The following is a 288,358-nucleotide window of genomic DNA, read 5'->3' on the forward strand; positions in this document are numbered from 1 at the left end:
TATACACAAATGTTCACTTCATTTGGGCCTAAGTCACTTCGTATATGGAAATTCAACAGAAGAATGAGAACACAAGCACCAATTCTTTGTTATGAGAGGGTAAATGTGCCAGCTTGGTGTAGTTTTATGCAGAGAACACTTTTTCAGTTGCTCTCTTTTGATTCCCAGATCTTTCCTTAGAACTCTAAGTGTTCCATCATCGCATGGGACAGCAAGGTTGTTGTTTTTTTTTTTTTAGACAGGGTCCCACTCTGTCACCGAGGCTAGAGTGCAGTGGTATGATCATGACTCACTGCAGCCTCGACCTTGCAGGCTCAAGTCATCCTCCTACCTTAGTCTCTCAAGTAGGTAGGACCACAGGTATGTGCCCCTATGCCCAGCTAATGCGTGTGTGTGTGTGTTTGTGTGTGTGTGTGTGTGTGTTTTATAAAGACGGGTTTTCGCCCATTGCCCAGACTGGTCTCAAACTCCTGGGCTCAACTGATCCACCTGCTGTGGCCTCCCACAGTGCTGGGATGACAGGAGTGAGCCACTGTATCCAGCCCAGCATGGGTTTCTTAATGTTAATTGGTGGTAACTGAGGAGGTGAGGGAGGGAAGGCAAGGTCTCTGCTAATTTGGAAAAAAAGGGCCCTATTAAAACTCAAAAGGTTGCAGGACTTCTCAGAACCCATCATATGCTGCCGATGTGCAATTTGAAATTGCAAGAGAGGAAAATATATTGTATATAATTTTTCTAAATGTTTCTTCAATGGAACATGTCCCAATAAATTTTGTTGAACCTCTTTCCCTTTTATTCATTGCAAAGTTGCTCATTATTAAGGTTTATATTCAGTTAGATTTCCTACCTGAGGCCATTCCCAATTCCCTCAGTTAGCCTTCATCATGGCCACTTCTGCAAGTCACTGCAAGTTTCTAAAATCCTCATTTTTTAATGACTCCTCCCTTTCTGTGGTGCAGGGATTGTGTCATTATTAACCACTAAATTAAAGATCTTCAGATAATGGACCATTCCTTATTCACCTCTTTTCTACAACACTTAACACATCCAAAACTTTGTAGGAACTCAATAATTGCTTACTGAAGGACTGAGGCCATCTATTTCCAATAAAATGTATTGATTTCAAGAATTCTTCTGGAAAATACAACGTGTTTCTTTACGCATTTGAGAATGGGTGGATTAGACTTTTACTTTTAAATGTACCTTTATGCTCAGTTTAATACTGTTTTTAAGTGATAAGAAGAAATCACTGTAACCAAAACTTGTACTTAAAAAAATTCAAAAGTAACAAGAATCATGCAAGGTTGTTTTTATTAAGCTTTATATTCAGTTTACAGCTACATATTACAGGGATTATTTCATTTGACAAGCAGACTGACATCCTAGGAAATTTTTCAAAACAGTCCAAGGACTTTATAACTACTGGGAACAGAGCAATTTACTCTGCAGTTAACATGTATGTTAAGTACTTCAAGGAGTCACTAAGGGAAAGAAGCTAAATGCAACTGTTCCCTTTCTATAAAATGATTATCCTGGAAAAGCAGCTACAAAGAAAAACCACATAACTATGGCAAAGCTAGAGAGATCATACATCCAAATTTGCCTTTTTTATTTAGGATAGGACTTGGGGGTCACATTTCAGAAGGCAAATAATGCTTTCAGAACAAGCTACATGTCAAGTTTTCTATGGGTAGTATTAATACTAATATGATTTAGCTTATGTTTAAAAAAATCAAGAAAAGAAAAATTTTGTCTTTAAAATCTGCTATATTAGTGACTGTAGGAGATGCTTAGCTATTGAAGAGCTTCTCTCCACTCTTGTATTTTCTTTATGAGTTCTTCTGAGAGATTTTCACCGTGACTGTTTTGACCTCTGTGTATTCATGGAAACCGTACTCTCCCCTAGAGAGAAGGAAAACAAACCCACAAACACTGTTTAGCACAGCAGTGTAAATATGCTATAGTTCATGTTTGTACAAGTTTGTTCTTGTTTTACTGGCTAGGGACGATAGAAAGTATTTCTTGTGTACAGAGCATCTCATATAGTAGCTAGCCAATCATCAGCTTTCTGGTCTTACACAGATTCCCTTGTGGGGAAAATTTTTTTTAAAACTTTCAGTTGATTTCTCACAGAAATAGTCCCCTTTTGACATTATTCTACTTGATTTTAAAAACTCTAACTGCAGATGCAACAATGTCATCTTGGAAAAATGAAAAGAAAACAAAAAGCTCTAAAACTACTCAAAAGACAATTCAACTCAACAAGAATTTTGTCATTTCTAGTTTAGATTGAAATAAGACGGACATAGGACAAGAGGAGAAGTAGCAATATATGATCACTACAAGTTCTACTCTACTTCTACAGTTTTGCTGTAGTTTTACTGTAGAACTAGAGTAGAGCTTGTATTCACCATGTGTGATTGTCACAGAAGTGGGAAGGGGATAGAAATTGAACATGGTTTCATTTCTAGTCTAAGGTGCCCTAACATGGCTTGAAACAAAATATTTTGCAGCAGTAGTTTCAGCAAAATCTTTTGATTCTTGGCAAAACAAAAAACTGACCTTTGTTGTTTGAAGTTTTTTTTTTTTTTTTTTTTTTTTTTAAAATTGTTTTCTTTTAAGAGGAGGAAGATGATAGATTGGTCTAAATTCAGGCTCTCGGGCTTTTTTGTAGTTCTTGGTTTTTCCCCTTTATGCAACCTCCTCTATCCCCCACCATTTTCTTGTATAACTCTTAAGTTCAACCCAAACGATCAGGAATTAACGCGAGTCAATCAGTTTGGACTCTGGGACCTTGTTATCAGGTTTATGGGGACCTCCCACCAGGTTTAGAAACTGACTGATTTACCCCTTGTTGAAGAGATGACTAAAAGACTGGGCTCAGTTATTCTCTATATTGTTTTGATGAGAGGATCAAATTACATGTATGTAAGAGTAGTCTCAAAATCATAACACTCACGCACATGTAGGCTTACAGAAGAATAAGATCTTGATCCTTTTTTACCCCTCCCTTCTTGTGATATAGACAGGTATGTGGAAGACATCATTTTCTGCTGGGTAACCTAATACTCTTACACTGATTATTTTCTTGGGCAATTAAGCTTTTGAAAATACCTTTTAAAAGCTTCAGTGAGCATGTTCCTTAAAGTAATGAAAGGGCTTAGCCTCAATTGTCTGAAATCCATTAAAAGATAATATTTTAATAAGTATTTTATCTCAGGGTTAGATCAATCAGCCCATGACTTTCACCAATAGGTTTTCTATTGTATTTTGGGTCACATAGACACTTGAAGCTCTCAGGAGAGTAATAAGTGGGATTATTGTCATATTCAGGCTGAAATATGTCCTGCTCCTTAGAATTCCTATGCCTATACTGCATCTACGACATAGCCCCAAACATCTGTTTGGATTTCTCTTCATCTTACTGTGTCTGTGAATTACTGTTTGTAGACTTCTAAAATCTTCAGTGTACAAATCACCTGGGACCTTATTCAAATACTGATTCTGATTTAGTAGGTCTCGAGTGAAGCCTGAGTTGGCACTGGTAATAAGTGTTTGGAAATAATGTGACCCAATATTACAAACAAGCATACTGGCATAGAGGCCCTTTCAACCTTACATAGATTCGTTTATTGGTAATAAACTTGCAAGTGATATCAAACTATGCTGCTTCTCCAGGGTTCACACTGGGAAAAAAAAAAAAGGTGCTAGCACCACATTACATCTGATTTCCTCTCTGTACCCAGGATTGAGACTGGCACTAATTAAGTAGGCACAGAAGAACTGTTTGCTGAACAGACTTGGTAAATATCCTCAAGAAAAAAAAAATTCATTTGTGTTCTCACTATACAACCATTAGTTTACACTTCCTTGTTCCCCTTTTCTATGGAACAGCAGGAAAAAAATATCATGTGAGGTGCTGAGAGCCAATTAAGTTTAAAACAGCATACTAGCAAAGTCTTAAAGGATCTATGCTAACCTAAGTGAAACTGAGTACAATTACACAAAGGGAGAAATTTCTGTCTTTTCTCTAATCCCAGTGCCAACACTATGATCAGAGATGCAAAATCAAGGTTTGCATACTCTGTATCACCTTCAAACACATTGGGGTCCTCATAACACCATTTTTGGCTCTTTGAGGACTCTGTTCTCAACTGATCAATTCTGTCTTTCTATTGTTGAGGAAAATTTGTAAATTAACTCTTGGGAGTCATTTGAGGTTATCACCTGAATAATAACTTGTAACTCTTGGAACATCTTGCAGCAAATGACTTGTTTATTAAGTTCACCAAATTTGGTTTCAGGTAGACTTTAACTGTAGCATTCTCAAGTTGAATTTTTGAAGTTAAAAAAACCACACACACACAACTTTGTCATTTGTCTTTGAAAGAAATTATCTATACCCACGTTCTAGATTTTTAGGAAATTACTGATGGTTGATTCCTGTTTCAGTCCTTCTCTTATTTGATTTCTTTATGCCTTCACTTTAAAGTCTGACCAAATTATGTTCAACGAAATTGACATGTTTGGTCTACTTTAGTCTTGCATTCCTTTTGATTATTTTATCTTTAATGTTCTCAGTGAAATGTGTTGTTAGATAACCAGGCCAGCAACGAACCAACTGCCCTTCAGAGAAATCCAACCTTTGTTTTTACTTTTTGTACAAAGTAATTAGTTTTGCCAAGATATTCTCCAGTAATAGAAAGAGAAGAAACAAGGGAAGGAAGAAACCCATTTGTTGAATTTACACTTTGTGGCAGTTATGTGGTTAGGGATTTAATATTCAGTATGTCATTTAACTCTCACAAGAACTCTCATTCCATCTTAAGTGGAATGGGAACATCTTCACGAAATATGAGAAAGTAGAGGCTCAGAAGTTAGGTAGCTTGAACTGGGGTGCATGGCTAGCAAGTGGCAGAATCAGGAATCAAATTCAGCTGGTCAGACTCCAGTAATATTTTCTCAGCTACACCATGCATTTTTGATGGGTTAATCTTTTGTTCTACCTTAGCAACATTCTAAATATATCCATGGCTTTTCACTACTCCACTAATAAAATCTAAGTCAAATTTCTTAAGTGCAGGACTTCTTAATCTGTATCATATGTAACTCTGAAATCATATTTTTCATCCCCATAAATCCATACCAATCAACCAAATTAACTAGCCCCTCAACATACCACATGTAATGTTCCATGCAAGAAAGCTCTCTTCTCTGCTAACTGATATCCTACACTTGCTTTCTGCCCTCGAGGAAGTTTCATCTCTTCTGTTAGGAGAAGTTTTCTTCTCCGTCAACTGCCATTAAGTTTTCAACCACTGGATTTCCACTGGGGTCAGAACTATAGAATCTTAAGCATGGAATAGAGGTTAAAAGATCTATTTGCTTCTTCCATTCTTATCCACACTCACAATCCTTGGCCTTGTCTGACAGATGAAAATAGCGATGGTTAGAGAGATGCCATCCTGACTCTTACACTCTGGTAGTGTCTAGGTTTTCTTCAATACTTTGCTCTGTACTTTAATTGCTTCTCTACCTCCATAGGATATGGAGTCCCAGTGTATTACTACTTATTTCATATAGTGTATGTAGGTTATTTTGCATGTGTTTTTACATATTCCTCCTGCCACCACAGTTATGTAGAGGATGGAATGCAGTGTCATGTCTCCGGGGTTGCTAGGACCTTACACATAGCAAGTGCTTAATGAATGAAAACATATTAAGAAAGTAGACTGGTCATTTCATAATTTTCTCATTTCACTGACTCCCCGGAGATATTTGTTTCCTTGTGATTTTGCTGATTCATTAGAGTACAGTACTCAACTATTTACTGCATTTAGAAATTGAGAAACACACATTTTCATTTGCTAATTATAAAATGAGCAAGTTTACAATCTATGTTTGATACTATAAGGTTTCTATTTTTTCTTCATAAATGTTTACATTAATACATATAAAAAGTTTTAAGAAATAAAATGATTAAAATTGCTTAGAATCAACTAAGTATATTGCCACTACTTTCTGTATTTATATATATATGTGCATTCTTAAAAAGTCTATATACCCTGGTTTCAAAAGTAATTGAAATTTCATAAATGCATTTATATATAAATATTCTTAATCTAGTCACTACTATAAAACATGTTTTCCTCAAATTTCTTTTTAGGTTTAAATTTTAGTACTAAAAATAACTCCTTATGGTAATAAAAATTTTAAAGTCTACATCAATAATATCTCAACAAATGGGAATCATTCCTCTTACACTGAAATTTCCTTTACATAGGTCACCTAATTTACTTATGTAAATGGTTTATTCAAATAACTACAGTGTTTACATTTGCACCTTTCTTACAATCACCAATTCATAGCTTCCACCTCTTTTCTGGAAATGTTTCCCAAATGGATTACATTCATATATACAGCAGCAATTGTAAAAGCAAGCAACATTACAATCACCAATGTAAGTTGCTTAATATAGTCCCGAAAATATAGTAGGAACTTAGTAAATTATGTTGCCTTCTGCAATCACCTTTTGCACTATGGAGTACATCCAACATTTAATAAGCTATTTGGTGCTATGAATCTCCAGGAAAGAACAGAGGCAGGTTTTATTTAAGGTGAAAACTCTGAGTTAATTCCCTGGGAATGAAAATCATTTTTATAAAAATAAATATTTATCTTAATAGAACGTTAATCTTACAGTTCTCGTCCATTTCCAGACATCTTGAATCCACCAAAGGGACACTGGGCAGTTACCACGCCATAGCAATTCACCCTGAAGAGAAAGAAAAGTGCATTATAGACAATACTTAATGTGTGAAAAGAAACCTCCTTTTTGGCAGTTTTAGAAATTTAGAAAGCTCCTTACAAACTCCATTAATTTCAATATAACATACTCATCTTGATATAAAAAGCAGCACAATAAATTAGAATGCAGACATATATGGATACACACTACCTAGAAACAAATAGAATAGTGCAACTGCATATGTGGACAGCCATTTTGGTCATGCATTGTGTCCCTGAGAAGTGGTAGTCTGAATTTATAAAAGATAGAATAGTCACTATGCTGTAGGGGGAAGGATATGGTTTGCTAGAAGCTAGAAGTTGTTGGATCGGTATTCATTACTGCCGATATATATGGATCAGCTTGTAATTCTCTTGATGTTTCTATACTTAACAGGCTAGAATCAATTTTCTTTTGCAATTGTAATATGTATCATATTACTCAGTTAATTTTTTCCCCATTAATTGGTTAAATAAATTGCTTAAACAGAGGCCTTGGCAGGAGTTGGGTTTAATTATTATTTATTCCCTGTCATGTTTCATAAAGTGTTTAAAGATACTTGTATAAACAAACATAATTACATGAATGGGAGTAATTAGAGTCCAACAAAAAATTACAATAGAAGATCAAGATGGGGAAAATGAGAATGCAGTTTTGCAGACCATAAACAATATGTTTAGCTTTAAATTTACTGGTGGCCAAAGTTAGCAAAATCTAATTACGTACATGATTCTCATTATACACAAGAGAAAAACACTTTTTAAAGGAGATTTATGTTTATACTTTTCTCTCCCTTCATGCTATTTTAATAGGTGGACAACAGTGTGGCTTCCAGAGCCTAGGTTAGTAGCTGGAGACTGAGGCAGGAGGATCACTTGAGCCCAAGAGTTCGAGACCAGCCTGAGGAACATAGAAATCCCTTGCCTCTACAAAAAAATTTAGAAAACCAACCAACCAATCAAACAAACAAAAAAGCCAGGGTGGCTTCCAGATAAATTGTATTATACTTTGAAGACTGGTCATTACTTTTATCCTGAGATAACATTCAGATGTTTTCTTTGTTAAAACACTATCCCAGTTTCCAAAGTTCCACATTCTCACTGGACCGTAGAGTTCTTAATTATATCTCTCATCCTGGAGGGATAATTCCTTTAATAAATTTACACTTATAAAAGGCAGTATTGTCTCAGATTTGTTTAACTGCCCTTTAAATTGCAAAATCAAATACCTACTTTGAAATTATGAGTAAAATTACTGCAACTCTGGAGTTCAATAATTTTCCTGAAAACACCAAGCAGCTATTAGGTCTGGGACAATGCCAGAAAATTATTATCTTCTAGGATATATAGTAACAAGATGGTCCCCTCTGCTTTTCCTAAGGGAGGAAATTCCTGATTGGGGATTCCCAAGACCCTCAGTGGGGTGATGTCATAACAAGCTTCATCAAGCAAGCATGGAACATTCTGCTAGTCGAAAATACAAAATCTGAAATTTGTCTTTGTTAAAAAGTGCAGAGAATAAGTTTGCTCATTTTACTGTAGACTAGAAATGAAACTGTTTTTACTGTGAATTAACAGAGAACTGAGAAATGTTCACTTGGCAAAAACTTTGAGTTCAAAAGGTTATCTGTCATCTGTAAGCAAGTGTTTCCTCATGTGTAAAGTGGAGATGATAATATTTAATAGGATTGTTTCAAAGTATGCGTAAGATTGCATGAAGCGTATTCCTGTTGTAGTACTTGGTATGTATATCTTCAGTAAATGGCGATAATATACATACACACAGTAACTATGCTGAATTTTATTAATGCTTTTATCATAGGCAAATTCTATATTAATCACTAGCTATACTGACTATTCAAGAAGAACTTGCTGAATTTTATTTAAGAATCTCCCATTAGGCCCACTTCTTATTGCTGTTACAATGGCAATTAAATTGCCACATGAGCTTTGAAGGAGAAATTCAAACTATAGCATTGATATAACTTGTGTTAATGTATACCCTCCCCTGCCCCAAATCCGTTTATACACTTTTAAAGCCCCCGAGATTATTCTAATGAACAGCCAGGACTGAGAACCACAGCCTTAGAATATTGTATAGGTCCAGGTCATCATGGTGGCTCAGGCCTGTAATCCCAGCCCTTTGGGAAGCCAAGGTGGGTGGATCACTTGAGGTCAGGAGTTCGAGACCAGCCTGGCCAACATGGTGAAACCCCGTCTCTACTAAAAAAAGAATAAAACAAAATACAAAGATTAGCTGAGCTTGGTGGTGCATGTCTGTAGTCCCAGCTACTTGGGAGGCTGAGGCAGGAGAATCACTTGAACCCAGGAGGCAGAGGTTGCAGTGACCCAATATTGCACCACTGCACTCCAGCCTGGGTGACAGAGTGAGACTCCATCAAATAAATAGATAAATAAATAAAGAGAGAGAGAAAGAGAAAGAGAGAGAGAGAAGGAGAAAGAGAGAGAGAAAGAGAGAAAGAGAGAGAGAAAGAAAGAAAGAAAGAAAGAAAGAAAGAAAGAAAGAAAGAAAGAAAAAAGAAAAAGAAAGAAAGGAAGGAAGGAAGGAAGGAAGGAAAGAAAGAAAGAAAGAAAGAAAGAAAGAAAGAAAGAAAGAAAGAAAGAAAGAAAGAACGAACAAACTGCATAGGTCTGATCTAGGTGTGACTTAGTGTTGGGAAGGAAAATAATCTTGGGCTATTGCCAGGACCAAGGGGCCAAAATGAGGCTAATGGGGCCAAAGTGACCAAAGACATAGTCTAGAGACTGACGGTTGAGTATAGAATGCAACAGTTTGAGAGGCATAGACTTCATGTTTATAGTCTCTTGATTAAAGTATAAAAATAAGAGCTATAAACTAGGTCAAAAATGGGAGAGGGAGGGGATCTTCAAAATTCAATTTTTAAAAAATAACTTCAATTATCTCTAATAATCCTAGAGTAAGAAGGCTGATACAAGAATTAAATATTTGCATACACAAGGGTACCAAGTAAGTATTGCTTACTGGTCACACAGAACTTATTCTTTTACCTCCCTGTATACAGCATAGTACCAAGTGCCCAGAAATTACTTAGCAGTTCTTATATTGTGTTAACCAAACATCAACACAATATTTTTGGTAAGCAATTTCAAGAAGCTAGATAAAGTTAAAGAGAATATCCTCCCTAAAGTTCTTCCAATAAAACTTCTTCTTTTTTTTTTTTGAGACAGAGTTTTGCTCTTGTTGCCAGGGCTAGAGTACAATGGCATGATCTTGGCTCACTGCAACTGCAACCTCCGCCTCCCGGGCTCAAGCAATTCTCCTGCCTCATCCTCCATGTAGCTGGGATTACAGGCACCACACCCAGTTACTTTTGGTATTTTTAGTAGACATGGTGCTTCACCATGTTGGCCAGGCTGGTCTCAAACTCCTGACCTCAGGTGATCCACCCACCTCAGCCTCCCAAAGTGCTGGGATTACAGACGTGAGCCACCGCGCCCAGCCTTTTGTTTGTTTTTCAAGGCAGCAACTGCTTTTCTAGAGAAGGATAGGTAATTCCAAATGAAAAATCCAAGTCTGAAAAGGTTCAAGGTAGTAATCCATTAATGTGGTTATTACTGAAAAGACTACATTACTTAGGCTGGACTTACCACACTGTTCCTGCCTGCAGAGCAGAGGAGATGGTTACGGCTTTATCAATGTCATTGGTAAAGACTCCTGCCGATAAGCCATAGAAAGTATTGTTTGCTCTTTTGATCACGTCATCTAAAGATTTAAACTTCATGATTTGCTGCACTGGTCCAAAAATCTATACCACAAGAAATAAATAAGTAAAAATAATAGGTTAAAATGAAAAATGATATTGTAGATTTTTTTTTCCTATACACTATCCTAAATTGATTAAGATTTTGTTGCTCATCTCAAACCTATGTGTGAGAATCCAAATAGTTAACTCCAAAAATGGTAGGTGAAAACAGATAGTTAAATTTCAGTTTAACTATCAGTTGTTAAATTTCCTTGGAAGAAGAAAGGGTACAAATAATTAAGGCAATATTAAGTTTCTAGATGTTGGAATTAAGCTTTCAAGAACTTATGATTGTGCAACAAATCATTAACTTCAGAATTTCTTTTTCACTTGGGAATATTTTAAATTCACTCTCTAGTTTTTCTTATCTTCTAAGTCACTACATGTAATTACAAGCCCCAGAAAGCAATCTACTGGATAAATGAACAGGCAATGATTAATAATAATAATGCTTTAAACACCTGTATGTCATTGGTAAAATATTAACTATTCTAGTATACTCAGTAGAATAATTACTAATTACTTTTCATAATTAGCCAAGTTAGGTAAACATCATGAACTTTTAGTCTACTCTGTAGCAAAGTCTTAGGCAACTTAAATATATCAAACAGAATTGTTCATTACTGCAAGAGCTTATACATTCTAAACCATCCTATTCTAATCAAAGCATGAGTTCATTGGTAATCGCTATAACTGCAGGACAGAAAACAAAAATCACAATTTGCTTACTCTAGCCTAAATTACTCTTTTGCTTTCACTAAGTCCCTGGTTACTGCAGCCCAAACTCAATTCACCCTGTATCTCAGCCTCAGGTAGAAGAAAAACAACTGGATTTTCTCTTTAAAATTAAGCTCCTGTATTTCCATATGGAAAAAAAAAATTCCATATAGCTCCTGTATTTGATCTATTAAGATCAAATAAAGACTCCTCTGAAATTACCAGAATGTTCTGGGAAATGTGAATGAAGGGAGACAAAAACCAGAAATGATAAACGGTTTTCTGGTGTTCACCACTGATTTAAGTGTCAGAAGGGAGGGGCTACTGCTCAATAGAGGTTGAGTGCAAATCTTAACATTATAAATCGAATCATATTTGAATGTAGGAACCATATACACAGCTGCTACTCTAATAATTGTGTTCATATTTTACATAATTTTAATTGAACACAGCACATAGCTCCAGGCTCCTACTTTGAAGTAGTAAGCTAGCTGTTCTCCTATATATTAACCTATTATAGGAACACAATACATGTTTCCTTAATTGAAGATTGTTTTCCACCTCTTATCTGGTATTAATCAAGATATGCAAGAATGAAAGGACCAAGAACACACAGAAGGTAGGGAGTGATAGAGGAGACAAATGCTGTTTTCAAATACATGGATGGCTGTTATGTAGAAAAAGGCTATAGGGCAAACATGGAACCAGAAAGTAGAACCTATATAATTATCTCTTTTGTGATGAGAACACTTAAAATTGACTCTCTTAGCAATATTCAAGTATATGATACATTGTTATGAATTACAGTCAGGATATTTATGATAGCTCTCTTGAACTTATTCCTCCTAATTGAAATTTTGAATCCTTTGACCAACATTTCCCAACCCTCATCCTCCACTCCCCCAAGCCTCTGGTAACCACCATTCCAATCTCTGCTTCTATGAGTTCTACTCTTTGAGATCCCACATATAAGTGAGATAATGCAGTATTTGTCCTTTTACGCCTGTCATATTTCATGGAGCATGAATTTTCCAGGTTGTTGCTGCAAATGACAGGATTCTTTTCCATTTTTTTTTCAAAGTTGTGAACGCAGCACCTAAAAATTGTTAAGCATCCAGAACTGTGTTGGCCGGACAATTGTGGCTGGCCCCATGGATCCCTTAGTATTTTTTAGTCTCTATCACAAATAACTTAAACCTCTATCAAGAACAGAATAAAGAGTAACACTGACAGAGAAAGATGTTCCAAAGTGCTGGGAATTTTAAACGGACACTTGTATACACACATACAGATGAAACATGGCAATGAAAAGAACAGAACAGAATGAAACCATTTACCTCCTCTTTGGCAATGCGCATCTCATCTGTAACATTAGAGAACACCGTGGGCTGGACAAAATAGCCTTTATTCCCCCACGGGCCTCCTCCACATTCCAGTTTGGCCCCTTCTTTCTTCCCACTCTCAATGAGGTCAAGTATTTTATCATATTGTTCCTTGTCAATCTATTTGAAAAATATCACATGAAAAGAAAAAAAGTAGTCACTTGTAAAGATAACACATTACTGGGCCTGTTAACAAAGGCTTCAAAATGCTAAAATATTGCAATTAAACCAGATATTGAATCAAAACAGCTAACAGAGGCTCAGATTCATTCTTTGGATACATTTTCTTCTCATGACTTTTAAGGGAAAAGTCTCTTGAAGATAGATATTTGTATTTCACATTTGTTTTATAGTTATATAGGAAAAGCATTCAGCACTGCAAACACATAAAAACCTTTTACACAATCATCATTTATTCTCTCTGGTAGAAATGCCTGTTAATCTAAATACATTTACCGGGAAACTATTGTCCTGGCTGAAACGAAAGGAGGGAAAAGAGAAAAAGAGAACTTTGATACTGGGTTTAATTAGATCTGTTGGGAAACAGATGCTTTAACACTGTTCTTAGAAGACTCCCGAGCCTCTGTTTGATCTCCCCATTTCTGAATCACCCCCTCTGACCTGTCTGATGCCCTTGGATATCCCATTCTGACCATAGTCTGGGCACCCTTCCCAGTTCTGGTCCCACTGGGACAGTAGGTAGGTTTGCTTCGAATTCTGGCCTGTCCTGAATGTCACCATCCTGCTTTATTAAATGAGCCACATCTAAATAGATGCCAGGTATTACAGAACTTAAATGGTCTTTATTTAAACACTATTTTTAAAAGGAAAATAAATGAGTTCAGAGTTGTGGTTGTGAACACCAGGAACACATACCTTTCCTTCAAGCACTGAAATCGGGGGCTCATTTTTGTCTCAATTTCTATTTTGTGATGTTGAATGACTGGGTGACTCTTGGATTCCAAGTCACTGCTGAGGGCTGCCTATCTCAGGTGTAGCAGGGGTTAAGGATTAAAGGAAAAACATGAGATCTAGGAGCTAAGATGGGTTGGAGGGTGGAAGCTCTTGTAGGTTTAACTTCCCACTACTTGAAAATTTTATGTTTCACTTTCTCTGATTCTGCAAATCTTCTCTACCTTCCAAAGCCAAGAAAAGGCTTCCATAAAGTTATTTCTAACTGGACACAGTCCAGCCCCCATATCTAACTAGATTAAGCACTGTTTGAAACTAGAAACTATTTTCTAAAATTTGGCACAATATTTGGTATAATGTTGCTCAACGGTCTTTAGTGCAATATTTAATATAATATCCCAGAAGGAAAATACTCGTTCATTTCTAGCAGATTAAGGAAATTGTAGTGTTAAGAAGCAATATTTAAATTACTACATAGGTTGAATAGTAGCAGAATAAGGGGTGGGGTGAGATAAATTCTGCCTGGGTAAGATATTCTAGTTTCTCAATAAATAGTCAAGGGTCCATGTACCTCTCTATAAAGCTTTCTGTCTTATTAGAACATATTAATCTGACTATGCCCTCAACATCATGATATTTGGTTTTTATTTCAAGATATATTTTCCAAGTCATCATGTTTTCCTGCCTGTGACCACATTGAATAACCGGTGCCAATCCAATCCCTGCATACATACTGGAGAAAAGGGCTGAAAAGACTTATTTGTCGGAAAACTTAGATGGTCACTAACTTATAAAACTACAGGCCTTCATACTTCCGTGCCTTGCTAGTGACAACGTGGTCCTACAACCAGCAACTGCAGCATCATTTGGTAGCCAAATGTGCTTCTTTCACCCCACCTCAGATCTACCGAATCCCCAGGCACAGGAAAGACTGAGGAACACTGTGATGGAGCTTGGGACTACAAACAAAAAATTAAGCTCTACTTAGGGACTAGTCAGTTTTATCTGGCTAATTTTGATTCACCACAAATACAAACCTTCTTCAGAAGGCATCAGATTGACGATATATAAACTTGACCTTCTTTCTGGACACCAGGGACTGTTCAATAATGTTAGGATGTAGCTGGGGCTCTTTTATGTGATGGGCCATTGGCCTATGGGCTAGTCTATGAAATGTAATAGGTAGGTCATGATATTGTAGCAGTCTCAAAGGAAACATTTTAATGTGTTTGAATGGGTAAATTCTTTAATTCCTTAGGCTTAATGGGTTAAAGAAGATGAATTGAGAAAAAGCACTTAGATGTTCTAAAATTATTCAGAAACCATGTATCAACAAAAGCAATGAATAGATATAGAAGTCACTGATCTGTATGATAATTGTCACCATAGGTATAAATTGAAGCATGTAATTTTTATTTATTTACTAGACATTTGAGCATGTGGACCAAGCACTCTGATGGATGCATTTTATAGATTATCCAATTGCACTGCAGAAGATTGAGGTTTCTATGCCCATTCTACACATAAGACAATAGTTTCAGGGAGGTTGGATTTTAAATCTAGCCTGTAACTCAAAGGTCCATCTTTCCACACTATTATAAGGTGCTACTCTGTGATAATTTTAATACAGTTTATGTGGATATCACAATTTCTTTTTCAAATGAAAATACTAATTTTTCCAAGTTTAAGACAATATATATTTTTTTCTATAAAATCAAATAGGAAAATCACTTGAAATATAAAAAAATATACACACATGAATGCACAGATATAATACAAATATACAAAGTATACATATGTATTTTGTAATTGCTCTAACCCCCAAATACTTTAAATTTGTAATCTTCAAATTTTTTTTAAACTTTAATTTTTTTCCCCAAAACAAATCTCTTTGACCATTATTTTTTCTATAACCGTTTTGATGTTATATTTAATGAGGAAGATTGTATAATTGTATTTAAAAGCCTCAGTTCACTCAACGATCCCTGGATGAGGCAATAGGCTAAAGCTTAGTGAATGAGTGTCCCCTTTGCATAAGTTCTTTCTCCTAACAACAGATAAATATTTAATGGTAGAGGAGCCCAGAGCTTTTTAGTCTTGTTTCTCCAAATTCGAACATACCTACTTATCCTACTGACTCCATCCCTTCTCACCAAGGTAATGACAACTTAATATGTCCCTAAACATTGCCAAATGTTCCCTGGGCAAGGGAGCAAAATTGCCCCTAGTTTAGAATCACTGCTCTAGAACAAGACCCCAAAGGGCAGGAAGAAATTCACAACCAAAGATCCAGAAGCTTAAACAAACAATGAACAGAGAACTATGCAAGGAAGAGGGAAAGGTGATCTTTGGATAAGAGAGAGAGAGACCTTTATTGATAATAAAGACTACAAAGAAAACTGAGTGCCTAAGGGAATAACTGGGCTTTAACAACTGAAATAAAGTTTGCCACAAAGGAAACTCAGGACCTTTTAGGACCCCAGACTGCCATTAGGGACTCAGAGTAACTGATGACTTGCAGAGGATTTAGGATGGCAGCTGAGATGAAGGATTGAGGAGGAAAAAACGGTAGGAAGGTATAAGAACTTCAAAGCGGACAGAGAACTGTATATAGGAATCAAGAGGTGTGCAGATTGAGGAAAGCAAAAAAATTAGAACATTTGTTATTTTTTCCTCATGTATTTAATTCCCAGCATGGCTGGTAAACTGTTTCTCGGATGAAAACTGGGCAACACAAAAACAGGATGATTCCATTTTCATTGGGAGTTAGATTGCTTTTAATCACCAAACTGGCACAGCATTCTTACCTAGGAAGCTGTTCAGATAGGAAGTAATCTTATTCAATAAAATCTAGGTCTAAAGAGGATACTTTATTCCTCTGCCCTGAAAATGCTATCCTTTCTATTTTATACTTACCTGAGGGCCTTGAGTGACTCCTGGGGTCAGAGGATTTCCAAGGATATACTTCTTAGCCCGCTCAACACTCCTTCGAACAAACTCGTCATAAATTGATTCTTCCACAAAAATCCTGGATGCGGCTATACAACACTGGCCCTGGTGGTAGAACACCCCATGGTGTGCAAATTCAACAGCATTGTCCACTGCAAAGAAGACATTCACATTAAAGATATACTTTCTAAAAATTATGTATTTTATATATTTCTCAGAAGCACATGGAGATAAAGAAAAATTATGAGTGGTAGAGTCAGACATGGGCTCAATATAGTTTGCCTCCTACCAGCCAGGTGGCAAATTAATCTTTCTGATCCTCCATTTACCATGGAAAAAAGAGCAACATACAGAATCTGAAAAAATCGTGGTTACTATTACAACTTTAATATGGACATCACCAAGAATGTAGATTTGATCATGAGATTTGATCATGAGATCAATGATATAAATCATTGGAAATGATTTATATAAATATCTCCACTTATACAATTAGATGACTGAGATTATTACTTTCAGGCCCCAGATTTTAAACAGATAATAAATAAACCTGACATTTCTATTGAATTAAATAATTTCAAAATATCTTAAATACTCTACTCAATAGGAAATGTGATCTCTGTGGGAAAGAAAAACAAAATAAAAATAACTAAAAAAATAAAAAACACTAAACTTAGAATCACTCACTCACCTTATGATTTTATTCCAGCAAAGACATTTTCAAAATTTATCTAAAGTATACCGTATTATTTCATATGCGCCTATAAACTCTTATTTTAGGTGATAAAACGTGCATTAAAAGGAGGAAATAGGTTGCTTCATTAGTAGACTCTAAACAAGAATAAAATTTTCTTTGCATTTTAATTTTCTAAATGCTGAAAATTCAATTCAATGTTATAGCAACTGGTTATTATTATTTATTTTGTGAACTAATTACATCTGCTTAAGTTGTAGCAGCAGCAGTTTTCAGACTGTCTTAGTAAAATTAGAAACCTGTCATGTTTATAGACTATTTCATAAGGTAGTGTGTTCTAAAATACTTCAATTAAGATCAAAACAGCGACATAGGCTAATTCCATGAACCACTTGTATTTACAGCTTCAAACAGATTATGCAGTTGTGAAAGTAAAAAGAATGTTTGACCATGCATTTCTCCTAATTAACTTCTATTTAGGATATAATTGGGAGATTCTACTTGGTAATATAATCAGAATGAACCTAAAATATTATATAGTGGAGTTACATCAAATTTGTAGGTTTAATATACATAAACTCCACTATACTTGCTAGAAAAAAATATTTAAATTTTAGGTATAATTTTCTTCTGGTCATTTCATTTAATGAGTGTATGACCCAGAGTGAAGGGAGAGGGCAAATGTGAAACTGCTGTCTTCTCAGTTGGTCTCAATCCAAGTCCCATTCTGGAGTATTTCATTAGCTCAATGAAATGTTAATAATCACTGATACAGGATTTTAAAAATACACCATGGCACTTAAATGCAAAATGTTTACATCATCTAGGGTTCAGCTGAGGAAATAGCAATCTATTCTAAACCAGGAAGAAATTGTGCCTATTATCTATGTGTTATAACTTTAGGATGATTTAAGAGATTTTCAAGAGTAATTCTGGACTCTAATTCCTTACACTTTGATGTTAGGAGCAAATGCTTTTTTTTCTGAAAGTTCAAGTTCACTTTTGGCATTATCAGACACCAAAAACGATGAAGGATGAAAAGTTAACAAAGTGGCTTCTACTCACAGTCAGCATCAGCTAACACAATGCAAGGGCTCTTTCCTCCCAGCTCCAGGGTCACCCTCTTCAGATTGCTTTTCCCGGCAGCTTCTTTGATCAACTTGCCGACCTGAAAGGGAGCATTACAAAGGAGGAGGCTTACCCAGCTCTCATGAACACAGGTTGATTTAGCATTCTAAATTTATGTGATGTGTGTGCCACGGTAAAATTTCATTTGGGAGAAACACCAAATGGCATTTTTTTTTTTGAGACGGAGTCTCACACTGTCACCCGGGCTGCAGTGAAGTGGTGCGATCTTGGCTCACTGTAACCTCCGCCTCCCGGGTTCAAGCGATTCTCAGGCAAAATGGCATTTTTAAAGATTTGGCACTTTAGATATAAAAAGGCCCCTCGTCCAAGCATACAGACATAAAAGGAATCAGAAAAATGCAGATTTTTCTTCATCAGCAAGAAAGCAGAGATATAGAACATAAGTCATATTGATGGCTACACAGGTTATTTTTAATTTTAATCAGAATTTCATCTCTCTACAGATTGACCAGACTTATCATGAGCCAGTCGCAACTTAGCTATTTCATTTTTTATCCCTCTTCTGGCATCCAGATAACTCTATCCAGTCAAACCGACATATTCACTACCTCTTGAATCTCATCCTTCTTCTCATCATTTGTCCACCCCAACTTGGACTGCCTTCAAGTTCTATTCTTCTTAGGGGTCCAGCTGATATCTTAGCTTCTCCTTAAATCCTTCTCTGATGACACTAGGTCAGATACTAGAAGAAATGATATGACCATTTCTTTTCCTAGTCTCCCAAATACCCTCATGAAGGCTCCTTCAGAGTCTGATTCAGATTGTATCATTTGTATAGAAATACATTTCCCAAATAGATTAACTCCACTGTAGCAGTAACAATAACGTATCACTGCATACCTCTCCTCATTTGTATCTATGACAGAAGGCTCATTTAACTGTGGATTGACAGTCTCTCTATTTCTTTCTTTCTCTGTCTTCCCACCCAACACACACACCTTTGAACAGTGGAACTGGATGAAAGAAATGGGATCTGTGCAGCTATTTCAGTTAGCTGGAATCCTACAGTTCTGGTTTTTTCTTTAATGCTAGTTTGCTCTTTTCAGAGGAAGACTGTTTTCAATTATTTTTTCCTTTGTGGATCACTTCCCATCAAGATTATTTACTATAGTTGTTTCTGGTTTTTCTATCTCTAAAAACTTGGCTGATTCTACAATTATTTCTTTTTTATTATTTGTATGGCAGCCTTAATCCACCAACATCTTCTTTGCCTTTCTTTTGTAAAGGAAATTCACTATTTTGCTTCTTTTATTTTCTAAATTTCTTTTTTTTACTCCACATGTCAGATTTTAATAAAAAATTTCTATCCCAACTGAACAAGAGAGAAATCGATGTTTAATGAGTGTTTAGATTTTATGTGGTTACTGAACTAACTGCTACTGTGCATTACAGAATAGGGCATTAATATGCTAATGTTTTCATCTCAATTAAATATTTTATGTTTCTAAATCAAACCCCTAAAAGTAGATTAATAAAAACTAAACTAAAAGGAGATTTGCACTAGGGAAATCCTGTCTGAAATTTCTCTTATATGCCATTCCATAATACACTTCTTATGACCACTTTCAGAAACTGAATTTTCATTTAAGGTGTTAAAGAGTTTTTAATTTTGTAGATAAAAAACTTACTTCCTATCACCCTTTAATTTCTCCAAATTCTTTCTGAATTTTTTTATTTGCTTAATTTAGGTTTACTGGAGAAACTCCATTAAAGTAGATAACTTTTGTCTTGGAGAAGGGAATAAAATCAGAGATATTTTTGTAAAAGCAACAGACATCAAAAGAACTAGCATAAAGAATGGTTAGAAGTATTAATGAGAAAGAAAGGCTACGCTTTTGCTTGGCACAAGTTTAGATGGCAAATAAAAGGCTTGAGTTTTCCCAAAAGTCTAGCTAAAGTCAAAACAAGGAGACATTAATTTTTATCTCATGATTTCATTCCCTTATATTTCATTCCCTTACATTCATCATTTTTGTCAAAGAAGTATGCAATGAAGAAAAGATGAGAACTATTAAGACTATGGGTAAACAGTGTATTCCATGATACTGTGGCATTGCCATGTGGAGCAGAAGTAGCAAATGCTCATGAAAATGGTCTAACTTATTACGTCTTGCACAATGTGGGTAGAGTTCTATTTTATATGAACATAATGGGACATTGCAGTGGCTCACGCCTGTAATCTCAGCACTTTGGGAGGCTGAGGTGGGCAGATCATGAGGTCAGGAGATCGAGACCATCCTGGCTAACATGGTGAAACTCCGTCTCTACTGAAAGTACAAAAAATTAGCCGGGCGTGGTGGTGGGCATCTGTAGTCCCAGCTACTCAGGAGGCTGAGGCAGGAGAATGGCGTGAACCTGGGGGGTAGAGCTTGCAGTGAGCCGAGATCGTGCCACTGCACTCCAGCCTGGGCAACAGAGCAAGACTCCATCTCAAAAAAAAAAAAAAAAATTCTTACCTTGCCAAAAGTGTTGTTAGAATGGGGGTCACTGTTACAATGAACACAAAGGATACAGTCTATTGTTTGCCTTGTTTGCCTCTTTCATGACATTTATCAAGTTCCTTAATATCTGCCAAGCAACAAATGTGAAGTTACAAGAAAATCCAGAAAGAAGTTCCAGGGAGCGTGGAACTAAGTTCCAGGAGTTGGAAGGAAGATGGGTTTTTCTGTGTGGCTCCTAAAATTGTGTTATTCACATTTAATTCTTTAATACTTATTTAGAATTTCTTACTGTGATGGTTTCTGGAGATAACCATGAATAAGACTGTCTTTAAGGATAATCAGCAAGAGAGAGAGAGAGACACGTAACAAGGCAATGAGCATGCACTGTTATTATATGTGGTGAACAATGGGAACTCAGATGGGGTGTTTTAAAATTTAGGCTGCTCTGCTCTTGGAACTGTAGAGGCAAGGAGAAAGCCAGAGAGGGAACGTGTGGGAGCAAGTTTAGAGTAGCTTATGGCCAAGTATGAACTAAAAGCAGGGGGGAATGAAAAGATATATGGAATAATCGGGAAGAGATGGGGCAGAGTGACAGAGATGGAGAAAAAGAAATATTTGACTGGAAGCTTTTTTCTCACACTGTGTAAACTAGTGTGAGAAATTAAAAAGTATAGGATGAAGGAGGAAATATGACATGTACTGAGTGCTCAGTAGGGTGATAAATGTTTTACTCATTAGCTCATTTAATTTTATTCTGTACAACTCAGTAAGGTTGATCTCATCTCCATTTTACAAATGAAGAAACTCAAATTTAGTAAGGCTACTTAACTTTTTAAAGACACACTGCTAGGAGGGGTAGAGTCAGAATTTAAACTAAGATATTTTCTAGACTTTTAATCTCCAGGGTTTTTTTTTAAGGTAGGTAAAGTGCTCCCCCAATGTTATAGGGGATCATGGATGAGCAAAAACAAACTGATGCTGAAGATGAGATCAGCAAACAGTAGCACCTGGTCCAGATGACCTGGAGAACGAGTAGGCATAGGATCTAGACCAGGGTTGTTCAATCTTTTGGCTTCCCTGGGCCACACTGGAAGAAGAATTGTCTTGGGCCACACACAAAATACACTAACAGTAAAGATAGCTGATGAGAATGAAAAAAAAAAAAAAAAATGTGTCGGGCCACATTCAAAGCCATTCCTGGCCATGGGTTGAACAGGCTTGATCTAGACCTCAATGGGTACATGGATTCCCTATTGGGGAGGATCTAGAATTCTAGGCTGAGGATTTTTCACCTTTATTCCTCTGGTATGATTTCAACCTGTGGTGTCACCAGTTTTAAATGTATTGCCATGTCTTGAACATTCCCATTTGTTTTGTCTACAATAAATCTTGAATGTGGGGTCTGCTTTTCCCTATCTTAATTAGGGACTTGCAGAATGTGAACTTTTTCTACTCTATGTCTGTGAAAAACAAAGAAGACATATATATATTTATTTACTTCATTTTAAAAAGATCAAGAAAAATCAAGTTTGATTTTCCACCATTTCTGTTTGCATGTAAATTTGCCTTTATATTGGAGTAAATAATTAAGATTATAAAATAATCAAATTATGCTCACCACACTATCTGGAATGTCTTTTTTGCTTCTCAACTTCCAGGAAGTTAAAAAAGTAACAGTTCCTCAAAACCCAGAGCTAGTTCTAGTACCCACTTGGACATCATCATTCCTTCCTGTGAACCTTTTTACAGCACTTTGTACATACCTTAGTACCTTATCACACCCTGCCTTGTCTCTTGTTGTCAGCAGCTTTCTAAGATGGAGTGAAGCTCACTCTTCACTGTCTACGCTGTGTACCAATGAATAGCACACATTATTTTTTGCATTGACAACCTAACAAAGTCACATAATATAATAGAATGACTCAAGAATTTTTTTTTTCATGACTGCTTTCTTTTGCTTAGGATAGAACATCATGAATAAATGGGGATCTATTTCCCCAAACTTCACCTTCTAGTCTGCCCTCCCTCCTGCCTGCCACTTCTCCTTTGTGGTTGGGGTCTTTTTCTTTCACCTTTAGGATGGTCAAGTTCAAGCCAGAGAGGCAGAAGTTAGTCTAGGCTAAAGTACCACCGAGGGAAGCTAGGAGTTTCTGGCTCTCTTTCAGAATGTACAGGAGAAAGACACCCCCAAATGAGGTGCAAAGGGTGAGGCTCTACTATTTAATTTTCATAATCTACAGGATAAAATCATATTCATTCATACAAATCACTATGGCCTAATTTTCTATTATAAATCTTCCTAATAATATGACAAGGTCTCAGCAGCCATATTTCTCATCAGAAAAAGTAATGAACATACTAAAAACAGTTTACTCTCATTCTGATTTTAAATAGGTGTATCACGTCATTCAGACTACATCTGCTTATATTCTATGCATATATTTGAAGTTTAAAAGAAATAACAAGTCATTAAAAAGAGTTTTTGTTTTAAAATTGTTGGCTCAAAAATAGTTACATAAAGCATACTTCATAGCTGGCAATAAAAGCATTCTTAACTTTTGCCCTGAGTAAATAATATTACCTCTGTCGATCCTGTGAAGGCTACTTTGTCTATATCCATGTGGGAAGAAATGGCTGCCCCTGCTGTAGGCCCATAACCAGGAACAATATTCACTACTCCAGGAGGAAACCCTGCCTAAAAGGTAAAAAGTTTAAAAGTTACAATATAAGAATTTAATTTAAAAAAGAGGAGAGTAGGGGATTGAGATTGTCTCTTAATGCCAACCTTATGAGATGCTCTAGAAAAAAAAATTCACCCAACTGGTTCTATTCTTTAGTCTTATTATGTCATTTCTAAGCACACATAAAAAATAACTTCAAGGGTTACATTATTGAGGGACAATTGCTTGTCAGGGTAAGTCCATACTCTATGAATCATTGCCCCAGTGATGGCTGTTTCAAATTGCATAATGCTAACTCAAAAAGATTGTATGTAAAAAGTGTTTGGTAAGTTACTTATGTAGAAAGAAAGTAACATGTTTATTATTCCCATCAACAAAAATAAGAAGCTGAAGGCATCTCATATTTTTTAGTTCCTAGCTGTTGTTGATTGTTGAGGGCATAACTGCTGAGTTGCAAATTCCCACTGGGATTACTTAGTCAGTAAATTGTTAAGTAAGTACTGTCATCCCATTCATGATTCAACATCACAAGTTGATTTCAATCTTCATTAAATAATTCAGGTAGAAGGCATGGGAACTGAGTTGGCACATTACAATTTCCTGTTATTTGCATTAAAATGTTTCATTCTGACATCTCTTTTCCCTGTTTTTAATTTGAATAAGTATATTTTTAAAAGATAAGTTCAGTTTTGTAACTTTAAGTTTCTAATGACTAACATTTGTTTTTTAAGATTTGGTAAGATGAAGAAAAAAGGACAATGAATTGTTTGCAAGTATATTAACATAATCTAGTTAGTTGATGAAAATAAGTTTTACGTGCTCTTTTACTGTTTTTGAACAGGAAGATAAATGCAGAGGAAACCGTAATAGAAAACTGAATATAAACATATCCACTGATGAGTAGACTGAAAAGTATTTTGAAATAATGTGGCCTAGTATTACAAACAAGCATGTTGGCATAGAGGCCCTTTCAATCTTACATAGATTAGTTTACACAATTTTGCAGAAAACACTAGGCCATCAGTGGCAGGTACAAACCAACTTAATGTTTCAACGTTTGAAAGAATGCTACATTAATTTCAACATGAATTTATGTTCATGAGAGTTGGACAAAGAAGCAAAAATGTGATCCCAAGATGACTGATACCAAGCCTTTGTGTTTGGCTTTCTGTCCGCATTTGGGCAGAGATGAAATCGGGGTGACTGCCAGAAATTGCAGCCAGCAGTCATGCTAAATGTATTCCCCCGACTGGACAGGAGCCATCTGTAAATAATGTACTTTATAGTAGCACCAAATGAGGTCTTCCTATTGTAAGTTAGGACTCTTGAGTTCTTGTGCTTATTTTAATTTAGGGAAACTTACCTCTTTTATTAAAGATGCCACGTGGAGAGCAGTGAGAGGAGTTTGCTCTGCTGGTTTGACAACCACTGTGTTTCCACAGCTCAGTGCAGGCCCTATCTTCCAAATGAGCATAACCAACGGGAAATTCCACTAGAAAGCAATATGTAACAATAGATTCTTTGTATTGCAAAATGCATATTTGCTAATCCAACTTCCACATTATACACCCCCTGTAGATGTTATGTAATAATTACAGTAGTTTTGTGAAATCATCTGGCATATTATACTTCATTGCTAAAAGCAACTAGTAAATGCTAAAATGCTCTGAATAAACCAGATATGAGATATGAGAAGGAAGTAGGAGAGAACCTCAAAATTTAATCAAGTGCTGTTGAGTTCTTTTTCTACCAGGAAAAAAAAAAATCACTGCATGGTTTGGCTTATTATGAAACACATTGTAAGTTATCTAAAAATGTTTAAAAAGGATGATTACTCTCCTTCTCCATAGGTCATTTATTGTAATTATTTACCCAATAATATTATTCAGTAGCTTTTATTTCCAGGAAAAATATCTTGCTTAAGACAAAGATGTCCAGGGTCCAGAGGCCAAGTACACGGGTTCAAATCTCAGCTCAATCACTGACCAGCCATGTGAACTTACACAAGTTATGTTCTCTCTGTATCCGATTTCATAATCTGTGGGTGCTGATAATAGTCCTCTCTGCCTCAGAAGGTTGTCTTGAGGATTAATCAAGAAAGAGGGCCAGGTGCTCAATGCAATAACTGGTCTAGCATAGACACGTAGTACATAGTAGCTATTATCAGTGTTCATAATTATATAGTTTTTATCAATTTATTGGGATTTTTGAATTAATAAGCAATTCCGTTAAAATATTGATATGAATATATTTCAGTCTCATTGGAGCAAAAGATAAGTCATGACCATTTCTTCACATAAGGACTTCGCCACCATTTTTTTGCTTGGCCTTTTAAAGCATGTCAGTTAAAATAAAATCATTTAGATAGTCTCCTGTTTGTTGGGCTTAAAATAGCTTCACAATTCTCTTAAAAAGGCTACCTTCTCTAAGAGGAATGTGGAGTATCCGAACCTCTTATCTAAAGCTAAAATATATTCCATGCAGTGCTTCAAATGCCTCTGGTATTCTTTTTTTGATTTTGATTAAAAAATGTCTGTCGTGAGTTGAACACTCTGGTAGCTACTGTTCTCCATGATGAGATGTCTCAACGAGAAAGTGCATTGGAGAATAGTAGGCCCTACTACCTTTCACTAAAATGCTGTCCTGCAGATGTGCAGCGGAGAGCACCTTGCCATATACATGTAAAGCATGGCTCTTATAAAGAGTACATAATACAACTTTTAAAAAACAACCATAACATTTGTAGATGATGTAGCATTAAAACTTTCTCAAGAGATATGCCAGAATATAGATAGGTTTTCTATCTATATTCATATCCAAGAAGTTTAGTCACAGGGAGACCAAAAGTTCAACAAATCTTACATTTACTCCACATTTAACAAATACATAAGCATCCGTCTGTGTTAGAGAAAGCTTCATCAGTAGATTGAATAAGAACTCTTCTTTTTAAAATTGAGAATTATATAGGAGAAAAACTTACAGGAATGATTTGGCCACAGACACCAATAGGTTCATGTCTTGTATATGTAAAAAAGTTTCCATCTGAAAAACAAAACACACATAATCACATATAAGTGAATGTATTTGACATTCACAAAATGGTGGTTTGGGGCTGATGTGAGAGAAAGGTGTAGACAATAATTTTAAAAACATATATCTGGCAGGGCGTGGTGACTCATGCCTGTAATTCCAGCACTTTAGGAAGCCAAGGCAGGCAGCTCACAAGGTCAAGAGATCGAGACCATCCATATCTCCAATTATTCACAAAATGGTAAGTGAAGCCCTAAAATGGTAATTTGAAATGATAGGAACCATAAAATTGAGTTAGGTGAAACCAAAGATGCAAAACTGGAAAAAATCGGAAAGATAATTAATTCTACCTTTCATCATCTAGGAGGCCTGATTTGAAAATTATCCTTATTCTCAAAGTTTTATAAAAAAGGGACAAGAAAGGAAGTAGGAGGTCTCTGGCTAAGAGAAGAACCACATTCAAGTTTGTTTCTGGTAGCTCAGAGTTCTACTAATAAGAGAATTCTTTTTAAAGGCTGTAATATAATTTTTAGAAATAGTAAAATTAAAAACAGTACAATTAAAAAGAAAATCTCCCTATAAGTAATAAACCTTTCCCTCTGACTTATTCTAAAATGTATTTTATTTGCCTACCAAACAATAAAAGCCAATTCTCTCAATACATGAAGAAAATGACGGGAGTATAAGACATTTATTTTCAGTCTAAATTTGACCGATTTATGTGCCCTGAAGTTAATGTGGTCGTTCGGAGAGATACATTATGCTTTACATTCATTTCTGTTCTAGTTCCCACAGAAGCTTCCTGGCTTCAGCACAAAGTCTCTTCATAAAGATCTATTTGTGTTTTAAGTGACTTCTCCCATTTTGTCCCAGAGTAAAATCAGACAGTTCTAAAGTAGCCACATTTCTTAGTACTACCGAGGTCTTACTCTCCTCTCAACTTTCTGCTATCACTTCTGACCTCCTGGATGCTCCAATTAGATTGGAAGTGCACATCAGGGCCAGTCCTGGAGGGTATTGTAGTCCTAAAGTTCGTAGGTTTGTGTGAATTAAATTCTACCTATACTGTTTCCTAAATGTGTGTGTTTTCATGTTTCACATGAAATATGTTTAGTATTTCTACTACATTATGTGCATACCCCACTAAAATAACACATACATACAGATTCTCACACACACACACGCAAACCCTTAACTCAGGCTGCAAACACAGTCCCATCTTGCTTTGAAGATATTTGAAATGAGTCAGTGTGAACTGGCTTGTTTGAATAGTCTGGTCTAACTATACTGAGTTTGACCAGGCACAGATGACCATAACTGACTTATAATGGAACATGTAAAGAAGCTTAAATAATTACATTACAGAAAGGATATAAACGTCAGTATTGGAATAAAACCCAAATAATTTCAGAGGCCAGTTTTAAAAAGTTTGGGACCTTAGAGAGGCATGCCTCAGATCAGTAATTATGGCCATAGGAATGTTCTTACTTTAACATTTTCTAAAATATCTATAATGTTATCTTCATGATTATGCTGAAACAAGTTTAAAATACATTTTACGAATTTTAATAGAACGTCTAAGTCGAAAACTGTGTTGTCTCAAAGTCAAGAGGAAAATAATTTTGCCTTATTTGGTTGACATCTTTAAAAGGGAGAGCTTGAAATTATTCAGCTCTATAGTAAACTCCTCACTCCTATCCTTACCATTAGTGGTTTCTCAAAGATACTTACCAATTGGTATTGTACGGCCCTGGATCTTGTCAGCCCAACCTGCACAGTAGCGCAATGTTTTGATGCAGCCTGCTAAATCATTCAGATATGCATTGGAATAGAGTTTTCCACCATTCATTGACTCCATTGTCTGAAAAACACATCAAACACCAAACCTAAAATTCTATAAAAGTTTTAGATTAAAAATATGTAGTAAATATTTTGAGTAATCATGTGCTAGAGAATTTTTGAAATAGAAGAAATCTTGACATCTTGTCTAACCTCCACTTTTTAAGAGTTAAAATGACTTCCTTGAGGTTAAATAGCAAGATCTGGGCACAAAGGGTAGCGAGATTCTGATTTCTAAACCCTAGTGCTCTTTCTGTCTCATTTTGAATGTTCTCCTGCTAACCAACTTTCTAGGAATTGGTCACAATTTGATATATACATAGCATGTGAGAATGAAACCTAGTTTTCTAACTCATATCAGAATTCCAACAAGATTTCTCTTATTTTGTAATCAACTGTGGGTGACAATTTAGTGTCCCTCACTATTAATGATGTCTCAGTATTCATTTTTAATTTATGCATTCCATCTGGATATACACAGTCTACCCACACAAACTTAAGTAACTCGTGGACTTTTCATCCATGAATTTCCTTTAGCAGAATTTTAATTAGGAAACTACCAGTGTTGCCATTATTGTCATAATTGCCATTTGAATGGTCAGGTAAAGTTCAACATTTTCTAGTCATGTGCCCTAACCATTATAAGATGACCTATCTCCCCTTTGGCTTCTCCTCTTAAGGAGGACCTTAAGCTCTTTGAGATCTAATATTCTGCTGGGGTGGTTACCAGGCAGAAATGCACAGGTGATGAACTGTTAAAGCTATTTGCTTCTGTACTACACTCTCTACCATGTCAAAATTTAACCAAACATGACTTTTGTATGCCTGTACTTTTCCCCCCATAGGATCTTATGCTGACAGGCAGTCAGCAAATCAGATTAATTGCGAAAAACCAAGTTTTAGCATTTTCTGCTTTCTTCCTACAGGCCATTTTTATTACTATAGTTTTATTGCACATAGTTGCTCATTCTGAATTTTTGCGTATTTCAAATTATGTTGAATATTTGAGTAATAAGTGGTTCTTTGATTAACCATACTTGCTATTAACCATACATGCTAATGTTGATTTTTTTAAAATGTAGACTTCTTTGTTACAGACACTTTCAGATTCTAAAGATGAAATTTGCTCTGAAACCTGATCTTGGTATTTGTTTATGTTAAATTGGCTTCATCATAATGCCAAATTGAGATGAAAAAAACAAGGAAATACCCTCCCCCAACTATATTATGCTCTGACTCATCTAACTGCTAAAATATAAACAAACAAAAATAGTATTCATAAAAACATAATTTTGCTAAACCACATTAATAATTGGATTTTTTAAATTCTTTGCCTTTTTCACCTGTAAAAAGAACATCATTTAATTATGACCCTTGTGAACAGACACATTTCAGGAAGAAAAATTGTAACCATTTATTAAATATCTCAGTAGGCTAGACTAATGAGAATTAAGATTTATTTTAGAGAAATATTTTGGGCACCCTTAACAAACTTGAGCTTTTCCATCAAAAGAGTTCAGTGGTCAAATGCTTGAATAAACCTAATATGTCATTCTAGGAGACTCAAACTTCATGTGATCTTATTAAAGCCTCTGAGAAGTTTTAAGGTAAAGAAAATTTTAAAATTTGGTTTAACCTGGGTTTGCCAAAGTTTAGACCGTAGAATCTATTATGGGAACAGAAATTAACATCATCCAGAATTGAAGTGTAGATTAGTATTTGAGAATAAGTTCAATGTTAAGGGGGCTATACATTGGGACAACAAATGTTTTCATTTTGTTTGTAGAGAGCATATAGGGATCACTAAAACCAAAACAACCTGCCATTTCAAACACTGAATGCTTTTGAGAGCTCTAGCTACCCATCCAGCTTGGATAATACTCACCGCCAGGAGCAGACGATCTCTTTCGATTAAATCAGCCAACTTGTATAATAGTCGTCCCCTCTCAGAAGCATCCATAGTACGCCATGGAGATCCAATCTGGAAAGCCTGTCTTGCAGCCTTCACTGCCTTGTCAACATCTGCCTGTAAGTCAAAGGGAATTCAATTCAGTAAGCTAAACATATTAGGAAAGCAAATTTAATGCCAATAACCCTGAAAAATAGAATGTAGTGCCTCGTAAGCAGACACTGTGTCTCCATTATCCCAAAGTCTAGCACACTGTACACATTCAACTACCGTATGTTGGAATTACTCCTGCTGAATAATCTTTACCATGATGATCTCCACACACTCACCACATGCTGGATTTCCTAGAGTATAAATGTTTTATGGTTTTAATAGTTGCTCTCATCTGAGTGCTTGCCCTGTTTCAAGTAATGTTCTGATGACTTTATACCTATTAGCTCATTTAATTCTCAATACTTTTATGGCACAAATATGTTCCCTGTTTTACAGATGAATAAACTAAAGCAAAGAGAGAGGGGAGCTTTGCCCAAGGTCAATAACTGAAAGTGGCTGAACTGAGTTTTAAACGGAGCCCATCTGACTGTAGAATCTTTGCTGTTCACCACGTGTTATACTTTCTTAGTGACTGGGTTACAGGAGCTCCAGGTCAAGCTCAAGATCCAAAATAGTGAGTATCTTCCTTGGTCTCTGGTGACTCAACAGCTTGTCCACTTCCATGAAGAGCCTATTGAAGGGTGAATAAGAACTTTTCTTTGCTGTTGAAGAGTAAACCTTACAAACATGTGCTCATTCCTCTTGTGCAGAGGGAAAAGGGCATAGAGATAGTGGAACTAATAGAGTAGGATGTGCATGTGACAACCTCTCATTTCCCAACTGGGTACAAAGAGATCCTTTTAAATCCCTAATCCGATAAAGAAGTCAGTTTCTTATTAAAGATGCACGGCTTAAACCTACATTAATTCAAGCAAAAGTCACAGAGTAAAGTGACTCCACACTCAGTCTAGACTCCTTGCCTTCACTCTCATAGTGCCTTCACTCAATTTCTTCTTTCTCTGTTGTGTTTTTCTACACCAGGTATATTCTCTGGTTCTTTTGCAATCCACCTCAGTTACAGATATTGCCCTGACCACTCCATTCCCCTGCAGATCTCTGTTCAGACCTCTTCTGAGCTCTTACAAAACATACCTGCCACTACTGCAAACACCATAAAGGCATATATCATTCCAGCATTTTTTTGTACATAGGACTGGCCACTGCATGGAATTGTATAGCTCCACAAATCGTGGCTACATCACAGGCCAGTAGGTTGCAATATTTTGCAGGAGACATGATTCCCTTTAAGAATTTGGGGAGATAGAAAGTAATGACCCTAAATTTTTTTTTTAAAAGTTGTACACAATTAAGCTAAATCTCATCTAAGGATGATATCCTCCCCTCAAAAGAACCTCAAATTAACATCCTCCTCCTTAGGCTGTATTCAATCAAGAAGACCCACACTTACAAGTCTGTGAATTAAAATACAAAAAAACCCACGATTTTTCTAATATTTATCACCAAAATAAGATGATCTGGGACAAGGGAGATATTTTAGAAGCATAATCTGGTCTGATTAAGTAATAATATTTACTGACTACAAGCAAAGATTCTTTCAGTGTAATACATCACACACTGGTATATCTCACTGTCTAACTTTTCAGAGAATGATGATATATACAAAATATATGTATTTATTGCCTGCCTTTCCTGAGAAATACGTATACAGTGCATATTTGGGGCATTCAGTTAATCACACTGATTGCTTATATTTAGACATTGTTTCATGCTACACGTTCTAACTTTTTCCTAAATTTACAGAGCACTGTTTGAAAAAAGAAAAAGCAAACCACAAAAATCTGAGATTGTCAGCATGATCTGTGGATACCAGAGCTTATAAAATACATGCTGCTCTGTGTTTAAACAGATCTGTATGACACAGCTTTCATTTGGATCTCTCTGTTCAGTGTCCTGCTATTGGTCTTAGCCAAATATGGGCTATCATAGGCATCTTGGCCTCCCAAAGGGATATGGAGAACTGGTTTCAAGATAAGTGACTCTCCCATATGGAAAGTACATCCCTAAAGAATGCTGCTATAAATAAAGATGTTCTTGTGATTATGTCCTTTGGATCATGCCCCCACTTTCCTCACATCTTATATGTAATCTTGCAGATGTAGAAATAGAGTAACGTTAGTTAATATACAGTTTGATATGAAAACAATCCAGATTTGAGTTCTGATTCCTCTTCATTAGCTATGTAAACCTTGAGGCATCTAACCATCCATCCATCTAGCTAAAGATTTGATAAATATTCTACTCTGCAGCATTCTCATCGTCCCTCTGCCAAAGACAGCCGAGTGAAGTAAGAAGATTGTTCTTTTGGAATATTCAATCAAATGGGAGAGACATACAATCAAATCACTACCCCAAAACATTATTATAACCCATGAAATATGTTGTGGCATGACTTCTCTAAGGTTCAGCTTTCTTTTCTTTAAAATCAAGGTATGTTGCTGGGTGTGGTGGCATGTGCCTGTAGTCCTAGCTACCCAGGAGGCTGAAGTGGGAGGATCGCTTGAACCTAAGAGGTGGAGGTTGCAGTGAGCTGAGATTGCACCACTGCACTCCAGCCTGGGTAATAGAGTAATATCCTCATCTCAAAAAAAAAAAAAAGAAAAAGAAAAAAAAAAGAAAAAAAGAAATTGGGGTATGTTACCTCACAGGGCTGTAATGAAGATTAATAAGATAACACTTCAGCATTTTCTATGTTAGAACATTATGTATTATTCAATGGTGGCAATTGTTACTGTAGTCCTAGTAGTCAAAATTTTAAATTTTAATATAACTTTCAGCAATTTCTCTCCCTCTCAATAGAGAGAGATTCACTCTGTTGCCTAGGCTAGTGTGCAGTGGCACAAACATGACTCACCAAAGCCTAGACCTCCTCATGAGCCTCAGGTGATCCTCCCACCTCAGCCTCCGGAGTAGCTGGGACTACAGGAGTGCATCACCATGCCCAGCTAATTGTTTATTTTTAGTAGAGACGAGGTCTTGCTATGTTGCCCAGGCTGGTCTCGGACCCCTGGGCTCAAGTGATCCTCTCACCTTGATCTTCCAAAGTGCTATGATTACAGGTATGAGCCACTGTGTGCCTAATTTTTTTGTAGAGATGGGGCTTTGCCATGTTGTCAAAGCTGTTCTCAAATTCCTGGGTTCAAGCAACCTGGCTGCCTCTGCCTTCCAACGTGGTGGGATTACAGGCATGCAGGGATCGCCGCGTCCAGCAAGTTCTAATGTATTTTAATCCTTCCTTTCAGTTTTCACTGCCCTGAACAATTTTAGGCCCTATTATTTCATATCATCAATATTTTCTCAAATTCACTCTCTTCTCTCCTCAAACTATCTTGGCTACTATCACCAGGCTAATCTTCTGCAAATAATTTTATCTTATCACTTTGTCTTTCAAATGTTTACAACTGTTCCCTTTTGTCTACAGTCTCCAAGTCAAAGTCCTCTACCTGGTTTTCAAGGCCCAGGATTTTCAGAGCACATCTCACCTATCCAAACTTAGTGTATACATTTTTTGTACTCTGTCTGACCCAACTCCTTCTTACCTTTGTGTCTGTAGTTCTCCTTGCCTAGAATATTCTCCCAGTATACTCCCTTACTTTCAAAATCCTATATATACTTTAAGACCCAGCTCAAATATCAATCTACCTAAAACCCTTGCCAGACTAATCCAGCTTGATGATGGCTACTAGCTAAGAGCCTACTAAGCTCCAGACACTAAGGAAAGTTCTTTAAAGCCTTATAGTTACTCTTATTATTAAGTATCATGGACCTTGGTTTATAAATGAGTAGACTATGGCTCATGGATATGAAATCTAGCAGACAGTAGAATCAAACTTTGATCCCACATCTGACTACAAAATCTAGTTCTTATATCTCTGCAAGGCTGCCCTAATAATGACCTCCTTTGCAATAATTATATACTGCTATTTGTTTTATAAGCTATAATATTTCTTATAATTCTGGGTCTACAATAGGCAGTAAATAAATTTTCAATAATTTGGTTAGCTGTTTTATAAACTCATCATGTTGTACTGATTTTATATATATATATATATATATATATATATATATATATATATATATATATGCCTTACATAAATTTAACTACATTGGCATTTACATAATAAATAATAAATAATATTCTAATAGATTCCATGATATAACCAAACTTATACATTATTCAAAAACTATTAGACATAAGAGTTATTGTTTTCTTAATTTCAGGACTAGCATTTTTTTTTTTTTGTAATTTCAGAGCTGGAATTTTCAGGGATATAATTCTTTAATTAAACAGAAAACAATTTGGTGCATTAACTCAGATTTGCCACCATCAATAACACTTTTGCTTATAGCACTGAAAATGCTCCTTTTTTGAAGTAAGGGCCACAAGCTGAATGTAAAAAGACACTTCAAATGATGATGAGATATCAAATGTCTCCTAAAGCATAGTTAAGGAAGGACTGAACTCTTCGATCACTCTCAGATGGTACATTTCCATATTAAATTCATTCAGAGATGGAGAAAATAGTTATCAGACCAGTTTTACTTTTACACCTGTCATAGGCACTTACTTTAATGGACATTTACTTTTATCCCCACCAATTATTTGTTAGGTCATGCCTTAGTATTAAAAGCAGTTTTCAGGATTAGTCAATATAGCCTAAAAGAACCACTGAAGTGAAAAGAAAACAGTTCCCACCCACATCTGTACTTTGCTTTGTAACCTCCATTTGTTCTTGCCCTTCCTCTTTTCTTTATAGTACCATTGAAAGGCGGTATATAGCCCATTATTAGCCCCATTCTACTTATAAATTAAATCCCTAAAACCTCTTGGCTCATTATCTAAAGAGTCAGATACAGAATATTAGGTTTACTGTGACTATGTAATTTACTAGATTTGTACCTTTCACTAAGCAATGTCAGAGTTTACTATACATTTGTCGGCAAAATTGTGAGAACAGCAATAATTATTTAAAAATAAGTTTTAAACTAATTCTAAAAAAGAATATAAGAGTGCTAGATGTTCAAACAGTGGTTTACCATGAACAGTTTATACCATAAACATTTTAGTTTCAGTGATCAGATGACCAGCCAACTCAATTGGCATTGTGACCTGATTTGAAGCTTGGGTAGATGTTAATAAGCATTCTTGATCTCTTGGGTGAGCAGTCAAGAAGTAATTGGGTAATTGTCAAGAAGCACAGAGCAAATCAGTGGCAAACATTTCTAAGGCTTCCAGTATGATCATCAGCTTTCCCTTACTGTGCTTTAGGAAGGAGGTAAATCCCATAACTTCACTAAGAAAAGTCCTCAGACTGCCTGACAAGGTTTCAACTGGAACTTTAGGCATGGAGATTTGTTTTCCTAATAAAACTAATGCCAGTGGCAAAGGTCAATGTTCAAGGCTCCAGAACTAAAACATCAAGAATATTTTTCGGTTTGTTAGTTGCAAACTGCAAACAGATCTGGCCTCCCTCTTGAACAGAAAGAAAGTACATAGATCTTAAGGGTTCACTCTGTCCTTGCCCTTTATTGTTTTTCTCACCTTCCCAGGCCTGCTAGAGCCACTCAAGCAACTAGAGGAACATTTGAGGTGGTGGTGTGTGGATTTCTTTAAGTCTCTGATAAAAGGCGCTCATTCTTCTTTGAAAGGTGAAGAATAAAGTTCTCTCTTATTTCTGTGAATGGCTTATATTAAGGGCACAGGCTTCTGGGGCTCCTATAGACCTTGCCAGGGATGGTCAGTATTTCTCTGCCCAATTTTGGTTTGGTAGCATTTCAGAGAGGTGCAGAGTGATCACCACAGTACAGTTTCCAATCACTAACTTTCTTAGGTGTCAAAACTCCATGACCCCTGTTAAATGCTAACGCTTGAGAGGAGATACAACTTAACCGCTTAACACTTTAGTTCAGTGGTTCAAAATGCATTCCCCCACCTCCCTCCCAACCAACAACATCAGCATTACCAAAGAATTGATAAGAAATGAACATTTTCAGGTCCCATTCTAAGATTATTGCAATGAAATCTGGGGACAGGTGGGACTCAGCTATCTGTGTTTTAACAAGCCTTCCTGGACATTCTGATGCAGGCTAAATTTTGAGAATGTCTGCCATAGTCAATAGTCAGGTTAGTACTAAATTCCTAAGGTGAGGAATGTGGAATATATGGAAATTCGACGTTTGATGAAAAAGAAAAATATTTCATAGATTTGTAGAATATACTATATCTATAGTACAGTATATCTATCGGATACAGTATAGCATACCTATAGGATATGCTATATCCAGAAACCAAGGATATAAATGAGAGATGTAGTGTTGATCTCTACAAGAAGCATATTGTCTCAGACAAATTAACCTATAGCTGTATAATACAAAGGTTTTAATACAGGCAAATACAATGTCCTATAACCACACAGAAGAGAGTAAGACTGCTTGAGAAGGTTAGAGAAGGCTTTAAAGAAATATAAAACCCTAGCATGACTGAAGTTTTAGGATATGCCTGGCACAATTGAAGAGCTCTATATATTTAACTCCTCAAGAATTTTCTATCTCCTCATTTTACATGAAAAGGAACAGAATCTCAAAGAAGGTTAAGTACAAACATTGCAAATCTATGCTCTTACTATAGATGGTGACTTGAACTAGGTCCTGAGGACTACACTGTGGACATGCACAGAGGCGGTGACTAGCAAGCAATGGTTGGAGAGGGACACTGGGCATGACGAAGTTGAAACTCTTAAGTTGATGGGGGTGGTCTGGGAAAGAGGCCATAGACAAAGGTTGAGTAATATTATAAAGGACCTTTGTTTGTGGACTTTTCCCCAGAGACAGTGAGAAGCAGAATGGAGAATTCATGCTTTGGTGAACTCTTTGGTATAAAGAGAAAATCTGAAGCTGAAAGCCAGTGACATTTGTCATCATTCTATTTTGTTTCTACTTCTCAAATTGTTAACCCCTGTGGTTGAACTCTGTACTCCTGTGGCTTAAGACTTCGGTCTTACTTGTTCTCATCCTACTGAAATCTGAACACAGGGCCTCTCCTAAATCCAAAAGGGCCCCCCTCAGGTCTGTCACTATCTTGGAAAAAGTCTGTCTTCATGGCCCAGTACATTGAGATTTGTGATCTTACTTTTGTGATCTCATTTACTGGGGCTAAAGTAATGGAAAAGACTGGGCAGGAGACTGGCAGGAACGTGTGCTTGCTACAAGTAACTGAAACACATTGTCATGAATAATATTATCCTTGGCTGTTGCTGACTTTAATTTCCCAGTAGTCTTTTCCTGCAGCAAATAAATAAATAAATTAAATTAAATTAAATTAAGTAAAATAAAAAAAAAATTATCTCTTCACATTACAGAAATTTAAAGCTTGGTAACCCCTGGGCAACTAAAGAACAAAAAAATCATTTCAAATTAGACTTAGAAACACTTACGTGTTCAGATAAAAATTCTGAAGTTTTTTAGATTTCTCACCCAGGAGGAGAATAAAAAGTTTATTTAATATTATGCTATCTTCATTTCTTTTCTTTTCTTTTTTCTTTTTTTCTTTTGAGTCGGAGTTTTGCTCTTGTCACCCAGCTGGAGGGCAGAGGTGCCATCTCGGCTCACTGCAACTTGGCTTACTTAAACCCTCCTGGGTTCAGGTGATTCTCCTACCTCAGCCTCCCAAGTAGCTGAAATTACAGGCATGCGCCACCATGCCCAGCTAATTTTTGTATTTTTAGTAGAGACGGGGTTTCACCATGTTGGCCAGGATGGTCTCAATCTCTTGACCTTGTGATCTGCCCGCTTCAGCCTCCCAAAGTGCTGGGATATCTTACTTTCATAATAAGAAAGAATTTATTGTTATTTTTTCAATGGAGCTTCACTCTTTGTTGCCCAGGCTGGAGTGCAAGGGCACTATCTCGGCTCACTGCAGCCTCTGACCCCCGGGTTCAAGCAATTCTCCTGCCTCAGCCTGCCGAGTAGCTGAGATTACAGGAACCCACTGAGAGACAGGACTAGCTGGAATTTCCTAGGCTGACTAAGAATCCCTAAGCCTAGATGGGAAGGTGACCACATCCACCTTTAAACACGAGCTTGCAACTTAACCCACACCCGACCAATCAGAGAGCTCACTAAAATGCTAATTAGGCAAACACAGGAGGTAAAGAAATAGCCAATCATCTATTGCCTGAGAGCACAGCAGGAGGGACAAGGATCAGGATATAAACCCAGGCATTCGAGCCAGCAATGGCAACCTCCCGTTATATAGGGGAATGTTTTCACTCCATTTCACTCTATAAAATCTTGCAACTGCACTCTTCTGGTCCGTGTTTTGTTATGGCTCCAACTGAGCTTTCGCTCGCCGTCCACCACTGCTGTTTGTTGCCATTGCAGACCTGCCTCTGACTTCCATCCCTCCAGATCCAGCAGGGTGTCTGCTGTGCTCCTGATCCAGCGCCCACTCCCGATTGGGCTAAAGGCTTGCCATTGTTCCTGCATGGCTAAGTGCCTGGGTTCATCCTAATCAAGCTGAACACTAGTCACTGGGTTCCATGGTTCTCTTCTGTGACCCACGGCTTCTAATAGAGCTATAACACTCACTGCATGGCCCAAGATTCCATTGCTTGGAATCTGTGAGGCCAAGAACCCCAGGTGAGAGAAAACAAGGCTTGCTGCCATCTTGAAGTGGCCCACCGCCATCTTGAAAGTGGCCCACCACCATCTTGGGAGCTCTGGGAGCAAGGACCCCCGGTAACATTTTGGTGACCACGAAGGGACCTCCAAAGCGATGCGTAATATTGGAGGACGTTGGTCTGCCTGGAGCCAGCTTCCACTTTCAGTTTTCTTGGGGAAGCTGAGGGCTGACTAGGCAGAAAGCTGTTGTCCCGAACTCCTGGCAGTAGCCAGTTGAGATCATGGCACAGCCAGAAGTCTCTACTCAACAGTTGCCCATGCATGTGCCCCTACCTTCCCTTCTGACCCATACCTCCTGGGTCCCGACCACGATTTTCTTGAAAGCATAGCCCCCAGATTCTCCTTACCTCTGAATCTACTTCCTCTGATCCCTGCCTCCTAGGTACTAATGGTTCAGACTTTCATTTCCTCTAGCAAGTTGTACCTCGAAAGGGATCTAAGGAAGCTCAAGGCCGCATCCTTAGGCATCTAGGCTATAAACCCAGGGAGTCTTATCCCTGGTGTCCCTCCCGATTTAGGTATACAGCTGTCAACATGGGCAGTTATGTAGGACCCGTTCCCCACCACCCTTGCCAGGGCCCCAAGTTTGTAATGGCTGAGAGAGAAAGACGGAGGGAGAGAGAGAGTGATGGAGGGAGAGAGAGAGATGGAGGGAGTGAGAGAGATGGAGGGAGACAGAGAGAGAGAGAGACGGAGGGAAAAGGAGAGACTGAGGGAGTGAGGGAGACACGGAGAAAGAGAGAGAGAGATGAGAGAGAAACAAAGAGGGAGTCAAGGAGAAAAAGAAAGATAGAAATAGTAAAAATTGTGCCCTATTCCTTTAAAAGTCAGGTTAATTAAAAACCTGTAATTAATTATTGAAGGTCTTCTCCATGACCCTATAACACTCCGATATTACCTTGTTATCAGTGTAAACAAGGGCATAGCCTGAGAACACTGAGGCCACGGGCAACCGGACAACCGGACAACCGGACAACCGGGATTTTTCCTATCAAAAAATCCTTAACCCAGCAGATTTCCTAACAGGGGATTTAAATCTTAATTACCATACAAAGATCTGACCAGACCTAGGAGGAACTCCCTTCAGGACAGGATGACAGATGGTTCCTCCCAGGTGATTGAGAAGAAAACCCAGTGGGTATTCAGTAATTGATACGGAGAATTTTGTGGAAGCAGTGTTAAAAAAAATTGCCTAATAATCATTCTCCTCAAATGTGCGCGCTGTTTGCACTCAGCCAAGCCTTAAAGTACTTACAGAATCAAAAGACTATCTCAATCCCGACTCAAAAGGTTAGCTACACCCTCTCTGAAATGAATTTGCATAAGAACTGCTGTTTATAGGAATGCATCTTGATGGGGCAGCTGGGTTGTTATGAAATACTCAGGAACCCAGTCCAGCTCTAGGACTCACCCCTGAGCGCACAGGCATTATTGGGCACACTGGTAAAGGACGACTAGAATTCAGCCTCCCAGACCTCTTCCTTTGTGGTCAAGAAAGGCGGGAAAACAGGTGCAGGACTGCTACATTGGTGAGCGTAACTAATCCGATAAGCAGAGGCCCATGGGTGGTTCCGCACCCTGGAAAGGAATTCACCCCTGAGTGCAAAGGCAATGTTGGGCATGCTGGTAAAGGACCACTAGAATCTAGCACCCCGGACCCCTTTTTCTGTGGTCAAGAGAGGTGGAAAAACAGGTGCAGGACTGCTACATCGGTGAGCGTAACTAATCTGATAAGCAGAGGTCCATAGGTGGTTACGCACCCTGGAAAGGAATAAGCATTAGGACAACAGAGGATGCTCTAGGACTAATGCTCATTGGAAAATGACTAGGGGTGCTGGCTATGTTCTTTTTTCAGATGGGAAACGTTCTCCCCAAGGCAAAATGCCCCTAAGATGTATTCTGGAGAATTGGGACCAATTTGACCCTCAGACGCTAAGAAATGACTTACATTCTTCTGCAGTACCGCCTGGCCACGATATCCTCTTCAAGGGGGAGAAACCTGGCCTCCTGAAGTATAAAATATACTTCAGGGAAGTATAAATTATAACAGCATCTTACAGCTAGACCTCTTTTGTAGAAAAGAAGGCAAATGGAGTGAAGTGCCATATGTACAAACTTTCTTTTCATTAAGAGACAACTCGTAATTATGTAAAAAGTGTTATTTATGCCCTACAGGAAGTCCTCAGAGTCTACCTCCAACCCCGGCGTCCCCTCGACTCCTTCCCCAACTAATAAGGACCCCCCTTCAACCCATTCAGTCCAAAAGGAGATAGACAAAGGAGTAAACAGTGAACCAAAGAATGCCAATATTCCCCGATTATGCCCCCTCCAACAGTGGGAGGAGGAGAATTCGGCCCAGTCAGAGTGCATTTGTTGTTTTCTCTCTCAGACTTAAAGCAAATTAAGATAGACCTAGGTAAATTCTCAGTTAACCCTAATGGCTATATTGATGTTTTACAAGGGTTAGGAAAATCCTTTGATCTGACATAGAAAGATGTAATGTTACTGCTAAATCAGACACTAACCCCAAATGAGAGAAATGCTGCCATCATTGCAGTCCGAGAGTTTGGTGATCTCCGGTATCTCAGTCAGGTCAATGACAGGATGACAACAGAGGAAAGAGAATGATTCCCCACAGGCCAGCAGGCAGTTCCCAGTGTAGAACCTCACTGGGACACAGAATCAGAACATGGAGATTGGTGCCGCAGAAATTTGCTAACTTGCGTGCTAGAAGGACTAAGGAAAACTAGGAAGAAGCCTATGAATTACTCAATGATGTCCACTATAACACAGGGAAAGGAAGAAAATCCTACTGCCTTTCTGGAGAGACTAAAGGAAGCATTGAGGAAGCATACCTCCCTGTCACCTGACTCTATTGAAGGCCAACTAATCTTAAAGGATAAGTTTATCACTCAGACATTAGGAAAAAACTTCAAAAGTCTGCCTTAGGCCCAGAGCAAAACTTAGAAACCCTATTGAACTTGGCAACTTTGGTTTTTTATAATAGAGATCAGGAGGAGCGGGTGGAACAGGACAAACGGGATTAAAAAAAGGTCACCGCTTTAGTCATGGCCCTCAGGCAAGCGGACTTCGGAGGCTCTGGAAAAGGGATAAACTGAGCAAAATCGAAAGCCTAATAGGGCTTGCTTCCAGTGTGGTCAACAAGGATACTTTAGAAAAGATTGTCCAAGTGGAAGTCAGCTGCCCCCTCGTCCACGCCCCTTATGTCAAGGGAATCACTGGAAGGCCCACTGCCCCAGCGGACGAAGGTCCTCTGAGTCAGAAGCCTCAGCAGAAGTGAGGGTGTCCGGGGCAAGTGCCAGTCCATGCCATCACCCTCACTCAGCCCCGGGTATGTTTGACCATTGAGGGCCAGAAGGTTAACTGTCTCCTGGACACTGGAGCAGCCTTTTCAGTCTTACTCTCCTGTCCCGGACAACCATCCTCCAGATCTGTCACTATCTGAGGGGTGTTAGGACAGCCAGTCACTAGATACGTCTCCCAGCCATTAAGTTGTGACTGGGGAACTTTACTCTTTTCACATACTTTTCTAATGATGCCTGAAAGCCCCACTCCCTTGTTAGGGGGAGACATTCTAGCAAAAGCAGGAGCCATTATACACCTGAACATAGGAGAAGGAACACCCGTTTGTTGTCCCCTGCTTGAAGAAGGAATTAATCCTGAAGTCTGGGCAACAGAAGGACAATATGGACGAGCAAAAAATGCCCGTCCTGTTCAAGTTAAACTTAAGGATTCCGCCTCCTTTCCCTACCAAAGGCTGTACCCCCTCAGACCCGAGGCCCAACCAGGACTCCAAAGGATTGTTAAGGACCTAAAAGCCCAAGTCCTAGTAAAACCATGCAATACTCCAATTTTAGGAGTACAGAAACCCAATGGACAGTGGAGATTAGTGCAAGATCTCAGAATTATCAATGAGGCCATTGTCCCTCTATACCCAGCTGTACCTAACCCTTATACTCTACTTTCCCAAATACCGGAGGAAGCAGAGTGGTTTACAGTCCTGGACCTTAGGGATGCCTTTTTCTGCATCTCTGTACATCCTGACTCTCAGTTCTTGTTTGCCTTTGAAGATCCTTCAAACCCAACGTCTCAACTCACCTGGAATGTTTTCCCCCAAGGGTTCAGGGATAGCCCCCATCTATTTGGCCAGGCATTAGCCCAAGACTTGAGCCAGTTCTCATACCTGGACACTCTTGTCCTTCGGTATGTGGATGATTTACTTTTGGCCACCCATTCAGAAACCTTATGCCGTCAGGCCACCCAAGCGCTCTTAAATTTCCTCGCCACCTGTGGCTACAAGGTTTTCCAAACCAAAGGCTCGGCTCCTCTTACAGCAGGTTAAATACTTAGGGCCAAAATTATCCAAAGGCACCAGGGCCCTCAGTGAGGAAAGTATCCAGCCTATACTGGCTTATCCTCATCCCCAAACCCTAAAGCAACTAAGAGGGTTCCTTGGCATAACAGGTTTCTGCCGAATATGGATTCCCAGGTACGGCAAAATAGCCAGACCATTATATACACTAATTAAGGAAACTCAGAAAGCCAATACCCATTTAGTAAGATGGATACATGAAGCAGAAGTGGCTTTCCAGGCCCTAAAGAAGGCCCTAACCCAAGCCCTAGTGTTAAGCTTGCCAACAGGGCAAGACTTTTCCTTATATGTCACAGAAAAAAAACAGGAACAGCTCTAGCAGTCCTTACACAGGTTCAAGGGACGAGCTTGCAACCCGTGGCATACCTGAGTAAGGAAATTGATGTAGTGGCAAAGGGTTGGCCTCACTGTTTATGGGTAGTGGCAGCAGTAGCACTCTTAGTATCTGAAGCAGTTAAAATAATACAGGGAAGAGATCTTACTGTGCGGACATCTCATGGTGTGAATGGCATACTCACTGCTAAGGGAGACTTGTGGCTGTCAGACAACTGTTTACTTAAACATCAGGCTCTATTACTTGAAGGGCCAGTGCTGCGACTGCGCACGTGTGCAACTCTTAACCAGCCACATTTCTTCCAGACAATGAAGAAAAGATAGAACATAACTGTCAACAAGTAATTGCTCAAACCTACGCCGCTCGAGGGGACCTTTTAGGGGTTCCCTTGACTGATCCCGACCTCAACTTGTATACTGATGGAAGTTCCTTTGTAGAAAAAGGACTTTGAAAAGCGGGGTATGTAGTGGTCAGTGAAAATGGAATACTTGAAAGTAATCCCCTCACTTCAGGAACTAGTGCTCAACTGGCAGAACTAATAGCCCTCACTCGGGCATAGAATTAGGAGAAGAAAAAAAGGTAAATATATATACAGACTCTAAGTATGCTTACCTAGCCCTCCATGTCCATGCAGCAATATGGAAAGAAAGGGAATTCCTAATTTCTGAGGGAACACCCATCAAACATCAGGAAGCCATTAGGAAATTATTATTGACTGTACAAAAACCTAAAGAGGTGGCAATCTTACACTGCCAGGGTCATCAGAAAGGAAAGGAAAGGGAAATAGAAGGGAACTGCCAAGCAGATATTGAAACCCAAAGAGCCACAAGGCAGGACCCTGCATTAGAAATGCTTATAAAAGGACCCCTAGTCTGAGGTAATCCCCTCTGGGAAACCAAGCCCCAGTACTCAGCAGGAGAAATAGAATAGGGAACCTCATGAAGACATAATTTTCTCCCCTCAGGATGGCTAGCCACTAAAGAAGGGAAAATACTTTTGCCTGAAGCTAACCAATGGAAATTACTTAAAACCCTTCACCAAACCTTTCACTTAGGCATTGGTAGCACCCATCAGATGGCCAAATTATTATTTACTGGACCGGGCCTTTCCAAAACTATCAAGCAGATAGTCGGGGCCTGTAAAGTATTCCAAAGAAATAACCCCCAGCACTGCAGGCCATACATTTCAATCCCTGTATCTTTAACCTCCTTATTAAGTCTGTCTCTTCCAGAATTGAAGCTGTAAAACTACAAATGATTCTTCAAATGGAGCCCCAGATGCAGTCCATGAGTGAGATCTACTGCGGACCCCTAAACCAGCCTGCTAGCCCATGCTCCAATGTTAATGACATCAAAGGCACCCCTCCCAAGGAAATCTCAACTGTACAACCCCTACTATGCCCCAATTCAGCAGGAAGCAGTCAGAGCAGTCGTCGGCCAACCTCCCCAACAGCACTTGTTGAGAGGGGGGGACTGAGATACAGGACTAGCTGGAATTTCCTAGGCCAACTAAGAATCCCTAAGTCTAGCTGGGAAGGTGACCACATCCACCTTTAGACACAAGCTTGCAACTTAACCCACACCTGACCAATCAGAGAGCTCACTAAAATGCTAATTAGGCAAACACAGGAGGTAAAGAAATAGCCAATCATCTATTGCCTGAGAGCATAGCAGGAGGGACAAGGATCAGGATATAAACCCAGGCATTCGAGCCGGCAATGGCAACTTCCCGTTATATAGGGGAATGTTTTCACTCCATTTCACTTTATTAAATCTTGCAACTGCACTCTTCTGGTCCATGTTTTGTTATGGCCCAAGCTGAGCCTTTGCTCGCCGTCCACCACTGCTGTTTGCCACCATTGCACACCTGCCACTGACTTCCATCCCTCCAGATCCAGCAGGGTGTCCGCTGTGCTCCTGAACCAGCGTGGTGCCCATTGCCACTCCCGATCGGGTTAAAGGCTTGCCAGTGTTCCTGCATGGCTAAGTGCCTGGGTTCGTCCTGATCGAGCTGAACACCAGTCACTGGGTTCCACGGTTCTCTTCCGTGACCCACGGCTTCTAATAGAGCTATAACACTCACTGCATGGCCCAAGATTCCATTCCTTGGAATCTGTGAGGCCAAGAACCCCAGGTCAGAGAACGTGACACTTGCTGCCCTCTTGGAAGTGGCCCAGCGCCATCTTGGAAGCCGCCTGCCATCGTCTTGGGAGCTCTGGGAGCAAGGCCCCCCCGGTAACACCACCACCACGCCCAGCTAATTTTTATATTTTTAGTAGAGATGGGGTTTCACCATGTTGGTCAGGCTGGTCTCGAACTCCTGACCTCAGGTGATCTGCCCACCTCGGCCTCCCGAAGTGCTGGGATTACAAGCGTGAGCCACTGTACCCGGCCAACCCTCTCTTACTTGCATAATAATCATAAGGTGAAGTAGTAGCCCTGCTAGGCACAGGTTATAGTGTCAGAGGAACAGCATTTTAATATTGATGTCATTATTTATTAGTGATGTCACCTTCAGTAAATTACTCAGCCTTTCTACTCTGCCATTTCATCATTGTTTGTAAAAATGACTCAAAATAGTACCTCCCCTATAGGGTTGCTTTAAGTTTTAAATGAAGACAGCATTTAGAACTTGAGAACAATTTTCACTGAATAAAAATTGGTTTTTGTTGTTGTTTCCATTATTAGCTGGAAAATAACAACCCTTTTCATTTGTTAGTCAATTTAAGTTATTCTACAATTTAATTTTTAAAGGTGTTGAATAATATTAATGCAGTGATTTTTAATAAAATAACTTGGTAATATATTGTTCTAAAAGTTCTATAATAACTTTTAGTTTTATCTAGCAACATAAAAAGAACAATTTCATATGAATAAAGATTTCTCTCATTTTTCCTTTTTTTTTTAGGCTGGAGTGCAGTGGTATGATCTCGGCTCACTGCAACCTCCGCCTCACGGGCTAAAGAGATTCTCCTGCCTCGGCCTCCTGAATAGCTGGGATTAGAGGCATGTGCCACTATGCATGGCTAATTTTTGTATTTTTAGTAGAGTTGATGTTTCCCCATGTTGGCCAGGCTGGTCTCGAACTCCTGACCTCCAAGTGATCCCTCTCACAAAGTGCTGGGATTACAGATGTGAGCCACAGCACCCGGCCGAGGATTTCTCTCCTTTATAACATATGATCAATCCCTTTTTATATAGTCTGTAAAATAAATCTATATACTACTTCAATTGAAAATAAAGGAAAATGATGTGAAAAAAAATCACCATGACACCCAGAAGCACAGGTTTATCATTATTACATAACTACAGAGCATTTTTTTTTTTTGTAACAAGGACAACTTAGACAATTTTCCTAAGCTGCCCCAGAAACCATATTTTCATGGCATGTCTTTTGGAATTTGCAATGGGGTTCAGGAGCTCAGAATGGCAAAAGAACAAGAAACCTGGCATAAAATGAAACTAGTGTTCAGAAACTCACCTTATCTCCTTCTTCTACCTGGCAGAGCTCCTCCTCAGTTGCAGGATTAAAGACAGGAAATTTCTTGCCACTCACTGAATCATGCCATTCATTGTTTATGAAGATCTGTAGAGATGAAGAGAAAATACATAAAAGGCACATAAATATGCAGCAAATTTTGGAAATTTTCATAAAGTTAAACTAAAGCATTTCACAATGCGTAAATGATGCGCATCTCTTCACCCCCCAAAAGTTTCTGGCTGTTTAAGACATTTTGTGTTCACATGCATACACATGTACTAAAATGAAGTACATCATGCTTTTAAGTTTAAGGTATGCAGTCATTTCAACACTAGAAAATACATACTGGAGAAAACAATCTAGAAAACAATGCTTTTACCTGAAATGGCCATGAATTTGAGGCAAAAAGCAAAGGCTTTTGTGGGCTTGGTCTTTATTAATGATTGCTTCTATTTTCCACTTTAAATTCTGAACATCCTCATTTTGGGCTACTTGTGATTTGGAATTAAAAGAGACTATTTTCTAATCCTTTAATGTTTTAAAGCTAGAAAAAAAAAGAATTTCGCTAAAGTAAAGGATTTTAAAAGAGGTTCACTTAGAGAAAATTAGCTAGTCACATTGTTTCATTGGCTTTTTAAAAGCATATGGTTTTATTCTCCTTTTCGAAAGATTACCTGGTAATTTCATTGTCTTTGGACAAAATCAGGAACAAGATTTCTTAATGATAACTATGAGAAAGAGACATGCAACTAACGAAACAGTAAGCATTAAAAAATACGGAATTCTGTCTGTGTGTACTATAAAATAGAAATACTTAAAAGCGTCAGTATGTCATTTGAAACATCTCAGTTTCAACTTTCATATCAGTGAATTTGCCTTTTCTTGAGGAGCCAGCTTTGACATTTCTTATTATTTGAAATATGAAAACAATCATAAATACAGTCTTGGATAGTATATAACTTTCTGTTAGACTTATGACAAGATGGACTAGTTTATTTGATTTTGAATCAGAGGTAGCTAACACAGGGAGTAAAGGAAGGTGACATATGTGCTGGATTATAACATATATCCTAATTCAGACATCCCTTCTTACTTGATATTTAAAGATAAGTTATTAATAGTTCAACCCCAAGGGAGAATATGATGAAACACTCCTCCAAGGTTTAAATTAGCTACTATGCTAAATGTAAATTACTTATTTATTAAAAATTCCCCAGAGATCACTAGCATAGCTTAAAATTCTATCAGGGTAATAAAATGTATATTACTATATATCCCTAAATGCCTGAATATAATTCATTCTCTATTCTGTGATTTATTATTTAGACAAAATATACTTCTCTGGTCTCCTTTTTACTTCCATTGGACAATCTGTCACTTTTTAAGTAGTCATTTTTAAGTGTCTGCCTTCCATCAAGGACTGTGTACATTTTTCTGGTTTATCTTCGGTGTCCAACACAATCTCAGCCCTCAAGCGATTTTAGCCTCAGTAAAAAATTCTTGAATAACTTAATTGAATCAAAGATCTATAATCGATCAGCTACTCATGGATAAGATCTATAATATTCTGCAAATGAATACTCTATGACACTTGTGATTTCCTACAAAATGGGGAAGAGGATAAGCCGTCTCTTTTGCCCATTCATGCCAATATAATTTTCCATACAAGAAAACAGCATTATTTCCATACAAGAAAATTATCCTGTATAGTAGAAGCGCTCAAAGGAATTGCAGTGCTAGCCTGAAATTGATGGTAAAACACATGGGCATGCCTAAATAAAGGGAAAAGGGGCCCAAAGCTGTTCAGATGAAGAGACTAGATGTGCAAAAATACATATACGGGGGTATGAGAAAGATGGAAGAAGTATCAAGAAACCCTATCACATTACAGAAACAAGATTAATTGAATACAGATGAAGACCATAAAATTCATCATATTCTTTTTTGGTAAAAACACTAGGCTCTTAGATCAACTTGAGGAAACATAAATTCAGATGAAAGCTCTGATTTGCCCAATGTCTCTTGGAGTGAATCAACACTCTAGCTATCAGAAACACATTTTACAGAATCCCATAATTATTCTTAGAGTGTTTCCATTTATGCCCTTACAGCTTAGTCTCAGTATTTTTCTTCCCAAGGGATGGCTGGAAAAGAACTTAATCAACTTGTCCCAAACTCAGCTCACTGTCATCTCCAGCTTTATGCTGCTCTCACCCCAAAGTTCTAAAGCTTGCTCATGCACACTGTCTCCCAGTCCTCTCTCACACACACTTTCCATCTTCTGTTAATGACACAAAAAATCCCTAGGTACCCTTTTGTATCACTTTGTTCTATACAATTATAAAAAAAGCTTTTCCTGTTTTCTTTGCCCCCACCTCTGCCTAATTAAATTTTAATTTCACCTTGTCATCATAATCTTCCTCAGATTCTGTCTACAGTCCTCCTCAGAATAGTTTAGTGATCATCTATTGTCAGACTGCTTAACATGCACTGGAGGTGGTTAACGATCTTGTCCCAACATGCTTTTCCAGTCTTTTGCTCTACCATTCCCTCAGTTTACCCTTTGTTCCAACCTCATTCTACTGCCTCAAACTCCATGCCGTTTTTTTGCAGCATACTGCAAAAAACACACTGTTCTTTAGACTAGAGTTCCACTGTTTTCTTCTATTTTTACTTCAAAATCTAGCTTACTATGTCATCTCATGAAGATTTCACTAGTTGCTCCAGTTGAATTTAACCTCCTTTTTCTTCTTTCTAATATAACATATTAGTATCCTACTGATAAATTATTTACATTCTGCTTTGTGTTAATGTCAGATATCTACATATCAGCCCATGAAATTCCAAACAAAAAGCTAAAGATATTGCAATACCTGCAGTAGACTTTTAAATCAGTCTTTCAAAACCTGCATCAGATTTATTCACTTGCGAATTCTGCCTTCTCTCTGCCTAAAGATTGTATTACCGCCTTAGATTTTGTACCTCTAAACTAAGGGAACACAGATCTCATTCTGGCAGAGATCCAGAATTTCATACTTCTACAATTTAATTTCATTAAAAATGAAATAAAACAGCATACAGAATCAATTACATTTTGCTAGGCCTGTGGTCGGACTTTCTAGTTCTCGCCCGAGTCCTCTTATCCTTAGGTCTGTGATAATCTGTGGTTTCAAGTTCTCAATAACATGCTCTCAATGTATTATAGCTTATTTTACTCACTTTACATACTTTTTGGTAAAAGAATTATTACAATGGGTAGGTACCATCTAGTGCCATTATCAAAATTTACATCTAAGCTGTACATAAAACTGCCACTTCAGATTAAAGCCAGTGAATGTTTTGTAAATGAGCATTAACCTGAAGTAATAACACACGTTTATCTGGCAGCCCTCAGGCAACTGAAGAGATCAGCTGTAGAGGACCCCAAATTACCAGCGCTGTTTTGCATTATTCAGTTTTAACCTTTAAGACAGGAGGACACCGTGAGCCCAACTTGTGTATGAACTTGTGCTGACATTTATATAATCATGATTAGTAACTTTTGTTTTATCAGAAAAGTGTTTGTCCAATAATGAGCAAATACTTGAGACATAGTCTGGCAGTTATTGTCGAAAAATGAGAGATGAATTAGCCATGGCCTCTGTTCTCAGGGGCTTATAATGTAAGAGGAGAATGTATTCATATCAAGAGCAGCCAGTACAGAATTAAAGGCTGTGGAGCAAAATGGCCAAACCAGTGGTGTTGTCAATAAATGGTGTAGAGGGGCATAGGCTGGAAGAATGCTTCTTTGAAGGATGGGACTGGATTGGTGGAAAGAAGGAAAAAAAAAAAGAGTAAAGGGAGGGACAAATCTTTGGAGGTTTGTAATGCAGTAAACAGAGCAGCTCCCAACAGAATGGAGTTGCAGTGGACACAAGTCACAGATAAGGCCTGACATTGAAAATAAAGTCAATTTGTGGTAGATCCTGATCCCCAGAGAAAGAAGTTTAGGCTCTATTCTGGGTATAAAAAAGGAGAGAGACCAGATCAAATGGATGTTTAGGAATACTGATTTTAAAGTACCCCAAATGGATTTGAAGTAGACCAACCAGAGTCCCAGAAATTAGCCTTGAGAGTAATTTCATAATCCTATCATAAGCTCACAAGGTTTTGAAGGAGAGTGATGTAACAGTGCAGTCTACAAATTATGAATTATGCCATTCTCCCACAAACAGAGGCATTTCAGCATGAAAAGGGAACTTGGCATAGGTAATGTGATGACCTAGATTGTTAGAAGGCCAGGTATTGCCCAGCCTTTTTCTTCCCCTTAGCTACAGATAATTTATTCATAGGACCTACCTCAAATACCTTTTTTCTCTGTTTTAATTATAGGAGCTTTACATTTGGCATTTGCCTTCCAGCTAACTGTGTGACCAAATGTTTTTGTATAATCCCTGTTCCTATAGTTATATTTAATGGTTAGATGGAGAAGTCTAGGCTAATGAATGTTTGTTATATTAACTATAAAATTTACATTAGACTTGTTGAAATGTTCTATAATGGTGGCAATCTTATTTTCCATTGGTTGTTTGCCTTTAGCCAGCTTAGAGGAAAAGAGATGATACTATAAAAGTAAAATATTCTTGGGTTCCATGTAACCATTATTTATTAACTCATTTCCAATTATGAATTTTGGACTTAGGTTACTTTTGAATAATATATATGTAAAGTAGACTTCAACTTTCAGTTTGCAATGTTGACTGGAAATTATAAATGCCTATGCATACTCTTGGACTTCAAGTACTTTCTATATGGGGAAGCAATCAATAGAAATGTTGAGGCAACTCAGACATTGCTTTTTACACTTTAGATTTTAGATATGCCACATTTTAAGAAATGCATCATTTTACCTTTGATAAACAAGTAGCCATTTCCTGGATTCAATTGGTATCCAAGAATTAGTCATAATTGTGGCAAAAAAAATTGCCTTTCCAGAGTAAAAGTTATTATGTCTTAATGTATCCTGTATAAAGCTACAGCTCTAAATAAATAAGCATTTTTCTCAAAATATTTCTGGCTTGGACAAAGTTAGATTTGATTCGTGGGCAAAATAAAGCCCCGTTTGCCTTATCTGCCGATGTGAGATTTTGGAGCCTGTGGGCTAAAGTGGAGGGCCCCTGACTCCTTGCAAAAGATACTCAGAGTGCCTTAAATTAATATTATCTCGGCAGGGCAGCAACTGGGCCAGCAGCTCTAGACTCTGTAAGGGAAGCCAACACTTTCTTGGTGGGAGAGAGATTTTAACAGATCACATTTTCGATGCACAAAGAAATTCTTTTAAGATTTTTCAGAGGAGAGGGAGGGTGATGATAGTCCCCATTTAATGTCATCCATGTGAATTTGCAAACCTGAGAGCTGAGTCACAGCATAGGGTGCACGGGTGGTGGTGTGAACCTGTGGAGAGTGGTGTGTGCTGTAAATGTGTCAACCTTTTCTCAGCTTAGGAACCTACCAAAGTACTAAAGACTGCTGGCAGTCAGGGAGAATGAGATCGGGGATGAATAATGAGGAGGAGAGACTGAACAAAAGTCAGGTGGAGTGTTAAACATTTAAAAGAATCAAAGCTAGATCTCTGGCAACTGCTTTGCACCCTAACCCCGAGGCAGGAAAGCAAAACATTGAGACTCAAAGTTAGAGAATGTAAAAGGAAATTAAGGAGGAAATAACAAAGGGGAGGAAAATTTTTAACTGCCGTCAAAGGAATGAAAACAAAATGAGAGAATGACCAAAACAAAAAATAGGAGAAATAAAATTTTCCTTTCATTTGTTTTAAATTATAGTCTGACTTTAGTAACATGAGTATATACTCTTTCTTCTTGTTGATGGCAAAACCCCTTCAGCCTTTTCAATTGTGTCAGGGCAAGAGAAAAGATGACGTGGCATTTGTTTTGAGCGACATCATCACTGTGTTCTACAGATGACAATACTTGTCAGCAACTTCTGTACATCATATACTTTCTGTTTCAAAGAGTTAAGATGTAGAAGCGACAGAAAGTTCTGCCCATTTTTAGCAGTATCAAGACCCAGTAATACAATTGCTTTCATGTAAGCCCTTTTTCTTCTAAAAGAATGCCAAATATAAAGCATAATTTAGTAGTTATTTGTATGCCTTTGACATCTAAAAAAGTATTGATAGAGCAGTGGAAATAGTGAGTGGAAATGGGACCTGGGTTGGGGCAGGGAAGGGTTCAGGCAAAGTTTTCAGAGATGTGAGATTTGTGCAAACTCTTCAGAGAACAAATTTCCATTAGCAATTCAAACATTACAGTCAATCAGGTAGAGATAATATCATAAAACCAAATACTAGCAACACTTCACATCCTTCTCAAGCAATACTTCTACATTTGTGGAAACTTTTGCTATATACATCTATACACACACACTCACCCAAAACACCTCAGCGTCAGGAAAACCAATATTACAGAAATTTACTTTTCTGATTTATTAGATTTTAAGTAAGGGTTTGTGAAGGAATCCTTGCTCAAATTCTTTTGAACATGGTTCTATATTGTCACTTACACTTGGTAAACATATAATGTATCCCTTGGCTATAGTTATAATAGTATCATGATAAATCAAACCAAACTGCACCCCAACCACCACCATCCCAAGCCAGATAATTGCTATTTTCAGATATCTCCATTTAATGTCTGTATTTCTGAGATTTATTTTATGCTGATTTGCAACATATCGTCCTATAGATTATCCAAGCCATTTCAGAGTCATTACCTTTACTTTGGGTTGGTCTTCAAATGAGTTATTTTTCATATTCTCTAAGAGTGTTTCCCTAATTCTGGCAAGTATGTAGTGACAAATTCAATAGGTTAAAGTCCCAGTTAAAAAGTTATATAAAGGGTTGTACTGAGAGTCCTTATGAAATAGGGACAATACCCTCTCTTAGGACATGTGTTCTTTACTTTAGAATTGTTCATTCCGTTTTCTTACAGTCAGGCAGGTGCCAGAAAACAGAACAACCGGCCAAGACAGCAGTCCTCAGAGATGAGCTAGGATACTGCATTCTAAATATTAGTAAATGATTATCTACCACCATTAAAATCAATGATTGGTTTTGTCAGTGGTTTGAGGCCATGATCCTGTTTCTGCTTAGCTCTGGCACTTTCTGAAAGGAAGGTTTCTGATGTGGCTGAGTGTGAGTTTCTGGGAGCAACTGGAAGCTCTATCCTGAAGTAACTGGAAGGTCATTGCTGCGTTGAAGTTATAAGGCTCACTCACTTAAAACTTTTAGACCCTTGCTATTGGTCAACAGACATTTTGGTAGCATCAGCAAAAGCTGAAAGACTGTTAAGAATACAGAATCTCAGACTTCAGCCCAGATCTATTCTTTCAATCAGAGTAAGGAACGAATGATAAAAATGCAGTGATAGGTGTGAAAGCAGTTGTTAGGGCTAATTGGGAAAGGGGGATAATACCCTCTTCTCCTAGGATATGTGTTATTTACTTCAGATTTCTTTCTTGATTAGGTTTTCTTGAGTGAGATTCTAGTACTATTGGTTTTGATATTTAAGGAAAAAAGGATATCATGTGAGAAAGCATCAGATCCAAGATAAAAAGATTCAGAATCCAGTTTATTCTGCTTTTGCATTTTAAGAGCTATGTGACCTTAAGTCAGTCAAGATCTCTGAGCTCAGGCTCCTCAGTTTTGAAATGGGACTCTGCTAACATCTTTCCTAGCTCTTCCCAGTGGTTAACGATGAGCCTCAAATGAGAAAAAGATATGAAATCAGTTTTGAACTGTGATAAGCAATATAAATATAACTTACATTGACAACAGAATGATATAATTCTAGGAGTCATCTTGGGAAAGAGAATCAGGGAAAGGACCAAGTAGTTAATAAGTGCCAGCCACGTTCCACAGATTACCTCACTGAATTCTCACAGCCACTTCCCAAGGTAGTCATTCTCCTTCCCAGTTCACAGAGGAACTGAAGCTCCAGGGGATGAGAAGCTTGGCCAAGGTCATATAATTAAATACATAGAACAGCTGGAAATTGAAGCCAGGTTTAGCTTGTTCTATCACTGCACCTTGCAGCCAATCAGCTATTTTTTCACCTGCTTCCAAGCCCAAAGCAAACAAAATATTGCTTCAGTTAGAAGGAAGTTAAAAACATTTCCCAAGTGAAAGCAGCATCACAGCACAATCAGCTTTGCCTTGAACATAAGTCCTTTCCTGTTTTAAGCACCTCTCAGTGATTTCCCTCAAAATCTGCCAGCCAATCTGGCCCCAGCCTGTATTTCAGTTTCATCTCATCCATTCTCTCCCTTATTCCCTTTACTCCAGCCAGATTAGCCTTTGGACAGTTCTTTGAGCATAACACGCTCTTGTCCTTAGGGTCTTTGTATGTGGTATGACCTCCAGATCTTTGTTCTTCCCGAGTCTTGGCCACCTTATTCTCTACATCCCTCAGGCTTACCTTTAAAGCACCTTTCTTAAAGACTCTCGTCCTAAAAAATCCTCATCAAAAGCTCTTCTCCTCATATTCTTTCAGCTTTCAGTTATTTTGCTTTAAACACTTATCATAATTTCTGATTAAAGCATTCTTATTTTCTGCCCCACACTATTCCACACACCTTCCAGGAATAGAAGCTCCATGAGACATGAACCATATTAGCTCTCTTAGATCATGAGAACTAGCATAGGGCACTCGTTCAAGGCCTTGTTAAATAAGAGGAAGGGAAATATGGTAGAAAAGAAAAGCAAAAGGGAGAAACAAGCAAAGGGGGCAAAGGAGGTATTTGGAAGTTCATGTAGCTGAATTTGTTTGTTGTAAGAATTTAAAGAGATAATCATGGGGGAAAAAAAGCACTTCAAATCATGCCTGGAACATATTATTCAATGATTCATAACTCTTCTCCATTGAAAATATCTCTTTAACCCAGAAGGGTTAAGCAAACCAGCAATCTAGGAAAGCAATCTCCTACTCTAACCAAAAATGGATTCCATAGGAGTTGAAGAAATGTAGTTCACAGAGACATTTCACATCCACATCAAAGTCCTCTGCCTCATAGCCTCTCCCAGCCCAAACGTCACATTTTCAATCAAAGCAGAAAACCTATTTCCTTCCAATTTTCCCTATTGTTCTCTTTTTCTAAGTTGGCTGCAAACTTTCTCCTGTTGGCCTGGGAGCAGCTGAACAGCAGCTGGAAAGGCCATGGTAATCAGCAATGGGCAAACGAAAGTCAGGATAAAGAAGGATACAAGAGGATTCTGGCAAGTCAGTGTCCCAGAGTAGTGGAATTGACCTTAGACAAGTCACTTGCTAGCGTGATAGCTCAAACTGCCAGCACTGGCAGTGTAGCTTTGTCACTTACTTGCTGTGTAACTTTAGTAAGTCACGTAGCTGCTCTGTTCCTCAGTTCCCTCAACTGTGAAACAGGAATAGTAACCTCCTCATAGGGTTATTATGAGGATTAAATAAAATCATTGTCAAGAACTTAAACAGTCATGGCAGAGTAAGCACAATAAATTTTACCTATAGTTATTTATTTTGTGTGTGTGTGTGTATGTATGTATGTATGTGTAAAATGTCATTAGCCGATAAAGATCTTTTGTAGCATGAACAAACTATGGTTTAATGAGTTGAGCTTACTAATTAAGTTAAACATTTTGGGGTTTGAATTCTGTCTGAGAATGCTTGTCTTCTTGAATTTCCTATTTCCTTTTTATTAAAAAAAAGAAAAAGGAAAACAAAAGGTAAAACAACAGTATTGAGAAGGGAGAATGGCAAACAAAGTTACCAAATCCTGTAAGAGAAAATTTTTGATCCCTGAAATCTTGGAAAACCCTTGGAACTTCACTCTGATGCAATCTTTGTCAGATGGGACATGACTGTACGAAAAAGAGTGACAGAAAAGCTAGGAGAAGACATGAGGAATGCTTGTGGGAAACAGGTCTAGGAAAGGTTGGGTAAAAAAGAAAATTCTGGAAACACTGGAAAGGATTCAGAAAAATAGGACTAGGATCACTAACGTTAAATCATTTCCCATGTGCCAGGCATTATTTCAAGGGCTTTTTATGCATGAAGTTCATTTAATACTTTCATCCACCTTAGAAAATAGGTGCCTTTATCGTCCTCATTTTAAACATAAGAAAACCGAGGCAGAGAGAGGTAATGTAGCTTGCCCAATGACCACATAACTTTCAAAGGAGCTCTTCATTTAAAGGCTAAATACAATGGAAAATGTGGGGTTCATTTAGAGTTGGAAAGAGGAGTAATGAGGATAAGGATGGGATATGAGTTCATATTAGTGAATTTATAAGGATGTTTTTGGAGGTTTTAAATTCCGAAAGCTTTTGTATAATTTTAGAAAGCATTTCTTAAACTCTAATCTCTCTTTAATCTACCCCAACAAAGAAATAATCAGACTGTACTAGAAAAAAGTCATAAAAAGATATGCATCAATAAATTCTTTTGTTTGGGTGGAAAGCAGTCCGAAGCTTGAGAGCATGTAGCTTTTCTATCGTAGTTGTAATTTTTTTTTGTTGTTGTTACTCAACCCTCTCTGTTCTCTCCAACTTGTCCTAACAACCAATATACTTCTAGCTATAATAATAATAATAAAAAGGACAGAAAAATAACACAAGACTTTAGGGGCTGGTAATAGAAGATAATTCCTCAGACACTATAAACTCCTTGCTTACTTGGTTTGTAACCAGGGAACTTATTATAGTTAATAACCATCATTTTTTTTTTTAACTCCTCTTGCAAGTGCAAATTCAATCCAATTCTTCACTGGGACATAGTAAAAAAAATGCAAAGGCATTTGAAAAAGCTCACCCATTTAGATTTAATTACATACATAACTGGTGTCCTCCCAAGTGTGAAAATGCTATAACCAATAAATCAAACAATAAAATCCTATCTGAGCAGAACAGATTTATATAGAAGATGCATGAGAAATCAAAATTCACTGACTTGTTTGGGGTATTTTTACCCAGAAAAATTCTTAAACACAGAGCAAAACGACTGCTCTTTGAGTCTTGCCTTCTTTTGGACACTTAGGTCAGTCATTTTCCCTAGAGGGGAGTTGTTGCACAGTGACTTCGAAGTGAATAGGTTTCAATCTCAAAATCATCTCTCTGTGTTAGGGGATCATTAGGTCTGTGCTTGTATGTTAGATTTTGAGGACCATCTCATTTGTCTAGTACTGCTTCTTACATGCTTAGTTAATGACGACTAAGTGAAGCTTAATTCAGCAGGAAGGTTATTTACATTAGAGCTTCCTTGAAATACACACACAAGGAAGGCTTTGCAAACTTCTGCAAAGCCAAAGGAGTGGGGAGACAGGGGCATCCAGACTACTAAAATATCCTCCTAGGTAATATCATTAAAAAAACAAATCCCATTAATTATAGTAATAGAATAATCTAAGCATTGCCAACAATTTTGAGCTGCATGAAGTGTATTTTTAAATGTACGTACTTTCAATGGAAATTTCTTGTGACTGACAAACTTGGAATAAGAAAATGAGGGAGACTGGACTCTTGCAATCTTTTGGGCATATCTTTGCCAAATGTAAATTGTTTGAGGGTATGGATTTACTGCATTTTTCATGCCACCATTTGTAGTCAAATTAAATGGAAAAATCTTTCCCCTTTAATAAAACCTCGTGATAACAATACCTTAAAATACACTTCATAGCTGCTGGTCAACCATGTTAAAGGCACAATCTCATCTCTGCTGCTACTTTCCTGAGGAAAAGAGCCAATCAGCTGAGCAACTTCCTCATTCGTTGTGCTTTATGAAAATGAAAATGCAACAGACTTTAGGATTTCAAAGCCATCCATGGTTCCAAGTAAGGAAATAAATGTATACCAACGGAGACTTTTACTTTATCATTAAATTAGAATGCCCTTTGTTTTTCTGTTGGCTCATTCAGACAGCAAAATGGCTCTCCCTTGAGTTGCAGGAGTTAATTTCTTACCATACTTTCTGCATCACACCGTAAAGATAACTTGAAGGAATTTTGGTTAGACTGTGTTTTATTCATTTGTTTGTTTTGGAGTTCTAGGATCTGACAGGAAAGCAGTGTGAAACACGCAAAGTTCAGAGTTACTCTCAGAACGACTCAAGCAGGATCCATTTCCTAGTTCCCCCCAGCTGCGGATTTTAAAGTCTGGATCTAGCTCCTGCTCTTGTTTCTCTAAATATTTATCAGTTAACAATTACACATCTGCTCCAATGGCAACAAACTTGGCCGAAGAAATAATGCTTTTCTCCCCTCCCCGCAATATGCAAAATAATGCAAGTCCATCTGAAGATTTTTGAACCCAATTATCAGACTTAAGTCCCCTTATTTTAACACTCATTTTATTAAACATACTGGAAAGTTATGTTATTTCAGTATGCTCTCTTTCTCTTTGTTTGCTTTCTATTGTTCCTACTCATTTGGTTCTTTCCAGTAAGCTTCTCTAGAGAGTATTTTGCTATCTTATCATACATGCCGGCTATAGTGAAGTTAATAGAACTGCTTAGTAAAGTCCTCTGAATCCTGGTATAAGAATCCTTTCACACAGAAGAGAATTCCTTTCACTTGGAAATATTTTAAGAAATAAATTTATGAAAGATAGTCTGATATGATTTAGATCATATTTGATCAGGACACTAAACTGAGACCTGTATTTTGCATGCCTTTTATTTTTATATTTGCAAAGGGCTCTTTACATAAGTTTACTTAAATTGACCTTTAATGTTTTACATAAATGTAGTTTTTGCACACCCAAGTTAAAGCAGAAAATAGAAGTTTTACTCACCTTAGTATATTGAATCTTCAAATCGGTAGGTAGGACAGGTAAGTCTGGCTTGCCTGAGGATGACATTTCTGATTCGGCTCCTGGAACACAGGTGACTGGCTCAGCAATTTGGTTCTGATAGAGCACTTGGCTTTATTTGTTCCTTTTTTATCTGCACGGGCTAAAGTTTATTTGCATACTTGGATACGATTGGATGAACAAACTCAGAGCAAAAAAAAGAAAACGACACTACTTATTTGTAACACCTAGGGCAGGAAGCCTTTGACTTTAAACTTAAATCCTTAAGAAACCAGTGCTCCAGCATCGAAGTTGCACCTGGAGACAGTGCACTATTTGCAGATGAATTAATTTACAAAGCCGAAACCTGTGATTAAGTGTATGCAGCAGCTGCTCTGGCCACTAAGGCCAGTTATTATTTTTTTGACTTTTCATGCTTTTTAATGCTACTATGTAACTTTCTGTTCTCTGACAGACTTGGAAACAGAGAATTTGAGGATTGAAAAGAGTCTAAAAGGGCACTTGCTCTCAGTAGAAGCTGGTGAGGAGAGAACCCTGGCCAGGTGTCTTCAGGACAAGGCTTTCAGGAAATCAGTCCATCTCCCAGAAAATCGGGGGTGCTGTCTGGGGAAGAAAGGCCCTTTATCTACACCCTACCCTAAGTTAGTTTTAAAATATCCTAACAGTCATGTGTATTTTCAGTGCTGGGTAAGTCGACCTACTGTGATCTCAGAAGCCCTAAATTATCTTTATTTTCTATATGCGAACAGAAAAGCCAGCAGGACTTTTAGGGAATTCGGAACACACTGTCACACACAATCACAGTTAGAAATATGGCAATATCATCTATTAAAACTCATTTAAAATGAAAGTAATCCTGGTTTTGGAAGTTGTCTGTATTTATCAAGAGGCAGTGTACAAAGACTAAATTTAAGCAGGGCTTCCAAACAATTCAAGTTCTTAAATTATTGTTTAGCTGAAGGACAATTTTTTAAACAGCGTTACTCCCATTTTAAGTACAATACTTTATTGTATTGTAGCTCTAGCAAACGTTACAATAGGAACAAGATAAAATACTTTGGATGCTCTGATTATGAGGAATTAACCAATTTTTTTTTCCTAGTGAAACTTGCCAATTCCCCTGAATATGGGACTTACATAGGGAAACTAACAATTTCTGAATTGTTTACCCAAATCACATGCAACACTTGTTTCCGTTTCTACCCTCATTTCATATCCCCATTTTAGAGACATAGAGAGGGTGAGTAGCTTAGTTATGCTCACAGATCTATTAGTGCAGAACCAGAATTTCATTTCAGGCCAGTCTGACTTCCAAACCTGGGCTCTTATTTCTGTTTATTATTTCTGCCCTCTTCTCCACAAGAGAACTCCTACATGGGTTCAAGCATCAACTGCTTTGGTTTTCTCAGTGAATAGTCACCCTTACAGGCATTTAAACAGAACTTTGTATTCATCTAAGACAAGGGTTTGCAAACTTTTTCTGTAAATATTTTCAGCCTCTGGGCTGGATGGTTTCTGATATAATTTACTTGACTCTGCTTAAAAGAAACTCTAGATGATAGGTAAATTAATGGGTGTAGTTGTTTTCCTGTAGAACTTTATTTAAAAAGATGGGAGGCAGGCCAGATTTGGTGCATGGGCCAACTCCCTAGATTCTAAGGCAATATCATTCCCAATGCCTTTGACTCCCCCGTGTCTCATGCTTGAAGACCAGATAGAAACTTCTGTGTTCTTTCAACATTTCTCTTTCTATTTCTTTCTTTTTGGAAAGTCTAATTGTTTTCTCTCTCAAAAATGTGTTTTCAGTTAAATGCACAATTACACAACAGCTGTTACATAACTTGAGCGTGGCGCTCTGGCCATGCCCAAACAGCTGTGTTTTGCTGCTTTCTTCTCCCAGAGTCACAGTTGTTTGTGGATTCAAATACTGGTTTATTTGATGTCCAGGCGATGAAAGCTTAAGGCTTCATAACATAGTTGGCTTGTCATCTCACTTCTTATATGATCATTCTCAATTGTATTTTATTGGATAATTATGTAAGAACAGTCCCTTTATACCAGGCATTCCTGAATGTAGGCAAAAGGAGTTGCTTTGGAGACAGGTTACCACACCTGCCCATTTAATTTCAGCAAATATTTACTAAGTATCATTTACGCATCCATAATTCTTCAGCCCTAACTTCACTTAAGCAGATCTTTTCTGCCTAGAAACCACAGGGCCTGAGACCTCTATTTTTGAGGTAAGCATTATCCTGCCCTGAGAGCTTATTTTGTAGAACAGCATATTTCTGGGAATGGCTGCATATAAGGAAAAGATTTCATCAGACTACTATCGCTTACAGAGGAAATAATGGCTTTTGTGAGAACCTAGGGACCAAGGTTGCACATTTTAGGACTGGACCCAGGATTGTACAATTTTATGGTATGCCAGGACTATGCAGCAGAGGAGGAGCTGGTCCTTTAACTTGAGAGTGATCGACAAAGGATGTTTAATCTTCTTTTTCCTCCTTATGAACAAACTAAATCACACACACACACACAGTCATGCACGCACATACAGAGAGAGAAGCAAGAAACGTAAGAGGAAAGTTTATTCATCTCTTGAATTTGACTTCTCCAGCCATTTGTGAAAGCTTTCATGATACCAAGAAACATATAGATTATGACTTCAACCATTCTTGAAACTACTCTTTCATTTTACAACAAACATCTCCAGAACTCCGTCCAATCCTTAGTTCCTGAAAAGATAAAAGGAACCTAATCTGCCACCCAGTACTTAAAAAAAAAAATGTTGAAAAAAGTCATATGATGAATTAAAAATAGCTTCTGCAATGGACTGAATGTTTTCTGTTCAGTCACAATGCACATGTTGAAATCCTAACCCCCAATGTGATGGTATGAGATGGAGCCTTTGGGAGGTGTATTAGTCCATTCCCATGCTACTAATAAAGACATACCTGAGACTAGGTAACTTATAAAGGAAAGAGGTTTAATTGACTCACAGTTCAGCATGGCTGCGAAGGCCTTAGGAAACTTACAATCATGGTGGAAGGGGAAGCAAACACATCCTTCTTCACATGGTGGCAGCAAGGAGAAGTGCTCAGCAAAAGGGGGAAACCCCCCGTATCAAACCATCAGATCTCATGAGAATTCATTTATTATCACGAGAACAGGATGAGGGTAACCCCCTCCATGATTAAATTACCTCTCACTGGATCCCTCCCATGACATGTGGGGATTATGGGAACTACAATTCAAGGTGAGATTTGGGTGGGGACACAGAGCCAAACCATATTAGGAGGTAATGAGGTTATGAGGGTAGGACCCTCGTGAATGGGATCAGTGCTTTCATAAAAGGGACTCCAGAGAGATCTCTTGCTTTTTCTGCCATGTGAGGATGCAATGAGACATTGGCAGTCTGTAACCCAGAAGAGAGCTCTCACCAGAACTCAACTATGTTGGCACCTTAATTTCAGACTTCAAGCTTCCAGAACTGTAAGAAATCAATGCCCGTTGCTTATATGCCACTCAGTCTATGCCATTTTTGTTATAGCAGCCTCAATCAACTAAGACAGCTTCTTTTCATATTTCCTGATTTCAAGATCCTGGAACCATTCATTGAAGGTGAACCTCTCCTACTCCAGTTACATGACCACTCCTCTAACTATTCTCTGTTGCCTTAGCATGTCTGCATGTGTCTGCCTGTTGGTAAACCTAGCAAGAAATCTATCCCTATGCTTTTGATTACTACATTTTTATCAGATACCACATTGCTCTTATGCTTATTTGAGCTTTAATAATTTGGGAAAAGTGGATCTTGTATGTAGTGAGAGAGTCTGTACTTAGTTGGCAAGTTATGTTAAAAAATGGAAGTGGAAGGTAGAATTCAAGTATACAAACATACGTATTTGTTGGCTAATTCCTGTTCACATGCCATTCTTCTCCAATTAGAAAAATTTCTTCACCTCTGATTTCTCCTGCTCCTTACATATCCTTTCATTGTTCTTCTCTTTGGCTTGTGTTATTGAGATAGGATAGACGACCCTCTTATCTGGTCTAACCAGGACACTAACTGATTAGTAAGGTCACTAAAAGAAACAGTACATTAAAGCCTCTGTAAGATAATTATTTGAGTTTAAATAGGTTTTTGCTAAACCTTATGGGTTGAGGCCATTTCTTGGAACTGGATTTGCTGCTTGGAATTTGAAATAATCTTGCATAAATAGTGCTCATAGTGTTTTGTCTACAGTTTCCAGTTTGTTTCCTTAATGTGTAGAAAGAAAGACATGAAAGACATCAATGAGTCAAACAAAATGTAGACTACTTTGAGATTTCTACAATTTTTTCTCTTTTTTTTTTAACAATTCTTATGCAGATTATCCAACCATGTGTTTAGAAATTTGATGATATTGTTTGTAATGTATTCAGTTTAGTTTTCATATAAATAACTTTTCTTACCACTCCTGCCCTGGCAATGAATCAATATTTGAAGTAAGATGCTTTGCTGCTGACTCTGAAGCTGTTGAAGGGGACCAGAAGACAAAGAATTAAAGAATAAAGCTCTATAAACTGGAAAACAGAAGACAATGAATTCTTTCCTAGAATCTCTGGAGCGAGCCTGACATATCCACTCCTTTGATATTGGCCAGTGAAACTGATTTCAGATCTCTGCCTCCTAAAAGTGTTGTTTTAAACCATCAAGTTTATAATTGTTAAAGCAGCCATTGGAAACTAGTGCACTAATCAATAAAAGTTCAAGTTCATAGATGTCAAAATGTATATGTTGTCATTGACCATGCGCCAGTCATTCTTCGTGTCATTCAGGTTTATTGTTACTATCTAAATATTCTCATTTAAATAAAGGTAAGCTTTCTATCTGTACCTTACAATGAAAAACTCATCAGGTGTTTTATATATTTTATATGTATACACACACACAGACACACACACACACACACACACACAGAGTAAAGATGGGAAAGACGTTTATTTGGCTCATGTTTCTATGGGCTGTACAAGCATGGCACCAGCATCTGTTCAGCTCCTGGTGAAGCCTCAGGAAGCTTTTACTCATGGCAGAAAGCAAAGGGGGAGCATATATGTCACATGAGAGACACGGAGCAAGAGAGAGGGGGAAACTGTCAGGCTCTTACATAACCAGCTATCCTATAAATTTATTACCATGGGGAGGGCACCAAGTCATTCACGAGGGATCCATCTGCATGACACAAACACCTCCCACTGGGTCCCACCTTCAGCACTGGAGGTCACGTTTCAACATAAGATTTGTAGAGGAAAAACATCCAAACTATGTTACTTTGCCCCAGGTCCCCCAAATCTTATGTTCTTCTCACATGGCAAAATACATCATTCTTTTCCAATAGTCCTCCAAAATCCTAGCTTGTTCCAGCATCAACTCAAAAGTTCAAAGTCTCAAGTCTCATCTGAGACTCAAGGCAAACTCCTTTTACCTGTGAGTCTATAAAATAAAAAACAAGTTATTTACTTCCAATATACAATGATAGTGCAGGCACTTGGTAAACATTCCCATTCCAAAAGGGAGAAATTGGCCAAAAGAAAGGGGCAACAGGACCCACACAAGTTCAAAATCCATCAGGGTAGTCATTAAACCTTAAAGCTCCAACTTAATCCTTGACTCCATGTTCTGCATTCTGGTGTGAGGAATGTGGTCCTGAGGCCTCTGGTAGTCCTGTCCCCGTGGCTTTGCTGAGCACAACCCACATGGCTGTTCGCAAGGGCTGGAGGTGAATGCCTGCAGCATTTCCAGGCTCAGAGTACAGGCTGCCGGTGGCACTCCCAGTCTGGGCCTGGAGGGCAGTGGCCCCATTCCCACAGCTCCACTAGGCAATGCCTTGGTGAGGACTCTGTGTTTGGGGCTCTAACCTCACACTTCCACTTAGCACTGCTCTAGTAGAAGTCCTCTGTGGCACTCTGCCCCTGCAGCAGGTTCCTGCCTGGGCACCAGTCTGAATACCTGCAGACTGCACATGACATGGAAGCTGCCAAGCCTTATGACTTTCATCCTCTGAAGCAGTGGCCAGAGCAGCGTCTATGGCCTTTTGAGCTAAGGCTAGAGCCAGAGACCTGGTATGGGGAGCAATGTCCCAAGGCTGTGCAGGGCAGCAGGGCTCTGAATCTGACCCCGAGAACCACTCTTCCTTCCTAAGCCTCTGGGTCAGTGATGGGAGGGCTTTGAAATGGCTTTGAGGCCTTTCTCTCATTGTCTTGAATATCAGCACCTGGCTCCCTTTTAGTTAAGCAAATCTTTCTAGCAAGTGGTTGTTCCTCCATTTGGTGGATTCGTCTCCCGAAAATGCTCTTTCCTTCTCTACCACATGTGCAGGCTGAAAATTTTCTGAATTTTTACACTCTGCTTTGCTTTTAATTTTAAGTTAAGACTTTAAGTTTTTCCTTTGCTCCCAAATCTGATCACACGTTGTTAGAAGCAGCCATGCCACATCTTAAGTGCTTTGCTGCTTAGAAATGTTTCCTGCCAGATTCTAAGTCATTACACTTAAGTTTAAACTTCTATAAATCCCTAGGGCATGGACACAATGCAGCCAGGTTCTTTGCTAGGGCATAACAAAGGTAACCTTTGCTCCAGTTTCCAATAAATTCCTTATTTCCGTCTGAGACCTCATCAGCTTGGTCTTCACTGTCCCTATTTCTATCACCATTTTGGTCACAATCACTTAACCAGTTTCCAAGAAGTTCCAAACTTTCTCTTGTCTTTCTGTCCTCTTCTGAGTACCCCCTCCTCAACAAATTCTTCGAATTTCCTCCTGTTACCCAGTTCCAAAGCTGCTCACATTTGTAAGTATCTTTATAGAAATGCCTCACTCCTTGGTACCAATTTTTGATGTTAATCCATTTTATGTTGCTATAAAGAAATACCTGAGGCTAGATAAACTAAATACACTTTTTTAAAGAGGTTTATTTGGCTGACAATTCTGCAGGCTGTACAAGCATGGCACCAGCATCTGCTCTGCTTCTGTTGAAGTCTCGGAAAGGTTTTACTCATGGCAGAAGGCAAAGAAGGAGCAAATATGTTATATGGTGAGACAGGGAGAAAGAGATACGTCTTAAAACCCTTCCAGTTTTGGTTGCATTATAAATATTTATTACACTGTAAAAGTATTATGCAGTAAGTAATGATTTCTCTGAAAGCTATTGCTTTTTAAAGTAATTATTGTATTTGGAGAATACAAAACTTTTGGTTTGCATTTGCTTGCTTGAATTTGTTTTCACATTTTAGAGTTATACATACATATCCAGATCTATAACCACAATCCAAATTTATCTTCCAGGCCCTGGCTTTGCATTTCAACTGCTTGTCAGATAACTAAGCTAAATGCCACACCTCATCATGTAGCTGGGTTTGCAAACCTCAGAGCCTGCATATTTGTTTTATGTGGACTGTGCAATGCTGTACAAATTAGAAACATTTAAAACCCCAGATTTTAACTTCTTCAACTGTCAGAAGACCTGCAGAATAGTTTTAGCCTGTCTGCTACCCATTAAAATCACCTGGGGAATTCAAAACAAACAAAAAATAAAAGATTCTGATTCTGTAAGAACAGTTTGAGCCCAGGTGTGTTTAAAGTGCCTTAGGTAATTCTAATGTGTGGTCAGCTGTCAGAACCATTGAGGCAGCTCTGGGTTCCATTTCCTCGTAGTGGAACCATGAAGCTGAGTAGTAAAGGTTTCCAAAGTTGGAGCAACATCTACATCCACTGGAAACCTTTTAGAAATGCAGTGTCTGACCCCATCTTAGACCTACTGAATCAGAAACTCTGGGGTGGGGCCCAGCAATTTGTGGTGGAACAAACCCTCCAGGTGATTCTGATTCATGGTCAAGTTTGAGAATGACTGCACTCCAACATAGACCTCGATCTATCTCTGTTATTTATTCTAGTCTACTTTCACTTAGATTACTACCTAGTCCTTTATTTTATATTTTAAGACCACTAAAGGAACTCATTATCATTTTTGCAAACATAATCTTTTTCTTGAACTTCCTGTCTCTGATTAGAACAAAACAACACCAACCAAACTTCAGGCTTTGGCAGTTTCTTAACTTTTTTTTTTTTCTGTTAAAATATTAATCTTATTTAATGAAACAAATTAACACTTTCAACTTCCCAGTGTCCTTATATTTTAGATTTAGATTTTAAAGAGCATATAGCTGGACTGTTTTAATCCAATCTGTCTTTATGTAATGTTTATGTTTAATATGCATTTAATGTGTATATATTTACTCCTTTCTTTATATCTATTGTAATAGATATAAATTTGTGCTTTCTTTTTGTCTTTAGATCAGTTAGGATTAAATTTGGCTGCCTCTGATGGAAAACCCAAAATAAATATTCAAGATGGAAATGGATTCTTCTCTCACATAAACAGATTGTAAGTAGGTTGTCTATGGCTGCCATGGTGTCAGAATGGAAAGACAGAAGCTGCTTCCAGTTCACTGCTCTAACATCCCTATGGTATGGCTCTTTACCTCCTGATAAGAGAAGACTGCTAGAACTCCAACTATTACATTTAAATTCCAGTATTCAGAGGAAAGTGACAAAGGTCTAGGGGTTCATCTACATTTTGAGGAGGTTTCCCTGAAGCTTGGAGCTCATTGACCTTAGCTTATTCTCATATCCTAATACCTACCCATAAGGGTAAATAAAGATTGTAAACTTTCTCTAGGTAGCCTGGTTCATGGTTAAAAATCAGTGCTTGTAAGGGCTAATATCCAGAATTTACAAAGAACTTAAATTTACAAGAACAACCCCATCAAAAAGTGGGCGAAGAATATGAACAGACACTTCTCCAAAGAAGACATTTATGTGGCCAAGAAACATATGAAAGAAAGCTCATCATCACTGGTCATTAGAGGAATGCAAATCAAAACCACAATGAGATACCATCTCATGCCAGTTAGAACGGGGATCATTAAAAAGTCAGGAAACAACAGATGCTGGAGAGGATGTGGAGAAACAGGAACGCTTTTACACTGTTGGTGGGAGTGTAAATTAGTTCAACCATTGTGGAAGACAGTGTGGCGATTCCTCAAGGATCTAGAACCAGAAATGTCATTTGACCCAGCAATCTCATTACTGAGTATATACCCAAAGGATTATAAATCATTCTACTATAAGGACATATTCATACATATGTTTATTGCAGCACTATTCACAATAGCAAAGACTTGGAACCAATCCAAATGCCCATCAATGATAGATTAGATAAAGAAAATGTGGCACATATACACCATGGAATACTATGCATCCATAAAAAAGGATGAGTTCATGTCCTTTGCAGGGACAGGGATGAAGCTGGAAACCATCATTCTCAGCACACTAACACAGGAACAGAAAACCAGACACCGCATGTTCTCACTCATAAGTGGGAGATGAACAATGAGAACACACGGACACAGGGAGGGGGAACATCACACATTAGGGGCTATTAGGGGGTAGGGGGGCTAGGGGAGGGATAGCATTAGGAGAAATACCTAATGTAGATTATGGATTGATGGGTGCAGCAAACCACCATGGCATGTGTATACCTATATAACAAACCTGCACATTCTACACATGCATCCCAGAACTTAAAGTATACATATAAAAAAGAATTCAGTGCTTGTTTTATTAAAAATGGGGAGAATGACTATTGCAGAGGTAGCTGGCAGTTTCTGCCCCATACTCTTCTTCTTGCCTATCTTCTGTTTTACTGATTATAATTTTTTTATTTCTGGCCAGGCGTGGTGGCTCATGCCTGTAATCCCAGCACTTTGGGAGGCCGAGGTGGGCAGATCACTTGAGGTCAGGGGTTTGAGACCAGACTGGCCAACATGGTGAAACTCCATCTCTATTAAAAATACAAAAGTTAGCCAGACGTGGGGGCACATGCCTGTAGTCCCAACTACTCAGGAGGCTGAGGCAGGAGAATCACTTGAACCTGGGAGGCAGAGGTTGCAGTGAGCTGAGATTGTGCCACTGCACTCCAGCCTGGGCGACAGAGGGAGACTCCATCTCAAATAAAAATAATATTAACAATAATAGTAATTTATTTATTCCTACTTTTTCACTTTTGTTCTTTTTGGGAAGAAATGCTTTTTGTAACCTAAAAATTGTAACAAACTTGCATGTAAATTTAATTGCCATTTTTTTCTTTTTTTTTTTTTTTTTTTTGACGGAGTCTTGCTCTGTCACCCAGGCTGGAGTGCAGTGGCCGGATCTCAGCTCACTGCAAGCTCCGCCTCCCGGGTTTACTCCATTCTCCTGCCTCAGCCTCCCGAGTAGCTGGGACTACAGGCGCCTGCCACCTCGCCCGGCTAGTTTTTTGTATTTTTAGTAGAGACGGGGTTTCACCGTGTTAGCCAGGATGGTCTCGATCTCCTGACCTCGTGATCCGCCCGCCTCGGCCTCCCAAAGTGCTGGGATTACAGGCTTGAGCCACCGCGCCCGGCCACCACCGCGCCCGGCCGCCATTTTTTTCTTACAAAGAATTCAGGGATTTTTGAACACTCTCATTGTCCTATTCTACATGTTATAGTTATCTGTTATAAATTTTTGTTCCACCTTGATTTATAGCACCCCAATGAGTCATAATTATATGATTATTATTTTATTCACTCAATTCCTATTTTACTTTACTTGTTTATTAAATTTTCTTCACCTATTATTCATTATTTAATCTCAGTATTTCCTTCTTGGTTTTATTTCACTCTTTGGGAATCTGTAGAGGTTCACATTCTTGACCAGTCTTGTCAGGAGATTGTGAACTTTGCTAGTTTTTTTTTTTTTTTTTTTTTTTTTTTTTGAGACAGAGTCTCGCTCTGTTGCCAGGCTGGAGTGCAGTGGCTGGATCTCAGCTCACTGCAAGCTCTGCCTTCCGGGTTCAAGCGATTCTTTTGCCTCAGCCTCCCAAGTAGCTGGGCCTACAGGCACATGCCACAACACCCAGGTAATTTTTGTATTTTTAGTAGAGATGTGGTTTCACCATGTTGGCCAGGATGGTCTCCATCTTCTGACCTTGAGATCCGCCTGCCTCGGCCTCCCAAAGTTTCTGGGATTACTGGCCTAGTTTTTCAAAGAATTTTGGGCTTTGTTGATCCTTTCTACTATATGTTTGTTTGTTTTTATTAATTTCTGTTCTTATGTTTCCTTCATTCTATTTTCTTTACGTTATTTTGACATTCCTTCTCTAACTTCTTGATACTTAGATAATATAATTTTCCAGCTTTTCTTTTTTCTTCATTTAAAGCCCTAAATTTCCCCCTAAGCATTCCTTAGCAGCATCCATAAATTTCTGTATAGCATTTTCTCTTTTACTCAATTCAAAGTACTTTTTAACTCCCATTATGATCTTTTCCTTGATTCATGGGTTATTTTGATGTGCACTTTAAAATTTCTCTATTGGTTAGTAACAAACAACCTCAAAATCTTTGTAGCTTACAAGAGTAAGGCTGCTTTTTATGTGCTTACAAGTTTAGAATAAATAAATAAATACAACACAAATGTGACATATACATTCCATTTGTTTCTTCTTTAATTTTTCACAATCTTTTTTTTCGGTATTTTTTATATTTAGTATAAGTGATAAACTTGACTTGGATCTTTCTAAGCTTTTCCAGACTTACTGAGGTATACTTGACAAATAAAAATTGTATATATTAAAGGTATACAGCTTTATAATTTGATATATTTATACATTGTAAAATGATTACTAGTACAAACTATCACATCAATCATCTCTCATAGTTATGATTACAATTCCTTGTTGTATTAGTTTGGAATTATATGTTATCTTTACTTTTTTTGTGGTTATTCTAGAAATTGCATGTATTTTTTAATTTATCAAAGACTAAAATTAATTAGTACTTTTACTCTTTTCCTCAGCAAATCCAAACACAATAGAACATTTTAAATTCTATTTACATCTCTCCCAACATATATCATTGCAACATCATTGTTGCTGGGTATTTACTTAAATGTTTGAATATATATTAATATTACTGGATATTCTTTTTTTTTTTTTTTTTTTGAGATGGAGTCTCGCTCTGTCACCCATCTATTTTTTACTCTAGATTTATTTCACCTTTTTTGGGGGTGAGAACACTTTAAATCCACTCTCAGCAGATTTCAAGTATGCAGTAGAGTATTATCAACTATATTCACCATGCCGTACATTAGATTTCCAGAACTTATTCATCCATATAACTGAATATCCATACCCTTTGACCAACATATCCTCACGGCCCCCACTTCCCGCACCTGGTAACCAACACTTTTCTCTTTGCTTTTATGAGTTCCACTTTTTTAGATTCTGCATGTAAGTCAGGTCATGCATGTCGTTCTGTGTCTGTCTTATTTTACTTAGTGCAATGTCTTCGAGATTCATTTATGTTATTGCAAATGGCAGGATTTCCTTCCTCTTAAAGGCTGAATAATATTCTACTGTATATGCATCCCACATTGTGTTATTCATTCATCTATCCATGGATACTTAGGTTGTTTCCATAATTGGATCTTGTGAATAATGCTGCCGTAAATATGAGGGTGCAGATATCTCTTAATGATACTGATTTTAATTCCTTTGGATAAATAGTAAGTCCTCACTTAATGTCATTGATAGGTTCTTGAAACAGCAATTTTAGGAGGAATAGCATGTAACCAAACCCATTTTACCATAGACAAATTGATATAAAAAAGAGTTAAATGCCGATAGCATGTTTCTGGTCACAAAAACATCACCAAACTTCTGAGTAAGGACCAAAACACTTCTAATATTAAACATTGAAATAAATGTGAGTTATACATACATTTAAGAAAGATTAGTACAAACAAGATGATTATTTACCTGCTGATTCCATTTCAGGGTTGTGGGTCGCCAAGCCTATCAAGCAGCTCAGCACACCGGGTGGTAACCAATGTTGACCAGGGTGCCATCCCATTGCAGGGCAAACTCACACAAACACACCTATACTCTTGCAGGCTGGGACCACGTAGGCATGCCTGTTCACCTAACCTAACATGCACCGATGTGCGATGTGAGAAGAAACCAGAGCGCCCAGAGAAAGCCCACACAGACATGGGGAGAATCTGCAAACTCCTCACAGACAGTGGTCCCAGCTGGAAATTGATTTTTTTTTCCCCAGCAATGTTATAATGAAAAGATGTTTAACAAAGCAATGTTATTGGAGGACCTGCTCTATACCTAGAAGTGAGATTGCTGGATTATATACTAACTCTTAGTAACATTTTGTGGTTTTTACTGTGCATGTCTTGTACCTGATCTTTTGTCACATCTATTCCTAAGTATTTCAGTTTCCTATGCTCTTGTAAATGGCATTTTAAATTTCAATTTTCTATAGTTTGTTGCTAGTCTGTAAAATGCAATTGATTTTTGTATATCGATCTTATATCCTGAAACCTTGCCAAACCCACTTGTTACTCTTACTATCTTTTGTTTTCCTGGTAGATTTATTTAGATTTTCTACATACATAAACAAGTCATCTGCAAATAAAGACTATTTTACTTCTTCCTTTTCAATCCACGCCCCATTTCATTTATTTTTCTTGCCGGATCATGTTGTATAGAATATGCAGTAAAATGTTAAATAGAAGTAGTGAGAGGCAAATGTCCATCTTCTTTCTCATCATGGGACAACGTCTTAAATCTTCATTATAATGTTAGCTGTTGATCCGTCTTAGAGACCCTTTACCAGGTAGAAAATGTTCCTACTCTTAGTTTGCTGAGAGTTCTTTCATTTAAATCAGGAATGGATGGTGAATTTGCCAAATGCTTTTCCTTCATATATTGAGACAATCAAATGGTGAATTGTACTGACTGCTTTTTTTTTTTTTTTTTTTTGATGGAGTCTTCCTCTGTTGCCCAGGCTAGAGTACAGTAGCCTGATCTCTGCTCACTGCAGCCTCCACTTCCCAGGTTCAAGCAATTCTCCTGCCTCAGCCACCTGAGTAGCTGGGATTACAGGTGCCCACCACTGTATCAGGCTAATTTTTGTATTTTCACTAGAAATGGGGTTTCACCATGTTGGCCATGGTTGGCCAGGCTGGTCTCGAACTCCTGACCTGGAGTGATCTGCTTGTCTCAGCCTCCCAAAGTACTGAGATTATAGGTGTGAGTCCCGTGCCCCGCCATGGACTGCTTTTTAAAAGTTAAACCAGGGTTCCACTCCTGGGATAATTCATACTTGGTGGTGAAATAGTAACTTTGTCTATACCTTTTGGATTTGATTGCTAAAATTTTAAGAATTTTTGCACCTCTGTTTCCGAAGGATATTATCTACAATTTTTTAAATGTTTTTGTTCAGTTTTGTTACCAGGATAATCCTGACTTCATAGAATGAGTTCAAAGCATTTCTTTTTCTTTGATTTTTTGGAAGAGTTTTTGTAGATTTTGTAGTTACAGGTTTGGAGGCAAATCCAGTCTTTTTAATTTCCTCTTGGCTAGGAGCAGAAATCTGTTCTTTTGATTTCTTTTAAATGTTTTAAAAATCATTTATACATATACATAGCATAAAAATTCAAGTAGATCTTAAACAGATATTTTAAATACAACCAGACATTATATTTATATTGTTTTATACATTTGTTGAGATACATTTGTTTAGATATATTGACATATTTTTCCTTTCCATTGTTCTTTATTCCTGCATCTCCAAACTCATACCTAGAATAATTTTATCTCTACCTGAAAAATGCCCTTTAGTGATTCATTTTATTTCTTTTAGTGAAAGTTTGCTGGTGATGAATTCTACCAGATTTTCTTTTTTTTTTTTCTGCTCTAAAGATGGCTTTGTTTTACCTTCATTCTTGGAGTATATTTTGGCTGGAAAAGACCTTCTAGGTGGGCCGTTATGTTAGCACTTTGAAGATACCATTCCAATGCCATCTATTTCATTTGCTTATATTGTCCCATCGACTGTCAACCTAATGGTTGTTCCTTTGAAGAAAATTTGTCTTTTTGGTTTTTGGTTGTTCTTTTTTTTTTTTTTGAGATGGAGTCTCGCGCTGTAGCCCAGGCTGGAGTGCAGTGGCGCCATCTCAGCTCACTGCAAGCTCCGCCTCCCGGGTTCATGCCATTCTCCGGCCTCAGCCTCCCGAGTAGCTGGGACTACAGGCGCCCGCCACCTCGCCCGGCTAGTTTTTTGTATTTCTTAGTAGAGACGGGGATTCACCGTGTTAGCCAGGATGGTCTCGATCTCCTGACCTCGTGATCCACCCGTCTTGGCCTTGGTTGTTCTTGTTAATAAAAGTGTTTTCTTCTTTTTATCTTTTTCTTCAGCTTCACTGAGATGTTCCTGGGACTGGATTTCTTTTGGTTTTCTTTTATTCTTCCTTTTTAAAAAAAAAAAAATAAATAATAGATGGGGTCTTTCTATGTTGTCCAGGCTGGCCTGGAACTCCTGGGCTCAAGAAATCCTCCTGCCTCAGCCGGGATTTCTTTGTATTTGTCCTGCTTCATAGGGCTTCTTGAATCTGAGTCTGTTTTTTTTTTTTTTTTAAATAAACTTTTATTTTAGATTTAGGGGGTACATATGCAGGTTTGTTACATGGGTATATTATGTGAAGCTGAGGTTTGGGGTATAAATCATTCTGTCACACAGGTACTGAGAATGGTATCCAGTCGATAGTTTTTCAGCCCTTATCCCTCATGCATAGTAGTCTCCAGTGTCTACTGTTCCCATCTTCATGTCCATGTGTAACGAATGCTTAGCTCCCACTTGTAAGTGAGAACATGTATTTATTTTTCTGTTTCTGCATTAATTTGCCTAGGATAATGGCTTTCAGCTGCATCCATGTTGCTGCAAAGGACATAATTTTCTGTCTGCGTAGTATTCCATGGTGTATATGTACCACATTTTCTTCATCCAATACACCATTGTTGGGCACCTAAGTTGATTCCATGTATTTGTTATTGAGAATAGTGCTGCAATAAATGTACAAGTGCATATGTCTTTTAGGTAGAATTATTTATTTTCCTGTGGGTATATACCAAGTAACAGGATTGCTGGGTCAAATGATAGTTCTAAGTTCTTTAAGAAATCTCCAAAACTGCTTTCCACAGTGGCTGAACTAATTTACATTTCCACCAACAGTGTGTAAGTCTTCCATTTTTTTCTGCAACCTCACCAGTATCTGCTGTTTTTCACTTTTTAATGATAGCCATTTTGACCTGTGTAAGATAGTGTCTCATTGTGGTCTTAATTTGCATTTTCTGATGATTAGTCATGTGGAGAATTTTTTCATTTGTTTGTTGGCTGTTTGTATGTCTTCATTTGAGAAGTGTTGCTCGTGTCTTTTGCCCACTTTTTAATGGGGTTATTTTTCACTTGTTGAATTGTTTAAGTTCCTTATAGATTCTGGAAATTAGACCTTTGTCAGATGCAAGGTTTGCAGATATTTTCTCCCATTCTTTAGGTTGTTCGTTTACTCTGTTGATAGTTTATTTTGCCCTGCAGAAGCTCTTTAGTTTAATAAGGTCCCATTTGTCAACTTTCGTTTTTGTTGCAATTGCTTTTGAGGATGTAGTCATAAACTTCTTCCCAAGGCTAATGTCCAGAATGGAATTTCCTGGGTTTTCTTCTAGGAATCTTATAATTTGAGGTCTTACATTTAAATCTTTAATCCATCTTAAGTTAATTTTCGTATGTGGTGAAAGGTAGGGGTCCAGTTTTATTCTTCTGCATATAGCTAGGCCACTATCTCAGCATAATTTATTGACTAGAGTCCTTTTCCCATTGCTTATTTTTGTCAGCATCTCAAAGTCAGACAGCTGTAGGTGTGTGGCTCTATTTCTGAGTTCTCTATTCTGTTCCATTGGTCTATGTGTCTGTTTCTGTACCAGTATCATACTGTTTTGATTACTGTAGTCTTACAGTATAGTTTGAAGTTGGGTAATGTGATGCTTCCAGTTTTGTTCTTCTTGCTTAGGATCACTTTGACTATATGAGCTCTTTTATGGCTTCACGTACATTTTAGAATATTCTAGTTCTGTGTAAAATGATATTGGTAGTTTGATTGGAATAGTATTGAATCTGTAAAGTGCTTTGGGGAGTATGGCCATTTTAACAATATTGATTCTTCCAGTCCATGAGATGGAATGTTTTTGCATGTGTCTGTGTCATCTATGATTGAATCTGAGTCTTTATGCCATTCATAAGTTTGGGAAAGTTCTGAGATATAACTTGTGTTCTATTCTTCCTCTCCTTTTCTTTAAGAACTCAAGTTATGCTTTATTAGATTATGTCACTGCATCCTTTAGTCATTCATCCTCTCTTCTCTATTTTTTACTATTTTATCTCTTTGTGATTCATTATTGGAATTTTCTTCCACCCTAACCAATGTATTAATTCTTCCTTCAACTATGTCCAATTCCTATTAAACAGTTTATCCAGTGAATTCTTCATATAGGTCTTTGTTAGTTTAATAAATTTTTTTTTTTTGTTACTCTTTTTTGGTTTCCAAGCCTCTTCTGAATTTTTCAGTTTTGTCTTTTAAACATATATATTTTAAAGTCTATATTTGATAAATCCAATATATGAAACCTTTCCATTTCTCTTCATATTGTCAGTTGTTTCCTCAGAATTTTGTTCAAGATTTCTTTTTTTATAATCCTGCTAGACATTATGTCCTAGGCATTGAATTTAAAATTTTGTGTATAGAAATAAGCACAGACCTATGACAATATTATATTCTTTCAAAGAATATGTGTATTTGCTACTGTTAAGCTCCTGGTATCTCTAGCTTTTCCAAACTAACACTGGACTCTAGTATTCTGGCATCAAAGTAAGTGGCTTTCATCAGGATTATTCCCACCGCTTCTCTGCATGCTCTGGGCTAGGTACCATGAAGTTGGAAATTGTGTAGCACAGCCTCTCAGATATTCAGGTATACCTTCGGTACTCAGAAAATTCCCCCAAAGTAAAGTTAACCCAAACACTGGGATTCCTTTCCAGGACTTCCATCTTGTCCTAGAATCTAGCCCAATAGTGTGTAACCATGTGGTTAGCAATTTTATGTGTTTAAGATATTTGTTTATATAAATATCTTGTCCAGATATTATAGTTGTTCTTCATGAAAGGCTTCAGTCCAAATTATTTGTTTTGCCATTACCATAATCAGAAGTTGGGAAACTTTCCTTTTTTTTTTTGACATTTTCTTCATTAAAAATTTGGATTAAATAATATTTCTATGTAATCAGCTTATTTTTTTCTGTCAGTCATTTATACATGTCATCTTCTCTCTTCCTTTTCCATGATATTGTTTTTGCTATGATATTTCTAAATGTTTATTCTTTTGTGGATTCAGTCTGATACCTTAATATGGGTTTCATTGTTTTCATTAGTTTTGAAGATTTCTTAGCCTTTATTTTTATTAGACATACATTGGACCTTTTCACTCTAACCTCTGTGTTTTTTCATCTATTTCAGGATTCCTGTATCTTGATCTCCTCTGCTGCATCCTAGATAAATTTCTCATATCTGTACTCTAGTCTACTTAGTCTCTATTCAGCTATTTTTAAATTTGCTGTTTGTTTTACCCATTGAGTTTTTAATGTCAGTGACTTTATTTTGTAGAACTTATTTTGATCTTTTAAAAAACCATTGTGCTCTTTTTGGTATTGTCTTGTGTTGACTTCAATTAAAAAAATAGTCTCAAATCATTGTTTAACTAAATAAATCAACAGAATTATAAGATGGATTATGTCTTTATGCATAAATGAAAGAAGAAATTCTAAAGTTATTCTTCTGGACTTACTATAAATATCTCAAAGTAATTTACCAATTTAGATAGTATTAGGCAAAACACATGCAAGAACATTTGGAAGATACATTGCATAAAACACAGCAATAATCTTCAAAGTCTGAATGTGTTAAACGGCTTGTTTGTTTAAATAACACTTCCAAGGATGTGCTATGGAATAGAACAGGATTATACACTTATACAAATCTCTATATGGGAAAGAAGAATCATATTGAGATGATTTTGTAAATGTTCTCAATTTACCACATAATCAGAACTAAATGCAAGATATAAAATTGTATCTGTTCCTTTGTTACCTTGGAGGACGAAGGAACATTTTATTCTATCTTTCTGATATTCCTTTGATAGGCATTTGGGAGGGGCTGTAGTTTTAAGTCTAAGTGCTGAAACACTGACAATGAGTATGGAAGGAATAACTTTTTTCCCCACCCACACCACAGCCCAGGTTAAGAGCTATGATCCTGTTGCCTTCCCATCCAGGCATTCAGAGAACATATTTTTCTATTATACTCTTTCGTGACTGTAAGCTATTCAAAGATGTGACCTCTCAGTTCCTGCTTCCTCTTCATGCAACCCTGACTGTTCCCCTTACTTGGCTATTAAGCTATTTGGCTATTAAAGCTGAAAATTCTCAAGGGCAGGAATAGTTTGTTTACCGCCCAATTCTTAGTTTCCTCTTTGTTCTTTTGACTTCTTGAGATTTTCTTCCTTTCTTATCTAGCAAAGTATGCATTTGATGGCTACTTATTATATTTGTATCTTGCATTTTTAGTTGTGTTTTAGAAGAAGAATTTTCACATTATCTAGCTTGCTATATTGAGAGAAATGGAATTTTTTTTTTCAATCAGAAGAGAAAAACAGTCACAGTCATTTAAAGAAAAAAACCCACTGAGCTATAAATCTGCTAGATTTTTATAGGTCTTCATTTTGAGTTAGTTATTTATTTTGTGAAGCTTTTTCTTATGAAAGCAATTGATATTAGAAGATGTTCTTTCTTACATTATAGTTTTATTTTTGCTTAACTGTCATGTAGATACACAAATGCATGTGTGTTGGAAGATCTTTCCTAATTAGAATATGTTCTTTCACCCTTTCCCTTTTATAGACACTCTTGGTTAATTTACTGTTAAACATTACAAAATTATCTCAGTTTGTTATTTTTCCAATATAAAGTTTTATATTTGTATTTAGATAGAGTTCCACATTGAACCTAAATTCAAGCTAAAATCCACTCCTGTTGAGACACTTTTGAGTGTGTCTGGAGGAATAATTACACATGGCCTATCAGGAGCATCTTTAAAGGATGGGATAAGATCTTCTTGGAAATACCACTCTCTAAATGAAGACAGCAGCACATAAGTAAATTTGGGTCTGTAATATGCTTTGATTGTCAGGGATGAGAGTTGTATCTGATCTCAACTGGCCATTTGCTATTGAGATTTTCTTTCTGACCCAGCACCCTCTCTCAGAAAGATGGTCTCTAATTATAATGGTAGAAACAAAGTAGGCTGAAATTAATAAATAAAAAAGTGCTTCATTAATGAAAAGTCATTCTCCATCATAGGCAGAGAAATTACAGGGGTAAGTGATTCATTTTTATTATCCACATGATAAAGAAAAATGCAAAAGGGAAGAGAGACATATTCTACCCACAGTGGCTTAGGGGCATTAATGAATCCAGAAAATACATTATCGCTGGCATTTTTGAAGATTCCCATATATTGCTCATGGCAGCAAAATTCACAGGAGATAGGGTAACCAGGGATATTTGATAGCAGCCAGGCTGCAGGGGGATATTGCAGCTTAATAACCACCAAAAGTGAGATTGTACCCTTGGCTCTAGTATCAGCTTTCTTACGTTGTAAATGGTGGCAGCGAGGTACTGTCAGATGACTTTATGGAAGCAAAAGCCATGGTAAGAACCCTCGCTAAAAAGAATGAAAAAGAATGAATCAAGAAAGGAGAAGCAGATGAGACATCACACAGACTGGTGATTGCCAGGGGCTACGGAGAGCGGGAATAGAGAGAAACTGCTTAATAGGTTAGGGGTTTTACTTTGGAGTGATAGAAATGTTTTGGAACTAGATAAGGGTAGTGGCTGTAACACTTTGAGAATGAACTAAATGCCACTGAGCTGCTCACTTTAACATGGTTAGTTTTATGTTATCTGAATTTCACTTCAATAAATTATTTTGAAAATATAAAAGAGAAGCAGAGAGATACTCTTTCAAGTATAATAACCCAAGACCTACCCCAAATAATGGATGATTTTTTGATAGGGGATAGAGACTTTCCAACATCAGAGATATTAAAAGCCCAAGAAATATAGTTTTTATTATTTTGAAACTGACTCAGCAATGGATGCACTGGGGAAATGTACATTTCATACCATTTAAAATATTTTGTTCCTATGTTATATTGGTTCAATTGCAAGTCTTAGATATTGTGATGATATAAATAACGATTAGCATGTATTGGAAAGATCTTCAGGAATATTCTAAAAGGGTAAACTTTGTATATATTTTTTGTTATTTCTAATCATTTTCTGAAAAACTAAAGATGATTTATCTTATGTTCTCCCTCATTTAAAGACTAACACAAAAGTAGATATTAATTTATAATATTAATAAGTCATCCTCATTAGTTTTGGGAAGGACCTGGACAAAATCCTGATAATTAGAAACTCATTTCTCTCTGAAGTCAGATTACAACAGCTTTATAGCAAGGAACATCAATGTAGAATATGGGATTCAAACATTTAAAAAACAAATGATATATGAACTTAAGAAATAGTTTCCCTCAGGTGATAGTATCATGGTCTGTCCTGGACCCAGATTTCAAAGCCTCCCTCTAAACCATTGTGAGATATTTATCCTACGATCTAACTTTCCTAGCCAAAAAAGTAATGGAACATTTCTTTCCCATATATTCCGATATGAAGACTGATTTCTTAAATAGATGGGTCATAAACTCCATAAACACGTATTATCCCCTAAAATTATCTGCAGTCACTCCAAACTATATCTTCAAGAAAATGGATGTCAACAATTCAAAGTCTTGGAAAGGCTATGGTTCATTTAGTTTCACTTAGCATTAACAAGTTTATTTTCCATTTCCAAATAAGCAAAAGAAAAAAACAAACAACCCCATCAAAAAGTGGGCAAAGGATATGAACAGACACTTCTCAAAAGAAGACATTCATACAGCCAACAGACACATGAAAAAATGCTTATTATCACTGACCATCAGAGAAATGCAAATCAAAACCACAATGAGATACCATCTCACACCAGTTAGAATGGCAATCATTAAAATATCAGGAAACAACAGGTGCTGGAGAGGATGTAGAGAAATAGGAACACTTTTACATTGTTGATGGGACTGTAAACTAGTTCAACCACTGTGGAAAACAGTGTGGCGATTCCTCAAGGATCTAGAACTAGAAATACCATTTGACCCAGCCATCCCACTACTGGGGATATACCCAAAGGATTATAAGTCAGTCATGCTGCTATAAAGACACACGCACACGTATGTTTATTGCGGCACTATTCACAATAGCAAAGACTTGGAATCAACCCAAATGTCCATCAGTGACAGACTGGATGCAGCACAGCAACATGGCACATGTATACATATGTAACAAACCTGCACGTTGTGCACATATACCCTAGAACTTAAAGTATAATAAAAAGAAAAAAAAAATTGTCTTGAATCCAATCCCTCTAAACTGCAAAATTCTAAGAAGCACCCAACTAATGCCAAAAATACTTTCGTTGTTGTTGTTGTTTGGATTTTAAGAAGCATCCATGTTCATAGATTCTACTTTGCTCTACAGAATTGCAAATTATTCATTCCTTACCACTTGACTCAAGTAGATGTCTCAGGGGAATTGAAATTGACATTATGTAACTATTCTTAATTCAACTACCATTTGAGGTCATCTGATGACTGACTCTTTAGAAATGCTTTTTATGTTTCTTCATATCTGAGCTGTCATTGATATGTGCATGGAAAAATTATTTTATCCTAGTCAACATATAGAAAGTGGCCAGTGGAGTTCTTCCTCAAAAGTGTAAAATGGGAAATTCATAAAATTGGGTTAATAAAATAATTCTTTCTAAATATAAACCAAGGACAGAAAAACCTTGGTGCCTCAGTCTCTTGTAGGCATCTGGCATAGAAAAGGCATTTCACTCAGTAAATCCATACTAAGTCCTGTGGCATTCTGGATTCATACCAATGAAATATCCAGCAGCTGATGATTCTATTCCATGTGCCTGGCATCCTACACTCCAGTGTTTTCAATTGTTGGAATCTTGTTCATCATCCCAAATCAAACTTTCAAAGAATTATGTTAACTAAAACACAAACAGCGACAATGACAACTGGCAATTATTTCTAGCTATTGTGAGCATGATTCTGCTCTAAATGCTTTATAGGTCTGTGTCCAAAGCATTATTATATCTTCCATTGTACAGATGAGAACACTAACGTTTGGTGAGGTCAATAATACCCCCAGAGTTCTACTGACCTCCTAGCCATTCCAAGTCAATTTAGTCCCTACCTCCTGTGACTGGCCACCCACTACAGAAATTTGATAATCTTATTTTGATATATCTCTTCATCTAGCTCCCATAAATACTCTGGCTCATCATTCTAGTATAAATTGAGGGAATGGCCTGCGTCACTCAGCTTTGTACCAAATGTGGTGCAGAGGGAAATGCTTTGCATATGATAGAATCTTTCATAATTATTTTCACATTTTGAAAATTACTGACATTGATGTTAAAGAAAAGTACCTAGATTTGGGTGTAGACCACCCAGTATCTATTCAATGAATAGCTAATGATTTATTAGTTCTAAGTTTCCCAAGCAATAGTTCAACTTGAGTTGGCACAGATAGGATACTCATATTATAGTTTAGAAACAAGATTCCCAACCAGCATACTTGGTCCAAAGTATGAAAGTCATTAGAAAAGGTCATTTAGAAAGTCATTAATACCAATTTTTCATTTACAAAACTATGCATAAACTGCTTAAGAAAACAAGAGACCTGGTGAGGATTTTTTATGATTAATATACGAGGCTATTTCCACAAAACTTTATATTTATTTGCCTTGTGAGACAAGGAGACCATGACCATATCACCTCACCAGTGTTCTTAATCTGTGGCAATTTTGTGTCACTAGTTTTTTATTTTTTTCCTCTTAGTTTGAGGTTAATTTATTCTGTGATCACATTGTTATTCTGCCAACTTTGTTCTCATAGAATAACTAAATACATAGATGTTTTGGTGACTAGAAAAAGATTATATTTCCTTCTCTCATCTCTAGTGAAAGAGAGAGAAATTATGAGAATCGTTCATAATTCAGTTAGCAAGTAGAAGGCCCCAAAGAATTTTTATGGACTTTTCTTCCAAGAAGATATCATTAGTGTGTTATTTGATCATCTCCACATTTGGAAGCATGTTCTTTACGTCTCTGTTTAGTGTGGATTGGGCTGGTGTTCTTCTACTAGGTAGACAACTGTTACTCCCTCTGAGGGAGAAACTGCTACTTTCCCACCCAAATCGATGACCCTCATCTTCCATAGCAATAATACCGAGGCTGGCACATTACTGCACAGTACGTTTCCAGAAGTTTAGCATGCCACTTCTTGGTCTGTGATTTTAGACATTGACTGTACCTCCTCCATGTTCTCCCGCTTTCCCACCAGCAGGAAGCTAGACAAGGTGGAAATTCAGGTCTGATCATATAAATAGTGACAGTGCCAAGGATATAGAAGGAATTTGGTCTATGAATGATCTCAAAGAATAAGGTTTTCCTGAAAACCTGGCGTGAACTCATGTGGACCTTTATGGAAGAAAGACATGGGCTGCTCTGATCAATAGGCAACTGGATGTTGGACATCATTTACAGTAGTTTAGTCTTATCCTGACAAATACACCTAGTCTGTGAGTGGATATCCCCATACTACAGGGATTATAGCACTAACACAAGAACAGAAAACCAAACGCCACATGTTCTCACTCATAATTGGGAGTTGAATAATGGGAACACATGGACACAGGGAGGGGAACATCACACACCAGAGCCTGTCAGGGCTTTGGAGGCTAGGGCAGGGAGAATATTAGGAGAAATACCTAATGTAGATGACGGGTTGATGAGTGCAGCAAACCACCATGGCACATGTATACCTATGTAACAAACCTGCACATTCTGCACATGTGTCCTAGAATTTAAAACATAATAAAATAAATAAATAAATAAATAAATATTTATCAGTTTCACCTTTTACCTATGAGTTTTTTATTTGCTCAGAATCGACTTTGTCTTAATGCTGTCCTAACACAAATAGTTCCTCTTCTGTCCCTCTCCCATTCTGTCATAAATTAATTTTTAACACATATATTACTTTGTTTCTGTTTTCTTTATTTGATTGAACTCAATCTTTGTCCAAATATATACAATTAGTTTACATAATATGCATACAATTTTGTATACATATTAGTATAAATAATAGTATACAAATACAGTATAAAATAATAGTATATAAATACAGTATAAAATAAACTGTATACAGTTTATTTCAAAAGTTGCAAAACCACTTTCCAGATTTCCACACTGTTTTGTAACTATAATATTTATGCCTACATACATTTTTACAACATGTGTTTTATCCATTTGCTTACTGTTGGCCGTTAAGCTTTTCTCAATATATTTGATATTATGGAGAATGCTAAATGATTATTTCATGCATATATCTTTTTCCTCTGTTGAGTAACATCCTTAGATTATAATCATAAGGATAGAAATACTGGGTAAGATTAAAGATATTTTATGGTTTTGAATATTATAAATGAAATATTGCCATACTCCATTCCAAATGATGATTTCACTTTAATATTTTTAAGTCCCTGCTTCCAAGTTGTTAGTAATAAATGATATGTTAGCTGAGTTTTAATTTAAATTTATTTGATTGCCTATAAAGCTAAACAAGTCTCCACAAGTCTCTTTATTGTGCCTTTCTCTTCATAAGTGGGCCTCCTGCTCATTCTCTTTATACTGAAGTCTTAATGTTCACATGCAGATTTGAATGAGCTCTCTATAGGTTATAGGTTTATACTATACTAGGTAATATATAATTCAATTTTTTAAGAACCCAATTTATTTTAAGCTCCTACCTAGCTTTTCTTTTCTTTTTCTTTTTCTTTTTTTTTTTTTCATTTCATCATAAGGAACCCATCACTCAAGATTAATCTTGAATTTTTGAATAGAGGTAATGGATGCTTTTTTCAGCTGCATTTTGGCACAGACATGGCATCATCTCTCTGAAACCACTGTCACTTATACCTCTGGGAACTGGAGATTGAATTACTGCTCTGCTTGGAGTTACCCGCAAAGACTGGCTTCAAAGATGAGGGTTTAAGTTTTATCCCATTCACAGCAGTGGCAGGCATGGAAGCAGAGCACAGTGAGTCATCATCATCCTTTTCTGAGCACCCAGCTTAGCTGGTACTCACATCTGACAGTGCTCAGCTTTTAGATGAAGGAACATCAAGTGCTATGTTAGTTAATTACACCAAGCTTAGAACGTGACTCCTGTACTACCTGGGAGGAGACGCACACGCAGCCTTTACTTCTTCACATTGGTTATTCACCAGCATGCAATAAACCACAAAAGTTTCCTTGGACTGAACTCCAAGAAGAACTAAAAGATCTCATGCTTCTTTCACTCATTTTAGCTAAGAATGTACCCCTTTCACTAGTCTAGGTTTCATGATGGAAAGTGTTTTACAGATAACATCACGGCCCCTCATTCTCCCTCTCCCCACCCTCACACAGCTAGTGAGTCTTGCTCATTCAGGACTCACACACTTTGTGTATATCCTCTCTTCTTTAGCTATATTGTTATCACTCATCTGGATTACTTTAATTCCTCATTACAGCTCTCTGCTTCCATTTTTTTCTGACTTTTGCCTCTGATATTACTGAGAAGATTTTAAACTACAAATACAGAAACTCAAACTATGCTAATAAAACAAAATTAAACCAACAGAACTTATAGAACCAAAGAATTGCAGTAAGAGAGTTGGCTTCAAATATAGCTGGATACAGGGGCTCAGATGATGCCATCAGGATTGTGTTTCTCTATTAATCCTCAGCTCTACTTTCTGACACTTTTGCTTATAATCTTAATCATACTGTTTTATAATTATGATTAGATATCTTTCTCTCCTAGATTTGGTGCAATTTGAAGGCAGAAATCATTTTAATTGTCTACTTTCTCCGCCAAACTCTGTACTATAGCTCCTAGCTAATGCCTGAACAAATACATGTTGATTAACTGAATGCATGCCTGAAATAAGATCCCAGATTTTTGTGTTAAAAGGTTATTGAAGGTCTGATGTTTCCAACCAAATGAATCTAGTTGCTCAAAAAGTAATTTGTGCTGAGGGACCTCATCTAATAATGTGGCTCAACAGGGTGGCAGAAACATGTTGGCACAGTAATTTATTTGCAATGCTGAAGACATTCTGCGGTTTGGAAGCATTTCCAAATAGTGCAGTGAAACATTATATAACAATCCAAGAGATTAAAGGCCTGAATAATGCAGTATATTAAAAGTATTTCCTTCTGGGACTTGGATCCCCTGGCTCCCATCCAGTACTCTGCATTTCTAACTACTTATATGTGAACAGTTGCTTTAAGACTCACACATTTTAGATAAGACAGGGCATAGTATGTGTTCATGAAATATATGTTTGAATACATTTTAATTTTTTGTATGTTTCCCTCTCATGGATATCTACAAAATGGTTATTAAAGAACAGAAGACAACCATTTTAGCAAGACGTGAACTATTATGATCAAGCATACCCTGAAACTTTTTACTATGTGGCCTCTTTCTCAGAGCAACTGTAGATTACTGCTTTCTTTTCTACTGACCCCCTCAAGTCCTTACCAAAGAAGTGATTATTTTTGCTAAGACAAGAGCATCAGAGTCACAGAATTCTGGGAGACACTATTCACACATAAAACAATGTAGTCACATGAAATTCACTTGTGTTTACTAGGTTCTGATGTCTGTAAGTCAAGCTAGAAGTAGAATTGTGGTGCAAACAGCAACACCTACCACAAAAATGCTCTTATGGGTACCACCACACCAAATATAAACAAGATTCCAGGTGTATACACAAGGAGTATGCCCTGTTGCAAAAGACCATACACAAGGGCCTTTTGTGTTGTAATGAGGTGCAAAGTTATGCGAATGCCATGGGAAAAGATAAAGGTGTAGATTTTCTTTTTGTGGATTATATAACAGTGATATGAAAGTTAGTTTATTATCTTTATCAGCAAATGCTGACTTACTGTGCAAGAAATTAAAGGTCAAACTCTAACATATAGATTAAATCCAAAGAAAACTGAACTTTCCTCAGATGAAAGACATGGTCTTTGTCAAAAGATGCTGTATGAAGTCATATGTCCATTAGTGATTTTTATTTCGTGTATTAAATTATCATCAAGACGACAGTCACATTCAGAGCCCTATGAGATGCACCTAATGGTGCCATCTAGCAGAGATGCCACAGTTCAGGTGTGCTCTTTATTATCAGAATCATTCTTTTACATAGATACACACACACATTTGTAAATAATATATATTCTAGACTAATAGGTTTATCTTTACCCAAGGTATTAGGGTATAAGGTCTTAAGACTAGGAACTGACTTAGAGATCACCTAGTTTCACTGTTTCATTTTGCAGGTTAGAGGAGTAATAAAGAAATATTCATTAGGTATTACAAACTAGCTACAAAATACCGAATACCAATTATTTAGGCCAAGTGGGAGCCTATTAATGATTTGCCAATGCATCCAGTCCCCCTGCAGTGATAATTTACCATAATTATTGAACAGTTTTCCAAAATGCCTTGTTTCTCATTTAGGGCTTTACATTTTCTATAGCGGTTTCATAATTTTCAGAAATGTGAGACAAATAGTTGGCCATTCAGTGGTGGCGGGGGCAGTGATGAAATGGTCTGCAGGTATCCAAATAGACACAACATTTTAGGGCCCCCCCACTTCAGTGGTCCACTTCGAACTGTAGATTATTGTTTTCTTTTTCTTTTTCACTTCACTGGAAAGATATTTTGTCCATTTTCTTCTGCTTCGTATCCTGAGTTAATCTGAAAGAAGATTCTGATCTACATTTTTGGCTCTTTAACGAGTAGATTTCTTGATATAGTCTCAAGTGTTAGTTCTTTGATCTTCTACCGAAGCCTGCTACCCACAGAGGGAGTTATTGTGTATGCCGGGGTTCGGGGAAAAGTGTGCTTTCAATAACCCTACCTCTGTTCTATGTTACTGCTCAGATCTTTATCTCACGTCCCTTAGTATTTTGTAAACCCTTTTCAGCTGTTGCCAGCATTACTCGCTGATAGCTTAACTACATGATGGGAGATGTGTTTATGAACAATGGAGAGTGTCTTCCATTCATCTTTGGGCTTTTCATGATAAACAACCGATTTTCTTAATAGTTAACCTCACGTGTTTTGAAAAGACATATGAAAAGACTATGCTGAAGGATTAAGGAAATGCTGACTCTCTCAAACAAAATCCAGAACTTCAAAAGATTTCTCACTGGAAGCAGAGTCCCCACGGAGACGTCCATTTTGAACAAAGTGACTCCAACCTTGTTCTCTGGAGTTTCCACTTTCCCGTGGTGCTGGTGGTAGGGGAGAAAGTTCTTTCTACATTTTACGTTATTTTTTTTCCTCTCAGTACGACTAAGCCAGGCTAGATTTTCAGAGACTTTTATATACAAAGAACAAAAAGGAAATAAATGCAGAAAATACATGATGGACTTTCTTTTAGTGAAAGATATGTAGATCTCCTTCAGGGCCAGGTATTAGCCTTATTTCTCTAAATCCCTGACACTTAGGACAAATCTTGACACATAACAACTGTTTTATATCTTGAATTAATGAATATTCCAGTGACTAAAATATGTGAGTAATCTGGATAACAGAGTACCCATGGCTAGCGTGCAAGTAGATTCTTTAAGTTTCTAAACCACTGCCCCGAAAGACTGGACTAATTTTATAATCCCCTTGCTTTGCTTTCTTGTTTCCTAGGTCTGGCCTCTGGAGAAGTGGAGATCACTATCTTAAAACCCTCACCCTTCAGTTGCTTCCTGGACATGCAGGCAAAGCCATGGTGAGGAGAGACGGATCCTATTCTGCTGCTCAAGGAGGCTCCAGGCTGTTGAACAGACAGATGACACCCAGAATGTCTCCATCTCCACCAACCCATGCCCTACGGTGCAGGCAGAATAGTCTTTCAAAATACCAAAAGGATCACTCCATTCCTTTGCTCAGAAAACCAAATACCGCATGTTCTCACTCAAAGGTGGGAATTGAACAATGAAATCACTTGAACACAGGAAGGGGAACATCACACACCGCGTCCTATTGTGGGGAGGGGGGAGGGGGGAAGGATAGCATTAGGAGATATACCTAATGTCAATGGTGAGTTAACGGGTGCAGCACACCAACATGGCACATGTATATATACGTAACAAACCTGCACATTGTGCACATGTACCCTAGAACTTAAAGTATAATTTAAAAAAATAAAAAGAAAGAAAAAAAAAAACTTCAAAAATTTACTCTTACTTGTACGCTAAAGCATAAAATTCTTGACAAGGATTACAACTATTTTTTAAATGGCATATATATATATATATATCTTTAATATGACTTAAACAGTATTTTTCAACTGACAAATCAGAAAATCAGTCAAATTAATTGTCAAACTAAAATGTAATGTCAATTCAGTAAGTTGAGACCAGCATTTACAAAAATAAAATGCAGTGGAATATGTTAGTGTGTGCTGCATGTAGAGTCAGTATTATTCATGAACTTAAAAACAAATGGTGCTTATGTAACCATATGTAATATATTTCAAGTATAAACTATATTAAATATGACATATAAATATCATATCACATTGTACATTACCTCAATATTCGCTGGAAATGATGAAAGTTTCTGAATGTGCTATCTCTGAGAAATAACTGTGTGATGGGGATAGGGTACCTAAGCAGATTTTTGAAAGTTAAGCAGCATGACTCATTCAAAGGAACACACGTCTAAGGAGGACTCTAGGCTTCTGTTATCAGCAGGACATTCTGCCCAGGTTTCTTTTCAAATCTGGCCATCATAGCCAAAGTTGGGCAATGATCCGCTGGGTCCACAAATCTTACAGTGAGAGCACTCAATGCAGAGAATTCTTATCAGGATTAAAGTTTCTTAGGAGTAGCCCCAAGTTCAGAATCTCAAACTCTTTTCAATTCTTTACCCCCACCCACTTCATAATGATGGTGTAGAGGACCTACCTTTGTCAATCGTCTTCCTAGGCAACTTTGTGATGTTTGAAAAATCTACAGTTTGCTGTATGTTTTAGGAGACTGTGAAGCATAAACTGTTTTTCTTAAGCCTATTGTAAATCAAGCCAGTCTGTTAAAAAAAAAAATGCTTTGAAAGAAAACAGTGAATCTAATCTAGATGTCTTCTGGGGTTACAAAATGACTTAACAGACAGCTTTTGGTTAATACATCACAGGAGTTACCAGAAATCAGATAATGTGCCTGGGAATGTTAGTCAGTTATTAAGAATTATCCTCAAAATTGTTCCAAAAGAGTTAATTTGATTTTATATATCTACTAAAGAACACAACATTATATGTAAAGTTTGCCTGCATTTATGAAATTTAAGCTAAATACTGGCAATGGGAAGCCAAAAGCAGAATAACTGACTAAAATATCCCCCATAGAGACGAATCATTGAGATAAGTATAAAAATAGGTGCAGAAATACAAAAATCACCATTTTAAATAATTTTTCACAGTCTATTGACAGCTGCAATTTGGAAAATTCTCACAAAAAAATTAAAACACTGGATTAAGTGGAGAGGATCCTGATTCCAGTCAAGAGTCAGTGTCTCAGTTCCAGCCATCCGAAAGTCAACGATGTAGGCCTGGACAAGGAGAGGTGCCAAGCTCTCAAGACCTCTGTTCCTAACTGGAACACAATGCTTTAGAGCAGATGGGCCTGCCTTTCAAGCTCTGTGCTACATGATTCCACGTCCACTTTATTCTCTCAGGCTGCTCATTAAGGTACTTATTTGCCATGGAAATTCAAATTATGTATCTATAGAGAACAAATTTAACATTAACGTGAAGTTTTCCAACCTTAAAATTAAACTATTTTGCATGCAAATATTTAAGGAACAGCTGACTTAAGTTTTCTCTATTAAATATAATATAAATACAAAAAAAAATCCTTATCCCCACATCAGGTTGTAGATAAAGTTGTTAATCATCAACTTGCACTGTTAAAAGCAATTGTGGTTGAACAGCTTTCAACTTTCACTGCAGCAATCTGTTTCAAGGTCAAGATTCAGATAGCCGCTTGATTTTTACATGTTGGATATGTGGGCAGTAAATCTATAGATAAATATTTTTGCAGTTAGGCATCACACTGATGACGCTGCATTTTGAGAGAGGTAAAGAGGAGAACTGACTACACAAATGTAGTTACATAATAACAAGAAAGAATTGCTTTATGGTGAAAGCTTTTGACTATATATCATTTCAAAAGGCCATATGCAAAGTGCTAAGTCATTCTATTACAACTGGGGTTACATTAGTTTGATGGTAAAGTTCATAGATAAGAGAAAAGTTACTCTTTAAACCACCCCCTCCCCTGCCTGAATGCTTGGTGATAGGATGTCATCGTTAATGATTTGAGTTCCCTAAAGAAAGCTCCGTAGCCTTAGGAGAAAGCTAATGACTGTAACAAAAATTTACTAGAAGGATTCGTTGTTTTTCTATACTTATACTAGACTGTATAGTACAAGAGGAAATTATTTTAAATAATATTTCATCTGATATTTACTGAGCATCTGAAACATTCCTGGCATTGTGCTTTACATATAAGGGAAAGAAAATGTTGAATAGATCACTAAATATTCTACCAATCTTGGCCCTTCTAATTTTTTCTCTACAGAGGCAGTCCATTCCTTGTAAAACACAAATTTAGTCATCACGCCACTGCAAATGCACAAGCCTATTCAGTGTCTCCCTGTTGTACTCTGGCTGATAAAATTCAAACTCCTTAGTGTGCTGTGTTAAACTTTCTTCATGTTGTAGGCCTAGCTTACCACCTCTAACAGCCTCACCTCTGTACTTCCTTGCCCATAAATTGAGCTTCATCATGTTACTTTATCACCCTGAATAGAACTCCCTCTTTGGCTTATGGAAATTAGATTATGATATTTTCTCTATCTATATCTTTTCCTCTCTCTCTCTTTTTTTCTTCTTGCCCATCTTGCCTCTCTCTCTCTCTTCATTTGGTTAATTACTATTTCAGGTCTCAACCTTCATATGACGGTATTCTAGGAAACCTTCCATGGCTCCTTAGGAGTGGGGTCAGTGTCTTTGCTTCATGTGGTCTAATAGATGCTTGATTCAAAGCATCTAATCACTTCTGATCATGGAACTTACCACACTATGGTGTCTATGAATCTGTCATATGCACTCAGCTATTACAGGACTGTGCCTTGCTAGCACTGTATCCCCAGAAACTAATACAGCACGTGACTTAAAGTAAGTCTGTTCAATACATAATTATTAAATATAAGAGTAACACATATCATGGTCCTAGGGGGAGATGCAGGAAAACATTTTCTTTGTGTACCATGTTCATAACAGATTTTTACAAAAATTGTTCTGAAGACAAAGTACATTAAATTGTTAATCACCATGATTCCAGAGCCTAAGGTTTGTTCCAAGAGAGCTGTGGGCAGCAAAATATGGAATTATTTAGACTCTCTGGCAGTAACATTGGAATTGTGAGGAGATTATTTAATATAACTACGTAGAGTAAGTCCCTGGGAGGAGTATGCCTATAAAAAGTAACTGTGCTTCCATTTTTAGACATCTCCCTTCAGCATGGTGCCAGGTACATGCCGTCTCTTGTTTGGCAGCCCAGCATAGAGTTACACCCTCTGCATTACATTTCATTCCCTTTATAATTTACATAATCCTTCTGCCTGTGCCTATCATTTTACAGAGCAAAAGGAATCCCATCATGAGTACACTAAGCCATATACTTGGCTGCATCACACAAATGTTTTACCTGGATTATGTCTGGCAGTGCAAGCCCCCAAGTGATGATAATTTCATTGTACTTAACACAAAGTCTCCCCAGAGACAGTGGGAGCTGGGGGAGAGGATACCTGAGGTATAGAGAAATCAAGCCTGCTAAGCATAATCACCCTTGATAACTTGTCACCTTTCAACAACTTGTGCTTTTAGACATACATTCTCATCTAGGGTATTTAAAACTTACCTATTTCAATAAGGTGGTTCCAGTGTCAGCCCCCTTTGAAAACTTTATACTCACGCCAAACTATCACTGTGATCACTTGTGAAATACTGGCTTTGAGAGGAAAGATGGTTCAATTTTTTTTTTTTTTCTGAAATGATGGTGCTTATTAGATTTCTAAATATTTTTAAAGATAAGACTGGCCACCATGTTAACTTTAAAAAAATATATATCAAATGAAAATACATAGAAATTACCAGAAGTAAACTGAGAAAGAAGTCATGCTCTGAGTAAAGGGATACACAGTAAATCTTGTCTGCAAACTATAAAACAATTATGATAGTGCTCACAGTTCATTTACGTTTGCACAAATTTACAGGCTAATGAAAACAGAGCACTAACGCATTCAACTATCTGAAAGTGCCAAAAGAACTGAGTACCATTTCACAGGTGTACTTCAGATAAATTTTTTGATAACAAGATGAAGGGAAGTAAGAATGGTATTTGAGTACATCAGTGTGGTTTAGTTCACCAATGTCCTACAAGAGATATTTTACTTCTCAAACAGAAGCGCTAAAGCTAATTTCACAAAGATTTTGTTGATCACTCTTTGGCATTCAGATGTGCCCATTTGTAGAGCCAATAATCAGAGGGCCAATAATTTCTATATCATCTTTAAAGACAAGAAATATTTAATAAAAATTATTCATTACTCATATTCTCATTTATTTTTTGCGTTATTAAAATATGACTATGCTGTCATTAATTTCTTCAAGTTAATAAAGTCCTGAAGAAGTTCTGTTTCAAGTATTACCCAAATAATCTTTAAATACAGGTGTAAGAGGAGCTTGATGATCACACAAATGTAGGCTCTTGGGCGATTAGATCTAAGCTGAGTCTAGGCACTTGCATTCTAGGCTGATTCTACCGACCTGGGGCAATTCTGTTTTGCCTTTCACTAGTCAATGGTTCTCAAACTCGTAATCACCTGGGCAACTTGTTAAAATAAGAATTGAGGTCTCCTAGCCCCAGAGTTTCTAATTTAGTAGATTGGAGTGGTGTCCAAGAATCTGGATTTCCTAACAAATTCGCAGATAATTACTAATGCTTCTGCTATGGGACATATTTTGAAAACCAGGGCAATAAACACATCTCACAACTTGCTCTTCTTTACAAGAGGGCAGCAGAGGGGTGACAGACGTAGCATTGTAGAATGATCTTTAGATGACAACGTGGGAGTAGCGTGCTTTCATGGGAATGGAGTCATGAAAGGAGAGAGGAAGAAACTTTGGATCTAACTCCCAATATTCTCAGTTTATTTTAGCAAAAAGAACATGGGAAATGAATTGCAACCACGTTCAAAAACCCAGAGTAGACGAGAGAAGAGTGAAGAATGTGTCAGAACATTCTAAGCACATTCACTAGCTCTGTCCTTGCCCATACTTATATTCTGGAGCTTAAAAATCCAAAATTATACATGAGTGTAAAGGGGCAAAGCCAACTAACAGTTATCCTCCTGGGGGGAATCAAAGGTCTTTCCTTACATACGAAGTGACAACTCTCATCAGCTTTGTATTTAAAGAAGAACAACAAGGTTGGATGTATTTTTTTAAACAGAATGTGAAGAATTACTGTGTTTTAACTAGACTATGTTTAAATTTAAACAAAAGTAGACATGTTCTTCATGATACATATAAATACATATTCACCTTTATGTGGCTAAATATGGCATTATAAATTTATGAAAAACGTATTTTCTAGTAGGAACACCAAAATAAGAAAAGATTTAGTTAGTTCATAAGCTTGTAAGTGATATCAAGATGGAGCTCCCTTTTTAAATTCTGGAGTGTAAATCCCTCTGTTACTATTGTAATTAAGTAAATGTATGTGAAAGAATTTTTTTTCTACGCTTTAACTGGTGTATTACTTATTACAAGCAGCATTAAACACAATAAAATGTTAGTATAAAAAGTGTTCGCAAAGGGTTTTTTTTTTTTTTTTTTTTTTTAGCAGAGTCTCGCTCTGTTGCCCAGGCTAGAGTGCAGTGGTGCCATCTCATCTCACTGCAAACTCTGCCTACTGGATTCAATTAACTCTCCTGCCCCAGCCTCCTGAGTAGCTGGGATTCCAAGCATACACCACCAAACCCAGCTACTTTTTGTATCTTTACGAGAGACGAGGTTTTCGCCATGTTGGCCAGCCTGGTCTCGAACTCCTGTCCTCAAGTGATCCACTTGCTTCGGCCTCTCGAAGTGCTGGGATTACAGGCATGAGTCATGGCACCTGGCTTGGATTTGTCTTACAAAAGCTATTGTCTCTTCAAGAGATGAGGCTGCATGCTTTTCTTATTCGCACATCACTTTCTGCGTAGAATTCTCCTTTGTCACTGCAGTTCACTGCCTCTTCATGGAATTACCAGACAATTCAGCATATTTATAGTGCCATGAATTACATTACTGAAATAAGTATTACAATGCCGCCCTATTCTGTGGACGTCATGAACAGAAACATAACAAGACATCTGCTTCCTCTGAAGGAAATTGCATGAGCACTCTGTGTGATTTTCAATGAGAAAGAGAACACTTTGATAACCTAGAACAGGTTTGTGTCATTTACCCATAAAAGTCATTCAAGTTCATACCAACTAAAGTCCAGACATGAAGTTGTCTGTGTACAGACAACTACATGTACATTTGACATGTAGTTGTCTGTACAGATTTTGCAAACTCAAAAGATTCAGTAAGAGAAAGACTTGCAATTTTTAAATAGTTAATTGGCCCTCAGGACTGTAGACAGTTTTTTAGTGACTGGCCTTGGGTAGGAAAATTTATATAAAGCACTAGACAAGAAAAGCTTATAGTATGATCTTTTCAGTATATACTTTTAAAACAACATAATTTATAAGGAAAACAATTTTATATGATTTTCTGTTATAAAAATTTGGTCTTTTTCACCTTATCAATGTGTCAAACAAAAGGAAGTTAGTTTAAGATATATATATTTTAAAGGTAAAAATAATTTGAACAAATAAAATTATGATTAATGAAAATATTTAATTTCTGAAATAGGTACACAGATTTGACAGATATTTTTACATGTTAAATTAATGCAAACTTTATGTTCAAAAATTTAAGTTCAATTAAGTAAAAGCACATCAAGAATTTGAATAATATGTATCCATTTACTTGGAGAGGAAAGATTATTATATTTGATTTTGCTTCTCACATAATGGTGACAATAATAGTATAAATAATATAATAAATTTTCAAGACTTTCTTCCATAAAAATAATGCATCTTGTCTCTAAAAGTTGAACAGTCTTCAGAATATATAGAAGGAATATAAAAGTAGAAAAATTGTATAACATAACTTGGAATAAACATTGAGTTTTAAAAAAAAGTTTGGTATATTTTTGCAATTCTTCTATTGTGCCAGGGGCTAGCAGAGTTAGTGGTGAAGAGTGAATATTCTAAATTGTGTTCATAATTTTATTTTTCAAGTTGCAGCTTTAAAAACATACATAAAGCATCAAATTTTTCCTGTCTCTTTCCTCTATTTCAAAAAACCACTCTTATTATCAAAGAAATAAGCTGAGTTTTTCACTTTTTTTCTTGAAAGTAAAAACAGGCAGGCAAAGTTTGATCATGTTAGAAGATTTGAAAATACTTTTTTGTTACTGAGGCAGCATCTGAGTTATTCATATTTTGAGCAGAAAATTGTGAATGTAACTATTGTAAATATAAACGTCACTTTTTGACAAAAAGATGACAGTCGCAAAGTTAATAAGCAAATACAGGGAAACTAATATTTTAATAAGGTTGACTTCTATTACTCTACAAAATCTTTTCTGTAAACCTCATATATTTTATTGAAATTATTACTTTTTTGTATTTGATTAATAACTTATTTTTTTTAAACATAAAGAGAGTCTTGCTATGTTGCTCAGGCTGGTCTAGAACTCCTGGCCTCAAACAATCCTCCTGCGTCAGCCTCTCAAGTAGCTGAAATTTGATTAATAACTTCTTCATATGAATATAATTTTAAAAATGTTTGCCATGTAGTCAGATATCATATCTTTAGAAAATCTAAAAGCATATCTGATGATTACTAAATAAATATTTGAAAAATTTTATAGTAGCTATATAAACTAACTGCACCATCCTACATAGTAGCCGCAGGCCACATATAAGTGCTGAGCACATGAAACATGGAAAGTATGACTCAAGAACTGATTTTTAAATTTTACTTTAAAAAAATGTTAAGGCTGGACACAGTGGCTCATACCTGTAGTACCAACACTTTTGGAGGCCGAGGCGGGCAGATCCCTTGAGCCCAGGAGTTTGAGACCAGCCTGAGCAACAGGGAGAAACCCCATCTCTACAAAAAATACAAAAATTAGCTGGTGTGGTGGTGCATGCCTGTAGTCCCAGCTGCTCAGGAGGCCGAGGTGGGAGAATCACTTGACCTGGGAAAGCAAGACTGCGGTGAGCCGTGATCGCGCCACTGCACTCCAGCCTGGGTGACAGACTGAGACCCTTTCCCAAGAAAAGGAAAAAGTTAAATAAACTTGGAATAACTTTCTCGATCACAAATTTTGTGATCGAGATAGGCCGGGCGCGGTGGCTCAAGCCTGTAATCCCAGCACTTTGGGAGGCCGAGACAGGCGGATCACAAGGTCAGGAGATCGAGACCATCCTGGCTAACACGATGAAACCCTGTCTCTATTAAAAAATACAAAAAAAAAACTAGCCGGGCGAGGTGACGGGCGCCTGTAGTCCCAGCTACTAGGGAGGCTGAGGCAGGAGAATGGCGTAAACCCGGGAGGCGGAGCTTGCAGTGAGCTGAGATCCGGCCACTGCACTCCAGCCTGGGCGACAGAGCGAGATTCTGTCTCAAAAAAAAAAAAAAAAAAAAAATGTAAATACAGATAAAGTACATCTGATGAAAATTTAGCCTTTGGATTGAGATTTGTTTTAAGTATAAGACACACAATTATGAAAAACAAAGAAAGAAAGGGAAACAGGTATTGGTTTTCAATATTGTTTATGAGTTGGATTAATAATATTTTGGATATGTGGGATTAAATAAAATATATTATTGAAATTCTTTAAAATTCACCTTTTTAATTTTTTTAAAAAGTGACTCCTAGAAAAATTTAAATTACATACATGGCTTATTATATTTTAAACTGGATAACATTGATCTACATTGTAGATAGAAATTAAAACTCACCAATCTTTGCAGTTTATAAAATCTGTCGCCAATTATCATTATATGTATTTTTGAGCATACCTATTAAAACTGACTAAAGATCAGGTTTCATAATAGCCACAGCTAATCTAATGACACAGGGCAAAAATTTCTCCTTAACTTGTGGGACCATTTCAATTGCTAGTAAAGTGCTCAGAGCCCCATATTAGGTTAGTTTTTATTTTTAGTAAAAACCTGAGTTTATAATATCCAAGCATCTTTGCAGGGTCACAGTGTACAGTTGGAAAGGTTATTTATAACAGAGGACTGCTGACTAAAAGACCCAGTTTGTACTACGCTCATGAAACCTTGCCCCTGGCAAAAACCTGCGTTTGTCTGGCATAAGGAGCTTCTTTTCCTAATTGGCACGAAGACAGCATACAGGCTAGCTAACTCTGCATGTTTTCATCAACATGCAATATTATAAAAAACATTCTCAGATGATTGTTTTCTGCCCAAATCATCCAGGTGGAGTGTATTACTGAAAGTAATATGCAGCGAAAATTCTGGGACCACCTTACATTTGCCAAAGGTTTTACTATTCCCCCAACTATCACATACATTTTATCAATGTTCTTGTAGTAATACAAGGAGATGTTAAGCAGATATTGTCCTCATTTTACAGCCAAGAAACTGGAATTGAAATGTCTCTTTGGATTGGTATAGAATTCAGAATAATCACATTTGCCCTTTGCAATAAAATTATAGCTCCTATAGCTTGTGAAGCAGTCTCATAGACATAAACATTGCAACTAAAATTGAATATAACATTTATAGGCTAAGAACAGACCCAACCATATGTCTCACTGAATTTTGGTTTCCAATAAAAACATGTAATCATATTTTATTATTTAATTTATGTGTTTTAATTAAAAGACCCAAAGAGTATATATAGTATCTCCCCAAACTTAACATATTTTTATAATTACTTCTATATAACTTATCTACCTGAATCCATGAATAAAAGTTCTCCCTTGAAAATGTTCCTGCAAATAATAGCTACCTTTAAGAAACAACTTTGCATTATAGTCAATTAAAACCTATTTATTTTTAACATTGTTAAAAATAAACAATGTTTTCATGCTATATATTTTATTTAAAGATAAGGGAAACAACTTAGCTGGTGCTTTTATGAATCTAGAGGGCTCTGAAGAGAATATCTTTAGGATAATTCCTTAATATCCCTTTTGGAAGAGTATTAGTAGTTTCTTATTCAATGTAGATTTCTTAAGTAGCTGACATTTATTTTATTTCCTACCACCTGATCTTGGTACCTTAAAATCTGTTTTTTATTTGTTTTACATTTATTCATGTTCTAATGGCTCCTAGTGATTTTCAATTAGAATTTTCTTAAGGAATGAGTTTTAAGATCTTTCTCCCTATACGATAGTATTGTTGGTACCTATATATTTAAAAAGATATCTGTATTTTCTAAATAGTGATGACTCATTGATTATACTTTTAATAGTTACTAATTTTAAACCACTAAATTGGAAGCTTATAGTTACTTGAATGCAGTAAATGGCAAGTATATTTAATTATATCAAATATTATGCCTCTTTTGGTGTTATTATAGATATATTTGTGCACTGAGATTCAGAACTGGTCTACCTCACATAGATTTTGAAGAATGTCTTAGGTTTATAACAAAAGTTGCCTCCCAAAATCTATACCCCTAAGCAAAGTTTCCTTTTGGGGTATCAAACCATACCACAGCTGCCAGGTTTTCAATATAATGGAAACACTAATATTTTATGTTTATTTCATTCTCATGTTTATCAAACCCTTGTGGTCACCAAAAGATTATTCAGGCATATACTTCATCCACATGGATTTGAAGGGGAATTTTAATAAAACATGACAAAACGGAAATTTATTTTAAATGTAAAAATGTGAATTCACACACAACTATCACACACACTACTCATTTGGTAAATCATTTAATGGACATTGTCATTTTGACATGTAGAACATTTCTCTTCCTCCATCACCTTTGAATTAATTGGATTGTAAGGGTGGGTAAAGGAAAAAGGGGTGGGATTTGGAATTCCCAATGGCTCCCATTGCTATTTAAATCATTGAATCATTTTGAAGTCAGGTAGATGTTAACCTAATAAGGGAAGCCCCACTGGCTTTCTGTCTCCTCCAGACAATACAATGGCATAATTGTGTCTGTGCTTCTCTTTTCAATTGTTCTACTATAACACAGATGGATAACTAACCACAGACTCTAATTAACTCAAATTAGACTAATGAGAGAGATGATAAGTACTACAACATGAAGATTAAGAAATTAATCCTAATTTGAAACCTCCAAGATGTTGGGCACAAAGGAAATAAATGTTAAAAGGACAAATTGGGCCACTGCTTCATAAATGTTGAAAGCAAGACTAACCAATCAATGGCTGTAGCCCATTTGAATAAATGTTTCTGACTTTCTAGAAGGAAGAATTTCAGCACCTACAGAAGAGCAGACCAAGTTTCATAACGTTATTAAAGCGTTTTCTTATATTTAATTCTCTATCATTAGCTTGGAGATGGGAGGAGTGGAGGTGGCAGGAATAGAAAAATAACTTATTGATTTAAAAATCTGTGCTCAGCAAGTGTTTTCCAAGTATAGAAAATTTAGAAAAAACTAAAGTATTACAATATATTTTGAAAGACATTATGTAAAAGTATAATGAGAAATTTTAATTTTATTGTTTGAGGAAACCCTTAATTATACACGTGCATTAAGGAAGTTTCTTATTTGAAATGTTCACACTTTCTATTTTCCCATGATTTACAACTCATTAAAATGTATTTCTTTTACAATGAGCACTCAGCTTTTATACTGTTGCTTCTAATGTTCACTCATTTCTCTGAATTTTCAATTATTTACTATGAAAATAAACTGATAGAGAAGAGATAATCTTATTTAGTGTTATAGAATTCTATAGCAGTCTGGTTTGAAATCCATTTTATATATAAGTTTACTTGTAAGTATATGTCTGTATTTTGAATTATTGTGGTTCTACAAAGGATATAAGGCAGCAAAACTTAAATACAAATTAAGCATTATATAAAATATAGAGCAATATTATCAGAATTAAAAATAAAGGCCACATAAGGGAAGAAAATGAAAATAAAAGCTGTTTGGATGATATTAGAGGATGTATAACTGAACATCAAACTTAACACAGACTTCTCTGGAAGCCAAAGTAAAAAAGGAGGTAAAGTAAGCTACATGACTCAGGATTTATAAAAGTGGAATATCATTAATTCCTCAGTGCTTTCAAGAAATATTTGAAGTCTTTAGAACAGGAACTCGTATGTGGGACACTAAGTAATCATTCCTTCAACACCTGCAATTTATAGTAGATGCTTGGCACATTTGTAAGAAAAAATTGGATTGATATTCCAAATAATACTAAAAAGAGAATTTTGGTAAAGTCCATTTAGGCAGTTTTTCCATTCACCGTTTTTAGGCTCTTTCAATTGATTTTCTAGTACTCTCGCTTTTCTCCCTCTTTCTCCACATTAGAAGTAGCTATAAGCTCTATTTCCTCTCTCTCTAACATACCAGGTGGGATGTTACATGAAAGCCGGTTTCTGACAAAATTTAGCATACGACAGATTTGTTGTCAAGTAGGTACAAAAACATTCAAACAATCGGTTCTTTCAAGTAAGTGAAATTCCATCTCTCTGCCCTTCAAGCACTGACCAGTACTTTGCACAAAATATTCTCTGGAAGCCCAGTGACAATAGTCTTGAGAAAAAATGTGCTAGTCATCTAGCCATAATTAGGTGAATCCTTTATTACGCCAATGGCCCACGGACGAGAACAGGAGTTCTAAGACTAGGACACAGCTTTTAAGGATGTTAGGATCCTGGCTCCTCAGGTTCTCAAAATGGAAAGATGTGTTTCAAAGAGCTCTTCTGTTCAAATGCAGATGGAGGTAGTGATATTACAGTCATTGTGATATAAAGTCATTGCACTTGGAATAACCTCCGTTATGAAATAATGATTGTGATCTTTCTTTTTTTGTTTTTGTTTTTATTTTTGAGACAGTCTTACTCTTCATCCATGCTGGAGTACAATGGTGCCGTCTCGGCTCACTGCAACCTCTGCCTCCCGGGTTCAAGTGATTCTCCTGCCTCAGCCTCCTGAGTAGCTGGGACTACAGGGGCGTGCCACCAGACCTGGCTAATTTTTGTTTTTTGTTTTTTTATTTGGTAGAAAAAGGATTTCACTATGTTGACCAGGCTGGTCTCAAACTCCTGACCTCATGATCCACCTGTCTCAGCCTCCCAAAGTGCTGGGATTACAGTCGTGAGCCACAGCACCCTGCCATGACCTTTTAAATGCTCTAACCGTTCCTGGAGGGTAGATCTCTAATTATAATACTTCAAATGTTAACAATTCACTCTAGCAAGTAGAGTACAGTTAACTTATTCACTCATCTATGGCATACTTTGTTTTCCTGCACTTCACTTCATTGTATGTCACAGATACTGCATTTTGTACAAACTGAAGGTTTGTGACAACTCTGCTTCAAGTAGGTCTATGAGCATCACTTTTCCAACAGCATGTGCCCACTTCATGTCTCCATGTCACATTTTAGTAATTCTTGCAATATTTCAAACTTTTTTATTATTTCATAGCTGTTATGAAGATCTGTGATCAGTGATCTTTGATGTTTCTACTGTAATTGTTTTGGAGTGCTATGAACCATGCAAATGTAACAGGGTGAACTTAATTGATAAATGTTGTGTGTGTTCTGCTCCACCGAACAGCCGTTCCCCCGTCTCTCTCCTTCTCCTCAAGCTTCCCTATTCTCTGATACATGACAATATTGAAATTAGGTCAACGTATAAACCTACAATGGGCTTTAAGTGTTCAAGTGAAACCAAATGTTGCACATTGCTCACTTTAAATGAGAAGTTAGAATGATTAAGCTTAGTGAGGAAGGCGTGTCAGAAGTCAAGATAGGCCAATGGCTAGGCCTCTTGGGCCAAATGGTTAGCCAAGCTGCGAATGCAAAGAAAATGTCCTTGAAGGAAATTGAAAGTGCTGCTCCAGTGAACACGCGAATGATAAGAAAGCAAACAGCCTTATTGCTGATAAGGAGAAAGTTTTAGTGTTTTGGAAAGAAGATCAAACTGACCAAAATGTTCCCTAAAACCAAAGCCCAATCCAAGAAAAGTCCTAACTCTTTTTAATGAAAAGAGTTTTTTTATTTTTCTTTTTTGTAATAAAGTGTTTTTAATTAAGGTGTGTATAATTATTTGGTAGTCATAATGTTATCCCACACTTAATAGACTACCGGAAAGTGTAAACATAACTTTTACGTGCACTAGGAAATAAAAAAATTTGCGTGACTCACTTTATTGTGGTGGTCTGGAACCAAACCCACAATATCTCCAGGCTATGCCTGTGTCATACAATCTATGATGAAATATTTAAAGTGAATTGCAGGTAACATGACAGCAGTTGTTGTAATCTACCCATAAGAAAACATTAAGTTTTACTGAGATGTCTACATCAAATCTTTCCCTCAAATGTCTACTAATAAACGCATCATTCTTCATTAATTACACAACATATTTAATGTATAATAATAAATGCAAACATTCTTCTTTTTAGTACTTTATTATGCATAGTATTTTGTGTTTCAAATTATTTCCCATACATCATTTAATTTAGTGACTAAAACACTGTAAATTGGAATACAATAGTGACCAGTACCTTTATCATACGAAAGAAGACAGAAGGACTCACTCTGGTAAAATCTTTTTTTACCAGAGCCACACAGCAAATCGTGACAGACCTGGCATGGTCTATTGAGACAGACCATGGTTTTCCAATGAGTCATCTTTCTTAGTGATCTTTTGTGAAGTTTTTTCAACTGTTTTTCCAGGAAAGTCTACAAGAGGAACGCATTGATATTCTTTTACATGTTTCACTTCCTTTCATTATCCAATAAAATGACTTTAAAACATACTTTTGGCTGGGTAGAAGTTCTTTAATGCTTCCTGAAAAAAAAATTCTTCAGGATGAAATTTAACTATAAATCGAGCACCATTTTTATTTAGCAAAATTTGAAGCCTGTGCTTCACAAAACTCAAAACCTTCACCATATAATAAGCCTCACTTAAAATATAAGTGGGAAATCTTGTCCATTTTTGTTATCTGGGAGATAACTAGGTTGAAATTGTCTTAGTTTATAATGTATTTCTTCTCTACCTTCAATGCTTTCTTTAAAACAGAATTAGTTCCTCCGAGGAAAATACTCTTGATTCACAAAAACACGCTAAATACAAGTCATATGGAATGAGTTTTTGTCTTATAATTTGTGCCAGTTATTTGCTAATTGACTGCCTCATTCTTATAACTGCATTAAACCTAGATTGAATCTGAAAAGAGGCAGTCATATGAATTAGAATGTTTTAGGGTTCATGGGAGTACTAAATAGGGGCAAAATATGTTACGGTCTTGTATTTGGTTACCTGGAAAGGTCTTATTTCTTCAGATTCCAACTCAACAAAACCTCCTCTGAGCATCTATCTCTTAAATGTACCCTCTTACCCACCTTACTGGGTACACTCTTCTCTGTTTTTTGCTTATATCTGTAATTGCATTTTGTGCAGTGTTTACCTGATTCTTTGCTTCTCTTGTAAGACTAGTAGTCCATGGAGAATAAGAACACGTTAGTATGTAGCTCCACTCCAAGTACAGTGCTAGATACAGAGCAGATTCTCAAAGAAGTTTGTTAAACGAATGAATGGATAACAAATGAATGAAATCCAGTGGAACATAGGAAATATTTACCCATCTATCTTGCAGGATTGTCGTGAAGCTCAAAACTGATAATGTGTGATAAGTTAAATGAAACCTTGTAAACCTAAGTGCCATGGACAGTTTCCCTTAACTTGCATAACTTAAGTAAAAGGCTGGAGATTTGAAATAAACTAAACTAAAACCCAACCATACTCAGTCTGTAAATGCTGACCTTGTGCAGACTAAATCTAACAGCCCTTGAGTGAAGTCACCTACCCCAGCAATTCATCCTCCTTGGCATGGCCCTTGCTAAGGTTAATAGGGACTGTGGATATCTCAGACTGCCAAAACATAAGGAGATATGACAGGAAACCAAACGGGAAACTGCTGGCTGCCTTGGGCTCACTGAGATCTGTGTCTAACAAGGCAGACTTGTCGCTGGGCTCTTTGGAGGTGAAATGAAGCGATGGACTAATGCTGGGCACAGGAGGCGCCAGGTCCTGACAGGCTAAGGTGTGACCTGCTGAATCCTAACCATCCCAGACATCTTTGGAAGAACAGTGAGCTGGGCGATGGCCAGGGGCAGGCAAGGTTGCAGGGGAAGGAGGTGTATGCGGAGCCCACAGAGAGTAGAGAAAGAAAGGGCAAGTGAGATTACTGGTCATCTGGTGTCTTAGATCACACGCAAAACAAACGTCAAGCACAACAGCAAACACAACCTTTGAGCATTACTGTCTCCAAAGAGTATTTACCAAGTGCTGTCTGGCTTGATCTCCCAGACTTGGTTAAATATGCATTCTGTTAATGTTGTGTTTCTGACTTTCTTTCCTTTCCTTTTTTGTTATTGTTATTATTTCTATTTTTAAAAATGTAAGACTTTACTTGCTTTGATACTGAGGAAAGGAAGGTGTAAGAGTGAGAAGAGAGAGGAAAATTCCACAAAGCATTTTTTAAAAAACTTTTCCAATAGAAATATAAAATGTAATTAGGTATGTATAATCATATTCTTAAATATAATGTATTATTAAGCGTATTATATTATTAAATATTATATATAGAAGATTCTTTTTATTATTAAGTATAACATATACATAAAACTCTACAAGTTATTCTTCATTTTAAAATACTAATACTAATACTGGCAATTCATTTAACTCATCATTTTTATAAGCTACCTTTCTTGGAAAAACAATATCAGTAATAACATTAAAATACATTTTACTTGATGACTGAAGGCATACAAATGCATCAAAACATTTAAATATATTATTGCATTTTATTATGTAAAGAAGAATTGAAAAATGAGAACGTATAAATGAGGTGAACATTTTTATATACCTCTATTGTGGCAATTTCATCACTTTTTTTTTACAGTTCTTTGTTTATGTGAACTCTGTTCCAAATGAATCCAAGATCTAGGGAAATACGAACAATATCTTGCTCATCCTCGAATTTTCAGCATCTAGCAAAATTTGGGGGGAATAATAGGTTCTTAATTAAGGATATACAATAAATTTTAACATCATAGCAAAACTAAGTGGAAAGTATAGAGAATTTCCATATACCCTCTTTCTCCACCGAGGCACAACTGCCAACTATTTGACCTCCCACACCAGAAGGGTGCATTGGTTACAATTGATGAACCTGCACTGTCAAATCACTATCACCCGAAGTCCATAGTTCACACTAGGGTTCACTCTTGTTGTTGCGCATCCTGTGGGTTTGGGCAAATATATGATGACATGGCTCCATTATTGCACTGTCATACAGAACAGTTTCACTGCCCTAAAAATCCTCTGTACTGTGACTATTCTCTCCTCCTGCAAACCCTGGCAACCACTCATCATTTTACTGCAAAATTTAGCCTTTTCCAGATTTCCCTATAGTTGGAGTTATACAGAATGTAGCATTGTCAGACTGACTTTTTCACTTAATGATATGCAGTTAAGCTTTCTCTATGACTTTTTATGGCTTGATAACTCATTTCTTTTCAGCACTGAGTAATAGTCCATTGTCCGAATGTACCATGTGTACTTATTTACTTACCAAAGAACAACATGGTTGCTTCCAGGTGTTGGCAATTGTGAGTAAATCTGCTGTAAACATCCATATGCAGATTTCTGTGTGGACTAGTTTTCAATTCATTTGGGTAAATACCAAGGAGTGTGATTTCTGGATCATATGGTAAAAGTATGTTTTATAAGAAATTGCTAAACTATCTTCCCAAGTGTCGGTACCATGTTGCATTCCCACTAGCAATAAACAAGAGCCCTTCCTCTTCCACACCTTTGCCAGCATTTGGTATTATCAGTGTTTTGAATTTTGGACATTCGAATAGGTATGTCGTGGTATCGCATTGTTGTTTTAATTCTCAATTTCCTACTAACATAGAATATTGAACCTTTTATCCTATGTTTATTACCATCTGTCAATTTTATTTGGTGACTTGTCTGTTCAGGTCTTCTGTCCATATTTTAATAAATTTGTCCATTGTCTTATTGTTGAGTTTTAAAAGTATTTTGGTATATTTTGGATAATCATCCTTCATCAGATGTATCTTTTGCAAATATTTTCTTCAGTCTGTGGCTTGCCATCTCATTTTAAAAAACATTTTCTTTGGCAGACCAGAAGTTTTTAATTTTAATAAAGTTCAGCTTATTATTTATTTATTTTATGGGCCATGCCTTTAAGGGTGTATGTAAAAAGTCAGTGTTATACCCAAGATCATCAAGGTTTTCTCCTATGTTACCTTCTAGGAGTTTTATAGTTTTGTCTTCTTACATTTAGATCCACGGTCCATAATGAGCTATTTTTTGTGAAGGCTGTAAGGCATATACCTAGACTTATTTTTTGTCATGTGGACTTCCAGCTGTCCCAGCACCATTTGTTGAAAAGACTATCTTTGCTCCCTTATATCTTTGCTCCCTTGTAAAGGCCTTTGTTCCCTTGTCTAAGATTAGTTGACTCTATCTATGTGGGTCTATTTCTGGGCTCTCTATTGTCTTCCATTAATGTATTTGTCTATCGTTTTGCAAATGCCATACTGTCTTGATTACTGAAGCTTTACAGTAAGTCTTGAATTCTGGTAGTGCAGGTTCTCCTACTTTGTTTTTCTTCTTCAATATGAAGTTGGCTATTCTGGGTCTTTTGCCACTCCATATAAACATTAGAAATAGTTTATCAAAATCCACAAAATAACTTGTTGGAATTTTTGTTTGTAATTTTATTCACTGTATAAATCAATTTGGGAGAATTTATATCTTGATAATATTGAGTCTTTGTAGCTATAAAACTGAAATATCTCTGCGTTTGTTCAGTTCTTTTTGTTATCTTTCATAAGTGTTCTGCAGTTTTCCTCATATAGATCTTGTATATATTTTGTTTACATTTAATGGAAAGTATTCCATTTTTCTGGAGTGCTAATGTAAATGCTAACATGTTTCTAGTCTGAAATTCCACTTGCTCATCGCTGGTATATAAGAATGCAATTGATTTTTGTATGTTAACCTCATATCCTGCAACGTTGTTATAATCACTAATTAGTTCTAAATTTTTTTTTGATTATTATAATGTCTTTTTCTGGTTTTGATACTGAGATAATGCTGGCCTCATAAAATGAGGCATGGAGTATCCTCTCTGCTTCTATCTTCTGGAAGAGATGTAGAAAATTGATACAATTTCTTCCTTAAATGTTTGACAGAATTCACTAGGGAACCAACCTAGGGTGTTGTGTGTTTTGGAAGGTTATTAACTATTGATTCAATTTCTTTTTACATATAGGCCTATTCATATTGTCTATTTATTCTTGTGTACATTTTGGCACATTGTGTCTTTCAAGAAATTGGTAGAAATTTGGGGTATAGAGCTGTTCATAATATTCCTTTATTTTCTTTAATGTTCATAGGTTATATATTTACTTATTTATTTGTTGGTTTTTTTTTTTTTTTTTTTTTTTTTGAGACAGTATCTCACTCTGTTACCCAGGCTGGAATGCAGTGGCACAATCATGTCTCACTGCAGCCTCGACCTCCTGGGCTCAATCCTCCTGCCTCAGCCTCCTCAGCAGCTGGGACCACAGGCATAGATCACCAACCCTGACTATTTAAAAATATATATTTGTAGAGATGTGGTCTTACTATGCTGCCCAGGCTAGTTTTGAACTCTTGGATTCAAGTGATCCCTCCACCTCAGCCTCCCAAAGCTCTGGGATTACAGGTATGAGCCACTGCACCCAGTCCCATCTTTAATTTTTCATGTAAGTAATGTCTGCCTTATTTTTTTTTTTTTTTAAAGCTAGCCTGGCTAGAGGCTTATCAAGTTTATTTATTTTTTCAAAGAATTAATTTTTGGTTTTGTTGATTTTCTCCATTGATTTCCTGTTTTCAATTTCATTAATTTTTTTCTCTAATTTTTTTTTTTTCTTCTGCTACTTTGGGTTTAATTTGTTTTTTTTTTTTTCTAGTTTTCTAAGGTGAAACTTTAGATGACTAATTTTAGATCTTTCTTCTTTTCTAATATATGCATTCAATCTATATATCTTTCTTTAAGCGCTGCTTTAATGCTTTTCACACATTTTGATACATTGAATTTTCATTTTGTTTTAGTTGAAATATTGTTAAATTACTCTTGGGATTTATTTTTGGACACGTGTTATTTTGAAAGGTATGGCTTAATCTTTAAGTATTTTGGAACTTTCTAGCTATTGTGTGGACATGTTTGTAGTTCATTTAGGTAAATACCAAGGAGTGTGATTTTTATTAAACTTGTTCGGATATGTTTTATGGTCAAAAATGTGGCCTATGTTGGTGAATGTTCCATGTTAGCTTAAGAAGAATATGTATTCTGCTATTGTTAGATGTAGCCTTTAGATGTCAATTTTATTCAGTTGATTGACAGTGCTGTTGAATTCAATTATATCCTTACTGATTTTCTGCCTGCTAAATCTATCTGACATATAGCTCTGACAGACGGGTGTTAAAGTCTCCAAATATACTAGTTGATTCATCTATTTCTCAATAAAGTTCTATTAGTTTTTGCCTCATATATTTTGACACTTGGTTGTTAGGTACATACACATGAACAATTGCTATGTGCTCTTGGAGTATTGATTCCTTTACCATTATATAATGCCTCTCTTTACCCCTGATAATTTTTCTTGCTCTAAAATGTGATCTGTCTAAAAATAATGTAGCTACTCCCACTTTCTTTTGATTAGTGTTAGCATGATATACTTTTCTCCATTATTATTTACTTTTAATTTGTATTCGTCTTTAACGTAGTTTTTTGTAGATAATATATATTTAGGTCTTGTTTTTTTTGATTCATCCACACAATCTCTGTTTTATAAATGATATATTTAGATCACTGATGTTTAAAGTGATAAAGTTGAATTAATATCTACTATATTTTTTACTGTATTTTGTTATCCTTGTTCTCTGTTTCTATTTTGGTCTTCCACGCCTTTTCCACATTTTGTGGTTTTAGTTAAACCTTTTATATGATTTTCTCTCCTTTCTTATCATATTAATTATACTTCTTTTTTTTAACCCTTTTTAGTGGTTGCCATAGAGTTTGCAATATACGTTTACAACAAATCTATTTTCAAATAACACCGTACTGCTTCATGGATAGTGCAAATATTTCATAAAAATGAAATGTTCCTAATTCCTTACTCCTGTACCTTCTATAATTGTCATTCATTTCATTTATACATAAGAACATATATATACACACACACATACATTTATATGCATATATAATCAAATATATTGCTGTCATTATTATTTTCAGTAAACTGGTAACTATTTGATCAATTAATACTAGAAAAAGTTTTTTACTTTCAATTATTCTCTGATGTTTTTCATTTTTTGTGAATACCTGAGTTTTTGACCTATATTGCTTTCCTTCTCTCTGAAGAACATCTCTTATACGGGCAACAAGTTTCCTCCATTTTTTTTAAATAAGTTTTTATTTCTCCTTCCTTTTCTTTTTTTTTTTTTTCTTTTGACAGAGTTTCATTCTTGTAGCCCAGGCTGGAGTGCAATGGCGTGATCTTGGCTCACTGCAACTTCTGCCTCCCGGTTTCAAGCGATTCTCCTGTCTCAGCCTCCTGCGTAACTGGGATTAAAAACGCCCGCCACCATGCCTGGCTAATTTGTTTTGCAGTTTTAGTAGAGACTGGGTTTCACCATGTTGGCCAGGCTGGTCTTGAACTCCTGACCTCAGGTCATCTGCCCACCTCGGCCTCCCAAAATGCTGGGATTACAGGCATGAGCCAACACGCCTGGCCTCTCCTTCACTTTTGAAGGATTATTTCACAGGTTATATAATTCTAAGTTGGTGGATTTCTTTTCTCTCAACACTTTGAATAATTTACTCCACTTTCTTCTTGCTTGCATGGTTCATTCAATCATGATTTGTTGAGGTCTGTGTGTGGCAGGTAATCTAATAGAAGACCTGCCCTACACCCAGAGAGAAGGAATCCTTGCCTTAGTAAGTCAAGGGGCAAGTTGTCCTTGGGACCAAGGAAAATGTTTTTCCCACCTAGACCATGATCTGGGTAGCAGAAGCCTGAATTCCCTGTCCAGATAGCTCTGAGCCACTTTCCAGTGCTTAAATAGTCGACTTAGTCAAATGGAGTTCTCTTTGTTCCTCTATAGGTAAGGTGTTCTTTCCATCTGGCTTCTTTCAAGATTTTTCCCTTGCCTTTGATTTTGTTGTTTGAATATGGTATACTTAGGTGTAGGGTTTTTGGAATTTATTCTGCTTATTATTCCCTCGGTTTCCTAGATCTTTGGTTTGGTTTGGTGTCTGAGATTAATTTGGGGAAATTCTGTCATTATTGTTTCAAATATTCCTTCTCCTTTTTTTTCTTTCAGTTTTTTTTTTTCCATTATCTGTATGTTATACTCTCTGAATTGTCCCACAGTGCTCCGATATTCTGTTCTGTATTTTTCAATCTTTCTTCTGTTTGCTTTTCAATTTGGAAGTTTCTATTGTTATATCCAGAAGCTCAGTGATTCTTTCTTCAGCTGTGTCCAATCTACTAATAAGCCCGTCAAAGGAATTCATTTCTGTTTCATTGTTTCTGATCTAAGGCGTATCTTTTTGATGCTTTCTTAGAATTTGCATCTTTCTGCTTACATGATCTATCTGTTTTTGAAGGTTGTTCATTGTTTCTATTAAGTCTCTGCCATATTTTGAATGTTCCCTCCAAAACTCATGTCGAAACATAATCCCCAGTGTGGCAGTATTGAAAGGCAGGGCCTTTAAGAGGTGACTGGATCATGAGTGCATTTATCCATGAGTGGATTAATGGCTTATCCTGGGAGGGTAACCGGTGGCTTTATAAGAACAGGAAGAGAGACCTGTGCTAGCATGTTGGCATGCTTAGCCCCTCACCACATGATGTTCTGAACTACCTCAGGATGCCGCAGCGTCCCCACTAAAAAAGAATGCTCTCACCAGATGTAACCCTTGAGCAAACTGTATAATTTCAGAATAGGAAAGCTTTTTTTTTTCCTATAAAAAGGTAATTCCTTTTCTTTATAAATCACCCAATTTTAGATATTCTGTTATAAGCAAAAGAATGTATACAAATTACATTCTGAAACTTATTGTAAGTCAAATTAAATCACTTTTGTTAAAGGTCTAAAGGATCTAGCAAATTGTGTGTTTCAAAAGGAAAAATATATATTCTTCTTACTGCTTTATATATTCTAAATGTATGTTCTAAATACCACATAAAGATAAAAATTTGGCTGGTTCACGCCTGTAATCCCAGCACTTTGGGAGGCCGAGGTGGGTGGATCACCTGAGGTCAGGAGTTTGAGACCAGCCTGACCAATATGGTGAAACCCGTCTCTACTAAAATTACAAAAATTAGTCAGGAGTGGTGGCAGGCGCCTGTAGTCCCAGCTACTTAGGAGGCTGAGGCAGGAGAATTGCTTGAACGTGGGAGGCAGAGGTTGCAGTGAGCCGAGATGGCACCACTGCACTCCAGCCTGGATGACAAAGCAAGATTTCAACTCAAAAATAAAATAAAATAATAATAAAAAAAGACAAACGTTTATTATGGGCTTTAGAGAAAGTGCCTTATAACCTTCAACTTATTAGAGTATATTCATATAATACGTGTCTTCTCTCATTTTCTAATTTTCATAGAGCTGAAAATACAATGTAGTCAATTAAATATTCATTGCCAATGATAAACCCATTGGAAAAATCTACCTGCTCAGACTTTTGGTTTCTGATTCAGCATGCAAGCAGCTTACTATGCTCATGTTTGCCTCTCTTAGTGTGTGTGTGGTGATATTCTATTGTTACATTCATTTGTTTACATTCTGTTAGTGAAGTTGAGCATCTTATTAATGTTGTTGGCCATCCATAATTCCTCTTCTGTGAAATGCAGCACCTCTTCTTTTCAGTCCAGGATCAAAGCAACTTTTCTTTTTAAGGTCTGAGATCAATATAGCAATAGCATGTTGTTACCACTTTATTGTAACAACAAGTAACAAGCTGGACAAACTTAAAAATCAACTCTTCCAAATCCATCAGAGAGGTGAGGCCATAGGAAAAACTGCTACTCCAAAATTTTAGAGACAGACAGGCAGATATAGAGAGTTACAACTTACTGTACCAGAAACCTCCGTGGGAATCAACTCCAGGCTAGGAAAATCTAAGTTGTAATTAACAAATTGTTGGAGTCTCAATGTGAATAAGTCTGAGAGCTAAAACATGCAGGGGTACTAAGTCATAGGGGGAGGCCCACACTCCATTGATTGTATGATTATATAAGCAATGCATAATCTTTGTAAAACTTCAAAGAATACACCAAATTATAGGGAAGGATGAAAAAAGTCCTTTGAAATCCTGCTACTCTTATATATACTGATTTGTAGTATTTTGGTTAAATTCATTGATGTATTTTTATGTAATATCACACTTATGTATAAAACAGCATAAATGGAAAATATCTTACATACTGGGACACATATTTAATAAATACTGTTGCTTTTGTGAACTGACGTATCTTCTCCCTGTACTCAATCCTACCCTCCCTACCTCGTCCCCCACTCATCAATTATGCAACCAAAAGTTAACTACCTGGTGTATGTCTTTCTATAACTTTCTCCATTATCTTAGATTCACATACACATACATACAAATATGCATGGTACCTATGAAACACATTTTGCCACTTTCTTTTACATAAATGGAATATTGTATCTGTTTCTCCATACTAGCTTTTTTCCTTTGGTGTTTATCAAGAACATATTTCCAGGGAAATATATATAGATCTGGGTCATTCTTTCAAATGGCTAGGTGATAATGTATGAAATTATCACAATATATTAAATTATGCCTCATTGTGTAGACATTTACTTTGTTTCCAAAATTGTCAAATATCTCTTTGTCACTATATCCTTATGCATTGAAACTTTTATTTTTATGGTATAGAATACTAAGAGTAGGGTTACTGAATAAGAGGCTATGTGGATTATTAATTTTAACACATAGCACCAGAATGCTTTTCTAAAAGGCTATATCTGTTTATACTTCCACCAATGATAGATGAGAGTTTCCTTCCTCTCTTGCTACCATGCTCATGTTTGCCTGTCTGAGTGTGTGTGTGTGGTGATATTCTATTGTTACATTCATTTGTTTACATTCTGTTAGTGAAGTTGAGCATCTTACTAATGTTGTTAGCCGTCCATAATTCCTCTTCTGTGAAATGCACCACCTCCTCTTCTTTTCAGTCCAGGATCAAAACTACTTTTCTTTTCAAGGTTGAGATCAACGTAGCAATAGCATGGAAAATTAAAGTGCTCTCTGTGAGGCAGCGTTTTGGGGAAAATACAAGCACTATACGTAAAATAGTGGTTTACTCACAAAACTCTAGACCATTCTCTGAATTGATTTGAAGTTGGTTAACAAAAGTAAAATAACCATTTTCCTGGAGTAAAAACTAAGGAGTTAATCACCTTAAGCCCCTGACAAACACTAATCAAATTTCTGTGTCTGTATACTTGCCTATTCTGAACATTTCATACATAAAGGAAATCATACAAAACGTTCCTTTTTGTGTCTGCTTTCTTTCACATGATAATTTCAAGTTTCGTCCATTTTGTAGCATGTATAAATAATTCTTCTTTTTTTGTTGTTGCTCAATTATATTTCATTGTATGGCTATACCACATTTGTTTATTTATCAGTTGGTAGGCTTTCGGGTCAATCTAATCTTGGTTCAAATCCAAGTTTTAACATTGATTTCCTTTTTGAAGATGGGTATGTTAAAAGAAAAAAGTTTACATTCAATTTTACCAGCCTCAATACACTGAATTATGCATATATACATATATATGAGATTGAATATTATATATCCAATACATTGGAATACACACACACACACACACACACACACACACACACACACACTAGACCTCACAGGGTTTGTGAAGATTAAGTAAAACAATATATGTAAAATACAGTATCTGGCCAACGTAATAAGTACTCATATCAGTCAGGAAATCAGAAACCACACTAATTACAATAACAGAAAGAATTTAGTATGGGGAATAGCTAAAGAAGTAAAAAAGGAACATGAAGGGAACAGATAAATTAACTGCAGGAAGTAGATTTGCCAGTAGGGCTGAGGGAAACAGGAAGGTGTTGGGGTGGGTTATCAGAGCCCAGACGCTGGGAGGGGTTCCCACAGAGCGAGATCCAGACAGTTCAGGGAAAGATTCTGCTTGTCTTACTCTGTTGTCTTTTAAGATGTTGTTTTTGCTGCTGCTAGGAAAAGGATCTGAGTAGGGAAATGTTGAAGGAACAGTAAGCAAATAGGATGGAGTCTGCCTTCCTCCTTTCTGCCTTCCGTTCTCCCGCCAGTGCCTTCTACTAACAGAACCAACAAAGACATAATCTGGCAAGGGAGAAAAGTAGATCACAGAGTCTCCGCTGAGCATAGAATGAAGAGTTTGGAACTGAGAAAAACCAATCTAATAAACTGGCATAGTTCACTCCTTTGACCATTTCTACATCTATATACCTTTCTATTAATTTTTGAATTTCCATAAAGCAAAAGCTATGCCATTGTCTAGAAAGATGAAGCAACTATCCATCCTTTGCTCTCTCCTCTCTCTGAAAGAGAGAGCCATAAAGTCTCAACCACAGTAACAATTTCCAGAAAAACTCATGGTATCAGTTTCTCAGTGATGTTCATTACTCCTCAAATTCTATCACAGTCCCACCTGGAAATTGGTAATATAAAGTCTAAAGTGTAAGTAAAAGTGCCATGATCCAATGAGTTATATGTAAAATAAGGAGTGAAAAATGAAAGAAAATAAATATAAATTAGCTAATTTGTATTACTACAAATATACCTGTAAGTAACAAGAAAGGCAGAAAGTTTATATCACTACTCTTGTCCTCATTTCTGAAACTAATCACGGGAGCATGGTTAACATCTCTAACTTTCTTCTTTTGACATCTATACCATGCCCGCCTTGTCCTCAGCTGACTAGATTTCTTTACTAGTGGGCTTATCTAAACTTTTGTTTCTGAAGGATCTGAATCCTCAATAACAGGCTTTTGTGTAGTTGCTTAGTTTTCTAAGTGCAGTGGCACGATCTTGGCTCACTGCAGCCTCGACCTCCAGGGCTCAAGCAATCCTCCCACCTCAGCCTCCTGAGTAGCTGGGACTACAGGTGCATGCCACCATGCCCAGCTAATTTTTGCATTTTTTTGTTGTTGTTTTGTTTTTGGTAGAAGCAGGGTTTCGCCATGTTGCTAAGGCTGGTCTTGAACTCCTGAACTCAAGTGATCCACCCAACTTGGCCTCCCAAAGTTCTGGGATTACAGGCATGAGCCGCCGTGCCTGGCCTGGACATAAAGTGTTAATAGGTGCTCAGAGAATCCAGTCAGTGTGCCCTCTGCCTCCCTCGCTGTTGGGAAGCTACTCAGGTTCCCTTTGGTAAATATGAACATCAATTGCTCTTCTCCATACAACAACCTCCTTCAAGTGTTGACCCAATGGCGTGAGCCCAAGGTGTCCAGGCTACAGTTTTAACTTCCAGTTTAATGGAGTTTTTGGTGTCTGTGTGTACATTCCTTCCTTGGGATCTAACCATTTGTACACTAAGCTCAAGGTTTTCTTTCTCAGTTATAAGGAATTCCCTTGGATTGAGTGAGAGAAGACAATGAAGATGGAGTAGGTCTCAAAGGACGTGAAGGACAAATTGAGGCATTGAACCACCTTCTCATGTGCATCTCTAGCAAGCATGTCCACTTGATGATTAATTGCTTACCAAACTTACGGCTTGGTGGACCATATGACACCCAGTTTATGAGGGGCAGTTCAGATTGCACAGTTATTTTGATGTTCCTTGGTCAGGCTTTCAGGCTCTACAATTATCAAAAGCATTCCAGTAACTGTTTCTCAAAAAAAGAAGCGAGTATGTTGAAGACATAGATTTGCTCCCAAACCCTAGAGGTCTGCATTGTAATCCTCCTATGAGGGCTTGCAAAAGACTCCATGTGGTGCCCCTGTATACCACAGATACTTACGACCTTAGGAACTGTTGCTGATCTTCAAGGGGAAGTGTAGCTTGCACTACAGTCTGCACTTGCTGGAGAGCCTTCACTTGCTCTGGTCTCCACTCAATTTGGCAGTGTTAGATGTGACTCAATAAATGGAAATGGTAGCTGGGAATCAGATCTCTGAAGAAAGGATACTTGCTTCATGCTAGTACTACCAATGGGGTATGAGAAGGCTTGCTCTGGGAGTGCTGAAGGAAGCCGGGGCACTGCCGGGACAAAACCTACAGAAACAACAAGCAAATAGGAAGACCATGTTCCTTCTCTTATTTCTGTCTTTAAATTTCCCTTAGCTCCTTCATTGGTAGACTTTAACAGGAAAGCAGCTAGAAGGGAGCAAGATTATTTGCAGAGTTGTGACCTCAGTGTCAGAAAACTAAGCCAAAAGGGTAAGATAGCAGATGACACGGAATAACTTAATAATCAGCACAGAATGAAACGGATCATCGACTTACTCTACTGCACAACATTCATAAAAGCATCTTACACTGGCTTATTTTTCATATTACAGAAGTTGTGTGTATTTATTGTGGAAAATTTATAAAAAAGAATAAAATAAAAATTATTCACGATCACACTTTTTCTAAATTTAGCTTCTACTGCCCTTGTTACACACACATTGACACATTTGGAATGTTTTAAATGTTTTCAATAACTTGCATTAATAAATAAATACTTTTGTTGAAAATTGTTTGCAGTTAGTGATATGCTAAATTATGAAGAAATGTCTACTCTACCCTTATTACACTGTGTTTGAATCTTAGAGATATTTACTCTCTATATAAATTCTTCCAAAAGTAGTATTTGCCACATAAAGAAAAGCAATTTCTTAGAGATATTTACTCTCTATATAAGAAAAGCAAAATCTTCGAGATGTTTACTCTCTATATAAATTATTTTAAAGGTAGTGTTGGCCACATTTAAAGAAAGCAATTTCTTGAATAGAAGTTTAGATGCAAACTTCCTCCTTCTCTATCCCTTCCTGTCTCTTTCCCTCCCTTCCTTCCTTCTTGTCTTTCTCCTCCCTCCCTTCCTTCTTTCCTTTATTCTTTCCTTCTTTTATCATGTTATGGTGTGAATATGAAGACATTATAGGATTATTGCACATTCCTTTCTGGAGCAGAAATTATAATGAAAAATGCATATGAGGAGAGAGTTTTTGACTGTGGGTAGTGACGAGAACAGCTGGGATGTAGACTGCAGGAAATGGCAAGGACATTCAACATAGATATAAATGGAATTGCTTAGCAGATAAACTTGGAGTTTCTTGTGCTAGGAGCATAAATTTGAATCAAATATATATATATATATTCTTTCTTATAAATATAAAATGCTAAATCTTAAAACCATCTGTGCTCTTTCTGAAAGTTTGAAACTTGAATTTAGGTATGTCAAATTGAAAAAGTCTAGGGATGCTGTTGTGTTGCCAAGCAACATTACTAATCTAAGATCTCACAATCAAGTGCCGTGAAAAATTTGGCCACAATAAATGTGTTCCCAGAGCAAGTGAGTCAGCATCAGCTATTTCAGGAAGAATTTGTAGGGAGCCCAAAAAGTATCTCATGAGGATGAAATTATCTTCAGGATATTTTGCCTTTCTTTTGCAATGCAAACTCTTACACCTCAACTCAGTGGTCCCGAAATCAGACATAATGAAGGAGACAAAATGTATCCTAGTTCATCCTATGAAGGTCCACACATTGAAATGAGAGGATCACCTCCATATGCAGAGACTAGAAACCCATGCCCTTATTCAGAGGATGGAAGCCCGTGGCTAGAATCGACTAACTGGGAAGTGGGTGTCCCATCTGGATCACCACATCAGACTGAAGAGCAAGAAGAGGATGAGAAAGTGTGCTTGTGCTCTTGTTCCTGGAAATGGTCCATTTAAATTCCAATATTTCTTTCCTTCCTTGTTCAAATATCAGTTCCACTTGCAGTTATTTTTTTCTTTTATCTTGTTTTCCCTGCCCCAAAAGAACTGTCCTAAAATGATAGAAATTTGTCATTCTCTTTAATGAGTCTGGCCAAAGTGGAACTTCTGAGAATGGTAAGAAAATGATTTGAAATTGCTAGTTGGGCCTCCTCCCCGCCTATGAAGACATATGTTTATTTAAAAGCCAAAGAACTTTAAGCCTTGATTTCCTAAGGAGTTAAGAAAGAGACAGCCCAGAAGAAAGCCCTTCTCCTCTCTGACGAGAATAAGAAGCGTAGAATGGATAATGATATTAACTTCTGCAAATTGATTTATATCTTTACAATTTTTTTTGGAATGCATGCACCTTTCATGGCTGTTCTTGAATGAAGATGTCAGCATCTGTTAATTGTTGGCCTAGAAAGTTGTGATTGGATTTAACCCAGTAGGGAAGGTCTGTTATCTACCAAAAGAATGTAATTAAACATCGAAAATACTTTTGGGTTTTAGTCTTTGAGAAGGTAGGACCCTTTACTTTTTATTCTTCGTCTCCCATTCAGACATATATAGTTATTTTCTATAATATTAAGTTATGGTGTTTGGACTAGCTATTATAAATTTGTGTGTACATTGCTTATATATGATAGGGCAATATTGTTAACCTGTTATTGTTAGTTATTATGTCAACTTATAGAAATGATATGATACTCCTGTATTCCTTTAGTGTGCCATTGTAGAACATTATTTGATGTAATTTTTTGAATTTTATAAAAGTGTTTCAGTACATCTACTATGAATTTATTATTTATGTTACTGGGGTGCTGAAACTTATTTCATGCCAAAACAAATACTAAACTTGGAATTATATGGGTTATTGTTTTCAGGTTATTTAGGAGATGTTTGCTATTTCGTATTGCTAATCTTCTCAAATAAATAATTATTTATCTGATTTTTTGTAGCAGAATTTTGTAACACTGTGTAATGATTTAAACGTTATACCAGCTGATACTAGAAATTAAGGAAACATTAGAAACACTTAAGAGAAAAAAGTTACTCTGCATTTGCAACATTCAAAGATATAAAAGGTTAATTTCCTTCTAGTTTTTAACTATGTTTGACCCTTTTAATCATTACAAAATATCTTTCTTTTTCTCTAGTAACAATTTTTTATATTCTTCTATGTTATACTCTATGATTTTTATATATTTCTATGTAAAAACTATATATAAAATATGTAAAATGCTATTGATCTGAAATACTACATGTATTCTATGTATATGTAAATACTGTGTGTAATACTACATATGCAATATATATATATAGATAAGAAAATAATCTTTTCATTTAATTTTAAAGAGTAGTACTAGTTTCTTATGTGAATCCAATGCCATATTAATAGGTCTATTTGTGGTGATCCAGTAAGTCAGAAACAACGAAATATGTATTTTGGTGGCTGTAATGTATTTTTGCTCCATTATAAATGTGCTTGATTCAACAGTAGTGTGTAATTGTGGTTATTGTTTTAAACACTTGCTTCTGTTTCTTTGGAAAACATTTTATGTTGTTGTTTCTTAATATAGCTGTGGTCATGAATATGGGCAAAATTACAAGTTTTGCCTTGAGATTTGCACTTAATCATCTCTTATTTTCTTTTTCTGAAATATGAAATTAATATTCTATAGGAAATAAAAGAAATTTGTAGTGGTTTAAACAATAATACTTCTGAAGAGGAATCATAATGTTGTTTAGTAAAATAGCTATATCTAATTTGGGATGTTTATTTTGGCAAGTATGCTTTCAAAATATTAACGTTTCCAAATTTGTGGTCGTTTTTAGTAATCTCCTGCCTACGTTGTATCTGGAGAAGAATGGTTAAAGAACAATATTGAATAAGTGCAAAGCGTTGCTGTCATTTTCAAAAATAATCTAAAATTTGACCTTACTTAAATGATCAATGTTATCTAAAGATAAATCATAGTCTCTGAGACTTGTAAATGTTTGTGAATGTACCTCCTAATGCACCTAGTATGATTCACTAACACCTCAAAGTTGTTTTTATGTGGCTTATCTAAAAGTGTAAATCTGGGACTTAGATAAGCCTGTGGAGAAATCACGCCTAGAATCATATATACCTATAATGAAATGTATATCATTGGAGTCTTTAATCAGTCACAAGCACTCAGTGAGTAGCACAGCATAATGATTTAAAACACTGACATTGGACTAGATTGGCTGGCTTCAAATTTTGCTTTTGTCATTTACAAGCTGTGTAACCTCAGGAAAGTTATTCAGTCTCTTTGTGCTTTAACTTATCATGTGTAAAATGGGAAAAATAATAGTACCTGCTCTTGTAAGAATTAAATGAGTTAATATATTTAAAGCACTAAGTCTGGCATATAGTAAGTGCCATGAAAATATAAGTTACTTTTCTGGTTATTATTAACTTAGCACCCTTCTATGCTCTATGAGGACTTTAAAAATGCCTGCTTCCAAGAAAGCTTAAAATATAATACAGGAGATAAGAATTATACATAGGATACAATAGTAACAAAAATGTATTAGTGTAGTATTAATCTTCTACTTTTAAGACGACGTTATTTCTGACATTTCTCATCTTCAGTATGGTTATAGCCTTTACCCCTTCTAATACCAACAAATCTACCAGCTCGGTGACTTTGGAAAAGTTACTTAACCACTCTGTGACTCAGTTATTGTGAGGATTAATGAGTTAATAAGTGCAGGGCTTAGAGCAGTGCCTTGCAGACAGTAAATTCTCCATGAGTATTAGCTATCATTATCATAATCATATTTTACATTTTACATAAGGCTATAGTCTTCACAGTTTCAGTTTAGTGGTAACAAATCCTTACTGAGTGCCTAAAATGAGTGAGGCACTACTAGGAAAAGTATGCTGAAAGACATTTAAAAAGTAGTTTCAATTAACAGTCATAATATTTATTAACTATCTTCTGTTACACAATGTGTACTGTTGCAAGCTCTAATTATACCATGAAGAAAGAGTCAGAGCAAGAGTGAGTGAGAAAGAGAGAGAGAGAAGTTCTGATAAAAAGAAATTTATAGTAGAAAGGAACCAAAAATTTTTCTTTCTTTTTTTTTTTTTGGAGACGGAATCTCATTCTATTGCTCAGGCTAGAGTGCAGTGGCACGGTCTCTGCTTACTGCAACCTCTGCCTCCCAGATTCAAGCAATTCTCCTGCTTCAGTCTCCCGAGTAGCTGGAATTACGTGCCCACCACTATGCCTGGCTAAGTTGTTGTGTTTTCAGTAGAAATGGGGTTTCATTATGTTGGCCAGGTTGGTCTTGAACTCCTAACCTCATGATCTGCCTGCCTCGACCTCCCAAAGTGCTGGGATTATAGACGTGAGCCATCTCGCCCAGCCAGAACCAATAAATTATTAAATGAATAACCAATGAGGTAACTTCAGATACTTATTATAATATGAGAAAACGTAAAAGGAATAAATGATTGAGAGTCATGGCATAGAATGTCCCAGCTAGGTTAGACAAGTCATTTTTGGAAATGTGACCTAAAGAAAAAAATAAAAAACTTCAAAACATAAAGAAAAGAAAGAAAATGAAAATCTTCCAAAATACCAGAACTGCCAAAAAGGAGCAAAAGAAATGTATCATATATATGTTTATAGTCAATATAATATAAAATGGTGGAACCCAGTTAAAATATGTAAGTTATAACAATGTATAAATGGACTTGTTTTTAACTTACTAAAGGCAGATATTTAGATTGGTTCACAAAACAGAAACAAAACTCCACATTGTAATGTGAAACATGGTTTTAAAAAAGTAATTAAGAAAGTTTAAAATGAAAGGATGGACAATATATTTCCAGGAAAACATAGCAAAATGTCACATTGTTGATAACACTACTAGATTGATAACACTGCAAGGTATAATTCCACCTAAAAATAATTTAACAAGATTAAGAAGAAAACGCTAGGATGCTTAAGAAGTCTACAAGTTATAATAAAGATAAAATAGTTACCTCAATAATAACAAATATATCTGATTTTTAAGTATTTACGAAAACATTCACCCAAATTGGTCTTCTATTAGATCACATAAAAGACCTCATTACATTCCAAAGAATAGACAATGCAAATAACATTCCCTGAGCACAGTTCAACTAATTAGAAAGGATCAATTAATTTCCACTTGGAAGTAAGCATTTCTATTAAATGATCATTGAGTCAAAAGGGAAGTACAAACAAAATTTCAGCATAGAAACAATAGAAAAAATAATAATTAAGACATTATATGCCAGAATGTATAAGATACAGCAAAAACAATGCTTACAGAAAAATTTCACCAACCTTAATGAAAAGAAAATACTAGTGGTACTTAAATAGTTTCAGAGCATAGGAAAGAAATACAAATGTCCAAATTTGTTTTATGAAACAAGATTAATAATTTTTAAAATTAATAATTGAAAAAAATAAATTATAGGATAACACATTAATATTGATGTCAACATCTTAAATAAAATATCAGCAAGTAGAATCTTACATCATTAATATATCCCAATCAGATTTGGTTTACTCTTGGAATGCAAAAGTACTTCCTTATTAGGATAATATTAATAAATATTAGAAGATAACTTATATAATCACCTCTAAAGGCATTTGACAAACTTAAACATCCATATAGACACCCTCAGTTATATATATATATATACACATATTTGTGTTATATTCTTTATACCAAAAGTCAGCATAATACTGCTCATATTATTTTATGGCACCCAAATGATTAACTTATAATCCATCTAGCCTTTAGCTGTAGCTTCTTGTTTGCAATATGTTAATAGAGGTAGGAGGAAGAGAAATTCTAGTCAGACAGAGGTGTGTGACCAGTGAAACCAAAGCTTTAAGCCAAAAAAAAAAAAAAGTGGCTAAAAGTGAGAACTTCTATTCCTATTTGCTCACCCTCTCCTGACTGATTTTTTCTGAATAATGCCCTTTTACCAATAGAATGTTGCCTTTTCCAAAACTACCTACGGCCCACCCCATCCCCATCCTGTGCCTATAAAGACTCCAGACTCAGTCAACAAAAGGGGAGATTGTTGGACTTCATGGAGAAAAATGGAATTTGGGGAATAGATGGCCAAACTTCGGGGAAGAAACAGCCGAACTATGGAAGAGATTACCTGACTTCAGGGGAAGATGACCTGCCCATCCTATCCCCTCTCCAACTCCCCTCTCTGCTAAGAGCCATGTTCATTGCTTAATAAAAACTATTTGTTTGCCTATTGCCTCTGGATGTTTTTTTATTATGATAGCTGTGTTGAACAGTTGCAACAGAGAGCATAAAGCTCACCACAACCTAATATATTTATCATTTTTAGAGAAAGTTTGTTGACCCCTGTTATAGGCTGTGCTAGGAGTTTTGTCTTTGTGAGAAAGTAATAGAATGCCATCATCTGTGTGGGAAAGATGCCTCTTGTTATAATGTGGTGAACTCACTGAACAATTAGTAGATTGATTATAAAGCAATGAGGCAGTAGGTCAGGTGAGAGACAAAGATGTATTAGGTGGTATCTCATTGTGGTTTGATCTGCATTTCACTAATGATTAGTGATGCTGAGCATTTTCATATGCTTATTGGCTACTTGTGTATCTTCTTTGAAGAAATGTCTTCAGTTCCTCTGCTCATTTTTTAATTGTGTTGCTTTTTTTTATGTTGAGGTGTAGGAGCACTTAGTGTATTTTTGATATTTACCCCTTGTCAGATATATGATTTGCAAATATTTTCTCTCATTCCGTAGGTTACATTTTCACTCTGTTGACAGTGTCCTTCGATGCACAGAAGTTATTAAGAATAATATAGTACAATTTATCAACTTTTTCTTTTGTATCCTGAAATTTTCATGTCATACACAAGAAATAATTGCCAAATCCAATCTCATAAAGTTTTCCGCTATACTTCCTTCTAAGAATTTTATGTTTTTATCTCTTCCATTTAGGCCCTTTGATCCATTTTGAATTTTGATATATGATATAATGTAAGGATCCAAGTTCATTCTTTTGCATGTGAATATTCAATTTTTTCAACACCATATGCTGAGAAGACTCTTTTCCTCATTCAATCATCCTGGCATGCTGGTCTAAAATCATTTGACTACATATTCAACTGTTTATTTCTGGATTCTCTATTTGATTCCATTGGCTTACATATCTGTCTTATGCTAAATAGAACCATACTGTTTTGATTACTATAGCTTTGTAGTAAGTTGTGAAAGCAGGAAGTGTGAGATCTCCAGCTTTTTTCTTTTCAATACTGCTTTGTCTATTTAGGTTCCTTCAATCTCAGATGAATTTCAGGATGGATTTTTCTATTTATGCAAATAATACCATTGGGATTTTGACAGAGATTACACTAAACTTGTGGATTACTTTTGGTAGTATTGACTTCTCAACAATATCAAATATTCCAATCCCTCAACATGAGCTGTCTTTCCATTTATTTGTGTCCCCTTTAATTTCTTTCAGCAACATTTTGTGGCTTTTGGCATGCAAGTCAAGTCTTTCACCTCACTGTTAGATTTTGTCCTAAGTGTTTCTTTTTGTTCTTTTTTTTTTTTTTTTTTCTGATGCTATTGTAAACAATTTTTAAAATTTCCTTTTCAGGTTGTTCTTTGTTAATGCATAGAAACACAACTAATTTTTGCATGCTGATTTTGTATCCTGCCACTGAGCTGATTTCATTTATTAGTTCTAACAGTTTCTTTTTGGTGGAATCTTTAGGGTTTTCTACATGCAAAATCATATCAGTGAACAGAGATAATTTTACTTTTGCCTTTCCAATTGGTTGCCTTTGATTTCTTTTTCTTGCCTAATTGCTCTGGCTAGACCTTCCAGCACTATGTTAAACAGAAGTGGCAAAAGTGGGCATTCTTGTCTCCTTTCTGATCTTGGAGGAAAAATCTTCAGTCTTCTACCAGTAAGTATAACATTGGCTATAGGCTTTTTATATATGAATTTTATTATGTTGAGGTAGTTTGCTTTTATTCCTAGTTTACTGCATAGTTTTTTATTTTTAATAAAATCATGTTGAATCTTGTCAAGTGCATTTTCTATAACAATTGAGAAGATCAGTAAATTTTTGTCTGTCATTACATTCATGTGGTGGATTACATTGTTTGATTTTTGTATATTAAAATATTGTTTCATTCCAGGGATAAATTCTAATTGGTCATGGCATATCTCTTAGTCCATTTGTGTTGCTATAAAGGAATATTTGAGGCTAGGTTAATTTATAAAGAAAATTTGGCTCAGGGTTTGGCAAGCTGTGTAAGAAGCATAATGCCAGCATCTGTTTCTGATGAGAGGTTAAGGCTGCTTTCACTCATAGAAAAAGGTGAAGGGAAGCCAGCATGTGCAGAGCTCACATGGCCAGAAAGGCAAGAGAGAGAGGAGAAAGAGGTATCAGGCTCTTTTTAGCAACCAGCTCTTGTGGGAACTAGCAGAGCAAGAATTCACTCATTACCACAAAGATGGCATTAAGCCATTCATGAATAATCCACTCCCATGACCCAAAGACCTCCTAACTAGGATTCACCTCCAACACTGGGGATTAAATTTCAACCTGAGATTTGGAGGGGACAAACAAACCAAATTATTGCAGTGTACAATCCTTTACCTACACCATTGAATTCAGTTTGCTAATATTTTGTCGAGAATTTCTGCACCAGTGTTCATCAGGGATATTGATCTGTAGTTTTCTTATAGTGTCTTTGTCTGGTTTTGTTATTAGGATAATGTTAGCCTCATATAATGAGTTTGGAAGTGTTCCCTCCTCTTCAGTTTCTGAAGCGTTTAAAAAGAACTGGTGTTAATTCTTCTTTAAATGTATGGTAGAACACAGCAGTGAAGACATCTAGTGCTGGGTTTTTCTTTGTTGGGAGAATACTGATTATTGATTCAATCTCCTTACTAGTCATACTTCTGTTCAAATTTTCTTTTTCTTCATGATTCGGGCTTAATAGAGTGTATGTTTCTAGGAATTTATTTATTTAATTTAGATTATCTAATATTTTGGCATACAAATCATTCATATTCTTTTTTTTTTTTTTTTTTTTTTTTTGAGACGGAGTCTCGCTCTGTCGCCCAGGCTGGAGTGCAGTGGCCGGATCTCAGCTCACAGGAAGCTCCGCCTTCCGGGTTCACGCCATTCTCCTGCCTCAGCCTCCCGAGTAGCTGGGACTACAGGCGCCCACCACCACGCCTGGCTAGTTTTTTGTATTTTTTGGTAGAGACGGGGTTTCACCGTGTTAGCCAGGATGGTCTCGATCTCCTGACCTCGTGATCGGCCCGTCTCGGCCTCCCAAAGTGCTGGGATTACAGGCTTGAGCCACCGCGCCCGGCCCAAATCATTCACATTCTTTGGTAATTCTTTTAAACTCCAATTTGTAGTCTTTGTTCAATTTATGAGTCCTTAATTGTCCAGTTTCATGTTGTATATCATGGCTGGGCCAATGACTCTTTCCCTTCTTGGCCCCATGGGATTCACCCCAGCCAGTGAGTCACAGCCACACTCCTAAGAGCCAGACCACCATCTGAGCTACTATGGCCACTGTCCTGAAGGTGTTTTAGAATAAGGTGGTGTTGTAGTGATGGAGAAAAGTGACAGGCTTGAGGTTTGTTTAAGAGGAAAAATAAAAGATTTCGTGATGAATTGGATATATGAAATGAAGGAGAAAAGAGGTCAGAGAAGACTTGTGATTTCTGGCTCATGCAACCAGAGAGAAAGCAATATCATCCACTGAGTTAGAGAATGCCTAAAGGAGGACAAGTGTATTGCTTATTGATTTTCACTCTGGGGAGGAGATTATCAGTTAAGTTTGGATGAACCAATTTTGAAGTTACTTTTAAATATCCAAAAGAAGATATATATTAGACACTTGGATATACAATTCTGGTATTTAAAGAAGAATTCTAATTTCATATACATCTTCTCCTATGGGTTATTGAAAAATTTCGAACCAAGCCTAAGAGATAAATAAATATGAAAGTCCAGGATCAGAATTATTCTGAAAATATTAGATATGAAGACCTCTTCTCATTGGGATTCTATCTCCCCCAACGTAAGGGAGAAACTAGAGAATGGCAGGAATCCTCTATAGGCAGGTGTCAAATGGACACAGAAGAGCTGGAGGAGGAAAGCATATTCCACTGATGATGGACTACTCCAAGAGAAAAAGAAACAGACAAGACGCAGGGCTATTCATGAGCAAGAACTTCAACACCAATTATCTCCCGCAATAGAGGAAGCTATCACCAGTGAATACCAGATTCTCACTGAATTTACCAAACAGGCAAACTATTTCTCTATCCAAGGGAGAAATGGCAAGGTAGAGGGAGGAACCAGAAGCGTTTGTTCTCATACTGTTCTGTGTTAGGGAATGGAGGCTGAAATACCATTTCTTTTATGACAATGTGAGGCATTGTGATAGGGTGAAGTTGAGTGGCTAAAGGTTTCCCTTTAATAAAATAAACCAAAATCATGTAAAGAACAAAGAACAGGAATTTTAGTTCAAAATTATTTTGTTATATTCTAATTTTAGAAAGGAGAAACTATGGAGCTAAGTTTATATAAAAGAAAATAATTAACATAATTACATTTTTAATAAGCAAAGATGATGGTATATTAGTGTACATATAAAGATATTATAAGAAGCCTACAGATGGCTGCCTAGAAGTAGCTTTCCAGGGCTTGGCCATTGTCATGAGCCAAGTGTTCATGGAAAGAGAAAACCTCCACAGCCTGAACTTAACCAACAATAACAAAGCCTAAATGTTTTATCTCTTGAAGATATTCACTGTGGTGAATAGCAGATTTAATGTAATTGGTCTACTAGGAAATATCTTACAAGACTTTTTTAAGTACAGCTGCAAAACAGTTCCACTCTTACTTAGCTATTATTCCATACAGAGCTACTATAGAGCTAAATTTTGAGCTCTTACTACTGTGCTAGTTAATCACTGATTGACTATATTTTCGGTGGGAAAATAATAGATATCTTGTTACAAAGTTAAACAGCCTTTTATATAAGTAATATCTTTTGTTAGTAATGCTAATGGGGAATTTTCTTTTATAATTTTAATTTTTGCCTTCTAGTTGTTCATAAACTCAAAAGGTATGCATATTTGTTGTTAAAACTCAAACATTATGAAGGTAGACATAGCATCAGAATACTGTGTGGTATTCAGAACTTAGTACCAGCTGCTTCTCTCCATCTCCACCGACACCTTATTCTAAAACATCTCATGACAGTGGCTGTATAGTAGCTCAGACAGTGGGCTAGCTTCTGGGAGTGTTGGTGTGACCCACTGGCTGGAGTGAATCCCAGGCGGCCAGTTTTTGCACCTTCTAGAGGGCATTTCACCTTCTCCTCTCTTTCTCCAGAGTATCATAATTCACAATTCCCACAGTATACCTTTACAGAACTTTATTCATGCATTTACACATTTATGTAACTTTTCTAACATATGGAAAATCATACTACATAGTACTAATATTTTCATTATTTCCCTTGGTACTATTTTTATTTAACTTGCTTTTTTGACTCCACCTAAGCCTCTAAATTGGCACATATAGAACTGCTTGGTTAACTGCAACAACTGCAAGGTAATATTTAGTACTGTGTGAACACAAGATGTTTTGCAGTATTCAGAACCCAAAACAACATTTTTATAATAATATTTAGCATAATATTGGCAGACCTTTGGAAATAACTATTTTAGCTGTATGTTGAAACTACAGACTGCTTTTTATAATTAATATCACAAGAGATACAGTGGAACTTAATAGAAAGACCATTGGACCAGAATGAGGCCTTGAACTAACTTAGTCATTTGACCTTCTGGGATTTACTGTCCTTATTTGCAAACTAGAAGATGTTGGTCCAGATTTTTTTCAATAGTCCTGCTAGCCCTAGAATGGTGTATATGTACAGTATTGGAATTCCTAGTTTTCATTAAGAACATTTCCTATTTGGAAAGTCTTAAATACCTGCCTTCACTCAAACTATGGACAAACTGAGTAAAAACAATATATGTTATCTGTTGTGCATGTCAGATATTTATTGGGAAATTATTTTTTCTGGTATCTTCTTCAATGATTACCTCCAACAACAAATATTTCCCAAAAAGTACTGGCACCATTTTAGATATTGAGTTCAATTTAAAATAAATTAAGAACCTGAGTAGAAATTAAAGTATAAGTAGTTTGAGGGATAAAATCAAGTGAACTAAAATAAAAATTTATGTTTGAAGTGAAGAGAGAATGTCCCTTTAGTTGTGGCAAATATATGCAGGCGGAAAAAAACACAAATAAAAAACATATGGAAATAATATGTGGGAGAATAAAATGTTTGGGTAGCAGTTGCTGGGGAATGAAACTATGGCGTCATTCTGCTTCCTGGAAAAGAACTACTACTCCCCCTTGTGGCAAGTGTGAAAAGCTGGCATCCTGTTAAAAAATGTATTTCATTCTAACGCAAAATGATACAAGATACGTTTGAATTATAGTGACACGCTGCTTTGAAGGGGGAAATAAATGGCATATGTATGCAACTCAAGTAATGATTCTATCCCAGATATAGGCTTAATGTCACCAGAAGAAAAGGACAGAGGATGTTACGTTGTGGCTAGAGAGACCACAAAGGCTGACTGTGGTCAACACATTGTAACTGGTTAGTCAACACCTACTTAACAAATATGTGTTAAGTTAATGTCAACAATTTTGTAAGTTTTGGAAGAGTCAGTACTGAGAATAGTACAAGGTAATATTAAACAGTCATTTTTCAAAAGTGTGCCACTCAACTGGAAAGATAAAATATAAAACAGCCACAAGGAGACAGTTAATTATAAGGGAGTAGATTCTGTACCATACTGAATGGCTTAGAATAGAGGGATTATTGTGGTTACAGAGAGAGGCTTTTAATATATCAAGTAGAAAAGCATAATAAGCCGGAAAATAGTCAATATTGCTAGAGTTTTGTCTGTATAGACTAAATGCAAGAAAGAGTACCTAGGGTCAGATTAAGCAACCTTGCACTAAGTGCTTTAGATTTTATCCCATTTATTTTATAGATGAATGATTATATAGATGAATAGAGAAGTGGCATATGGTCAAATGTTTCAGGAAGTTTAATCTGGGAAAACGTATGCAATAAATTTCTCTTAAGTGGATGTGAATTTAAATGTTTAAAAGAGGTATGATCAAAAAATAAAGTCGTACCTCTCTAGTCCATCATTCCCTATTCCCTTACTCTGCTTTTTTCATATAATTTATTACTACCTGACATTATATTATTATACATGCATTTTTCTGTTTGCTTGTATCCATAACTGGCTGTAAGTTTCATGAGGGTAGGGGCTCTGTTGCTTGTGTTTACTGGTGTAACCCTAACTTCTAAGATAGGATATTTGATTAATAAATGGACATTTGATAAATATTTGTTAATATTATAAATAAATATATATTGAAAAACAAGAGGCTTGAGGCAGGAAGAACAATTGTCTGTTTATCAAAATGATAAAATTTGCTCTTGGAGAGAGGAAGGAAATGATGATAAAAAAGAGACATTCAGTATTTTGAAGACTGAATAACCTAGACTTGATAACTCACTGAATATGGCTGATGAGGAAGAAAGAAGAATGTCAAATTGCTGAGGCTGCAAGATTATGTGCATGGCAAGATGGTGACAGTGGTGAAAAACATTGGGGCAGGCTGGCATGGTGGTTCACACCTGTAATCCTAGCACTTTGGGAGGCTGAGGCAGGAGGATCACTTGAGGTCAGGAGTTCAAAACCAGCCTGGCCGACATGGGGAAACTTTGTCTCTACTAAAAAAAAAAAAAAAAACTAGCCAGGCATGGTGGTGGGCCCCTGTAATCCCAGCTACTCAGAAGGCAGAAGAATTGCTTGAACCTGGGAGGCAGAGGTTGCAGTGAGCTGAGATGGTGCCACTGCACTCCAGCCTGGGAGACAGAGGGAGACTCTGACTCAAAAAAAAAAAAAAAAAAAAAAAGGCATAGTTATTCTGAACTTAAAAAGCTCTTACTAAGGATTAAATGAGATAATGTGTGTAATGCTGAGAATTGTAAAGCTTTTCGAAAAGGTGCACTAAAGGGCTTATTGGTGGTAGGGGTGGGGAAACAGGGCAAGAGGAAGGCCATTGCAAACGTATTCTTCTTTGTAAGCAGAGTACTAACGTACAAAATTTAAAATTCCAAAAAAAATTTCAACAGTTAAACCTCCAGTGGCAGTTTCACGCTTTGCAGCCTTTTACCGTGGGCTCATGGTTTCTCCTCCAAATGTAACTCAAAGAGGGCCTTCATTTTTAATGGAACAGTTTCTTCAAAATAAAAAAAAAAGACTTCTTAATCAACACTTTTAAATTTTTAAACCACAAGAGTAACTGTTTTTGGAGAGTCTTCATGTGCACTCTTGGTTTCACCAAATAGCTAACTAGGTGGACAGCAGGCTTTTTGAGGATTTTCAGGATTTAAGCTTCCCCCCCTCCTTTACATCGTCATATACTGATGGTGATTCTCTTTAACTGAGAAAAAATTTACCCCTGCTTACTTCAAAACATTAATATATTAGCGGAAATCACAAATTCAGTGAACCTGACTTCTTCTTTAAAAAAAGTACAGTTCCCCTAGCAGATATAAGCAAATTTATGGAAATATGTTTTATGTTAACAGACTGTATTATTTCCTAAGTAGGAAGAATAAAAAGCACACATTTTATTAAGAGCACATGGTTAAACATGGGTATTTTGAAACTGGAATAGTATTATTAAGAAGTAGAATATGCTCTAATTAGAGTCTTAGAAAAAATAAAATAATAATGGACCATCTTTTCCTGAAATGAGTGAGTCCTTCTTAGAACAGACGAATTAGACGTCTTCTTGAGTTTGTTTCCAGCCTTCTAAACCAATTCACTGTATTTTCAAGTGAAATCCAGACTTCTTAGTATAGCAACAGTAAGTGCTCCCAGGGTCAAGTATTCTTTAAAATTGTCTTTATAAAAGAAGAGAAGCTTTTATATTCATTTAAGAAAATTTCAAATATTCTAATGCTGCCATTTTAAAAGAAAGGATTAAAAAAGAGTCTTGGTTTACTTAGCTCTAAAATGTTTAGCAGTAATAAATGAATAAAGGATTAAGCTAAAAAGAAATGTTTTTGCAATCAGCAAGAGGAGATGCTTGGAAAAGAATTTTAACCACATGTCCAGTTTTTCTAGTTATTCCACAGGAACAGCTGAATGAGAAACATATAATATGTAACATGGAACTGTATTATGATGTTATAAACTGAAAAGGAACCCCAATGTGTGCAGATTTTTTTTCAGTTGAGAGTTTCAGTCATTTTCTAATTGTGGTAATGTATACTTACCATAAAATTTGCCATTTAAATATTTTCAAGTGTACAGGGAGTGGCATTAAAGTAGCATGAAGTACAGTCACATTGTGATATAGGCATCACCATCCATCTCCAGAACTTTTTGCATTTTCTCAAACTGAAGCTCTGTACCCATTAAATAATAATTTCCCATTTGCCCCTGCACCCATTTCTGGCAACCGTCATTCTACTTTTTGTCTCCATGAATTTGACTACTCTAGAGACCTTATATTAGCAGAATCATACAATATTTGTCCTGTGATTGGCTTTTTCACTTAGCATAGGGTTTTGAAGCATCATTCATGTTGTAGCATGTGTCCGAATTTTCTTCCTTTTGAAGGTCAAATAATGTTTCATGGCTTATGGACACCATATTTTGTTTATCCATTTATCATTCAGTAGGCATTCAGATTGGTTGAACATAGGTGTACAAATTATCTGTTCAAATCCTGTTTTCAATTCTTTAAGATACATGCCCAGAAGTAAAATTGTTGGATCATGTTAAAGAAAAAAATCATTCTGAAATTGATGAAAAAGGTAAAGAAAATTTTGGACTGTTGTGATAGGTGGCAAGACTATCGCCTTAGGGGAGAGAGAATACAGCAAGGACAGCTGGGGGTCCAGAGGCAATCAGCAGAGTGACTGAGTCAGTGGACAGAAAATTACTAAGAGGACACATGAAGGTAAGATGGTTCTTTCTAACCTGACTTAACAGAATTCTTGCTGAAGCCAGACTGTGGTGATTTGACATCAAATGTGGGGGATGAGGAACTTGATCTGATCCCAAGGGTGATCAGATATCAAGGGTGGGGGATTTTCTCTAAAGGGACTTAGCAGGACTCCTGTTGTAGTTGGACTACGCAGGCCTAAGACAGGGCCCCAAAGATGAGAGCTAGTTAAAAAGAGGGCTGAAGAGAGACTAACTAAAGTTAGGTCAGAGAGAGAGAGTCTCATCAATTATACGCAATTCAATGTTTTATTTTTTGAGGAACCACCATACTGTTTTCCACAGCAGCTGCATCATTTTACATCCCAACAGGAATAAACAAAAGTTCCAGTTTCTCCATATCCTTGCCAGCATCATTTATTTCCTGTCTTGTTTTTCTTTTGTTTTGATTTTTAATAGCGATCTTAATGGGTGTGAAGCAATATCTCATTGTTGCAATTTTGATTTGCGTTTCCGTGATTAGAGTTGTTGAGCATTTTTTTCCATGGGCCTGTTAACCATTTGTATACCTTCCTTGAAGAAATGCTTATTCAGGTCTTAATCTGTTTTTAAACCAAGTTTTTGTTGTTGTTATTGAGTTGTTAGGAGTTCTTTTTATATTCTGGATGTGAATTTCTTATCGGACATATGATTTGCAAATCTTTTCTCTCATTATGTGAGCTGCCTTTTTACTCTGTTGAGAGTGTCCTTTAATACAACAAAGTTTGTAAATATTGGCGAAGGACAAATTGATCTTTTTTTAATTTTGTTCCCTGTGCTTTTGGTGTCACATTCAAGAATTCATTGCTAAACCCACTGTCATGAAAATTTTTAACTATGTTTTCTTATAAAAGTTTTATAGTTTTAGCTGTTATGTTTAAGTTTTAATTTCTGTACATGGTATAAGGGTCCAAATTTATTCTTTTGTATGTGAATATTCAATTTCCTCAGCACCATTTGCTAAAAAGACTTTCTTTTCCCCATTGAATACTGTTGGCATTCTTGTCAAAAATCATTTGACCATGTAAGTGAGAGTTTATTTCATGACTCTCTCTTCTATTCCATTGGTCTACATCAGTCTTTATGCCAGTACCACACTGTTTTGACTAGCGTAGGTTTGTGTACTTTTTGAAAACAGGAAGTGTGAGACTTCCAACTTAATTCTTCTGTTTCAAGTGTTTTAGCTCTTCAGGGTCCTTTGTGATTTCATATGAATTTCAGGATGGATTTTTCTAATTCTGCAAAAACACCTTTGGGATTTTGATCCATGAACATGAGATGTCTTGCCATTTATTTTTTTCTTATTTAATTTCTTTTAGCAATGTTTTACAGTTTTCAATTGTAAGTTCTTCATCTGCTTAGTTATGTTTATTCCTAAGCATTTAATTCTTTCCAGTGCTATTGTAAAATAGAATAGAATTGTTATTCTCTTTGCTGTGGACCCATGTATTAGATACAGAGCACATTAAGCTAATAAACTGCATCACAAAACAACACATGTGATTATGATTTACTTGACAAGCCTGAACACACACACATGAAAAATTAAAGAGGAATTTATTAGTATGGCCTTTCCTTTTTAAAAATGACATGTCATGCATATTGTTTATTATTTAAAATGTAAATGAACATTGAGTGAACTCCCTGTTGTTATTGTTTTTGTCTTCACTTTCAATGTGTACGATGCTCCATGGTAATTTTTCACATTACTAATTTGAAATTTACCAAAATAAAAAATATTTATAAAAAATTATATTATAAAAAAAATGTTTGAAAGAAAATGTTTGTGGTTTGTAGAAATTGAGACCGAGTAAAAAGTTTAGGACAGTAGAACATATGCCACAAATAAAGTGTTGTTTATCTGAAGGCAAAATTATTTGTGTGATTTCTGCAATGGAAAATTGGAGTCTCCAAGGAATGAGCTAGGGAATATTAAATTAAAATTTATATCACATCGTAGATAAGTGACATAGAAGAACAAGTTCTTATTCTCGAGCTGAATCTTTATAACTTACGAAGTAAAAACTTGGTAATATTTTACATTTTTAAGAAAAGTGGCTGCGTGTAGTTGCTCACGTCTGTAATCTCAGCACATTGGGAGTCGAAGGCGGACAGATCACTTGAGGTCAGGAGTTCAAGACCAGCCTGGCCAACATGGCAAAACGCCATCTCTACTAAAATTAACTGGGCATGGTGGTATGCACCTGTAGTCCCAGCTACTTAGAGGCTGAAGCAGGAGAATTGCTTGAGCCCAGGAGGTGGAGGTTGCAATGAGTTGAGTTTGTGCCACTGCAGTCCAGCCTGGGCAACAGAGCAAGATGCCATCTCAAAAAAAAAGAAAAGAAAAGTGAGAATTTCCTGTGTTGTAGAATAAGATGTGTTGTAGAATAAGAATACTTTTTTCCTTACATGAATTATCTATTTCAAATGAGTACATTGATAAAACTCATCATGTGATTTTCAATATTACCTTTCCTGATGTAGCAGCAGCAACAATATTAATAATAATAGCAACCATAACTTCATTAATTGAGATCCTCCTATAAGTCAGCATTTGACATATACTTTTCTAGTCATCACAGCAAACTGCAAATAAGAAAAATGAAGAGGTTCAGAAAAGACAGGGGAGCTTCCCAAAGACAATTGGCTAGTACCATGCTATCTTTCCTCTTCTATATACTTTGGCATTAGTAATCCCCTATTTCCTTTTGACACCAGCATGTCTATCACACAAGCATGACAAGACAAGCTTGTTGGTCCCATTTGTATTTTCTCATTGGTTTGAAAGCTAGTGTATAGGGACCACATTTTCCTCCTTAATATAGACGCTAGTCATGTCAGAATCCATTGTGTGTCAGTAGCATTTCCTGGGAATCTATGTGTGTCAGTACCATTTCCTGGGAAGGTTTGCATACTACTAGCTTCGTATCTTCAAATAATGTTAAGAGTTTTAGCATTGAACTATGAGAACAACACAAACAATATTACAATAAGGAAACATAAGAACCATTTTAAGTACAGAAATGGAAATACTGATAAAAATTTTGATTTATAGAAGCATGATTTTAAAATCAAAGTAGATTAACATTTTCTTAACAGAATAATATATGCTTATTGTAAGAAAATAATCAACACAGCAAAGTATGAAAAGAAGGTAAATATCTTCCCAAATCTCTTCATGAACACATGAGAATATGCCTCCAGATATCATCTCTTTACAGATATATGTGTATGTGTTTGGGCACGTGTATAATTTTATATAGATAATTCATTCCTATGCATGTGGTGTGGTGTCTACTTTTTTACTCAGTAATGTGGCAGGGACATCTTCATGGTTATAAATATTGAGATAGTGCTATCATTTTTAATAGATGCAAAGTATTCTTTATGTAAAATGCTATATTGAAGGAAACATAGATGGTTTTAAAATTTCACTGTCATAATCAATGCTATGATTAGCTTTTTTGTGCATGCATTTTAATTCCCTTGGCTAATGATCTCTTCAAGATAAATTCCAAGATGTTGGATATTTGGGTCTAAGGGTAGAAGCATGATGTTACAGTATAAACCTGTAAGCTACTTGGTTAGAAAAAGTAGAAACATGTTGTTTAGCTACTTGTATAGATTTGCCAACCTGTATATACAAATACCTCTAACATGTAAGGAATAAGTCCATTTTTATTTTTCTATGAGGTATTTCTGAGTAATTATTGATTTTTCCTGAACAGAATAACGTTCTCTCAAGGCTTTGTGATCCTTTTTTGCTACTGACATTGTTGTCTATCACAGGCACCAAGTTTAAGAGGCACAATTATAACTGTTCTCAGAAGTTCCTGATAGAAGTCACAATAATCCACCAACAAACTATAAATTCCATACTTCCTCAATTCAGACATATCAGACACTAACAGAATGGCAGGCCAGAAAAGTTATTCACGGGCTCATTAGTTCCTGATCCCAGATGTAGATAGCCAGATCTATCTACAGATAGCCAGATCTATCTATCTATCTTCCTTTCAGAGGAAGTTTTTGTTGACAAATATTCTTGGCACATTCTTCCAAAAAGGTATCAATCTGAGGAATCTAGCCTGAGCATCAAAACAGTAGCATGAAACTCATATTTTATTGCTTTCTTTTCCTGTATCTTGGACCCCAAATAGTTATCATGAGGCTTAGCTTTCATCATTCTACAACCTGATTTTTAAGAAGAAAAAAATGGTTGGATTGCAGCAAAGGCAAAGAAACAAAGGCAGCTAACATCTGTCATACTTCAGTCACATAGGCTTATCTTCAAGTTCTTGCATCAAACTCTATTTCAGTTATCAGAATTGTAGCAAATGGTTTTTTTTTCTATATGCATATCAAGCAAAAGAGATTTAAGCTGCTTTTCTAAAAGGAACCAATACGGGTGGTCTATATTTGAGACTTTATGAGTATCTCCTACTCACTGTCAAAAACATTGCTGTGTATATATGTGAGAAGTATTTATGTGTGTGGTGGTAGAGGGGTGGATTTGGACACATGTGCAAAGGATGGAGGGGCAATGCTAATAAATAATGCAAGTCTTCTGTGCACAGAAATTTGGTACATTCTGATACAGACATTTGTGTCTATAGAGTTGTGGCTTTTATGATTGCCATTTTGATAAGACAAAAGGAGAAATATTAAAGTTGCTATTTTGTGGGGAGAGGTAGTGGCAAGTCTTCCTAACAGCATCTTCTCTAGAAAATCTTTCTTCCTATTTTAAATGCAAGATGTATAAAATCCTTCTAGTATCGTGGGAGTCCAGACTTCCATAGCAGAGCTGACTGCAGGGGGCAGTCAGTTTATAAATATGCTAAATATCATTACACGGCAGCATTGTCCAAAAGAATATATTTAGTTTGGCACAAATGCCAAGAGAGCTGTTTTTATTGGGTGTTCTGGAAATACATCCAGAATGGAAATTTTTATGTCAACATTTTATTGAGAACTATCAAAAGATACACTTTCGAGGAAATAGAGAAAGCCAATTTGGGCAGAAGGTGAACACAATCCACAAGGTGTATGTGGGTGCAACCAAAGTCTTAATCCATCTTCTAAGGAGCTCTGGAGCTGGAATGAGGCTTCACAGCTTCCTTGGACTAGATCAAAACATCAGGGCCTTTGTGTCTCTACATTCATCAATTGCTGACCGTAGGCCACCTGAAAAGAAGGAACATCTCGAGGGAGGGAGTGTCCTAAAACCAAGAGCAAAATTTCCTGAGATGCAGTTAAGAACCATCAGCAGCAGAAATTCCCATCAGCTGCCTGGATGTATGTGTTGACCCTGAAGAGCAGATCTGGGCAAGACACCACAGTATCTACTCCAACAGCCAAGGAAGGAAAAAGGGAGAAAGCAAGGCTAGGTTTCATAGAATCAAGTGTGTCTTGAAGACTGGTGTTTTCAGGTCTACAATGTAGAGTGTAAGGACATCCTAGGCAAAGAAAACATTGAATACTACAGCATAAGGACTGGTAAAACTTAAAAATGTGGGCAAAATTCTAGGTCTGTACTGACTAAGAGGAAGGAGAGAGAATCAAAGCAGATAGTACAAAATGAAAGGGACCCAATAGCAAAAGATGACACTGGAAAGGCAGATAAGAGTCAGTCACAGATGATAATGAATGAAACTCAAAGCATTGTGCATCCTGCAGGAAGTGAATAAGCAATGTGACCGGACTTGTTCATTTGAAAACTGATTAGGCCAGCAGAGTGGAGTATGACTCGGGGAGAGACTAGCAACAAACCCACTAGATCTGAAGCACGGCAGGCATGTTAGTTACTCCCAATATCCAGTCTACCTGCCTTCCTTACTAACTGCCCTTTCTTTTCTTTGCAGTGGCAGTATTACAAGCCAAATACTTTATCATCCTCTTGGATATGATAAAACTTAAGCAAAAGTCTACTGGTGGCTTTGGGGAAAGCTCAAGTTTCTTAAGTGATAGAATGATACAGATGTGGCTGACATAGACTTTTCCCCCTTCTTTTGTTTGGAACACAGATGTGATGGCTAGAGCTGCAGCAGCCATATAGCAACCAAAGGGAAAGGCCTAAAGAATGGCAGAGATATCACCCCACGTGTCACGAAAGTACCGAACCAATGGAAGCAGTCACCCGCATGTAGGTATTTTGTTATGTAAGAAAGATAAATTGTGTGCATTTAAGCCATTTGTTCTTACTGGCTGCTGAGTGTAATATACAAAGCTATTAAAATAGTCCAGAAAATATTTGATGGGGACCAGATCTTGGTAACAACAATTGGGAATAGAAATGCCAGGACAATGAGAAACATGTAGATGGCTGAATTCACAGGACCAAGTTACTAGCTGTGGGTGACAAGGGAGACTGAAGACTCAGGAATCACTGAGATTCTGATTTAAGAAGATTTTTTTCCATGTTCACCTCCTGCCATCTTGTATCTCACTTTATTTCTTAACCATATTTAGTTCTTTTGAACCTCTCTTCCTTTTAAAATGTTCTTCTCTGCTACATTGCTTCATTCCAACTTCACCTAGTAAGCTCCCATTTATACTTTAAATTTACTTTAAATATCACCTTCTCCTTAAAGTACTGCCCACCTAATCCCTAAAAATAGAATATTCCTCTTCTGTGGACAAAACTACTATTTTTGGATGATTATCATTGTGCCAGATATTAAATGCTTTACAGAGATCAAATAATTTTTATTCTTTTAACTACTCTCTGAGGCAGGTACTGCTAGATGTATCTTATATGACAATTTCTTATATGAAGTCACATCAGTGAGGATGGTTATTGTTTACAGTAGAAGCTTCAGGTTTCAGTTGAAGAATTCTCCACTAGAAGGTGGCATAATCAAAGGCAAAGGGCACAGATATTAAAAATATTTGGTTTTAAATCTTTTTTTCCACCACTCACACACTGTTAGCCTGAGCAAATTTTTAAGTTCCCTGGGCCTCAGAGCTCATCATATGTAAAATGAGAAAAATAATTGCAACCCCTTCAAAGGTTGGCTATGAGAAATAACTGAAATACAAATGACTTTAAAATGCCTTATCCTTGTAAGCACACAATAAACACGAACTGTAACAATTATTATCGTGGAATGGATTTTCCTCTTAACCAACGGGACTACATGGCAATTCTCATTACCCTCTTCGATCAAACCTTTTAAATAGCACATTATTAGTCAGCTACTATCAACTGTCTATAAAATGGGTACTTGCATAAATAATTTGATAGAGCTACCTAATACATTAATCCAATGTGCAGTTAGTTACATTAGAGAAGAAGAAACTTCATGAGAAAACATTAGAAGTAAAACATTTTTTTTTTTTTTTTTTTTTTTTTTTAGCAGTAGCTAAGTATGACATGATTAAATGTCAATTACCAAAACATCTGCCAGCGGGTCAGAAAATTCCTGTGGTTTGTAGGCGCTTGTCAGATTTTTTTGGTTGTGTGACTTTTGAAGTCTAGCTATTTAGAAACCCATGATATTTTTTTGAACCTGACACCACAGTAACACAGTAGGTCATGGCCTGAAAGTTACTGTTGAGGGAATATATTAGGTTGAGTACTTCCCTTGGGGGCTGGCTTTCTCCCCTTTATGAGAAAGTACTGACTATCATTGATTATTCTTGGCACTCTCATTAAATCTGACCTTGAAACTCAGAATATTTAGGAAGCCAAAAATTTCAATGTTAAAAAAAAGTCTATTATGTAATAATTTGCAGACACCCTGACAAGAAGGTGGTCCAAAAACCACAGGTCATTTACCCAGTTACACAGAAAAACTTGCATTATGTAGAAAAACTGGCATTTATCCAGATTGGGCAAAAATGCCTTAGCGCAGATGGGAATATTTTCTCAAACCAAAGCTACCAATATTGCACTCAGAAGTTAACTGTTCTAGTTGTGGAAGTGCAGGTCTGTCTGGTTGGTGAAGACTCGCGATGAATCTACCAAGCTCATCTGAGAAGGTGGACCTACGATCCCTTTATTTTGTGTTTCATGGATCCTCCTGTCCCTGCACTTGCTGACCACTCAGAGAACTGCGCGCATTTTCCTGGTGCCGAAGTCCAGTTTGGAGAAAAGGAATTCAAAACTAACATCACAGCAACCTCTCTGTACAGCTCCTCCCTGTTTCTCCCTCCCTGTTCCTTGTTATACATCTTTCTATCCTACCTTCATTTGTCACCAGCAATTTTAAAATGATTTCGGCTTTCCATCTCCCTTCTCTTCTGTCTTGCTTTCTTCAAAGATCAATTTCCATCCTACTCCCTCCTACAGAAGCCTTAGCTCCAAATGCCTTCGCTCTGACTCCACTCACAGTGGAATCTCCCAGCTTCCCAGACCCAATCCTGGCCACAAAAGCCTCTCCACTCCTCTCTCCTGCTCCCAGTGCCCTTGATCAAGCTCCAAACTCCTCCCCACACAGGTCAAAGGTCCACCCGTCCCGTCTTCCAGGAAAGGGTGTTCTCACCAGGCCTTTCCCTCCAGGCAAGATTCTGCCCCTGCCCGCTACTGCTGTGGAAGAGACTGTTGGTGTTTCTTAGGACACACACAGCTTTGCCAAAATCCTTCTCTGTCTTCTGGTTCCTGCACCAGATTCCTCACACTGACCCGCAAGATTTCTGGGCACAGGTGAGCCTTCCAAGCAGTAACTGGGTTGAGGGGGTTTGTTGAGACTGTTGGATGATTATCCTGGCAAGTAGTTTTCCCTTAAAAAAGGTCCTCAATTTGAAATGCCCCATAGTCACATTGAAAAGCTTTTGAAAACTATCACAAGAACAGAAAACCAAACACCGCATGTTCTCACTCATAGGTGGGAACTGAACAATGAGATCACTTGGACTCGGGAAGGGGAACATCACACACCGGGGCCTATTATGGGGAGGGGGGAGGGGGGAGGGGGGAGGGATTGCATTGGGAGTTATACCTGATGTAAATGACGAGTTGATGGGTGCTGACGAGTTGATGGGTGCAGCACAGCAACATGGCACAAGTATACATATGTAACAAACCTGCACATTATGCACATGTACCCTAGAACTTAAAGTATAATAATAATAAAAATAAAAAAAAAATTAAAAAGAAAAAAAAAAAGAAAAGCTTTTGAAAAATGCATCCATCCCTAGAGATTTTGATGCAATTGGTCCATGTGGACACTGCTATGTTTAACATCTCCTGAGGGAAATCTAATGTGTATGTATGGACTTCAGAATCACTATGGAGACCTTCAACCTATGTATGTCTTTCTCATCAGGCTTTAAAAAAAATTGCTTAAAATTCACTTTGAATCCTCAGTGGTGTAGCAGTGCACCCTTAGGGAGCCTCACATCCCCTGTCCTCTGCCTGAATTTATCCTCAAAACACCAGGAACAGAATGTGCTTCAGTGCTTTCCAAGAATGTTGCTGAGAAAGTTGGCAAAGCATCTGAGCCTGGTAGATCGCCAAACAGAATTTAGTAAAAGAAACGAGAAGGGCCCAGGCTGAGAAGAAAGAAAAAAAAAATCCAGGGTAATCACACAGTTACTTACATTTGTTGATGAACTGCTAACTGTTCCAGAGACTCTGGAAAAATAGTATTGTTGGGCAGTTGACAATGTACATCACACTTGCTTCTGCCTTTTTTCTCCTTTTAGCTTTCATTATTGAAGGTTGGAGCTAGCCTTAGACATCTTCTACTCTTCTGCTCTGACATGACCATTTTACAGATGAGGAAACTGAGGCTAAGAGAGATTGTAATTTAACAGAAACTCCAGAGCTAAATAGAGGAAGAGACAGGCTGGAAACACAGTCATCTTTCTGGGTCCAGTGTTTTCCCAGCCATACATACTTCCCACCCACTCACTACTCAGCTTTGGAAATGAAACTGCTTTTTCTTGGTGTAGAAACTGCAGTTTTTTGTGTATGCTCAAGAGAAATTGAATTTTCTGCTGGGAAAGCACTAGATGTAAATAATTGGTGATTCGTTGTTAAGCTCAAGGTTGGAAATAACTGGGAAAAAATGACTTTATCTCTCCAAGTCTCCCCATAGCAGGATGACTTATTACCTCCCAGGGATGTGAGTTTTGAGAGACAGTGCATGCTTTGTTTACTGCTATATCTGCCACTTGGTAAGACTGCAATTAATGGTAGTTTTTCAAATTGTGGATGTTACATTGATTAGGTACTCAGCATATTTTTTCTAAGTTTAAATGCATATTCAGAGTTTTTTGTTTCCCATAAAAATATTTATCTCTCAATTTTAACTCCAAAATTTATCCCTTAAAAAATAATGCCAAGCAAATTGGTGTACTTAGCCACATTTTATCCATGAAGTTTAGAAAGATGAAATAAGGCCTGGCACAGTGGCTCATGCCTGTAATCCCAGCACTTTGGGAGGCAAAGACTGGTGGATCACCTGAGGTCAGGAGTTCAAGACCAGCCTGGCCAACATGGTGAAACCCCATCTCTACTAATAATACATAAATTAGCCAGACGTGGTGGTGTACACCTGTAATCCCAGCTACTCGGGAGGCTGAAGCAGGAGAATCGCTTGAACCTGGCAGATGGAGGTTGCAGTGAGCGGAGCTTGCAGTAAGCTGAGATTGGGCCATTGTACTCCAGCCTGGGTGACAAGAGCGAAACTCCATCTCCAAAAAATAAAAAAAGAAAAAAGAAAGGTGACACATGAATGACAATGTGTTTTCTTGAATGTTAACAGTGGGAGTTATTTATGCTGAGTAAGGGCTTTAAGATAAATCTGCCTTTGACCCTTGGTTCTTTTTCTAGGAGAACAGATTGGAATGGTTTTTACCACCCTGTCACTTTCATCTGAACTGGAAGACAAATTCATTGCTATTTGCACAATAATCTTTCCGTTTATTAAAATTTATTATTTTTAAAGCTGAGAAGAAACAAAGTGTTGGTCTTCTCAAAAATCAAAGAGAGCTGGACATTTACACTAGCCAATGAGTACATGCATCAGTGCTATTTGTCTCTGTAATTTGAGAAGTGTGAATAGTTTAGTTGTGTTTTCTTGTAAGAGAGAGGAAATACTAAATTTTCCTTTCTAAGTCACTAGGCTGCTTTCTCTATCAACTTTCCTCTTCTTCTGTCTACAGTTACCATAAAATACAATAGTTAATAAAAATATTCTGCATGTGTATAAAGCATTATTATTATTATTATTTTGATTAGGATCCTCTTGGTCACAAGTAACGGAAACCAGTTCTAGTTAGTTTAAGTGGGAAATAATTCAACCTAGAGACAAGAGTGTACCTAGGTCTCCTGAAGGTAGAAGTGGTGAATGTAAGATCGTGGGGCCTCTCTTTATCTTTTCTTTCCTTTCCACTTCATTCATCTTTCTAACGTGCTTTCTTAGGTCCACTTGATGAATGAAAGACCAACAAATCATATCTTCGGAACTTAGATTTTATAGATCTAGCTGCCCAGAGAAAGGATGATCTTTCACAGTCCCCTTCCCTATTCCTAAGGAGGATTTATCCTGGGCTAGTGGCCCATTCTTGGATTAACCACCCATGGTCATAGAGCAGAAAGAATTGAGGAAGTCACCCTAATAAACAGCCTGGGAAGTCCAAGAACAGAGGGAGGAGGCAAATAACCAATTAGATATCCATTAAATGGCTTGTAATTCACCGAGTACTTTTTTTTTTCTCTCTCTTGAGGCAGAGTTTTTCACTCTGTCGCCCCGGCTGGAGTGCAATTGTGTGATATCTGCTCACTGCAAGCTCCACCTCCCGGGTTCAAGTCATTCTCCTGCCTTGGCCTCCTGAGTAGCTGGGATTACAGGCATGCACCACCATGCCCGGCTAATTTTTATATTTTTAGGAGAAACTAGGTTTCACCATGTTGGCCAGGCTCGTCTTGAACTGCTGACCTCAAGCAATCCACCCGCTTTGGCCTTCCAAAGTTCTGGGATTACAGGTGTGAGCCACTGCCCCTGGCCCCAAGTACTTTTTAAAAAATAATAATCTAATTTGATCCACAAACAATGACAAACTACTCTGCACGCAGTTCTCTTATAACACTTTCCACTTTCTAATCTTATTTTTATTTACCTAGTTTCCTCATTAGTCTGTGAATTTTTGTTTTGTATTCTTAGTGCTTGATATTAGGGGGTGTGGTAAACATTTACTGAAAGAATGTGACTAAATCTGTGAGGTAGGATAGTTAGAGGAGAAAACCGGGATTCACTGAGGTTAAGTGGAGGCACTGAGGTCCTATGAATGAGTGTAAAGTCAGCTGCTGGAGCCTCATTCCTTTTCCAAGTCACCAGACTGCTTTCTCCATTGACTTTCGTCTTCTTCTGTCTATGGTCAGTGACTCACCTCGCAGGATTTCAGTCTGGTGGTTAGAACTGTGAAAAGAATCAAATTAGGATAAAAGTGCCATTCATTTTGCAAGAATTTGATTTTGCCCTCTCAGTGCATCAGGTAAAAAGGGCTTTCAACTAATCTCAAAAAGTCTGTACTTTCCCCCTAAATGTTGAAGGGAAGAGAGGCTACTTAGTCTATATCTAACGCTACAAAAATAAAATAGACATTTTTCTGTTTTAGGTGATATATTCCTGGAAATGATTCTCAACCTAGCAGTCACTCCTGGAGAGGTGACCACTTCTCTCATCATTTTGGTGATGGTTTTTGTTTTTGTGAGAGCTCTCAGGAGCAAGGGCAGAAAGCAGCTGTCTCCTCCTGGCCCTTGGTCCTTCCCCATCATAGGGAATCTTCTCCAGCTTGGAGAGCATCCTTACCTTACGTTAATGGAGATGAGGAAGAAATATGGAGATGTCTTTCTCCTCAAACTTGGCATGGTGCCTGTCTTGGTGGTAAATGGAATGGAAATGGTGAAACAAGTACTACTTAAGGATGGGGAGCATTTTGCAGGCAGACCTAACATGCACACATTCTCTTTCCTGGCAGAAGGAAAGAGTCTTTCATTTTCAGTGAATTACGGAGAGAGTTGGAAACTGCATAAAAAAATTGCTTCTAAGGCCTTACGAACTCTTTCTAACGCAGAAGCAAAATCCTCCACTTGCTCTTGCTTACTGGAGGAGCACGTCACTGAGGAAGTTTCTGAGCTGGTGACAGTCTTTGTAGAGTTGTCTTCCAAGAATGGCGGCTTTGACCCCAGAAACGCGATCACCTGTGCGGTGGCCAACGTTGTCTGTGCCCTCTGCTTTGGCAAGAGATATGATCACAGTGATGAGGAATTTCTTAAGATAGTTAAAACGAATGACGACTTACTCAAGGCCTCCAGTGCCGCTAACCCTGCCGATTTCATACCATGTCTCCGCTACCTTCCACTGCAGATTATAAACGCTCCTCGAGAGTTTTATCGGGCCCTGAATGGGTTTATTGCACTACACGTACAAGATCATCTTGCTACATATGATAAGGTAAGGATTTAATCTTATGCCGGGACAAGGGCTTTGGTGAGAAACAAAAGATAATGGTGAAATGCTTTGAATATCATTGGTTCTTTTCACTACATTTTGCCACAATGACCTGTACCCAAGCTATTAGTAAATTTGAGGTCCAGACAGTGAGATTACATGACAGCATTACTCAGTTCTCATAAAACCCTAAGAAAAGTTCTGAATTCTTTAATCCTTAAAAAATTTCCTCAGAAACATAAATTTTCTCAGTGTGTGGGTAAGGTATATGCTTGTATTATGAACATAAATATAATTGTTATTTAATCTAAATCTGTTTCTAACTTTTTTTCATGAAGGCTTATACTTTTAAAATCCAACTATGGTTCTCTGATGTATTTCCAACTTGCTGCTTCTAAAGGTTGTTTAATATTTCACGACGTGACCCCCTAGCCCCATATATTTCACCCATCGCATGTGGATACCCTGATTGTTTGCAACTCCTGGCTTGCATAGAAAGTGCAGATATTGAATATTTTGATAAAACTAAGTGATTGCCTGATAAATGATGAATAATAAGTGAGTTCCTTGAAGAAACAAAGCAATAATTTCATCTCTCCAATTTCATATCTGTCACCATGATCTCAGATTTATAGGTATCACAAATATTAGCATATTTTTTATCAGATAGTATTTTTGAATAATATAAAAGATATTCTGTAGGAAGCTTTCAAATTACCTTCATTTTCTTCTTGAGTTTCTTTGTTATACAGACATGAATTTCCAGATGACCACACATGTATTAAGTTTCTGCAGGTGGCAGAGTGGACCTTTCTTTTGAGGCTATTAAATTATTTGGGGCCCACTTTGATGGTCGGCAGAAGAATAGATTTCCATCTTGAAATATGTATGTACTAGGAAGAATCCTAGTTCACAAGGGCAATTTGCTGAGATGAAGTCATCAACAAAAAAATAAAACATGAAGAGGTGGGATCATTAAGCAAATGAAGAGGTGTAAGTAGTTAAGTTAAGTTCCTTCCAATGAAAAAGAAGAGGCAGAAGACAATCTGTTTCAAGGTACCAGAAGGGAATTCTAGATCAGGTATAGTAAGTATCAGCATTTGTAAGGTGTATAAACTTTTATTCCCATTCTCTCAAATACCCCAGCCCTATCTCTTTCTCCATGGTGCCTGAAGTGAACACAAAATCCTTCCAACAGATTTAAAAACCTTTTATTGGCAAGGTACGGTGGCTGATACCTGTAATCCCAGCACTTTGGGAGGTCGAAGTGGGCGGAGGAGTTTGAGACCAGCCTGGCCAACATGGTGAAACCCCATCTCTACTAAAAATACAAAAATTAGCCAGGTGTAGTGGTGCGTGCCTATAATTCCAGCTACTCGGGAGGCTGAAGCAGGAGGATCACTTGAACCCAGGAGGCGGAAGTTGCAGTGAGTGGAGATGGCACCACTGCACTCCAGCCTGGGCAACAGAATGAGACTGTGTCTCAAAAATAAAAATAAAATAAATAAATAAATAAACTTTCTATTCATTGCCAAGCAATTGCTCTGTAATAAGTTATAGGGAGAATGCTGATATTTTCAAGTTGTGCTTATAGAGACAGGAACTCTTTTTTATTTATTGAAAGAAGTTCTGAGGAGAAAATTGAGTTTGGTAACTTGGTTTTCTATTCCACACTATCAAGATTAAGCATTGCCAATTTTAAGCAAAAATGGTTGCAAGGTTTAAGATGATCTATTTACATTCCTTATATTCCAAGACTCAATGGGTTCCCTTCTAGTTATATGGTGATATGGCTCTTCCTGCGTGGGATTTAAATTGATATACAACATAGACAGGGGTGAGTAGTCATGCTAAGATTTGTCTCCTCAGGATCATATCCGAGACATTACTGATGCTCTGATTAATGTATGCCACAACAAATACGCTGCTACCAAAACAGACACTTTGAATGACAGTGAAATCATAAGCACTGTGAACGACCTCTTTGGAGCTGGTATGTGACAGAATTTAGCCACATGTAAGACCAATACAAATTAGCTGCAATTTGTTGTTATCTATTGTTTACAGTTTAGAGGACTTTGCTCCTCCTATATCGGCCATTTTATCTAGTTGATCTCACATCGTATAAATTTGTTATTCTACCTTCTTATGTCATTCAGAAACCTTTATTTTGATCTCAGGAGTAGAGACTTGAGTTAATCATTGCCCACAGTTAATGGTGCCTTCACATTATTGTCCATGAAATGACTGTTCTTGTTTATTACTTTCACTTCCAGTCCCTTCACCCAATCCATTGACATTTATTCTGAAACTATTTAAAGTGTTATTGTTTTCATTTTGTGTATTCTCATAAAATAGGCTTTTGGTATTATCATGTACTTTGTAAATGTAATTGCTACTTACATCTAAATCTGTTTCTAACTTTTCTCACGAAGCTGTGTACTCTCTTACAATCCAACCATGATTGTCAGGTGTATTTCCAATTTGCTGCTTCTAAAGTTCATGTAATATTCGATGTCTGGCACCCCCCATATTTTACCCATCTCATGTGGATACCCTAACTGCACCTCCTGGCTTGCACAGAAAATGCGGATATTGAATGTTGGGCTAAAGCTAAGATGACCACTCTTGTACATGAGTTTTGCCTCCTTTTGAAATACCACCTTATGCTAAGAAGCAGAATTTCTGGGTCAACTAATGAAAGAATGATTGAGTTTTGATACACACTGCTAAATTCATTTCACAAAGACTGTACCAATTTGTACTGCTACCATATTACTCTCATTCTTAAATTTTATAGTTTTCTTTAAAAGTCATTTTTATCTATCACATTTATTAGAGTTCCTCTAAGATGCTAAACTGCAGGAAGCCAATTCTCAGTATAAGAAAATACAAGCCGGGCGCGGTGGCTACGCCTGTAATCCCAGCACTTTGGGAGGCCGAGGAGGGCGGATCACGAGGTCAGGAGATCGAGACCATCCTGGCTAACACGGTGAAACCCTGTCTCTACTAAAAATGCAAAAAACTAGCCGGGCGAGGCGGCGGGCGCCTGTAGTCCCAGCTACTCGGGAGGCTGAGGCAGGAGAATGGCGTGAACCCGAGAGGCGGAGCTTGCAGTGAGCCGAGATCGCGCCATTGCACTCCAGCCTGGGCGACTAAGCGAGACTCTGTCTCAAAAAAAAAAAAAAAAAAAAAAAAGAAAATACAAAATATTATAAATGTTTTAGCAGTTTCATTTTATGTGGAATACTCTTCAAATGTATTTTTCTTCTTTATACTATATTTATTGGTAATTGGGTTCACTTGTTTCTAGGATCTATGCATTTGTGATCATGAATTCTCTCTGCAAATAGAGGCATTTGTTTTGATTTGTATTATTTTTTCTCATGCAAATGCACGAGCCCCCTATATGTGTGTGTGTGTGTGTGTGTATTTATTATTTTAATCATGACTTCAATTTGATGGATTATTTCATCTGATTATTCATCATAAAAATGTGACCAGGCTGTACTTTGTATTTTCTTCTGACAATCTAAATAATGCTATGTACAAATATGAGTATTTGTCAGAACATTTTAAAATGCCTGAACATTAGTGAGTACTAAAGACTGGGTGTGTGTGGGTGTGATAAATACATCAAGTGAGTTTTATTTTCTTATTTGTTTATTTTTAAATTGGCACATAAAATTGTATGTATTTATAATATGCGACATGATGTTTTAAAGTATGTATACGTTGTGAAATGGCTAAATCTAGCTAACTAAAATATGGATTACCTCACGTAGTCATCATTTTTGTGGTGAGAACACTTAAAATCCAGTCTCAGCATTTTTTAAGAACACAATATATAATCATTAACTATAGTCATCAGACTGCAATAGATCTCTTGAACTTATTCCTCCTGTTTAATTATAATTTATTTTGATCTTGATTCAGTGAGATAATATCTGAATATATTTCAGAAATATGTAATACTTCCAAGATTATCAAGTAATCAGCAAATATAAAATTATGGCAGATGACAAAAATGTCTAGGATGGAGAATAAAACCATCCGACATGTACAACACAGTTAAAAAATGGTTTGGGTAAAATGTGTACAAAACAGTATTCAGTAGAATGGATTACTACATAAAACATTTATTTGCTAAATAAACGTATCTCATGGAGTGTATATTTTAATGTAAATAGAGAAATAATGAAAATTAATAAAACCATAAGCTTCCACAGGTACCTGCTACCTCACTAGTGAAATGTAATAAAATATTTTATTAGAATAAATCAGTGAGCTGTAAACCATATATTTTAGTGGATAAAATTTGCAAGCACTCTGTTCCATCATATCTACTATATTATTAAGATTTATATTTCCATATTTAACTTTTGAAATTGATTGTAGAAATAATTTAGTTTCTTCTTTGGGTATAGTAAGGTTTTCCCAAAAATCATTGATTTTACCCTCAATGTTTCAATAATCTACCAAGATAGATAACTTAACTGCTGGTTGCTTAAGCCTGGATATAAAAAGCAAAATTCATGATAATCAAAATATAGATCCTGATATTCATACAGATAGTTAAAGATCTTGGATATAAGGTCCATGGCTCTACCGTGAGTGAGAGCAGTGTTTTGTATGTACTATTCATGGCATGTTGTTTATTTTAGAGAATAAAGTTCTTTATGCTAGAGAATAGAGTTGATATATTCCACATAGAAGTCCAAATTTTCACACTACACTGTACTCTGCTGTAGACATCATGGTCAGTAACTTTATTTGAACAGTTTACTTTTACATTAAATTATTACAGTATGAAGTCATATTAGAAATTCTCTGAGTTAAGAACTGAAGAAGCCACTGGCTCACTATGAGAGACTGCCATGTTCAACAGATGTGAAAACAAGCTTAGGAAATGAAGTTTGGAAAGGAACTAACTCTGTTCTGCAGCTATATCTGGGTATACTTATTGTGCACATTGTGTTGCAAGTTATTTATAAAACAACTACCTTTGTCTCTTGTGTGACCCATGTAAAATATTTTACCATTTCTATGATGCAAGTTTCTCATTTTTAATGTGACGCTAATTGTGGCCCTCATCTCAGATGACAATGCACTTAAGTGGTCAATGTTTGGTAAACATATTCACCATTACCTGTGTTGTCATCATCATCAGGAAAATCCAGAAATTAAATATATTGATTTAAAAACTCATCTTTTGCTACCGGTTTTATAAGATTTGAGTAGAAAACACAAATAACATTACTTTTAGAATTAGGTCATCATAGAGGCGAATTTACAATTAAAACAGTCTAGAAGAGCTTTTTAATGTGGCATTTCTGAGTTTTAGGTTTCAAGAATTGATTGAGTACATTCTTCGATGTAGTAATCATAAAGTAGCCCTTGAAAAAAGATGAAGTTTGGTATACAGGGTTCTTTGCTTTTATTTTCAGTAATGAAACCATTTAGCTGAGGTATGGATAATCTCAAAAAGAAAAATGCTTTGTTTAAAGAGTGAAATCGAAACTATAAAATATACACTAAAACTTATTCAAATAAATTGAATCTGGTCAACCTTTCATTATGTGCTCATATGATGTCCAAGTTTAAGTATTGGCTCTGCCTTTTATGAGTTCATTCACCTTGAGCAAAACCCATAATGTCTTTGAGGCTCAGTAAAATTAACATAGTTAGTTATACATTGCGTATCTATATTATAATTTATAAAATATGTTATATATGTGTGCCAATGTATCATATATTGTTATATAGTGTATGTATACACACACATACACAGAGAGAGGGAGAGAGAGAGAGCACACACTCTTGGATCAGAGTAAGTACTCAATAACTTCTTATTTTTATTACAATTAATACCCATTATTTTTATCTACATCAATGGTGTTTATTATGTAATACAATGCTTCCTATGTTTTCACTAGTCTTGTAAATAGTACATAAATATTTTTAAAATTTTAATTTATTTTTAGTCATGTTCACAAATATACAACATTTTTAAGTGATATAGTTTACTACTATTGAGCATATTCACATGGTTGTGCAACCGATCTCTAGAACTTCTTCATCTTGCAAAACTGAAATCCTATGCCCATTAAACACTAATTTCCCCTATCCTTTCTTGCCCTTGACAATTTCCTTTATGCTTTGTTTCTATGATTTTGACTACTTTAGAAATCTCTTGTGAGTGAAGTCATATAGTATTTGTCCTTTTCTGATTACCTTATTTCACTGAGCCTAATGTCCTCAAGGTTTATTCATGTGGTGGCATGTGACAGAATCTACTTTCTTAAGACTCCATAATATTCCACAGTGTATACATCACAGTTTCTTTATTCATCCATCAATGGACATTTGGGTTGCCTCTACCTCTTAGCTATTGCGTATAATGCTGCAATGACCATGAATGTGCAAATGTAGCTTACAGATCTCGCTTTAAATTTTTTTTGTAATATAACCCAGAAGTAGGATTGCTAGATAATATATAAATACTATTTTTAATTTTTTAAACTTAAACTTCCATACTGTTTTCTATAGTAGCCACACCATTTTGCACTATCCTAATGGGTGAGAAGTTACCACTACAGTTTGAAATTAAACTTAATAATAATTTTATAGTGATTCTATTGTTTCTTGGCTAGATTTCTTTCTGTTAATTCTTATTCTTTATCTGACTTCTACATTCTTAATCTAATTTCTTTAGATTTCTTTCTGCTAATTCTTAGCAGTCAAATGGGAAATAAAATGAGCAAACTGATTTAACTATGCTTTTTTCCATGACACTTGGTCTCTTGGTTCTTTTTTAGGGTTTGAAACAGTATCAACATGTCTATATTGGAGCTTTCTTTATTTGATACACTATCCAGAAATTCAAGCCAAAATTCAAGAAGAAATTGGTAATATGTTTTCAAATGAAAAATATAATTCTTACAATTATCATTTTTCTTATTAAATCAAAACATAATTTTCTTTAAAGATGGAAACATTGGGCTGAAACCACCCAGATTTGAAGACAGGAAAATTTTGCCATACACAGAAGCTTTCATAAGTGAAGTATTCAGACATGCCTCTTTTCTTCCATTTACTATTCCACATTGGTAAGCATATAATTCTCCTTTAAAACAGCCACTAGTGGTGGGGTGGAGGCATTGAAGAATCTTAGACATTGGAATACTTTAAGTACTTTAAAATGTACATTGTATTATTGTTTTAATATTACTTTAAATCTTAGTTTATTTTTAAACACTATAATAAAATTTTTGTGTTCAGCAAAAGCATATTTTGTGAACATTTTTCATTACTAAACTATGTTGTCATTAACTTTTATTTTATGTGCACTAATCACAGTGTCAGAAAGATATGGAAAGTCCAAACAACAGATAATCCAACCATAATATGTATTTGGCTACGAAAAGTCATGCAAACTTGCTTAATTTCATCTGAGGAGCAGAATTAGCTTCCTCCTGGTATGGATTTGTTTTTAGTAGCCCAAAATTTTGCTGGACAGTAAACTAAGGAAGCTAATGCTGTCACAATGAGATTAAACAGGGTATTCATTTGCAGATACTTGAAACTTTACTGAATCTTATTCCAGAATCTCCAGCACACAAATGCATGCCAGCATAGATTAGGTAGATAGCTTCATTAAATACATCTGTAGGGAACCAAACTTCCAGTAGTTTGTTCTGTTTTTATTCCACACAATTAAAAATTATTAAAAAAAAAAAAAAAAAAAAAACACCTGGAATTCTCAGTGTTTGTTCTTCCCTCTCCCTTTAAATAGTGAAGGAGTGGGAATATCTCTCTTCCCAGGAAACTGATGTAATCGTTTAGCAATTGGTGTGACAGCATGCAGTGTCCTTAGCTAAGTGTCCCAAAGGGCAAGACCGCCAGCTGAGCAGAGTCAAGGCCAGACAGCAAGTGACAGTTCCCTGTATTTTGCCCCTTGTTTGCTCTCTTTATTCACACACAGTGGCTATTTGCTATTTTTTCAAGTGATCCATTTTGTTTTCTAGCTGCTATGTCAGATCCTCTCTCAGTTAAAGCAAATTTCATTTTAACGTAAGTTTTTAAAGAAATTAAAAATCCCTACCTATTTAAAAGCAACTCTTCTGTCCCAATAACTTTTATTAAATGACTTTGGTGCTTCATAAGAGTATTATCCACACTTCCGCTAAGTACCCAGGAACAGAGAGGCTCTGCCAAGTTTATAGGCATCATTTGGAATGAAAGTGGTCATCTAATTAGGGCCCTGTAAACTCATCTGAGGGTCTAAGTGATAAGGAGAAATATGTATTAGGACATAGATATTCATTGTATTATTAAAAGTAAGGAAATACATTAAAATGTGAAATTAAAAGAACTACTGCATTGGCTAATGAAAGCGGAGTGATACGAACCGGGAATTTTGTGCACACAAAGGAGCTATCTTACTTATATTGTTCAGGACTGATCTATTCTATTACACTTGTACGATTATTGTTTTCCATTTAAAATGAAAAGGCACAAAATATGATAAAATAAATTTAAACAAACTAAATGAAATAAACTTAAGTAAAAGCAGCAAAAGTTTGCTATTACATATAACATATATACACACATACAAAAACACACAGGAAAGACCAAATCATATCCTAATAAATATTTATTGTGTGTGCATTTCTTAAAAGTTGTGTGGAAAACCACATATGCACATGAAATTTAAGGGACATAAAAGGAGAAAGAGAAACTTTATAATTCACTCTTATATTTTAATACCAATGAAATAAAATTTTACATACCAGGTTTCCATAAAATAGAGGCATATAACTTCTATGAGTAGAATCTGAGCAGCTAAATCCACAGAAGGAGTGTGGACTGGGATGTGTTGAGATAGGCAAGTGGCTATGCATGAGAAAATGTAACCCTTCCAAAAAGCGAGTCTATTGCTTGTTTGGTCTTCCCCCTTGTTGGGTTTTGAGAAACTCAATAAATAACATTCATATTATTTGCCAAAGCTCAGTACCAGCCACAAAATAGACACAGGTAAAATAGAAATTACATTATTAGCTTTTTAAATAATCAGAGCTAGTTTTCACAATGTGGCTTAGAACTAGTTCAAGTAGACCTCAAAACTGACATACTTCTCTACTCAGTCTCCGGCTAGGTTGAACACTTCCAGGTCTCCTGTGGAAGGACAAAATCTGACCCTCTAAGCTCAGCCTCTTTCCGATTGTAGATGAGATGTATCTCCATTACAAATTGGCTAATCTGAAGAGAGAACCCAGAAGTAGTGAGACAATGCCTTCTCTCAAACTCATCAAATTGAAATGTTTCTGTTTCTCTTGGGGAAGTAAGTGTGAGAGTAGGTTAGCGAGGTAGGGAGTGCCACAGGGAAACATAAAATGATTGAATCCAATCCATGAATAATTATAGAGGCATAAAGGGGAAAGGCAAACAGGTTTCAGGAAGGAGTTTGAGTATCAGACTAGAAAAATAGAGTATTTTCTTTAGAGGCAACTTAGAGACCATCCAACACAACCAACACCTTCGTTTCATAGCTAGGAAATAGAGTCACAGAATAGATAATTTGCCCAATATCCCACTAAGGGCAGCATCCAAAGTTCAGATTTCCTTGCTTCAATTCCATTGTTCCTTCTACCAGTACTCAAAGGTGTGACATTGTCTTTCTAATTTATTAATAATAGACACAAACACAGTGAGCACACAGAAGTACTGAATAATTCTCTTAATCGTTTCCTGATGTAATTTGATCTGCCTGCTTATGGTCAGCTCAGTCACAGAAATATTGAGATAATTTTCTATGGAAATGTGTAGCTCATAGAAGTGCTTTGAATATATTAAGTGCACAATGTGCTTAACACATGCAAGAAAAATAAATTACTAATTTGACAAGAAGTGGAAATTGTTTTAATTAATGAAAGAATGAAGATGTATAAAGATGTATTATTATAGTAAAAAAAGACATAAATAAAAATAGTCTGTGAGTTGCAGGTGGCAGTTTAGAGATGGGTAATTTGAACTGACAGGATATGCTGTAATGCTGTTTTTTGCTTTCTTAGTACTACAGCGGACACCACTCTGAATGGCTATTTCATTCCCCGGAAAACGTGCACCTTTATTAACATGTATCAAGTAAACCACGATGAGTAAGTCACCAGAATTAATCTTTGGATAAATCTGCTTGCTTGCTTGGTTGTTTACTGTTTATTAATCTGGAAAAGATTTACAATCTTCTTAGCCAACCTTCACTCCTGTTTCTCTTGAAAGATATTGGAAAGTTTCTCTCCTCAGTTTCTCTCCTAATTTATAATGCAAATGGTGATATATTGACACAAATTGAGGAAAAATTCAATATAGGGCAATTCCAATTTCAAAAATGAGCTCATTAGGAGAGATTTGGGCAGAGGACTTTGCATAGTCATGGCTAGTACATTGAAATGGAGTCTGAAATCAATCCCCCACTGCAATGTAAGCCACCAAGCAGGGATTTTTTTTTTCTTTGTTTGTTTACTTGTTCCTCTACCCCAGCACCTGGATCACTGCCTCACACATAGTTGGCACACAATAAATATTTGTTGAATAAAATAAAGTTAGAAGTTCATCCATTTCAGCTGTGAAAGAGAGGGCTGAGATGAGAGTATCTAATGCAGTGAAAGTGAGGATAATCACAGTGGTGATGGTGGTGGTGGTGGTGAGAATGATGATTACACCTAATATTTATAGACTCCTACTGTGGGCAAGGCACAAAACCTTGCAGTATCTTTCCTGAGCCTCAATTATTATTGATAATTGATCACAATGCATTGGTGCTATCACAATCTTCATTTTACAGATAAACAAACCCTCAACCAGGTTAAACACGTTGCCTAAGGTTGCATGTTCAGAAGGTGGCAGAGGTAGGACTCAAATCCAAATGTGTAAATTTTATATAATGGAAACCAAGCGCTTCCTGTCATGGTCAGGGCTTGATGTCTCCAGTAACTGGCAGAGACTGCATTCTTATGCACTCAGCAGACAGTAAATAGGTTACACAGTCTTTTCTCTTCACCCAAGATCTCATCTGACTGATGTTTCAGGCTGCAAGCTGTTAGAGAGGGAAGTGATTATCCTGTGTACCTAATGGCAGCTTCACAATCTCTGTGAACAGAAAGGTGGTAGAAGACAATGCATATGCTGTCCCACTGCAACACTTACTGTCACGGAGATTGACACTTCCATTCTCCACACCGAGGCATTTTAAAACCATTATAAGAAGAAATACTGCAAATGTATATTTAATAACATTTATTCTTTCTTAGTATAATCCTAAGTATTCTATTAATAATATCCTAAGAACTGGTGATTATAAAGAGTATTGAGTAATGTGCAAGCAAACTGAGTTAACATGGGTGCTACTAAAGAAATACCATTTGTATGGAGGCACTTGTTTAAGCTGAATGAGTATGTAATTTAAGACTTGATATTATGGGAAAATTCTTCACATTTAATTAATCTAAAGCATAGGTCACAAACTCAAGCACCTATTGAGCAATAAAAAAATACCAAAAATAAGTGAATTGCACTTGGTGAAGCATTGTGAAGAGGGGAGGTCATCTGCCACATTTAACTCAGCTCAGTAAACTGTTGGCAAGCAGGACGTTGTCCCAATGTTGTCAGCTTTTATGATTATAAAAGAGAACTTGGAAATGCACATTTTCACGTGAAATCTGATTTTTAAATGTTAGCAACAATGAATTATTTTTAAAAGATTATGAGAGAAAACCAAAATGTGTTGGAGGACTGTGGAGAGAACTAATCCTCTAGGTCTGTGGCCTCTGGTACAGACAGAAACCAGTATTTCCTTCTAGAGAGATGATGACATCTACACACCAAGAGGGCCAGTTCTTTGTAAAGCCAGGTGGGTCCCTGATATACGGTTTAGGCCTACAGAAAACATGCTAGCATTGGTCATCATAAATAAGCCAAACATGGTGCGTGTAACAAAAGATAGAGATAGAAGCAAGAATCAGGTACACAGTGATTTGGGAACTGTGGGCAATCCCTCAATGAGAGCTGCTTTCTGGAGACCCAGATCCTCTCTGTATTGTTGTACAAAGGCCATTTCCTAAACTTGTTTTTTACCAGAGTGAGAGATGTGGCCCAGTCTCATCATTCTTAGTCATTCTGCGTAAAGCAAAAGACATTGAATATGTATTACTTTTTATTTATGTCACCATTTTGGAATATTCTTATGAGAATCTTATGGAATTCTTCATTTAAAATAATTAAATTCATGGCTAACCCATACCTTGAAGTTAGCTTGCAGGAGAGCCGAGCTAGAACTGGCTCCTGTGTGCCGGTTAGCCATGAAGCCAAAACCATCCCAACTCCAAGCAGAGCTTCACTCCTCAGGCAGTTCATGTGCTTAGACTCTCAGACTGAGTGGAAGGTTTCTTATTTAATTCAGAAAAATTGAGGAAATAGATTTTCAAGTATTTTATTCACTAATGAATTGGTAGTCATTTCAGTGAAAATTAGGTGTAATTGTACTAAATCTTTATCATAACTAGATTTGTCAAAGATTAAAGGAAAAAGTGACATATTCATAATTATATATAATCATATGTCTCCATAAGTACTTATACATATAGGTGTATATATACTTCATTTATGTGTACTTCCTTTCTCTATATATAATTTATAAGGAATATTCTGAACTTAAAGTAGTTCATGCAAAAGAAAATTATTGTGGAAAAGTTGCCAACAATAGCAAAAATGAGAAAATAATTTCTTTTTACGTGTTGTTTTTGTCTATTTTATGCAGAACTATTTGGGATAATCCTAGCTTATTTAGACCTGACAGATTTCTAAACGAAAACAGAGAACTGAATAAAAGCCTCGTGGAGAAAGTTTTGATATTTGGAATGGGCATCCGGAAGTGTCTGGGAGAAGATGTTGCACGCAATGAGATATTCATTTTCATCACTGCTGTTCTGCAGCAGCTCAAGCTGAAAAAATGCCCCAGAGCCAAACTAGACCTGACTCCCACATACGGGTTAGTCATGAGGCCAAAACCATACCAACTTGAAGCAGAACGCCGCTCCTCAGGGAGTTCATCGGCTTCGATTCTCAGACTGAGGGGAGGGTTCCTTACTCAATTCAGAAAAATAGATGATTTGAATTTACTTAACTAGCAATGTGCAGTTTATTCCCCTGAGCTATGCTATGAATTCAACTCTGTGACGTGTTTTATAAAGTATGTGGTATAGCTTTAGTTCCAATATGAGACTTAATGTCGTGTGAGGATATTTTAAGATAATAATAAAGTGTGACGTAAATCAGAGGGTTTAAATCCAGATCTCGCACAGTGGTGTCCCAGGTGTCTTGTGGATGTGAGTGGAAGGGAAAGTGAGTGGCAGATTGACCAGATGGACAAGAGGACTCTGTCTACCTTCCTTTTACACTAGCTTCAGATAAACAGGCATACTCATCTTTGCTTTAAATATAGGGTTCAGAATAAGAACAAGGTTCTGATGCTAAATATTCTCAGTGATCTTGGGCATAGGTGCTCAGGAGGGCCAGAGAAGGGAGCTAGAGTAGCCTAGCAGAGAGCATTGCATGGTCACAGTAGATGAGCTGGGCTAGAGTTAGAGGAGTAGAGAAAAGGAGATGACAGGGATTGCCTCAAGACCATTTTTGTATCAGATTACGTATTTTTGTGTATTAAATTTTTAATTGTAAGGCAAATTGGTGTTTTCACAATGTTACCAACTTCTTTTGGTACATACTAAATATATATATATTTATGTATTATTAATAGTTTACCAGGACTGCAATACTAACAGAATACCAGAGGCTAAGTAGTATAAACAAGAGAAATTTACTTTCTCACAGTTCTCAAGGCAGAAAATGCAAGATCAAGGTGCCAGCTGCCTTGGTTTCTCCTGAGGTCTCCCTCCTTGGCTTGCAGACAGCTGCCTTCTCGCTGTGTCCTCACAGGGCCTTTTCCCTGTGTGCACACAACTCTGGGGTCTCTCCCTCTTTTTATAAGAACAATAGTCATAATGTATTAAGGCCCCACCCTAAGAGTCTCATTTTAACTTCATTATTCCTTTTTAAATTTTTATCTATTTATTTTTTTGAGATGGAGTCTCAAAAACCCCAGGTTCAAGTGATTCTCCTGCCTCAGCCTCCTGAGTAGCTGGGATTACAGGCGTGCACCACACCCAGCTAATTTTTGTATTTTTAGTAGAGATGTGGTGTTTCATCATGTTGGTCAGGCTAGTTTTGAACTCCTGACCTCGTGATCCACCTGACTCAGCCTCCCAAAGTACTGGGATTATAGGCACTAGCCACTGCACCTGGCCAATTTCATTATTCTTTAAAGACTTTATCTTCCAATACAATCACATTCTGAAGTACTAACAGTTGGGATGTCAACACATCAATTTCAGAGTCGAGAGGGTGGGGGACACAATTGAGCCCATAATAGCATGTAATGAGAATAAAACTACATGCTGATTTTTTAAAAATGCTTTTAAATGTAAGACTCAGCACTAAGTATACGCTTTATTCATTGAATTTGTTAATGAGCTAGGGCATATAAGTGAACTTAAAACGGACAGTGAAAGAACTAGTATTTCAGACTGAAGGTTTGAGGTGGAGTTGTGCAATACAAGCTGGGAGGTAAGAGAATATCTGGGGTCTAATTCAGCTGGGAAGAGCAGTGAGAGAGGTGTGCCTCTCTAAATAATGATGATCTTGGCCAAGATGTGACAATGGAAGTAGAGAACTTTTAAGCCATTCAGAGACAATGAAAATTAAAGTCAGGGCCGGGTATGGTGGCTCATGCCTGTAATTCCAGTACTTTGGGAGGCAAGACGAGTGGATCACAAGGTCAAGAGATCAAGACCATCCTGGCCAACATGGTAAAACCCTGTCTCTACTAAAAATACAAAAATTAGCTGGGCTTGGTGGTGCACGCCTGTAGTCCCAGCTACTAGGGAGGCTGAGGCAGGAGAATCCCTTGAACCTGGGAGGTGGAGTTTGCAGTGAGCCGAGATCATGCCACTGCACTCCAGCCTGGCGACAGAGTGAGACTCCATCTCAAAAAAAAACAAAAGAAAAAAAAAAGAAAATTAAAGTCAATGCTTGTCTTTTTTCCAATATAAATAAATTCAACATTCTCCTTGCAAATGAATAATTGAATTGCTTGTGCTTCTCTAAGAGCTTTTGAAATTATTTATATTACCCTTATGGCAGTATGTCAGAAATGAAACTATTCTTATATTCTTACCATAAGAAACTTGTGAAATTTTCTGTATACTCAAGAAAAATGGGAGTGGCTAGAAACTGAAAATCTTGGTATCTATTTATCTGATATTTTCTTTAAGGAATTGCATTTTTCTAACAAAGCATATAATAAAATAAAAGAAAAAATAAACAAAGCATATAATTTCAACACCTTGTATTGTAAAATGCTAATTTGCATTCTTCCTCTGCTCCTAAGTCATAATTAAATAGTATACTATTGGGCTTTTTGTATAATTTATGTTTGTATTTTATGTATCTTTAGAAACAAGGATGAGAATAAAACTGGGGAAAGAAAGTGTGAAAGTAAAATAAGAATAGCTTTTCTTTGTCATTTAATATGTAATGATAAGTTCATTTTAATTATGTGTACATGCTTATCCTAAAGTTATAATTTATTTCATGAAATATGTAATCAGAAACAACATAGTATAACTGTGTGTGTGTGTGTGTGTGTGTGTATGTGTATATATATATATATACAAGTGTATATATATATATACTTGTACTAACAAAGACACATTGAATAATAATCTGGAAACCACTCACAGAAATCATTATGACTATAGAGAAGTTTATAATATATGGATATATGCATCCACTGAGAATCCAAGATGAGCGAAGTCTTAGAGTCAACATGTATGAAGTACAAAAGCAGAGTTATAGGAATTAAATACCCTGTTTCACAAAGTATATGCAGACACTTATATCTCCTAGGCCTCCTTGTAGCCACAACCCCTGGGAGTTCTTAGTAACATTACAAAGACAAAGATCAGTCTGGAAACATTATCCACTCCATGATACAAATGAGTGCAGGATGTGCCTGTTCTCAAGTCTTTTAAAGAAGAAAACTTGCACCCAAAATTTAAAAGAACAGGATCGCCTCCTACACTGAAATTCTCTAATTTATTCCCAGTTAAACCTATAATTCAGATGAAATATCAACCCATATTAACACAAGAAGAAATCTGAACTATTTTAAAGAAAGGCAGAAAGGGTCTTTGGGGATTTTACTATCTACATAATTATTAATTAGGCTGTGAAATCTGTCCTGGTTTGCAGATGGTTCCAGGACTCTGGAAGTGTAGATACACAATTTAATATTTCAGATTCACATGGGATCTCCTCACAAAATTCAAGTCATGCTTTAAATAAACAAATAAAAAAACCCCACTATGCTACATGCACTTTAAATGAGAAATAGCTAAAGGGAGTTGTTTTTATGGTTTAAGAAGCTATAAAAACAAATTCCCTGTGAGGGATACCTCCACTGCATTTCTCTTTAGATAAACAAAAAATGCAGGATGCGGGCAACATATTTTCTATCATATACATTGTTAACACTGGAAGAGTCAAAATACATAAAAATAATAAAAGTTTATAGGTCTTTTATCCTTCAAGTTGTTTCCAGAGAATAGTGTACTTCCACTGAGTTTGACTCTCAGGCCCCACAAAGAGTAAACTCTACACACAAAGGTGTTGTTTTCGTCTGCTATCCCTGCGTACTGATGCATGGTGCGTGAATACATTTCCCAGCATAGTGAGATGATCAACTTACGAAATGTTCATTTTAATGGCTCTTAAAAGTCTTCCTGAGTTTCTAATGTTTTAAGATTCCTTTATTAAACATAATTTTCTCTTTTCCAGACAATATAGTGCCATTCATTTTTATAAGGTACTGCACTGGAGTGTAATCATTTGATGATCTCTTGATTACATCCTCCATCCCTGCCCCAATACCTGGTTCCATTCATTATTTTAAGGCTGATCTCTACCACCTTGCAAGCTCCGCAAATGCAGGGACCAAGTCTGTTTTGCTTCCCATTGTATCCCCAGTATCTAGCACTATTTGAGGCATGTAGTACACATTTAATTGGATTGAATTGGCTACAAGGAGGCCGAACATTCAATCCATTCACATTGGATTGAATGTTCCATGAATGGTGGAATGAATTAATGATTGAGGGAGTGGATCTAGTGAGAGAACAGGAAAAGCTTTAGCAAAAAGGAAGTGTCTAAGAATGTCTGGTAAAGATAGTATTTCTGGTATCTCTGCTCACATTTTAATTTCTACTGTGTTGCTTGCAACTCCTCGGCCTAAAAGTCTGTTCAGTCTTCTCACACTTTTTTAATCTACAAGATCCAAGATCCGAGTCTCATCAAAGAAATCCTTAATTTTTTAAAATGTTTTTTGTTATTATTATTTTAAAGATGGGATCTCACTTTGTCACCTAGGCTGGAGTGCAGTGGCACAATTGTAGCTCACTGCAGCCTCAAAGTCTTGGACTCAAGTGATCCTACTGCCTCAGCCTCCCAAGAAGCTGAGACTACAGGTGTGTGCCACTACACCCAGCTATTTTTATTTTTATTTTTTTTTAGAGGCAGTGTCTCACTACGTTGCCCAAGCGGATCTCAAACTCCTGGCCTCAAGTGATGCCCTCACCGCAGCCTCCTGGGGATTACAAGTGCACACTACTGCTCCAGGATCTGTCTCTCTTCCTTTCATTTTTATGGCACATTTTAATGGAAATTAGCTCTCATGTGTCTTTCCAGAACCATAATCAAAGTATGTCCTTAGTATTTAGGAAACTTTCCAAAGCCAGCATCTCAAGTGCGTTCCAAAATGTCACTGAACTTCTCCCTCTCTTCCCACTTCATCTTGCCAACACCAATCCATGGGTAGCTGACAGTGTCATCAGCTCCACTAGAAACGTTGTTGTCTGATGGCATCTGCCACGTCTTCTGTCTATTCTGAAGGAGAGAAGGATCCCTGTTCTCTCCCTGGAGAGTTTGTATCTAAGCACGGGTATTGGGATTTCCCTGTTTTTCAAGGGTGTAACTGAGATTTAGCTGTAATTTTGAAGAAAATTTACTTGCAGGTTTGGGGCTATTGGAAAGGATGACTCCAGAAAAACGAAAAAGTTCTGGAGCCTACTGCTTAAGCACAGACTCTTCCCAGACTGCATCCTGGAACCGTTCCTTGCATTCTTTTCTCCCTGTTAATAGGTCCCCCGACCCACTCCCCACCCTGACCAATACAATCCCCACTAGAGCTGTTCACTCCAACTGATGAACACTTTGAGGTTGGTAAAATAAAGAAACAAAGGAGCCTTCTTTCAGCCCCAGAGAACTGTCTCTTCTGGCCCTTGTCCTGGGCAGAACTCTGAATCTTCACTTCCTGACCTAGGATTATCTAGGACTCACAGAGGGAAAGTCTGATCCTATAACCTCAACAGATATTCATATTATTAGTTTCCAAAATGTGGGATATTCATTTTTATTTGTCATCATCTTGTTATGCCAAAATTAGATAAGCAAGCATTCATCTTGATTTGTTCTGGTTCTCTCAAGCTATTGCTATTTCCTTTCACTGCCAGAGATCAAGTCCCTAACAGTATACTCTGTGTGTCAGGCAATACAGTGGATATTTCTGAATTACTAATTTTAACACAAACCATGGAACAGGCATTAGTACTAATTTTTTTTGAGACAGAATCTCATTCTGTTGTCTAGGCTGGAGTGAGGTGGTGCCATTTCAGCTCATGGCAACCTCCACCTCCCGGGTTCAAGTGATTCTCCTGCCTCAGCCTCCTGAGTAGCTGGGACTACAGGCATGTGCCACCACACCTGGGTAATTTTTGTGTTTTTAGTACAGACAGGGCTTCACCATGTTGGCCAAGCTGGTCTCAAACTCCTGAGCTCAAGTGATCCACCCACCTCAGGCTCCCAAGGTGTTGGGATTACAGGCATGAGCCACCGCGCCTGGCCTAGTACTAACTTTTTGCAGAAAAAGAGGCTCAGAAAGATGAATATGCCCAAGATACTCTTCAGTTAAGGCTTACTGCAGAGTTAAAATCTACATCAAACTCAACTCAATACTTATGTAGTTTCCATAATGGCAATGGTTTCAACACTATATGCCTTAATTTAAAAGAAATTCTGGCAACATATCAAAATATAAAGTTGTGTTTGTAGTACGTTCCAAAGTTATACCATTCAGGAAATCAATTTCAGGTAGGTTAAAGACCTTCATAAGAAAAGTCAAGCCTTAAATGTTTAGAAGAATAAAGAAAACTTTCTTAAACAAGATACTGAAAATGTAATCCATAAGAAAATAATTCATTTTCTACATTGAAATTTTAAATTTCCACTCAAAAAAAGACATAATACACAAAAGCAAAAGAAGCTACAGAGTGAAAAACGATATTTGGAACACATAGAGCAGACAGAAGAGTAGTATCCAGAATTAAGAAGACTTCACTCAATTTAATAAGGAAAAAGTCACCAATCTCCATCCCAATAAATGGAAAAGGCTTATAAATAGGTGAAAATAGGAAGGGCCAACAAGCATGAAAAGGTACCTACCACAGTAATAATCAGTGACATACACATTAAAGCAACCTACAATACCATTTTGCACACAGCAGGTTGGCAAACAATCTACAATTTACAAATAGGGCAATACAAATAGTGCTAAGTATTTGGAGACATGAGAACTTGCATTTACTCTGATTGGGTATGTAAATATGAAGAAACATTTGAAAAGTTTTAATAAACTTGAAGATGACTTGCTTGGAATTTAGCAATTCCTTTAGAGAAATCCTCACACATGTGCAAAAGAAGGCATGCATTATCCATTCCAGCTTTTTATAAAAGTGAAAAACTAGAAACAACCCAATGCTCATAAGTAAGATGCTGGATATACATAATTATGTTGTAGTCATATAATGGAATTATGTAGTGTAAACAAGCATGCTAGTGTTACATAAATCAACATGAATACATTGCTGAAACATTCAGTAAAAAAGTACATTGCAGAAGTACATATGGAGCAAGATATTATAATATTTACTTTTTTTTTTTTTTTTTTTTGAGATGGAGTGTTGCTCTTATCACCCAGGCTGGACTGCAGTGGCACCATCTTGGCTCACTGCAACCTCTGCCTTCCGGGTTCAAGCAATCCTCCTGCCTCAGCCTCCTGAGTAGCTTGGATTACAAATGCCTGCCACCATGCCCAGCTATTTTTTGTACTTTTAGTAGAGATGGGGTTTTGCCACGTTTTCCAGGCTAGTCTCCAATTCCTGACCTCAGGTGATCCGCCTGCCTCAGCCTCCCAAAGTGCTGGGATTACAGGCGTGAGTCACCATGCCCGGCCTACATAAATTTTTTTAACACCTGAAAAACCATGCTGTATTTTGTGTGGACATATTCAAGTGTTTACACTATGGGAATAAACGCTTAAATGAGGATGATAAACACAAAATCCAGTATTCTGTGGAGAAAAGATTTAAGACGGAGAGGGTATCACAGAGTTTCAATGATATAGTATGTAATTTCATAGAACTTGATGATGAGTTGAAGGCTGTTCATCACATTTTTTATTCTATTTTTCTCTATGTTTGAAATATCTCAAACTAAAATTTAAAACTAAAGTGTGATACATGCATGCAGATGGTTAATATTTCCTGCTATTTAATGATTGTTGTGGAAGTTTATTTTTTGGAATGAAGGGATAATATATTACAAATAGCAAGTATAAAATACTGCATGTACATTTTCATTGATTTTGTTAAAAATATAGGAAAGGAGAAAGATGTAGCAATGTGTTGTAAATAGAATGCTGACAAAACTATGATTTTTTCCAAAAAACATAATACTATAAATACAGTTCTATATTTAGAGCATAAGCCTAATATAGAGCATATGGTGTTTACTTAAGATTATACGTTCCCTTCACATCTGTGAACTCATGTATATGGTAAAGAAATGTTTAAGGGTGGCAAGTATCTGTCATAAAGTTAGTGGAGCTGGTCTAGAGGGAGAATGAATCTTCAGACTCTCAGACTAGGCAACCAAACTGTTAGTTGAAACTGCAGGATATAGAAGTTTTGTATTAATTAAATTAAAACAAAAGCTGGCAACTGAGAATACAGGAAGACAAAAAAACTGCAAATATGAAATCTTAGATGTTTGAAATTATTTATTGATCCGTCAAGAAACTCTGCATACCTCCAAAACACTTTTATTTTGTGTTAATGAGTGTTTTCAGGCCCCTAGTCTAAGCCAGGCACTTTAGGTGCCAAGTGTAAAAAAGATGACTAATGTAATCCTAGCACTTTGGGAGGCCGAGGCGGGTGGGTCACGTGGTCAGGAAATCGAGACCATCCTGGCTAATATGGTGAAACCCCGTCTCTACTAAAAATATAAAAAATTAGCTGGGCGTACTGGCAGGGAAGCTGAGGCAGGAGAATCGCGTGAATTCGGGAAGCAGAGCTTGCAGTGAGCCGAGATGGCACCACTGCACTCCAGCCTGGGTGACAGAGCGAGACTCCATCTCAAAAAAAAAAAAAAAAAAGATTACTGAAATATTATCGCTAAGTTGCAAAACTCCTTAGAGTAGACATAAATAATGATAATACAATTATATATATATATGCATTTATATACACAGATACATGTACCTAATGTGTATATATAGTCATACAGTTACATACACATACTTTAGTTGTTCTTTCTAAGACTGGTCATAAATATTCAAGCTTCCTCCTAGCCTCCTTACACATATAAATGGGGTATGCATTTGAAAATTGCTTCACAATAACCTCTTTTTGTAAAACAGACCTTGACATTGGTACAGTAGGGCTGGGCTCCCGGCTGAACTCCACCCTTAAGCCTGGAACCTCAGCCCTAAGTGAAAACAGCTAACCCCATTTTTCCCACCCAAATGTTGCCTTTTTGGCCTGCCCCACCCCTATCCTATACCCATAAAATACTTCAGCTGGCAGAGCAACACAAGCAGTTGAGTATCAAGGATACAAGCAGCTGAGTGGCGAACAGAGAAGCAACTGAGCATCAGAGACAACAGATAAACGTGGCTAGCTTCAGACAGTGCAGCTTGGGAGATGGGCCCAGCTGGATATGGCTGGGTTTAAGGGAAATATCACCTTCCCATTCCCTTTCTAGCCTCCCTTTCCACTGAGAGCCACCTACCGCTCAATAAAGTCTTCTGCGTTCATCACCTTTCAGTTTGTGTGACCTGATTTCTTCCTGGATGCCGGACAAGAACCTGAGTGCTAAGAGGACAGAAGCTGCCACTCTGACCTTCCACTGAGCTGGTTGGCACTTGGCAGTCGCCGGACTGCAGCTCTGAAAGAGCATTGGTTGCAACATGATTTGACACCATTGTGGGGCCTACACAGTTCCTGCTTCCTCCAGAGAGGAGCAACTGACTGGTGCTAGAGTTCATTCACTCCGGTTCCCTCACTCCCTCGCTCGCATGCTTCCTCCCGCAAGGAGTAGCCAGTGGCAGCCTGAGGGAAATGAGCCACTTCAGTTCCTACTGGCTAAGGGGGTCAAGGGAATTATACCGTCTCAACATGATAGATGGTTTTTCTTTGATAAGCATATTTTTATAGCTCTACCAATTTACCTTTTTGCACAGATGGTCACTTTTCTAGAATCTTCATTCCTTGACTCCTCCATGCCAACTTCACCTAGCTTACACTATTTCCTAGCATTCCATACTTGCAGTCCTCATTGGGCCTCAGTGTGCCTCTTACCGTTCTGCCTGGCATTTTGACTTTTGTCTATCTGTTTAGCATTGCTAAAGGCTTTTGCCATCTCAGAGTAGGTGAAAACAGGGTAGTTTAGAAATCCAGCAGATTAGGAAGAGAGTTTAACACATGTGAAAGGCAGAATGTCACCTATTGTCTTAGCAGTACTTAGCTAAGTGACTTAAGTGTAAAGTCATTGAACATGTACTGGATAATTCATGACCATTTAAAATATGTATTGATTGGCAATCTACTTCAATAGGCCTTTGTGGGTCATAGAATAATATTGCTTGTAAAAGCTTCCAAGGGTAAAATTGCCATGGGCAGTGAAATGATTTAGAAGATGGTATCTCTTGATTTAACAATTGATATGGTTTGAATGTGTGTTTCCTCGCAATCTCATGTTGAAATGTCATTTTCAATGCTGGAGGTGGAGCCTGGTGGGAGGTGTTTGGGTCATGGGAGCAGATCTCTCATGAATGGCTTGGTGCCATTCCCTTGGTGATGATGAGAGCTGGTTGTTGAAAGGAGCTTGCAAGAGAGGGGATTAAGATGGTGGATAGGAGCAGGGCTAGCTTGCAGCTCCCTCTCAGACGGACACACCAGTGTGTGGAGATTCATATCACAGACTTGCTCCAAAAACTACTGCGGGAGCATACCAGCAAAGCTGAGAGAAACCACAGACCTTTTGAAGGAACTGGATCACTGCTGGAGGCTGCATGAGACACTGAAAAACTGTGAATTGGCTTGCTTTCTCAACAGAGAGGCTGGTGGTCTGGAGCAAGTTCTCAGCCCTGGTAACTGGCTGCCTGAAAATAGACTCAGTGCTGTTGGGGGGCACAGTAGGAGTGAGACTGGCCTTTAGGACAGTGGGTGGTGTGGGAACAGAGTGAGGCCTGTAAACTACTGGCTTTTTCCGACTTCCCCCGTAACCTATATGACTCAGCAGAGGCAGCCATAATTCCCATGAGAATATAACTCCATTGGCCTGGGAACCACACCCCCATTCCCCACGGCAGCCACAGCAAGCCCTGCCCAAGGAAAGGCTGAGCTCAGACATGCCTATTTCTTCCCCTACCTGGTAGTCTTTCTCTAGAGATCCTGGTAGCTGAAGACAAAAGTAATAATCTGGAGCTCTATGGCTCTGCCCACTGCCTGAGAAAACTGAATACTCAATCAGGTGTCCCTAGGGAAGGTCTGCATCCTCCCTATAGGACCATAGCTGATACACTCTTGAAAGCGCCACCTCCTAGCTGGAGGCCAACCAACACAAAACCAGTGCACTAAACAAAAACACAACACAAACTCAGAGAGTCCACTTCACTCCCCTGCTACCTCCACCAGAGCAGGCACTGGTATCCAGGGCTGCAAGACCTGACGACAGATCACATCACAGGACTATTTGCAGATACTCTCCAGTAACAGCCTGGAGCCCAGTAGCTCAACTGAGTGACTAGAACCAGAAGAGCAAAAACAATCACTGTAGTTTGGCTCCTAGGAAGCCACATCCCTTGGGGAAGGGGGAGAACACCACGTAGAGGGAGCATCCTGTGGGACAAAAGAAACTGAACAGCAGTCCTTGAATCCCAGATCTTCCCTCTGACATAGTCTATCCCAGACTATGAGAAGGAACCAGAAAAACAATTCTGGTAATATGAAAAACAAGGTTCTTTGATACTCCCAAAAGATCATACCAGCTCACCAGCAATGGATCCCAACCAAGATGAAATCTCTGAATTGCCAGAGGAAGAATCAAGGAGGCACCAGAGAAAGGTGAAGTCGAACTTAAAGAAATAAACAGCATGATACAGGATATGAAAGGAAAAGTCTTCACTGAAATAGAGAGTATAAATAAAAACAACTACAACTTCTGGTCAAGGAGGCACTTAGAGAAATGCAAAATGCACTGGAAAAGCCTCAGAAGTAGAATCAAACAAGCAGAAGAAAGAACCTCAGAGCTCGAACATAAGGCTTTTGAATTAACCCAATCCATCAAAGACAAAGAAAAAAAGAATTTTAAATAATGAACAAAGCCTCCAGGAATTTTAGGACTGTGTTAAATATCCCAAACCTAAGAATAATTTGTATTCCTGAGGAAGATGAGATATCTAAAAGTTTGGAAAACACATTTGAGAGGATAACCAAAGAAAACTTCCCCAGCCTTGCTAGAGATCTAAGCATCCAAATATAAGAAGCTCCAAGAACACCTGGGAAATTAATCACAAAAAGATCATTGCTTAGGCACATAGTCATCAGGCTATCTGAAGTCAAGAGAAAGGAAAGAATCTTAAGAGCTGTGAGGCGAAAGTATCAGGTAACTTATAAAGAAAAATCTGTCAGATTAACAGCAGATTTCTCAGCAGAAACCCTAAAAGCTAGAAGGGATAGTGGTCCTATTTTTAGCCTCCTTAAACAAAACAATTATCAGTCAAGAATTTTGTATCCAGTGAAACTAAACTTCATAAATGAAGGAAAGATACAGTCTTTTCTAGAAAAACAAATACTGAGAGAATGTGCCACTACAAGAACTGCTAAAAGGAGCTCTAAATCTTGAAACAAATCCTCAAAGTACATCAAAATAGAACCTCCTCAAGGCGTACATCTCATAGGACCTATATAACAATAATGCAGTGAAAAAACCAAGGTATTCAGGCAGCAAATAATATGATGAATAGAATAGTACTTCACATCTCAATACCAACACTGAATGTAAATGGCCTAAATGATCCACTTAACAGATACAGAACTGCAGAATGGATAAGAATTCACCAATCAAGTTTCTGCTGTCTTCAGAAGACTCACCTAAAACATAAGGACTCACATAAACTTAAGGTAAAGGGGTGGAAAGAGATAGTCCATGCAAATGGACACCAAAAGTGAGCAGGAGTAGCTATTCTTATATCAGACAAAACAAACTTTAAAGCAACAACGATTAAAAAGACAAAGAGGGACATTATATAATAATAAAAGGACTAGTCCAACAGAAGAATATCACAATTCTAAATATATATGCACCTAATACTGGAGCTCTCAAATTTATACGATAATTACTACTAGACCTAAGAGATGAGATAGATGGCAACACAGTAATAGTGGGGGACTTCAATACTCCACTGACAGCACTAGACAGGTCATTAAGATAGAAAGTCAACAAAGAAACAATGGAATTAAACTACACCCTAGAACAAATGGACTTAACAGATACTTATAGAACATTCTACCCAACAACTGCAGAATATACATTCTATTCATCAGCACATGGAACATTCTGTAAGGTAGACCATATGATAGGCCACAAAACCAGTCTCAGTAAATTTAAGATCAAAATTATATCAAGTATTCTCTTAGATCATAGTAAAATAAAATTGAAAATCAATTCCAAGAGGAATGCTCAATACCATGCAAGTATATGGAAATTAAATAACCTGCTCCTAAATGATTGTTGGATCAACAACAAAATCAAGATGGAAATTAAAAGATTGTTTGAACTGAACGATGGTAGTGACACCACCTATCAAAACCTCTGCGATACAGCAAAAGTGGTGTTAACAGGAAAGTTCATAGCATTAAATGCCTACATCAGAAAGTCTGAAAAAGGACAAATAGACAATCTAAGGTCACACCTCACAGAACTGGAGAAAGAACAATCCAAACCCAAACCCAGGAGAAGAAAAGAAACAAGAAAGATCAGAGCAGGACTAAATCAAATTGAAGCAATAACAAAATAAAATACAAAAGATAAACAAAACAAAAAGCTGGTTCTTTGAAAAGATAAATAAAATTGATTTACCATTAGCAAGATTAACCAAGAAGAGAGATGATCCAAATAAGCTCAATTAGAAAGGAAATGGGAGACATTACAGCTAATACCACAGAAATACAAAAGATTATTCAAGACTACCATGAACACCTTTATGCGCATAAACTAGAAAACTTAGAGGAGATGAATAAATTCCTGGAAATATACAACCCTCCTAGATTAAACCAGGAATATATAGAATCTCTGAGCAGACCAATAACAAACAGCAAGATTGAAATGGTAATAAAAAAATTGCCAACAAAAGATGTCCAGGACCAGATGGATTCACAGCTGAATTCTATCAGACATTCAAAGAGGAATTGGCATAAATCCTATTGACACTATTCCAAAAGATAGAGAAAAAGGGAATCCTTCCTAAATCATTCTATAATCCTAATATCAGTATCATCCTAATACCAAAACCAGGAAGGACATAACAAAATAAGAAAACTATAGACCAATATCCATGATTATCATGGCTGCAAAAATCCTCAACAAAATCCTAGCAAACCAAATCCAACAACATATCAAAAAGATAATCCACCATGAGCAAATGGGTTTCATACCAGGGATGCAGGGAAAATTTAGCATAGGTAAATCAATAAATGAGATACACCACACAAACAGAATTAAAAACAAAAATCACACGATCATCTCAATAGATGTAAACAATCATTTGACAAAATCCAGCATCCCTTTATGACTAAAACCGTCAGCAAAGCTGCCATATATTAAGGTCATAAAAGCCATCTATGACAAACCCACAACCAACATTATACTGAATGGGGAAATGTTGAAAGCATTCCCCCTGAGAGCTGGAACAAGACAAGGATGTCCATTTTCACCACTTCTATTTGACATAGTACTGGAGGTGCTAGCCAGAGCAATCAGACAAGAGAAAGAAAAAAAGGGCATTCAAGTTGATAAAGAGAAGTCAAACTGTTGCTCTTTGCTGATTATATGATCATATACCTACAAAACCCTAACGACTCATCCGAAAAGCTCCTAGAACTGGTAAATGAACTCAGCAAAATTTCAGGATACAAAATTAATGTACACAAATCAGTAGCTCTGCTATACACCAACAGCAACCAAGTTGAGAATCAAATCAAGAACTCAACCCCTTTCACAATAGCTGCACAAAATTAAAATACTTAGGAATATACCCAACCAACAATGTGAAAGACATCTACAAGGAAAACCACGAAACACTACTGAAAGAAATCATAGACAACACAAACAAATGGAAACACACCTCATGCTCACAGATGGGTAGAATCAATATTGTAAAAATGTCCATACTGCCAAAAGCAATCTACAAATTCAGTGCAATCCCTATGAAAATATCACTATCATTCCTCACAGAACTAGAAAAAAACATGGTAAAATCATATGGAACCAAAAAAGAGCACACATAGCCAAAGCAAGACTAAGCAAAAAGAACAAATCTGGAGACATCACATTACCTGACTTCAAACTACACCATAAGGCCTTAGTCACCAAATAGCATAGTATTGGCATAAAAATATGCACACAGACCAATACAATAGAATAGAGAACCCAGAAGTAAACCCAAATACTTACAGCCAGCTGAACTTCAATAAAGCAAACAAATAATAAAGTGGGAAATGGACACCCTATTCAACAAATGGTGCTGGGATAATTGGCAAGCCACATATAGAAGAATGAAATTGGATACTCATTTCTCACTCTATACAAAAATCAACTCAAAATGGATCAAAGACTTAAATCTAAGACATGAAGTCATAATGATTCTGGAAGATGAGGTGGGAAAAACCCTTCTGGACATTGGCTTAGGCAGACTTCATGACCAAAAACCCAAAAGCGAATGCAACTAAAGCAAAAGTAAATAGATGGGAGTTAATTAAACTAAAAAGCTCTGCACAGCAAAAGAAATAATCAGCAGAGTTAACAGACAACCCACAGAGTGGGAGAAAATCTTTGCAATCTATACCCAACAAAGGACTAATATCCAGAATCTACAAAGAACTCAAAACAATCAGTAAGAAAAAACAAACAATCCCATCAAAAAGTGGACTAAAACATGAATAGACCATCTTCAAAAGAAGATATACAAATGACCAACAAGCATATGGAAAAGTGCTCAACATCACTGATCACCAGGGAAACGCAAATCAAAACCACAATGTAATACCACTTCACTCCTCCAAGAATGGCCATAATTAAAGAATAAAAAAATGATAGCTGTTAGTGGGGATGCAGTGAAAAGGGAACACTTTTATAGTGTTGGTGGGAATGTAAACTAGTACAACCATCTTGGAAAACAGCGTGGACATTCCTTAAAAACTAAAGGTAGATCTACCATTTGATCCAGCAATTCTATGACTGAGTATCTACCCAGAGGGAAGGAAGTAATGATACGAAAAAGATATTGCACACACATGTTTATAGCAGCACAATTTGCAATTGCAAAAACATGGAACTAGCACAAATGCCAATCAATCAATGAGTAGATAAAAAAATGTGATACACACACACACACACACACACACACACAGCCCCCATAGAATAATACTCAGCCATAGAAAGGAATGAAATAATGACATTTGCAGCAACCTGGATGGAATTGGAGGCTATTAATCTAAACGAAGTAACTTAAAAATGGAAAATCAAATATCATATGTTCTCACTCATCTGTGGGGGCTAAGCTATGAGGAAGCAAAGGCATAAGAATGATACATTGGACTTTGGGGACGCAGGGGAAAAAGTTGGGGGTGGTTAGGGATAACAGACTACATGTGGGGTACAGTGTATATTGCTTAGGTGATGAGTGCACCAAAATGTCAGAAATCACCACTAAAGAACTTATTCATGTAACCAAACACCACCTGTCCCCCAAAAACCTGTTGAGATAGAAAATAAATAAATGAAAAATAAATAATAATAATAAATAAATAAAAATACACATTAAAAAATAAAAATAAAAAATAGAGGAGCTTGCCACCTCCTCCTTGCTCTCTCTTGCTGTCTCTCGCCATGTGATATACCAGCTTCCCTTTTGCCGTCCGCCATGATTGTAAGCTTCCTGAAACCCTCACCAGGAGCAGAGGCAGATGCCATGCTTTCTGTACACCCTGCAGAACTGTGAGCCAATTAAATCTCTTTTATTTACAAATTACCCAGTCTTTGATATTCCTTTATAGCAATGCAAACAGACTAATACAGCAATATTCTTATTTTACATAATAGAATCGAGTGTATGAAAACTGTTATTTGAAGCAGGTGTAATATTAGCCTTTGGCTTTGAGATAAGAACCAAAGATGTTGTTTTTTCCGGGCTATTGGACAACATATATATGAAATCCGTTATCCTATAAAGAGAAAGTTGCTGTTTGCATTTTAGTTATAAATTTTTATAAATGATTCCCTCTATTTAAGGAAAATTAACTTGCTCACTTCTCCTACTTATTGCTTCCAGCTCTGTACTACACACATAAAACTGTGTTGGGAATCTTTTTATTAAAAAATAACATACATACAAAAGAGCATACAAAACATAACTATATAGCTTGATGAATTTTTACAAACTGAGAACTCTCAGCATCCCAGAACCCTCTGGCCTCTGATTCCCCTTACAGTCTCTGGTTTCTGTGCTCCAAAGACAGCCATTATCCTGAACTCCAATGCCCATAGTTTAGCTTGTTTTTTAATTGCATATAAAGGGAAGTAAACAACACATGCTCTTTGTGCCTGACTTCTTTGTGCCACACTGCATTTGAAGATTCATCCATGTTGTGTTTGCAAGACCTGTTTTGTTGCATAGTTGCACTTCATTTCTTCTCATTGTTGTAGAGTGTCCCATTAGGTGAATAAAGCAATTTATGAGTTTGTTCTGCTACTAGTAATCACTTGGACAGTTTCTAGTTTGGTTCTATTATGAATAGCGTTGCTTAGGCATTCTTGTGCACATTCTTTGGTGAACATTCTTTGGTACACATTTCTGTTGACCATATAAACCTAAGGCTGGAACCGCTGAGTCACGAACACTCATTTGTTTAATTTTTGAACTGCCAGCTAGTTTTTCAGTGTTGTTGTACCAATTTACACTCCTACCAGTGCCATAAAACAGCTCTCTGGTTGTTCCACACCTTCTTCAACGTTTGATATTTTCTGTCTTTCCCATTTGAGCCACTTTGATGGAAAACATTTCCTTATTAAAGACACAGATCATGAAAAACATCCCTGACCTGCTACCTTAAGTGAACTTAATTTTGGCAATGTTAGCTAGTTTATTCTTTCTTAATGAAATGCATCTGGGACAGATTGAGTGCATTCATCCACTGAAGTCCTTCAAAAGTTAATGATCTCCCATTCTTCCCCATCTCCTACCAAATACAAATGATATTAGCTCACAGTTACCATGGCCCCTGAGAAAGCTGTTTTACCAGTACTTCCTTTTTATAGTTTCTTTCAGTAGAGATGCTGTGGGATTTTCTCCATTAATCAGATCAAACTCTACATCTGAAATACATTTCCATGATCACAATGTCTACATTTTGTTCATCATTTAAGAGTCATCTAAGAGTAATAACTTATGTTTATCGTGGTATGCCTCTTTTATGTTTTTGAGAATCCTATTTTTCATTGCCATGATTGGACTGAAAAACAGGATGTTTTTTTCTATTGACTCACATTTCTAAAATTCCTTCTTGGTCAAAAGTGCAAGTCTGTTGACCCTTTCAACTTTTGTTTGAAAGGGACATTTTTGAGTTCTTATTAATGATTTTTCATCGCCTTTGTGTTTCTTTTGCTCTGTTTTATTCTGTATCTTTTCAAATGAGAACCATTCTGCTTCTTATTTTCTTAGTTTTAAAATAAAGAATTGGAGTGATTTTTCATGCTTTTCTAGAAATACCATTTCATTAGAAAGATATTTCTGGACAATAAAAGCTTAAGTGTTAACTGTAAAATAGTTTTATTGATAAAATTTGTAATTTCTCTTTCTGTTGCTTTTACAGTTTGATAATCCTATGAATTCTACAGAAGGAATTCACATGTAATGATCCTTTAATAACTAGTGCCCTAGAAAAATAAACCTTTTCTACACTTAATTTAATTTTTAACACTTTAAATATCTTTAAATTTGTTTCTTCATTTTGTTTCTGCTATCTTTTGCCTTGCAGAAATATGTAATTTTAAAATAGCCAAATATATCTAGCTTTTCCTTTATGGTTTCTGTGGTTTCTGTTAAACTTGGGAATATCTTTCCCATCTCAAATTTATACGAATAGCCTTCTAAATTTTCTTTCAATGTTTTTCTTAGAGCAAGGATTCAGTTTTCTTCTACATGGATAATCAAACATACAAGCATCATTTATTAAATTAGACACTCTCACTAAGTTTGATTAAAATCCTATAACTACTAAATCTTTCTATGGATGCTCAGGCATATGTGACTAATATATTTACCTATTCCTGTGCTAATATTATACACTTACCTTTGATTACAGTTACTTCACAGTTATTTTAGTACCTGGAAGTCTCCTACTTTGCCTTCTTATTATTATTCAGTATTCATAAATTTCTTGACTATTTCTAGAGATATATTTTTCCACATACATTCTAGAATCACTTTATATTGTTCAACAGAAAAGCTTATCAAGATTATAATTTAAGTTGCATAACCTTTCTATATTAATTTTAGAAGTAATGACATTTCTATAATAGTCACATCATTAGGAATATTTTATGTACTTCATTTGGATTTTATAAATTAACTTTTATATAAATCTCATGCTACTCTTGCTATATTTAAGTCTAAGAATTTTCATGTTTAGTCCCTATTATAGATGAATCTTTCTTTTTTTCTTTTGCTTCAACCTTGCTATTGACAGAGAAAAAGTTACTGATTTGCTTAAGGTATACAAGTTAATTCTAAGGCTTTTCAAGAGCTGCTGGAAAGAGACGGAGACATTCTTTATCCCTGGAACAGAGATTTTGGCAAACAGCTTGTCATAAGGAGTCTGAGACTCACTCAACATGGAGGAAAGTAGAATCTAAAGGTGGAGACATGGCAGGTTCTGGAGCTATTATTTGAACTCCTAGAATAAGCCATATTTGAAACCATTACCAGTTATCCTTTACAATATTCCCTGTGTTCATTTAATTTACATAGGTTTAGGCTGGGAACAGTGGCTCACACTTGTAATCCCAGCACTTTGGGAAGCTGAAGTGGGTAGATCACCTGAGGTCAGGAGTTCAAGACCAGCCTGGCAAACATGGTGAAACTCCATCTCTACTTAAAAAAAAGAAAGAAAAAAAAATTAGCTGGGTGCGGTGGTGCATGCCTGTAATTCCAGCTACTCGGGAGGCTGAGACAGGAGAATCACTTGAACCTGAAGGCAGAGAATGCAGTGAGCCACGATCATGCCATTGCACTCCAGCCTGGGCAATGAGAGCAAAACTCCATCTCAAAAAAAAAAAAAAAAAAAAAAAAAGTAGGTTTAAATAGGTTTTATTTCTCATTGTTCACCAAATAAGATGGTATGGAAATTTCAATTTGGCTTCCCCGGATAATTCTTATGCCAGTAATCTTCAGAAAAAAATACCAGGACCAATACACTCTATTACTATCATGAGGATATTTTGAAAAATAATTTAATGGTATAGAGTTGACCATAAGAGAGTCGCTTCAATGTTATCAGAGATGTATCGGATAAAGCTGAAATTGCTTCATTAAAGAGCTGAATTTTAATAGTTACTGATACAATAAAAGTATAGAAGGCTCTAAATGCAAAACTATAAAAATGAAATAAAGTAATTGTGTGAAAGGAAAGTGAAGAATATTTACTCTATTGCTTGTGAAATATAAATATATCAAATTTATATTCTATATCAAATTTACATATTATGGATTTGATATATTTATATTTCTTTCCCCATGGAGAACTTAGAAATTCACTAGACAATCATTACTTTATTCAAGGCAATTTTATGAATTAAACAAGATGTTAATTATACTATCAATAGTATAACTGTGATTTTTTACTCAAAGAAAATATAACTTGAACCCACAGTGATGTGAAGTTTCTTCCATATAGATCTTTGTTTATCCTGCTGACTTGTTTCTTCATTATTGGCTTCTTAAGAAATCATTGCTCAACTCTGATTTTGTTTGTGTTTCAGCTTTAAAGTCACATTGAGGCCAAAGAACATCTTTCAAGTATTTGATTATATTTGCGATTATACGTAGGGAACTTCTTTTCTTCCTGTTGAAAAATGGTTGGGACTCAAATAAAAGTAGGACTGACCATGTATCACTCAGGGTGCTGTAACATAACTTCTGCATCATTGGTCAATTCATTTATTCAATCTTTCATTTCACTCCACACCCGTATGGCGTGACTATGATGCAGACATGTTTATATACACAGCACAAACATCACTGGAAAAAACAGACAAAATTCTTGCTCTCATGGGACTTAGATTCTGAGAAGGAAAGATATCAAATAAACCCTAAACAAATATAAATACACTACAGATATAAAAATTATGTAAAGTGGTGGTAAGTGCTGTGAAGTAATGTGAAGTAGAGTAAGGGGGATAGAGAATGATCATGGAGAGGGGGACGGATGCCCTTTCATATGAGAGTCAGGAAAATCTCTGATAAGGTCACATTTATTCATGAAGTTGTAGTGAAGGAGAAATCAAACTGAATATCTAAGGGACATACCTTCCAGGCAAGTAAGGACCCTGAAACAAGAATATTCTAAGTATATTCAAAGAATAGCAAGAAGGTCTGAAGGGGAGGATATGATATTCATTTTAAAAGTTTGCTCTGTTTGCATATGAGAATAGTCTGTAGAAAGGCAAGTGTAAAAGGTTATTACACGCTTGCAAGATGTTTACTGAGAAATGACATTCAGTTTAGTTTGGTGTCATGAATCAGGGTTTAGAGAAGAGAATGAACCTGGATGGACAAATTGAAGATACTCAGAATGACTCTGCAGATTTGGCTTGAGTAACTAGAACTGCATGAAGATCAGGGGTGTGTGTGTGTGTGTGTGTGTGGGCGTGGGTGTTTGCGTGTGTGTGTGTGAGAGAGTGTTGAAAAGGGTTAGATTAAAATAAATCAAAGTCCAGTTTCAGACAGAAATTTAAGATGGCAACTTGACAATAGATGTGAGCCAAAAAAGTGTATAGTCCGGTGGATCCAGGAGATGTTGGGACTAAAGATATAATCTGAGGAATTTCAAGCATATAGTTGGTATTAAATACTTGGAATTGGATGAAGTCACCTACACAATGGGTACAGATGGAGAAGAGTTTATGAAAATAAAGAGAAATCAGCAAAGGGGACAGCACATAATTTTTTTTTCCAAAAAGAAAGCAAGTCATTAGTTATATCAAAAGCTATTAATAGCTTAAGCAAGATGGTTATGAAGAAATAACACTGAATTTTTCAGTGTAGAAGTCATTAATGACCTTGACAAGATCAGTGTATGAAAAACATTTTGTGTTTCAGTGAGCAACTATACATAGTCTGACAACTTTTAGGGTATCAGATTCTACTCCTGCTCACTGTCTTTGAGCTATTTTGCAAATCTTTGTAAGTAGTAGGTAACTGATAAACAAATTCTGACTTGTCTGGTAGTAATGTTAATTGACTTTCTGTGTCCAGTTTGGTAGTGATCTAAATGAATGTGGAAAAATTAGTTTTTTCTGCATTTCCAATTAATTTCAACATTCCTGTGCTCTAGATAAATTAGTGCTGTTTGACTTTTCCTTTGAATCGGTTATAACATCTCCCTGGCTCCCTCATATTATGTAAGTAAAATTATATAACACATGTTCATTTTCATATCTGCATGACGGTCATGATTTCACCTTTTTCTGAAAATTATCTTTTAACATTAGCATTGGTGTGGTGGTGTGGGCAAAAGACTGGCTCAGATGTACTTGACAGAAAATGGAAAATGGAGTCAAGATGGTTAATTTGATATTTGGAAAAACCTTTTTTGGTAAAGCACATTGAAAAATCTCAACACACTTTAGCAATTTTTTGAATTATGGTAGGAAAGTAAAAGTAAGGGAATCTAGAAGCTTGATATAAGAAGGCAATCCAGGCCTGGTGCGGTCCCTCAAGCCTGCAATCCCAGCATTTTGGGAGGCTGAGGTGGAAGGATCACTTGAGGCTAGGAGTTTGAGATCAGTCTGGCCAACATGGCAAAACCCTGTCTCTACTAAAAATACAATTATTAGCCAGGTGTTGTGGTGCACGCCTATAATCTCAGCTACTTGGGAGGATGAGGCACAAGAATCGCTTGAACCAGGAGGCGGAGTTTGCAGTGAGCCAAGATTGCGCCACTGCATTCCAGCCTGGGCGATAGAATGACACTCTTTCACAAAAATAAATAAATAAAATAAAATAAAATAAGAGGGCAATCCAGAGGGGTGAGTAAGTACTGGATCTGCTAATGTGGAGGGTCATGAGCTCTTGGGACAGGAAACAAAGCTTGAGACTAGAGCTCTGGTAGGATCCCCAGCATAATGCTGGGAGTGGCAAAATCTCAAGGCAAAAACCTGACTTTGCTTTAAAATGGAGATGTCCGAAATAATTGCTGTCCGGAACTTAGCTCTAGATAAGCCAGAATAAAAGATGAACAATTATTGGCTGAGAATTTCTAACCACAAGGTGGCACACACCTTGTTTATTGAAGAACTGAGATACAGCAGGTGTGGTCAGAACACTGAACCAGAAGATTTGTGGTATGACTTTAGTTAGGTCTTGGCTGTCAACTCCTTGCTACCCTAACATAAAAGGTGGTGAACAATAACTTCTCTATTTCGCTGGATAATTCAGCCACGAGGCTCTCTCTTGATTCACATCACAAAAGCCCAAACATTATTCTTCTGTTGCCATGCACACTTGTAGGTACAAGGATATTAAAATCTACGCATCCCACCCCTCCCTAATTCTCATCTTGCAAAAATTGGCCTGTTATATAATAAAGATATTTCCTTGAGTTTTTATTAAGTAGTATGTTTACCCAGAAAAGAACATTATTTTAAAAAGGTGTTCTTACACAATTCTCCCCACTTCTTGCATTATTTATTTTCTTTGAAACAAAAATGTTATTTGCCTTTTTTTGGCATGGACAGTTAGTTACGTTTTTAGGGAAAAATCTCAGAATAAGAAACTAAACTTGAACTAAAATAAATATAAGTCTTAGTAAAAAATCTGAGAAATCAAATGTATTTATTTAAAGTAAGTTTAGATCTTTTTTTAAACTCAAATCCCGTGATAATTCAATCTCAATTTATTTTGGTGCTCTCTCACTCACATCCATCTTATGAAAACCAAAGCATTTGGGGGTCTTTTACCCATCCGGTTACCACTGAGATGCCTTGTCTGAACTTACAAGGGCTACTAAAATCTGAGAGCCTTGGGTTTCAGTGTCATCTGGAAGCCCAGTAAATTTTGCAAAGGCTGTGAAACAGCCTAATCTCCAGCCCCTCAGGCATACTAGGCAGCCACACCCCTCCCACCTAACCCCAAACTCCGCTCACCTCCTGCAATGCTGTGAAGGAGCAAGTTGTAGGTTCCCTGGGAGTCTGCAGATCTCTCTTCCCATCCTGGTCGTCTGCGCCATTCCTCCCCTCCCACCTTCTCTTTTCCACAAGGCACATGTCTCCCTTTCCCCTATCTGGCATAATTCCCTCAAGGAGTGCCAGGAAGGCAGATCATCTGCTGGATAATTAGCCTTTCTGTCCTACAGCACAAACCTCCTGTGAGGTTAAAAGCATGAAGGAGCTGGCTGCCTTCTTGAAGTGGACATGAATGGAAAAAAGATCCATGAAGTACAAAACACAAATTCTGTCTTGATTAGTTATGCTGATTCACAGCTTGCAGCCTCTCCTCACAACCTGAAATACCTGATAAAGGAGGGCATGCTCCATGAAAACATACTGTCCAATTTGTGAGTGGTTGAAGGAGTGCCCCAAACCTCCATCGGTGGTCTGGCCTTTATAATCTTACACTCACAGTGTTTTATTCCTGAAATCTAAACCCGAAGGAGAAAACTTAAATTACAAAGTCATCACTCATTTACTGAAAAAATTATCTCCTTCTGTATATGCAGATGCTTCATATTCTCTTGCAATCTTTCCAAGCCCTTTGCACTAGCTGTATTCTTTAGCACATTAAAGAAATAAAATCATTTCTTGACTCCCATGGACAGGTAAGATGGAAATGGCAAGATACTGCTGGGCATAATAGGCAGAGGAATGTTGCTTTAGAGAAGAAACCGATAGAGCTATACCTGCTTTCTTTCTACTTTCTTTTCTTTCTTTTTTTTTTCTTTTTTTTTTTTTTTTTGAGACGGAGTCTTGCTCTGTCGCCCAGGCTGGAGTGGCGCAATCTCGGCTCACTGCAAGCTCCGCCTCCCGGGTTCACGTCATTCTCCTGCCTCAGCGTCCCGAGTAGCTGGGACCACAGGAACCCGCCACCTCGCCCGGTTACTTTTTTTTTTGTATTTTTAGTAGAGACGGGATTTCCGTGTTAGCCAGGACGGTCTCGATTTCCTGACCTCGTGATCCGCCCACCTCAGCTTCCCAAAGTGCTGGGATTACAGGCGTGAGCCACCATGCCCAGTCTCTTCACACAGTTTTTCTTTTTTTTTTTTTGAGACGGAGTCTCGCTCTGTTGCCCAGGCTGGAGTGTGGTGGCACAATCTTGGCTCACTGCAAGCTCTGCCTCCCAGGTTCACACCATCCTCCTGCCTCAGCCTCCAGTGTAGCTGGGACCACAGGAGCCCGCCACCACGCCCAGCTAATATGTGTGTGTGTGTGTGTGTGTGTGTGTGTGTGTGTGTGTGTAGTAGAGACGGAATTTCACCGTGTTAGCCAGGATGGTCTCTATTTCCTGACCTCGGCCTCCCAAAGTGCTGGGATTACAGGAGTGAGCCACTGCGTCCGGCTGACCTATACCTCGTTTTTATACATGTCCTCAGTGACACATTTATAATTAAACTAAAGATGTTGGAATGAAAATGACAAGTGATAATTTCTCAACATTCAAGAAAGTCTATCTCAGTGTATCCATGGGTCAGGAAGAGACTATACTTTAATAAATGTATTTTTTTTGGCGGGGGGGGAACTAGCCCAGGCTGAGAATGGAAAAGGCTCTGCTAGTTCCATCAGGTCTTTAGTTTCCTGGGTATATATAACTCTGTATTATTTCGTTGAGAAATTAAAGGGTTTTCCTTCAGTGTATTCTTAAATCATATTGACATTTTATTATTCTCATATTTTCTTTCATTATGAGAAAATTGTTGGGGAGGTGAGCATTTGCAAACTTCTTTTTATATTGCGTTTATTATGTGGAACTGGGACTCTCTGAAACTCCTTTTACTTTGTACTTACTAAGTGGCTATGGAAAACATCTTTCGTGAATGTAGGACAAAATCTCAGAGGAAAAATACTGAATGAAAGGTTTCAACTCTTGCTGGCATTACAGTATTTCCTCACAAGGGGACTGCATTTCAAATAGTCTCTTTTTGTGTGTAATACAGAGGAAAGTATAATTTATTCTAAAGTTGACATCACTGCAAAAAGTCAGTCAATGCTCAACTTCCGGTATTTGTTTGTGAGGGTTTTTGCTTTGTTTTATTTCTGTATGTGGAGTGTAGTAAAATGTCCAAGCCAGCCTTTTTGGATTTTGGAACTGATATACTCTAGCACCACCTACTGGGAAATGGTTTAGAGTCCCCCAAATTACAAGAAACCCAAACTCAAAATCTGATGCTTTCTCTCAAAACTTTCATTTATTTTCCTGCTTTTTCTTCTTTTCCTATTCTTTTATTTTCTGTTGATTTTCTATTCATTTTTATTTGTTTCCCTTTCTCTAGTATAAATACTCCAACTTTCTCAATGAATTCTCATACACAACTGTCTAAAACAATTGCCTAAAACAACTGCTTTTATAGCACATGGAAAGGTTGGAGATGAAAAAAAAACAGGTCTATTTTAGGTCATATGTCTTCACCATAAATGATGATTCATGGATATTAAATTCATAATGCATTATCTTACATGTTAAACATTAATACTTAATATACTTAATATTAATATTTAATATTCTCAAGAATCCATTGAATCATAATCCTTCCATTAACTAGCTAGGAGGCTGTATAACCTCCCTAAGTCTTTATTTGCTCACTTGATAAAAAAGCAATGCTAATAATACATGTTGGATAAGAATGCTTTGAGAATTAAATGGTATGTGATGTATGCATACTTCAGCAGAGCACCCTTCATGCAGTAAATGCACAGTAAATGTTTTCCATTATAATTACTCTTCTGAGGACAAAGTTCATGTTTTCATTCACCCCTGTAGTTCAGAGTGCATAATAATAGAGGGTTTATATATTACCTTCGATGTCTTGATATATACTGGAAAAGTAAATGTGTAGAGTACGGTAGAAGAAAATAAACCATTATTGCCACAACTATGAGCTAGCTACTCTGCTATGCACTTTGTGGGTGTCATTTCATTCACTGGATAGAGGATACAGAATCTTGATTTTTTTCCCACTCTCCAGTGTATTAGTCTGTTTTCACACTGCTGTAAAGATACTACCTGAGACTGGGTAATTTTTAAAGAAAAGAGGTTTAATTGACCCACAGTTCCACATGGTTGGGGAGGCCTCAGAAAACTTACAATCATGGTAGAAGGCATTACCTTCTTCACAAGGTGGCAGGAGAGAGAGGGAGACATCAGGGGAAAGTGCCTCTTTTAAACCATCTCACCAGATCTTGTGAGAACTCCCTTACTATCACAAGAAGAGCAGGGGGAAACTGCCCCCATAATGTAATCACCTCTCACCAGGTCTCTCCCTCAACATGTAGGGATTATAATTCAAGATGAGATTTGGGTGTAGACACAGAGCAAAACCGTATCACTCCATTTTATAACTACCTCTCTAGGTAAAATTTGAGCACTCCTCCCAAGGGCTTAGTTTTCTTCAGAAAGAAGTGGGCTATACCATCTCTAAAATTTCTTTCAGCTCTATTATCTTTACTATAATTGTACCAGCCTTAAAATTAGATTTGGGTATGATCCAGCAATTATACTGGCTGGGATTCTGTTTCTTTCCATTTTAAAATGAAAGAAACAAGAATTATGGATAACTAGAACAAGAGGTATCAGAGGTCATCTAGCCAACCTCCATTCACAGGTAAGCAAAATTAAAACAAACACACACAGAAAGGTGAAATATTTTCTGCACAATATCCTAATACTAGATGTACCAATATTAAGAGTTTAGCCCAGAAAATTTGGAAGAGCTGGCACACCTGGATTTTGTATACTTTAGTTTCTCCAGGATAGAAACAAAGAAGAATATAGTGTGGCAGTAAAAATATGAGTAAGTATATACATATCACAAATAACAACCTAAGAAAATCCACAATATTAGATTTGGTGTAGACCTCAGCAAATCTAAAAAGGCTAAGATCATCTAGCTTATAACATGCATCCTCAGAAATATTCTGAGGTATAGCATAATGGAGGGATTTTCAAAACAAGAATCCTCTTTCCTTTTTATTTAAGTCTAAATTTAAATTACATTGTAGAAAACTTGAAAATAATATGAAAAACACCCATAATTATATGACACTAAACGAATGCTTTGATAGTTAAAAATATTTCTTACTATGCATCTTTTTCTATGCATATATATATATAGTAATCATAGTATGCATGAATTAGTTTTATTATTTGATTACAGTTTGGCATATTGTTACATGATCTCTATAGGCATCAAATGCTTGCAAATTTATCTAGCATATGATCATATAATTTATTTTAACATCCATCTATATCATTGAGCATTAAATTTTTCCCTTTCTCTCCTTACCACCCTCCCTCTCTCTCTCCCTTCTTTCTTTCTGTGCTTTCCCTCCCTCCCTCCCTCTCCCTCCCTCCCTCTCCCTCCCTCCCTCCCTCCCTCCTCCTTCCTTCCTTCCTTCCTTCCTTCCTTCCTTCCTTCCTTCCTTCCTTCCTTCCTTCCTTCCTTCCTTCCTTCTTTCCTTCCTTCCTTCCTTCCTTCCTCTTTCAGAATTTTAAATAATGCATTGTATTTATGGCTTTCTCTGTGTTTTAGGGTCTTTCTATCAAATAAACTATCAGAAGAGTTGTCAAATTGCTTTGTCAAATTACTAACTGCCTTCTTCCAAAGTGTAGATCATTTAACAATGCCATTGGTAATATAACATTTTACACATTTTTCTCTACTCTCAAATACAAGAGGAATGAACATGTCTATTTAATTTCTTTTCATTACTGGTATATTTAGACTTATTTAAATCATTTTATCTTGTATTTGTCCTGCTTTGTTGATGTTTGTTCATTCTTCCCCTTCTCCTTTCTTTTAAATTAATGATGATTGTACTACTACATATTTTCTCTATTGGTTTGGAAATAATATACTGAATTTTTTGTTCCCTGAACTTAAAATTAAATGAACGCATGTAACTTAAAGTGTATAAATTAATTAAACAAAACCCCAAGCATACTAACTCCGATCAGATGCCGCCTGACTGGCAAGTCAATATTATCCAGTATTTTAATCCCGTTATGATTCTCCAACTTTATTTATTATTATTATATATTCAATGCTTACTTAAAATTATCCATAGATTTACTAATTACTTTGGCTGATGTTACCTCTTGAATTTCAGTGTCTCCTTTGGGGTCAGATTTTTTTTTTTTTCCTGTGGTTTATCCTTGAGAAGGTATGTTAGTGAGATTGTTCTGGGTACTCATTCAGTTTTCATTTTCCTGAGGTACCTTTAGCGTATCTTTGTGATAATTGTACCATGTTCTTTTGGGTAGTCTTCTTTTCTTTCAGAGAGATACTATCTTTGAAGTATGGTAGTTTGATTCTGATCTCTTTTTTATATAGGATACAATCTGCGAAATGCAATGTATCATACGTAATATAGTGGTGTATACAGATGAATTTAATCTATTTATAATATATATATAGCTATATAATTTATCTTTAAATACATGTATTTTAATATTGTTTTAGATTTGACTGATGTTTGGATCTAAAGATTTATATTTTTCATAAATTTTGGCAATTTTTGAGTCATTATATCTTCTTATGAGGTCCTTTACCTACTCTTTTTTCTTGGACACTCCAATTTTATCACTCTGTTATTCTACTCTATTGTCCTTTTTTATTAACTTCTCTTTTATAGATTGTATCTCTCTATCTCTTTGTAATCTGGATGGCTTCTTTGGCTGTACCTCCAAGTACTCTCACTCTACTTACTGTTGTGTAACCTGCTGTTTAATCCACTCAATTAATTTTTATGATTAGAGACAATATTTTTCTATTTCTAGAAGTTCTACTTGGTTTTTCTTTACATATTCCTACACTCAACCTAAAGAGATGGGCAGCACTCTCGTTAGCTAGTGACACCCCTTAAAAAGAGGGAATACTGTGCCAGGAAAACTAGCTCCTGTCAGACCTTGCAAGAGAACATGTCTTTTCTGTCTCCCACTATCTTCATTAGAATATAAGATGATCATATTTTTTCTCCATTTTCCAAATTTTATGAAATGTATTTATTTTTACAAAAATACAAGTTTAAAGTAATGCATGAGTTTTTAATAAAATTATAATTAGATATATAAGAAATATGTTTATTCATTAGGAAAGAAATTAAAAGGGCATGAATACATCTATTTCTAAACTCTGAAAACATATTAAAAGCCAATGTTTAACAATTCTTAGAATGTTTTTAATACAGTTCTAAGTTTATGTTTAAAAAATAATATAGCTAAAATGTATGCACTGATATGCAGTCTCAACCAGGTATTCCCTTGATCTTTCTATATATTATTATAAAACAACCCTGTAATGTAGGTTTCTTTTACCCTCATTTTAGAATGAGAATATTGTGACACAAAAGGATCAAACTCATTTGAAGTTACGTAATTAGGAAGTGACGCAACTGGTTTTCAGATGCATACTTTGGATTCAGTTTACGTGTGTTTTAATTCCTGTGGCATGATAATTTGTAGGTATTTGAAAATTAGGAAAATTAAAATCAAATTTCAATCAACCATAGACATTCCTTTAACAGTCCTTTTAGATCATGTCCATTCAGTTTAGGTAATTCTGCTTTGATTTGGTGGTTTATTGTTTTTGTTTTATATTTGTTTTCTTTTGTTATTGATAGTCTCTGTTTGCCCGTTGACTATTTTTCATGTAATAGACAAAAGGAATAAAATAAAAGTAAAAAAAGTACTTTTATTATTCTTTGTCTCAATTTGTGCCAAATTTACTAGGCGCAGAAAGAATCTTTGTGATGATGTTTTGGAACATAGGCAGGATGGGATGTGCATGGGGTCATAAGGAGCAGATCTGCAAGACTGGGAAGCCAACATTCTTATCAGTCTGCCATAGTGAAATCTTTCGTTCCTGGTTGAATAATTTTGGTTACACTTTCAAAAGGTCAGACATATACGTGGGCCTCCATTGTTGATTCAATTTTGAAGAGTTCAGAACACTTAAGTTAAAAAAAAGGGGGTCTCTAAAACGATTCCTGGGCATTCGTTATGAAGTTGGGTCTTTCCATTCATAATTGTTTTGAATTTCTAACATTTTGTGGTAAAATGATTAGATTCTCTTTTCTTCCTTATACCCCTTTCCTCACATACTCATAATTTCCCAATAGAAGTCAGTTTTCAGTGTTTTAGATAAGGTCATTTTTAATAATATAATACGTTATAAGAGTTATATCATGAAGAGGTTATTAATTGTATTGAAAAGACTTGACTTTCTTTTTTTCTGAAACTGTATCTTGGTGCCAGATAATTTTGGAGGTTCTTATCTCTTTTTCTTTTTCACACACAACACCTGAAACTTATTCCCAAACTAGGAACAGAAGCAGATATGGACAGACCAAACAGAGTGCTTGCTATGATCCAAAAACATTAAGGCCTAGCATAGCATTTATGATTCGTTGGATAGATTAGAGAAGCCACTTCCAAATCTCTACCAATGTGCAGAATTTATTTGGGATAAACTGTATCTCTTGGACCCAATGAAGACTCCCTAGACATGCTTCAGAATTTTATGTATGTGTTTAACCAGATGATATTAAGGATTTTGCTTATGAAATAAACCATCTCATCACGTTTCAAATTAGGCGGAGTTTTACTTGGTTTACGTTTAGTATTGAGAAAGAAAGACAGACAGAGACTTCTTTATGGTTCATCTTTTCAGTCTTCTTTTAGCTACTTGCTATTTCTTTTGTAGCCTGCTGGTTCATCCAGAGTGACTTGTGTCTCTTGATATCTGTGTAATAAATATGCCATAAAGGAGGACAATATTATTAATGTAGCAGATGACTAAGAGTGGATTTAAACTTATTTCAATAACTTTCAGAGGACAAGCCAAAAGGAACAACCCCCCAAAATAAATTTAATGTCATAAAACATTATTACTATAACTAGAAAATGACTCATATATATTTTCAAAAGGCTTTTCTTAAGATGGTTGGTTGAAGTGATTACAATGAACACCCTAAAAACAGAATAAGGACATGTGTGGCATGATCCTTCTAGGTCAATGGAAGTTTAAGTCCTTCACCTATGTGGCAAACTTACCACTCTGTTTGGTTCAGCTCAGAAATGTAACCATTCAAACTAAGAGAAAAAAGTGGAGAGAATAGGGTAAACCAACTTGAATAAGTTCAACGTATTACCTTGGGTGGCAGGCAGAATTGTAATATGATCCCTGGGATACCCGCCCCTGGATGTATATGCCCTGTATGATTTTTTTTCTCCTTGGATATAGGTAGGATTATAAATATGATAGGGTGTGACTGGCATAATTATGATACATTTTATGGCAAAGGACATTTTGAGATAAAATTAACATCTCTAATCTGTTGATTTTGAGTATATTAAAAGGGAGATTATCCTGGGTAGGCTTGGCCTACTCTGGTGAGTAATTTAAAGAGAGGGATTGGGGCCCTCCCTGGGGTCAGAGAGATTCTCATACTGATCTCTAGAAAGTGAACTGCCTTGTCCTGTGAGTGCCATGTGGCAAGGAGCCGTGAGCACCCTCTAGTAGTTGAACTCAGTCCCTAGGTGTCAGCCAGCAAGAAAATGGGGAATGCAGTCCTCCAACCACAAGGAACTAATTTCTGTCAACAGCCACATAAACTTGGAAGGGCATCCCAAGCTCTAGAAAGACATGCAGGCTGGTAAACACCTTAAACTTTATTAGATCCTGAGAAGAAACTCAAGCTACGTTGTATCTAGACTCACAGAAACTGAGATGTTAAATATGTGTTGCTTTAAACTATTGAATTTGTGGTAATTTATTATGGAGCAATAAAAAAATTAAAATACCCTCCAGGTGCGGTGGCTCACGCCTGTAATCCCAGCACTATGGGAGGCTGAGGGGGGCAGATCACGAAGTCAAGAGATTGAGACCATTTTGGCCAACATGGTGAAACCCCGTCTCTACTAAAAGTACAAAAATTAGCTGGGCATGGTAGCACTCACCTGTGGTCCTAGCTACTCAGGAGGAGGCTGGAGAATTGCTTGAACCTGGGAGGCGGAGGTTGCAGTGAGCCGAGATAGCGCCACTGCACTCCAGCCTGGTGATACAGTGAGACTCCATCTCAAAAAAAAAATTAATATACCTTGTATTTCATTCAATTAGAAAAAGCGAAGGCTATGTTGAGTTAGCCTAGGCTCAGTATTTTATTACTGATATAGCATATGTCTGAGTGTATTTATATATATGTATATACACATACAAACACACACATATATATAAAGCATTGGATAATTTTTTTATGTAAGTTCAATTAAGTTTTCATGTAAGTTGAATAGGAGCGGAAACATCGGCTCTTTCTTAAAAACAAACAAATAAACCCCTGCACTTTAGGAGCTTAAAGCAGTGACTGGAAGCTAAAAGCAAGTTTATTATATGACTCAGCAATCTAAGTATTTATCGAGAGAATACAAACATATGATCACACAAAGATATATTCACAAATATTCATAACACTTTGTTCATAATAGCTTAAAATTGGAAACAATTAAAATATCTTAAAACAGATGAATAGAGAACTTCATAGGATGGGAGTACTCAGCAACAGAGAGAAATGAGCTCCCAAAATGCAAAACTATGGATTAATTTCAGAAATATTATGCTTGGAAAGAGAAATATAGAAAAAGGCCATGTATAAAATAACACCACCTGAATAATTTTATTTCTATGAAATTCTAGAATAGACTAGACTAACATGTAAGAGAATGTAAATCAATGATTGCTTGGAGCAGAGGGTGGGGGTGAAAAGTATTTTAGAAATGTGTTGTCTCTTGATTGTGGTGGTTGTTACACAAGTTTATACATCTGTCAAAATTCATTGAACTACACACTAAAAATGAGTTTATTTTAGTGAATGTAACATATACCTCAAAAAAACTGATTAACAAAACAGTAGCTGGTATATAGCGAAACATTCAATAAATACATGTGAATGAGCAAAACTTGACTTAAAGTCAATTTTATTATTTAAATAATTTGATAATGTATTTTAACAAATGTATTTTTCACAGTAGCCCATATGGATCTCTATATAAATAGAAAGCCACAGAATATACATTACTAATTTGAAAATGTAAAATGAATATCCTAAATTATTTATCTCACATATCTTCGACAATAGGCTATCTGCAAGAGTCAACTTGGGGTGTTTTCCATTTTTAATGCAACCCAGTGTTACTTTTTTCCACATCTTGATGATTTTAATGAACTTTGGTCATTATAGTCTTGTTGAAAAGATTTACCACAAAATGATTAACAACACAGTTTAGAGAGTCATGAAGACATGAAGAATCATAATGGTTACATTTTGATACTGGAGTTAATGTATTCTGAGTTACAGGGAAAATAATGACTTAAGTAAAGTGGCTTGAAAAAATTTTTGTCTCATTATTCCTTAGGAAATAAGACTTTCATGTCTTTAGATACATAAGGATAAAGTGATTCTTTAAGTAGTCATGAATTTAAGTTGCCAGATTCTTAAAAGTAAATCACAACATTAAGAAAGTTAATATTTACATAGAATTGTAGATTCTAAATAAATATATTAGGATATCTTACAGGAAATTTGGCAATGCATATCAAAAGGCAGAGGAATAAAATTCAGACCTCGAACTATTATTATTCTCTTTGTTTTGCTTTCAGATATTACATTAGATTGTCTTCTTCTTTATGCAAATCTACAATAAAGTAGGATCAGTTAAAAGCTGTAATTCTACACTGAAAGCAATAATTTTATTAACTAGTAAATGATTAAAAAATAAATCCAAAATTGTATTTCTATCAATTCATAGCTCTTCAAAGATCTTTCAAGATCCTCTGGCATATCCTTAAAGAATGCTTCATGGGAAAAAGTGTTTGTATAATTATCTACTTTATTGTGCTCAAACCTCTCAGCATCTTTTTTTTTTTTCTTTTTTTTTTTGTGAGCAGGTGATGGATTCTTTGTTGTGCAGCTGGAATATCACAGTATATAATATGGACCTGATAAAAAAATGAAGATTAGATAATTTTATTGACAGAAACTTTAAACCCTGCACTTGCCTCTATTTAACTGTTCTATTCCACCATTAGAGGTTTTCGGACAACGGTTAAATGCTCAATAGGCTGGTAAGTTATGAGAAGCATTTGAGAATCGGGGCCATTGGATTAAATGCCGTTTGAAGTTCATTGTGGCTGGAGATGCTATGATTCTGGAGATTCTGATTTCGGAATGCATTTTTAATCTTCCCAACTCAATGTGCATATAAAACTAATTATATTTCACATTTACATAGCACTTAAATACTGGCTTATAAATTTTTAAATAAATCCAAACAGGTGAGCTAAGACTGTTTGTTTAATGCTCCACCCTGGTTTACGCACCTCTTGGTGCTATAGAAACAACAAGCTTTTTGTACTCACCCCATGGAACTTCAGGGAAGTGCTGTGTTTTTTTCTGATTCAGTTATGCATTGTTATAATACAATATTTATTTCCATGACTTTTTTTGTAGCAAAATATGTACATTTTGTAAATAGTGGATGTCTTTTCTAAAATTTCATTTTTCTTTCTTGTAAGCTGTAAAAAATTTATATTGTGTATTTTAACTTCCTTGCATTTTCTCTTATTACACATTGAATAATTTTTGCAAATACATACAGACATATTGTTTTAATAAATAATTCAATAATTTTATTTTAAGATATACCTATTATTGACATTTTCTAAATAAGTATCATTTTGTCTATGGCTGTCCTCCAGGCCCCAATCATTTAAATTATTCAGGCTCCAGAACTCACCACTCCTGTACTTAGGTAATTAGAGTTATAAATACTAACTCTGAGAATAAACTTGACCATTAACTTGGCATTAACACGACCAACTTTAAAAGTATTGACAGAAAAATAAAGAAGAGAAAAGAGGGGGCTAAAAATGCATAAAAATTGAAATAGAATCATGACATTTAACTGTTTATTAAGTATTTATTATTCACGGTAACAACAGGATACTATATAAATACTTTATATGTAAAGTTGATAACAGCCATCATAATTACAGTATCTGTTTTTAACAGGCTTTCAATATTTAAGATACCAATCCATCAACAGTCTCTTGTCTTTAGTATGTGAAAGATAATAGCTCCTTTAATTAAAGGCCAAAGAGGAACATGCAATGCAATCCACACAAAAATCAAACCTATGATTATCTCAATGTTTTAATTAACTGCACTGTAAGCATAAACCACAGTCTTAATGATGGTGAAGAACACAGAAAAAAGTCTGTATTACAATTATTTTACCTGTGACTCTGCTATGGATCATTCCTTCCAATAAACACATTATTGTATTAACAATGCTTTCCTCCTATAAAAGATAAGAAGAACGTTTATTCTTGATTATTTTTCTTGCTATAAATTGAATTTGAATTTGTGAAGGCAAATGTGGGCTGTCTGCATATCAGTTAAATGTTTTCTTACAACACCTGTCTACTCTGGAGAGAGAGGATGAAATCAGAGGTACTGAAAAGACATGAGATGGAAAGTTCAGGAACCCTAGTTCACAGGTGAGGAAACCTAGTTCACCACTCACCAGCTACATGACTGTGGGTGATGTCACGTAAGCTCATTGCTTTTCCCTGAATAGAATAAGAGGATTGGACCCCATGAGCATCTTGCAAAGTGAACCCCAAAGGGTTTGGTTTCCTAATGAATTTTCAAGCATTTGTCCTTTTGAGACCTCCAATTACTCTATCTAAAGCATCAACAAAGCATCTCTGTTTTTTATCATTATTTTTGTTTTAATATGTTTTACCTTTGCAGTTTTAGGGATAAGATTTTCTTAGAAGAAAGAAGCCTCTAATTTATAAAAAGTTTTTGAAAACCACTGGTCGGAGATAGCAGCAGCACTGTTTCTAGTTCACTAATTCTCTGTTCTGGTTTATTCTGATTTGGTGAGCCATTTGCCCCAGCACACTGGATCCAGGAAATTAAAAAGAAAATGTATAAAACACCTTCCCTCTCGTGTCCTTAATCACCAAAGTTTCATATGGAAAATATCGCCAATATTTACTGTGCTAACTAAAATTTGCAGCAGTGGATTGTTTCTTGAGGACCATTCAATCTCGTAGGTTCACTTTCACTTTGTAAGATATCTTTAATAGCACTTTCTTATTTGGATAAAGCCTATTTCATTTCTTCCAGTGTGACAAAGGACCCTGCTATGTGTTGTTCTAACAGAATATTCTTTCTTTCCTCCACTGGGCTGATAGCCTGGACAAAAAGAATAGAAGTTTAGTTTTAATTTCTGGATAATAATGTTTTGGTCTTTTAATCTATGAAGTAGAGCAAACAGTATCATCCTATCATATGATAAAAAGCACCACTAAAATGGACTTATGAAAAGCTAAGTATGTAAAAATATCAAATACTTAAATTCTGATAGGTGTTTTGAAAATATATATATTTTTAAACTGCTCCAGAAATTTTGGGGTAAATTGTTTGAAACTTTAAATTGAAGAGTTTGTTTCTGTTGTCATTAATTCTTTAACGTAACTGAGTGCCTATTTGAGGGAAGGAGAAAACCTTTAAGAGTTACTTTACAAAACACAATAGATGCTTTTAAAGGGTAATTGGAAGTATGTTTCACAATTTCTACCTGCACTCTAAATAAGCAAAAGACAAAACGAGGTAAATACAAAAGGAACATTTTATTAACTACAATGTTCCTAGGGAATAGTCAACATTAACTTAATAAATAATTGTGGAATGAATAGATGGGTAAGCATCTGCTTTAGTCTGTTTTGTGCTGCTATAACAGAATACTTGAGAGTGGGTAATTTATAAAGAAGAGAAATTTATTTTCTGAAGGCTGGCAAGTTCAAGATTGAGGGGCTGGCATCTGGAGCGAGCCTTCTTGCTTCATCTTTCCATGGCAGAAGGCAGGGGGGCAAAGGAGAAAGTCCAACTCCTGACAACACTTTCATTAAGGCATTAAACCTACCTATTGGGCTGGAGTCCTCATGGCTTAGTGACTTACAAGCCACACCTCTTAGTACTGTTACAATGGCAATCAAATCTCAACATCAATTTTGGAGGGGAAAAACATTCAAACCATAGCATTCTGTGCTTGGCCCCCCAAAACTCATGTCCTTCTCACATACAAGATAGATTAATTTCATCCCTAAATGTCTTAACTCATTCCAGCACCAACTCATTGTCCAGAGTCTCAGCTAAATGAGACATGAGTGAGACTCAAGGCATAATTTATCCTGAAGCAAATCCCCTTCAGCTGTGAACCTGTAAATTAAATAAGTTATATGCTTCCAAAATACAGTGGTGGGATGGGCATAGGATAGACATTCTCATAGGCAAGAAGGAAGAAGTAACAAACAGATCCCAAGTAAGTCTAAAACCAAACAGGGCAAACAACATGAAACAGGTTGCTTGATAGTGTTAAGGCTCCAGAATAACCTTTCTTGACTCTATGTCTCACCTCCTGGACACACTGTGGAAGGGGCTGAGCTTTTGGAGTCCTGGGGAGCCCCACTCCCATGGCTTTGCTGACTACAGTCCACATAGCTGCTTTTGTATATTGGAGTAGAATGCCTGTGGCTTTCCCAGGTTGGCTTTGCACTCTGGTAGCTCCATCGTTCTGGGATTTGGAGCTGGCTCCACTAGGCGCTGCCTCAGTGGAGACTCTTTGGAATTACTCCAACTGCTGCTGCAGAGTTTTGTCTGGGCCTCCAGCCTATTTAGTATGTACTTTAAAATCTAGTTGGAGGTAGCCATGCTTCTACAGCTCTTGTACTGTGCGCCTGAAAATTAGCACCAGGTGGACGCTGCCAAGATTTACAGCTTATACATTCTGGAGTAGCAGGTGAAGCCACATCTGGGTCTACTTGAGCCATAACTGGAGTGGTCAAGGCAGCAAGGCCTGAGGCCCCATTGGCTCCCCATGATTATCCCCTGAAGCCATTCTACCCTCAAGGCTCTAGAACTTTTAGCTTGAGATAGGAAGGACAGCCTAAAATATCTCTGAAATGCCTTCAGAATCTTTCTTCTATTCATACTGATCTCATCAAAGAGTTACTTGGCCTTTGAATACCCTTTGTATTCTCTCCCAAACATATTTTTATTCTTTACATGGCCAGGCTGGGGATGCTTCCATTTTTTTTTTTTAATATCTGATTCCTATTTATTTATTTATTTATTTATTTGAGACAGGGTCTCACTTGAGTGCAGTGGCATGAATATGGCTCACTGTAGCCTGGACTACCTGGGCTCAAGCAATCCTCCCTTTTCAGTCTCCTGAGTAGCTGCGACCACAGGTGTACACCATCACACCTGGATAATTTTTGTTGCATTTTGTTTTGTTTTTGAGTAGAGACAGGGTTTTTCCATGTTGCCCAGGCTGGTCTTGAACTCATGCTTTCAAGCAATTCTTCTGCCACAGCCTCCCAAAGTGTTGGTAGTACAGCCATGAGCCACTGCACCCAGCCTGCTTCCCTTTTAATTATGAATTCTGGCTTTCAATGATTTCTCTCTTATTGAATTTTGCAATATGCTATTGGAAGAAATCGTGCAGCTCCATCAATGCTTTGCTACTGATAGATTTCTTCAGCCAGATATCCTAGTACATGGCTCATAAATTCTGCCACTCGAACAGGGACATAATTCAGCCAAGTTCTTTGCCACTTTATAATAAGGATATTCTTTCTCCAGTTCGCAATACCTTGTTCCTCATTTCCATCTGAGACCTCATCAGAATTACCTTTACTGTCTGTATTTCTTTTTTTTTTTTTTTTTTTTTTTTATACTTTAAGTTCTAGGGTACATGTGCATAACGTGCAGGTTTGTTACATATGTATACTTGTGCCATGTTGCTGTGCTGCACCCATCAACTCCTCATTTACATCAGGCATAAATCCTATGCAATCCCTCCCCCCTCCCCCCTCCCCATAATAGGCCCCAGTGTGTGATGTCCCCCTTCCCGAGTCCAAGTGATCTCATTGTTCAGTTCCCACCTATGAGTGAGAACATGCGGTGTTTGGTTTTCTGTTCTTGTGATAGTTTGCTAAGAATGATGGTTTCCAGCTGCATCCATGTCCCTACAAAGGACACAAATTCATCCTTTTTTATGGCTGCATAGTATTCCATGGTGTATATGTGCCACATTTTCTTAATCCAGTCTGTCACTGATGGACATTTGGGTTGATTCCAAGTCTTTGCTATTGTGAACAGTGCCACAATGAACATACGTGTGCATGTGTCTTTATAGCAGCATGATTTATAATCCTTTGGGTATATCCCCAGTAATGGGATGGCTGGGTCATATGGTACATCTAGTTCTAGATCCTTGAGGAATCGCCATACTGTTTTCCATAATGGTTGAACTAGTTTACAATCCCACCAACAGTATAAAAGTGTTCCTATTTCTCCACATCCTCTCCAGCACCTGTTGTTTCCTGACCTTTTAATGATTGCCATTCTAACTGGTGTGAGATGGTATCTCATTGTGGTTTTGATTTGCATTTCTCTGATGGCCAGTGATGATGAGCATTTTTTCATGTGTCTGTTGGCTGTATGAATGTCTTCTTTTGAGAAATGTCTGTTCATATCCTTTGCCCACTTTTTGATGGGGTTGTTTGTTTTTTTCTTGTAAATTTGTTTGAGTTCTTTGTAGGTTCTGGATATTAGCCCTTTGTCAGATGAGTAGATTGCAAAAATTTTCTCCCATTCTGTAGGTTGCCTGTTCACTCTGATGGTAGTTTCTTTTGCTGTGCAGAAGCTTTTTAGTTTAATTAGATCCCATTTGTCAATTTTGGCTTTTGCTGCCGTTGCTTTTGGTGTTTTAGACGTGAAGTCTTTGCCCATGCCTATGTCTTGAATGGTACTGTCTGTATTTCTATCAACATTCTGGTCATGATCACTAAGTAGAGCTGTCCCTCAGTATCTATAAGGAATTGGTTCCAAGACCCCCAATTGATAACAAAATTTATGAGTGCTCAAGTTTCTTATGTAAAATGTCATAGTATTTGCATATAATCTATGCACATCCTTTCATATGCATACTTTAAATCATCTCTAGATTACTTATACTACCTAATACAAAGCTTACACATTACTTCAACAGTATGGTATTCAACATTGTACTTGGCACACTGCAAATTGAAGTTTTGTGTTTTGGAACATTGTGAATTTTTTCCCCAATATTTTTTATCCATGTTTGGTTGAATCCACAGATGTGAGATCCATGGGCATGGAAGGTCAACTATAATTTCTAAGAAGTTTCCGTCTTTCTCTACAATTATCTTTTTCTGAGCACTCACAAGAATTGTCCTTAACTCTTTACTTACATCAATCTAACTCTTTATTTACATCAATCTAGGCTTTTTCTAGCCTGTTCTCCAAATTCTTCCAGTCTTTATCCCTTTACTCAGTTCTAAGCCGCTTCTACATTTTAGGTATTTATTACAGCAACAGCCCCACATCTGGCCACCAATTTTTTGTCTTAGCCCATTTTGTGCTACTGTAATAGAATACTTGAGACTGGGTAATGAATAATAAACGTAAATTTATTTTCTTACAGTTCTGGAGGCTGTGAAGTCTAAGCTTGAGGAGTTGGCCCCTGGCAACTTTACCACTATCCCATGGTCGAAGGTGGAAGTGTGGCAGACCAGCAGTTCTCCCTGGCAATCGCACAGACAGGCCTGCATGGTAGTCACACAGACAGGCCTGCCTAGCACCCCAGTTACACAGACAAATTTCCACAGCACTGCCTTAACATTGAGTGAATAGTTAAACCTAGGGAAAGCGGTGCCCAGACATCAAAGCTAGAAATGAAACATACGGTCAGTAGGAGGTTTGCTTGGGTTTTTCCCGTGCTGGAGCAAGGAAGAATGATAGAGACAGCCTTACATTCCTAGTTCCCGGACCCGTCTCTGGTTGATGAAATCTGAGATGAGTCAAGGTAACGGAGGCAGCTCTTTGAACAGATTTATTGGAGAGTCTAAGGCAGCTCTCTGGACCAAGGTGAAAAGGAGTAGGATAGTACCACATATAATCACTCCAGTACCACAGTAGACAGGGCTTGAAGGTACTGGGGACCTCACTGTTTAATCAAACTTAGCACATACTTTTTTGCCTCTGACCTTCTAGTTGAAACAAAATCAGTTACCAATAGACTTAGGCGAATGCTACATGTTGGCACATGACCACAACCTAGATAAGCACTAAGAAAATAGTCACACTTTGAGTTGGTCTGGTGGAATTATCACTGACCTACTCCCTGAGCCTGGTTACAGCAGTAAATTTCCTTCTTTCCTAGTTTGTCTGCTTCTCCTTATTGGGCCATGAGAAATTGCAGCCGGACCTGGCTAGGTTCCGGGAACAGAAGGGCAAGAAAGAGAGTTACTCCCCAAAACTCATTTTATTAAGGTTTTAAACTCGCCCATGAGGATTGAGTTTTCAAGGCCTAATCACATCTGAAAGGCCCCACCTCTTAACACTGTTACAATGACAATTAAATCTCAACATGAGCTTTGGAGGGCACAAATAGTTAAGCCATAGCAATGTCTATTACTTCAGATTTTGAAGATGGCTTTGAAGATTTTGCATTTTCAATCATAATTTTAAGAAACATTTTCACTGTATTTTTTCCCTAGATCTTGGCTGTCCAAGAGTATCATAAGAATAAAATGTGTACCATGTCTACCATTCGTCTTCTAAAATAAAATCATTTTCCCAGAAAGAACACAAAATTAATTATTTTAATTAATGGTCTAAATGTTAGAGGAATATCACTATATCACTGTAAGTTTTAGTTGCCTAGATTGATAATAAGTTCTACATTAATAACATTTTCAACAATTAATATTACAGTCAATGGGAGTCATAGTTTCATATTTCCTGAAGTCAAAATCTACAGTTGATATTTTGTTATAGTGAGTTCAAGTGATTTTTAACTAACTGTTCTCGTGTTTAATTTGCTATGCTGCTATGAAATATCAGTGTCCTAAAGAACTGTGGAACTAGAACATGGGGTAGAGAAGACAAAAGTAAGTTAAATTAAAATCCACATTTAGAATTACATACTTTAATTTTGTCATAAAATTAATTCTCTTTCAAGATTTGCAAAGTCAAATGTTCCGTGTTCAGTAATATTTTCATAGATTACTTAAGCTTTGAGGAACCTAGCTTACTGATTTATGAATTTGCAAGTTATCTTGAAATATTTTCTATGGAATCTGTGGTGATTTATTAGCTGCTTTAGAGTTTAAAAGCAGAGAAATATTTAATTCATTTTAAGATGCATTTGTGGGACAAATACTCTCAGAAATAGTGTGATTACTTTTTCACAATACTTTTATTTATTTATTTATTTATTTGAGACGGAGTCTCGCTCTGTTGCCCAGGCTGGAGTGCAGTGATGCAATCTCAGTTCACTGCAACCTCCGCCCCTCCAGGTGTAAGCAATTCTCTGCCTCAGCCTCCAGAGTAGCTGGGATTACAGGTGCCCGCCACCATGCCCAGTTAATTTTTTGTAGTTTTAGTAGAGACGGGATTTCATCATCTTGGCCAGGCTGGTCTTGAACTCCTGACTTCGTGATCCACCTGCCTCGGCCTCCCAAAGTGCTGGGATTACAGGCGTGAGCCGCTGCACCCAGCCTATATTCTTTAAAGTTCTTTTTATATTTTCTCTTGTATCAGAGATAAGTATTTACACTCATCTTACATTTCCAAGATGGGGAACATTCTTCATACTATCTACTCATTCATTCACTACATTACGTGTTGGAAACAGAACAGTTGAGGTGCTAACTAGGACACTGTTTATAGACAGGAATCTTGTAAGCAATAAAGTAAATCTGAGAAGGTGGTGGTAGTAAGATTATAGTAAATATTTGTTACATTGAAGTGAATTTAAAAATTTAAATATAAGAAGAAAATTAATGACAATTTATAAACGACAACTAATGATTACATTTCACCACTGAAAATCAAGATACTAGTAATTAAGATCAATTATAATACTTATCATTGAAGGGGGAAAAGCACTGATGAAGAAGAAAATGCAACTGAAATGTCCTCCCACTTTTTTCATGACTCTCAAAGGATAGCAACATTTCAAAGTAGCTAGAAAAGAGGACTGGAAATGTTACCAACACATAGAAAGAATAAATACTCAAAGTGATGGATATCCCAACTACCCTGACTCGATCATTACACATTCTATACATGTAAAAAATTCTCACATATATCCCGTGAACATGTAAAATATTATGTGCCAATAAAATAAAAAGTAGAACAAGATTTAAAAATGATACTCTTGATTAAAATGGTTATTGCTTCTGGCTTGCTCGCCGCCATCATTCTGATTTCCTGTAGTTCAACTGGGAGTAAAAATAGTTGTGTGATTTTTTTCCCCTTAGGTCAAATGCAGTGTTCTATAAAAAGTGGGTTATTTATTGGCTTTTAATCCCAAGATCTGTTTAAGATATATGCTTCTTACATATTTTTACCAACTTCTTTCTAAATGAAAAAAAAAAAAAAAACTCAGAGAAAATGTCTCTCATGTGAAATTAAATATGGAAAACATTTTATCTTACCTTAAAAGTAATTAATAACCTGTGATTATGAGCCCAATGGGGCTTTATGGCTGAGCCACAAATGAGTGTCTTGTGCATCTACCATGTGACTGACTCTAAGCTAGAGGCTCCTGAATAAAAAATATGGTCTTAGGAAACTGAATCCTAATCTCCTAAGTGTGTGTGTGTGTGTGTGTGTGTGTGTGTGTGTGTGTGTGTGTGTTTGCACGTGCATAGGTGTGGATGCAGGTCTGGATGGGGTAGAAGAGGTGGTTACGTATTGACTCAACCCGTGATAAAGAGGTGCCTCAGGCAAGAGTAGTTTCTCATGCTCAGGGAAAGAACATTCCAGGAGCTAAATGGGAAGCAGAAATCCAGTAAGAAAGAAAGAGGTGATTGGAGCTCATGAATGGAATTGGACCAACTCGATGTGTCATTGCTTCAGGACTGGATCTCTCACAGGTAAAAGCAAATGTGGAGTACCTGGACATGGAGCTGGAGTGAATGTCAAGTAGAGGAGCAATAAACAGTGAGTCACATATGGACAGGAATATTCCCATGTTGTCTATTAATTTGGATTTTGGTTTCCACAGTCAGTTATGCCTGCTATGACATGGTGTTAAATGGGGATCAGCCATTCACAGAATCTAAAATAGGAGATAACTTATTTATAAGCGCCTGCATGGGGAAGGGATGGCTAGGGAACCATATCTGCAAAGTAACTTGCCTGTTTCTTAACACACACACACACACACAGACACACACACATTTTAAGACACTTTTCCATTGTGTTCTTTCCCTAGATCTTGGCTAGCCACAAGTATCATGAAAACACACACACACATATATAGACACACACACACACACATATAAATATATATGTACAATTATTTTAGGTTCTGAGAGCTTTCAAAATACTACTCAAAATTCTTATGAAGTTAATGATGGTTTTATTTCATTTACTGCATTATTCCTCTGCTGTTCACCCTAAAATTTGGTCTGATCATTACCACTCAAGATCATGTTTTATCTTAATTATAATCATTGATTCAATAAAACTCTAAATTGCAATATACATGTCAGGCTATTTTCTACAAAAGTCAGAGAGAATAGTCTCCTCTTTCAATGATACAGCATCTACAGTTTTGAAGAGTCTCAAGTCACAATGTGAATCTAGTGAGTTACTTAACTAGAGAATGTGCTTTATCTAACAGCCAGAATCTATATCTCAATATGACATTATGAAGTGATTCTTAAATACTCGTGAGTGGAAAAAAAAGACTCCTAAAAGAAAATGGCAAATATGCATTTTGGTATCTATGAAATAAATGTCTCCAAATACATTCCTTCTGAACATCAATCAACATGATGGTTTCAGTTTGTTAGTGGACTCCCTTGTGCATCAGAAACTCAAATATCAGAAGGATATTTACTTGAAGTAACCAGATTAATGTTATTATGAGTTATTTTAGTTATTCTAGAGCCATGAGAAAAGATTACATTTGTAAGTTTGTTTTTATTCTCTTGTTCTGTTTCTACATCCAAATCCCAGGACATTATCTTCCGTGGAGATACTGTTGCATTTGGATGGCTATGTGCAAGTTTTAAATTTTCCTGGACTTTTTCTAGCTCCACCATAATTTCTTTCAGTTCTTCAGCAACTGATATAAGAGAAAGAACAGGGAAGAATCTTATAAGAAATTTTCATTAAAAAAGCATTGTTAATATTTCATGAATAAAAATTATAGAATTTAGTTTACAAATAGCATTGATCCAATATGTATTTATTAATTTGCTTAAACATTGTTCCATTCTCATTCATTCAATATTTATTGAATATTTACTACACAATGAAAACTTAGTTTAGAATAAAAAATGCAATGATGCACAAAAGACTCACAGTGTGTCTGATAAAGTTTATATTCCAGTGAAAAAGAATAGAAGCAAATGACTAAACACATATGTTAAAAAATTGAAAGAGTGTAATAAATATTAGCAAAGATGTAAATAGAGTACTGTGCGTATACGTTACTGGGGAGAACTGATTAGGTAAGGCTGCTTAGAGGAGTTTTCTTAGTGGGAACAACTTTTGAAGTGAATCTTGAAGAATGAAAAGAAGTTGACCATGCTGAAAATGAGAAGGTGAGTGTGAGAGAGAACGCTTCAGACAAGAGAACAGAAAGCTAAAAGGCCCTGATGGAAGAAATAGGTTGATAATATCTTGGAACTTATCATGAGCTAGTGTGACAAGATCCCAGTGAGTAAAAGAGAGTGGCTCAGGCAGTATGACAGGCAACTTAGTGCCTTGTAAGAAATAATAAAGAGTTTGGGTTTTACGTGCAGTCCATTGAAAGCCATTGGAGGGGTTTAGGCACAGTTAAAGCAGATCTCTGTGACTGCTGAATGATGAATAAATTGGTTGTGCCGAGACAGGAAAAAGGAGACCATTCAGAAGTGGTTGTAGTTTACCAGGCAGCAACTACAGATGTTGGTGACTCAAGTCAGAGTACCGGGTGTAGAGATGGATGGATTTAAGATATATTTTGACAATTAAACTTACACTTTTAAAATTCCAAATAAAAGAAGAATCAAGAATGAATGACTCTAAAATATTTGGGCTTAGTAAATACATAATAACCACACTCTAATTTTTAGATGGATAAATTAAATTCTACCTCATAACAATAAAAAAGGTACTCATATTTGAAGGACTAATTATTTTTCTGATTAATCTTCCCACAGTGATATATTATGACATAGTTCCCTACATTTAGAGTTCCTGGAACCATAAAAGGAAAAACATAAGGAAGCAAAGCATATGAGAGTCACACCTACTATTACTATTTACTGGCCATCTATTGCATTTATAACTTGTCATGCCCCTTCTTCTCAGGTTCTTCTGTTAAGTTACTTTATTATATGTGATTTACATGCCCCCCCAAAACTGCAAGCTTTTAAAGTGTACAATTCAACTAATTTTAACAGACCAATACATCCATAAAACCACCACGACAAACAATGTATGAATTATGTTAATTACCCCCAAGTTTCTTGTGCTTCTTTGCGCATTAAGATCCCACAAGAAAATGTTGTATGTATATAGTCACATTCATTTATTTTAAATTCAGATTAAAAAATTTTACATTTACCCAGATATTTATCATTTATAGTGATGTTTTCTTTCTTCCTTAATATATGAATTTTTCTCTACTACCTACTTTTTCTTCATCCTCAGAACTTGCAGCTTCTCTCCTGGTGCATGGACAAGGACAACACATTCTCTCAGTTTTCTGTTATCTGAAAAATATACTATTTTGCATTCACTTATGAGGGATATTTTTGCTGGATATAGAATTCTGGGTTGTCAATTATTTTCTCTTTCAGTACTTAATTTTCCCACCTTTCCAATTAATAAATATTTTAAAAGATTTTCCATAAACTTGAATTGTGTTCCCTTCTGTGTGATGTATTGTTGTTCTCTGTTCCACTTGCTTTCATGATTTTTTCTTTAGCCTTGGCTTTCAGCCATCTGATGAGGATGAGTTTAGAGTGTGACTTTCTTCATATTTCTTTTGATAGGTGGTGCCAATCTTCTTGAACCTGTGAAATACTGACTTTTACAAAACTTGAGAAGTGTGTCCATTATTTCTTCAGATTTTTTTCTACCACTTCTCTCTGCCTTTTTCTTCTGGGAATCTGATTATTAATATTAGAAATTTTCATATACTCTTACAAGATTTCTGAGGCTCTGTTCTTCCTTTTTAAATTATGTTTTCTCTCTTTAAAAATTGCCTAATTTACATTAATCCATATTAAATTTTACCAACTCTTCTTTATATGAGTTCCATTTTGCTATTAAGCCCATTTTTAAAAAATTAGATACTGGGTTTTTTTAGTTACACAATTTCTACCTGGTTATTTTTCATATATTCTGTTTCTTGGGTATGATTTTTCTCTTTTACTTTAAGCCCTTAAAAGAAAGAAATCCTTAAGCATAGTTATACCAGCTGTTTAAAAATCCTTGCCTGATAACTTCAACATCCAACTCATCTCAGGATTGGACTTTTTTGACTGTTTTTCCACTTAGGACTGACTTTTCTGGTTCTTTACATCAGATTCTGTTCATTGGGATTGCTGTGTCTTTGATACCTAGAGTTGTTAAATATCTTTGGTGAATTTTGATTTTTTTGTGTGTGATTTAGTAGGCAATTAATTTGATTAAAGTTACATTGCAACAAGTTGCAGCTCAAAACTCCATTCAGCTCTCTGGCCCTTAACTAAGTTATGTCCTACTCCCCAGAACATGTGAATATGTCAGGTCACATGGCAAAGGGGAACTAAAGTTGCACATAGTATTAAGGTTGCTAATCAGCTGACCTTAAATTAGAGATTAGCCTAGATCGTGTGGGCAGGCCTAAGGTAATCATAAGAAACCTTAAAAATGGAAGAAGCGGTCAGAAAGGGCGATGTGACAATGGGGCAAGGTCGGAGACATGCTATGCTACTGGCTTCAAAGGTAAAGGGAGAGGGTCACAAACCAGCAAATCTGGGCAGTGTTTGAGGCTGGAAAGGCAAGGTAATGGATTCTTCCTGAGAGCCTCCAGAAAAGAATTCCATGCTGCCGGACACCTGGATTTTAGCCCAGTGAGAGTTATTTTGAATTTGTGACCCACAGAACTCTAAGATGATACATTTGTGTTATTTTAAGCCACTAAATTTGTGGTAATTTGTTAGAGCTACAATAAAAAAATACAATTTTTCCTCCCCCAAAGTTTGAAAACCAACTTCAGAGAAAAATAACAATGCTGTTTAGTCAAGTGAATGGTTGATTTTGTAATTGTGCAAGAAGTATTTTACATTGAAATTGTAATTAAGGAGTATTATTTCTCATACTGACTTGGGTAAGATTATGGAGACATAGTCGAGCCAAATTCCCCCAGGCCTAACCTTCTAATTCTGCCCTCATGGTTCTCTTGCATAGCTCTTATGTCTTATAACATGGGGCTGGCTCAGAGCATGAGGTTTCATAAATGAGTCTTGGCTAAGTTATTTGCCTCTTTTTCCAGTAGCCCAAATATCAATGTTGACACCTTAAAAGGTACACAATTCTATAAATTACAGACAGCTCCCTGTTTCAGACTCTTTTTAAAAACATAAATAGATGAAACAATATTTTTTTTCTGCAAACAAGAAAAAAAGTTGGAATAATGCATTGCATTCATATTAAACATTATTCATCAGCACTGAATGAGAACTGCAATGGCTAAGAGACAACCAGCATTTATCTATTGCATATGTTCAAGACAATCATCTTTGACATCAATGTGATAGCTCTCATATATGTTGAAACTTTAAAGACAGTTGCTGCAAAAGTTTTAAAATATTTCCTTTACACCACTGAGAATGAAAATATCAGAAGGAGGAGAAGAGATATATAGATAATTCAGCAATAATAAAGTTTAATATGAAAAGAGAGTTGTTTATTTTCTAGTACTGGTTATAATTACCTCCGAGGTTCTATTTAGTATTTTACATATAAGTACGTTTCTAGTACGTTGACTGCAGAATAATTACTTTTTTCTTTTTTTTTGAGATGGAGTTTCACTCTTGTTGCCCAGGCTGGAGTGCAATGGCATGATCTCGGCTCACTGCAACCTCTGCCTCCCAGGTTCAAGCAGTTCTCCTGCCTCAGCCTCCCAAGTAGCTGGGATTATAGGCACATGCCGCCACGCCCAGCTAATTTTTGTATTTTTAGTGGAGATGGGGCTTTGCCATGTTGGACAGGCTGGTCTCAAACTCCTGACTCCAGGTGATCCACCCACCTCAGCCTCCCAAAGTGCTGGGATTATAGGCATGAGCCACTGCACCCGGCCACATAATAACTTTTAATGGTAAAAGCGCTATCACTTTTGCACCAACCTAATAGAAGACAGTTTACATTTTAAAATTACCTTCAGTGTGCTTTGCTAGTTTTTGTTCTTCTATACTACTAAGTCATAATATGCCTCACACATTCTCTTGAGTATCTTTATTTTCCTCTCAGGATCATTCTGTAGAGAGAAGAAAGGCTCTAAGCATCCTTGCAACCACATTATCCAACCATAAATCTCTGCTCCTTACAACTGAGGGACATTCTGTAAGGATGAAACTTCAACAAGCCCTGTATAGTAGAAAAAGACAGTAACTGTCAAGGACACCTGTTTTTTAGTGTGCAGTATCTGTGAACAAGAACAGCTGGTAACTCTGGATCTCATGGGTGCTAAGTCATTTTCCAGCCTGATGTTACTAAATAATCACCTCAAACTAAATGATAACAGTGGTGTTCTATGGACAGTTCTTGACTTAATAAATAAAAGCTCACAAATCTGTCTTGGAAAGGTTACCTTATGGCTTCAAAAATCTAATCTGAGTAGCTTAAAAACAGAGCTTTAACAGAAGGTAACCTTAAACACAACACCAGGGCCTGTGCAAGATCTCTGCAGAGGGATTTCTTTTTTATATATATATAATTTTTCCTGCTCATTCAAAGCCTATGGGAATTTTTCAAAACATGCTTTATTTAGTATTTCTCCATAATTCCCTGTGAATGAGAATGATAAATTTAGTGATAGAAATGGTTCATATTTGGGGTGACTGGAGAAGGATCAAGTTCTTAAAAAATTGCAGTAAGTTCTTTCACATAGATGTATCTTTCACTGACTTCTATGCCGCAGTACCACTGATCTTCACATTTTTCATAACACAATATCTGATTTTCATACTTCTACCTATTAGCATTTTTGACTTACTTAAAAACATCAATGAGAAGCCAGAAATAGAGCCACAAATTTACTAAGGAATAGGCCAACCATTATTATTCTAAGTAATAGTGAGAGAATCAAAATTCATATTTCTGAACTTCACTGGGGGAATGATTAAAACTCACTGTTAATTATTGTGCATGTTTTGCACACTGAAAACTTCAGAGACGAAATACAAATTAATGTGAACATTTATCTCCCCTGCCTAGAATTCTATTGTTACAGAGGCAGGGATTTCACTTGATTGGTTCATTGCTGTATCCCTAGCATTTAGCATACTACCTGACTCAGAGTACGATCTAATAAATATTAGTTTAGTAACTCAAGAAATTAAGAAGAATCTGACAGAAACAAATAAAAGTCTATGAAAAAATTCAGTTGCATTTAAATTTAATGTAGATATTATTTATTCCTGAAAACCTCATGCCTTGATAAAGTAAAAATATAGTTTTGGAGCCTTGAATGTAGATTTCTATGAGTATTTAATGTCTTCCTGGATTGCACTACTATTCACAAGGAGAGGGTACCTTTCAAATATATCATCTTGCCTTTCATATCCTCAGCATTTGTCAAGCCTATGTATGTGGGACAGGAATGAAAATGTGGATAAGTATGTTTTTGTGTGTGCATAAACTCATGTATATGCATATGTGTGTTGTGTGCCTAGATATTTTCTCACCTGCAGATCCACAAGATAAGCTCTGAAAGATTTTAGGAGTATGGTCAGCTATGCAGGGTTTCATCTACGCTCTTGGCCAGGAGGGGGAGCTGTCACCTGCTAACTACAGCATGAGCCTAGGTGCAAACGCATTTTCTGTGAGGATCCATACCTCAATGGTAGCTTTTACCTAAATACAAACTATAGATTTTGTTTTCTTTATTTTTATTTTATTATTATTATTATTTTTTGAGATGGAGTTTCGCTCTTGTTGCCCAGGCTGGAGTGTAATGGTGCAATCTCGGCTCACTGCAATCTCCACCTCCCAAGTTCAAGCTATTCTCCTGCCTCAGCCTCCTGAGCAGCTGGGATTACAGGCACCCACCACCACGCCCAGCTAGTTTTTTGTATTTTTAGTAGAGATGTGGTTTCACCATGTTGGCCAAGCTGGTCTTGAACTCCTGACCTCAGGTGATCCGCCCCCCTCGGCCTCCCAAAGTGATGGGATTACAGGCGTGAGTCACTGCACCTGGCCCCCAAACTATAGATTTTGATTGTCAAATATGTCTGTATGTCAATCAAACAAATGAAAACCTAATAAAGTATAACATAAGACCTATTATGATACATATTATAACTTTTTAACAGCAAATTTTTATAATGCTAGATAATAAGTTGGGTCAATGGTAAATTATTAACACAAGTACTATAGCATTAATAATGGTAGAAAATGTTTATCACCGTTCACCTTCTCTTTTCTCATAAACTCCATCTGCTTGTTATTTGTGTTTATGTTGCATTTGGTGCATGTCTTGTCGTTTGCAAAAAACTGGAGTAAAACAGAAAAAAGTAGAAGATGAAAAGCTCATATGACTATATAAACACACTTTCAAAGATCTAACACAGTGTTTTCAGGGTTTACCTCAAAAATGTTCATCTACTACATATAGGGTCCGTATTAAACATTTATTAGACATTATCTTGTATAATTCTAAAAAAAAAATCTTCACAATTGGTCATGTAAATCCAATTAGCAAATGAGGAAATAACTACTTAGAGAAAATAGGTGACTTTGGCCCGGCGCGGTGGCTCACGCCTGTAATCCTAGCACTTTGGGAGGCCGAGGCAAGCGGATCACGAGGTCAGGAGATCGAGAACATCCTGGCTAACACGGTGAAAACCAGTCTCTATCAAAAATAAAAAAAATTAGCCGGACGTGGTGGCAGGTCCCCGTATTCCCAGCTCCGCGGGAGGCTGTGCCAGAATGGCGTGAACCCGGGAGGCGGAGCTTGCAGTAAGCCGAGATCTTACCACCGCACTCCAGCTGGAGCGAGACTCCGTCACACACATACACACACACACACACGAGAAAATAGGTGACTTTGCAAGGATCATACTACTAATAAGTGGTTAATCTGACATTTGAACTTTGATCATTTGACTCTAATTCCCATATGATTATCTCTTCTAAATTACTATTCTGATCAGCTGTTTACCAAATCTCTAGTACATGCCAAATATGAGGTCATTTCTTTTCCTCATTCCCATGGTGAGCATTTGAGAACAAAATCTTTCTCGATCTCACAGCAATAACTGTATGCTAAAGGCGCTGATGTTACTGATTAATTTATTATCATTATGTTAGGAAGTCTAAGAAGAGCTTATTGTTCTGCTCTGATCTGGTTTGGCCTGCCTTACAGTAGAATATTCTGGAAACCTGAGGTGGCCAGTGGCTTTGTCACTTCTCTGGAATATTGAGAAACCCACAGAGACTAAGAGGTTGCTTCATTAAGAAGCTGATTAGGGAACAATAAACACAACCTGTTCATATATCACCACAGTGGCTTTGTTAATGATATTGATTCTACATTTACTACAATGACTAACACAATTATAATGTGTTATAACACACTATAACACAATGACTAACACAATTGTCTGTAATGCCTCGTGTTTGCATTTCAAGTAATAAGGAAAGAAGTCTTAAATCCAAACCTTTTACTAATCAAGATTGCCATTCATATGTGTTATTCGAAAGCTAAGTTGAATTTTATTTGTCAATATGTTTTCAAAATAGAAGATGAGTTACTGAATAATTTTTTTTTTTTTAGACGGAGTCTCGCTCTGTCACCCAGGCTGGAGTGCAGTAGCGCATCTCTGTGCACTGCAAGCTCCGCTTCCCGGGTTCAGGCCATTCTCCCGCCTCAGCCTCCCGCTAGCTGGGACTACAGGCAGTCACCACCACACTCGGCTAATTTTTTGTATTTTTTTAAGTAGAAACGGGGTTTCACCATGTTAGCCAGGATGGTCTCGATCTCCTGACCTCGTGATCTGCCTGCCTGGGCCTCCCAAAGTGCTGGGATTATAGGCGTGAGTCACCGCACCCGGCCTACTGAATAATTTAATTTAATTCTTGAAAATTGCACACAAAATACATTTTAATAAGAAAATATATTTTAATAGGAAAATACATTTTATTAAGAAAATACATTTTAATAAGAAACATGAAGCAGAAGCTTAAGTCTTGTTTAAATGGGATCATTCTTCATAAGTTTACATACGTGTGTGTATCTATGTAATAGCCAAAGACTCATTATTTTATAGCAAACTTATCTTAAAAGATTCTATTATCTATATTGACAACTCTCACACTTTGATTTGTTCATAATCGGTGAATTCTCAGTCTAGCTTTAGCATATAATTTCAAAATTAATGCTATTTTCTTCAACAAGTCTTGCTTATCCTGATGTATCATTACAAACAGGTTGTATGACCAGTTTCCTAAGGGTAGTTGAATATTATATTAATGTTATTGTTTGTTTAAAATAGCAAAAATACTTAATCTCTACGCCCATCCCCCCATGGTTGGATTGTTGACTTCTTCTTTGATTGGTGGTTTAATATAGAATGAGAGACTGGGAATTGAAAGAATGAATACCTAACACATTCTGTCCACAATGCTTTGAGTCCCCAGGTGAGGTTTGATTTCGATAGTTCTTAAAATTCCCAAGATCCCACATAGACAGTGTAGCACATTGTCTAATAGTACAGAATCCTGAACCATATGGCTTGGGTTCAAATTCCATTTCCAATGCTTACTAACTGCGGGACCTTGGGCAGGTTGTTTCAAGTCTCTGTATGCTCACCTATGAAATGGGAATAAAGACAGCACCAATTTCACAGGACTGATAAGCATAAGTAAATTAATATGAATAAGACACTAGAAGTTGGCCAGACAAAATAAGAGCTGTATTTGGTACTTTTTGTTATTATCTAAACAGACTCAAATATTTACATCTTTGTAAAATCCTGAGCAGCTTATACATTCATTTAGCATTTGTTCTCTGAGCCTGTGTTATATGACGGGTAGTATTCTAGATTCAAGCACTACATCCATGAATAGAACTACAATTCCTGCTTCAATTATTTCTTCATATCAATATGCTGGAACTGGAGCTTCCTCAAAATTCCAACTGATCAAAAATATTGTCTATTTCAAGATTTTTGCTTTTCAACTTTAGTAGCAAATATCTAGTTACAGAAACTCATTTATTTGCACCTCTAAACCCAATTCTCTGTCTCCTTTCATACTGTTTTTACATCTAGTGCAGTGCCTAACATATACTAAGTATATACTAAAAATATGAATAAGTAGTCAAAATGGAAAATATTCCAACCCCAGTCATTATTCAATGATTTTCAGATGCATTCTTGCCTGTCAATTCTAAAATTAAAAAATTATAAACAGGTAACATTAATTTAGGATATATTCAAAATCTCTTGTGGAATGAATATATTCTTCACTTTTGGGGACAGTTATAGGTTGAAAAACAGTTGTCCATCTTTTATCCAAGTGTCACTGAATTGGTATTACAGGAATATTTGGAATATCATGAATCTGGGCTGCATCCCTCAAAACAATACTATAATATATCTTTGTTATTGAGCTTTGCTTTTCATATTTACCAAATGCTCGCAAGGGCATACTCTTGTTTACAGTATTTTCATAGATTTCTGGGATGAATGTTATACTATTTCTAAGATAGATGTCACTTAATTCCATAGGTAAATGTTCAAAAATTGCCTATATTCGTAAAAGATATGAATGCATTTTTGTGCATTTTTTTCTACACAAATCAGGAAAAAAAGACAAAATTAAAATCAAAAATTACCTATATTCCTAAAAGATATGAATGCCTTTTTGTGCATTTTTTTCCTACACAAATCAGAAAAAATTAAAACAAAATACATTTGCTGGACCTATTTCTTTCATGGGGAGCATATTTACCTTGGTGATGTAAGATGTAGCTGAAGTATATGGATCAGAGGGCTGCTTTGCTGGGAACACTTTCGGCTCGCTGACCATCTTCATTATTACTCCCAAGTTGTTTTCACTGGCCATTGTTGACGTAAAGGCAGAATAAAATAAACATAAGAATAGTATTATATTCCTTGTTTCTCTGAGAAGCATGTTTTGTGAAGAGAAATATATATATAATATATATATATAAAATGTTACATATATAGTGTGTTATATATAAAATGAACATGAACATAACTAAATTACATTAACATTTTCTATTTTAGCTTTTTTGCTTCATCTTCATCAGGATTTCTATCAGCTATTGCTCAAATAAATAATACCTACATTTGATAAAGGATGTGTTCAGGAATGAGATTGCTCTACAGTAGTCCCCCCTCACCTGTAGTTTTGCTTTCACGGTTTCAGTTACCTGTAATCAACTGTGGTCTGAAAATATTAAATGGAAAAATCTGGAAGTAAACAATTCCTGATTTAAGTTGCATGCTGTTCTGAGTAGCGTGATGAAATCTTGAGCTGTCCTGCACCCTCTGTCCTGCCTGTTCCCTTGTCCAGAATATCCACACCGTAGAGCTGCAGGCACTCCCTGCCGTTAGTTCTTGACTTAAGGAAAGGAAAACTGTAGGCTGAGGTTGCTAAGATCTACAGTAAGAATGAATCTTCTATCCTGGAAATCTCGAAATAGGAAAAAAGAAATTTGTACTAGTTTTGTTGCCACACCTCAAACTGCAAAAGTTGCAGCCACAGTGTATGATAAGTACTTAGTTGAGATAGAAAAGGCATTTAATTTGTGGGTGGAAGACATGCATAGAAACGTGTCCTATTGATGGCAATAGAGTTTAGTTCTATACTCGGATTCAGATATCCATGGGCATCTTGAAACATCCCTTACCGATAAAGAGGAGCTATTGTATATTCCTTCCATGCAATCTTTCTTGTCAAGTTTGTTTGTTTGTTTTTTGTTTTTTGTTTTTGTTTTTGTTTCTGAGACGAAGTCTCGCTCTGTCGCCCAGGGTGGAGTGCAGTGGCGCGATCTCAGCTCACTGCAAGCTCCGCCTCCCAGGTTCAAGTGATTCCCGGGTCTCAGACTCCCGAGTAGCTGGGACTACAGACATCCGCCACCACGCCCAGCTAATTTTTTTTTTTTTTTTTTATAGTAGAGACAGGGTTTCACCGTGTTGGCCAAGATGGTCTCGATCTCCTGACCTCGTGATCCGCTCGCCTCAGCCTCCCAAAGTGCTGGGATTACAAGCCTGAGTCACCGGGCCCGGCAATATGTTTTGTCACGTTTTGATATCAGGGTTATACTGGCCTCAAAAAATGAGTTAGAATGTATTGCTCCTTCTAATCCATGCAAGAGTTTTGGAAAATTATTGCTCATTGTCTCTTCAAATACTGCCTATTGCTTATATTGTTTCTTATGCTCTGGATCAGATATCTTTTGTAAATTGAGCTTTTTTCCATTTGCCATCCTCTCATAAGCCTTTTTACTTATTAATACATTCTTAATACATTTTAATTGCTTCAAAGTTTTTTCTATTATATATAATGCTTGAATAAGCAGATACATATACTTAATTTTTCATGCTTTTTCACTATTCTCTTAGGATATATTCAAAAGTTTGGGAAGAAAAAAAAATAATGGTTAAATACAAAGGCTTTGAAGTATTAAAAACCTGATCTCCTTTCCTAGTGCTACAACATTCAATCAGTTTGATTTTAATCAAATGATTACCCTTCTCAGGACACTTTTTCTTCATTTGTAAATTGTTGAAAGTAATACCTACTGCTTAGGGGGTTTGTGACTTAATGGGCTGATGTAAAATTAATATGTCACCAGATATTTATTAAGCCACCCAATAAAAGGTAGCTACAATTATTATTATCCTCCTCATCATGGAAAAATGTTTATTTTGTTGGCTTAATATAACAGATATAAAGATACCTCTTTGTATCAGATTTATTCTTATTTATTTATTTTTTTTTTGAGACGGAGTTTTGCTCTTGTTGCCCAGGCTGGAGTGCAGTGCCACAGTCTCAGTTCACTGCAACCTCCGCCTCCTGGGTTCAAGCGATTCTCAGCCTGAACTGAGTAGCTGCCTCAGCCTCCTGAGTAGCTGGAATTACAGCCATGCGCCACCAAGCCCAGTTAATTTTTGTATTTTTAGTAGAGATGAGGTTTCACCATGTTGGCCAGGCTGGTCTCGAACTCCTGACCTCATGATCCACCCACCTCGACCTCCCAAAGTGCTGGGATTACAGGTGTGAGCCGCTGCACCCGGTTATTCTTATTCTTAACAATTTTACATGACATCAATTCCCACCACTTCCAGGTTTTATCAATACAGCACAAAAACTATTTTTTGAATACTCACTGTTAAGCAAATAGAAACACATTTTTTTTTAAAAAATTTTTTAGAGACAAGGTTTTACTCTGTTGCCCAGGCTGAAGCACAATGGTGCAATCACAGCTCACTAGAACCTCATGTTCCTGGGCTCAAGTGATCTTCCTGCCTTAGCCTCCTGAGTAGCTGGGACAATGGAGAGCCACCATGCCCAGCTAATTTTTTTTTTTTTTTTTTGTATTTTTAGTAGAGGCAGGGGTCTCTCTATATTCCCCAGGCTGGTCTTGAACTCCTGACCTCAAGCAATCTTCTTGCCTTGGCCTCCCAAAATTTTGGGATCACAAATATGATCCACCATGCCTTGCCTGAAACACATTCTTCAATGTTCTGTAATTAGCTGGTGGAATAGACTATTTGTATGTTATTTATCTTGGTATGGATTGTCTTTTATCAAACTTGCTCTACCAGTTAATAAAAATATTTGCATGTTGCATAATAAAATACCTTTGTCCATAGTTGTATTCTTTTCTTTGTGTCTAATGAGCCAACTGAAAAAACTAAGTTTTCTGTTGATGCCAAATCTATTCATCCAGGGCACTCCCAGCTCTTCAACTTCAAAAGGGATAGGTAAACTTGGGTGAAACACATTCATGGGAATGTATTTCAAAGAGATCAAGGTCTAACCTCAAACCAACATTAACTGAAAGATGTGGTAAGAAGTCCCACAGAGTAAGGAAGATAAAAATACTGTTTTAATTACTACTTCCTCACTATGGCCCAGAATTAATCTCCCAGATGAACGATGTTCATTATTGAACAAGTGCAGATTGGAGAAACTCTGCCAGAACAGCGCATAGAAAAAAAAAGCAATACTGCACAAAATGAAGGATGCTGGTAGCTATAATGTATTGCATTATTTTAAACACGCCTAAAGGTGCATTTAGTTAGTAGACAGCATAGGTTATGCTGACTTTACTCTGTTTTGTTGGAAACCTCTCAAGTTTTTACATCTCTATCATCCAGGTTGAAATATAACAGGTTTCAGTCATGACCCAAATGAAACTCAATCTGTGCATATAGAACATCTATTTTTGATGTTGTTAAAGATCTTGGGATTATAAAATATACTGGCTGCTATATATATTGCCATTAAAGTACTTGATGATATAACTTTCACCTCTCTTTCTACCCAAGGGGCAGTCTTTTTTGAGAATTAAAGAGCCTGAGTTTTAATGGTACAAATACGTGCCAAATTGCTTTCATCAATACTGTTTTGTGAAATAAATTTAAAGAAGAGAGTGGATAGAAGGAATAAGTTATGCTCCAGGGCCCAGATATATTCTTATTCCCCAGTTAATTAGCAATATTTGAGTATTGAGAATACTCACATGGAAATCATAAAAAGCCAAAAATATAACCTCTATGGAACACCTGTATAAACCAAACTTATATAGGTAACTTTGAACTACACAAGAGCTTTCTCCTGTCTTCTCCAGGCCTGTTTCTCAGGCTACCTTCTCAGGGCTACCATGCTTCCCATGTCATCCTCTTCCTTGCTATGAGCTAAGAGGACCTTAAGGAGGACCTAAGAGGATGCCTTGTTTTCTTGCATCTCAAGGACTTGACACTATGAAGCAGCAACACTTTTCAATCATAAAATAAAGACAAAGAAAGTAACAGAGATGCTAGGCCTGACCACAATGAGCTGCTGAACAAATGCCAACAGAGATCTATTTTCAGATGTCTTGTTATATAAGAAAAGTATCCCTCTATTGTTAAACTTTCTGTTACTTGTTAGTGGGAGCATTCCTCACTGAAAAACACGTCCTGACTCCTGCTTGTTATTTTGAGACCTTTCATTAAGTTGATGACCAGGTTGGTCTATCACTGCTTGGTATTTTCCTGCTGGCGTGGGATAGCACACTGATGTCTGATTAAGTATATTTTTCTAGAAAATTAAAATATTTATAAACAATTAGAACAGTCTATCAAACTGGTCACTCTTTGGCACATTTCAGCAATTTTTTTTTAACTTTTAGGAAACTATCTTTTACTGGCAGAGAGAGAGAGAGAGAGAGAGAGAGAGAGATAACCTTTACTGAATCCTCTCCAAAAGAAGACTTCCATTCATACAAATGAAAACCCAATCATCATAAAATGGCAGCTTTGTACTAATCCCATTCCTCAGTTTCTAAATTGTTTCCAAATCTCTTCCTTCGACCCAGCCCAGTCTCTTCCCTCTCTCTCATCTTTGTGTTGCTACCCTTCCTTTGTTACAGATAATTCCCAGCTCTGAGCAGTGAAAATCAATCCGGTGGATTTCAGCTGACAGGTATTACTTTCCTCTTCCTCACTCATTACTCCAGGCCATACGAATAAGAAAAAAATTCTCCTCACATGTGAGAAATGTGAGAGGTTCTAAGTATTCATCTGTCATTTTTCTTGTATTATAGCAAGGGATAATGTGTTTAAAACAATGCTATATTTAAAAGCAAGTGTTAAAGAACTATAAATAAGGAAGAAATATCTTAATATCAGTCACTTTATAGCATGACTCTGGTTTTTCATATTCTGAAAGATACCTTTAAGACTTAGGTTGCTTTGGGTGTTGAAAATTCCTAGGTCTGTAATAGTCTTATAAGTTTCCAGCAGCACTTGGATATTTTGTTTGCTGCTATTGGTTTTGAAGTATTTGACAGCTCAGCGTTTCTGTCTCTGCTAATCTATGCTTAGCTCTAGCTAACTGCCTATTCTCTCTGATTCATTGCATGAAAGAAACAGTGGCTTTCTTAGTCATAAACCTGACTTCATATATCTTGACTGAAACTAAGGGATTCAAGATTCACAGCAAAATTATAAATGTAATTCATGGTTTCTCTGACTGCACTTTTCCCAGTCATGAGGTTCGACCCTCAGAGGCAAGGATATTCATCTTCCTTTAAGTGTTCTCGAACTATGTACTAGTTCTATTTAAACTAAAATCTGCAGGCCTATTAAAATCGTTTTAGAACCTTGTTTCTGCTAGGAATATCTAGTATGGATTGTTTCCAGTTTTAGAGATCAGGCCCTTTCTACTTCTGGAATATCTGAATACACGTCTGAAGCAAACACATTAAAACATATTAACAATGTCTTTTATGTAGCAATTAGACAATGAATCAATAATTTGTGCCATCTATATCATGCTCAATTAAGAATATTTGAAATTATTTTCTATATGGCAGAATTTTATAATTGGGAACATCTTTAATAAAAAACTTGATGGATCAAAGTTTATTCTTCTGTGCTGTGAAAAAATGGTCACCCGGGTCTATTAGGAAAACATCTATTGATCATGGGGTAAAAATAACCTCAGTAGGGATTTTCTAGATTCTAAAGGAAAAGTGGAGAAAATGATTAGGAGTAAGATCAAGTCTGTTGTTGGGAAAATTAGCTGTTATGTTGAAAATGTATTGCAACTTCTAAATTGGATAGACACATTTCTAGCCACGTAATCTCATTCTTGTTCATGTAATCATGTAATGCTCATACTTGGGTTGTAATGCCCCTTTTTTTATAAAACCATTGTAGGATTCTAGTAATCTTAGATCTCCAGAACATCCCCCATAGGAGAAGTTAGTTCTGAAGCACTCATCTTGACTAGGGTATCAGTAAGGACAGATGGGTTATGCTATGGAAACAAACCTCAAAACTCAGGGCTTATTGCATACAAATGTACTCCTCTCTTGCCCACACAAAGTCATTTGTGGTTCAAGTAACCCTCTAGGACAGCTTCCTTCCAAACAGTGACTTGCAGATCCGGATCCTTTTCTTTTTTTTTCTTTTTAAATCTTCTAGCATTATCTTTTGGGACTGCAGTGATCACCATGGCAAGGGAAGAGAAATAACTCACACTGTCTCTTAAACGCCTCATCTCATAGGTGATATACTATTGCTGTTCATATTGCATTGGTCAGGGTAGTCTTATTGTCCTGAAATAACTACATGGAGACTGGGAAATGTGGAGAAGCACAAAGGATATTTGGTGAGTTCTAAGGTTTGTACCTCTGTCCACTTGCGCCTTTACATCCTCACCTGGAAAGAGTCCAGAAACAACTCCCTCGACGCAATTCCTAGCTCCCTCTTCTCTCAACACAACTCTTAAACCAACCCTTGCTGATGGTGGTGCTACAAGAGCTCTACCCAGATACCTGTGGTACAGAGGAAAGGGAGCTGTTCTTGAGAGCTACCAAATCACAGCTGACTTTGGGTTAACAAGATATAAAGCTTTATATATTAAGCTGGTGAGATTTCAGGGTTCATTTCACTACCACAATATAGTCTATCTTATCTTGAATATATAATCGAGTCGAAAATGTCTTCTTTCTTGTGTTGCCTCTCCAAATCACCAACTTTGCTATACATTCTATCATTTGTATCCTTGAGTCATCCCTCAGATTTATTAGAAACTTTTATAACGATCTTGGCTCTGTACTGATTCAGAGTTTTGTCCTGGCTCTTCCTGGTTTGATGCTTTCTCCTGCCTCTTCTCAGTTCAGTGCTTTCTGATATTTTTATTTTTCTATAGGAACATGTTTTCTTGTTGCTGAAGAGAAGCAGGAAAATATTGATCTGTAGGCAATTCTTAATAATTAGGACTCTAATTAGATCTAATGAAAACTCTTCATGCTAGATAAATTTGATGACATTGGAAAGTTTATGCTTGATTAGACTATTTAATTTCTCTAGTATTATTGCTGTTACTGAGAACTCATAAGTGGAAATTCTTATGAAGGCCAAAGAATATATTTAAATCCATGCTTTTGAAGGTGTGTTAAAACCTCAAAGATTACTTTTTAAAAACCATGAGCATTAAATACCAGGATTCATGTATATTCTGGATTAAAGTTTCATCTCACCAAGCAATTAATCATAGCTTACCCTGTCCGTATTCTTTATTGCTTTTAATTCTTTTAGTCACGCAGGGTGGGTAATTTTTTGTTTCACCAGGAACAATTCCAGGCAAGGGAACACCAGGGGAAGTGACTACTTGTGTCATGCCTTTGATGATAAATCTTTTTAGGTAATCTTCAGCTCCTTGAGAGAGTCATAGAATTTCTTACAGATACAAAGTTTCTGTAAGCATATTATTTTTTCATTTGTGAAAAGAAAAAAAAATGTTTAAGTTTGGGACTGCTCTCAGAAATAATCAATATGATTTTAACTACATTTTAATATTTTGTATTCATTTCAATAAATAAGTGTAGAGGTCTAAATATGTTCAAATTATTACGTTAGGCCCTTTGGGGATTGGGGAGGGTCAGATAGTAACTTACGCCTTTCCTTTCATGTACCCACATTCTTAAACTACGTTTAAAAACAGAGTTACAGTTACAAGATCATGTTCATCGGAGCCAATAGGTAAAACAATAGAAATTATATGGTAAAAACAGGAAATTTTAAATTAACATTTCCCTCATAGTAGAAAACACAGGTTTTACAAAGTATGTCATCACAGGAATATGATAAAATGATACAGCAGTTCCTTCCCACATTTTCATGTGAATCATTCATATAACGTAATCTTTCTCCTAGTCTTCTAGTTGCAGGTCAGGGCAAGGGCGCCCTTTCTCACTCTGGAAACTGCTTGATCATCGGAGCAGCACCTTAGTTAGATGAATGACTCAGGATTGCCTAGGGGATTCGAGGATTAGGCAGCTTAAATGTATCCTTGTTAATTCCTGATTTGAATTATTCCAATTGTTGGTTTTCATTAATGGGTAGGAAAATCTTTTTCTGGAAACTTTTCAACCCAGTAAGGTGAGCTTCAAGATCCTGATAATATGAGTGGATTTTCTAGCACCTACATTGAACTCAGATTGCACAATCAAGTTTTCACTTGAATGTAAATGAACCCAGAGACAATGTTGAGGAGATGGAGCCCATTTTTTTTCCAATTCATCGCTACATATTTAATACTCTGATAAAACTGTTGGATTTCTTTCTCATATCAATATATATCAAACCAATGTGTTATATGTATTACAAGATTAAATATGTTCCATGTTCCTCCATTATCCTTGATTTTCTCTTCCAATACTCATGTCAACAGAAGTTATTCATTTAGAAAGACCATCCTGGCTAACACTGTGAAACCACGTCTCTACTAAAAATACAAACAAATATGCCGGGTGTGGTGGCGGGCGCCTGTGGTCCCAGCTACTCCGGAGGCTGAGACAGGAGAATGGCGTGAATCCAGGAGGCGGAGCTTACAGTGAGCCGAGATGGCGCCACTGCACTCCAGCCCGGGTGACAGAGCGAGACTCCGTCTCAAGAAAAAAAAAAAAAAATTCTAAACTCTGAAAAGATCTAATAAAATTGCAGGTAGGGTAAATGTACAATAATTAGGGTCAAATAAACAGCCTTCTTTGGCAGAATGATTTTAAACTTTTTTTCATAGTTGAAACACCATAAGTATGGATTCATAAATATATTAAATAGAAATACCTTTAGTGAAAAGAACATTGAGCCCCATGGGCTATGATTTAGGTTAATCGGTGTATCATCCAGGATTTCAGCAGAATAAGGAATGCCATACTCAAACTGGATAATTGATGAGATTTTTACAGACAGAGTTTCTTAAAGGTATGGGTTGTGGTTTTTCCAAAAACAATGAAGGACAGTGCTGTGTGCAAGGACTAGCGATAGCAAGGAGCTATTACTAACCTCAGGCCAGAGAGACCAGGGAAAGAACAGTTATCATAGCCCAGAGAGAGCAGCTATATGGAGAAGGCCATCCAACAAAAACCTCCAAATCTCCTGCTTGTGTCTTCCTGTGGCTAAACTGAACAAGAGGCTAGAGAGAAAGTAAACCATCAAGGTAGCTCCTAAATATCAACTGCCCAGAATACACAGCAGGGTAAAAAATTGTGAAGAGTCAATTTGAGAAAGGAGGAAAAACAGAAACATCTAGCAAATTATACAATTAAAACAATTAAATGGCATGGTTGATTTTTGGCTGACTAAGCTGGACTCCATATGCCCCTCTTACCGGACAGCATTTCTTCTCTTCTCATTTACCCATAGGCTCATACATCCTACATTGTTTTCATTTACTGATATATGTGAATGCTTTCTTGGGGAAGAAGAAATATATTTTGGAGGTTGGCAGGAGGACCTTTAGTAAAACAAATCAAAGTTGGAATAATGTCTATCTCTTACAGGGTTTATTGGATTCATTTTGAGACAACATGGAGAAGTCAGTAAGATACAGTGAGAAACCAAGGGATGCATATAAAGAGCTTTCAGAACCCTGGTGTAAAAATGAAGAGTTTCCCTATCTCTGCATGGAATCCAGGAATATTTTGGCAACTCCAAGACTGAAAGCGATTAAAGCGTCTGGAAACAATACTATTGGCACAACTATTGAACTCATCATGATGAGTGGCAATGGTAAGGCTTTCTCAAAGGTCTTCAAATTAAACCACAAATGAGACCTGGTAGAAAGAAACACCAGGACAGCCATGGTGACACGTTGGTAATATTTAACAACCCCTCACCAAGGTTGGGAAAAGCCCTAGCTTGTCATGTTTTCCACGATAGCCAATTTCCAGTTACGAACAATCACTGAACTTGGATTTGGGAAGAAATGTGCACAATTTGCTCTGCTGAGATGCTAGGAAGCCACTCTAGCACAGTACTGGCTACAGATCCCATGTCCTTATTGTAGCCGAAAACTGACTTCAAGTACATATGAGACACTTTTTAAGTGACCGTGCACTTTCGAGGGCATTACTTTCTACCAGTCAAACGGTGGCTGCCATCATGACTTAGCAATAAAAATAATATCCTACTTAATCAATTTCCCAGTTGTCTCATCTCAATCTGATCTGAGGTATTTGGGTAACATAAATTATATGTCATAATTATAAGAACTTATAAAGGTATGCTGATGACCTTTATGTGTAAAATAAAGAGGAATACAAATGGGATGGAGCAATGCAGTGTCTAACACAAGGTCATATGGGCCCCATATGTTTATTTCCTTTGCTACTTTGCAACCACCAATATTTCCCCTGCTTTGACTTGGGTTGTTTCCCTTTTGAGTTTGCTTTAGTGACTCTCTCTTCCTTATTTAACATAATCGCTTCCTTAACTTCTCTGGAATTTTTTTCAAGGTACTGGGTGACTGTTCATGCCTGGTTTGACTCAACAGTGGCTTCTGAATTTGCATAAGTAAAGAAATATGAATTGTTCTAGCTCCACCTTCTCTTTCCTGGTCGTAACATTCCCAGCTTCAAATAGACTCATACCTGTCTTCGTATCCCCTCAAATTATTGTCAGTCAGCTGTGCCCTCTGATTCTGCCACCTGACAGGTTCTTGAAACTTGCTGGCAGTCTACTTCAGGTTAGGTAGATTCTGACACATTCTACTGAGAAATTAAATTCCTGCAAAATACTAAACCAGAGACATCTATTTCAAAAGTCCTATGCAGGCAAAGTGTGTCTTCTTCACAATTCTATATCCACTTTCAGTGTCATTTTACTATTTATTGTCTGTTTTGTGTCCTATAACATAGCAAACAAGCAACTGCATGTCTCTTGAATCAGATGTGATAAAGCCATCATCAGGAAGACTAGGAATATCAACTTCTAGTTGCTTTCTACTGGGGGAATACAAGGGGTTGGGAGTCATTTTGCAACAGAGTTAATCACCTTGTTTTCCAGCAATCATATCAAAACTGAAGTCACATCTACCTGGTTAAAAAATCAGTTTTATAGTATTATTTTTTTATTTGGTATTTAAACTTCTAATGTTTCTGAAGAATTTGAAAAGTTAATTCATCCAGTTAGTCAATAAATATTGATTCAATGTGGAAACGTTAGGAAACTTTAGGAATAAAAATATGAACCAGATACAAGTTTTTCCTTCAAGGACAGCATACTCTCCTAAGAGTATACTTTTTTTTTTTTTTTTTTTTTTTTTTTTTTTTTACCATGTACACATGTTAAAAATGCTAGAAACTAGAATGTAAAAAGTCCTTTTTCATAGAAAGGGTTATGAGAAAAGTAATAATAAAGATAAGAAAAGAGAAAAACCCTTTTCAGGTAGGAGATTATAAGAAGATATTTGGAGGACTGGCGTGTCCATCTGCGCCTGTTGGGGGTGAAATAGTAAGTGGGGGCATTTCTTGTAGAAAATAAATTTTGAGACACTTAAAAGAACAACAAACAAGTTGTTTTATCTGGAACACAAGAGTCATTACAAAGCATAACAGAAGAAACTAAATTAGAAAGGGACAGTGGATCTAGACAGTGGTGTTCTTCAATAATCAAGGTGTGAACTCATTAAAGGTGTTTGATCAGAAACTTGGATAGTTTGGAATTACTCATGAGGACATTTAATCTGGTGACAACACATAATTATAGGGAAGAGGAGAAAGGTAATATTAGAGAAGGGAAAACCTATCAGAAGGCTATTGCAAATATAATAAGGCAAAAGCAGTGATATTCTAAATGATGATAAGCTCAGTGACAATAGAGCGAGAGATGAGATAGAGAGGGATCAGTTATCAACATTTATTGAGCATTTACTCTATGCTAGGCACTGTGCAAAGAATTCTGTATGGATTATCTCACTTTAACTTCAGAACAAGCTTATGAGGTGATGTGAAAGAAATAAAGCTTTGCATTTGGTTTACAGTCAGGAAACAGACAAAGACTGCCTTTTACACTTTCATAAGATGAGCTGCTCCTGTGTGAACTGCTTTCCCTCAGACAAGAGGCTACAGATTGGTTGGAAGATCAAATAAGAGAAAAGAAAAAAAAACCCTGAACTTATTTATAAACTGCCATTAATAAATGGTAAACTATATGAACCAACATTATTTCATACAATAGACAGTTAAGATTTCAGTACTTTTTAAAAAACAAACAATGATTTCTAGGTTTTAGAGTTAACACAAAATAATGGCCTCTTTGGCAAAATGATTTGGTGCATCAGAGAGTCTTTATTATCTTTTTACATTGGATGTCAAAAAAGATGGAGAAAGAATCTTTAATTTATGATAAAGGACAAGAAATATTCTAATTTTCTTTCTATTTCATCATGTCAACAAAGGCAATGTATAGGACAAAACCTGAGTGAAGTATATGTTTAGTTTTATAAGTTTGATTTCTATCTATTTAAGCCTTCTTGCTCAGTCTGATTGTTATTTATCGTTACCTTTCAATAAAATATATATATATATATATATATATATATATAGTGTGTGTGTGTGTGTGTTTGCGTGTCTCTGTGTGTATGGCTATGGTTTGAATGCCTCTTCCGAAACTCATGTTGACATTGAACTGCCATTGTGACAGCATTGAGAGGTAGAACAGTTACAAGGTGATTAGGTCAGGATGGCTCCACCCCATGAATGAATTAATGTTATTATTGCAGGAGTGGGTTTGTTACTGCAAGAGTGGGAATCTATAAAAGCCTGTTTGATGCTCTCTTGCTTGCTCTCATGCTCTCTTGCCCTTCTGCCTTCCACCATGGGGTGATGCAGCATGAGAGCCCTCACCAGATCCTGGCACCTTGCTCTTGGACTTTCCAGCCTCCAGAACTATGAACCAAATAAATTCTGTTCATTATAAATTACCAAGATTGTGGGTATTCTATTACAGCAACATCAAATGGATAAAGACATATATATATACGTATACACACACACACACACACACATATTCATATTATATACTTAACTGTATTCAATATTATCATCTCAATTTTACAAGTTAAAAATATTCTGAGGATTAGTTAGCTAAATAGCATACTCAAGGTTGTACAGTAAGTAAAAGATTCAGAAAGTTAAGATAATTGTTTATGTACTTATTTATGAATCTTTCAATTTATTTATGTATATCACACCATTAAAAAACCACCTTAATGAAGACAGGTACAGTTGACCCTTGAACAGCATGTGGATTAGGAGTGCCAACCCTTCATATAGTCAAAAATCTGAGTAGAACTTTTAACTCTCCAAAAACCTAACTGCTAAATACTCTGCTGTTAACTGGAAGCCTTTCCAATAACATAAACCATTGATTGACACATGTTTTGTATGTTATATGTATATATACTGATTTCTTGTAATAAAGTAAGCTAGCAAAAAGAAAATGTTATTAAGAAAATAATAAGGAAGAGAAGACATTTTTACCTCCTATTCAATGGAAGTGCAGCATCATAAGGGTCTTCATCCTTATCATCTTCATGTTGAGTAGACTAAGGAGGAGGAGGAACAAGAAGGGATGGTGTTGCTATCTCAGGGTGGCAGAGAAAGAGGTAGACAGGTAGAAGGGGAGGCAGGAGAGGCAGGCATACTTGATGTAACTTTTTTGGAAAAAAATTAATGTATTAAGTGGCCTTATGTGGTTCAAACCTATGTTGTTCAAGGATTAACTGTGTATGGACTCTTTTTCACTCCTATATTTTCAGTACCTAAAACACTTCCTGGCTAAATCAATATGGTTACAAAGATAAATGAATGCAAGTAGTATGACCTCTGAATCACTATTCTCAGCCACTGAATACTGCAGCTTCTCTGGAGACACTCAGAGATATGGATGGATGAGGAATAAGGGTGAGGCGCTGTAAGTCAGAGAAAACTAGGATGACACACACATGAGTAAGAACAGGTTTAAATGAGATAACATTATAATATTAGAATATATACTGATTTGTGTGCTCACCAAATGTTTGCCTTTTCAGTTCACATCTTGTCCAACTTTGTAAGGATTATGGATTTTGGGTTTTTTTTTTCTCACAATGAGCCTATGATCTGTAAGCATGAAGTTATTCTGTTTTAAGATTTTTAAAAAATTTTACTTTAAGTTCTGGGATACATGTGCTGAACGTGCAGGTTTGTTACATAGGTATACATGTCCCATGGTGGTTTGCTGCACCTATCAACCCGTCATCTAGTGGTTTGTTTGTTTGTTTGAGACAGAGTCTTGCTCTGTCACTCAGGCTGGAGTGCAGTGGCGTGATCTCGGCTCACTGCAAACTCTGCCTCCCGGGTTCAAGCCATTCTCCTGCCTCAGCCCCCAGAGTAGCTGGAACTACAGGCGCCCGCCACCACACCCAGCTAACTTTTTGTGTTTTTAGTAGAGATGAGATTTCACTGTGTTAGCCAGGATGGTCTTGATCTCCTGACCTTGTGATCCACCCGCCTCGGCCTCCAAACCATCATCTAGGTTTTAAGCCCCACATGCATTAGGTATTTGTCTTAATGCTCTCCCCCCCCTTTCCCCCACTCTTTTTCCTCCATGTATTTATTGGAGGTTGGCTGAGTTGGAAAGTTAATATTTTTGTCTATATTTAGTTTCCAGGCTCTGAATACTAACTCAGCATAGTTTCCTGGGAATAAAATTGTCTCTTTATTGTATTACAACATGAAATTTTGATGTTTTAATTAGTAGATTTAGAAGTTAATTAACACTGGGTGTGAATAAAGCATTTTGTGAAACTAACATCAAAAGTTTCCCAAACGAAATATAATTTCCATGCAATATTTATTTAAATGTTTATTTTAGCTCCAAAAAGGTGTTGAAGATTATTCTAAGTTGAATTGTGTTTGAGATATTTTCTGCTGTATGGATATAAACAATGTCTCCACATAAATTCATCCCTGAAGATAACCCAAAGCCCCATTTACATTATTTTCTCATATCACTTATAAAGTAACATGCAAAATTTTCAATTTCTATTATTAAAAATAGTACTAAATGATTTCACATCCATTATGATGTTTGACAGAATAAAAATATAATCACCTAATTTTTATATACATTTATACAAAACATTCCTAATTTGAATAAAAAATGCTGTATCACATTTATTATTTTGCATATCGTTCTAAAAAAAGAACTGCATCTATGTTTTGTTCTTAAAAGTTTGAAAGCTGGATCACCATTATTGTAATTTTTTTAAATTGATCATTCTGTGGGGGACACATTTCCTCATTTCCTCAACCTTGAAGGAACTGTGCTCTTGGTACCCTGCCCTCATCCTACTACAGCTGCTGCATTTACTCATTCACTTTTAACAGCAGGTGGAGAAACGTCAAGATCTATCCAGATGATCTTCCCAGGTCCATAGTTGATACTGCCTCCATTATAAAATGGAATAAACTTTGTAGAGCAGCGTACATTGATCAAGTATGAGTCGCAATTTCAGGTTCCAGTAGAACCCTTTTTATGCCCTTTCTGGAAAAAACAGGATATCTAATGGTGCAAAAGCGAAAATTGTGAGGACAGAAAGCACGTGTTCTGCAAATGGTTCCCTGGCAACGAAGGCTTAGGGCCAGAGCAGACACTCCGGGTGCTCTTCCCTCTGATTGCTCTTTCACTACATTCATAGCTGCCCCACTGTGCTCTCAGTCCCATGAGACAGCACCCTATGATTGTCAGTGGCTGTATTAGTTTGCCAGGGGTGCTATAACAAAATACCACAGACTGGGTGTCTTAAACAATAAACATTTATTTTCTTATGGTCTAGAATCCAGAAATGTAAGATTAAAGCATCAGCAGGTTCGGTTTTTCTGAGAAACCTCTCTCACCTGGTATGGCAAGGAGAGAGGCCATTTCTCTTTAAAGACCCTGTCTCCAAAACAAGTCACATTCTGATGTACTGGAGGTTAGGACCTTAACTTGTGAATCTGAGTGAGGGAACTGCAATTCAGGCTGTCACAACCACTTTATCTGCACACAAGGGAATTAAATAGGCCTGGGAATTCACATTCCCTCAGTCATAGCTCTGAATCAATGACTGGTAGGTGCACAGGTAAGACTAATCTAGCTTCTTTACATCTAATGACCAATTCAGAGTTAAGACCTATACTGTGCCCAGAAATGCATGACAGGCTTGAACAAAAGATGTCTTTCATTGGAAATTGCTTGATAACGCATCCTTGATTGTCTTTCTTCTGTTATTATTCCCATTTCTCTGTAATTTCTTTGGAATATACTCTAATACACAACTTATGCACAAATTTTCATCACAAGATTGTCTTTTGAATGCTGTTGTGGATTGAATTGTGTCCTTTAAAAAGATACGTTAAGGTCCTAACCTGCAAATATGACCTTATTTGGAAATGCAATCATTGTAGATGTAATTAAGGTAAGATGAGATAACACTATGTTAGAGTGGGCCCTAAATCCAATATGAATGGTGCCATTTCAGAGCCATGGAGGGATTTATTAATTATAAGGACTGTAAGTTGGTTGGTTGTTGCTAAGTGTCATTGTGCTGAAGAAGAAAATTGATAAGCTCAGGTTTGTCCGTTACTAACCAGGGGCGTGGTAAGAAAGATTGGAGGCCTTCAGGGCAGCATTTAAAGAAACCCATACTTTGTATAGCTAGAAGACAGATCAAAAGGAAGACTGGATGATAAACTTTACTGTAAAAGTAGTAGAAATAGAACACGAGATGAGTTAATAGCTTTGGCAAGGTTTTATGCTAAGTCAGAACCTGATAGAGATGGTATAGAGAATTGTAGGTGGATGTGCTCAAAATTATAGAACTCCCAGATTCCTTTGAACCCCTGGGCAAATAAGAGTGGCCTATTCAGTTTTGCTGGAACATAGCAGCCTTCTCTTGCTTGAAGGCCACACCAAAACCTCAACTGAGATGGATGCCTTTGACGATGATATTTGTCCTTATCAAGATCTGACTTTACTTTGTCTCCTGTCTTCTGGTTCTGTATCTAAGTCTCAGCATGGGACAACCAGGGAATGGAAAAAAATTACTTTCCAAAAGAACATCAAGACGTGATTAATTTGCAGCAAAAGGAATCAGGAGAGCATGCCAGGAAGTATATCTTGACAGCGCTGGATTGGGGTGAGAGCTGGGGATAGTGAGAGAGAAACTCGATAAAGGAACATTTGTCAACAAGGGAGCATTCTTCCATGACTGAAAACTCCCTAACAAGAGTGACTGGGAATGGTCCTAATACACTGCTTGGATGGTTACTAAAAGCTCTGTAGGGGGAAGAAAAAGGCTCACATTAAGTTAAGTAGAGATGACAGAACTGTCTTAGCAGAGTTTTGAAGAAGGGCTCAAAAGGCTCAGAGAAGTGAGCATGCTAGAATGATTCTATTGTTTAACACCAGAGAGACTACCAGCTGATTATGTTCATTGGAGGGCCAGAGAACATTCTCATCACAAAGCTGAGAAGGAATGTGCTAGTGATGGAGGGATTGGCATATTTGAGAAGCTTAGTGGTAGGGGGACCAAAGTTGACAGTAGGCAATATTGTTAGAGAACTGAACTCCCTAGTGTCAATGGAAATGATTGTATTCCAGAATATCATGGGTCAAGTGCAATATACTCAACTACTAGAGATCTATGGTGATGGCTGATATCCCAAGGTGTTTACACAGAAAAAAATAGATGGATAGCCAACAAGAGCATGGTTGGCTATATATAATCAACGATGATTAAAATTGGATGAGCAATTGGAAGCCTCATGTCATCAATGCCCATGGAATATCACTTCTTGACCCAGTTTAAAAACCTGCACCAATTCTCAGACCCGCAGAAGGAAGCTGCAATGCTACAAGTATACACAACAGAGATTTCTGTGCATACAGTTTTACATATATTTTACAAATAATCCAGTTATAATTTGAATTACAACCAGGGAGTCCACTATGCATATTCTAGTCTCTTTATCTTGGGTAATGATGCTTCTCGTCTTTGGAATACTCATTGGCACCTTTTCTATGTGAATGCTGTTCTGTGTTTTAAGACTTACGGCAACCTTTCTCAATGACCTCTATTTCTCAGCAGAAATCACTTCCTCCAAACAGCTATCTTGTTCATTTAACATTTACTATATTCGGTTTTGAATGGTTGTTAAAATTTTTATATAAAGTTTTTTTTTTCAACTATATTTGTAGATCCTTGCAAACAGGATTAATATCTTATGTCCCAGAACTTACTACAATGCTCTATGCTTAATAAACTCTTAATTGGAATTGTCCATTTAATATATTTAATTTATTCCACTTATTAAACTTAGAGTAGACCTGTTAATTATTGATTCTCAAAATGCAAATATTATTATAGCCATCCCTTTATCCTAGATTGTCAATTGGCTGAATTACTTGAAATCCTTGAGATAAACTAAAATAGACAAGAATACTTAATATAGAATGATTAACTTGTGTAGATAGATTAAACAACTTTTGTTTAGAAGCTGGAACTGTAAGCAGTCAACATCAGATGAGTCAAACGAAAATTGATAGCCATTGTAGAACTAATGAATGGTCTTGCAGTTTAAGTCCTGTCTTAACTCTGTCATCCTTCACTTTGTAATGACTAAAAAGCTCCAATTACTATCACGGGAGTCTTCAGTATGTTACCATGCCAAAATTGGGAAATGTGGCTGGCTGTTTCCTAATGGAAAATTGTTAGCTTCTTGGCTTGGGAGACATGAAGAAAATGATGTTGGGATTGCCGTTTCAGACATCAAAATTCATTACAAAACTTTGGAAATCAAGATACTGGGGAACTGCGACGGAGAAAAATAAAAAAATAGATGGCAGGGAACAGAGAAAATAGAAAGACTTATATCTATATATCTATATCTGCACATACAAATATGCATATGCAATCACACAGAGATAGCTGATAAATCTCACAAGATATAAAATTTAAAAGAAAGAATCAAAGTGAATATGGTGTTAGTAAAAAAAAAAAAAAGGCTATGAATTTTTGAATACTTTTTTCCCAAGGTGGTGACATTCCAGCACTTACTACAAACAAAAGAGGCCATTCACCGGATGATATCATCCCTTCAAAAATATACTTATCCTCAATTTCTTGATTAAAATCAGACATTATTCTGCTTGACAGAGGTCCTTACTTCCTGTTTTCTCTCAGCATTTGCCAGTGGCTCTGAGGAGTTTGGCGTAAGAACACTCACTTAATTGTTCTGTTGTGTTGAATTTGAATACTTGGTTAAACAATAACCCACATTTCTAAATTTCCAATTTAAATAATGGTGCTTTTGTTTTCAATTTTGTCTCATTTTCGAATCCTAAGGCTATTAGAACACCACCAAGATGACAGTGTTTCTGCTGTAACTTCCGTCTGCTTCTGCTTCTCAAAGTTGTGTAGTGTAATTATTTCTATAGCAGCCAGCTGAGGAAATGCCTTGCCAGCACACAGACTCAAAAGAGAAACATGCTGAGACAGGCTCAGCCATGGGGCTTCGGAGCGCCTGGAGTTTCCAGTATTAAACACTACAGCTGTAGAAGCCCATGCTGTTGCCTTCTTTCCTCATTAGTTTCTAGTATTTGTAATATTTCTGGCCCTCCCGCATCTTTGGCAATTTTTTCTAACATCCCCCTTCTCTTTCTTCAGTGTTTTTTATAAGAACAGTCCTTTCATTTCTGTTTTATGACATACAGTCTTCTGACAATACCATGATAAGCACTGTGGTTGTTCTGAACACACAATGCATTACAAAAAGTGGAATAATAAATAATTCACTTGTTTTCCTTCAGCTTCATAAGGTATCTACTAATCTGTTTTCCTTATGGGCCAAACTCTTAGAGAAGTTTGATCAAGTGTCTTTAAAAACATAGAAACACTTTCAGAGAACTTCAAAGAACACAATAACGAATTTCTTTTCCAAAATAACTTCTCTTTCATCATAAAACATGAAAAATGGTGAAAGAACCATTTCCAAAAGAAAACCTAAACTTGTCTGATTTCAGGACTCACTTTTATCTTTAAAAAATTTTTCCTTACTGTTGTGAAAGGAAAAGAAAAGCTCACGACCCCGAATTCACTATGCCAAAAGGGAAGAGTTAAACTTGAAAGCTGAGTCATAAAAATTAATTAATTAGTTGATTAATTAAACAACCCAAATCTGCCTTTCCATTTGTTCCTAAACTGACAGCTAATGTCTTTAAAAGGGGCATCCCTCACCCTGACGGTGTAAATTAACAGCTTATCTTCACTTCAAGGGGCACAGATGTGTAGGAAAATGACAGTGAAATGCATGGGTACTCACTGGAAGCAGCTTAATCAATTCTAGCTTTAAATTGTCACCTAATGCCATTGCTTTATTCTGTAACCTATAGATTTGCTTTGTACTGATTGATTCTGTAAAATTATAAGGTTTGTTTTTGTTAAAGATTTTTTTGTTTTTCTGACTACTTTTAGGTTTTTCCTTTTTTGAGACACAGTCTCACTCTGTCGCTCAGGCTGGAGTGCAGTGGTACAGTCTCGGCTCACTGCAACTTCCATCTCCTGGGTTCAAGCGATTCTTCTGTCTCAGCCTCCCAAGTAGCTGGGATTACAGGCACCTGCCACTATGCCCAGCTAATTTTTGTATTTTTAGTAGGGACAGGGTCTCACCATGTTGGCCAGGCTGCTCTCGAACTCCTGACCTTGGCCTCCCAAAGTGCTGGGATTACAGGTGTGAGCCACTGCTCCTGGCTTTAATTTTCATTTTTATTGAAAGTTTAAAGTTATAGTTTAATTAAAAAAAAAAAAAAACTTCATGATTCAAGGTTTCATTACACAAACCTAGGTAAAGTTACTGGATGAATGAATTCTTTTGTACACCCAATCCTGTAAACAAACCAGTAAAGGAATAGAGTAGCCTCTATATTTAAAATTCTATCCCCAATATATGAAACTGACATAGTGCCAATACAAATTAGCTCCCTTGATGAACATTTTGATTCACACTGTACGCACCACAGTGAGCCAGGACATTTCTTTCTCAGTAAGATGTTCAGGACTCTGGCCAACAACTGGCTCGATGTTTGCATTTTCTGTGTGACGTAGTGTTTTCCTTGGTTGACTATTATGGCCCCACCCTGATGAACCAGTTGTAGCAAGCCAAGCCCCAGCTTCTGTACCCAGAAGATGTTCCACCTCTTGCTCACCAAAGCAGCCTTGGGTGTTTATGACACCTGAGGTAATGGTTCACAATCTGGATTCTTTCAAAAAGTACTCTCAGACTGATACTCCCTGTGTTTGCACATATGTCCCCCCATGCTTTCAGAGAGGAGTCATGCATCCTAGAATCAGCCATGTATCCTGTCAAATGGCACAAGGTATTTCCTGGAACATTTCTTAATTGTGTTGTTCTTTTTCTTGAAATTGTGCTGAAATATAAATTCAGCACACACTTAGGAAAAAAAATCTGTCCATGGCCCATTAGAAGTTTCCCAATCTCCTCTTATTTGAAAGTGATGAACTATTTTTGGTAGATTTGTTGTTTTTTAATATCTCAAATTTATTTCCTGAAGAAGAAATACAGTGTTTCCTAGGGTTTTGTTGTTGTTATTTTAAAAAATAATTTCTTTCATTTTTTCCGTCCAGACATGTAGAAAATATAGTTTCTTTTTTCTTTGGGAGCTCTCATGTTGAAGAATTATTTGAAATATATGACTATTAGCCTAAGAAAGATGAAAATCATATAAATTATTTTTTGATCTTCAACTATTAGCAATATTTTTATAATATAATTTTAATACTTTCTTTAAATTTTACATTGATATCACTGATGTAAGCAAAGTATTTTGTTATAAAATTTTCTAAATTTCTAGAAGGATAAGTAAGACATGAATTTCAACCAATAGTGTCAACAATTATTTAACTACATTTTAGACTCAGAGTGGCAGAGTACTTAGAAGTGTATTGAATTTGATTACTTTCTAAAACATCTGAGATCAGAGTAAGTCTTAATATCTATCTAGTTGACTTAATTTATGCTTTAATATTTTTCTGGTTAGTTTGTTTTGAAGACAGAATAAAGCATTTTGTATTATATTTTCTGTAATCAATATAACTTACATCTGGCAATTTTCTAGGGACTGTAAATTTGTTTGAAATACAAAGTAAATTGCCTGGAGAATCAGGCTTATTTATTTTTCCAAAGTACTTTTTAAAAATTGGAATCTAAACATGTATTTATAGTCAATTACTTTTAGTGAATAGAGGCTAAGAAAAAATGAAAAGAGGTTTAAACATAAGAACTGAAGCGTAAAAGCTAATTTGAGAAATGAAAGAATTTCAGAGACTATATTAAAGAAAATTATGAAAAATAGAGTTCAAGAATAATCAACCCTGAGAAAAGATCATAAATGGACAAAAACCAGGCATGCACCATGCCTTCGCATTGCATTCATTTCATTATAAAGACAATGAGTAAGCTGAACTGTCTCATTATTTCATCACCTAGCTTTGTCTCAACTGTCAGGTATGAAAAATTACTGGGAAGAATAAAAGTTTTCAAAAGGAAAAAACTTTTGGAAAGTATGAACACACTATGAGTGCTAACTCCAGAATAGCTGGTTTTTCAAGAATTATACAGGAAATTGTATAATTATACAGGAAACCAGGTAATGATGTAGTAGTTAGAAGTAAAAGTGTAGTTCTGAGGTTCTCACACACTCCCAAAATGGAGAAACAAAGGGGATTCTTGTAGTTTTATGGGATTATAGATATAGGAGTTCATGGGTGATTTTTCAGCATTAAAAGGTAGCTGTATATGGGTTCATAGTCACTGAAGTCCTCATACTTTGGCCTCTATTTGATTTTATTATAAATCCAAAACTTTGCCTTCCAGGTAGTAATTTTGTGCCTCCTAATGTCAAAGGCAAGGTGGGCACCATGATCTGGCATAAAGAGCCCTTTACTCAAAGAAGGTAAAAGACTTAGATTCAAGTGGCAACTTTTTTATTTTGCAATCACTGGCTTTAGCTAAGTCCAAAATTCACTGGGCTTCAGTTTGAAATATGTACAATGGGCCAATGGTGGCTCACACTTGGAATCCCAGCACTTTGGGAGGCCAAGGGTGTGTACAGGGAGGCCAAGGGGGAAGGATCATTTGAGACCAGGAGTTCAAGACCCACATGAGCAACATAACAAGATCTCTTCTCTATAAAAAACTAAAATATATGTCTGGCATGGGTAACATGTGCTTGTGGTGAACTGTGATCCACCACTGCCCTGCAGCCTGGGCAACAGAGTGAGACACACACAGTGTGTGGGGGTATGTGTGTGTGTGTGTGTGTGTGTGTGTATGTATATGTGTATGTATAATGATCATGTCACCTTCCCACAATACAATTATGAAGATGAAATAAATATACATGAAAGAGTTTTATAAGCACTAAAGTGTTAAACCAATGGAAAGTTTCACTCTTGATTGTTGTAGCAGATAGGATTTCACTTCTTTCTCTTTGATTTAAAAGACTTTGTAATTATATATTTGAGAGGAAAATGCTAAGCACTTATCAATGTCTTTGTCCTGAGAGTGGTTTGTACTAGATCGAGAATCAAGCAGTCAGAAGACAAAGTTTCATGTGGTCAGTTACATACTTTAGTGGCACAATGACCTAAATGTTGGCATGTAGACAAATTTATCTATCTGTACTCAAAAATAAACATTTATAGATACATGTATTTTATTCAACTAAGAAAGTAGGTTGAAACACTCTGTTTGATATGTCTTATATAGTGAATTATTACTAAATTTTACTAGCTCTTATTAGTACATTTTTAGTGCTGCATTTTCCATATAAAATGGCCTTAAATTGAATACTGACTATAATTAGATTTATCTTTCTGAATCAAAATTTGCTTTATTATTCTTAGAAAAATCTCTACAGTGATGCTCAGCAAAGTGCCAATGAGGCTTCTATGCAAGAATCAGAGTAGAAGGAACATATTGTCATAACTGTTGTCTCCTTGATTCAGGTCCAGTAGCAGAGTCTATTACTTCCATGTGTTTAAACGTTTTTTCCAAATTTAATACTGCCAGTTATCATTTGGCCAAAAATATTGAGAAAACATAATTTACTTCTTCCATGAACCTTGACATTGAGTGAATGTAAAATGCACACCGTGCATACACATTCACATATATTTGTCTGTACTACAGCAGAACAATACCAATTCAGTTTTGTAATTTAAATGGCCAGACCTTGTTAGAGTAGGTAAAACATTTATACTGCCGAAGAATGGATCACTTAATGTAAGAATCTTAGCGAATGAGAGTTACTTAAATCCTGAAAGTTGCCAGGGATAGTCATAGGGCCGCTGGTCTTTTCAGAGAAGTTCAAGCTTGCCTGAAAGATCTCAATACGTCGCAGAGTGTACACTGGAGGGTGGGATCTGTTGTATTTCAGTCTTAATCCGCAAAGAATCAGCTAGTCAACCATAAATAAACACAATAACATCATTACCTTGCCTCTTGCCACCTGGGCGTAATGCCCTGCAAAGTTTTATGTTTCAGAGTTTCAGAGTCGTGGGCACAAAAACACTGTTGATTGATTAGAAATAATAGCAATAGCCAGTGCATTAAAGAAACAAAGAGTGTTCATTCAGTTTTACCAGGATGGATTGAATTCCCTCCTTACTCATTTGACTTCAAGTGGCTCTGCACTGGCCTCTTGTAAAGTATTTACTCGGGAACTGATCCAAGTCAGTGAGGTATTAACAATGCTTTTATCTTTGATTCTCTTACTTAGCTTCATCCTTAATATGTTCTTAGCCCCAACAACCCTGCCACCTCCAATCAGTTTTTAAAGTTATACCCAAGTAATATTTATTGTTCCTTACAATAAGATCATTCTAAATTCCATTTTGTTCACTTTGAATTTTGTTACTGACATATTCACAACATGTTATTAAACAAGAAAGCCATTCTTCATTATTGTCATCATATTATTAGCAGTGAAAGACTTCATTTTAAGATGCAGAAAGGGGGGAAAAGAATGTTAGAATGCAGATAATGAAGCTATAATTGATTTCACAGACATTAATCTTCCATATCTGTTGCTCAATCATGGGACTTGTGTTGAAATATGGTGCAGGTCAGTATCGGATCAGCTTTATCCTGCTCAAGCACTCCTGGCACATTTCGTTTTGGGCTACTCTAAGAGAAATACTACCAACTTTCCAATGGTGAAAAGTAAACAAGATTGCTCTCTCTGATTATTTATTATTAAAGAACTCCTTGGACATATAAGCTCATTCTAATATAGAGACACCTCATCACTCATTATCAATGTAACAAGCATTTATTAAGTGCCTATTAGGAACCAGGCACTGTGCTAGGAAATGGGACCAATAAGAAACAAAGGAATTTATAGTCTGTTGGGGATACACACATCAAACTCGTAATTACATGGACTTAACCACACAAATAACTGTATGTTCACACTAAATTTGCTAATGAAAACTTCAGTTAATTCCTCTTAAGTCATAGTTATATGTTTATTTTTCTCTCTAATTCTGAATGGGAATGCATGGATAACAATTAATTCAAATACCTATTATATATTGAACATGACTCTAAGTGGTAGGTGGACATGTGATTTGAAGTCATAAGCAAACTAGCCTTAATTCAAATATTGTTACTTAATTCACTTTGCCTTTAGGGAAGAAAGACTAAACTTCTGTGAGTTTCAGTTCTTATCAGAAAAACGGAAATGGTAATAATTTCCAACATGATAGTTCTGAGGTTCAAAGAGGCATTAAAAAGACATCGGATGCGCTAATGAAGTTTCTAAGAATATGGAAGCATTAAATATTAATATAAATAAGGATAAGATTGATTACTCAAAAGATTGAATGAGAAAGTTAAAAATATATAATGTGTGTTGCAACTGGGCTTTCATAAATGCAAAAATTTATAGAAAAATGAAAGGACCATATTTACTGGGAACAAGATGAGCAAATGTGCATAAATGAGAGTCAAGGACATTTTGAAAATTGTAGAGAAACTGGTTCCATTAGGCTGAGGATGTATGTGAAGCTGACGGTACAGAATGGGAAGGGAAAAGACAAGTCGTCACCATTTTAGCTCTTAACTGCAAATTGAAAAGGAAAAAAGAAATTAAATATGCTGTCTTCCCATTTTTAGGTCTGTTTAGGTATTAAGGCACATGAAGAAACTTCTATTTGTACTTTAGACATTTTGTGTTCTGTGTTCTTAGAAATGATGGAAATAGTTACTCCCTGTACCTGGAAAATATGATTTCATTTGAAAATAGGTACAGAGCTAGGACAACAGGCTCCTAACGAACATGGTGTTTGCTTAAACTGACACATTAGAAATAGGAAAGATTTTATTGTTTTGCTACACATAATTTTATGTACATTTTCAGCATTGATAGAATACATGCACACACATACATACATCTATTTTCAGGTAGAACCATAATTCTGAAATCATAATTCCCTTTATGCCAGTGCAATGAATATATGTGAAAGATATCACTATTTCAGGCAGCAAAAAAATAATGAGGCAAGATCAACTATTAGGAGAGAAAGAAGATTTTAATGCTGATTAAAACTGTAGGATATTGATTAATGTTCTCAGTAATATGTGAAAAGAAAGAAAAGTAAGGTGCCAGTCTTCACAGAAAGAATACATTATATTTTAATGGAACAATGTCTTCCTGATTTCTTAAAACAAAATAAAAGTTTTTGATGTAGATTTTGTTTTTCTCTTAAAGAAAATATAAATGTAATATTGCATACCTATCTGCCAAGGCTTCGGGCAATTTCATTCTATTGTCTAAAACCTGAATCAAACCTTCCTTTGGAGCCATCAATGACATACATATTGGTTAGAGTTATAACCAAAAAGTGATTTGAATTAATACCTTTGGTAAATACACTATTGACTTAAGTGTAGATTCTAAGAACTCCACTGAACACAAATCTCAGATTCCAGATGAGAAGTGGTCCTCTCCCTAAGTGTAAAAAAAATGGACATTCCCAAGTACTCTCTGTCTCTATATACTTTATGTCTCTATGGACCTTCTAGAACTTTGGGTAGGTTGCAGCCTTTCATTGGACACTTATCTCCTCTGACTATAAATGGACCTCCAAACTAAGCAGTAAACTGGTGGAGACTGGAGAAATCTTCAAAACCAGTCACAAAATTTCCAACTGAGCATAATTTTAATAAGTCCTCATTATCTCAAATTTGCTACCTTTGGGGGGCTATCTAGTTGAATGTACATTTTATGGAAGGTCATAAAAATTCAGAACTAATCTTTATTTTGTTTCTGATTATCAGTAGCCATAGTTGTTCAAAGAAGCACACCTTATTCAAAGTCCATCAATCTGGCCCAAATGGTATTTTACATTACGTTGTGATTGAGCTGGGCTTTAAAAAGTACCTGGCAGTCAACCATGACAAAATGAGATTATATAATGGGACTTCATAAAGAGTGAAGTGCTATATAAATGAAAAGGGCTATGATTAGTGTTAACAAGAATGAAAGACTCACAAAAAGATCATAAAATGCCATAAAATAAACTATAGTTGCCTATCTTCATGATATTTCATAAAGAATAAGCATAAATGAAAGAAAATGAGGATTTATAATCATAAAAAGATAGGCCTTATTTATGTTTTCAAATTTTGTCATGTTATAGTTGATTATGACAAGTAGTTACATGATTTACCACTTTTGCAAAAAGATCAAATGCATAAAGAATTAAGCCAATTACTTTTAGTGCTGCAATAGTCATGAGATGGTATTTATGCTGATAGCGAGTTTGTTTTTCAGATTAAGTCAGTACTAATAGAAGATTTTATTATGTGTCTGTTGCTACCCAATGGAAGTAACATACTTACTTTTTTCCTTCTTTCAAAATTCCATTGTAACCATAGTTCACTGCTTAGATTACAGAATAATGTTTTTTAGGAATACCAGGATGAAAATATAGATAATTTATTTTAGATAAAACTTTATGGATTTGAAACTTTTTCAGATAATAAAACTGGAGATTCCAAGTAAGACAGTGAGTGGATGTCATTTCTGAAAGAATGTTGTCGACTTCCATTATTTTGTCTAAGAAGTATTCCTCCCTGATGTTAAGAACAGCCTTATCTTCTTCTACGTAAAACCAACCATGTGGTTCTAGTGAGGGCTTGCCATCACAGTCATCAACTCTATGTCCTCAGTGGATTGTTTTAGGTGTAGGCCACTGACTCAGGCTAGATCAATCAATACACATCCACAGGATTTTTACTTTAATTTTCTCAAACAATGGAAAAAAACAATGCTTGCCTCATAAAGAAGCTGTGAGATGTAAGGATAAGAATGTTGGCTGTCATGTTGCTACCATGATGAGAAAAACTAGTCTGATAAATGCAGAGATAAGAGAAAGAAAAAGAAACTTCCAGCAAGATTCAAATTCCTGGTTCCAAAAGAGTCTGAGAGTCTAAACGTGGAGTTACAAAATATACCCCAGTAATTTTCCAGTACATTTCCCACTTTCTGACTAAATGTATTGCAATTCAGCTTCCATACTAGTAATCCTTACTAATCTGGGGAATTTATATTTAAATCAATAATCAATAATACCACTGTGAAAGGAAAATCTTGGGGCTCCCAAATTACTAAGCTAAGGGAAAAATCAAGCTGGGAACTGCTCAGGACAAACCTTCCTCCCATTCTATTCAAGTCATCCCTCTGCTCTCTCTCTGATTTAGATGTGTATTTTGATTGCCTCCTTTGGAAATGCTTATCAGAAACTCAAAGAATGTAACCATTTGTTTTTCTCCTACCTGTGACCTGGAAGCCTCCCTACTTTGAGTTGTCCCCACCTTTCTGGAAGGACGCAATGTACTTCTCACATACGTTGATTGATGTCTCATGTCCCCTAAAATGTATAAAACCAAGCTGTGCCCTGACCACCTTGGGTACATGTTGTCAGGACCTCCTGAGACTGTGTCATGGATGTACCACCTTAACTTTGGCAAATCTAAAATGATTGAGACCTGTCTCATCATTTTTCTCGAATGACACCATGGATCCTATTTATACTAAGGAATGATTAATCAGTAAAATTGAGACATACTGGTTGTAAAGCTGCCCTTGCTTACAGGGCACTTTTCTCGGGAGAGTTGCTGAGGACACTGCATTGATTACCTTGTTAAGCTCTCTGGAACCCATCTTGAACCTATTTCTCTACCCTCTCCTTCAGTAAAGCCTACTTGCTATAGCCCAGCCCATTGTGAGAGCTCAATAAATGTCAGTAATTATCACCACCTGCCCCATCCCAGCCTTTTACATACATTGTGAAGCGTCTGGCGCCCTGTCCTCTGCTGTTGACAGCTACTACAGCTGGATTTAGTTGAATTATCTTCTGATGTCCCTACTTTGTGCCCCTGCTTTGATTGACCCAGGTAGGATGAATCATTCCTCCTCAATTTGACTTTCGCTCTTAAACACAACACTGATAATGGCGTTTCCATGGCCCCCTTTTTCACAGCCCTATGGGGCCCACAATATGAATGAATGCTGTAATCTCATCACAACATGGCCACAAGGGGCAGATATTAAATTTGGATGCCTTCAAAGGTCTAATCATGACTGCCTTTAATGTTATCAGTCCATTCTGTTTTGGTTTTTCTTTTTCTTGAGACAGAGTCTCGCTCTGTCGCCCAGGCAGGAGTGCAGTGGTGCGATCTCAGCTCACTGCAAGCTCCGCCTCCCGGGTTCACGCCATTCTCCTGTCTCAGCCTCCGGAGTAGCTGGGACTACAGGCACCCGCCACCGCGCCCGGCTAATTTTTTGTATTTTTAGTGGAGCCGGGGTTTCACAGTGTTAGCCAGGATGGTCTCGATCTCCTTACCTCGTGATCCTTCCCCCTCGGCCTCCCAAAGTGCTGGGATTACAGGTGTGAGCTACTGCACCTGGCCTTTTTTTTTTTTTTTAATTGAAGATATTGGCTATGCTTGTAAGAAGATGAGACACTCTCCTATTTATGATCTGTTGGCTGCAATTACCGCTTAAGGTAAAAGTACTGTTTCAAAGTCTGCACTATTTATGAGTAGACTGGAAATCCTATAAGATGAAGATTAAGCTTTTTTTTTTTTTTTTTTGACGTTAAGTAACAACAACTTCTATTACTAGAATGTAAGTTTTGTGTGTGTAGTAGACTTCTTGTCTTGTTCAGTCACAGAACGCCTAGTGCCTGGAATAGCACCTATTACATGTGATTGCTAATTTTTTTTTTTTTTTTTTTTTGAAGAGCTAACACATAGTTACCGGCTACAGTCGAATCACTTTGCTAAATAATTGAATAAATGTTGAGTATTTTGCGTGTGCACCTACAATGTGCAAAGCCCTGTGAAAAAGATCGGGTATGAATGTGAATGAGTAGTAAAGAAACAGTCTAGGAGGGGACGGATACAATATAAAAACAAGTACACTACAAAGTCAAGTAAAATGGCTTAGTATTCGAGATCCAACCAGTGTGCAGTATGCTTTTTAGAGAAGCACCACTCCTTTTTATAAAGATTTGAAATTATACTGTAGAGGATTGGCTTTCCAGCTGGGTCTTAAAAATGTGAATAGGATTTCAACAGAGAGAGCTCAAACTCAGAGAATGCCTTGCCTCAGAAATCAGTGTGAAAGTCTTCTGAGCCTCTGTAAGACCAGCAGACATGTCTCAATAGCTGAAATAACTTTAATTTATTAAGCAATGTAAGATCTTCAAGACAAGTAGTTTAAGCAATTCTAAGTGTCCCCTCCTTTGGGAAAAATGTGGTTTTTCCACCATTTTTTTTTTTTAAGTGAAATGAGTAATTTGAAAACACCTCTTTTGTTTTCTTCTTTTGCTAAAGAGCTCATATTTCAGTTTAAAGCATCTGCCAAGTTAAAGTTGAACTGCCTGTTTGAAAATATACAGGTATTTCAAGAACAGGAATGGTACTATCTTCCCATTACTTAGTTTCAGAGAGGATTATGCAATCCCCTGAAAATCTTTCTCCCCTAATTCCCCACTTCGGGCAAATTCTAAAGTCATGATTCATCAAACCAGAGTTAGACATCCTGAACTCTTGAAACTTCTGCAAAAGCAACTTTGTTCACAAAATGGGCTCTTCATCAGTTTTCCCAGAAACACGTTTCTTCTGTTAGTGACATTCACTATACAATAGTTCTCCTCAACACAGTACTTATTTTTAACAAAACTCTGTCTATAGAGTTTTAAAAATTATCTCATAGTTATATTAAGTTTAGTACATTCAAGCTGCATAGAAATGTAACTTAGATGTTTCAGTTTAAAGGAAGTTTAGGAAACACTGTATTTTAAGAAGTCCATGAGGCAGCTCTGATCTGCATTTCATTTCCATATTGCAAATATCAAATACTATGAAAATATTTGCCTAACCCATCATTTCTAATCCCAGTGAGTTTTTGGTGCTCCTCCTTCACCCAACTAAACCTTTATTCTCTTTACATTTAGAACACTTTAAGCAAATTTACCTGTGTCCATAAGCAAATAAGTCTCAGCTCCAGGCAGCTGACTTCTTGTTCACCCAGATGGAAATAAAACTGCAATGTGCATATTATAAGCACCTGCCACAGCTTCTTAAAAATGCCAAACCTTAACCAGGCAACAGGATACAGTTTCAAATAGGAAAAGGAGTTTCTGATGGAGGCTAAGAATCTTTAATTCTCTGGATTGACCACTGTAAACCCATTAGCTGAATTTAAATTTCTCGGAGTTCTTCTGAATCTGGCTATTACATGTGGAATTTAGAATTGTTTCTTTTTCACATTTTGCTTATTTTTAGTCTCTCCAAAGGACTCCTGGTTATGTATCAGATTTAGGGAAAATGTTAGAATTTGCATGTTTGGCTTTGAGCTTAAAGATGATCATAGTTATGTAAAGTGTGCAGGTTATCCCCCTTCTTATGTTATATTTTTACCCTTTTTTATGGCAGTTTTGTGGCCTTCCATAATTGTATAGATATATAAAAAATACAAATACTTGAAAAGAGAATGATTTTTGTATACTAAGTAGCTACACAAGTGTCAGTTTTAATATTTCTGTACAACTACATTGCAAGATATTTTAAATTATTTGGTTATTAAAATTTGTCTTATATCCCTTGCTATCATTATGCATGTAGAAAAAAAAAGATGTGTTGTTGCAAAATTTAAGCATTGTTACCTTTAAACTATGGTTACATCTGTTTTGCAACATTAAAGTGAAATAGGTTGCTTTGGGGCCTTGTCAAAATCCGAGATAACCAAATACTCTTGGCAAAGTCTTATTTTATTTTACTTTATTTAATTTATTTTTTTCAATTTTAGGCTAGTCAAGTGAAGCAGTGGGAGTGGAGAAGGAACAAAGAAATCTGTAACTGATTGTGTTCAATTAGTTGTAAACACCAATATACTTGGACCAGCCTAGGCAACTACTTGCAAAATTCTTTATAATCATCAATACTTCAAGACATCAAGAACAAAAATCAGTCAAAGGGTTATTCTACTGTGCACTTACTGTCCAAAATAGTGCAAAAAAGGTGTCTTTTCACTTCAATTGTAAACAATTCTGCATGTTCTTGGAGGTGCACATCAAGGGACTTTTTGGTGATCTTTAGATTTGTAGGTGCACTGCTACTTCACGAAAGAGACATTCTGGCCCATCCATTGCCTCCCTTAAGACTATACAAGCGTCTAGACCCAACTCTACACAGACCGGGTGGCTTAACAGAATTTTATTTCCTCACAGTTCTGGAAGCCATGAGCCCGTTATCAGGAAGTTAGCAGGGTCAATTCCTTTTGAGGCCATGAGGGAAGTATGTGCCCCAGGCCTCTCTCCTTGGCTGTGGATGACTGTCTTCTCCCTATGTCTTCACATCATCTTCCCTTTGACGATTCTTGCCAGTGCTGTTTCTTAGTCTCTGCCCCTCACCATTGCTCTATTTGTCCCACCAGAGGACTAGGGTTCATCTCTTTCCTCCTATTAAATCTCCAACCAGGAAAGGAAGATATGAGGAGATCCTGAGTGAAAGGAATGGCCCTCATCTCGAAGGCTAGTAACTCTTTCTCTGTACCGGTTTACCTGTTCTCCCAAATATTCTGGAAGCTTATTCCATCAACTATTCTGTTTTGTTGCTGTTGTTTGTTTGTTTTCCTGTGACTTCCCTCTTCTTTTATAGCTCCTTATGGTCTACCTGAAAACATGTTCAGACTTCCCAATGCTACCTCACAATTATTATATTGTTACTCTCTTTCGGTTTTCCACCATTTAGTGAAAGCGTGTATGTCTAAGAGTTGCTTACACTTAACTCCATATCCTCAGCTCCTATGGTCTTCTCAAACAATTTCTCTCCAGTGTGTTTCCAAAACCCTTTATCCTTAATACGACCACCTCTTTCTTAATTTCCAAGTACTAGAGCCATTTCTAAATGACTTCCTTTTAGAGCCTCTTTCTAAATGACCATTTTGTATCCTTTGGCAATGTTTTTCACAGCTTTCTTCCTGACACTTTCGCCTACAGTTGCTTCATCAGGATGACATTCTCTTGGCTTGCTTTCTGCCCCACTTAATTATCTTCTTCTGTGTGTTTTTTATTTTATTAGTTGCTGCCAAATGACTCTCAAACCAACAAGCAAACAAGCACCAGCAATATATGAGTGTATCCTTTTCTAATAGTATTTACCATTATTGCCAGTAAAGGTGTTACAGAAAATTTGAGGTGATCACCAGCCTGATGGGTATATATCCATATCCGGTCATTTCTTTAAACACTATTTCCCTCACCACTGTAAATGTGAACAACTTTTGCTGTTTGTTTGGCAATGTGGATTTGCATATCTGCTGACTCGGAGGCATTTGACTGTACTCAGGTTTCATCCATTTTGTTGTTGTTTGGGTTGCTTGCTTTACAATTTATAAGAGCTCCTGGTACAATGTAGATAGTAACACTTTGTTAGTGCATGTAAAGAAATTTGAAGTTGTTGTAAGAATCTACTGATTTTGCTTATTTTTTCCACTTGAGGATTTTTATTTGCCTATATTCAAAACACCTCTCACTTCTTTTATAATAGCAGGCTTTCAGCCACAGATTAGAGTCTCCCAACACAGAGATTATGTATATTATTCCCAGAATAGATCATCCTGAATAGTGATCTTTTGCCAGTTACTTTTAACAAAGTATAATCATATTCGACTTGTAAATGAGAAAATGAGATTTAGGATTTATCAAGTTTCTCTTTGAAAGAAAATGTCATTTTTCTATTGGATAATAATCTATTTATAATAAAGTTAACCAAAATCCACCCCAACCAATGCAAAGCAAACATTTATTGTGACTTGGTCTGGAAACCTTTCATTATAAATTTAGCTACAAGATATTTACAGAATATCTTATAAAGTTTATAGTTTGTTTTATATATTTACTCCCATTTTAATTCTAGATCCATCCAGATCCATGTTTTTTATTTTTTAATATAGCATAAGGATACAGCTTTTGTTTAACTATTCCAGTTTAAATAATTGTTTTAAATCACTTTTTAAACCTATTGAGTTAAAATAGAAATTGAAAACAAAATTATTAAATTGAAGGATATGAATCTTTGGTTCATGTCATAAATCCACGGAGTTGTCAATGATTATGTGAAGACTTTCTGTATTTTTTGTGTTCTGATTACATAACAATTTTTGAATTATTGTATTAGAAATTATATGGTACTGGTATATCTTAGAAAGTATATAATCAAATGAACTTTCTTCTTTTTCATTAATAGACTCTAGTTTTTAGAGAAATTTTAGGTTTACAGAAAAATTGAGCAGAAAGTACAGAGAATTCTCATATACTCACTTTCCGCCTGCTCTTAGTTTCCCCTATTACTAATATCTTGGAATGTTGTGGTCCATTTGTTATATTGGTGAATACATTATTATTAGCTAATTGCCATAGTTTACATTAGGGCTTACTCTTCATGTTATACATTTCTATGCGTTTTGCCAAATGCAAACACCATTATAGTATCATACAGAATAGTTTCACTTCCCTAAAAATCTCTTTTATTTTTCTGAGACGTAGTCTCGCTTTGTTGCCCAGGCTGGAATACAGTGGCACAATCTTGGTTCACTGCAATCTCTGCCTCCTGGGTTCAAGTGATTCTCCTGCCTCAACCTCCTGAGTAGCTGGGACTACAGGCGTGCACCACCGGGCCCAGCTAATTTTTTTTTTGTGTTTTTAGTAGACGGGGTTTCATCATGTTGGTCAGTCTGGTCTTGAACTCCTGACCTGATATTCCGCCCGCCTCGGCCTCCCAAAGTCCTGGGATTAAAGGTGTGAGCCACCATACCCAGCCCACTTCCCTAAACATCTCTTATTTATTACTCCTCTCTGCCACCAACTCCTGGCAACCATTGATCTTTTTAATTTCTCTATAGTTTACCTTCTCCGGAATGCATCTTATTGGAAAGAAACAGACATAGCCTTTTCATACTGGCTTCCTTTTCTTAGCAATACTCATTAATGATTCCTTCATTTCTTTTCCTCGTTTAAAAGCATTTCTTTTTATCACTGAGTAATATTCCATTATATAAATGTACTGTAATCTATGTATTCATTTACCTCTTAATGAATGAGAAATATCTCAGTTGCTACCAATTTTTGGTAATTATGAATAAATTGCTGTAAGCATACATGTGCAGGTTTTTGTGTAAACATGATTTCCTAACTCATTTGGGTAAATATCTATGAGCACAATTGCTAGATTGCATTTTAAGACTGTGTTTACGTTTGTAAGTAACTGCTAGACTATTTTAAAACAGCTGGAACCTAGAAAGCAGAGTTTGACCTTTTGACCTTAACACATATCTTAATTTTCCTTCTGTAAAACTTCTTGAAAATGTATTGAAGTAAAATTTGTCATCATAGTCAATGTGACAAGGTCTTATTCTCTTACTTTAGAATAATATAGAGAGGGATATGGATACTATATTCAGGGAAATAGAAAAAGACTTGTGAAATACAAAATTACTAATCCTAGCATGATCCTGATGTTGGAAGTATAATAGTTGAATCACCAAGTCATTGGCTGACTTTTCCTAAGTCACACAGTGATAGATACTAAGCCATCACTGAATCTGAGTTTTTATCTTCTCTAAGACATTCCACCCACAAAAGGAAATATAGAGAGGCAGGGAGGTAAGATCTTTTTCCCTAAGTGAAGTCCAACAAAGGCACCTCCCTTTGGCTTTCGCTACCCACGTGACTACTTCATTAACCTGAAAGAGTAAAATTTGAAAAAAATTCTGTCTTTAATTTATGTGAATAACTGAGGAATAATAATAAGGAGAATCCCAATAACTCAGTGTGTGTGTGATAATTATTTGCCATGTTAAGAGGCAAAGGGAAAAACATTTATATCACTAGTTCTCAAAATGCTTTGACCTGGGGACACATGAGAAATACACACTAAAATAATGATTTTCACTGGCTGTGGAGAGGGGTATGAGGAAGCTGAGGGGAGATTTTGGAATTTCAGTGAAATGCTGTTCTTGATCATTCAGAATATACCCTTTCTTCCATATAACAAGTAATGCTTAGATAGACCTGAATGTAAAGGATGAGGGGACACCTTACTAAGATCAGATATTTTGCAAGAGTCTTATGCACAATGAGATGTATGTGAGAGACTCCATATTTCCTCTCCTTGTTTTGTTTCGTTTCCTCTTCACTGTCAGATTCTAAACCAAATGAGTGAAAATAAACATGCTGTGAAAAACGTAACATATAGTGATTGATTTTAACTGTCTTTTTTCTTTCCTTCTCTTTCTTTATTTTCTCTGTTTGTAAAGTAAGCGGAGCCGATGAATCATCATCTTCTAGAAACAGCAAGTGGTGAGTCATTTATCTGGAGTATGTGGCGTTTCACCCACAAAAAAACATTTAACCCATGATTATCCCCTAACTGTTAATGATAACGTATTTTACTTGTTCTTTTATTTCCATAAATCTACTCGACATTATTATTGTGTGAAGAAAAAGATTCTGACAGATTATTCACAGCAATATACCTAGATGATTAGTGGCTTTCTTTTTGTTTTATGTTTAGGAGTTTCACTTGCCTTTAGTGTTACAGCTGGAAGTTAATTTTGGAAAAACATTCTTTTCAGTTTTTTTCTTAATTCTGCTACAATTACCATGTTTATTGTTGATATTTTAGGTTTGTCTATGTATTACAAATCTAAATACATAAAATAATTCCATTCAGTTTATGGCACTGGTAATAGCAGCAACAAAACAAAATGAGACTATATATGTGTTCTAGGTTGTTATATTTTATAAAATGTAAGTGAACTTTTTTCTTCATTGCACAAGAGCGTCACTGTACAGGAATGTTCCAATAGTTCCATTACCAGAGTTAGGAATACAAATGCAAATTAAAGACAAAAAGAAAACCAGATTTTGTATAATTATCTTATTCCTTCTCACCTGATGACATAAATATGGTATTAGAAAGTTAGTCTACATTTGTCAAGATCAATGTGCAATATCAGTTAACTTGTTAGCAGATAACTAATTATTTTTCAACTTACACATATGATAGTAAAAACATATATTGACATTTTCTGAAATATTTAGATTAGATGATCCTCCTACTTCAGGATATGTTGACTTCATTGATATTGGCCTTGAGAACTTAGACTGTATTATAAAATACTGTTGATCTTTACAAAGTATTTTCATTAACTTCCTGAACTTGATGTATTTTACCTGAGATATCTATGAGAAAAAGAGGAAAAGAACAAACCACCAAATGTAGCATAAATTGAGCCATAATGCTGTGAGAGTTTACACTTGTGCACTTTAATGGAAACATCATATATTATTTTGTTGGGTTTCACGAAGAATGAAAATGAGCCACTATGGAAGTTACCAGAACCAATTTTCCTTCCATCAGGTGGGAAATTTCTTATGGAATGTGTTCTGTAATAGTTGCTGATCCAATAATCTTTTCATTTCATAGGTCTAGTTCCTTGTTTTGTTGTTCAACTAGTTTCCATGTCAAAGATCTATGCGTATCAAAATTTATGCATAACTGATCTATATTACAATTTATATATACAGTTCTATGTAACTGACTCTATTTAAAAGAATTAATGTAGATAGGATTTTTAATGTCAATGCTTTCATTGAATGTCATAATGATCAAATTTTTGGCATTACCTTTGTTCAAAATTTTTAGCCAATCTGGAACTTTATTACTTCTATATTTCTTATAACAACAAGCTATATCTAGGAACAAAAGTCTTTTGTTTTTGAAGGCAAAAAAAATATAAATAGAAAGTCATTCGGCACTGTGTAATGTTAAAATTTACAAATATTATGTTATTTCTCCATTGTCACAAGAATTCTAGTGGATAGACAACTTAGATAATGCCCCTATATACAAAAGTAAAAACAGCTAGGCATGGTGGCTCACACCTGTAATTCCAACTCTTAGGGAGGCAGAGGCAGGAGGATAGCTTGAGCCCAGGAGTTTGAGACCTGCCTGGGCAATATAACAAGAACCCATTCTCCACTAAACGGGAGGGAAAAAAGACAACAAAACAAAAGTAAAAACAGGTTCAGGAAAATTAAATATGTCCCTAAAGTCACAGAATAATAAGTGGAGGTGGAATTCAAATGTAAAATTTTGTTTGTTTAGTTTTGAAGGTAACATACTTTTTTTAGTCTACAACCTATTTAACTACAAAAGTGTGCCAATCAGTGGTATTAGGATTGGGGCAGATGTATACTCTGAAAATAAAAGTGCAAAATAAATATACCATCTGGAAATAAAAGTGCAAAATACAGAGGGGGGAAAAAATCAGTCCTTCCATTTATTTTCCTTTGTAATGCCAGTCGAGTTGGTTTAGTGAGTAGTTTTGCAAGACTTGTTTCACTTTGTTTTTGGACATAGCTGAGCCACGTACTTCAAACAGAAGGCAGCCAATTACTAACTTCTGGTTGCTAGGTGTGGCTTCCTTTCAAATCCTATAAAATCAGGAGCCCAAGTCTCCACCGCTAGTGTGAAATCTTCAGAGAAGAATTTCCCCTTAGTTCTTTGCAAGAAGGTAGAGATAAAGGTAAGTCTTGGTTTTCCTTTTAGTTAGTTTTGGTTGTTTTGAAAACTTTTCTCATCACTATGTTAAATGTTACTGCTTCTACAGGATTTATGGTTAGTTGCATTTAACATGATAAGTCATTCACAAATCTTTCTGTAGAATTACATTGGATATTTATATTTTAGGAATCACAAATTACAATGTTTTTCTTCTTCTTAGTTAACAAATACAAGTAAAAATATGATAAGTTTGCTTAATACTGGCTCATTGTACTCTTGGTAAGCTACCATGAGAAAGAAGGAAAGAATGTGCTTTTCCTTTGGTAGCCTTTAAAGAATGTGTTTTTCCTTTTCTTCCCCTTGAAATATTTCTTCCCAAGAGCTGTGTGTGTTTTACGGAGAAATCATGATGGGGGCTGCTTTTTGGGGGCAAGAACAAAAGTGATAAGAGTGAGCTGCAGGGAACTGTTTCAAAATAGTAGGACTTTCATAATTTATTTTCCTCTTTTGTAAGGAAAACAAGATAGATCAGACCTCAAAGTGATAATCATGCCCTTTGTAATAAACATTTTTAAATATATGTTATGTTTGCTCGTGCTATTTAAATTAAAAATATATGTTATGTTTGCTCGTGCTATTTAAAATAAGAAGGTCCGCTTATTACTTGTTTCATTTAAAGAGGGTGTGGTCACATTCCTTTTCTTGGAGGCTCTGTGTCATATACAGGCTTTTCAAATGCTGGCTGGAAAACCTAAGAAGGGAAATACTTACTGGGTAGTGTCAGATACATTAGCCTAAGGGAATGTTAGTAAGGCCCTCTAACAGCTATTCCACTTGAGTGTTGCATGAGCTAATGGCCATAAAACTCCTTAGAAAAGCGCAAAGCAAAACTAAAGAAGAGTATTTACTGGTGTTGGATATATTTGTAAAAGTGAGATTACAAATCATGACCATATATCTGGGTATTTTTTCTTAAACATATTCCTTCAAAGATTTTTCTGTTTTTTCATTTTAAATGTTTATTAAATGTTCTGATTTCTTATGTTCACTGCTAGTTAATTAACAAGGATGAGATTTTTCCTGCCTCGATTATGTCTAAAAGATTGTATAAACTTTGAAAAAGCAATGTTACCCCCTTTCCACAGGAGTATTTTGGTAGCTGTGAGAGAGTGCACTTTGCAAATGACTCAAATGTGGTAAAATGTTGGTTTCATAATTCTGAAATGGCCTCTTCCCCAAAAGTGACATTACCACCCTAGCTCCAGGCTCAACCACATCTGGCACATAGTCAGCATTTAACAGATGTTGACAAAATACTTAAGAATAATATTATTAAGGAACCAACCAGAGTTTCAGGCTTATTAAATACTTTTTCAACCAAAATGTCTGCAAAGGTTGATTTCTGAAGATGACATTAGCTCTCTCTAGGCCTATTAATTTATGACATTTAAAATAAGAGCTAAACCAGTGGAATATTTTCAATGATAAACTATAAACAGTTTTTTGAAGTCAACTATTTCCTTTTCCTTTAAAGTTGGAGAGAATTTCATCAGGAAGCTCAGAACAGATCCAATTTACACAATACCCTCCTTCATTATGCTAGTTTTCTTCATCTTCATCCACTTGAAGTAAAATTTAAGATTGGCACTTCAGAGCTGTAAATGGATCTTAGATACTAATTACTTCAACATTTTTATTTTATAAACGAAGACCCTCTGGAGAAGCTAAATGTTTTTCTTGAGGTCAGATCGCCAGATAATCAAGAACTAGTACACTTCAATTTGTATTTTATATCCTATAGTTGTGGGGAGAAAATGTTTGTTAAATTAGTGTAGATATGTTTTTAAAAATATTAGCAATGATACATGATACTCATTCAATAATACTTATTAACATCCAGAATTCCAGGCATTTTGCTAGGTATTGGAAGTACATACATAATGAATATTATTATGTTAGCACGGGCCTCATGGCCTGCTCCTGGGGAATATAAATAAACCAATGGAAAGTGATAATACAGAATGGTGGGGCTGGTGTAGGGGTGAAGTCAGGATGCTATGGGAGAGCATGGAAGGTCACCTAATCCAAGACTGAGGAACGAATGAAGGGTTTCTGAAGAACATGATGAGGTCAATGCTGACGCCTCACTTAGGAGTAGCTATTAGTTAGGCAAAGAGAACTGAATGTGGAGAAGGAACAAGTATTCCAGGCAAGAAGAACACCCTATCGAAAAGCTCGGAAGCAAAACATTAGTGAGGCTACCTTTCATAAATTGCTTTTTGTAAATCATGCCATTGTGTAGTCTTAATTGCCTTCTCTCATCAGGAAAGGTGTGGGAAGGACTTGTGAAATATATATTCGAGGAAAAACTATGCACAAGGCATGCATTTAAAAATAAACTCTCTAAGGCTGGGTGAAACTTGCCATGGTCTGCACAAGTTGACTGTTAATGAATTTGATTCTCAGGTGTGAGTTATTAAAAAGAACACTGATCATGTCATTTTCTTTTTGGTCACTAATTTAAAAGAATAACATCCTTCCCTCCTTCCTTCCTTCCTTCCCTCCTTCCCTCCTCCCCTCCTCTCTCCTTCCTTCCTTCCTTCCTTCCTTCCTTCCTTCTTCCCTTCCCTTCCCTTCCCTTCCCTTCCCTCTTTCTTTCTTTCTTTCTTTCTTTCTTTCTTTCTTTCCTTCCTTCCTTCCTTCCTTCCTTCCTTCCTTCCTTCCTTCCTTCCTTCCTTCCTTCCTTCCTTCCTTCCTTCCTTCCTTCCTTCCTTCCTTCCTTCCTTCCTTCTTTCCTTCTTTCGAGTCTTGCTATGTAGCCCAGGATGGAGTACACTGGCATGATCTCGGCTCACTGAAGACTCCACCTCTTCCTAGGTTCAAGTGATTCTCCTGCCTTAACCTTCTGAGTAGATGGGACTACAGGCACTCACCACCATGCCTGGCTAATTTTTGTACTTTCAGTAGAGACGGAGTTTCGCCAAGTAATCTGCCCACCTTGGCCTCCTAAATTGCTGGGATTACAGGTGTGAGCGACCATGCCCAGCCAAAATATACAACACTCTGGAATCAAAAGGGATGGATTTATGTCACCAGTCTTACCAGTACTAGCAGGAAGACTGCCTGAAAATAATACTCAGTTTTCCCAGATAGAAACTGAGGATAATGATGAAAGGCTGTTATTCCAAGCAAGGGTTAGTTGTTGCTGTTACTATCATTGCAAAACTCTGATAGTTCTAGATTGTAACCAGGAAGATATAATCAACCACAAACCTCAGCTTCCTCTGTCACAAATACTAGAGGTAGCCTTTCAGGAGGCTGAGAGATGGAAAAATGAAGGGGGTTCTCTTTTAGGACACATAAATATGCAAAAAATGCTACTCTTTAGAAAGTTATACATTCAAATAATAGATAAGTTGACATTGGTAGGCAATGCATATTCACAAAAAGACCATTAATTAGAAGAAATGTGAAATATTGTTAATTTCCTTATAGATTAGCCTATGTATAAATGGCTAATTTCACTTTCATTGAGCTCATGCTAAGTACTTAAATAAACTTAGTTTTAGAGCTTATTGTTGGTTAGTTGAAATCTGTATTGAGTTAGTTAAAATCTGTAAGTTGATAGAACAGGCTCTTTAAGATCTATTGCAAGCTTTATACACTGCAAACAAAAAGACAGAAAAAAGAAAACCTTTTGTGAACTCATTGGCACAGGTAGATTTTCATGCAGAGTATAGGTACTGAGAGTCAGAATGGCTTATGGATAGAATTTGGCCAATATATATATAAAATGTATTTGGTATTTGTTAGATGTATTATAATTATTAGGAAGCTCAGTTAATATGTGCAGTTGGCTTTGGGCCCTTAACCAGCTGTATGTGATAAAATCTGTTTCCTTTAGAGCAATTTCTATATCCTGCCTTGATGCTCCTGTCTTTAATCTTTGCTAAGAGCTAGTGGTGAATTTGGCTGAATTCAGATTCCGTTTTTCTCTAATTGATTTCTTGAAGAAAATTCTCTATTGGCTGCTTTTCTTTCCTAGATTATGCTTTTAGTCTATCCAAATACTTCAGGCTGGAATGTAGGAACTTAAAAGATATAAATCACAAAGCTATCTCCTCTAGGGATGCTCTCTCTGTCAAATAAGTGACTTAAACTACTTATTTTTGTTATCTTGTATTGTGTAATTAGTATACCTTTTCCTAGGCTCTGTCTAGCTTTTTTTTTTTTTTTTTTTAAATGGACATTATTCAAGTATTTTTTAGAAGTAAAAAAAAAAAAAAAAAACTACTATGGTAAAGTTTTTGTAAAGTTTATTTTGAAGTTATCAGAGACACCTTTAATTTTAGACTGGACTATATCTTTAGTCTTTGTTTTGCTTTCTTTTGAAGTTTTTATTTGCTATTTGAAAAGAATGGAATTAATGAACATGTTTTTATAAGTGATGGAGTAGTACTTTACCAAATGATGAATTATAACACTTATTTTGATGATTCTTCTTTATCGAAGGCTTGGATGAGATGATGAAAATGGAAATTTAGAGTGCCTGAAGCTGCTAGAATTGCTTTTAAAGTATTGGGTGTGTCAATTAAGAAGTTGGAATATGAAACTCCATGTGGCAACCGCAATTGCACAGACCAGATTGTAATGGGAACTAAAACCTTGTGCAAAATTGCACGTTGTTACTTCACCTCAGGAAACAATTTTAAATTTATCGATTAAATTTAGGAAAGAGGCAACTTTAAATGAGTGGAAAAGGTATTGGTTCTTCTCACAGATGACAGAATAGTAATAAGAGCAATCCCATGAGAATTAAGTGGAGATGGTTTCTACTTTGGATATTATTTTCTTCATGCATTCAGTGTTATTACTTGGAACTCCGGTTATTTTTTAGCAGGTGTAAATTGAAAGGGTTTGTCTGAACATGCTGTTGTGGAATTAGTTTATGGGTTTTATGCCTCATGAGTCACTTATCTTCATATCAAGAATTTAAAACTGCCAAGATTATCCTCTCAACCTCTCTCGCAAGTATTCATGAGAGTAGTCTCTAGAGGGGTGAAACAGAATGGTGTGGATAGACAGATCAGTGTAGACCTTGAGCAAGGCCTCTGAAAAACGTCCCCAGACTAAAAGGATCGTGATGGCTTTTTATGCGTGTGTGGCCAAAACAGAGAATACATTAATTTTTAATATATCTAAGATCTTAAAAATATATGTCTCATTAAATAAAAATATTGCCAAGTCATGATAGCAATTCAAGAAATTTCCTTTAAGATAGAGTTTGCCAAAAGAACATGCATGTTACAAATTTCACCTCTAGGCTTCCCTTTAGAACCAAAAATCCTGTATAAAGTAATCCTTTTCTGGGTTTTTTGTCTTGGGTGGAAAAATACATAGGACTACTATTTAGACAGCTCAAATAGGATGAAATGTGAAGACAGCAATTATTTCAATGCTGAATAATTTTATACCAAGAAATAGAAAAGGAAACTAAATTATTCAGGGAGAAATATCACCTGGATATCTTTTTACAGATAAAATTTTAAATCTGAATTCACTTGTACAGGTTGTCACAGATTATTTTACCTTATAAATGTAATCATTGTCTGGGAGCGGTGGCTCACACCTGTAAATCCAGTACTTTGGGAGGCCAAGGTGGGCGGATCACCTGAGGTCAGGAGTTCAAGACCAGCCTGGCCAACATAGTGAAAACCTGTCTCTACTAAAAATACAAAAATTAGCTGGGTGTGGTGGCCAGTGCCTGTAATCCCAGCTACTCAGGAGGCTGAGGCAAGAGAATCACTTGACCCCAGGAGATGGAGGTTGCAGTCCTATCACTGTACTCCAGCCTGGGCGACGGAGCAAGACTCTATCTCAAAAACAAAAACAAAAACAAAAGCAATCATTAAGCTTTTCATCTAGCCATTACTTTTGGACAGGTTCTCATTAATTCTACATAGATGGTCTAATGGTCTACTAAACAGTGTTCTAATCCTCCATCTTGTCTATCTCTTAGCCATTCTCCATGATACAGGATGAATGGTCTTTCTGAAACATAAATGAAACCATGCTGCTTTAAAAAAACACACAAAAAGAAACCCTTTTTGTGGACACATTTAAACTTCTTGTTTCAGTTTCTGCCAACATTTCTCGCTCCAGCAAACTTTCTTCAGCTTCCCAAATATGACAAGCTTCTTGTTTGTGCTCTTTAACTTTTCTGCCAGGTTAATTTTGACTCATTTCAAGAGAGGCTTGGGTCAGCCAGGGCCTACTCTAAGAAGTTTCTTTAGCCTTTATGTTTTCCTGTGGAGAACACACACTAGTTTTAAGTCCTGAGGGTACATAAGATGATTTTTCAATGTTTTTGTACTCTCACTGCTTGGCATATGGTGGATGGTCTATAAATTTAGAACAATGTAGGGAACCACAAAGTCCTCTCTTCAGCCTGTGTGCTTACTTGTAGTAGTTGTCTGATCCCTGAAGTTTAGAATTGAATATGCCAAGAAAGAGTTCAGTTTCAGAGAGGAGGGTATGGCTTCATTTTAAGGATAAAAGCTTCCTTTAAAAAAAAATAAAGTTACGTCTTACATTTTGTTATGCTCCTAAATGTAGTTAATCCTGGAAAGTAAGAGCAAGGCTACTCTCTAATGCTGCCTCTTATGTATGTAAGAGGTGAGGAAGGAGAGGTTGTGTATGGTGCATTTGTTTTGTAAAAGCATCTACCTGTTTTCTTTCCAGACACTTTTTCAAAAATGGCAATGGTATCAGAATTCCTCAAGCAGGCCTGGTTTATTGAAAATGAAGAGCAGGAATATGTTGTAAGTAGAGTGATAATAAAATGATGATTGCAATATTGAAATAAAAACGAATATAAGTAAATGGCCATTAATTTATTTCTCTCTCATTCTTAGCAAACTGTGAAATCATCCAAAGGTGGTCCTGGATCAGCAGTGAGCCCCTATCCTACCTTCAATCCATCCTCGGATGTCGCTGCCTTGCACAAGGCCATAATGGTTAAAGGTAATGTGTTTCCTGAAAAGAGTTCCCTCCTGGACGTTTCGGAATGGCTATTGGAATGACTGTCAAAAAACAGACATGTGCAATGGGAAGAATCTGTTTCATTTTGAAGATAAAAAATTTCTTTGCCAAATGAAGATATAATTATTTACTTAACACTGAGGAAATTGTGTTCAAATCCGTGGAATCTCTACTGTTACAGCAGATATTACTAGCTCATTTCTAGTAGAAACTCCATGCTGAAATTAAAACCTCTGTTCACACATAGAGTTGGAACTAGGATCAAACACTGCAACACTGAGGGCCAGGAAAAGTTAATTGTCTCTTCCTTTCTCACTCAAATGAATGAAATGTCATTCTCCCAATTGCTTCCCTGATATATAGTATAACATTGATTTTCTATGCTGATAAATAATTTATACCTCTTAATTTGTTAAGAAGTTCATTTGGAACATCTCGATAATGAATTCTTTTATGTCAACTGATGATGAAGAAAATTGATGTTAAAGGCTGTCGGCCCTTTATTTCCAGGTGTGGATGAAGCAACCATCATTGACATTCTAACTAAGCGAAACAATGCACAGCGTCAACAGATCAAAGCAGCATATCTCCAGGAAACAGGAAAGGTGAGTTAGAGTGGTAAAGTTAGATATTCAATTTCAGCATATTTATACTTAACCATGGATTCGGAGGCACAGTTACCTAGTTCTTTAAGTTTCTAATCACTGTTTTCTCATTATATCTGTGATTGGGATTGCAGTGTTTATCCACTTTGTTGCAATTGAATCCATTTTATCAAATTTCCTATTTTATACATTAGTCATCTTGGTGTATATTCTTTGCAGATGTGGTGCTTTGGGGTCAAATTTTTAATTTGAACATAAACACCAAGATTGCTGCTGTCAATAAAGAATATGGTCTGATTGAAATGTACTAATATTTAAACTGAGCTGTTTAATGCCTAAAGTTTATATATAATTCTACTTTAAAAATAAACCTTATGTCTTTTATACCAAATATGAGTTTTTTAAAGCAACAAAATTAGAAAACTATATAATTTCAATATCTGATTATACTGCTTATTTGAGAAGAGCAAACCTCAAAGATTGGAAACATGAATATATTATTTTAAAAGTAATTTTACTTCTGTTTTCTGTTAGCACACAGTCCGCTTTGTGATTTCTCCCCTGTATAAAAGACTACTAACCTATCCTTTAAGAAGTTATCGATGAATTCAGTAAATTTTATTCTAATCCCTCTAGATCTAAAAGAATAAGATAATGTTTCAAAATATTTGGTACACGTTGTATGTGAAGGAAAGAAGCTCTAAAAGATGGTTGGGTTTAGGGATGAGTTGTATGATGACTTAAAGTCAGGTAATACCACATTTTTTAACCTAGCACGTTACTTATTTGAAGCCCTGATTCTAATCTTTTTTTTTTTTTTTTGGTAGCCCCTGGATGAAACACTGAAGAAAGCCCTTATGGGTCACCTTGAGGAGGTTGTTTTAGCTCTGCTAAAAACTCCAGCGCAATTTGATGCTGATGAACTTCGGGCTGCCATGAAGGTAAATTACCCAATTTAAGCAAACTCCTTTCCTCAAGAGGATGTATTGGGCAAGTCACTTATGCTTATGTTCTTTTCAAAATCTAGTACAGTGGCCATCAATCAGTGGGAGGTTGAAGGATAAATAAATTAATAACTCAATGAATTAATATATACATGAAAACGTAAATGTTGGCACTAACACCTTTCACGTCATGTCCCTGTATGAGTCATATATTTGCATTTTTATTTTTACCCAAAATATTGATGATAAACTTGTTTTGTTTTAGGGCAATGTAATAGAGCTTATTGTAATTATTAAATAGTGTGGGTGAAATTTACTAAATGACAGAGTCAAACAAATTTTGGAACACCAAAAACTAGTTGATCCTCTTGAATGAAGATTTTTTTCTACATTTCTCCTTTTCTTCTCTTCAAATTTAGGGCCTTGGAACTGATGAAGACACTCTGATTGAGATTTTGGCATCAAGAACTAACAAAGAAATCAGAGACATTAACAGGGTCTACAGAGAGGGTAAGTGGTAATGTCCAACAGTCCAAGTGCCTTAGTTGAAAAGGAAATCTGATATACTTTCTTAAAATTGAATGTGTATGTTAATTATGGCAGCTTTGGAATCTCTACATATCAAAATGTTTCTTTATTGTTTGGCACATGTCTATTAAATGCTGTTACCAGGCAACGCTTGTGTTGCTAGGTTGTTGACAACGGAGATGGTGTCCCAATCCCCAACAAGCTTGCATTTTAATATAAAATTTTCCTCTAGGATAAATGGCCACATACAATTATAATGGAAACCTCAATTGAGAGCACCGAATTTTTAAAAATTTCTGAAAAACATTTTTCTATTATTCTGGAATGTGTTTTATAAAAATGTCCCAATGTCATTTATTTTGAAAAGAATACATAATAACAAAAAAAAATCTTCTAACAAAATGCTCTTCATTTGTCCATGAAAAAGTAAAGAATTAGGTGCTTATAATTCTCTGTTGGAAACCTTAACTTTATCGTTATGAACATAAGCAACTCACTCTTTATCTCCAGTTAAATTCACAGAATAAAAGACTAGTCTTAGCTTATTTTGTCTCTTCAGTGAAGCATCTCATTTAAATGATGTGCTCAACACTAAAAAGAGGGTAATTGCAAATCTGTTACCATTTTCCTTCTCTTATTTCCCTGAGCTGCTGGCTTTTTTGCTTTCCCAACCCAATATGTGGCACATGGAAGATCTTTCTGCTTGCTTCTCATACCAAGCATGGAGAATACAATAGCTTTTGCATGTCGTTTTCAGAGGAATTTAATAAAATAATAAAAATAAAGAAGCTTTTAAACCTCATTTTCTGCAATTCTTATTTAATTACCAATGTTTATGTTAGATCCATGTATCAGTGATAATAATAATAATAATTTTCTGTTTAATAAAACAGAGTTTATAAAAATAAGTGGTTTTTTTTTTATTATGCCATGATACAGGCCAGTGATAGCTTATTAAATTGCTCAGTTTCAAGTTGTTTTAGTCTGTTTGTTGCTATAAAGGAATATCTGAGACCAAGTAATGTATAAAGAAAGGAAATACTGTAAAAAAGTATGGGACAGCGTCTGCTTCTGATGAGGGCCTCATACTACTTCTACTCATGGGAGAAAGCAGACAGAAGCAGATTATGTACAGAGAGGGAGAGAGAGAAAAGGAGGTGCCAGGCTCTTTTAAACAGCCAGTTCTTAAAGAAACTATAAATGAGAAATCACTCACACCGAGCCATTCATGAGGGATCTGCCCCCATTATCCAAACATCTCCCAACAGGCCCCACCTTCAACAATGGAGAATAAAGTGCAACATGAGCCTTGGCAGGGCCAAACAAACAATATCAAAACCATAGCACTAGTCAATTACAAATTCAATTTATTTTTCCTATTACAATATAATTTTACGTAGTTAAGCAGAAGTGTTTACACACACATAAATCATCAAACTGCGTTACTTATAAGACATTTATAGTTTTTAAACTAAATAATTTGTATTCAAGCAAGTACCTCATTTTGTTCTTTTAAACAATTATTTTATTCATTCTATTGCTTAAATTCTGCCATGTTGTATTTCAGAATTAATTACTAATGTATACCTATACAATTTATTCTTAACAAAAGCTTTATGACTATGAATTTTCAATCACAGTATTATCTAAATTGCTCCCATTGCTTCATATGAAATAAATTCAATGATCCAAAAATTTATCTGCTTTAATTTTTCTCTTCTTATTTAAAAATGATAATATTTTGAAACGTGTTCCATAAGTCATTGAACACTATGGCACTGTGAATTTTCAACCAACTTAGAGATGTCAGACATTCTTCTTATTATTCATCACTGGTTTACTATAAAATATATTTTTCTCTTTTCTCAGAACTGAAGAGAGATCTGGCCAAAGACATAACCTCAGACACATCTGGAGATTTTCGGAACGCTTTGCTTTCTCTTGCTAAGGTACAACTCAGATACTTTAGGAAATGCCTCTTGTTTTATAAAGACTAATTTCTTAGTCCATTTTGTGTTCCTATAAAGGAATATCTGAGGCTAGGTAATTTTTAAAGATAAAAAGGTTTATTTGGCTCAGGATTCTGATGGCTAACAAGTTCAAGATTGGGCATCTGTGTCTGGTGAGAGCCTCAGGCTGCTTCCACTCCTCACAGAAGAGGAAAGGGAGCTGGTGTGTGCAGAGACCACATGGCAAGAAAGGAAGCAAGAGAGAGAATGGGGAGGTACCAGCCTGTTTAACAACCAGCTCTTGTGGTTCTCATGAGCAAGAACTTATTCCCAGAGATGGCATTAATCTCTTCGTGAGAGATCAGCCCCAGGACCCAACTACCTCCCTCTAGGCCCCACCTTTAACACTGGGGATCAAATTTCAACATGAGGTTTGGAGGGGAAGAACATCTAAAATCATCGCAAGTAAAATCTTGGATCTGAACTCCATTTAGAAATGAGTAACAGAATATCTTTTTCTCAAAAAATATTATTTATCTGAGGTTAAGAGAATTAAGTAAATCATGCAATTACATGCTAGAGAAGAACTTACAATAGAATGGGATTTCTTTCAGGGTGACCGATCTGAGGACTTTGGTGTGAATGAAGACTTGGCTGATTCAGATGCCAGGGTAAGGAAGTGCTTACAAAATACTGCTGCAGTCCTTCTTCCTACCTTAGGTGGGGCTACCACATGATGCCCTGTGAAAGCAAATCTAAGATCTCCTGAGAGACCAATGGCTTCTTAAGGTACCTTTCCTGAATGAGGCATGACTTTCTGTAGCCCAAAAGAGAAAAAATGTAGTCTTTGTAAGTTTTCAATATCTCTCATTATTCATAAAACCAGAGAGAACTAAAGAAGGACAATACAAATTTGATTTGTCATTCACAAGAACTGTTTGTTAAAAAAAACTCTGACCTTTCATTGAACTAGGTATAAGAAAGGGAAGTGTAATTTTTTTTATGTGAATGGAAAGAGTAAGCATACTTAACATTATTTTTAACAGAGAACTTTGGAATGGTTTATAGATGTTGATTTATATTGTTAAAATATTACTGCAATGATAAGAGTATAGGATAAATTATAATAATATATACTTTCTAACATATTGTTTTATATAGTTTCAGTGACATTGCTGGTTATTTATACGCAAAACCACTGGCAATGTAAGAAAAATCATACCATTTTAAAGTCTGGAATTTCCATTTAAAACAGACAACTAATGTTTGCATTATGCCTTCTCATGGAACAGTATTCTCTAGAGAATTCATTACAATGCTTCACTAAGGATAGAGATTTCTTTGTGTACCTCCATCCACTTCTGCTATACCAGTACATTATCATGTACATAATTGGCACTCATGAACTTTTTGTTCAATAAATGCATACCTATCAGATCAATTTGCTTGAAAAGTGCAAAATAACTTTTTACATACATTGGAGGTTTTATCATTTCAATAGAAATTGTTCAAGCATATTAAAGAACAAGAGTTAGCATTTGAATAATTGCCCATAATAAAAAATTCTTATTTGCTTTTGACATTTCTGAGTTTGCTTTCCATTTTAAGACTATCAGGGTTCTTAATATATATTTATGGAGGCTACATGGATTAGTATGACCCAAGAGAATGATGGTAGTTAACATTTCAAAGTTAATAGAGACTGCTTGTGACAAATAGGGCAGGGATCATATTTTTCATATATAATAGAAAAAAAATCTGTAATTTAGTAAGGTTGAAATATTTGTCTAAGATTATACGGCTTTGAAATTGCAGAGTCAGAATTTGAATCCAGAAATTCTAACATCAAAATGCAAGGTCCAGGTTATGGTTGAATTATTGATTTATAAGTAACATTTGCTGATAATTATTTTGAACAACAGAGTAAAAAATCTTTTTAGAGATCCCCGTGGAGTTGTCTTGCTATAGAGCATAATCTTGAAGCAATTTAGTTCAGCAAACATTTATTCTGCAAACATATATTCAGTCTCTAGTGTTTACAAGGCACCTTGAGAGAAACTGTGGGAGATATTTGACAAACAAAATAAGGTCCCTATCTTTAAAGAACTTGCAATCTTATTGTTGACTACTCTGATTGTATTGGGCACAAAGCGACTGCCTAGATAATCTTTGACAAGGTCTAACATTATTGTGCAGATATTATTTCAGCAGATAGTGAAGTGTTTACTTTTATGTTTCTTGACAGGCCTTGTATGAAGCGGGAGAAAGGAGAAAGGGGACAGATGTAAACGTGTTCAATACCATCCTTACCACCCGAAGCTATCCACATCTTCGCAGAGGTAACAATAAATTTTTTTTTTTCTGGAATCTGTTTATGGAAGATGCAATTTTCTTCTTTGAGAACAAATAAGAGAAAGTAAAAACAGAACCCTTTATCAATATCTCTCCTGTATCAAACTGATATAGCTTTCCTGACTCGTTATTTGTCCATTTGTCCAATTTTGTAAAGCCACTACTTTATAATATTTAATACATTTTGTGACTTGGGCATGTGGAACATCATTTTGTTATTTTCACTGCTTTTACTCCCCTGAAAGATTTGGAATATATGTGGGAAAAGACATGCATAACAGAACAAATGAAATTAGTATGAAGAAAAACAAAACAAAACAAAACAAACCCTTAGAGCTAAATGAAGAAAGAAATATGTAGGTGCTTTGGAAAAACAACAAGACAAAACTCAGAAAAAGGCCTGGCCTTTGAGTGCAAGATTTAGCTCTTAGCCTCTTGGAAGCCAAGGCAATGGAAAAGTCATGATGATTACCAAAGTTCATCATCTTATAATGGTATACTGATTTCTACTGTTAAATGTAAGAGAAACTTAGTGCACAGGTCTTTATATAAGGGAAGATCCATTTGCTGTGGTTCTTAGAACTGCTGTAGGAAGTGTTATGGTTGTCAATCACATGCCATTTCTAATAACTGTCAACGCTTGCAAACACTTCCCCAAAATATACAGGAATACCAAAATGGCCATGTGAGTTACATTCCTAGGAGAGGATTAAGTATTCATGTTATGATTAATTGTGTATATTGCTTTAAAAGGTGTAGCCAAAGTTGTTATTCTAAAAAATTCTTTGAGTCAGTGGCCTTGACTTTGCTAAAGTTTTCTAAAGAAAAGGATGTTTTGTATGTATCTTAGTTTAAATGTAATATTCAGTGTTTCAGAAATACACCAAGTACAGTAAGCATGACATGAACAAAGTTCTGGACCTGGAGTTGAAAGGTGACATTGAGAAATGCCTCACAGCTATCGGTATGTAGTCCTGCAACTGAAAGAGTTTTCTAACTAGAAATTGTATTTTCAATGCTATCCTATACTTAACAACAACAACAGCAACAAAACCAATAAAAGAAAAAAACAACCAGAAGTAGTGCATCTGTTTCAACTGAAGCAACATAAAAGATTGGCAAAGTACTATAACCTTAATAACAACAGATATTATTCCCCTTTTCGAAAATATGGAGAGATAGACTATACTTACTGAGCACCTACTTATATCAAGCAATGTACCAGGCTGGGCACACACCACAGAGGCAATTCAGAATGATCATTGAGAGCACGGGATCTGGAAACAGATAAATGTAACTTCAAATCCTGGTCTACTACTTGTTAATTGTACAATCTTGGGCACGCCCAGGAAAGTCTGGTTCAGTGGGTCTGAATTGGCTTCTAAAAATCAGTACTTTTTAAAGATTTCCCAGGTTATTCAGAAAGCCATTAGGGTTGGGGAACCTATGTTCTCAAACAGTGTTTCTCACACGTGACTACGCACTTGAATCCCCTGGAAAGCTTGTTAAAATGCAGATTCTGATTCCCCAGGTCTGGGGCGGAGCTTAGATTCTGCTTTTCTGACAAGCTCCCCATTGATGCCAATGTTGTTGGTCCATAGATCCCAACAAGATGAAGAACACTATGAATTGACATGTGCTAATATTATTTGGGTTCTGCTTTATATTTAAGCCCATCCTATCCCAGAGTGTTTTATTTATTCATTCATTTATTTTTACTTATTTGTTTGTGCAACTCTTATTTTAGATGCAGAGGTGCATGTGCAGGTTTGTTCCATGCGTGTACTGCACTCAGGTAGTGAGCATAGTACCCAATAAGTAGTTTTTTGACCCATGCACCCTCTCTCCCTGCCCTCTCTCATAGTCTGCAGTGTCTGTTGTTCACAGAATGTTCTTTTAAAATGTTCTTATAGTAACATAAAGTACTTATACAGCCTCGAACACTTAGTAGTTTCTCCATTTCCAAGGAGAATATATGCAGAATAGCACTAACTACTGAAATTGCTGTTGAAATGTATTTAAGGTAATAAAAAATTGGTCATCAGGGGAGAGAATATTCAAAACCACCATCTAGAGTGTCACAAATATCTTCTCATAAGTTAACTGCCCTATACTGGGAGATGACAGGTGAAGAATGGTGATGAGGGATAGAATCCTGTTGGCAAAATTCTACATTTCCTGTTTCTTTCATATGCATATTTCATTTTTTTCATGGTAAATACATCAACTAAAATTTTCTCCTCTTACAGTGAAGTGTGCCACAAGCAAACCAGCTTTCTTTGCAGAGAAACTTCATCAGGCCATGAAAGTACGTACCATTCTACTTATATGCCCTGCTTAGAGGAAGAATTATTTGTAGAAAGAACAGAAAACCTCATATTGTTTGAAAATCACACATTTAATATCTTCCCATTAGAGAGAATCATTGTTCTATTCAATGGAAGAGGTAATACACTACCTTCTTAGAATAAACTTCTGTTAGATTCAGTCCCTTTTGTTTACAGGTGAGATTGTAAAGTGAGCCTGGTAAGTGATTTATAGCTCACTTGTGATTTGCTTAAAACCTGTGTGGCCACTGGAAAGGTGATATACTTTCTTTTTTAATGCATAATTTTAGTGGCCTACTTCCTCTATGGTTGTGAGTTTTATAATCTCCCACTTTATGAGTCTGAATTGTCGTTTTTATTACTCTGTCTTTCATGCCACAGATTAATAGTTGACTCTTTTGAAATGTCATTCTATGATTAAGGATGTAGAAAGATGTATTTGAGATCAGCTATGTCACTTTTACTTTACTCTCTGACACGCATGGCATTATACAAGGTGCCATTTCTGTACTGATAGTTTGAGCCCATAAATGAAGAATATGAAGTTATCTTCGTTTTTTCTTTGCAGCTCCAAAATAAAGAGGTTTTCAGAGAAAGAGAAAGAGAGAAAGATCTAACTGTTTGAATAATATGAAGGAGCATCTATGAAATGATAGACGTGCTAGGTACTGCTCTGTGGTGGTTAGCATAGTTGCTGCCCCTTTCTGTGATACTCTAGTGTGATATTTCATTGGGTAATGATGAACACCTGGTGCCATGGAAGAGCAAAGTGGGACATATACTCCAGACTCTGGAAATTCATGTAGCATTGCTGTCAGCTAAACTAAGACCTGAAGTTTGAATAGAAATGAGCCAGGTGAGGGCAAGAGTGGAAGAGATGGGGGATAAAGCAAGGGTGATCCAAGAGGAGGAAGTAACCCACACACAGGCTTTGACAGAACCTTTTCAAGACAGTAAGTATAGAGTGAAGGTGCACAGTGGAAGAGATGGTAGAATTAGGCAGGATATTGTAAGTCTTGAAAAGAATTAGGCAGGATATCGTAAGCCCTGATTAGTTTCTATCCTAAGAGCAACAGAAGATCACTGATAGTATTTTAGATAGATAGACTAGACTATTAGATTTCCAGTTTAGAAGTTCCCTTTATTTGTAATTACTGAATAGTGTAGAGACTGGATGGTGAGAGACGAGTTAGGAAGTTGACAGCTCTCTATACCTACCGCTAATGTAGAGGATTGTTTATTTTCATTTCATTACCATTTGTGTAAGGGGTGTGTGTGTGTGTGTGTGTGTGTGTGTGTATAGCTAGTTTCTCTATAGAAATTATATGGAAGAGTAAGAAGCCTTAACTTTAAAATTGATGTTCTTTAATGAGAGTATTTTCTGAATATAAGAGACACCATCATTTGTTTTGGCCAGGGTGCTGGAACTCGCCATAAGGCATTGATCAGGATTATGGTTTCACGTTCTGAAATTGACATGAATGATATCAAAGCATTCTATCAGAAGATGTATGGTATCTCCCTTTGCCAAGCCATCCTGGTATGTTGTGATTCCTCTAATGCCATCCCCACAAATGAAAGTTCTTTTTGCAAGCTCTTCAAAGAGAAGAATTGACTTATTGTATCTATAAATTTAATATGTAAGATTAATTTAATATAGTATGGTGTATACTTCATGAGTAAATTGAACTTTCACTGGTAAAATCTACTAGTGAGTTCTCTACTGAAATACTAGGTACATTTTTCAACCAAAGTCATGGAAACATTTAGTTTCCCATGCATAAATTCAGAAAGCAAAATATTCTAGTGTTCCCCCTAAAGTAGATAGACATTATGGTTTATTTTGCTATTAATATTGGTCAGAGGATTAGAAACTTCTTATTCAAAATATTTATCTTAATTTTATCACATGTAAAATGTTTAAAACTTATGTTCAAGTTATCTCATAAGAATGTTAAAAAAAACATGACAGAGCAGTCAAGGGTTTTGGACTTATTGAAAGGTAGATAACTATTTAAATTTAATTAATTATTCATATTGGACAACTAAAATCTACCCAGAAAACGTGAGAAAATTACAGGCACTATACGTTTCTCTTCTTCTGGTGAGTGAATCAGGTATTTCCTCACATAGGATATGAGATTATGTGTTATACTTATTTAATTCTGTATGATATTTCATTCATAGAAAATAATGGCACTAATATAAAACATAATTAATTCAGAGAAGTTTGTAATCTCAGTCTTGAAGGCTATTGCTTTTTAATGAAATGATAAAAAAATGTCAGTTATCTGTTGTACATATTGTTTAATTAAATGAATGGTAATGTATAATCTCATCTACAGCTAAGTCTAAAAATAATTCTTGTATAATTAAAAAAATTAGAGTAATTATGGTTTCGAGTAACATACTTTACTTTTGAATCAACAGGATGAAACCAAGGGAGATTATGAAAAAATCCTGGTGGCTCTTTGTGGAGGAAACTAAACATTCCCTTGATGGTCTCAAGCTATGATCAGAAGACTTTAATTATATATTTTCATCCTATAAGCTTAAATAGGAAAGTTTCTTCAACAGGATTACAGTGTAGCTACCTATATGCTGAAAAATATAGTCTATAAATCATTTTTATATTGTAACTCTGTATAATAGAGACAAGTTCCTTTTTTAAAAATGTTTACCCCAAACCATAAAACCCTATACAAGTTGTTCTAGTAACAATACATGAAAAAGATGTCTATGTAGCTGAAAATAAAATGACATTACAAGACAATTGGTGTGTCATTGACTCTTGTATTTTGATTTTTTTATGTGTAATTCAGTGGTTTAATTTGACATCAAGTGATAGGAGCCTGAATCCTAGGTTATAATTATTTAATGAAATAGAGTTCACATTCTGAATTGAATAAAATAGTTACAGATTTTGACTAGGGACACTACATTTTATCATCTGTGTACAGACTATTGAGATGGTGTCCCGTATAATAAATTTATTGCACTAGCATTATAACAATTTGGTATATTCTATATTTCATTAACTAGTATAAAGATGAAATGGCAATATTTGTAAAATGTTCTCATGTTTGTTTCATGGTAAGTTTACATTTATTTTTTCTAAGAAACTGCCAAATTGTTTTCCTGAGTGGTAATACTATTCCACTTTACCACCATAAATCTAACATTGGTTCAGTTTCTCCATATCTTTGTCAGCATTTGAAGTTGTCACTATTTTGTATTTTTAGCATTGCTATTTATTGATTTATTTGAGACAGAGCCTCGCTTTGTTGCCCAGCCTGGAGTGCACTGGTGTGATCTCGGCTCACTGCAACCTCCATCTCCCAGGTTCAAGTGATTCTCCTGCCTCAGCCTCCCGAGTAGCTGGGATTACAGGCATCCACCACTGCAACCAGTTTTTCGTATTTTTAGTAGAGATGGAGTTTTGCCATGTTGGTCAGGCTGGCCTTAACTCCTGACCTCAGGAGATCCACCCGCCCTGGCCTCCCAAAGTGCTGGTTACAAGCATGAGCCACTGTGCCCAGCGCTTTTTTTTAAAATTTATTGTCGAATTTTGAAAATTCTTTATACATTCTGGATATTAGTCCATCAGATATATGGTTTGCAAATATTCTGTGGTAGTCTATAGCTTTTCTTTTCATCCTCTTAGCAGGTTCTTTTACAGTGTAAAAATTTTCAATTTTAATGAGATCCAATTTATTATTTCTTTTCCTTTTATAGTTGTACTTTTGATGTCATGTCTATAAGTTCTTTAACCCTTGGCTTTAATAATTCATGTTTTTGCTAAAAATTTTACGGTTTTACATTTTACATGTAAATTTGTGATCCATTTTGAGTTGATTTTTGTATAAAGGGAGAGACTTAGGTCTGGTTCTTTTTTGGTTGGCGTCGTTATAAATGTCCAATTGCACCTGTACCATTTGTTGTTGGTTGAAAAGGGTATCCTTTGTTAATCTGCTTTTGCACTGTCATCAAAAACAATTGGATATATTTGTGTTGGTCTTTCTTTAATTTTTGATATTTATGTTTAATGAAAATATAAGACCTTGCAATTTCTCATTCTCTAAGAATAGATTATAGATATCAATTTAGTTACGCTGTTTATTTCAAGGAGAGCATCAGCTATGGTACGAACTCTTTTTTAAAAAGACAATAGGAAGAGTTACTTTCCCGTGAGCATCTTCTTACCAGGTAGAGCTGGATAAAGGTGGTAACAACTTATTCATCCTCAAAAGACTTGGGTTGCAGGAGGCGGCGCTTCCAGTGAGCTGAGATCGAGTCACTGAACTCCACTCTGGGCAACAGAGAAGATTCCGTCTCAAAAAAAAAAAAAAAAGAAAAAAGCCTTGGGTTGGCCATGGGATATTCTGATCACCCTGAGATGCAATCAGAGTTAACCCTCCTTCACCTGTTTGTAGCTTGTCTTGATCATTGACCTTAACTTTCTGCTACACACACCTGTCCTGCGTATCATGTGTTATAGTCACGATTACTTGGTGCACAGCATACTGGCAAATGGGTTGACAGATGTGCTACCTCTTTTGGCCCTGGATTCTATTATATATCATATTGCCTTTTTATGCTTGATTTGGAAGAAGTACCTATGTGGTAAATTGGAGAGAACCTGGAGCTGTTATATCAAGGCAGGATGAAGTTATCAAGATACTTTTGTCAGCACTATTCTAATAATTGGGGACAGGTGTTTTGTGTTATTTATTTATTTATTTATTTTTGAGACGGAGTCTTGCTCTTGTTGCCCAGGCTGGAGTGCAATGGTGCAATCTCAGTTCACTACAACCTCTGCCTCCCAGGCTCAAGTGATTCTCTTGCCTCAGCTCCAGGGTAGCTGGGATTACAGGCAAATGCCACCACGCCTGGCTAATTTTTGTATTTTTAGTGGAAACGGGGTTTCACCATGTTGATCAGGCTGGTTTTGAACTCCTGACCTTAGGTGATCTGTCCGCCTCGTCCTCCCAAAGTGCTGGGATTACAGGCGTTAGCCACCGCACCCTGCCAAAAGTTTTGCCAGTCAGTAAGAGAGCTACTTTTTTAAGATTGCATCCCCACCTCTTCCTACTTCCAATTAATTTTAAAGAAACCGCCTGAGCTGTTTACTCTCTCTGTGTCCTTCTTTCCCTCCCTGCCCATCATTTGCTCTTTTCTGTTCTGCTCTGAAATGTGACTTCTGAAGGCTTTATCATGCAGGTTCTCTTGCCTTCTGATTTCCGGCTGAATTCAGTTTACTGAAGAACCTGGCAGGAAATGGGAAATGAGGCGGAGGTACTCCTGCTCCCTCCCTGAGTCTAAAGACTGATTAACATTTGTGTTCTTCTACAATCACAACTTCCATCAGGTGTCACCTTGTCTGAGGTTGTAGCTCTCAACTATTTCCTCTCCTTGCCCTTTGGACTTGGGATTCCTGCTGCTGCTGGTCCGTAGATACTGCAATATTGCATGTGGTTTCTCTTAACTTGCCCACACCTCTAAGGAAGTACACCTCGGTACTCCCTTAATTAAAACACTCCTCAAATGTCCAGCTTGTTATACTAGTCATTTCCTTCTAGGACCCTGTCTGATATACCTTCCAAAAGTGCTAAACTTACTTACTTTATCAAAACTACTTGGAAGGCTCCTGAATAAATTCTAGACATGGTGATAGGTAAGTGGATACACAAATGAATAGTAGAGCCACCTCAGTAAGTAGCAGTAAAAAGCAAAATTTTGGACAATAAAAATATATAGCTTTCCATAATCCATGGGAAAAAATGGTAAGGTGAATTTCACTAAGATTAGAAACTTCTTTGCAAATACACTATTATGAGATTAAAAAGATAAACTACAGACTTGGAGAAAATTTTTGCAAGACAAATATCTGATAGAGAACTGATATACAAAAACATAAAAAAACCTCTAAAGACTGAACAGTTAAAAAAAAAGTTAAAAAATTTAAAAAATAAGCAAAAGATGTGAACAGGTAACTCACTAAAGAAGATATAAAGATGGTAAATATGCATATGAAAATATGTTCAATGTCATATACCATTAGAGAATTGCAAATTAAAACAATGAGACACCACTACACTCCTATTAGAATGACTAAAATCCATTCCACATCAAGCAACAGAAACTCTCCTTCATTCCTGGTGTGAATGCAAAATGGCACAGCCACTTTGGAAGACAATTTGGCCTTTTTTTTTTTTTTTTTTTTTTACAAAGCTAAACATAGTCTTACATCATCCAGCAATCATGCTCCTAGGTATTTATGCAAACAAGTTGAAAATTTATGTCCACAAGCAAGAAACCTGCACACAAATGATTATAGCAGGGTTACTCGTCATTTCCAAAACTTAGAAGCAACCAAGATGTCTTTCAAAAGGTGAGTGAATGAACAAACTGGGTACATTCAAACAGTAGAATACCATTCAATAATAAAAGGAAATGAGCCATCAAGCAGAACACACGGGAGAATCTTAAACAAATACTGCTGAGTGAAAGAGGCCAGTTTGAAAGTCTACATACTACATGACTCCAACTATATAAATACTGAAAATACTGAAAAAGACAAAACTATGGAGACAGTAACAAGATCAATGATTTCCAGGGGTTAGGTTGAGGAAGGGAGGGATAAATAGGTGGAGCACACAACAGTTTTAGGGCAATGAAGCTATTCTGTATGATGCTATAATGGTAGATACATGACAGTTACACATTTCTAAGAACCTGTAGAACTGAACAATACAGAGTGAATCTTATATAAACTATGGATATTGGTTAATAATAATGTGTCAAGGGAAATACGAGGTAGAGATAGGGCGTATGGAGACTCTAATTTCTGGGCAATTTTTCTGTAAACCTAAAACTGCTCTATAAAAATAAAGTCTATTAAAAATAGTTCTCTAATTGTAAAGCTCATAATATAGCCAAGGAGAAAAAAACTATGCAAAAGATGATGGTATAATGTAATAAGGGTAATAGGCACATATGAAGTGCTTTGGTAAATCAAGAGAGAGTAATGGAATCAGGAAAGGCTACAAAATAGCAAAACCCTGATTGGCTAGTGGCATTTCATATTTCTGAATGAATTAATTACCTTTTGTATTGAGAATTAAGAACTAAAAGCTATAAATAGATGTGTTTTTACAAAAATATTATTCAGTGTTCAAATAAACCTGGGAGGGAGGTGTTATCTGCTTTTTACAAATGAAGACCCCAAAGTTTCCAGATTTCACTTGACTTGTCCAAGTTCATACAGTAGGTGAATGAATAAACACAAATTTGAACACAGGCTTTCTGACTATGGATCCATTTCACTAAAGTTACAGGAAGAAAACTGTGAGAAGAAAGACCGTAGGAATGAGGAAGAAATGAAACTAAATGAGAACCTGCTTCAGATGGCAGGTCTTGTTACAAGATACTATCACAAAATAAGTTGGTTATGGCATGGAGTAGTGGAAACTCTGTACAAGCAGTGAGAAATCTCTTAAACAAAATGGTAATCATGTTTTCAAATATATAAAAACCTAGGAACTATATATAAATAAGTACTTTTTTACCCAAAAAGTAAAAATAGAAATATTGTCTTTTGCTTATAGATACAGTGAATTTTTTTTTGGCAAATCTAATAAACAAGGCCATGAAAGGCATCTGTATATTTTCCACTTTTTTTGGGGATATCATATTCCCCTTAAATGGTTAGGTTTAAAGAAAAAAACACATGAGAGTTGTAACTGTCAAATATTAGAAAGAAATATATTTATTGTCAAGATTTAGGAGAAAAGGCTGCTCTGCTTATGGAGTAGCCATTCTTTATTTCTTTACTTTCTTGATGAACTTGCTTTCGCTCTCCTCAGTGGACTGGCCCTGAATTCTTTCTTGTGTGAGATCCAAGAACCCTCTCTTGGGGTCTGGATCAGGACCCTTTTCTGGTAACATCTTCCTGGTGACCATGAAGGGACTATACTGAGAAGACCCCGGACCCAAAGGAAATAGATTGCAGCATCAACTTTGAGCAAGTGGTCGGGTACATTTTACCCCAGTAAAGGATGGGATTGGGTTAGAGGCCCAACTTCGGAGAGTCTCTCCTAAGATAAAGAAGATTAAAGGTCCCCCACTTTTCAAAATTATTTATTTATTTATTTATTTACATATATTTTGAGACAGAGTTTCACTCTTGTCGTCCAGGCTGTGCAAACTCTGCCTCCCGGGTTCAAGCGATTCTCATGCTTCAGCCTCCCGAGTACCTGGGATTACAGGCATGTGCTACCACACCTAGCTAATTTTTGTATTTTTTAGTAGAGACAGGGCTTCTCTAGGTTTGTCAGGCTGGTGGAACTCCTGACCTCAGGCGATCCACCTGTCTTGGCCTCCCAAAGTGCTGGGATTACAGCTGTGAATAAAAGGCAAGGACGCTTGACTGAACTTGGGTTTGAGGCCCAGCATAGGAAGGTTAGAGTCCTTCCTAAAATGTAGGGACTTAGAGGCCCCTCTCAGTAAAGTCCCTCTTTGTTAAAAATGGATTTGACCCTATGGAATGTTAACCACTATTCTCTGTGGATTAATCTGTCTTGCACTATTTGCTGGTGGCTATAGGTGAAAGGATTAGGTGTGTACAGGATCATGGGACATGGGGAGCTTTTTCCTCCCCAAAGCAGGAACCTTGAGAGCTGATAGGACCCCTGGAAAAGATCCCTTCACAACTGACAAGCAACGGCCTAAACTTTTGATTCAGTGCTGCTACAATGGGTGGGTCTTTCTCTGGCCTCCCTGAGCTACTCACCTTCCCCACCTCACCATAGGCTATGCTTTTCCCTCTCTTTCTTTCCTTTCCCTTTCCTATCTTTTCTTTAACTCAGGGCAACCATCTTTCCCAGAGACCACATGTTGAGACTTCTTTAATCCACTTTGAATGGATTAAAGATGACAGAGCCTTACCAGGGGCAGGTGTGAGCCCTGCCAGTTCAATAATGGCACTAAGCTGAGTGACTAATGTCTATGTTTCGTCTCATGCACTTTACTCTGCCCAGATGGCAGATGTTAATGTGGCTGCCCCATGCAACCCCTTGGGTGGCACCTTACAATACTGAGAAGCTTTTTGTTTGTGGTTCCACAAAATGCCAATCTCATTAGTCACTCAGCTTAGTGCCAGTATGGCATAGCTTCCACCCAGCTCTCCATCTTTCTTTGGGCAGCATACTTTCCAGCACTTTCTGTATTCCCCTGCATTGGCCTTCTACAAGCCTTACTCTGTCTTCCTGCCTGCCTCAGGGGCTTTGGACTTCCCCAGCCTAAACACTATATTTTTCTCATTTCATTCTTGTTAACTTTGCTAATCCTACAAATATCAGCTCAAATATCTCATAGACCCTTTTAACACTACATATCTCTGTATTATATTAAATGCCAGAGTTGTAATTTTATGTTTAAGTGATTATTTAGTTAATATTTGTCACCTCTTCTAGAATACAAACAGCTGGTTTGCATAGACTATTTCTTTTCTTTCTTCTTTTTTTGCCTTTTATTGTATTGCTATTGTCTGGTACAATAGCTAGCACTTAGTAAAATGATGACCAAAAATGATAACTTGTACTATTGCATGTTAGTTCAAAGTGCTTATTTTTTACTGCTAAGGCATTTGGTGGACATAAAGAATTATACTCAAATACCAAGTATACAAGAATAGAGCACTGCATTGTCATATGGTCTCTCTAGCTCTCTTTTCTTGGTTAGTCCAACACGTTGGAGGAAAGATCCATTCTAGAGAAGCCACCAGGGCCACAACTGCAGCAGGAAAGTTGCTTTACATCAAGGACTAGTATGCTTCTATAAGATCCCTTAGGGATGGAGTGGATCTACCATTTCAACATAGCCCCAACTGACAGGGAGCATTTGTTTTCAGCATTTTGTTTTTTTGCTAATCATAAGATGAGCTGAATGAACATCATTTGCTAAACTCTATTGAAGGTCTGAGCATAGACAAGATCCAGACTGATGTGAGACAGATTGAGAGCAAAATAGGACCAGAAAGATCAGGAGAGCACCATGGGAGCATCATGGACACAGTTTTCTTCTGGTCCCCTGGAATGTCCCTTTTACATTCCCTTGAACACTGGGTTTAAAGAATCATTAATCTAACATTACTATTTCTTCAACTCCTTCAATACTGTATGTGTTACCTACATCTGCTGTTTGGTCTACGTTCCTTCATTCTTCCACATTCACAAACCAAAGATTAGGCTTTCTGTAAACGGAAAGTTGTATTGTTATTTATGTATTCATTGTCACACACAAAGAGCTCTGGGAATGAATGTTAGCTAAGCAAAGCTGTTTCACCCTCTATTTGTTGAATGAAATTTGTCTTTTGTGTTTTTTAATCTAGTGACATCTAATCGCAACCTGTATTGCCTTTCGATTTATAGAAACATGAATACTTTTATAAAAACATTCAAAATGCTTTCTTATAGGATATCTGATAATTTGAGAAAATAATTTAGGTACTTAGCCAAAAATTTTATACAGTTCTAAAAGTGATGACTAAGTGGCTCCTTAAACTAATCCTTTTACTCGGAAACAAAACCAGGTGATTATGTGAGTAGGCTGATATGAAGCAATAGGCCTCTAAAAGCTGAAATGTGAGGAGTAGCAGTTGAGTCCTTGGTTGCAAGCAACAGAAACTGATGAGCGAACTTATGAAAGAGGAACTTATAGAAGCATATAAGAGTGTTAGAGTAAAGAACTCATAGTGGGTGTAGGATTGGAAGCCCAGGTTGAGAACTAGGCAAGAAATTTAGGAGTTATGAAGTACAAGAAGCAGAGGGAAACAAACGTACAGCCACTTTCTCATTCTTCAAACATCCTAATCAGGAGACCACCACTCTGCTGTCACCAAGACCACTGCAGGGAAATATATGCAAATCTTTCTCTTCCTGACAGGTGGTTCTGGCTAAAGGAATCACTTGCAATTGCAGTCAAATGGTGGCTCGAGCTGGAAAAATGGAAGATGGAGCAGCTCAGGGCTGGCCAGGCATCTCTTTCTTTATATAATAATCTCAGGGCTTGTCCAAGGAGACTAGATTCAGCATCCTCCCTGCATGATAGTCTCAGGGAAGTCAGTCCACTGAGGCAGCAGCCCAGGGCTTCAATACAAGTGTTCCAGCTACCAAGGCAGATGCTACACTATCTTCTACCACCTAGTCTCACAAATCACAAATGATTCCTGTCACATTCTTTTGGTTACAAGCAAGTTACAGGCTCAGTTTCAAAGCAAGAGTAATTAGATTCCACCTCTCAAAGGGTGAGTAGTGAGGTCCTAGATGATTTGGAGAAGAGCAGAGAGATCGTTGCAACCATTTAGAGGAAACACTATTATCCCTGTATAAAGGACAATAATCTATTTAATCACATTCCTTGTACTTCCTTTGCAATATCTTCCATAGACTGGCTATGAAAATTCATAGATCATCATTAATTTAAAAAAGAAAGCCAAGGTTCTCGTATTCTTAATATTTTAACCCAAGAAATAACCGCCTTGAGCAATATTTGCCGGGGGGGGGGCGTTGCTGACAAGCCATGCTTAATGTATTAGCTACATTGTGCTGAAAATTATACTCAGTAAATGAAGACTGAGATGAATCATGATTATTTTCCTTTGCAAAAGCCATGAAACATTGCTAGCCAATAAGAGGGAAAAAAACATTTGTATGTGTTTGCTAATGATTCATTATAGTATGGGAGCAGAGTGGATAGTGACTTGGGAGCCAGAGAGATCTGAGTTTGAATCAAGCCTCCACCACTTATTGGTTAAGTGACCTCAAAGATAGTAATTGCTTCTTTTAACTGATAGTTTCTCATCAGTGAAATACTGCTACTACTACTACCAACTGCTGTACAGAAGACAGAATGATCTGAGAAGGAACTTTTGGACTGGAGTTTGTGTACCAGCTACAGGCTCTGCCAGAAATACAGGAAGAGAAAGGGCTTTTAGTAACTGGAAACCCAAAATGCAGTCATGTGGAAATGATCCTTTTCTCTTAACTTCAATGGTAAAGATGTGGGAGGTTGACTCAATAGTCAAGTGACCTGCCTGCTAAATCCTTTCTTTGGCTTTGATGTGTAAACAACGTGCCTTCATACAATTATTATCATTACTTACTTTTTGACCCTGAAGATTGACTTAGAGTTCAGTGTCTTCACAACCCTAATTCAGAATTAGGCTATGTGATTCAAATCCCAGCCCGACCCCTCACTGGCAGTGAAACTTGGCCAAGTTATGTAACTTAGTTTGCTCATCCGTAAAATAAGGATATTGAAGGTCACGATCAAAACTAAATGAGATAGTCCACATCTAGCACACAGAAAGCACTCTGTAAATACTAATACATACTAGCTGCTGCTACTGTAAGAAGCTTGTAATGCATTTCCAACCAAGAAACTTTCCTTTAACAAGATAATACATTATGAAATATCCTATATTATTTGAAACATTAGATCATTTCCAGCTATTGCAAAGAAAAATGTAATGAGATTTTTCACATGTAGTAAGCTAAGTTATGGGTTATATTCATTATATTCTTGTCTCACTGCAGATTAAAGTTAATAGTGTTAGTCTTTTAAGTAGTAGAAAGTTTATTTATAGGCTGTTCTTTTCTGCAAATATGGAACTACAAATGGCTCCAATGTAGGAGTAAAGAATGTGTTTGTGAAAAATAGCAGAGTAGAATGCAAAAAATTAGATATGAGAGAAAAGAAAGGAAATGAAAATGTCATTAATATATCTGCATATTAATAATTTTACTTCTTTTGTTTTTAGGCCCCAACTATGGAGTCTATAAAAAAATTCAGGTTTAGCCCCAAGCTGAGTCATCAACCAAACAACCCATCTGGAGAGCAGACTGGTTTTGGCCAGACTAATGGAAATACACTTTTAGTCTCTTGGGTCTAACTGGAAACGATTATTGTCGTTCCATTTTCATGGAGATTGTGACCGCTGGAAACTCCATGTTGGCAGAATGCAAACCAGCTGTTGATATCAAATGCCTCAACTTTATTCTTTAACTATCTTTATCCTGTTTTATCTATCATCTATGTACCTTTCTTTTAGTCTTTCTAAATGTATTACTATAGAAGAAAAGTATCAAAGAAGCACACACAGTATCTGTCTACATAGTCAGAGAAAACTTAATTGTATGTTAATTCTCAAGAGAAAAAGAGAGAAAGAAGAAAGGGAGGGAGAAAGAATACAAGGTTTTGGCTTGTGTGTGGTGGGATAAAAAGTTGAACTCACATCATAATTTGAAAAAAGCAAGAAAATATAGTCAAGCATGGCTACATAACTTGTGAGGACAATGCAAAATAAAAATATGGGGGCCCCTATCAAAAATTACTAATTTCAAGAAGATGAGGGTGGATTATTAAATGAAATGTGGGGCTGTTCTGAGCACAAGACCCTGTGAGTGTGTGTGTGCAGATTGTACATCCATGAAGATGGCCTTGAATACAGTTTCTTTTTTTGCTTAAAAATAATCTATTCTCCAGAATGAATACTCATACTCAAGGAGGAGAGACATTAACTTTTATTGCCATCTGGTATGACTCTTAGTCTGATCTGATAATCTACTATTTATTTATTTATTTACATATTTAAGATTGGGTCTTGCTCTGCCACCCAGGCTGGAGGGCAGTGGCATAATCATAATTCACTGCAGCCTCTAACTCCTGGGCTCAAGCAGTCCTTCCACCTGAGCCTCCTGAGTATTGGGAACTACAGGCATGCGCCACCATGCCCAACTCATTTTTAATTTTTTTTTTTTTTGAAGAGATGGGGACTCACTATGTTGCCCAGGCTGGTCTCAAACTCCTGGGTTCACGTGATCTTCCCACCTCAGCCTCCTGAATAGCTGGAGTTACAGGTGTGAGCCACCAGGTCAGCTCCGATAATTTACCTTTTATTATTTCTCAATTTGTTTAGAAAAACAAGGCTTAGTTTTCAATTTCTCTTCCACCTATTCCTTCCCTGGCTCAGAAGTGTGTACAGGGGGACGGATATCACTGTAGAGTTTAAGAGTTGACATCTCTGACCCAGTGTCTTCTGACTCTACTGTTTGCTTGTTAACATCTCTTATTCACTTGGGGGATCCTTGATATTGGAGGCCAAAGTCTGCAGCTGGCTAACTGGGAGACTGCCATTATTCCAAGAAGGATTGTCATCATCAGATCTTAAATAAGGTAAGACACAAAGTTATTTTTTTTTCTAGTGTATGAAAACTAGGGAGAAAGACCAGATTAACCAAAGACAAAATAAGAGGATTGTACATTTGCTGTACATATAAGCTGTGATGCATAGTAAATGTACATCCTAGTCATATGTGA

The 288,358-nt window shown here is 36.5% G+C and overlaps 3 protein-coding genes and 2 long non-coding RNA genes across 8 annotated transcripts; 3 read left to right on the forward strand and 2 right to left on the reverse strand.

The window, feature by feature from the left end:
• Positions 1-1,294: 1,294 nt before the first annotated feature.
• On the reverse strand, positions 1,295-186,661 carry ALDH1A1 (aldehyde dehydrogenase 1 family member A1). Of its 4 annotated transcripts, none has more exons than XM_015117905.3 (14): positions 186,584-186,661; positions 60,083-60,162; positions 47,272-47,376; positions 30,251-30,391; positions 28,258-28,387; positions 26,477-26,538; positions 24,860-24,988; positions 23,397-23,510; positions 18,291-18,393; positions 16,499-16,683; positions 12,626-12,790; positions 10,417-10,574; positions 6,701-6,775; positions 1,295-1,902 (listed from the first exon to the last, which is right to left on the reverse strand). In XM_015117905.3, exons 2-14 carry the CDS (start codon positions 60,146-60,148, stop codon positions 1,830-1,832), a joined length of 1,506 nt encoding a protein of 501 aa, XP_014973391.1. In that variant the 5' UTR covers positions 60,149-60,162; positions 186,584-186,661; the 3' UTR covers positions 1,295-1,829. The 4 variants fall into 4 exon arrangements, with proteins under 4 accessions (XP_014973391.1, XP_077822341.1, XP_077822342.1 ...); XM_077966215.1 differs by lacking the exon at positions 186,584-186,661 and adding an exon at positions 144,163-144,398; XM_077966216.1 differs by lacking the exon at positions 186,584-186,661 and adding an exon at positions 91,314-91,452.
• Positions 144,476-162,594, forward strand: CYP1D1 (cytochrome P450 family 1 subfamily D member 1). Its single transcript, NM_001246671.1, is given in 7 exon segments — positions 144,476-144,621; positions 148,542-149,380; positions 151,247-151,370; positions 156,196-156,285; positions 156,366-156,486; positions 159,451-159,537; positions 162,195-162,594. Coding segments are annotated over 6 exon segments (1,614 nt in total). The 5' UTR covers positions 144,476-144,621; positions 148,542-148,558; the 3' UTR covers positions 162,565-162,594.
• LOC144334725 (uncharacterized) lies at positions 163,434-164,820 on the forward strand. The gene is made up of 2 exons (XR_013404882.1): positions 163,434-163,535; positions 164,388-164,820. It is a non-coding gene; the product is annotated as an uncharacterized LOC144334725 (long non-coding RNA).
• A 28,757-nt stretch (positions 186,662-215,418) lies between the features above and the next one.
• On the reverse strand, positions 215,419-232,813 carry LOC144334726 (uncharacterized). Its single transcript, XR_013404883.1, has 3 exons — positions 232,530-232,813; positions 218,969-219,074; positions 215,419-215,509 (listed from the first exon to the last, which is right to left on the reverse strand). It is a non-coding gene; the product is annotated as an uncharacterized LOC144334726 (long non-coding RNA).
• A 25,382-nt stretch (positions 232,814-258,195) lies between these two features.
• On the forward strand, positions 258,196-276,752 carry ANXA1 (annexin A1). Its single transcript, XM_015117907.3, has 13 exons — positions 258,196-258,255; positions 264,975-265,054; positions 265,148-265,256; positions 265,785-265,879; positions 266,707-266,820; positions 267,243-267,333; positions 269,221-269,300; positions 269,915-269,971; positions 271,546-271,639; positions 272,521-272,616; positions 273,902-273,960; positions 275,397-275,519; positions 276,410-276,752. Exons 2-13 carry the CDS (start codon positions 264,989-264,991, stop codon positions 276,464-276,466), a joined length of 1,041 nt encoding a protein of 346 aa, XP_014973393.1. The 5' UTR covers positions 258,196-258,255; positions 264,975-264,988; the 3' UTR covers positions 276,467-276,752.
• Positions 276,753-288,358: the final 11,606 nt, after the last annotated feature.

This window comes from Macaca mulatta, chromosome 15, assembly GCF_049350105.2.
Source record: "Macaca mulatta isolate MMU2019108-1 chromosome 15, T2T-MMU8v2.0, whole genome shotgun sequence".
Classification (NCBI taxonomy): Eukaryota; Metazoa; Chordata; class Mammalia; order Primates; family Cercopithecidae; genus Macaca; species Macaca mulatta.

Bases quoted from the DNA above. Each gene is read 5' to 3' on its own strand.
- ANXA1 (XM_015117907.3), top strand. From the start codon at position 264,989: ATGGCAATGGTATCAGAATTCCTCAAGCAGGCCTGGTTTATTGAAAAT. The intron at 265,880-266,706 runs GTGAGTTAGAGT...TTTTTTTGGTAG, and splicing joins ATCTCCAGGAAACAGGAAAG to CCCCTGGATGAAACACTGAA. The intron at 267,334-269,220 runs GTAAGTGGTAAT...CTCTTTTCTCAG, and splicing joins TAACAGGGTCTACAGAGAGG to AACTGAAGAGAGATCTGGCC.
- ALDH1A1 (XM_015117905.3), bottom strand. From the start codon at position 60,148: ATGTCATCCTCAGGCAAGCCAGACTTACCTGTCCTACCTACCGATTTG. The intron at 28,388-30,250 runs GTGAGTATTATC...TGTGTTTTTCAG, and splicing joins GAGATCGTCTGCTCCTGGCG to ACAATGGAGTCAATGAATGG. The intron at 1,903-6,700 runs GTAAGATTAACG...CCTTCTCTCTAG, and splicing joins TCTGGAAATGGACGAGAACT to GGGAGAGTACGGTTTCCATG.